We start from the raw sequence: 271116 nt of genomic DNA, 5'->3' as shown, positions 1-271116 counted from the left end.
GCATCAAGCTGAACTTGTCAAGCAGGTGATAGTAACCACGCGACCGGAAAAGAGAAGTTCAAGGACAGAATATGAGACTGAGAAATGCTACTCAATAAGATTCAATGACACCTTCACTTCGAGGTGGTCCGCCAATTAAATCAGAAGAGATTTTGTGTCCCAATTCTGGGGATGCGACCGTCGGAACCTGGAATCCAGACAAAGTGCGTCATCAAGTTGTTAAAAAGCCGTCCCATTTTGCAGACTGATGGAAGAGCTTCTTCTTTCTTGAGCCAAAGTATCTTAACACGTTTTTTTTTTTCCTTCCCAAAAAGTAAATATGTCAGTATTTTAAAGACGCAATCAAATACCAAAGGATAGAACTAATCAAAAACGTAACCTTTTATTAATAGGCTTCGCCGCCTGATGCTAACCATCATCAACTGTGGCTGTCAAGGTTTCCCGGTAACAGTAGTTGTAAACACACATGCAATTAATCCTTCCAAATACATGCTGAGGAAGCGTTTGGCAAGAACGGGAAGGAATAACTAATAGTCGTACGAGCAAACGTTCATGGAACACATGATTGGAATGAGAGTTGGAAAAGGAGAAATTTTAAAATTGACTGTGTTGAATATTTAATTATTCAAATATGATTGAAGGGAAAAAAACATCAAGTTGGAGTTTGTGTGGGTTTTCACTCACATTCCAGTAAGATAGTAATTATAAAAAAAATTAATCTTAAGGCTCAAATTTTTGAGACCTCAGTTCATTCAGTAAAGCTTTGAACCACCAATTAATTCAGTGTTTTGGTTTTTTCTTTGGCTTTTTGTAAGACTCATTTAAAAAAAAAAAAGGCCTGGGCTTCAATAGGGCTGTTAAGAAATGAATGTGAGAAGACAAGTTACACAAAGCAAGAAGATTCACATCCACAACCATCACATGCTATTAAAGTTAGGAAAGACTTTTTTAGTTTTAGGGGTTAACTTGCTTTTTACAATTAAGAATACAATTTACCTTCTCATTCATTTGTGACAATAAGATGGCCGGGGTCACGTTAAATTTATCGGGGTGGCACACCAAATCTAAATTGTGACTAACTGGGTGGATTGGATTTGGAATCTGTTTTTTTTTTTTCTTTTTAAACAGTGGTGACAATTAGACATCTCCCTTTGCTGGTTTGGACTATTATGTCATATCAAATTGCTGAAAGATAGTATCATGCTATTTGACAGCGGTTAGTGTGATCAGAAACAAATTGTGGGTGCAGTCACAAGCCAGTAAAGTCTCGTAAAATAACACAAGAGTAGATGAGATAGCTTGGATGGACCCACTCTCAATTTTAAAATGGACCTTTTGAACAAGTAAGAGACCCCCAAGAAACGTGACAAGCTTTGTTGTGGGACAATGTGACACATCCCAACCAAATAAACATCTAATCAAAGTTGATACTTGTTAAATTTGTTCATGAATTTATACGACAATTGGAAAGCTTTGTGTGAGAACAGAATGAGTCACAGTTGTATGACACTGTCTGCAAATATTCCCCCACCCTTCATTTTGACTTCAACTCAAACACTTAAAGAGAATAATCTGAGTTTGAATGGGGACAATGCTACACTGATTTTGTATTCATGGTATGGAAGGGCAGCAGAACTTCTCAAGTCAAATTACCGTATTTTCCGCACTATAAGGCGCACCTAAAAACCTCAAATTTTCCCCCAAGCCGACAGTGCGCCTTATAATCCGGTGCGCTTTATATATGGACCAATATGGATTCGTGGATGAGGACAAATTTATTAAAGTAAGCTTAATGTGTTTATTTTGTGTGTTGTGTGATATTAACGTTTGAGCAACGTTGAGTTATTGATATATTGTTATTGTTTTCACTTTTGAGCAACCTTGAGTTATTTATTCTATGCCCCTTATAATCCGGTGCGCCTTATATATGGACAAAGTTTTAAAATGGGCCATTCATTGAAGGTGCGCCTTATAGTGTGGAAAATACGGTAACTGTTCCTATGGTCTTACAAACTTAGAATTTGACAAATCATTACATGTGATGAATTTATCTTTAGACTTGGCAGAGGATTAAAATATTCAACATTGTATGTTCGGTTTTTATGAAGATACCAATTTAACACACTGTATTTGTATTGTTTCCTAAGAAAAACACAAATTTGAATTTCAGAGTTCAACATTGGAGGTGCAATGTCCTAAACCAGAGTGGTAGCAAACAAACCGAAAGCATCACCGCTCAGGATTTATTGCATCTCAAAATGTGGCCGCCCTGTTCTGTCATACATTAAATCTGTGTGCCATTACTCGGAAAACTGGAGTCAAACAAGAATTTTTCTCATTTCATTGAAAACATTGCAGGAAATCACACTTTAGACCAGATGTTAGAATGTTCGGGTGTGGCGGAAGGATAAACACATGCTGCTTTTTTGATGACATCAATGGCGAAAGTGCACCCACGATGACCTCACACGGACAAAGAATTCTCTTGTGCGTTGTAATCTAAATATCCCGCACAAGCTCACTGAGTCGCCATCTTACAACTTTAATTCATACAGTAAAAATAGAGTAGGCCTACAATCGCATATACTGACGCACATTCCAACACAATGAAATGGAGAAAAGACCTGGCCACATAAATGGAGACAATTTATGAGTGTTTGTCCCGGCAGAAAGCTGCTGCTGTATGCAGGAACAGTAAAGCTCACTATGACAGGGCAAAGTCAACTTTGCCAGTTCATCTTGTGGCATACACACACGCGCGCAATACGCACGCACACACACACACACGGTATTAGACAAAACCAAGCGACCTAGTCACTCAATAAATCTTATGTGTCTTCAGATCTACTCTCTTATTTTGGTTACTTACTCAAATAGCACAACATCTGCATTTGTGCACATATTACTCGACGGGAGCACTTTTCTCAAAGCGAGACAAGTGAATGACTTATCACTGTGTTTAGCCTCAAGATCAGATAAAGAGCCAAATAAAATAGAGTATGTCTAATTTATAGACAGTCGATGAGGGTTGCTTGATTTTTGGTTGTGAGCCTGATTGTCTCTTTGGTAACTATAAATAGCTTATAACTGGGGTTTAGCGTAGTAAGACACCACTTAATCCTACTTGAAATAAAGTTATATAATCAATAAACTGTCGTTAAAATGAATATTAATTATGAATGTTGGGTTTTCTTTTTGTGGTTGTTAAAAGTAGAGCATGGTCACAGACATTGTTGGAAAGAGCTCATTGATTGGCATTCAAAAGTGAAGTAGCAACACATTTGTTATTCCATGTTGGACGTTTCTTAAATTCACTTTTACTCTTACTTTGGAATAAAACAATAACCCAAGTTTTGGGAAATTGGGTTTATAAGACCCCTGAAGACGATGAGGCAATCGACGATGTCATAATCTAGTTAGTATCTGTCTACTTTCTAGAATGTGTTTTGTTTTTCTAGTTGCTTGGGTGAATGTGGATGGGCGGAGTCTTCTGCGTACACCTGTATTTAATAATAGTCAGCTTCTTGGCACAGAAGATGCAGAAAACACCAGGCTATTGTTTATGTGCTACCAACGCCTGTTCTCGGAACCTTTCATAGTTTATCCCCATTGACGTTAGTTGAACTATTTGTTCTTGTTTCCCTAGTTCATTCTTAACTTTTGTAGTTAAGAACATTTTTCCCAAGGTATTAGTTTTTAATCTTCTCAATTTAAGATTTTATTTGTTGTTTAGTGGTGTTTTCCTTTCACTGTGGGTCTATTCAGTTGCCTTTGTACTGTTCATGATGAAATAAGTCAACTGTGTGTCACTGTTGGGTCTGTTTGTTTGCTTCTCAGGATTACATTCTGTCTTCAATAAAATTGTGGCTGGTTTAAGGTCTGAAAAGTGTCTTGACAGATTTCATCGTAGTATAAAACAATAATCAATTTAAATTTAAAACACAAAAAGTTTGAATGACAATTGTTATAAGTCATTGCAAGAACTGTAAAATGTTTGAGGCAAAAAAGTAATAATGGTCATGCAATGTTTTATTTATGTCCATCAGAAACCATGGCAACCCGCTAACTTACATTGTGAACCCTTGCAGGCAGGTGTGACATTTTGGTTTGGCCTGAGAGAAAAAAAGTTCGAGCCCAATGCGACAAGCAGTAGTAGCAGCATCTGTGGGCCTGGCAGCCTCACAGGTTGCACCCAGTTGACGTCATGGACCTCGTGTGCTAAGTGGTGATCACAGCTAGCCATGCACTACTACATCTGTTCTACATCATTTTGATCCTTGACCTGCCCCAATGCTCATTGGGGGTAAATGGATGGGAGCAACTTGATGGGATTGTCTTTGGCTAATTTAGCTATAATTATGTCTAATTGGAGAAATATTATAGCAAGACATTGTAGTTAAATAAGGCTGGTGAAAACCTCAAATCGTCAGTCAAATTGAGGATTTACAAAAATACAAATTGGGGCAAATTTGGTGGATATTTTTTGTCAACCTGACCACTCCACAAGATCTATCTTTTTATAGGCTGTACAAGGGACCACATTAAAATGACCGTAACAATACGTCATAATGCTTGAAATAAGTAAATATTAAACAGGTTGGTCTTCAATGGCCTTTGCAGAAGCATCTTGTGTTTACATGGACATTCTGGAGATGTTATGTGCAGCAGAGCTGGTGTCATGAGACAGACAGAGCCCGCTGCTGGGATCAAACAGGCTTATCTTCCCATCCAGAGTCCCGGTCAGCAGCTACAGAACAAAACAAAAGAAAATATCATTCCATTGATTTCTAGGCAGAATAGCAGTTTGCATAGTATATGGCCTATGAGACAACTACACACCCTTGGATAGTTTTGACTGCGACCATTTGAATCATACAATTTTCAGTCCCTTAAAGCACAAACTACTGCAACATACCACTGTAAAACAGCCATTTTGTATTCACAATAGTAGTGAAGATGGCTGGGAATTAATTAATGGCCATTAATTATAAAGCTTTAGATCGGAAAAAAAAGGGTTTTTTCATTTGCTTATTGACTAGATTTAGAGTACATTGGAACAAGATATTACTTGAAAATTTGACGTTTTCCTAGAAGCTTGCACACGTGTAAACAGGGACACCATACGCACGCGCGCAAACACAAGCACATGTTTATGCAATCACTGCAATATTTCTTATAGTAAGAGGAAGCATTACCTCATTTCTAACAGTCAGCTCTCATCTCAGCACTGAGTGAAAGCAGCACTTTGACATTACTGTTATAATACATATAGTCTATAGAATTTACTTATACAAGCCAGTAGGTAATAAAAGCAAATTGAATACCTTGATATGAGTGTTTATTTCTATTATAGCACACTGATTAAAATTCCTGGAAATTTGCCTTTCACAAAATAATCATTGTAGACAATCATGATATTTATTTTCTAATTCTCACCACAATATTTTATCATAATACAGCATAGCGATATTTGTGGGGCCATTATGAATACCAATATCGCTGCCTAATATTATTCATCCAATTAAGGATTAAAGTCTCCAGTTAGCTAGACATCAATATCTGCTGTGGAGGATCTTCTTAAAACATACGAACAGCAGGAATGTGCGTGTGAGGGGGGAACGACAGTATCTGCCAATTAGTGATATGAAACACATTTAGCTCAACAACAGACCACCATATTTCTCATGCACGGCCAAATACTTTTTGATGCACACAAATCTTCAGTGAGCAAAGCAGATGCTTTCGCCAGCAGCAGTCTGAGGAGGATTCGAAACATTTGACCCTACTGTAATTCGCTGCTAACCACACAACCATGTAGTCGTCCAGTTTCTGAACAGCAAGGACATGCAGTCATGTCCACAAGTATTGGGACACTATTGTCATCTTTTTAAACACCACCACATTGGATTTATAAAACAAAATACCAAGACTGCTTTACCTGCCACCATTCAGCTTTAATTGAAGGCTATTTACATTCAGATCAGGTGAATAAGTAATTTTTTTTTCAGGAATTGAAAGTAAAGAGATGAATAAACGATTCCAAATTTAACTTTTTTATTCCGTTCTAATAGTCTGTGGTGCTCTGTCAGGCCTCGACTGCTACTGTATTGAGTCCCCGCTTCTCAGAGCCTTCTTTTGACAATAACCTCCAGTCCATTGACCTTAATCCTGAATCTCTTCTATGGCTTGTGGTTTTGAGTTTAAAGGGTCCACGAGCAACTATATTACTGAGAACAGCAATAGGCCTGACATACGACTCATTGCATTGAAGCACAAATTAAGGTGTTGAGATAATTTTTCTATTGTACACTCTTAGCAAGAGTCTGTAATCCGACGCATTCCACCTAAGCGACCTCTAACCTTTGTTCACTGAGGATAACTCAAGCGAAGCTGATGATGACTGGCTTTGGAGGGTCACGGAACAAAGATTTTTTTTAGCACTGGTATAATGTAAATGCAGGGATCATGCTCCCGGCTGCGGGACTTCCCCGGATTTTGAAAAAAAACAACAAAAAAAAACAGCAAGGTCAGAAATACTTATGCAATAGGTTAAACCAGATTCATAAATTCTCAAAATGATGGAATCTTATGAAATTTGCTTTTCCCATATGAATGTTTTACAAGACACTCTCTTTTATATTGTCAAGACATACATGCATCTGGGAAGTCGCAACATTTTTAATAGTTATGCTGAAGTCTCCCTCCAAGTCATAAATCAAAGTGAAAAGTTGCATGACGTGTCATCTATATTACACAATCGAAGTTATTGTTGGGTAAGCTTCCTGGATACCACGAAAAAAAAAACTACATGCGCATAGTTCAAAGTAGGAAATAAAATGTGGGTTTAATTTTCTGATGAGTGCGATCCAAATATTGCCAAACATGTCAGCAAATAGTGTTAAATGCTGTCAGTGTGAATCAAACAAAATATCCATCAAGGGGGGCTTCGAATGAACAGCATGCAATGTTGACCCTCGAAAATGATTTAAATGCTCACATTGAGACCACAGACTATGACCAAAATAACAGAATGTTCTGTACAGACGGAAAGCAACATGCACATGAGAGATGGAAGACGGCGCCATAAGTCAGCTATGAGACATGTACTACATCACAGAAAGACATAAGAAGTACTATAGCAACTATATATCAGACCACGTATAGGTTACGCAAAACCAGTAGTTGAATGTCTGTATTTTAATGGCAAATTATTGGAGAACAAAGTATAGTGATTATATTTGATCAACACATACTACTAAGAGTAGAGCACTTTTAGGCTATATTCATAAAGTACATAGGTCAAATCAGATTTTTTTGCCCTTATCTGACTTTTTATTCATGTCAACAGTACAATTGTTTTTTTTTTAAGCACAACCCAAGCCTCTTTTGTATGTGGATATAAATCGGATATGTATCCAACGTGACTGGTTGCCCTCATCCAACTAATAAGTACCTTAAATCACATAGTTTATGTACTTAGAGAGATTCATGGCTTCCTGTTTAATTCAGTTCTATCTCTATGAACACATGCCTCCATCTCTCAGAGAAGTTCTGTCTCGGCTCCGTCTGAGTCTCACTCGGATGTGACATTCTGGAGCAGGCGGCATTTGTGTTTGCTGTCTGACCATCCAATGGAGTGCTTCTTAAGGGCAGGAAAATAAATAAAAAAATAGGGGCAAAGTAAAGAGGAAGTGTTCCAAATGCCAATTCACCACAAATGAAATAAAATACAAAGAAAAAAGCTGACTGGGACGCCAGCTGCATTTTTTTTCCAGGCTGGAAAGAGCAATGATGATACATGTGGACCCTTGGAGACAAGAGCCAATGGGATGATTCACTTGGTCTTCCAAGTTGGGGGAGGCTGACAGAACAGCTGCGAGTGTCAGGAAGCGGTCACAGCTCTGCAGTTTTGCAGCTAAAACTACGTACAAATGTTAACTGAATAAGCCAAAATATTCTCACATAATCAAAAACTCAACACTTTTAGTATGGCTGTTGTGTTGATGCATCGAACAACTACCATCATTCCTGGACTATTGAGCGCTCTTGAACATAAACATCACCCACTAAATTAAAAAAAGCATATTTGCTGTGTATATAGTCCGAATTTGTTTATAAGCCGCAGCGTGTGAAAAATTTAGCAACATACGTATGTCCAGGCTTGTAGTATTTGTTGGCTGTATCGAATATCTGACTTGTAAATGTAACCAGTGCATCATCTAGCCTAGTTCTGGGAACTTTAGTGAATATTGCAATCCATGTATGAGACACGTCTACTGAAGTCTGCCAATGCATAAAAAACACATTTCATTATGTAGCCCTCATTTTTTACATTATGTAGCTGATATAAAAAACAGATTACCACATTGGCTCTTTGTGTGCATTTATCTCACACTCCGATGTGTTAACCTTTTTATTTAGCCAATTTTTTTCCTTCTTTGTATCTGGGAATGGATCAAAAAAGCTCTTTTGTTTCCAATAAGGAGGCAACAAATTATGAAATGAAGTGTCATTTGACAAGTGCGTTAGCATGATTGAAAGCTTGGAGCTCGGACTGGCTCGGGCTTGTCCGGAATCATCCCTCAGTAATGCCGCTGTAGGCCTAGAATGTCTGCGATTTTTTTTATAATGCTCTGAGCTCTACTGCTCTGTTCACATTATTATTTGACAGTCCAAACATCGCATCTTGCCACAAAAGAAGTTTTCTGCTTCATCTATTCCGTACAGTGGTATTTTGAAGTCATGTTAATTCATATAGCCACAGATTTTCACACATGCATTTTTAAAATTTTATTCATGAATGTATTCATATTTAATCATGCACTGGAAAAATAATTTCATGTGCATTCTAAAGCACTAATTCATTGGAAAAAAAAATCACAATCTAAACCAAGTCTTTACGGTCAAAGTAAGAAATATGGGACACTGCATCAAAGATGACTAAAACCAGACAGCAACGATTTGCACTCTTTTCTAACCTATGATATAGATTTCTAATATTTTGTTTACCATCTCTGGTGTGGAACATTGTGAGAGGAGCTATCAACAGCTCCACTTCAAATTAGAAAACACAGCTACGTATCACAGTAACCTAAATTAAGCACAGACTCCCTGATCCTATTTCCCTCTTTTGACCCAGTAACCTGTTTCTCAATGCTGGCTGTTCATTTGCCTCGGGCTAGCTAGAAAATGTTTTCTTAGCTTTATATGATACTGAAGCAGGTAAATTCCATACGAGGGAGTGAGTGCAGGCGCAGCATTATAACTGCTTGTATAGTAAACCGCGCTCATTCAAAAAAAAAAAGAAACGGGAAAAAAGACATAAAAAAATAAGCTTAAATAATTAACATAAAATTTAATTTACAGTTGTATGCCACGTGAAGTACTGCAGTTAAATTATAAAAGACAAGTGACAGTAAAATGTTGGGATGTTCCATAAGAGCAGTCACAACAGGGTCGACCTGGGGTAATGAACCACAGACTTTGATGGTCTTTTGAGTATTGGGGTGGAAAACACGAGTGGTAAATGAGTGGAAAATACGCATTGCATTATCTGTCTGGGCCTTGCGGTGGAGAATTCTCATAGCAGTAAATATAGACAAGGTGGAGAATTCTCATAGCAGTAAATATAGACAACATCTGGCCTCGAGATATGGCAACAACAAAAATGCAAGATGAGGACAGGTTGGGCATATAAACAATTTGACTTGATAGTAAAATATTGTGCAAGTTCCTCTGCAATAAATCTTATTCATGCTGTTTCTGTAATGATCTTTACACTATGGTTGTCACTAGAAGAAGAATACTGACTGGCATCTGACAGTATTTACCGTGCATACAATTGTGCTAGTGATGGCCTCAAATATCTGATGCTGTATGAGCACAGAGTTATTTAAATCTAAATCACCTTATCGCTTACCTGTGGAGTAGCAGGGTTAAAGGTCACACTTAGCACCGTCTCAGAGTGTCTCTGAAGCTTGTGAAGGTAGCTGCTGCTTCTTATGTCATAAACATAAGCCTGAAATTAAAATGATGGACTAAATGAACACACAAGGACTATTATTGAATATAAAAATAATATCATAGATGTAGTATGTGGAAGAGAATATGAATTTGTATCAGAACTTGGACGGCTACCAACCTGGTTGGCCCAGCAACTGCTTATGAATCAAAATATAAACTGTATTATCACTCAGTATTTTTAAACAGTAGCTGAGATTGCGTGGTAATATCAGTAAAGCTGATTTCGACACTGAGGTTATACGGTTCATTTTCTAAGTGACTTTCTATCTGTCATTATTTCATGTATGATAGTTTTTTCTGTGAAAGAATATAAAACACGGGTTCTCAAATCTGTTATGATAAATAAATGCACAAAATCCACCGAACTAATTTAGCAAACTATTGGAGTATATTACCTGTGTTATTAAGATATTGAAATACTCATATTTAAAGTCAAATCAGTTCAATGCATATTGATTAACTCATGTCTATATTATGGTCAGACACTGGTTTAGTGGGTTTGCATCCTTGGGGAAGAACTATATTTCTAATTTGAGAGTCCTGGTATTAGGTAAGAGATGACAATACCACAATCTTTCCTTATTGTTGCGGTGTGACATCAGCGTACAAATTGCCTCAAAGGTTAAGGACAGCTCGTTCGGAACTCTTATATTGAAAATGTGATGATGACTCTCAGAGATGTCAACGTGCGTTATCAGTTCCACAATTTTTCCTCTCTGGCTGCAATCAAGCTTCAAGAGGCATTTGTTTGCTTCAGTGCCACAAGCAGATAAAAACAGATGTGGAGATAGATGTTCGTTACCAGACGACGACTCATCAGATTCTTGCAGCTGTTTTATATTGGGATTCTCCGAAAAAGGCTCAAGGAAAACTATCCATGGGTAGAGTGTTTCCTCTCCAAGGCATTTGATGTGTGTGATGTCTAACAGGGCTGGGGGGACATTTTGTCAATTCCATGTAACATAAAACCTCAGATGTCTCCATTTACAAGACGTATAGTAAAGCAGCAATTCGGCTTTGTTATTTATATTATTTGGATTTTTTTGTTTCCTATTTTTTTTCCCCAATTGCCTGTGCCGCTTATCCTCACTAAGATCGCTGACTTTGGACGAGAGGCAGAGTACATTGTGAACTGGTCACCAGCCTGAGTTTCAAATTGTTATTACTGTGGGTGTTTGGAAAAAATGTAAATGTATAAATTCTGCTTAGCTTTGTTTTAGTATAAGGATAAGGATAAGTATGCACTTTGAGATTTTTTTTTTCTTAATTTCACGCTCTATATATTATTTTCCTAGCAGCACTGCACACTTGGCCACAGTATTCTCGTCTTTGTGTTGTCCAAATAAATGTTAATAAGTGCATATTTCCTTCCACTGCTTTTTACTCATACAAACAGTGAAAGAAGAAACAGGACATTTTCCAAGACACTTTGAAGGCAAATAAAATTCACTGTCTGGAAAAGCAATTTAAAAACACTATTTCAAAATGATGTTGAGTTGGCCTTTGGAAAAAGGTCTGAGTTGAATTAAAAGTGTCTGAGTTAAAGTGCAAAAAAAGAAAGGAATCCTTGCTGTTAAAATGACCCCTGAACACGTGAAACAGTACAATCTCAGGCAATCAGTGAAAAATTAAAATACGGAAAACTCTATCGTGATGATATATCACTATAATGAAACAGAACTATACAAATAAAATGGACAAAAAATAAAAGCAACTTTTAAAACATTTTGTAAATTCGGGTTTTTAGTTTCCAAGTATTTTAATGATGACATATATAGTTTGAATGTTTTTTTTCACTATGAAATCCTGAATTCATATTAACTATCGCAAATAATAAAAATGTCCTATATACATCCATATAACTCAAATTTAGTTTATCTTGATACAGTACATCAGCCATGATTCAGATCTAATTCTGCATTAAATTATATGTTGTCAAATTCATAACCACACACTGATGTAAATCAACTTGTTGATCCAGAAGCTGCAGTGACTTCATTCAGTGGAACTCTTGTGGTTTTGGATTTTGTTTCACTTTGTTAGCTTATTTTCATGCACAATTCATTTGTCACTTTGAAGGGCACACGGAAAACTTCATGTACCAACAAACTTACACATTTGTCCTCTGAGCCGCACGCTATGAATCGACCACACGGCGAAATGGCGGAAGAGCAGGAATGGCAGCGGTTCACATGATTATCGTAACGGCGTACACACCTGCAAAGATGCAGACAAAGGTTAGAAATATACAGAATCAAATACAAAATATACTAAATGTTTGCCCGAGAATATTATTCTTGCTTCCTGTAGAGTCAAATAACAAAAATGTGAAAAAATGTGAAATTTTACAAATAGAGCTTTGCTAATTTTTATTTTCTACTTATTTCACATCCAACATTAATTGTCCAATATATCAAAACAGATATTGTACAAAGCGTAATGTGTTCTTTTACGCTTTTCATGGCTGTCATTTAAAAAAAGATATTTACAGTACACTGTTCTTTGTGCACTACACTGACGAGGTATTCCCACATCATGACAGTGCACAACAGAAATCTGCCCCTGGCCCATATTTTCTTTACATTTTACAAAAATCTGAATCTGTGGTGAAGAATTTGGCCCAGGCTAACATAAAACACAGGAAAGAGGAGGTAGTAGATGACAAATGGCTGCCTCTCGCCACATGGTGGGCTCTCCGTTTGCTTTGCAACAGCATGAAATGTCTTCACAATGCCACTGACAGCTAGCTGAGCAAAGGTCTCGCTATATGAGCTGAAATGTTGGCAGATCCAAGCCTTAACCTGATGTGGTGAGAACATGCCTTTCACGTTCCGTAGTAATCGAACTGAGTTAGTTGAAAGTAGGTCAAAGACATAGGCTACCGTATTTCCAGTTCGAAAGTGGAGGGGGGGGGGTAATAATAACAACACAATAATAATGCATACTCTCAGAATCATAGTGCTGATTTTGTCCTGTCCTTGCGGTTGTTTCAAAGATATGTCATGTTTGCATCTCGGAGGTCATAGGTTACAATGTCACTTTGCCAGGAACGACTTATGAAGAACTCAATTGATACAATTGATACCAGCATCGAGCTGCTCCAAGATAATTAACTACTACTGATTGACTAGGATTACATTTCAATCAACAGATAATTGGAACAAAAATAATAAATAAAATAATAACGTGGAATGACTTCAAAGTTGTTGGCTCACTGCCACCGAATAATTACTATTACCACTGATTGACTAGGATTACATTTCAATCAACAGATAATGGGAAGCAAAATGATAAATAAAATAATAACGTGGAATGACTTCATTGTCGTTGGCTCACTGCCACCAAATAATTACTATTAAAAATGAAGCCCTAACTCCATGACACACTCAGAATAAGCATTAATCTGAAGATCACTACCAATATAAAAGTCAACATTGCATTTTAATCATTTGAAATATTAATAAAAATGGCCTCACCTATAGATGCAGGGATGGATGGATGCACAGATGCTCATCAGCCACTTCCATATAATTATATTTGCTTAATACTCAAAATGAGCCCATTTATAAACGTCTAATGTGGAACCATTTGACGGCTGCCGAAAAAAGAGGTTAACTGAAAAAACATCACTTCAGGGATCTCCCAAGGAACATCAATAGCACCGTCAACTCTGCTGGAATGTGGTCAAGCCCAGTTAGAGAAAGGTATTTCCCAGCACTACGACCCGGTTAAAAACAGTAAATAGGGAAAACAGACATTTAAAGATAAAAATGAGAAGTACAGTGACATATTATAGCGGTGACAACATGTCAAGTAATTGGCAGCTAGTAAAACCTGATAATATAGGAAAAACAGGAGGAGAGCAGAACGATTGGGAGTAAAAAAAATCGAAATTCTGAATCAGCCTCGTCTTTGACCTCATTGAATAGCTTTCCCATTTGGTAAGAGAATGCTAATCTTTATTCTTCACATATCGAATGTCAAATGTGACGCAGCTCTTTTAATATCATCCAATGTTAATGATATTATTACAAAGTCATATTGGACCACTAAATGGAAAGCACGCGGAGATGTGGTGAAAGTTCTAACACAAGCTGCCAACACAACACTGACAATAAGCAGTGTAACCAGTTCAAGTGTAAACACTGCTTTGGTTTTCTAGGTCAGAATCAGAGACGGCGCTACACCGAGGCTAGGGAGTGCTGTAGCCCCATCAGAAATCTGTGTAGCACCAGATAAGGCCCTCCAGCACTGTATTCGATATCGTACAGTATTTATTATTTTTCTCATCCCCCTCTACATATCAGTCAAGTCCCTTTTTAGAACCTGGAGAAAAAAATTCCTGCAGCTGTGCCTGGTCAGAATGTGGATAGAATATTTTGCCTGAAGAAGATGCCCCCCTCCCTCCACACACACGCACGCACGCACACACTCAGCATTGTGTGTGCAGTAACTGTTCAGTATTTGAACGATGACTAAAAGATTGCACTAGCAGGTCTGATCCTTTTTGAAGAGTGACCCTGAGGGTCCTTTCATGCACCTGAGTATTCAGTGTCAGACTGTGCTGAACACTTGATTTAAGATGGCTTTTAACAACATTCACACAAACCCTGGCCTGCACAACTATTAAAGATTAAAAGATTAATCTTAGATGATTATTATAGTGATTAATAACTAATAACATGTTATTACTAACTGATCCTGTGAATAGCTCTTTATTCCCCCCCCTCCCCCCCAAAAAACATGTCAAAAACACCTAAGCAGAGTGCTGAAACTTGGGTTAGAAATTGGGTTAGAATTGTTAAATGAATTATTCAGTAGTGGTAAACCATAATTTTCTGAGAAAATGTGTGGTTGGAAAATAATCTTGAGAGATCGTCTTGATGTGTACTGAGATCAGATGGTACAAAGTCAAGATCTATCGTAATAGAGAAAGGAAGCGCATAACACAATAAGAATATAAGGGATTTTGTGGTAAACAACTGTGTTATCTTAAGAAAACAACATATTGATGCAAATGGGGGAAATTGCTCAATATGGTATTGGGAGAAGAAAGACTGGACTTTGCTTCATGGTCTAATGGTGGCAGTTTTGACCTTGTTACATAGCGATGGGTGCAACCTATAAATGCAACTGCATACTGTTGCAAACATAAAACAATGCATAGCTCCATTAGGAAAAAATCATCTGAATGCGTGACGTCTTTATTTTTTAGGAAATTCTGCTGAACATTAAGATATAAACTAAAACTGGGGTGTGCCTTACTATGCTGCAAGAAAAACAGTATTTTCTAAAAAATGTGGGTCACTGCAGCTCTTTAAACTCGAGCCACGTGAGTTCATCAGAGTTCATAAAATTAACTCGAGTAGAAAAAGGGCTCCACTTGTGCTAAATCTTGATGGGACTTTTTTTGATGAGTAAATTATGCCAGCCAGATATTAAAAAACAGAAATTGGGAGGCAGGCCCACATGCTCATCAGATAGCAAAAGGATTTTAACTCAGTTTGGGACAAAATGGACACAAAGGTTACACAGGAATTCCTTTAGCAAGGCCAAAACAAATATTTTTTATGATCCGCTTTCTATGAACAATATATCATCCAAGATGACGACTATTACGGCTCCATATTTTTAAACATGATAAATAATAAGTTGGGGAAACTTTGAGAATGCATGTTTAGTTGGAATAAAGAAATTGGAGGTAAAGTATTTTTGGAGTTTTCTATGGTTTATTAGTTTTGAGTTAAAAAAATAGTCCACTAACCTAAGTGTGCGAAGGTCCCACATCTTCAAGCCATCCGTGATTGCACTCGTGACAAAGAGGTTATACGATTCTGGTGCCTGTGTGCTGAACATTGAGCCCTGTGAAATATACACAAATGGACGAAAATGCTTCGTCGGGACACGCATGACTCAAATAGTTTTCAACTTAGCTTCTTAGAAAATCAAGTGCACGGAAAATACTTTTGCAATATAGCCTGTATAAGCAAACGGCTTCCAAGTATTTCATTCCACTTCGCACAACAGTGTGCGGCGAGGTAGAATTAAAGCCAATGGTAGTGAAGCTGGAATGTGAGATGTTTTCTTTTCAACAATTTGTTTTCCATCCTTGATCCACCACAGTGAGATAGCACTCGGTTATATATACAGTTTCCACAGCACACATATGCCAATTCCACATGACAATCTCTACCAACCTATCAGATGATGCATAAAAGTGTGTCTGAAATAGGGAGTTTTTGTTTGGATTTCCATTAAGAGTGTGAGAATGGGAGTCTGAGAGGGCATTTCCAGTTCAGTTTTCCGAGAAGTCCTCCGCTGTGATGAGTTCCAGGTGAGTTTGTACTGAAGAGGCGATGGAAACTTCAATTGGGAAACGTTGCTTCCCATGCTGCAGTTCTCCAGATTTGTCATATTTGAGAGGAGGTAGCAAGGTAAAAGTCAGGACACTTTGTGTCCAGGCTGAGGCAATCCCTGTGATCCTTCCTGGTATTATCCCGCCTGTGCTCTGCGGGCCCTCGGGCACCCATTGACGCACTATCTCAGCTGAAACAACACAGTCAACATTGATGGCACACAATAGCTGGCGTGACAGTAGAGAGGCACCTGTGAGGGCGGGCCATGAAGTCAGTTGACACAATCAAGTGTGATCCATGCCACTAGCTGCTGTTTATCCACCTAATCCAGGCTACCAAACTCACATAGAACAACGTACCCAAGTGAGGGGACGTTAAGCATGGGTCACCAGTTATGGGAAAATTCAAATTTGTTTTATGAACAAGTTGTTTTTTTATTAACTCCTCATGATGGCGCACTTTGTTCAACATTAGGCTAGAAGTATAATGCCTCGCCAACCTCTTTATTTGACCTAACAGTGCCTTCGAGAGGAGTCAAAAAATACAATAATTAGTTCATGAAGTTTGAAGCTTCATTTTCACAGAGTGAAGCTTCATTTCCACCTAGTGACTCACTAGGTCCACGGGCTCACAAGTTCACAAGTTTTGGTCAAGATCATGAGAAGGATCAATATACTAAATGTCACATTTTCACTTGACAATGCAGAGGACTCATTGTTATGCTTAAGACGCTTGCTCCAATGAGTGTAAATCCTCATCAGACATTGCCAGTTAAAATCCATCAATGATATTTATAGTTTTCATTCTGAGTGATTCACAATTGTATTCTTCAGAGCACAAAAATGGCTATGGATGCAGGCCCAAGCTGTCTACTTGTTAGACAACAGCAAATTGGCCCCATGCTGGTCCAAGACAGTGATGTGGGAGTAAGGATGCAGAAACCAAAAATTGAACCATGGAACAGCTTCGTTCCAAGGCTATCATTGTGTGGAATCTCCTCCTGTCTTCTCATATGGTACTTATAATCCCAATAAACCAGGGATTCAAACACAGATAGATGGATGATAATGACCATGAGCTTTTAGCCACTGACTTACCTCATTCACACCACAAGCTAACACGTTTGCTGCTTCACAGATAATGTGCTCCTTATGTAACCAGCCTGACGCTCATGGATGTCTTACGCAACATCATAACATCTGCCAAATAGTCGATCCTTCTCGATGAAGATGGAACTCGCTCTACCCATTGATGCCAAATCAAATAAATTTTCCTTTGTGGTGGTCTGAGCTACACGCTGGCTTTGCTTTGTCTTTTTCCAATAACAAAGCCAATTATCAACATTGCTATATGCATATTTTTTTTTTTTCAAATACAGATGAGAACACTGCGTGCTAAACATTGTATTAACAGTTGGATGACCTTTGGAGAATTTAAATGGGGTACATATTAAACAGTGGAAACAGCGGGATATAAATTAGATATGGGGGATTAGATGGAACCATAACTTTCAAATAGGAATTGCAACATTTTGAAATGAGTACCTTGTTTTGTGTTATACAGTGGACGGCTCTGCTGTGAGCATCGGGCACCTCCGCGGCGACTATACCTTTGTTCATGTCAAACACTTGAATGGAACGATTGGAAGTACATGTCAGAACAATGTCTGAGCCAGGGAGTTAAGGGAACTATATGGTGGAGTCAAAGCAAGTATGGAATTAGGTTGAATTTGAGGGGAAGAGGTCTATAAGATTTAAAAAAACAGTAAGCGTTATCTGTATTTTACTTTGCCTGTACAGACATTCCCGAAAAATGAAAAACAAAATAATCCCAATTAAAACCAGCAGCGGTAGCTACAGAGGCAACTATTTACATGGCTCAGATTCAAGGGGCCAGCTAACATGATGAGCAGCTTGATTCAATTTGTCCATCAAAACATGTTATAGTCTGCACTTCCTGTTATAAGAAAAAAAAAAAGAGAAATGAAAGGATACATGCGAAGAAATCATTGATAGCAGACAAGTCTGTAATATCGGCACCTGCGGATGTTGAAAAGCAGCTTGACAATTTGACAAAACTCCGCTGCTGATATCTGAAATTAAAAACAAAAACAAATGAATACACATCAAAGTTGGGGTATTATTCATTTGTTGTTGTTGCTCGAATAATTAATAATCAACTCAAAAGTTCCTGTATAATAATGCTATAAATCGATGTAGCACAATCCATATATTGATATAATAGAACTAAAAAAAAAAGCATGATCGGCATCGTTCATTTTTGTGCAATATTGGGAGAAAATTATCGATGCCCACCAAAACCCACATTACCTTTTGATGTCATCATGCGTGACATCCACATGATACAAATACAGGTGTAGTGAGTCTCCCAATGCAAGTAGCAAAAACTTGTCCAGGTAATAAAACTGGGCAGCTTTGATATGTTTAGAGGACATGTTTTTCCTCTGAAAGAAAAAAATATACATGAGATATTCACAATCTCAAAATATTCACAGAGTTCTAAAAAAGGGTTGTTTTAATGACATCATTTGATATTCATTCTGTTTGCATTCCGTTTCAATAGAAAATGAGTGGTCAAGTGTAAATAAAGGTGACATTTGAGAGGGATGACATAGAAGACCACAACTACCAGTGTAGGATGGGAATGCAACATTTACCATGATAACAGCAGGCTCCAGCTCAGGGATGTCATGAGTCCAAAGTCGCAGAGTCTGGTCATGTGATGCACTTAACCAGTACTGCCTGTTGAGGCTCCAGCTCACACTGCTCACTGGCTTGTCATGCCCTACAAACAAAGAGAGCCTTTCATAATCGCCTGGGAACACAGTGTGTATTTGCAACATTTACTTTTATGGAACTCTTCTGAGAAGTGGACAGAGTGAGAATTACAGCATCCCTTTGTCACCTGACAGTGGTCATTGTATCTGTGCTGCCCCCTTTTGGTGCGTTTGATATAGGACAGATTGTGCCTAAATCCCATTTAATAGCTTTAGCATTAAACATTTGCAGTACAAAAATCTTCACCTACAAGTTTGACAGTTATAGTTGAGGCAGTAAATATCAGTGCAGTGTTTCATCTCTTGCCAAAGATCCATTTCAAAGTTATTTACAGTAGCCCAAATAAGGCTCGACTCTTGATTCGTTTCGTAACAAATCAAATTCTCCAGTCTTTTTTTTGCTCATAAAATGATTGCAACTGAGAGAATAGGGATACAATGAACTACAAAGGAATGTGTGCACTGTTTTCAAATAGTTAGCAAAATACTAAAAACTAAAAAGGACCCTGCCCACGTACCTGTATAGACAGCTGGATTGCCAGTAAGGGAAGACTTGTACATAAACACAGAGTTGTCACCTAGGCCACACAGGATTTCCTTTCCATCGCCTTGGAGAAATGAAATACTCATTAACAACATGTATATTCTACATTTAACAATTGTTATAAAAGCGGTGTACATTATTAAAATTTTAGATAGGGGAGTATATTTGATACTCACCTGAGTACTGCAGGCAATACACTGGCTTGCTTGAAATACTTAAATTGACATGAAGAACTGTAGGTGCGGCAGTGTCTTCTGGGTAATCTTTGAGGAATGAACCTCTGATTGAAAATGAATATGATTTCAAACAAATCCAAGAAGAACTGTAATTTCAATTAGGATAATAAATCACACTTACTTCTTCTTATTAGTCTTCACTGAGGACTTACTTTTCGCAGCAGTTGTTTTGGGTGAATAAAGAAGCTTTCTGTAACAGAAGCAGAAATGTTGTTGCTCTAATGGTAGTAGTGGTGGAAGGACATGCCACATAATTTGAGGTGAGATTCAGATTTGCTGTTGTGAACCACTAACAAATGTTTCCACCACCACAATTTTAAGTCAAAGCGGTGCATTTCAATTTAAACTAATATTTTTTCTTATATATCTAGGATGCTACCTTGGGGAGCTTGTGTATCCAGATGATTTCACCTTTGAGTGAAAGACAAGCGGCTGTTCCTTTAAACCACCTGGAGAAAAAACACCCCAAACAAACATCGTGAAGTATATTAGACAAGTGCGTCTGTGTTCATTTGTCGTGTATGAGACACACGCACACAGTTATATAGAGTTACTATAGAGTCAAAATGACCACAACATCAGTCTTTAAATTTACAAGGCTCATATGGAGGACTGGAAGCAAAAAATAAATCAATCCATCAGTGTTATTTCAAAGACAGTTCTTTCCTGGAAAACGCACTCAGTTGCCCCAAAAATCGACTGCATCTGTGGGACTAAAAGTCACAAGTCATTAAGCTCTTTGGACCCACATAAGTACATTAAATTGTGGGATCTTTTTTTAAGAAGTGACACTGATTGATTTAACAGTGACTCTGTCTATTTCAGGAGACATTTTCTTAGACAAAGCCCAGGAGGAAAATTACATGGTAAAAGAAGTCCAACAAAAATACACAGATAATAATTCAGGCTTGTAAAAAATGTGAAAATACTACATCTATATGTCTTACGTGTCCAATGTTTAGCAAAACTAATGGGTGTAACAGAGACTGAAAGTTAGGGATCCCGGTATATACATTAGAGTACAAATTCAATGATGAAACTTATTATATGATGAACGCATGAGCCATTAACAGGGGCATGTATCTATGTTAGCATCTCTGTCTTTTCTCTTTGCAGTATGAAGCAACAGAGTCATCTGTCCCCATTTCTCAATGAAGGAAAGGAAATGACATCATAAACTAATTATACAATTATGACATTTAATATAAAATGACATTGTGACTAGCAGTAGGAAGAACTAAATGGAATTCGAGCTGTTCCTCCAGAAACCCATCTTTTTGAAACAAAATGAATGACTAAACTTTGAGTCATCCCATTCATCAGGTTAACATCATAACTGTGAAATGAGTTGTCACATCCTTTCTCACTCAGCTCTTTAAAAAGAACTCCTGTAGATATGTTCCAGACTTACAATGGAATAATGTTTTCTTTTCCAAGAGCCTGAGAGGTTTATGGTTTAACATGTTTAAATTCTGCACATAGTGTACACTTAATAACGCAGCATGATTATGGCCGAATTAGTCAGTAAATGCTTGTGGCTTTGGGTCTGACATAGCAGTGGTGCAGTACATCTCGACGACATCACCGCTGTGTGGCTCAGCAGCTTTCCTCAATACAGCTGTGGGGAGTCGGGATAATGTTGCCCTTTTCCACCGCTACCTCTCCGTGAGAGCAACATGAAAACCGCAGCAAACCACTGACCTCCCTTGAGAAGAGAAGTAAGCTGCTGCCAGAGCCTAATTATACACCCGGGTCACAAATAGGCTTATTTGACCACGGAACACATGACTGCACAAAGCAACCCCATTTGGATAATTAACACCCACATATTGCCTGCGATGTGTTTGTGTCTGCGATTATATTTCTAGTACCTGTTAAAATGCTGAACGTGCTCAAATTGAAGGGCATTAAATAAGTAATTACCAGTCCCGGGCTGTGTGAAGGAAATAATGTTTTCCATTCTCTCACATATAATGTGGAAGTTTTGTCAAATAGATTTCCAACAATTATTTTCTTTTAAAGCAGATATGCTTCTGTGTTTTGTTTTCCCCAGGGATTTTCCTCTAGATTTGTGAAATATAATTCAGTTTTAGCGTAAGTATACATTAAGAGTGGAAAATATTTTGTCAGAAGCTTATGAGTTTAACATCATGGACAGGATAGCATCAATTATCCATTCTTATTAATGTTCAGGTCTAATCAATTGGGAGTGTAACAATGGACAACATGAGGAGTCCTTTTTAGGGTCGCTGTGGTTATGACAGAAATGTGGGTATTTCTTATTACTAGCCAGTGTACCATCAAGATTGTCATAAATTGTTTCTTTAACAACATGCAATCATTTTGTAACCGCAAGATGGCAACACATCCTGACCTTTTTTCTTCAAATGATTGGGCTCCTTCTTCTTCAACTCAGCATTGAGAGGTGACTCCAGCAGTGGGGGGGAACTGGAAACAAGAGAGGGGTGAGTCGGAGAAAAAGAGTAAGTGGAATTGAATGCTCATAAACTTTTCCATTGCTGGATTATTAGTCGCTCTAACGTTGTTGACTCATCAAAAATCATATCCCGCAGCCGCAATCAAGGTTGCAGCTTGTCCATTATAATTTTCCACTGCGTCAAAATTTCAGGGGTTAAACACAGATCGTTCCATTTTCAACTCTTTAACACTATACTTTGCCTCAATAAACAACCATTACCACTCACATTCACAACCTACGTTTAGATTTTAAATTGGACTGAATGAGTGTGAAGAGTTGTTGTCTCACTCTCCCTCTGTATATATTTTATACATATATTTTATGAAATGTAAAATGACTTGCGTGTTAAATTTCAAGATTACCTTGGAAATATTGAAAAGCCTTGACTTCCCGCCTGGATTCTTTTTACGTCACCCAAACAGAACTCCAACAGGGCCACACATGGAGTAAACAAAGAGCTCACTAAAAACAGCATCTGTGTGGCAAGAATTCAACAATTGTCAAGGTAATGGTTTTCATCTGCTGTATATGTAGAATGTGAAATTTATTTGCGGACTTTAAACATCATTAAATTTGCCAAAGAGTCCAACAGTGGGTTGTAAACATAACACTCTACTTGCAAAGTTGCCAAAATGCCATTTTTAAGTGTAAGGGCCATTAACACATTAAAATGTATCAGGAAAAAAATAGATGAAAACATCCCTTATTCCATTTACCATTGATAGACTTTAAGTAGTAAAGCAAAAAAAGCACATATTTAATGTTTATAGTAGATGTGCGCAGCGTGTAGTCAACACAATTACCCTAATAATGACCTAGGAAAGGTTTTGACAAGAGCACAGTGTGGATATAACAAATATGAACCACCTGAAGTACAGAGAGAAATCCAACAAAAGCTTTAATCAAGGTGAGGAAAAATGTCTAGTTTCTTTGAGGTATACTTACAGAGTTGTTATGTTTGTCAGAGAAGACCCAAGACCCAGCCATCGAGATGCTCAAATTGGGGTAATCTAGAATCAGTTGAAATGCAATTGGCCAATAGCATCACAGTCATACTAAAGGGGATATTTTTGCAATTGTTTGATGTAAAATTGTTGATGGTTACCACGATGCATTAAAAGCAAAAATTTTTGCCCTATTTTTAACACCATGTTTTCTACAAAATACTGAGTTATCGTTTTTTTTGCCGATTGGGCTTTTTAGGCAGCACAACAGGAGCAACATGAGTACCATACCTCTGAAATGTAAAACAGTTACTAGCTCTGATGTAGCCAGGTTGACTACATACAGACCATCAGTGCTTCCAACACATAACCAGCTCCCGTCCCTAGAAAGGTAAGCAAACTATAACACAACTTACAAAAGTGCATCTAGTTATTTGAGAGAACAACTTAGCATAGTTGGTTCGATAATTTTTCTACTTACCTTTTCTCTGCATCTGTGTTGCCATTACATGAGCCAAAAGAAACTATTTTGAGGACAGGTACTAAAATTTCTACTTCTGATGACTTTTCCGCAACACCTAAAAGAAGTCATGAGAAGCAATTTTAAAGTAAATTAGCTCATCAAAGTATAAATGCAAGAACCCGTACTCCATGTCTCGGTTGTCACCTGCTTGATGTCGTTGGTCATTTTTGTGAAGGTCTATTTTGGTCACGAGCTGACAAGAAAAGTCAGCCTGGAGAGAAAAGCACCAAACCTACAGCAAACAGAAAATAATTGCTTGACCACAGCAAGGAATTTTTTATTTTTTAGTAAAGGTCATTTTGCTGCTAAGACTGAAGGTAGCAACCTGTCCATTTGTGGAGCCGGTGATTATGTGTCCATTTTCCTTCATGAAGAACACACTGAGCAGAGGAGAAGCTTAAAAACAGAGTTTTGGTAAATGTATTAAACAATCAAAAATAATCAAATCTGTTTTATTCTTAGATGTCATACCTGACAGTACGAAAGACTGGTAGAAAACTGATTCGGTTTGTAGATCCCATACCTGCAAGATAGTTATGTACAGTTCTGGTCCAATATGTTTAATAATACATCAATCAGAATGCTAACTCAGTACCTTAAATGTTCGGTCCTCTGATGTGGTGACAAGAATGTTTTCATCCCACGAGCAAAACTCTGCTGACGTTACAGGCCCCAAATGGCCAGTTAATGTTGAGATTGTTTCCTGTTTCTGATGAGAAAAACAATCATAATGGCTTACCATCTGTATCTACAGTGTATTAGCATTTGCATCTCCAGGTCAGAGTTCAAATCTTAAAAATGCATTTGAAGTTGTCAGAATACCTGTGAGCTGAAAACATATGCAGTGGCTCCAGAGCATGCAGCCACTCTTTCATCAGACGAACAGAAGGAAATATGGACCACTTCACCTGGTAGGCTTCCAATAATTGTCCCGGCTGCAATTTGACCTTTGGTAAAAATTCAGTGAATTAAATAAGACCATTATGCAAACTCAATGACAAAAACAATACGTGAGCTGTTAAATGAAATACCTTTCTGTAAGTATTGTTCAGAATTTAAGATTATTATTGTTATAAAAGCACGTTAATTCATTTCACTTGTCACTTAATGCCTGGTTTGTGCAAATTTGCACGAAGCAACTTTCTCTTTCATTACCTTGGCTCACTCTTCTCTGGCACACTTCTACATTCCAGACGATTATATAATCAGCAGATGCAGAACAGAAAAGGACAGGTGAGTTCTTTTTCCCAAAAGTCATAGAGGTGATTTCACCATGATGGCCAGTGAGCAGCAAGGCCTGTATAGATGCAATAAACATTAGCGATCTTCATGCCAGTGTCTTTACTGTACCATTCTTCCATTTTTTCCCCTTTGTGCAACATCCTGTCTTCAAAATGCCATTTTTTCCCTCTCCTTATGGAAAGGACCAGCCTGCAGAATATGGCCGAGCAGTAGTAAATAGAAAGCTAAAAATAAGTTGTGACAAAGGCAGCTCAATGATCTGCCACACAGTTGTGTGGTTTTGCGTTGCAGTTTTGGTTCCCAACCAAATGTGTATGTGACATGTCCAAAAACGTGCATGTTTAGTTTCAGTTTATTTTGGGCAAAAATACAGATGATCACTTCTGACATACAAAACTGACAGATTACTCACACTATTCCACTTGTGTTATAGCAGTGATGAACAAGAGTGTGACAACTAGCAAGCAAATTAATTAAAAACCCTTTTCCCAATGTAAATAAAAACATCGCTTTCAGCATCATGTTTCCAAGGTTTCACAAAAAAAAAAAAAAAAAACATACAAATAAACTCACATTAATAAAAATACATTACTTAACCCTTGCACACTTGTCAAGATGCTATCCAATGAACAAATACCAAAGATATGAATTATATTCCATTCAGGACATAGAACCTTACTAAAATAAACATTGGATGACTAACCTTTTGCTCCACGTCCACATTACTGTAAATGAGAATGTCCTTGCTATTCAGAGGGATACCAGTGTAATCGCAACTACAAGCCAGACGCTGGTACGATACAAGTCTGTCACAAGTCAATTTGAACCTTTCAACTATCATTTTCCTTCTCCACGGAAAACCACAAACCCACTTGATCCTTAACCTGTTAGCAAAACATGATAGCAATTCAAACAATAGCCACTAAGCTTTCGTTACTCCACGTTTTCTTAAAAGAACACATTTGATTAAACTTAATGAGTAATTTAAACATTCCAAGTGATAGTGCGGGCAAACGTTTGCGGTTGCTAGGAGACCTGTGGGTACGCTTAGCAAAAGATTGTCTATTGAACACGATTTTCTTATCCTTCATTATGACGTAGGCAGCGCTGAATCTCGTTTCAGAGTGGGACGTCTGTAATGATGAAAGAGTATTTGTACCACCACCTATAGCCACCAGATGGCAGGCAATTACAAATTTGTGATTGCAAACCACTCAATTGTGATCAAGGTACATACAAATTGCGACATAAAAGAATTACAAATTAAAGAATGAGGTTGTAATGACACTCAGATGATTTGTACGATATTTACAGTAAATAACTAGAGCCACAGTAAACAACGGCAGCCCTTATGCTGGTCTTTAATATGATACTTATGGTGATAGAGCTTTTTAGGTGGTGTATTGCTGTAATAAAAAAGGGAATTAAAAAAAAAAGATTTCAATTGCCCAAAACGACGCATATTGCCCAAATATTTACAGAGGTGACGTTGAAATTACAAAACCAGACAAACGTTTCTTTACAGTACATTTGAATTAACAGTTAAAATGGAGAAAGAAAAGAAAGAAAGCCCATTTAATCCCACAAAGCGCAATCGAAATGCTGCGACATTAGAGCTGAGAACACGCGTTGCTTTTCAAAAAATATTTCAAGTCAGCTCAAGGATAAACGCCTATAAATACAAAAAGAATTTCTGAGTATTGAAAGCTTGGGAAATGTAGTCTTTGATATTAACCGGATATGACGACAGAAATGCGTCGGTCGGCTGGGTGTCGTCTGCCCTTGTGCTGCACCGTAGTTGGATGAATCAGTCGACGTTGAACGGTCTTTGGGAAAGAACTGAGCCTTTGTAATAGAACGCTAACTTTAGCTAGGCTGCTAGCTGCTTGTCATATTAACGATTCCGTTTGCCGAAGAGAATTGTTCGAGTGCCAACGCTTTATTCCTCGGCCTTAACATATTAAGATCGGTTCATGCTAACGTTTCTATGAAGAGAGGCGATCTTAACTTGGGATAAATGGCTACTGAGCTTGTCATCAACTTGTGACTCTCTTATTTAGTCACATCGTGGTCCAACAACTGGACAAGCTAGCGCAGAAATCGTTTTATTTATCGATGTCTTATAGCTACCACAACAACTAAGTAATATCTATTTAAACTTGTCGTTTTGAATTTGATAATATGAACGAGGCACAGCTGGATGAATTGGGATTTCTTCCTCAAAAGGACATCGTATATAACAAACTTCTGCCTTATGCGGATAGGCTCGATGAAGAATCTAATGATATTTTGAGTAAAATTAAGGGAAACTTGACCCGGGCTGTTCAGTTCAGAGAAATATGGCCCGGTGGGCTCTTTTGGACGAGGAAACTTTCCACGTGAGTATTTTAAAAAATGATCTTCTCTGATTATCCCCAATAGTGAGACCAAGAAGTGAGCTAGAAACAGTTGCTAACCTTGCGCCCCCCTAATACGTCAACAAGTACAGTTACGAAAGTTATGCTAATACCTTGAGGTTCTTAGTATACAGATTCGCTTGATATTGTGTAACAAGTATCGGGAAAGAAAACGGTTTTTAAATGAGTGGATGCGTAGTTATGTGTCAATATGATCGTTTTGGTTTGTGTTTGCTCCAGCTGCATAATTTATTCGATTTTATATGAAATTATTTATTGGAGCATTGAATATTCATTGATTGTAATTTTTGTGCCAAAAGTTTGAAAATTACAGAACGTACAACCCAAGAAATCGAAATGTATTATTATATTATTGTTTATTAACACAAGACTAATATTAATTTTGATGTCAGGTCTCTACTTTTTCAACATGTGTTATTTGTTTACTTAGTCATGAATCACATGATACTGGCATCTTTCAACATGACATTGGATTATTTAGAGTGCTGTTTCAATTTGTACTTTGTTGCTAGGTTGATTAATCCGTTTCTGTCCCCATGTTGGCACATTGCTCTAGCCCAGAGTGAGGCACTACCGGCTCAGAGAGATGGAAAGTTCACAATGGGGTTTGACCCAGATTCTGCTCGCTGCTATTAAGGCATACAAGTGGTGACACAACCATTTCAAAACAGTCAATTTCACAGCTCCGCAGGCATTTTATGGGACTCAACGTCACGTTTATGAAACAAGCGATTCAAAAAAATAGATGAATGGGCTATCTGTGCAATGTGTCATGACCTGTTTTTGTTACACTGAAAATCATAACAATATAATGTTTTTTATCCAATGTAGGTATTTACGACTATACGGCCGGAAGTTCAGCAAAGAAGACCACGTGCTATTTATTAAATTGCTCTATGAGCTAGTTACCATCCCTCGCCTAGAGATCAGCATGATGCAAGGCCTGGCGCGTCTCCTCATCAACCTGCTCAAGTAAGAGTTACATGGTCTGAAGAAGCAAACCTGTTTACACATGAGCCTGACTCTGTGTCTTGTCCTTCGAAGGAAAAAGGAGCTTCTCTCAAGGGAGGACCTGGAATTGCCTTGGAGACCTCTGTATGAACTGCATTACAGGATCCTTTTCTCCAAGACGGAGCATCTGGGACTCAATTGGTTTCCCAAGTAGGCTTTTGTTACTGCTTATGCTGTGACGTGAACTAAAACACACTGCCAACTGACTTCACCTTGATTTGACACATTTCAGGATCTCCATTTGCTTTTGCAGATACCACTTATGGCTATAGCTCACCTGCCAACTATTGCCTGAATGATAGTATAACCTCAAAACTTGAACACTCAATTTTTTTGGACTAAACTATTTTCTACTGAACACTGCAGCTTGGACTGAAATGCATACGCAAAAAAAGTAAACATAGTTGTCTACCGCTCGCTAAGCCTGTGTCACTAGATTCACTGATGCTGGTTTGACCTCTCATTTTTTTGTCATACTTAGGCTGGTTAGTTTGAGCAAATATTTTGGGCGCTTCCAAATTGAATGACCTTTGTTTGGGGTGTTCATGTTTGGAGGTGGTGACGCCATTGTACTGTATGTGCTTTCTCTCTGTACGTCTGCCTACATTCCCCCAAAACTGTCTTGCTATGTAGCCTTTTCCAAGTCACACCATACTGCTATGCACAATTCTTATATCTAAACTCACTTGTGTTCTGATCCAGCTTGATTTGTAAAAGTTGGCATGCGCAAAAACGAGCACAAACTTGATTGGGTCTGGAAAATGATCAGTATTGTTGCATGCTCGGGATAGTTATGTGCAAATAGATTAAGTGGATTGAGAGGGGGCCACTGGGGAGAATTTGTAAACTTGTAAACAATGTTTCAACATCATCTACTGTGCGATGCAATTTTATAGCTTCTGATCGATCTAAGCTTTGGATTAAATTTAAGGGTTGACTTGGAGCCAGTCACAAGTAGTCATCATGCCATATTGCCAGTGATAAGAAGTCATTTAAACTGTACATTTTCTACTGTCATGTCATTTCACCATACTGTTTCAATTGGGGCTGCCCTCTTCCAGAGCAGTTTGTGTTGTTGTGCTGTGACCTATCCCAAGTTTTAAATGCAGTGTTACGCAGGATGTGCAGATACGTCCAGTGCACATGCATTTGGGGCAAGTGAAACAAATGGCATTTTTATGGGGTAGTTAGCTTCCCTCAAAGGACGTGTTGTCAAACGTATTTCACTCGTACAGAGCTCTTCCAAAAGTTCCACGATGAAAACCATTAAAGTTACCCTAAGTGCAAAACCCTCTTAAATATTTAATAATCCAGATGCATGAGTGAGCACACACCTCAGTGCCCACTTTTTGGAATCTTCGTAAAAGATCACAATTGTTCAAGGCCATGCGCAGTATTTCGACCAACAGCATGTGCAATCTGTTGAAATCAAACTAGACGTTTAAGTCATAATATTACATTATATTTGAATTGCTTTTACAATGACATGCACATCTCACGCAACTTTTGGGAGGCATTACAATGTCTCTCATCCATTGTGTTCTTAACGCAAGGTGCTCTTGTATGGTGCTAAAGGAACGTTGTGTGTTTCTGACGCTTTGCAAGCATATCTGTTATCACCGCCGATGTGAACTAGCTGCTTTGGCTGACAAGCCAGCTCACCTTTTTCAAACTGACACAAATGCACGAATATACTAGTCATATACAGTATTCATATTCTGCGTGATTGACTCTTTGCCTGGTGCTGAGTGTGTTCTTTGTCCCCTTTCCACATTCAGTTCTCCAAGGCCCCGTTCATCCGCTAAACTCATTATGATAAAATTGATTCAGAGGTGGTAAGGACAACATCGTTCCTCTTTTGTGTTTTACTTTTGAATTCAACCCCCCACCCCCACATTGCATGTGTCAACTGGAGAGACCATGTGTAACTTGGTATCAGAAGATAAATCAATGTTAACATTTCAATCATAGGCATTAGAATAGTGTCACACCGCAGCTAACATGGTTTCCCCTTCCACCATTCTCATTGAGATCATTCTTAAAATTCCTCTTCCTTCCAAAACCTGTAATGAGGGCTTATCCTACTGGCATATGGACAGCATTGTCATACTAGTAAAATGCAACACTGCTCAGTAGTTCAACTGGAATTAGAGCATCATGAACTCCTGTCACGCTTCTTCCCGACCTGGAATGCGTCCGGGGAAACGTGAAGGTTCATTCCTAACCTATGAGGGAATCGGGTTCTCCTTCCTTGAGTCTCTAGGGCCAATAAATATTCCCCTTATTACTGGCTCATGATTGACGGATTTAAGACGCATGTCTATTTATTTTGTTAGCTGAAAGTGCTATACATTTAGGGAAGACTACTACCGTACAAGTGTGAGAGCTCTAAAAAGCATTGAGCGATCGAAATTGAGATGTGTTGTGCAGTTGGTGATTGGGTTTGGCAGGCCATTTCCAACAAGGCATGGCTTCAGCGCGCATGTGAGCACAGTTGTAGGATTGTGGGCGAGGCCACTCCAAAGCTCTGGTTATATTGGTCTAGAGCTTTCAACACTCTTATATGACTCAGTATTCTTGTTTTTACATTGAATGCCAACGTTATCATGCCAGGAATGTGTAAAGTTATTAATACAAATACTAATGCAAATACAGTACCACATCTTATAAACAAGTGATATGATTTGTGTGTGTGGTTATTATTATTATTTTTAGATGATTACAGCCACAATAGCATTCTCATAGTGTTAATAAATATTCAAACCTATGCAAGGCTTCTTTCTGTATGCATGGGGTCCGATTCAAACGGCATTGCTGTGAAGGAATTCTTTTTACATATATGATTCTGCAATTTAGACATAACCATGATACCATTTTTTGTGTTTTTATTTGCTACAGCTCCGTAGAAGGTGTGCTGAAGACACTAGTGAGAAACTGCAGGCCGTAAGTATACCTTGATATCCCGATGCAGTCAATATATATATTAAAAAAAAAAGACGATGCAGCAATTGTAAAATCCAAAGGTTTCTAAATCCAAACAATTTTAGATCAGTTTTTATGAATGTGGCATTTGTATCTTGATAGGAGGCCTTTTTGTAATTTACAGATGTCATATGCTTACACTACTACAGTTTCAAAATGTGAAAGAAAGGTAATGAACATAAATCATCAAATCACTTTAGGGATTTTAATTCAATGGAAACTGCTAGAAAGGGTCTTGAAGCTGATAGAACAATTGTGCTAGCTGGATCAACAATGGAGAAAAGGCTTCCTTAATGCCCTGGCATATTGCGGACTGCAAAAGACGAGCAGTATGATCCCGGTGTCCATAAATAAGTTGCTCCTTAACTTTGTGCACCACAGTTATATGTGCACCCATCTTAGGCAAGCAGTAGGATGTCCCTCACTTCGCACTTAGTCAGATAATCCTATTATCTCATCTAATTCCATCTTGTGTGAGAGTTGCCTGTCACTGGGACGGGAGTGTAATTTGTGGTCAGATGGTACAGCAGTAGGAGGCAGGGCCAAATGGCCTTTGGCTGCAAGTAGCTGTGTTTGCTGTTCCCCAAAGGAGGCTAGTGGCCTGACATAACCTGCCGAGTTTACGCGCGCTTAATGAACCATAGCAAAACCCCCGGTGGGATTATGGGTCCATTAGAACCACTGGATTGATGCTAACAGCCAGAATGTGCCAGGTGTGTGATTTATCATCTCCTCACTCATAGATTTTAGTGCTGCAGGTTCTGGTTTCAGTTATTGCAATCGTTTTTGCCAATACAGTACGTATTCCAAACATGCTGGTTTATAAAAAAAAATATTTGATCTCCAATTATGTTTCTCTAATACAGTGGTATGTAGAGAATGTTTTTTTTCCCCAGATGAGGCTAAAATGCTTTTTTTTTTTTTTTTTTTTTTTTATACAAAATGACATCTATATGTGACTCTCTGTTCTTTTATAGTTATTTCCCAGAGTCAGCAACCCAGGAGATGCTGGATGAGTGGAGACCGCTATTTTGTCCGTTTGATGTCACCATGCAGAGAGCAGTCTGCTACTTTGAACTCTTTCTACCCACAACTCTACCACCGGAGCTCCACCATAAGGGTTTTAAGTAAGTGTGCCTTAAATTGACACACATAACTTGTTTTCTCCATTGAGTTTGTAAGGTCAGTGAGTTTCCACCAGGCTCAGTGTTTTTTTGTTTTGTTTTTTTGCACATAAAAACCAATTTGCGTCACAACAGACCGCTTTTATTCATGTGAGAACATTTGATATGCAGAGTAGTGTTGCCCCATGAGGCGTTTATTTGAGAAAAAAAAAAAAGCAAACCTGCTGCAATCAGACATACTAACTGTATATTTTGTAAACTGCAAATGTTCAGTAATATCAATCTTACCTTCACAATACTATAATTGCCAAGAATTCAAATGTTTTGCACCACATTCATTTTCTGTATGTACCAAATTGATTTTCTTACAGGTTGTGGTTTGAAGAGTTGATCAACTTGTGGGTATCCGTTCAGAATCTTCCAAGTTGGGAATTGGTGAGCACTGTAGATGTTTGTTTTCATGGCCCGTAACAACAATGCCTGTTCTTGTCTTGCTTGTGTGTAAATGCACTCTTTTTGTAGAATCTGGTGAATCTCTTTGCTCGCTTGGCCAAAGACAATATCGGATACATTGACTGGGATCCTTATATTCCGAAGGTACGTGTTTTGCAAGTTTAGGGGTTTATGAATGTGTTCTCTCGTGTGTCATGACCAGTGTGTTTGTGACTCAAGGTGTGTGTTTCACACCCACCGCTGCTTGTGGGAAACAAACTATCAAGTTTCTTTGTTGATCCAGTTTGTCATAGATTTCAAGTAACGCATTATGTTCCAAGTGTTTGACTCTTCTCTGAAAAACACAAAAAATAAGCAAAGTTTACTTTTACGAAATCACAAGCAAATTGTTTTATATGTATATAGTTGTTAATAAGTCAGCTTTACTCTTTCCACTTTTTAGATATTCACAAGAGTCCTGAGGAGCTTCAATCTTCCCGTGGGGACCAGCCAGATGATGTTCCCACGATACTTGACCAATGCCTACGATATCGGCCATGTGGCGGTATGGCTAGCATGTCTTCTGGTTAGTCCTTACTCCAGGCATAGTGGCAACCTCAATCAAAATATGCAGAAGAAAAGACTGTCATCACTTACTGTCAATTTCAGGGTGGACCAAGTAAACAAGCTCAAGCCCAACTCACTGGCCTTTTCAACAGCATCACATCTTTCTTTCACCCATCAAATCATGGCCGCTGGTTGGTGAGTGCCTTTTTTTCTATTTTACTTCTTCTTAAAGACTTTTTCAAAATATATGCGCGCTATTATTCCACATTATCTGGAAAGTCAGTAAATTATAGTTTTGTTTCAGAGACATTGTGCACTCGAGGTGTGTATCATCAACTTCCAGTCTTTGGTGGACATGTTGATATTTTCGGCTATCATTCTTTCCAACTTGTGTCAGCAATATGAACTGCGTCAGACTGAACACTCGTCATTGCCTCTTGAATCCCATTGGCTGTCTAGCTTTGCGTGTCTAGTGCAGAAATAACAAGAACACATGTGAGTGAGATTGCTGCAATAGTATTAAATGTCCGCATGAGCAGGCGCACATGCCATTCTGTTTGAGGAAGCCCCTCTTGCCGACATGACACGACACAAGCGGCGACGTGCTACTTTTATTTTTAGAGAAGGGGTGAGTTGTGTGGCACAGTGGGCCAGTGTGCAAGGATGTCGCAATAAGGTTCTTAGGTTCAAACTTGGCCCTTGCTTTTCACATGCACAATTATACTGATTATTTTTTCATTTCAATGTTTTTATTTAATTTGAGCATTTTTTTCATTTGTCGTCACTACAATATTTTATGTGATATTAGAAATATCCCAGAATGTCTTCTGATATGAACCTTTATCACCTACTCATGCAGTAGTCGTGCATATTTATGTACTGAATGAGAAGTGATCAAAGTGGCCTCACATTTACAATTAGGTTCAACCTCCAGATAACCTGTACCATGTGTCTGTGTTCTGTCGTACTCAGATGAAGCTCATGAAGTTGCTGCAGCGTCTCCCTGCCATTGTTGTTAGCCGGCTGCATGCAGAGCGCTACAGAAAGCCGTCGTGGCTAACACCCGTCCCCCACACGCACAAGCTCACTGAGGACGATATCACGCATTTTGTGGAGAGTATGATGCAGCCGGTTCTGCTGGCCATGTTCAGCAAAACAGGCAGTCTTGATGCCGCTCGGGCTCTGCAGAACCTCGCTCTGATGAGGCCCGAGTTGGTCATTCCTCCCGTTCTTGAGAGGTGAGTACTTTTTTTCCAACGAAATGGGTGCATTTTCTAGCGTCTGTCAGATTGCTGCCAGTTTTCCACATTGATCCAGAAACAGGCACACTCTTTGGAATTAACATAAAAGGCTAATTGTTGTCTTTTCTGTAGAACATACCCCGCACTGGAAACTCTAACAGAGCCCCACCAGCTGACAGCCACCCTAAGTTGCATGATCGGTGTAGCACGGAGTTTAGTGTCTGGTGGGAAGTACCTTCCCGAGGGGCCTACTCACATGTTGCCCCTACTCATGAGGTCCTTGCCTGGAGTTGATCCAAATGACTTCAGCAAGTGCATGGTGGGATTCTTTCCTTTGCATTTTTCAATCATTTCTGATATGGTTATAAATAAATAAATGTTGACATATTGTTCCTTCATACATGATATTGTTATAAATGAATAAATGTTCATATATTGCTCCTTCATACAGATCACCTTCCAGTTTATTGCAACATTTGTGACTCTTGTGCCTTTGGTGGACTGTTCGTCTGCTCTACATGAAAGAACAGACCTGACGGAGGTGAATTGCTGTTCACTCAGTTTTGTCAGTTTGAGTAAGACAGCATAAGTACTCGTATTGATTTGTTTTGAACTTTGCCTAACTAAGGTGGAAAGGGAAATGTGCTCAGCCTCTGCCGAATTTGAAGACTTTGTGCTTCAATTTATGGACAGGTACGCTAAAGAATGATGTTGAATGAATGTTTGAATTGTGATATGGGCTAATAATGTTTGCTGACTATAACCTTGCTACAGTTCAAATATAAATATTAATCGAACATCAATTTATTTGTAAACCAATGTGCATTTTGCCTGATTACATTTTCATTGTGTAAAAATGAGAAAGTGGACTGAAGGAAGGTCTTCTCTGTTGCTTATTAGTTTGAAGTTACATGACTGCCAATGGAGTAAAGTGCAATATTTACATGTACGCTATTTTGCTTCTCCGAGCAAGCTGCTTTGTTCCACCATTCTAAAAAGGTATTTGCATATTTGATCATATCTGCAGGTGCTTTGCTTTGATCGACAGCAGCACACTAGAACAAACGCGTGAGGAAACAGAAACTGAGAAAATGACCCACTTGGAGAGTTTGGTAGAGCTGGGCTTGTCTTCTACTTTCAGCACTATCCTCACTCAGTGCTCTTTGGACATCTTCATGGTACAAACAGGAGAAAATGTAGATGTCTGGGAAACCAAGCTGTCACACTCAATTACGATCATGTCTGTTATTGTACAGGTGGCGCTGGAAAAGGTTTTCAACTTTGCAACTACCAACATTTTTGAGACTCGTGTAGCCGGAAGGATGGTGGCGGACATGTGCCGGGCTGCTGCCAAGGTAACGCACAAATAATGAACAATAACAGTATGGTTTTCATAATCCTGTTAGCTTTATTATGACTGATATCCCCCCAAATAATCCATTACCCTTAATTGATTGATCACCCAATGCATGAGTTAAGTAGTTATGTTGTAGCTTGCTGCTGAATCCACAATTTTTTCTTTCTTTCAGTGTCACCCTGCAGAGTCTCTTAAAATGTTTGTGCCTCACTGCTGCAGTCAAATACAACAAATTGCTGCCAGTAAGTGCACCGCTGGCCCAAATGAAGGAGTTCCTCGCAAGGTTTTATACTTGACTGATGTACACTTTGATTTCATTCAAACAGATGAGGAAGTGTTACATGAAGAGGAACTGGACAAGGAGTTTTTATGGAATCTTCAGCTTCTGTCTGAGGTGAACTAAGCTCCTTTTTTTTTTTTTTTTTCCTCCCTTCGCCATCATTGGCTCTTCTCTCCTTGTGCCCTCGACAGGTTACTCGAGTCGATGGTCAGAAGCTCCTGGCCTATTCCTCTGACTTGGTCCAGATTTTGCAGTTGACACTTCACCTCAAGTGTAAGCAGGGATACGTCCTAGCGTGCAACTTGCTGCATCACATCCTCCGCTCCACGGCCCTCATCTATCCGACGGAGTACTGCAGTGTGCCAAGTGGCTTCTGCCAACCAATCAAAGACTACCTACCCATCAAGGTGGTGACTCGTCGCTTAAAGCAGTTTTATATATATTTATGTACGCACGCACACACACAGACACGTGCGTGGAGATAGGCAATAGACAGAGCTATACATACTTATGTATGTATAGAGAAGCAAATATGGTTTTCTGCAGTTTGAGCCCAATTGGATTTGTTGTGTTCCCCTCACCATGTAAAAGGCTCTGCTTTGATTCTTGTTGGACGGGTCTTCAGTAGAAAGACGAAAGTCTCTCTTGCGGTTTTGACTCTTGTTGCCAGGGGTACTGCAGGTCTGAATGAGTGTTTTATGGCTGAGTCAGTCTCAAGTAAATCCAGTTTCTTTGAAATGCACTGCCCCACTCTTGTGTAAAGATAGCCTTATAAAATGCGAACTATGGGTATACCTGAAACATTGACTATGTTGACACATTGTTTTCTCCCAGTTTATTTGATTCGATCTTGTTGTTCACTATGACCCATCAACTGTAATCAAAGGTGATGAAAATGTATCTTTTGTTGAAAACATTTTGGAAACTTCTGTTGTTTGAAATTGGCCCATGCAGGATTGGGGTCGTCCAGGTGACTTGTGGAACTTGAACATCCGGTGGCATGTGCCCAGTGCTGAAGAGACCACCTTTACCTTTTATTTACTGGACCTGATCCTTAAGCCAGAACTGAAGAGGCTTCAAAGTTTTGCAGAGGGACAGCAAGAAATGAGCAGGTAAGGTATACTGTAGTACAATTTTGGAATCAAAGTGCAACAGTGAAGTTAAGATTTCCTTCTTTCTTTTTGGTCTCTTCTCTGTACAGGGATGATGTCCTACAGAGTCTCACTATTCTTCAGCACTGCCTCTTGGGGGCTGGTGGTCTTATGCCTCCTTTGAAGGGAGAACCTATACCTGAATTGTGAGAAGTTTTGCTTTTTTTTGTTGGAAAACATTTGACATTGGTCTTTATTATGAAGTCATGATCTTGATGATTGCATTATATTTTCTTTGGGGGTTTCATCTTGTTGTAATTGTAGTTTTGTCATTGTTTTGCTTTCAGCTCATTTTGATACATAAATGCTTCATAACTTTGTGCTTTTTGAAACAGGGTCCATAGTATGGTGAATCTAGATGAAACCACCCTGTATACTGGAACGGAGTATGGTATGTGCAAAACTTTTATTTCAGATAGTATATCTTAAATGAGAAATTGTTTCAGATAAAAGTCAGTATCTCCTACAATGTAATGTCATTTGATTTTGTTTTCCAGATGAGTCCAAAGAGAACTACAGAGTATCAATTTGTGATGTGATGAGACAGTTGCTTCGTAAGTATTAAGCCCACACTATGTCACTATTTCTTAGTCTTAATTGTTAATGTTGTTTTAACTTTTATTTTTTTCCAGATTATATACTGGAACACTCTGAAGATGACACAAAGTCACTCTTCTCCATCATAAAGGTATATAGACCAGCAATCGTGTTGTTTAAACAGTGCAAACATTTTGACAAATATTTGAGTGTCATAGTTGGGCTCAACTTGTTGCACATCACCTGATTCCAAATCAAATAAGCGTAAATAATGTGATTTGTAGATAAAAAGGAGAGTATTAGTAATCATATGCAAGCATTTTGAATGAATTTGTCACATTTAAGTAACATCTTATCCAACACAAGATGGTTGTTGTCTCGATTCTTTCAGATTATCAGTGATTTGCTGCACTTTAAAGGTTCCCACAAGCATGAGTTTGACTCTCGCTGGAAGAGCTTCAACCTTGTGAAAAAATCCATGGAAAACAGGGTGAGACGCTTAAATTGGGCTGACATCTGATTTGTACGCTTTAAATCCATGAAAATAAGGAACTCACTGTAAAACAATTTAAACTTTGTATTTATTTGCAGCTTAATGGCAGAAAACGGCATATTAGAGCTCTGCTCATAGATCGAGTCATGCTCCAGCATGAAGTAAGTTGGTCACATTTGCAAGTCATGTCATCGTGGTGGTGCATTTTTTAACTTGGTGGATTACCAGATGCGCAAGCTGACGGTTGAAGGGTGCCAGTACCGGAGCATTCACCAAGAGCTGATGAGGGACCTCTTGCGGCTGTCCACAAGCACCTACAGCCAAGTGAGTACACTGCAAAGTCATTGTTTTATTTTCATTTGTCTGATTCACCATACTCTTGTCTAATGTTTTATATTAGACTTTAGATCTGAAATATTTTGTTTCCTTTGCAGGTACGTAGTAAAGCCCAAAGTGCATTGTTCACTGCACTTGGCACATACAATTTCTGCTGTCGAGATGTGATCCCCCATGTCCTTGAGTTTCTCAACCCCGACAACAGTAGCGTCACACAGCAGCAATTCAAAGTATGACATTCCTAAACTATTACGTTTCCCTATCATGTCTATTTTTGATTTGTATCAGAGTAGGTGTTAGATGCTGCCACATAATTGCCACTGCCTTTCCAGGGTGCCTTGTATTGTCTCCTCGGAAATCACAGTGGCGTGTGCCTGGCCAATTTGCATGACTGGGAGTGCATTGCCCTGACATGGCCTGCTATTGTTCGATCTGGCCTCAGTTCGGCCATGTCTTTGGAGAAGCCCTCCATAGTGCGGCTTTTTGACGACCTTGCCGACAAAATCCACCGACAGTATGAGACCATCGGCATCGACTTCTCTGTAAGAGTTACTCAATAAAAATGTGAATATATGTTTGATTTTGGTGTACGGAACAGAACCCGGCAAATAAAATTGAAGATATTTACTTTGACTATTGTCCCCTTTCATCATTCAGATTCCTGAAGAGATCTGTGGTGTGGCTAAACAACTTATGGTCACTGGAAATCCCCTTCCTAAAGAGCCAGTTCCTTCAGAAGAAGAAACATTAAGAGGTGTTAGGAAACAGGAAGACAAGAATTTGGAGTCTGGCGAGTAAGTTGCTTCTAATGATATATCTGCTATTCCTTTTGTATTATAGTTTTGGGTGCTAGTATTAATTTGATCTATTTCTACCTGTTTTAGGAAGTACCAGCAACTCATTGGTGATTTATTGAGTTGCCTTGACAACAGAAACTTGTAGGTTTTTTTGACATTCCCCACATTCCAGTTCAGTGTTCAATCTTTATTTAATTTTTGAACGTTACAGGCCTTGGAAATTTGAACATATCGCTATTGGCTTCTTGTCATTGCTCTTGAGAGATGACCACCAACTCCCGCCAGCAGCTGTTTTGTTCTTCGTCAAAACCCTCAACCACGACTCCCTCTACGTCCGCAAGGTAAGTGGGCCTTGTTCACGTCTCACGACCGTGCACAAATTATGGCCAGACATTAATGGATGCATTTTTATATTTCCTCCAATAGGTGGCGATATCAGCCGTGGCAGGCATCATGAAACAAATAAAACGGCCTCATAAAAAAGTCCCAGTCAGCCCATCTGAGCTTTGTAAGCATCACTAAGTTTTGCCCATTCATATTGTTTGATTTTCCTAACTTTTTTTTTTTTAATCAAACAAATTGGAAAATATTTTTTGGTGTTTGTAAAAGGCACACTAGATGAGATGAGTGGTGGTATAGTGGCCGGTGACCGCCCAGACAACAAGTGGCTGCAGTATAATAGCAAGAACCTGCCAAGGACTCAGCAGGACTGGGATCTCTGTGTCTTTGTAGAAAAGACTCATTGGGGTTACTACAGTTGGCCAAGGTTCATTTTTAAAACTCTTCCATCTTTTTGTATTCTTCGTGGGGCTGGTTTTGTTGTATTTAGTTTTATTTTTGGTCACATTATTTTCTAGGAAACTGATGATGTATGCTCCTGAGAAAGAGCAGCCCAAACAGAACCGAGCAAGAGAAGAAATGACAGAGGTTTGTGTAGATTAATACATATAATTAGTATATATTTATTTTTTTAACCCTATTTTATTCATCTTTATCAAATGTTTTCTATTTTTTTTTTCCCCAGCCGGAGCAGATCATCTACGACCATTTCTCAGACCCAGTATTTATCAATCAGTTCATTGAGTTTCTCTCTCTCGAGGATCGAAAGGGCAAAGACAAATTTAGTACGCGCAGATTCTGTTTGTTCAAGGTGAGCCCAATTCTTTGGTGCTTTCAGTTTTAAGAAAGAGATGATGAAACCCACTTTGTCCTTTTTGTTTCCAGGGTTTGTTCCGCAATTTCGGTGATACCTTCCTGCCTCTGCTGCAGCCTCACATGGAGCGCTTGGTAGCAGACACCCATGAGAGTAAGCAGCGTTGTGTTGCAGAGATCATATCTGGCCTAATCAGAGGATGCAAACACTGGAGTTACTCCAAGGTGCAGTTTCACTCAGGATCCATACTTTTCTGTCTCTTGAACTTCTGCTGCACAACATTGTTTGGATTGAACTTTAATTTAAATGCTAAATTTGCAGGTCGAAAGCCTTTGGGAAGTGTTGTGTCCACTCATTCGTACAGCCTTGTCCAACATCACTGTAGAAACATATGCAGACTGGGGCACCTGCATCGCAACAGCTTGCGTAAGAATTCCTACACTGTGTTTATTACAACTTTTTTTAAATAAATAAATCTGTAATTTATGTCTGTTCTTTCCCATCGACAGGAGAGTAGAGACCCTCGCAAACTTCACTGGCTGTTTGAGATGCTCATGGAGTCTCCAGTCAATGGGGAGGGCGGCTCATTTGTTGATGCTTGGTCAGTAAAAAGATTGCCTGCTCAAAACAAAATACGGATTTTTTTTTTTGTAGTAATATATTTTACCTTCACTCCAGTCGACTCTACGTGCTGCAGGGAGGCCTCGCTCAGCAGGAGTGGCGTGTGCCAGAGCTCCTCCATAGATTGTTGCAGTACCTGGAGCCCAAACTGACTCAGGTTTACAAGAATGTACGGGAGCGGATTGGAAGGTGAGCATGGATATTCTTAAAATGGTTTCTTATCATACCCTCTCTGTTATTTAATTTTTCACTTTATCAACGTATCAAATTATTGGCATAACCCAGGGGTGGGCAAACTTTTTGACTCGCGGGCCGAACTGGGTTCTAAATTTGGATCAGAGGGCCGAACCAGGAGCAGATGGACGTAGTGTTTGTGTGAAGTAATATAAGTGACCTGTAAAGGTCATTGCATAAAAGATTTTGGCCTTTAGTAGGTAGTAAAGCATGGATATTCCAAACAAGTTTTTTGAAAACAAATGCATTTATTAACAGCATTAAAAAAAAAATCACTAAAAAACTGCTATCAGTGATTCTCATAAAATACGACACTATTATTAAAGATTAAAGATTAAAGTCCCAATGATCGTCACACACACACCTGGGTGTGGTGAAATTTGTCCTCTGCATTTAACCCATCCCCGTGTGATTTTAATCCATCCCCTGGGGGAGAGGGGAGCAGTGAGCAGCAGCGGTGCCGCGCTCGGGAATCAGTTGGTGATCTAACCCCCCAATTCCAACCCTTAATGCTGAGTGCCAAGCAGGGAGGCAATGGGTCCCATTTTTATAGTCTTTGGTATGACCCGGCCGGGGTTTGAACCCACAACCTTCCAGTCTCAGGGCGGACACTCTACCACTAGGCCACTGAGCTGTGTATTATGAATAACAGTCTCCATCACTTCAGTGCCTGCAAGTCAGATTAATGAAAAATGTTTATCTTATGAGATCACATCAAACAGCAAACATTCTGACCAAATATATCATCTTGAAGAATCGGTGAAAGCATACATCCAAATAAAGTAATCAAAACGGCAACACGGTGAGGGGTATCTGAACATCAGAGCAGAGTTTTAACTCACAAACACCTGGTAACAGAGGTGAGGAAACGGGAAACACTTCCTTAAAGTAAGCCTTAAGAACTTTACAGGTTAAGATTAGTCGCAAACAGGTGGTGCATCAATGTCCTTGAGCATCCTGCATTGTTTGAAAATGAGAATGGTCGCTAGTTTCAATCCCTGCTATGTGTACAAATCATATTCAAAATGCATTTTTTTACAACAAACTTGAGAGCCTCCCCTTCATTTTCAGTGGGAACAGTGTTGTTGGTCTCCCTTTTTTGCTAGTGCATCATAGTCTGGAGTAAAATTTGTTGTGGCAATTCTTAGGAGAGATCCGTTTACCTCGATCTGTGACGGGTTGATGTGGCTGAACGTCACGTCGCGTACGTCGAGCCAAATTGGCCACTCTTTTAACATTCGGCACTCACTTCTTTTCTTCGGGCCACTCATTTTAATGGAAGGATTCCAGGGGAAGGTTTGTGGGTGGCTTTAGCGTAAAACTGTATCTGAAAGCTCAGCGAGCGAATTACAAGAATGCTGTCGTCACAGCCCACGCTCTAAATTCGGGACTGATACAAATAGAGCGCGAGTGCGCCATGTCCGTACTACTGAGTACGTACGTACACGCACTTGTGAGTGTGCACCGAGCTTTCTGACACGGCTTCCGGTAGTAAATGCGCAGGCGAGCGGTTCCCCATCTACTGGGGAAACGCAGTCATTGCAGGCAAAATGACAAAAAAAAAAGTTTAATAATACAATTAATTCAGGGTTGGCGGGCCGGATTAAACGGTCCCGTGGGCCGGATGTGGCCCGCGGGCCGTAGTTTGCCCACCCCTGGCATAACCAGTGGCTGTCATCTTTTCTTCTCTGTTTTTTAATATATATTTCATGTCATTTTTTAACCTGAAATAGTTATTTTGAAAGTAAGGATAAATATAATCTTCTTGAAAGATTAAAAAAAAACAATAACTTGGATCTGACCTTTGAAATGGTGCATTAACCGTACATTTTCTCTTCACTTCCCTTCAGCGTGCTGACCTACATCTTCATGATAGATGTCAACCTGCCTTACACTCAGCCAACCACCTCACCTCGCATCTCGGACTTCACCGATAGAATTTTATTACAATTAAAGCCACTCACCGAGGGTGATGAGGAGATCCAGAACCATGTGGTTGAGGAGAATGAAGTGGGGGAGCAGGATGAGAGAACACAAGCGATCAAACTCCTCAAAACAGGTGTGTGAAAGATTAGTGACCCATGTAAAACAATTTACATCACTAACCTCCTCCCCGTTCACTTGTTTGTAGTCTTAAAGTGGCTAATTGCAAGTGCCGGCCGCTCCTACTCTACTGCTGTCCCGGACCATCTGCGCTTGTTGCCTCTACTCTTCAAGGTCGCTTCTTCACTTATATGCTATATCTACCTAAATGAGCTCCAACTGACCAATTCTGACATTTCTGTGTGCGGTTTCAGATTGCTCCAGTTGAGAATGATGACAGTTACGATGAGCTAAAGAGGGATGCAAAGACCTGCTTGTCTCTCATGTCCCAGGGGCTTCTTTACACAAAGCAGATCCCCATGGTGCTCAATGCCCTGCAAGAGGTAACTAGATTTTGCTAATTTATTATTTTATTTTCCTAATGAGCAAAATTTGTTTGAGGAATACTAGTGGTGGTATATTCATTGTACTATAGAGATTTTAGTTTTTTAGAGGAAACAGTTATTTGTTCAAATTATTACAATGTAGCTGTCTGGTCGAAAATGATATGTCCAAATGTGCTCAATTCATATTTTCCTGTCGTTCTTGATTTATTTTCCTGGGGATCCATGCTATTGTGCTGGTATTATTTTGGAAATTCATTTGATTCGTTTTTCCCACCACCAGTACAAAGCTGTGCCTGAGTGGAAACACTGCTAAAGAAAACTACCTGGATAGTGAATGAAATGAAAAGTAGACAATTGACGCAGCAATAGCTATAACTGAGGAATAACAGCCAGTACCATATTTAAAAGCATGGTATTAGATAACATCTATGAATGCGGCTGTCGTCATTATATATCTATGTATGTGTATAATAACAACCGCTAAATTGTGCACTTTGTTCCACTAGTGCGACAAAAGCTCAGCCTATTATTGACGTGATGACGCCGTCATGTGTTCACAGATTGCAGGCAGCAGCTCCTGGCACGCACGCTACACAGTGCTGACGTACCTCCAGATCATGGCCTTTTACAACCTCTTCACCTTCATGAGTGACCAGAAAGCAGTGAATGACGTACGGGCACTGGTTATAAGACTGCTGGAGGATGAGCAGCTGGAGGTAAAAAAAAACAAGCACTCATTCACACTACTTCAAGTAAAACAAAAAATGGTTCATGCTAGTCCGCCATCATAAGAGTGTCAGTCAGGACATTACATTAAATACACACTTGTTTGTGTTGGTGGCCTCTTGTCATCTTTTAGCTCCACAGTAGTGATTCAGCAATCACCTCCTATCTCTCCACTCGCATCCCCCCACATCCCTCCCTCTGTTCCTCTAACTGTTGCTATGGAAACCACAGGCTGCAGTAATCTGTTGCTATGGAGATAACTTTCAGATTGAAAGAGGAAGAGAGGAATAGAGTAGAGACAAAGAGTGGGGGGTAGCTGGAAGTCATTTTTGTTCGTCTCCTGCATTATACAATATGATGGCTTTGTAGATTTGTAGATTAGCCTGTCCGAATTGGTGATCAATAGTAATTGCAAGAATCATAAAGCAAAAAAAGTAAACATTTTGATAACGTAAATAAAAAAAAAATGATAAAAGAAAATGAAATTTTAATTGATCTTCATCACTGATTTAAGATTTACAAATATCATGAGCCCTATATGTTTACACTTAAGCGCAAAGTAAAAAGTTTGAGCGTGTCTTTGGCCACTAACTGTTATTCATTGTATTTTTCTAAGTAAGCATCCATCTTGTTTCAAATTTCATTACATGGTGTAAAGTGTACCAAAATATATCTACTTCCTCTCCAGGTGAGAGAAATGGCTGCCACCACACTCAGTGGCTTCCTCCAGTGCAATTTCTTGCACATGGATGCCCCCATGCAAGCTCACTTTGAGGCCCTGTGCAAAACCTGCCTGCCTAAAAAGAGAAAGAGAGGTGTCGAATCAATAGTGGACACTATACCCTCTGGAGGTGAGTCATGAATGTTTCTTGGGAGTGCCCCTCTCCTCACCCAAAACGTTAACCATGTCGATTTGAAATACAAATGAATTTGAGTTCCGAGCTTGTTTTCGCAGACCTGGTGCGGCGCCATGCTGGTGTTCTTGGGCTGAGCGCTTGCATCCTCTCCAGCCCTTATGATGTGCCCACCTGGATGCCCCAGCTATTAATGGACCTCAGTGCCCACCTCAATGATACCCAACCCATTGAAGTATGTCCTGTATGTCAATTTATTAAATGAACTGTAATGTTGCAACCTGGATGTGTTTGCCTCCAGATGACTGTGAAGAAAACCCTGTCCAACTTTCGGCGGACGCATCACGACAACTGGCAGGAGCATAAGCAGCAATTCACAGATGACCAGTTGTTGGTGCTTACTGACCTACTGGTGTCCCCTTGCTACTATGCCTAAAAGCTGGTAAAGCATTTTTGGGAAGCCCAATCAAAGCAAGATTCTATGTATTTTCAGACACTTAGACTAATATTTGTACAGGGATTTTCGGGAGATGAGTGACAATAATTTCATCCGTTTCTTCTTTTGTATACTTCACTTTTGTGTTTTTTTTTTCTCTTTTGCTTGGATTCCCCAGCCTGCATGGAGGAGGTGGCTGCAGTCCCAAGACATCCAGAAGTGGCACACAAAACTATTTGAAATGTTGTGTTATATCTATGTAGCTCATTTACATTTCTTCTATACTTAATATTTAAGGATCAATCATGGCAGGGATGAATGACCTGCAGTGTGTAACATTTCTGTACAGTTTTTTTGTTTTGTTTGTTTTTAGTTGTTTGATTGCGTTTGTGCACGCTTAAAAAGGTGTGGCGTGTCGGACACATTTCTCAGGATTACATCCCAAGAATCAACTCTGAGCCAACACGATGCCCGGGCGTAGGACATGTTGTTTTATCATTTTCCTCAATTGAAGCGTGTGTTTGGAAGTGTTTGTTGTGACCTGCAGAAAGTTGTCTACGGAACTCTTTGGATTAGGCTGTCACACAAGTTTGTGTGGGTGTTTGCTCAAGATAAGAAAGTTAGGCATTGTGTGTTTGTGTGTACATCATGCTTCAGCAAATATGCACAGACATTTATTTATTTATAAATTCTTGAAGTGCTGCATTTATTGTTTTCCCTAGCAAGTGTTTCTGCAGATTAAGTAGGTGGGCTTTATTGTTTTTTATTTATATGATTTTGGGGGCAAGCACTAGAGCCTATTTTCATCTACTGGGTACTCTTGCAAAGAAAAGGGAGAGAGTGCACTCCCCAATGCGGTGCTTTGTTTTGTGAAGACCTGAGCGATTCAAGGTTCTCCAGTGCATAACGCCATCCACTCTACCAATCCATAATTTCAATTAATCATTTCCCCTGTCCTAGAACTTGCAGAAATATTTTGCTCATCACGTTTTCATTTGACGACTTGAAGAGTCCAAACATTGAAGCATTTAGTACCTCACCTTTGTATAGTGTAGTGCCAAAATTGCAATGTCCCTATTGTATGATATTATGTATGAATAAATTGTTTATAAAACTGTAGCATGCATACCTTGTGGTTAGCACAACTGTCCTCTGCAGAATTTGCTTCAGACTTTAAATTGGCCAGAGGTGCGAATCTATGTAGGTTTATTTTGATACTCGTATGAGCTTTTCTAGAGCAGATGATAAATAGGTGAAATATTTAGTATCGCTAATATTCCAAGATATGCTTGAAGTAGTGGGTTTCTACGCTCCAAAGCCAACTAAAATATCATTATATATTAATATATTTATAAATTAATACAAATAAAATTCAGCACGAATTTATTTTTCAATGCACTAGTAACTAGTGCACTAGTAACTAGTGCATTGAAAAATAAATTATAGTGACTAGTTGAATGCAGCGCCTCTGTTCGCATGCGTCGCTGTGACTTCATGCTCGTTTTTTTTTTTTTTTTAACCAGCTCACGTCCGGTAGTTCCTGGGTAAAAAGAACGGATACATCGCCAAGAGGAGGAATCCACCCGCGACAAATGCACAATAAACAAAGAGGCCTGTGCTCGCACACCTCAAATTGCAACGAGGAAGACGATGCGTTTATTGTCCGCATCTCTAAAAGGCGTTTAAATGGAAATTGATTTTTCGAAGCTGCGGTCCGTTCACGTACCAGAGAGCTGTTTGAAAACAAATGAATATGGGCTTTGTTAAATAATGATGGTCTGCGAAGGCTTGACGAATAACGGTAAGATTTAGACATATTTTCGCTGTCTGGATAAAGTGACACGCTATGTGCACAGAAAAAAAAAAAAGACTGCTGTCTATGCATGCACATCGTCATTTTGGTGTACGTATTACTAATCAGCATAAAATATCATTTTCATGGCGCAAACAATTGTTTTTTTATTTCAGGTGGCAACAATGGTGACACGCGTGCCCTCCTTTTCAGGGGATAATGTTTGCTTTTTCATCGGTGGGTGGCTCATAAAATGATGAACAGCACGGAGGTGCCATCAGAGCTGGCGGATTTGCACAAGCAAGTGAACTTCAATGGCACACAGGCGTCACACAGCCCCCCTATTTGGGCAGTCGTCCACACGGCCACCTTGACCTTTTGCTCCCTCCTCCTCATCTTCATCTTCTGCCTGGGCTCCTATGGAAACCTTGTGGTGTTCCTGTCCTTCTTCGACCCGGCCTTCCGCAAGTTCCGTACCAACTTTGATTTCATGATCCTCAACTTGTCCTTCTGTGATTTGTTTATTTGCTGTGTGACGGCTCCCATGTTCGCGTTAGTGCTTTACCTGGATGCTGGTGGCGTGGATGGCGTGTCCAAGAGCTTCTGCTTCGTCTTCCACCTGACCAGCTCGGGCTTTATCATCATGTCACTGGAGACGGTGGCGGTCATCGCCCTGCATCGGCTGCGCATGGTCTTGGGCCAGCAGCCCAACCGTACTGCCTCGTTCCCCTGCACGCTGGCGCTCACAGCCCTGTTGTGGACATCCAGCTTCACCATGGCCGCCCTGCTCACCATGCGGGTGTATCCACGCAGGGACGGTCCCTGCTTGCCCCACTTTGGTCTAGAAGGGGTTCAGGCCGGGTTGGTGCTGTATGCGTACCTTGCTGACTTTGCCTTTTGCGTGGCTGTTGTGTCTGTGTCTTATCTGATGATTGCCCAGACCTTGAGGAAAAACGCTCAAGTGAGGAAGTGTCCCATTATCACCGTTGCGGCCACATGCACCCCACCCCTGCCACCTCTGCCAGCCACAGGCTTTGAGGCGGTGCAGTGTAGTGCCCAAGGCCCCTTGTACCGTAATCAGATGTATAACAAGTTACAAAACGTTCAGACGCACTCTTACGCTACCAGGACCAAGCAACCAGTGGTCCCAGGGGCGGCCCAAGGAGCCACGTGTTGCCAGCTGGTCTCCACAGTCAACCTGGCTACAGCCAAGGACTCCAAAGCGGTTGTCACCTGTGTCGTTATCGTGTTCTCAGTACTACTGTGCTGCCTGCCAATGGCGATCTCCTTAGCGCAGGACGTTCTCACGCCAGAAAGCAGCTTCGCACATTACCAGTTTGAACTGTGCGGGTTTGTCCTCATCTTCCTCAAGTCGGGCATCAATCCCTTTGTGTATTCGCGCAACAGTGCCGGTCTACGGCGCCGTGTGCTCTGCTGCATGCACTGGGCCGCGCTTGGACTGCTGTGCTGCAAACACAAAACTCGCTTGCACGCCATGGGAAAGGGCAGCCTTGAAGTCAACCGGAATAAATCTTCGCACCATGAGACCAACTCGGCGTACGTGCTCTCGCCCAAGGCACAGAGGAGGCTGGTGGACCAGGCGTGCGGGCCGAGTCAGTCCAGAGAGTGCGCCGCTAGTCCCAGGGGTGCACGGAGGCCTCGCCCCGCCAGCACCTCCACGCCCATCAACACGCGCATCGAGCCCTACTACAGTATATACAACAGCAGTCCCTCTGCCGGACCTAGCTCGCCCACCAGCCTCCAGCCTGCCGGGTCGCAGACGTTCGCCTTCGCCAAGTCATACGTAGCCATGCACTACCACACTCACCAGGACACCCTGCAGGACTTTGAGAGTACCTCTGTGCAACAGATTCCTGTCCCTTCTGTCTGAACCCATCTCGGATCAGTGTTATGTTCTGCAGTCAGAGTACTCAAGGCTACAGTTGCAGGTCGGGGTCAAATTGTCAAAATTCCCAAAGCTACTTATTTCCAAAAATATGTCTGAATTTTGCTTATGGCAATCTGCCCACTGCATGCACCAGTAATTGACAACCTTAAGTGGACAGCTTGGTGTGGAAGTGCCATCTCTGAGGTAAAATGCAACGCTTTTACTTTCATTTTGGGGGCTAATTTGTTTTTACTTCATACTCTGGGCTGATTGGGTGGAGGAGATAAGGCAGCCACTGTAGAGCATTGCAAATGTGATCACTCCTACATCTGCTCCTACCAACTATATACTTTTTTTAAATTGTATATCTAACAGAAACACTCATATTTGATTTGACTTTTTTCATTAATGTTATGAATCCCATAGGTCTGTGTGTCAACCCTGTGATTGACAGGTGGTCAGTCCAGATTCCTCACAAACGTATTTGATGAGTGGCATAGAAAATGGATGTTAAAAGACAGACTTATAATTGAAAGGTTTTTCCACTGATTATGACTTTTTGACTTCTTAGTAATGTTTCTATAAATCTACCTGCTGCGTTGCACATGCATGTGCTGCTACAACCTGGGACAGGTGACTGGCCCACTTAGTTTTCGAGGTTCAATATGTGAACACATGCACACTTTTTAACCCAATAAATGTTTAGCAAATGCTGTGCGTCTCTACTCTTTGATTTAAAACAATGTAATTGAAATTTTGTAGACAAGTATACTTATCTACAAAAATTCAATCACATTACAGTTAAACTAGTTTAACTACACTTTTTGTTGAATAACGAGCGTTTAATTTATAATAGAAAAAAATAGGGGAGTTAAAGATTAAGCATTGTTTAGTATTTTTATAAATCACAACGTGCTGTTACGGTTCAAATTTGCATTACAAAACATTTCAGAAGACTTTTACCATTCGCAGTATTAAAGCTGCAACAACAGCACCCCCTTGTGGTTCAAGTGTTACTGGCTCACCGCAGGGATATAGTAAGATGAATTAGAATTTTGTAACTTTGTTCAATCCAAGCAATCCTAGAGTTGTGCATTTTAACAAAATACTCCTTAAACAAAATTCAGAATACTTCATAAAGTTAAAAACAAGATTTAATCGATTGTATTAGCGATTTGAAAACACCCACCGATGCATAAGTTACACTCCTCACACCTCACTATTGCAAAAATTTTTAAGACTACAAGTGCAAAGTATCCGGCAACCATTTGCAATTTCTCTCCCACACAGTGAATCATGATCTTGTACATTATAAAATCATTCTGGTAGAGATATGTAATATGGACAATAAATCCGCATTGTCCTTGAGCAATTTATTTAAGCTACAACCCAGTTGGGTGAAGCAGTCTTGTGGTTTGTTCCACCGCTCAGCCACCGCTCAGATCATGACATCTGAATTGTCTCTGGAGCTCCTCAGCAACCTCAAGTCCAGCTTCAAAATCACCACAGTTTGAACCTTTGTTGGTCTTAAGCGTTGCATTATGACCATTCGTATGCTTGGCTCTTCACTACTTGGCCTTCTCCTCCTCTTTGGACCGTTTAGCTGGAAATGGACAGAAGCCCGTGTTCATCGGCCGAGTTAAGAATACTGCATATGACTGAAGATTCAACCTGAGACAAGAAAATGAATTTAATGTGGCAAAGACAAACCATCAAAGTGTTCAAACCATATCATTTTGTCTGACAAATGTCCGCTAGCTTAATGGCAGCATGCTAAGTAATGTTTGTTAAGTGAAAGTTCATAGAATATTAAAAAAAAAAATCTCTTGACTGTCTGCACAAAAGCGATTAACTGTTTGACGAGCACAATTACCCCGAGGACGTATTGGCAAGTCTGAGGTTCCAGCATATAGACGGTGACCGCATGGGGAGACTCGGACTCTTTGCATCTGATGTAAGAACCAGAAGAGGGAGTCAGTAAAGAAAAACCTGGTTCTAAGTCAACTCAGATAACTATAACACTCTTCACATACTTTAATTTCACAATAACTTGACGCGGCTTTCCTGTCAGATCGCATACATCGCCATGGCCGTAGAAATGGGAGACCAGCCTGCAGAGAGGCATTAAAAAAAAAAAAAAAATCATCATGGACAATAGGGCTTGATTTTGATTGAGGAGCAGTGTCGACTGCATACTTGACTTTCGGCATTCCACTGTCTTTTAGCTGGTAAGATCGAGCCACGTTCTTCTTGGACCACTCAATGTGTTCCTTGGCATTCCAGCTACCAACCACCACAATGTTCTTGGCTTGCTCTTTTTCCTGAAACACCAGAGCAACAGGATCTCAATGCATGAACGATTTACATGCTTCCCCAACAGACACACAAGTAAAAGCAGTCTCACCTCATGGTACTGATGAACGTGTTTTCCATAACAGAATTCATATTTCCACCATCCGACCCCCTGAAAAACACATCACCCTGACATCAGCGTGGTGACTGAATGGCCTCCGGCTCAACTGACGATGCCTCACCCCGTGTAAACAGTAGGAGCCGCTAAGGAACTCCCTGACCAGCTGCTCGTCTGTCAGGCGCGATATGTGAGTGGGTTTGTGTGTGAAGGCTTTCTCTCTTGTTGGTGGCGCCGCTACCTCCTGTTATTAAGTAGAACAAATATAACCTTTTACTTAAGTTTAACTTCTACACTGTCTTTTTTTTTTTCTACCAGAGCTGTATACGAACGAGACTGTTAGATCACTGACCTCTCTGTGCTCTGCAGTGGTGCTGAAAGGAGGCTTAAGCTGCGCCTCCTGCTCCTTGTTCAGCTGGGCAAGACGCTGAGGCCGCAGCGGCGAGCCAGCCAGCGCCTGGCACAAGATGGCGTTAACCGGAGATGACTTAAACCTGCACGTCACATAAAAGAGAGGAGTGGGTATGTTTAATCTACTTTACCTGTGGTGTAAGCTCATGAGTTGCATTTTTGAGAGTTTCTACCTGTATTTAGGGTGCGCACAGAGCAAAGGGGTCAGCACCACCATCTCATACTCGCATGAGGTGACCTCAGCGATGGACAGAATCTCATGTTTGGCCTCCGGGTGACACACGTACTGCACGGACGTGGAGCGCGGCTTGTCCTCTTTCAGCGCACAGGGTGTCCCGTTTCCCATTTCCAGTGAGTAATATGGAGTCAGCTGACCTTCGATGTTCTTAGACTGCACCTTTAAGAGAACATGTATGATATATGTCCCATTTATAGCGGCAAATATAGTGCGCTGTTCAATTTGTGAAGCTTACTTCGGTTTCGGGTGCTGACTGAGCCATGTCTGTCTCTTCTACTTTGGCTGATATAAGAAATGCATTGCAATATATTATCAGATAAAATCAAAATGATGCATTTAGACAGCATAGAGAGAAGTGAGTTACCCATCAGAAAAAGTAAAAATAGCACAAGTGAAATTTGATTAGGATACAGAATTTTGTCCGGTTGTATTTTCAAATTGCAGTAAATGCTAATGATCCAGGTTATTTTTTTCAATATACACATTTTCAAAGATTGTTGGAGGATGAAAATACAACATACCCATTTCTTTTCCTTTTCTCTTCCCTGATAAATTTCCCAAGAAGTACTCCTGAACATTTACTTTCTGTGGATACACACATTATGAGGATTATTATCAGTGTACTATCAAAACAGTGGTAGCTTTTAATTTCATCGAGGTTCTTCCCAGAACACCAACCTGTCCCATCTCCTTCTCTTCATGATACTGCCTGACATGTTTTCCGTGACATACTTCATACGTCCAGTAGGATTCGATCTGCCAGCCAATGAAGAGAAGTCTTTTAGTTACACTCCACCAACCAGCAGTAGTACACACTATGCGTGTGTAATCAGATGCAAGCAAAAGTGAGACGATCAGCAAGCTTACTCTGTATGAGCAGCTGCTTCGTTTGAACAGAGGCTCCAGAAGTTCAGATGGACTTGGCCCGCTGTATTCCTTCTCATCGTCCTGGAATTTAAAAACAAACGAGGTCACAAGAATATTAATGATCCTAACCCTCCACACAGGCGACCTTAACTGGACTGAGGCTGTGCCATTACCTCTTCTCCAGAGGTCACTGAAGGTAGGAGGCATTTGTACTTCTCTTTCTCTATCGTGGTCATGATGACAAAGTTGTCTTCCTTGTAAAGTGCCCCCGACGTGGGCTGGTGTACACAGACATTGATCTCTGGTTGAGCACATTTTTCAAGTTAACAACGCTTTAAGAAGCGAAAGCAAAGGATGCATACCGGTGTGATTTCCGGCCCGGGCCATGTGATTTTAAAAGGAATTTCATCGGTGAAGAAGGGCTGATCGTCACCGTGTGCTAAAACGCTGAGGCACAGCTCCAGAAGCCCACCGATCATCACCAACACAAGCCTGGCCATCATCTCCGTCTCCGGCCACTGAGCGCCAATCAGGCGCTCCTTATGTACCACTTCCGCGTGTTCCTCACTTAGACTCCAACCTGCGAGATGAATTCAGAACTGGCCCCAAAAGATCCGGGTTGATATCCGTTTGGTAATGAATTAGATCATTTGTGATGTCAACACGCCAGCAAAACACAGGAAGTGAGCGCTTTACTTGCCACGTCCTTTTCCGGGTGTTTATTACGTGATCAAATAACAACAGCGACACGCGCTGGTAGTATTCGGCCAAGACACTTACCCAGTGTGTCGCCTGATCACTTTATCAAAATATATAGATAAATATCTTAAATTGGAGTATGGACAATAACATTAGCTAAACTGACGCGTTGATATCGGTATAAAACAATAATCCCTTCAAAAATATAATGCTGATGTTTGTTTGACGCGTTATAAAGGTGTTATTTCAACAATATTTGTTATTGTTAGTGAGATTTGTAGAAATAAATAAATAAATAAATAAATAAATAAATAAATAAATAATAAATAATAATAATAAAAAAATAAAAAATAAAATAAATTACCTCATCTGCCTTGACATATGTATTTAGTTGATAGTACTTTAGTTGTCTTACTCACTAGCAATAATAATACTCTATAAGGCACTTTATATTGCATGGGAATCTCAAAGCGCAAAGTAGAGGTAATTATTGTCTTAATTGAACATCATTTAGGGCGCATACGTACAGTTTTTTTTTTTTGAAGAGTTGGAAGTCTCCACAATATAATTTTGTTTCACCTGGTGGTGGAGCTGTTGATATGGGAATGGATCGTGATAACACTGACTGCGATGCAAAGAAAAAGGACTGGGAGGGGGAATTCTGGACTGCAAGAGAGGATTCAAGCAAGACAAACGTCCCATAAGATCTTTCTTCCTCTAACACACCCACGTTTCCCTCATAGCTCTGACTCACCTCTGTCGATATTACGTATTGATTGATGTCTGCATGCAACTTTCATGGATGAATCGACGGCAAGATACTAGATGAATTCAGCTCGTTCCCATGGAAACTATTATATTATTGAAATAAGATATATCAGGGTCACATCTGACAATTAAGTATTGATGCACCAATAGAGTCCGTAAACTACAGAATTTTGAAAGCTCCTTATGAACTGAAACATAAAGGCCTCGTTCCCCAAGGCGCAAGACTTGGAAACTCGTTTATCTATTATATATATTTTATAATAACATAAGTTATGACGTAATTGGCGGATTGCGCGGCGACGTCATTCTACGTTCTCACTACTGACGTTGAGTTCACGAAAATTAAAGAAATAAACAATATGTAATAAACAATTTTGGTGTATTATTTAAACATCACAAACAATATAACACAATATCTCACTGGCGTCATGGTCCATCAACAGCCGAGCTAATATTGCCAAAACAGCTAAGTGCGTGTTTTGCGCTTATTCTTTTCTTTTTTTTTTTTTACCTTCAAGAGAGTCAGTCAGGACGTTGTACGGTCGCACACCACGCTCGTTGTTTTTCTATCCACACAGAATGCTTTGTTGTTGAGTTTTTGCCCAAAATTTCTTAAGTTTATAATTTGAGCAATTTCTTTTTCGGAGAACCAGCCAGGATGTCACAGTCGCACATTGTGCTCTTTTTTGCTCTATGCAAATTTGGGATAAAATATTTTTCTCCATGAATGTACGCAAATCCCTTTACAATATCGGATTGGAAACGTATCATCAGTGTCATTCTGTGTGATTCCATACAGCAGCCTAAACTAAATATTCTCAATGACGCCCTTCATGCATACCCCACTCTATGTATAATTGATACAACTGTCATTCCGCCAAGTGTCACAGTAACATAAATCTGAGAGGAAAGGAGAGAAATGCATCTTGACACTTGATGTTCTGCAACAAGATTAAGAGATCTTGACCCATCACCTAAAAATACACGCCAACCGTGTCAGATGACAGATCAATATTGTCATTTTTTGTATGCTTTCTTAATGACATTTGGTATTGACTCATGTGTAGCTTCTCTTCATGTCGGGGTTTGTATTCTAATGTGTCCCTTGGCAAATATGACACTATTTAAATGTCATATTGATCATTCTTGATGGATCTGTCAATGTAGAATGCAGAAGCTAGGAAAGCTCCATATAAAAGAAGCCAATTTATGATTTATTGCAGAGCTACAGCCTATCTGCTATTTCTCATTTTATGGCAACAATGTAAACAGGTAAAACATTTTAGTTTGCAGTAAATAACTGAATTTGTAGCCAATCATTTTCATCATAGGATTTTTAAAGTGCTATGGCATCCAAAAAGTCTTCATAGCGCTTCACTTTTCCCAACTTTTTTTTATGTCATAGCTTCATTCCAAAATACAATACATTTGCAGATTTACCTTGTGAACTACAAACGTCATACACTATTGTGGCTCATATTGAGTTAAAGTCCAACTTGATTGACACTGGCTAATTTTATTCAAAGAAAAGAAGCTTTATTTGTAAGCGTGGCTTCACCAATTAAACGCGTGTACTGCATGTAAAATGAAGAATGGGTCAATGATGTAATGATGTCAAAACGGAATGCTACTATAGAGACAAGTCTGTATCAAAGAAACAGAACAGGCTTGTGGATCTTAAGAAAGATGAATGTTAAGCATGCCAGTAGTTTTCTAAGTCCCCACAGAGAAGATAATGAGAGAATATTGATGCGTGCCCAAATCTGGATGGGCTCCACATATTAGCAGCTCGTACTTGCTGTAATAATATGAACAAAGAGATTAGAAGTGAAAGGCTCTGGATGCTGTGGGTCTGTCCTTGTGGAACTCCTGCCTTATTATTTGCTGCTTTATAATGTCAAAAAGACTGTTATAGACATTTTTGTGAGTTAGTGGGGACTTTTGCACAAGACAGGAATTTGTGGCGTTGATGATGTTAAATTTAAATCTTCCACAGTACAGATCTGCTAAGGTAAACACCCAGATGTGCTGTTAGGAAGAACTAATTTGATCAGCATAGCTCTCCAATCTGCAGTAGAGCACCTGGCGTCTGGTCTCAAACCACTGCTGCAGCGTGCTAATGATATGGAGATGGCTCAAAGCAGCCCCACAACAGCTGACAGGATTGGCTCCTCAGATACGAGTCAACACACACACACACACACGCATGAAACCTTTGCTGGGATTTTCACACTGTCCTTTTAACAGCACAGCCTTGATGCTGGTCCAATGCATTTTGCTCCTCATATATTAAATTCCAGGAAGAAAAAAAAAATCACGTGGTGTATTATCATGTGAGGAAATGCGATTTGCACTGGCAGGAATCTTGAGATAGGGAAAACAACTTGGGAATACTTTGGGGTATTTTCCAAATTGGAAACAATTTCAAGTGATATTTCCTCATACATATTTATTTGCACAGCTACCTGAGAGACAGGATATTGCAATAAATGAATAAAAAATAAAAACAAGAACTAAGTCAGTCCGCTAAGGACTACCATTCAGGTAAATCAATAGAGAAACTGAAATTAATTGAACACATTTTTTACATTTTAGTTTCTGGCAGGAGTGTTAGTATGATGTCAGAGTAACATTGCTATGGAAACATGACTTTCGTATTAAAATTAAGCCTGTCTCATGCTGGATTTAAGTTCCACTGACTATTTGTACAGTTGTGTTACATGTGACAATATACTTACTATTTTAATAATGTCTTTAGACTTGGTGAAGCAGCATGTGACTTATTGCCCAAGGTCATCAAAACAATGTCTTGACCTACTACTTTTGGAATGTTGGAGGAAGTTGAAGAAAACCCATGCAAGCAAATCTCGCATGCCTGAGATGAGATTGGATCAGACAACTCAGAAACTCAAGCAAACATGCTAACCAACACGTCTACCATGCTGCCCATCTTCTGGCATTGTATAACATGGTCACTGTGAACCTTTTGGCAAACAAAGTGTGGTTTTAACACAGTGATGTAAAAGACAAGCAGGAAGTGTATTGGCAGCTTGGCATCACGTTGCCTCTTTTCCAAATGGCACAAGGAGTCTGACCTTTTGGTGATTTGGGCACTGTCAGCAGATGACCTTTGTGTACACGGGTCAGTGCGTTCACAGTTAGCACCTTTAGACAAGGTGCAAGGCAACGTACTTGTCAATCTGAAAATCGTGAGCAAAATAGAAACTAAAATGATCTGGGATAACTTGGCAAAAAATACATCATGTCAGGTCAATAAATAACGGGATGGTAAAACAAAACATATCATGCATACCACATATTGCTCTTTTCAATTCCCACTACAACTTAAATGACGTCAAAAACAGAATGCCAGTGAGCATGTCCAATTAAAAATTCAACTTCTGCAAAACAGCTATGGTTCATGAAATCACTCATCAGAGGAATCACTCATCAGAGGAATGACAGAGAGCTCATTTCGGTGAATATCAAAAGCATAGAAATTCGTTTCAAAGTCCGACACAAAATTGGAGAAGTGTCCTGGAGTGTATTGTGTTCCACCCGAGGTTACACTAGATGTAAAAGTTTTTCAGCACTTCTTCACATATTTATGTTTTGGAACTCTGTTTCATCAGTGATGGGTGGTTGAACTTGTTTCAAGGTATGACCTGAGGTACCATGTGGCTTTCCCGCTGAGTCAAGGTGATTCCTATTGCCACCTGGACATTATCACAGAATGGCCCGCATATGCTACCAAGAACTGCTCGCCTTCATTACTGTGTTTTGTGTTTTGAATTACTTCTACTATTCTATTCTCAAACTATCAGCTGTTTGGAGCCAAAGGGTGACACAAGGCAAAAAAAAAATAATCCCTCCTTTTTGCCACTATTTAAACTTGCCCAAATTAATGATGCATCTGCAGTTTTGACCCGAGCTTCGCTCACAGCAGACTGTTTGGCCTCTTGCCCTCAGCGCTGCCGGGATGCTGACGTATGCTGCCAAACTACTGTGCTAATTTCATCGGGCACTTCATCCTCCATCAGTGTCTCACTTTAGTTAGTTGCCTGTGTTTTTACTTGGAAACGGGTGCTCGTTATTCTTCCACTTCTTCTTATCTTGAGGGGAAAAAAAATAATAGTAGTTCAGAGAGTTTATTGAAGGGAAGCACAAAGTTAATTGTCAATTCTTCTATAAAGTGTCTCAGGGCAGGTAATTATCTTGGAGATTAGCCTCACTGTTAGAACACCCAATTGTCGCTCTTCAAAGTTCTGCATTTGGCCCTTAAACAAAGACAACAATTACTTTCCAATAGTCCTTACATCAGTTTGCTACTGGTAACCAAGAAACATAAGCTGAATTCATGCTGTTCAAATCTACATACCTATTGGATTTAGGATTTTTTCATAAATATTTACTGTAATTAAGATTACCATTGCATTAGCATAGGTTTGCGATACTTATTATTACATTAATTGCTTTTTTGAGACCGTGTGTTCCCATTCATGAACAAACTCAGGTGAAGTAGGAACAGAACTGTCACCGAGTGGAGATTTTGTCATTTTTTCCCCCCAAAATTCCCCATATTAGGGGGTTCATTTGATTGTTCTATTATTATGGCCTCAAAATTAAACTAATTTTGGCTTTACACAACAATGCCATCAATTAATCTTACAATACCTCTTGAAATGTGATGCCCATTAGGATTGTTGTTGTTTGTAATTTCTGGTTTTGGCATTGAGTTTATAATATGCATTTTCAAAGAAAATTTGGTATTTGTTTCTCGAGTTTTCATGTTGCAAATCTTGGGCTTGGTTGCACTTGCACATGATCATTTAGAGTGAGAAGGCTTAACAAATCTCTCATCGTTATGCCAAGAAGGGCTCAAACGCCGAGGCGTGACGAGAAAAGGCCCGCACGCAGTGACAAGAAAAGGGCCGTACGCTGCACGCAGTGACTAATTATCATCTGACTGTGGAGTTCCTCGTCTTTAGGCTCAATATTTTCATTTTACAGCCTGCAGTTTACTGCTTTGGTTCACTAGTCTCATCAACTTCATTTATAATTGAGCTAGAGGAGCTTGGATGAAGCCCATGTACACAACTCAGCAAGCAAGCTTGGCATTTGGAAGTTCCAAAGGGCTAAAAGCAGCTCTCACCAGGGATAATAAAAAATCTTTGTGCTACTATATTGCTTATTTTCTCTAACAGACGATTGTCTTCAGAAAACACGAATCATTATCCTCTTCCTTCTGTTTTACATGCTGTAACATATCGCGCTATGATAGTACTTGACCATCTTTAAACGACGTTTCTGATACTTCCTCCTTGACCCATTTTGAACCCGTGACCTCAGTCATGTTCGTAAATAGCTGCAAGGGCAAACTGCTCCTCCCCTCCTTCTGTTGTTTTTTTTCCATATTCTTGGATGCATTCTGCGATTCTTATGTTGTCCTGCATGGCTAGCACAACACCACAAGAGGCTTGGCTCTATATCCAGTCCCTGTTCTAGAAAAGAGAACCACGACTGCGGGAGGCACACCCTCTAACCTGCTCGTACCCCTGGCAACCAAAACGGAGCAGCTGGTACTGTCAGCCGCTCTGAAGGATGACCTGCTGCGTAGATACTTTTAGCTCGTGATTCACTTATCGTGAGGCTTGCACAAATACGTATACAGTAATGTATTGAAACTCAGCTTTCTTGTCACATTCTCTACATTTGCTCATCAAATTAAAACTGGTTAATTCTTTTAATAATGTTCTACACACAGCTTGCAGGTTAATCAATGTAAACTACCTAAGCCCGATTTGATTTTAATGAATATTTTTTTAAACGACTAATTATTTTGCCTTGTGGATGTGATGTGTTTATTTTTTTGTGTGTACATAGGAATTTATCTGGCTAACAGCAAGTAGATACATTTCATTCACAAAGCTGAGGCAAAAATAACTGAACAAAAATAGAGTCACTTTTATGTAGCAGTGGCTTTTTATTCATTTCACATTCAGATTTCCTCCATTAAGGCTGAGTCTTAAACAGGAAACACCTGGATGGAGGAGTGAGTGGATCACTGCTGCTTCCTTCAAGGCTGCCAACAGTATTCTCAACTTCAGCCGCCAAGTGGCACCCAGCCCTGTTCTTCTCAGCAAATGAACACATTTTTATAAATGAAAGAAACCCAAATTGCATTTGTGGCAGTGAACACTCCAACTGAATACTCTGTTGACTGAGAGCAATGAATGCACGTGGACTGTCTGAGGCAGAGCACTCAAACGATTGTAATTTGTCAAAATGGATGTCCTTTGGACAGATGCAACAAAAGTGAAGGATTTTAGCAAACGTTAGCTCTGTGTTTAAAAACCTAAAAAAAATGAAACAACTGGAACAAAACGTACATCATCGAACAGTTAATTTACTGTGATATTTTTGTTTTGTGTTTTTAAATGTAAAATATTCTTAATGTCTTGCCTCAATAAATATTGTGAAACTACATTATTTGAGGGCACACGTATGCCAAAGATACTTGACTTTTGGGGCTCTAATTAAATTGACAGCGACTGTTTACACCCCCAACACCATTAATAGCCCAAATTAGTTACGCTCACTTGCCTGTGTCTACGACCTTAAAAACACCAAGTCCAACCCGCTTCCATGTAGATTAACACAGTTGCCCATCAGTAAAAAAAAGCCCTTGGTGTCAACTGGGGCTGACCCACAAGCCTCGTGCGAGTATTCTGAATGTTGAGTGAGAATACCTTTAAAAATGTATTTTTTTTGTAAAATGAATTTAATCTAAAGGCCCCACCAAAGAAACACGAAGACTTCCAAGAGCCGATTGACTTTATTCTGTGGAATACACACAGAAAGAAGTTACCTACTTTGAAAAGCGCAAAAATGGGAAACGGTTACCTTGAAAAACCGAAGCTGGATAAGAGAATTATTAAACACAGTCAGGGATGGTTCTTTGAGCTTGCCAACACCCTGAGGAACATTTCTGAAGTGCTAATTTGATCACAGTTGTGCAGAACCCAAGTGAATGTCAGCAACATGAAAGCAACTGTAGGGGGAAAAGAAAGATAGCGCACCGAGGCTTGGGCATACAGTTTATCAATGTGGACGTACTTCTCTCTACATGTGGAGGCACTTGTCTTTTATGGCGTAGTGGTTTGACAATGTGCTCAATACATATTAAAAAAAACATACACACTTAGCCCGACTCAAATATCAGATAATAAAGTTCATATTGAATTATTGGCTTTCAAAATACAAAAACATACACGCAAATGTGATATGCATAAACACATATTGTTTCAATGGAAATGACGCAATAAGTATACCAACAATGGTATACCAAATCCAAACCACGATTCTATCAGTTGAGAAAAAGCAACAGACGGACGGAAAAAAGCTGAATGTCGGAAGAAATGATAAAAAGAAGGAACTTTGGAAATAAATGAGATATACCATGGTGCTCCTTTCTGACATTAAAGGAAGAATAAATAATAAATCATATTTGCGGGGTTGTGTAAATTCTAGCAACATGGCTGCATTTGCCCTCAATGCTCCCTCTCTGTTGACAGTTGCTCTCCACTTTGCTAGTACAAAAAAAAAAAAATTTTGTGAGGAAACTCACGATCGTCTGTGGACACAAGCTTGTCAAGTGTGCTTCTTAACCACTCAATACAAGCTTACACATGCCCATTTTTTTCATCCTCTTGTGGAGTTTCCTGATTAAAAAAAAAACATTAACATGTTCAAAATCTTTATGTGCACCCTTCTTAGGATACCTAGGTAATTGAAAATTTCAGACTCTGACACATCACTCAAATATTCATGAAGCCTATCTCACAGTAATGTGCTTTGAACTCTATCCAAATTAATTTAGGGCAAAAAAAGAATGAAACATTTTAGTGACAAGACAGTTGGGAGTGAAAATGCCACTTCACAAGGAAAAACAAATACTACTGAATTAAATTCGCCACCCCTGTTGTTTGTTTATACAAAAAAATGCTTTGAGGTTGGACCTCATAGGCTCCAAGTCCATTTATTTCCCAACAGTCCTGAATCCAACAACACAGGCATGGTGAAGAAAAAGAAATACACTTTACGAGTCCTATTAATATATTCAGTATTGACAGAATGTCAGGCTTCTAAATAAGTTACCATAATTAGAGGTATAGGCCAAGAATTTAAATAAAGTACTTAATAGGTTTACAAACAAAACAGATATTACATTATGTGTTTGTTAGGCAAAGATAAATAACTTGAACATAATCTGACCCATATTGGTCAAAACATGTAATTTGAGATTCATTTATCCTTCACAGGGCATGCAACCAACAACATGAGTTGGATAGTAAAATTTTAAGTAACAATTTCTGAAGCCAAGTGAAGAATGTGACATTGAGTGGAGCAGCATAAAGCTACAGATGCTTTGAATCTGTAAAAAGATGTTTACTAGTTCTCGCTGCAGGGCTGTTGCTGTGTGGAGAATATTGAATAACAATTTACATTTCTGGAGTTTCATCACCTTAAGCAGATTGAGTGATCTTATTTGATGTAGTTACAGTTCTGCTTAAAAAGCACGGTCACAAACAGCTTTAACAAGGTTCGGTCTCACCTATTTTTGGCCTGTTATGACTTTATGAGTAAAGTTAAGTAAAGCGCTTTACACATGAATAAGCCAATGGTCATCAAGCCTCTTTATTTTTCACATCTATCTCTTCCAATTGGCCAACTTCTGGAACCAGTGGCAGGGGCCAGCACACCACTTGGTCTTCTGTTAACATCACAAAAATGCAGCTGTGAAGCCCGTTTAATATACTTGACGGGAGTGAAAAGGGCATCCTCCTCACTGGTGCCTTTTTGAGTTGGCAGGTTGGATTCAGCCGAGTTGAAAGCCTAACAGATTTAATTGATGGAGACCCTCTAGAATCAATGAGGCTTGCAAAGCAGGGCAGCCCCTCTCTTTACAAAGCAGCAGGCCATCAGCAGGGGAGGCGGTCGAGGTCTGCGTGTGATGTTCATGCGTGACTGTGGAATGTCAAAGAAATGGTGTGTGTCTGCCCGGGTAGCACGCCACATAAACTTACAAGACACACCATCTAAAATGCTTATTTGTTACCGCATTAGGAAAACGCCAGAAAAATGTGTAGAAATATGTGAACGTCAGGTTATTCTTCCTTGATAAATACAATAATTACCTTTTTGTGTTTTTGGCATGATGAGAAAGGGTGCTTGAGCAGGGCAGATCTGAAAACCAATCGGATGGATTATTGTTTGGATTTTATGGTTACCTACCTATTAATTTACCAACCAACCATTCAAACCAAACCAAATCAAACAACCCTATCTATGTCTCATGCTGATGAAAAAAAAGAAATCAGATCCATCTCCTTCATTTTCATTCATTTGCTCATTTTTCAATCTGAATCACATTTCCATCAACCTGTAATGTCTGAAACCTTCCATGACCCCCGAGTGGGTAAACAAATATACAGTACCAAGCCTCTGGATTGCCAGAGGGGCTGTCAGGTTGAGTTTAATGTATAAAGATGGGAAATGTGGACAGCATGTAGGATGAGACGTTCCTGTGCTGTACACAGCACATAAATAAGGGAGCAGCACAAAGCTATCCCCCAGGAGTGCTGTCAGTTGGCATTTTAACATGCAGGAGACTAATGAGAAACAGTGCGGCATCACGCACCTTATGCAACATGCAACACAAATGGATCCGATTTTTTTTTGGTAATTTTTACCGGATTACGCGATGATGAAGGTCTGCATGATGCTTTCAACATGTTTGTAGATTGAGCAAAGCAATACAGAGGTGCATTCTTCACTAAGGCCAGTTGTCCAGCTTTATATCATGTGAAAATATGCAACTAGCACAACAACAAAAAAATTATATGCTGTATTTCTGAATATATTTGCAAAACAATCAGACATGTCCTTTGTTTACTCGTCAAATTATATTAGTTAACCCAAGAAACAGATTGCAGTGACAAAAGGAATCTGTGACATAAGGTAGTGCATATGACGTTTTTTTTTTTTTACTCAGCACCCTTAATTGAGGTTCTGACAGAATAATACATACAAAAATGACCACAGAAGTACAGAAGTATTGTTACCACACAGTGTACTGAGAAAATCACGCTGATGCTGTTATGTAAAGGTCAAGCTGTCACATATTGTTGCGACAATATTTTAGTATCCAACTACACCCAGCAATATTAAAAATAGAGATTTGGCTTTTTTTGTAGACGTCACGGATGCAAGTGACCTATGTAGTGACCCCAGACTGACTCTGAGTATGTCTAATGCATCCACGATGACGAGGAATGTTTGCTCAGATCAGCAGCAGACAGCAGTGGCAGCAGACGCCCACTTAATAGGACTTTGTGGTGCCCGTCAAAGTGGTTTCCTGCAGTCTGCCAACTTGTACCAGTAAGTAAATGACACAGCAATTAGGAAGGCACATGATCAAATAGAATGTCCCTAACCCTCAGTGATGAATTTAACTTATTCAAATGAGATAAAAGCCAAATTCAAATGAGATGCTCAACAAGAAGCCAAACACTAACTAACAAAAGCCATTCTTGCCTTGGCGTTCCCAACGGTAGAGAGGCGAATGGCTCAAAAAAATTGGCATGTGTTTTGATCCTAGGAGAATTTTGGCTTCCAAAAGAATGTCAAAGACACAAGATACCTATTGTGAAAGCAAAAATGCAATTCATCATACATTTTGTAGGCAGCTCAGCTGCAGTTTAGCATAAAAAGTGGCAGACGGAGACCGTTTTCTTTGACAAGCTCTGATAACCTCAAACCCACAATGGGGAAAACCATTTGTTTCTGATGGTGGGAAAAAAACAAACCCCACTTGCGCTGTCCATGAATTTAGATGCCTAGGCATTCATAAAAGTTAACCAAATAGGTATGCATAGAAAAATTTGGTTGGACACTTCTAAAGTGCTAACCTTTATGTGTTTGAAAGCGTGGTTGCACACACAGAGACGGAGCCAGTGGCAAAGACCAGCCTGTGCAGATGGAGTGCTACGGCAGTGTGAGCTGCAGTGAGGGAGCACCAAGGCTACATGTGCGCTCGTGCGAAATAAAGACGTGTCAGAATAAATTATAAGTCGCATCTGATCATGGGCCTCTGACACTAATGTTGTTTTACTAATTACAGATTTCCTTTGCAGCACGTTGGAGGGTTTGCAGGCTACACCAGACAGCCATTTGAATCTTACATCCATTTTGATGATCAATATCAGCTGTTTGGTTAGACCAGGAAAAGCTTTTTCAACCAGCTTTCCTGAATGTACGCACGTGAGTCTCCATATTCATTCAACACAATTTGCAAGGATGTGGAATCAACTACAATTATGTTACCAGGTAAGATAACCGTAAACTTGTTTTTGTTTGTTTAAACCTTTTTCATTTCTGCTACTATTACCACCGTTGTTTTCCTGCAGTGCCCTTTGGCACCATGTTGCCTCTCAAAGGGTGGTCTTAGCAAAAATCTGCTTTAGGAAAGAAGACGAATGTTTTTCAGTGGAAATGTCATTATGTGTGTGGTGTGTTCTCTTGGTCATCTCGGGTACACAAAACACTGAAAGGGCAGAACGCACACCCTTCTGAAAGGTACATTATCTAAAATTGCCTGTGTGTGAGAAAAGTCATAACTCAGTGTCTTTGAATGGATTGTGTTCAAACTTAGAGCCTCCACACTACAGGACCCAAGATATCAAATCACTGCCCTATGACAGAAAGGCGAGCAGAAATAGAATACAATATGATATTTATATATTCATACCCTGGGCTTAAACCCACATTGAAAGAATGTGCTCACCGTGCCAGAACAGAACTACATAAACCTGCCCTCAGTGCAGTGATCGGCGGTGTATTGTTTTTTTTAACCACGCTTTCTCATTTTAAATTCAATATAGATGTGCCATCAAGTAAGACAATTGCGAAATTCCATCACCCCCATTTTGATTTGACCAAGAGAAACATCAAGATTTGAATATCTTACAAGATACACTCACCCTATTTATGCCGTGCAAACATACACTCTTCAACTGTATTTCAAACCGGAGGTTGAATCACCTCAACTCGACCATTTCAGTTCATTACTCATTCATTTATTCATGCAGGGAAATTTTCTTTGTCATGTATCAGGACATTGAGTTTATTTTTTAGAATAAACACAAAAGATAGAAATCTAACCAATTGCAGAATACCATGGACAAAAAAAAGGACATTGCTGTATACTGTAGAAATGTCCCAAGGCAAAAAAAATTGTATAAAATTACAAACTGAAACCAAGCAAGGTGTATTTTGTGAATAGACAAAGTAGCTGGTAAGACGTCAATAGACGTAAAGCAAAAATGAAAAAAATATTTTGTGCTTAGGTAATAATTAGCAGTGCATAGGTCTAACCAATATCAATAACCACTCAAATACAGGATTCCTTTATAATAATAATAATATTAATAATAATAATAATTAATAATAATAATACATTTTATTTATAAGGTGCCTTTCAAGGCACTCAAATACAGGATTCCTTTATAATAATAATAATAATTAATAATAATAATACATTTTATTTATAAGGCGCCTTTCAAGGCACTCAAGGTTGCCATACAAATATAAAATAGCATACACAATTTGTACAGGAATCTCTAATACCAATGTCCTGATTTTGTACTTCAAGAGATTACGATGCAATATATTTTGTAACGTTGATACTTTGTCCAACACTGTGATGGCAGTCCAATTCATTTTACACTTGGAATGTGACCCTTGCAGTATGATGATATCTTGGAAAATGATAAATCACAAAAGTCCAACATGTTAATCCAACACTGATGAAATAATCATGGCTTTTTCTGATCAGTAGTCAGAGTGTACCATCTCGCAAACGAAGATGTGACACCTGTCACTAGCGATGCTAGACCTGATGTCTTATGTGGGCAGCCGAACAGCTATGTTCCAGGGGTCTTTGATCAGTCCGCATAGCCAGCAAGTCGGATGAGCGGACGCCAAGGCAGAACAGCCTTTGAAGACTTCAATCAAATGTTACTGATAAGATTATTATGTTTCTGCTCTTTGACTTCAAGGCCCTAATCAATTGTGACAGAGACTGGCCTGCTGCAGCACGGGCTGGCAATGAGGTGAAGCAATTTTAAATAGCTCATGGTAGGGACATCCACAGAATTATTACATCTTCTCATCTTGGTGGCAAAAATGGGGCAACTTGTGATAGTAGCCGTCAGCGTTGTCAGAGTCAGCAGGCAAAAAGGACAAAACGTCAACACATAATATCTGAGTTAATCTACAATGAGAAGAATTGGTATCTACAATCTATGGGGTCACGTGGCGACTGGAATGTATAGCAGAAGATTTAGAGTTGGATATCTATTACCCAAACCTGTATAGTATATTTTTTTAAATCTTACCCAGTAGAAACAACCAGTTGTATAGCATTTTAAGTAGAGCTGCATACCTGCTTACAATTCTGACGACATCATGCACCCACACTGAGTGATATCACGATCAATCAGTGTCACGTGTTGTGCCTATAATGTGCAATGACTGACAAGTGAGACTGTCAAATAATCACAGAAACGGTGACTGAAAAGCAAGAAGAAATAGTTGGGAGTAAGAATACTTGCTGGCATAAATGTTATCATGTTGTGAAAAAGTGTAGCCTGAAAAGGCAGATAAAAATAGGCATCACCCTAATAGTACCCGAGAAGCATTTCCACTCACCGTCATACTTATGGACCATTAAAGTCTTTGTTTAATACACATGTAAATATTTGTAGAGTGGAAGGAAGCTTGAAAAGAGGATCAGACAAACTCTGTTTCCTTCTTGTCCGTGATAGAATTTTATTAAAAGCATGAGTGAGTCAAAGAATTATCTCCATCTTTGAGGAAATTTCTTTCGGGCTATACTAAAGGATTTAGGAGGATGTCTTTATACAGTGATGCTGAATTATGTCTAAATAATGCGTGTGCTGTGAGTGTATGGTATTAAAATGTCACTCAGATGTGCTCAAAGTCAGCTTCCTAGTATTCAATTTCTGCTGCACTAAATTAACGTCAATCAACTGCTTCCCATTTTTTTTGTCACCTGTTGGTTTCTCCTCCAAGCTTTGACATTTATTTCTCCCGATATGTGTCCTTCAAGAGAATGAGGACCGTCTCCGGAAAATATACCTTAAATAAATCATGAACTCCTGGTAATAAAAATGCCAGACAAGAGTTGGAAACCTTGCCCAATTTCCGACCTGCTGAGAGACAATGCTACTCTAGTCAAAGTCGTATCCAGACTGTAATAACTATTATTATTAAAAATAACATTTAACAAGAATTTGATTCATATATTGGGCAAATTATTTTATTTGGTGAATTTCATCTTAACACAAGTAGCAGAAAATCCATAAAGGGTTGTGATAAGATATACATATATTCAACTTTTTTTTTATAGTTTATCAAAAATTCTACACATTTTCACTGCAGGCGTAGTCAGTGTATAGTTGATTAAAATGTTTGCAAGATTATGATGAAGTTACAAGGCTTTTCTTTTTTTCTAAAAATTCTCCAATAAATTTATTGGAATCACTATTTTTCATCTCTTGCATCTCTTTTGCTGTGTCATAGCCAGAAGGTAATAAAGCCGATTCAAAAATATTGAAAGTCATTTGAACTTAAAATGTCTCTCGAATAAAGCATTTTACGTGCATTATGATTCTGACATCCCAGTGGTTTATGAGTCAAGAACATTAATCACGGGGAAGACTGAAAAAATTAAGAACCAGTTTTGCCATTAATCTTCTCAATCGCAGCCCTAAAATCCAATGGATTAGGCCCAGCTCATCTGAGCTCACGATTATAGTGGATAGTGGAGGCCATTGGGGCATGAACTATTACTTCACCTTGATTTCATTTCTAACACTCAGGGAAAGCTCACTTTGCCAGGGAAATGAATAAATCAATGCTTAAATAAAAATAAGAAATGGTAGAAACGGACAAAAAAAACCCATCATAGCTAGCATGGCAATACATGAGCAGCAGGAATGAGAAAACAGCCTTCTGAGGTAGAGCAGAAGTTGACCAAACCGCTGATCATCAGTCACGAGCCGGTTAATGGAAAAAGAAAAGACCAATAAAGCAAGGAATCAGTGGCAGTTGAAAAAGGGATCTAAGCCTGGTCTAATCAATTTTACTCACTAATGTTGCAATATCGAACAGGGCCAGTCGCCACCTTGCTTCAGTTACAACGAAAAGAAATACACATAAAAACTTAATACAAACAACTATATATACTTAAGATGTTCGTCTGTCTTCAACATAGTCTGATGTAGTTATAATAATCATGCTGTCTAATCAGTAATTAATATGCCGCAAGTATGGTGAATGGATTATTTAATCAAAGAATTGCTGACGAACACAGATTTAGACACATTTGAGAACAATAATGGAGAAAAATAGGCCATATCCTGTACGTCGAAAAAAAGTGCTAGATCTTTGAGTTTGGGTCATGACAAATAGAAGTATAAGCAAAAGTGTTGCGTTTATACTATATTTGTTCATTATATTTCAGGCCTGTTTCTCTCCCTTTGTGTCTTACTGCTCCTGGAGGCAATGACCTTTGCTGTAATATTTCCATAGACATGCTGTTAATAGACAGCACTGACCTATAAGTGTGGTAACGGCTGACATAAAAAATTACATAACAACCACCATCACTGACCGTGTGCATGACAGAAAAACAACAGCAACTTTTTTTTCTTTTAAAACATTTTTGTTTAAGGGCACTTGTTTATATAGTATATAAAGTGGATAGGGAGTAATTAGATGAGGTCATTCCAGTTAAGCATGGGAAGAAATACAGTGTTGGCCAATAGCTACACAAAAAATTTATTTTCGCTGAGAAAAAAAAAAAAAAAAAAAAAAGAAAAAAAGTGATTTGCACGTAACCTCCATAGTTCTTGAAATGTTTTTGTTTTTCAGTACTCATTCTCTATGATTCCTCAGACATGCATCTTAGGTTCATCGAAGACTCTCAGTTGTCAATAGGTGTGAATATAGTAAGTGTGAATCGTTGTTTGTCTAAATATGTATGTATATATGGCGACCAGTCCAGGGTGTACCAACACAAACACTATAGTAAGGTGATGGATGGCCATCTTGAGCTAGAAAGGAACCTGTTTATAATTTAAAAAAAAAGCGTTTTTTTGTTACTATCGTTCTTTTAAATCAAGTATATTTTCATGTATTTAATTAATTGGATTAATCAAAAGTTGCCTCACACACCCAGTGATTAATGGCTAATCAATATTTGCAGCAACTGTTAATAAGGCACATTAACTGTAATCTCACATTGGTTTGGATGAAAGAGCAGCTTAAATTGCAGGTAGAGCATTTTTCACAATAATTCCGAGTTGCTATTGTGCGCCTTTAAAATGAATACTTGTTATATTCTTGTATATGTTGTTGTTATACAACTGCATCTGTTGGGATACGTTGTAAAATTTTGGCCATGAGGTGAAAAGATCGGTTTGGTTTTTGGTTTGAATTTTTTATTTCGGCAAATGCACATTTGTTACAGTTCCATTTCACATTTGATATAACTTGTCGAAAAGGGAAGCGGGTTGTGGCAATTTGCTTATCTAGTCCCGTTCCGACTTCAACCAGGGTTTCAATGTCTGACACACAATCTACAATGCTATAGTTTTATCTATGCTGATAATATTAAACACGAGCAAAAAAAGAAAGAGTCACACTTTTGGTGAAATGAAATGAATGAAATCTCTTAATGTATCCTCCATTAATGAAAAGTTAGTTATTGTTGAGTTCCAAAAGGTCTTCAACATCATTTCTATGAGGATGCATGATTTCCATTAGGCATGAAAGCCTGATTGCCAAAAAACATGGAAACTTCATGGTACTCTACTCATTATTATGCACTGTCACTTCAGCCAACATGCTGCTGAATATCAAGAAGGTCCAGATGTGACCTAAATACTCAGAAGATAGCAAAGGAAATTTCTCAATGTCACACACCAAGGTTACTAAAATCTAAATCCCATCAAGCTCTAGCATGAGTTTAATTAAAACAAAATGAAAGTGGATTAATCAGACCACTGGAAATAGGGATTGGAAACTATTAGTTTCAAATGGTTAATTTTTGTGTATTTTTGTCCAAATTGCCTCAGTACTAAAAATTAAAATCTAACTTTTTCCCAAATATGCATGATCTTAATTTTATCCAGACAGATAAGCGGTTCAGATATTGGATGGATCTTTAATCATGATAGCTTACCAAATTAGAACAATAAAAGTCAAAGACAATCTCTCCTGGGATGCTAGCTGACCTACACTTTGTTTGGTTCGATTGAAAATTTGGAAAGATAACAATTTTCTGGGTAATGATCATAAAGATTCTAGATTTGAATATCATTGTATAGAGCAGATGTTTTAGCATTTCTACCTCACAGTTGAGAAGTTCTTTGTTAAAATTGTGCCTTTTCACTACGTCTAATCTTTTAACAATCTTACAAACCATCTTGTCCTATCATTCTACCGACTTGACACACACAATTCCAACCTGCTTGCATCTATTTCTTCACCTCCTTCCCACACTCACCATTGCTCTGGACCAACCTCAAGTATTTAAAGTCCTCCATCCTTGCTCTCTCATCCCCCTGTAGCATCATTCTCCCCCTCTGAAGCTTTCCCATTCATGCAGAGCTTCATTGCTCCTCTTTCCTGTGCATGCCTCCACCTTTGTAAATGTTCCTTCACCTTCTTCCTGCTGTCACTGTAGATCACAATATCATCTGCAAACATCATGGGCCATGGGATTTCCAGTCCAACCACATCTGTCAACCTATCCATCACCATTGCAAATAGGATGTTGCTCGGAGCTGATCTCTGATGCAGTCGGCCTTTACTCTAAAATTCTCCGTAAGACCCACAGTTTGTCTCTCCACTCTCTGCATCTCTGATTTGTACTAATCTGACATACTTCTCTACCACTACAGACTCTCCTACACAGTGCAACAGTTCCTATATGCTTACCAAGCCATGGTTTCTCTTGCTATACAAAGATATACAGTAAGTCACTTTTTCTGGCCTTGTCTTGACTTGACTCCAAAGTTCTACAGCCACCTTCTCTGGGTAATTGCATACTTTACAGGAATGCCAGCAGGAACAAGGATTTTTCTTTTTTCATCTTCTTCAGTGACTTCCCCCTCCCCCATTAATAATTGCTATTTCCTGGTCCACAATAGCAACTTCTCTTCGCTTTCTCTTATTCATTCATCAGTTCCTCAAAGTATTCTTTCCATATTCTCCATCACACTGCTGACACCAGTCACACTATATCTCCATCCTTCTAATCCGATGCCTGGTGAACCTCTAGAAATCCTTCTCTATTTCTTTCTATATCCAAGTGATGCCATATGCATTATATAGCAAGTTTTTGTATTATTTTAAAGGCATATCTTTGTAAGCAACGTAATGCTGTATTTCGAATGTACTTTTTCGACACACAAATTTGAAATAGTATTTGCGTTGTCCTTCCTACTCTGTGCCACTGCATAGTCCACTTGGGTGAGAATATATTGGGGATAATGCAGACCATGAGAGAAGCCGTTAGGTCTTCGGGCCAATGGTCCATGAGCTCTTTAATGAGGACTTTTCCCTCTGCAGCTCAAAGGGCCATCTGGCTAACAGCAGCTGCTCGCTATGGCTGCTGATAGCATGTGGCACTCCTAGCTCAGGGCAATTGTAAGTGTAGCACTACTTTATGGTAGCTATATGATTCAACTCTCCCAGGATATGCAATTTAGTTACATTAGGAAGTCTCAGCCCAATTCACCCAACTTTCTTCCTCTTCATCCCACACGGAAACTGTTTTGTTCCTCATGTTTTCATTAAATACTATTGCCCGTTTTAAATGGGGGTGGAAATAATCAAATTACACAGAAGAAGTTCCATGGCTGGCTGTTATGAGATTTTCTCCCACTCGTTTTGCTCAAAAGATGCAGCATATGGTCATCAGGTTTTTGATATATTTTCCAGTACGTTGTAACGGTTGTTAATGTTTCTTCCTGTACAACATGGCACTCAAACAATAGACATGATATAAAGATCATGGAGCTATGACATAAAACCATGAGGTAAAGTGAAAATGTATGACATCATCGCGGAAAGAAAAAAAACAAACAAGATTCAGATGTTTAATATAATGCATTCTCTATTTTTAATTGTGTGATTTGTCTCAATAGTGAAACCTCAAAAGTTCAGTTTTATAATTTACAATTCGATCCACTGGACATAATAGAACGAGAAAAAAAAACAGTTCTGGGGTCAAACTTGTCATCATAAAACATTTGAGGGAATACTGTAGAGTCCGTTTTTTATCGATATATCGAAATACGATTTTAGACTTAACAAGTACAAGTTGGTAAAGAAGTCAACGAGCTAAAAAGGAATCCTCAAAAATTTGTGTTGCAGATGGCTCTTGCACATCTCACTTCTTATGTTTTGCATTTTTAATCATTTCATTTGTTTTTTGAAGTAATACATAAAAACAATTTATTTAATACAATTTCAAACTTTAATAATGTGCAGGATGACACTTTGATACATAAGTGGTGCAACTTGCATTGATGACTGTTTATTTGGACTCGTGATTTTGTTTTATGTGTAGTTTTTACTTATGTACTCAACTTGAGTCTACTTTATAGAGCACAAACAACCACAGATGCATACAAAGTGCTGCTGTACATAAAGAAAAGAAATCTGACATAAAAATACAAATAGAGATAAAACAATGCATTAATAACATAAAAACAGCAAACTTAATAAAACACAAAAACGATGCCTAGTCGATGAATATACGACACTTTGTATCAGCTGCGGTTTTTCTTTCAAATAAATAAAGTGGAGTTGAGATGTGTTCAAAGTCATCAGAGCAAAACACAATCAATTCCAGGCACCATTCATCACTGTTATGATTGGAATGCCAATGGTTACTACGTGCAAAAACGTCACACATTAGGGTTACCTAACATTTGTATCCCTCCAAACTTTTGGCATCCTTTAGAACATTGAACTAAAATGAACTGCAGCGCTTGGTGAATGTCGCAATATATACTTAAGCAGGGCAGTCTGCTCTACAGTATAATAGGAGAATGTCAAGACAAAAAGAGCAAAGTGCCCCAGTTCCTTTCAACTCTGAAATAGCAAGATATGAAATGAAAGGCCCTGCATCAATATACTATAATTATGGCCGATAGACACGTTTCTCTTGCAACTCGGCGTTCCATACTTCTCTCAATTGCAATCAAACACTCAAAGGAGAGTGCTGCATACTCACACAGACTTTGTCTGTTTAACAGGGCAAAACCACACAAATTCCATTTCAGGACAAGCAATCTTCACAATTTTTTCATCATTTTTTTCCTCTCTATTATGGTAGAGAGGAAGTAGCGCATAAAAAGTCTCCTCTTTTCACGCCTTTATAAAAACTAGACACCAGAGTGTGCTGAAGTTGAGACTTGATCAACATTTGCCTGAGTGTGAAATGGAGCAGAGCTAAGCATCTGGAAAGAGCAAAGAATGGTTCCCTCAAGGTGGATCAGCAGAACCACTGGAAAGTTAAGCCAGTTTGCCCTTCGCCTCTCCGGGATCGTAACTGTGATTAATGTCCGCCATTTCAATAAGTGTTTGTTTATACACAAGAAGACACCAATGCGACTGCACACATCTTTTTTTAAAAACTATTTATTCATCTGGATATCTATACCTTTAACTTTCCGACACTTAATGTAGTATAACCTCAACTCCATTCAGCAATGGAGAATTAATCAAGAACAATTATTTATTTAACTCAATGGTTTACCTGGGAAATCTAGTTGAAGACATTGATGTGGTACTCAGTGTCATCTATAAATGAACAATGATGTCAAGAGGTTCAATGTTTCACATAGGCTTTGATTTCTCATGAATGGGAATGATAACAAGCCCTTCTTTCATCCTGAACTCCCTTAAATCTGACCCACGAACAAGATGGCTATCATTTTTTGGAAGCAATTATTCTTTTTAGATTTTAAAGACACCACATTTAGTCCTTGTTCTTCATTGCTATTTAATGCTAGTTGGAATAGTGGAAAGCATTTGCTTCAAATATTGCTGCAGTCCCAAAGTGGATTTGTTTTCTTAAGCTTCCACATCAATTTTATTTCCTTCAAGATACTTTGGGTCGCTTTGGATCGTGGTAAGGCTGTCATTATAATGCAAGCACTGAGAGCACTTTAGAAACAAATATAATTTAGACACACTTGCATCGCTTGTCGTTTGTCTTGTGTTCTTGCTGTATCTATTGCACTACATCAATGGAGAACATGCAAACTTGTGACTCTTAACCCTCTTCATGCCACGTACAGGGAAAATAGCAGCTGAGTTCAATCTTTTGTCATTTCTGAGCACTTATGACTTCTACCGGCCAATTTGTATGAATATATATTTTTTTCTGCAGCTACAAGTCAGTTTTGCTACACTTACAAAATATATTTTCTACATATACAATTTACTTTTGCATCAAATCCTAAACAAATTAGTTTACAATTTGAAAGTCTGCCATAGCTTCAAATCCCATTTTCAGGCAAGAAGAGCGTACTTCTGTCAGAATAGTTTGTTCTGTGGATGGCAAACCATGTGAATAAAAAAAAGAGGCAGCGTATTGAGGGTGAACTTTGCAAACAATTGAAAGTAGGTCTGGTGTGAGACAAGTGTCTGGCAGCAGTAGTCAAGAACAGAATTGCCTCCTTAGAAACTGGGGGAAATGCCTGCAGAAGATGAGATTGTGAGGTCACAACACAAGTGCATTTAAGTGTTAATTATTCATTTTTCTTCTGACATGAATTTTAACTGCTAGTCTTTGTGATTAAGACAAAATATCTCCATTAGAATATCCTTTGGGAGTTGGCATCCTTTAAGCGCTTTAAAGAATTGTGAATAATGATGATGCTCTCATAAAAACAATCCCTAAAGGACTAGAGGATCTTGTCTATTTTTACCCTTGCCTGTTTCTCTCAGATGAGCTGTTGTGTTCTTAAGCGGAGGCCATTTGAGTCCAGAAAGAGCCAACAACAACAATGAGCAGCTGTGAGAAATAAACAGCCATAAAATATGTTACAACCTCCCGGAGCTATAATTGCCTGATGTTCAAGTTAATGTACATTATGCGCTCTTTATGAGGTGCTGGTGTATAGACAGGAGCTAATGGTTATTTACATTGACCGTTCTTTCACACGGCTCGTCTCGAAACATCCTGGATGACTCTCAATAAACGAGACTCAATCAAGGACAAAACATCGTTATTCATATTCACTTGTTTATTTCATTTTCTTTTTATGGCAATGGAGGAGTCGTTGTGCTCCAGTTAGCAATGAACATGTGCTAACTGGGCACACCAGGTAGTTTGTTTCAATAATCCATCTGGATACGAGCTGGAATGTTTATTTTGTTTAAAATTGCACCATCCTATTCGTCACATCTATTCACCAGCAGATGCCTGAAGACAGTATTAATTTGACAAGTGACATTGCAGGAAAAGCCTTCTTTGCTATTCCTTTGATGAAGAAATTGTGACCTGCTCTGATAAAACTGTCTCGATAGAATAATCCATATTAATGCATTTAACGTGTCCCGTTCGTTGGTGCCACATCAGTCATGTCAAAAGATGCTGATTGGTCGGTTCTGTTTTAAGATGGAAGTGATATTCACATACCTGTATTCATAATAATAAATGTACTTGTCACATACTAGCGGCAGATGGATTAGTATTCCATCCAAAATATGACATTAAGTGTGATGTGATCAGGAAGAATTTCTTATCTGCGTTGGTGCCTCTGCTAAATTCTCATCTGTGAGGCTCTGTATGGAATCTGCAATTTTCTTTATGTCTATGTCATTTATCACATTATTTTAAACAGTAAACGTATAGTTGTTTTATTTTATGTTATGTAGTCCAACTAAAGCCATAAAGAGCAAGTTAAGCCTGCTTCAAGCCAAATTCCAAACTGGCAGACTCACATTTGAGTTTTGGCCAATTTCCAGTGTCATTGGACCTCGTTACTCATGCAGTGTACTGGGAGGAACGGGAGGCAGTTGGCTGCTCCCGACAGGTCGTGCAACCATCAGACAAATTTCTGGCAGGTCAGAAATGTGGTTGTCCTCAACGCCAATTTGTCAGATTTACGAGTTTTCCCTTTTTGCATCTGCGCAAAGTCGATAAACAGCCAGCTAAAAAAGAAATGTGAACTTGCATTGTGTGCTTAGTATCCGTCTATCAATCCATGTTCTATACCAGTGGTCCTCAACCTGTTTCTTTTTTTTTACCCAGATGGGGAGGTCCTACAAGTATGAAGCACTGCCTAAATTTGAGGAAGCCTTTACCAGATTGAGATGGAGGAATTGTAATATGCCTAAGAACACTTTCATGTGTCCTGTGTTTTCGTTCTGAATTCAGTTGCATGGCCCAAGGCATTACAATTGCACCCAGTAGTTTTTAACGATTGATGGAGAGGGTCATGGGTAGAATCTGTCTGAAGGAAATACTGGTGTTTCTAGCTGATATTGTGCTCTCTCAAATATTAGAGGGGTAAGAAACCAGGCTTAAATATGTCATCCAGCAGCTGAGAGAGAATGGCCTGAAACTCTCACCGACCAAATGCAATTTCTTTCAAAGCTCAGTGTGGTATCTAGGTCACATTGTTTGAGCAGAGAAGTAGAGACTGACCTTGAAAAGATCAGTGCTCTCCCTACCTGGCCTCGACTCCAAACCTTTGGTGAGATTAAGTCCTTCTTAGGCTTTGCAGTGTCTTAACACCACTTTGTTTGAGACCTTTTCAAAAATAGGCAAACCCTTGAAAGATGTCATCAGAGGCCACCCAAGAAGGTCTGGCACTTCAACGAGTGATGGACGCCTGAATGCCAAGAGGAATTTGATGAGATGATTGAAAGACTCATGTCCTCTGCGGATCCAAAATGTCCATGAACTACAGATCTTGGTTCTACCTTAAAGCTATACGATTGTCTTTGGTGAAAACACATCGACATTCAAACATTTCTCCGCTGCGCTGTCCCAAACAAAGCGAGGTAGATTCCAAAGCACTGAAGACCACAAATTATTGCTGAGCAATGAGGTGACGCCTTGTTGATTAGCCTTGAATGTGTAATTCTTGCCCAAAAGGATTTCAGTTGCACTGTGCTGTATTCCGTTTGAACATTTCTGCTGCTTTTAGAACTTGGTCACATTTCCATAACTTTTATTTTCCATGCCTGTGCTTGGGTTTGCACTGACCCTGCACATCCTCTGTGATATTTGATTATGCGGCTGCTGAATGCAAAAACACCTTCTTTTTTGATTGAGCTCCCGCACAGAACGAGATTGGAGGCGATATTGGCAGTTTCAAGGTCCGGTTTGCAGGAAGATGTTGATGACCTCAACATCTATTCAGGAGATTCAGATGGATGCTGATGGCTTTGTGGATGCGACCACTGCTAGATAGAAGTCTCAAATATTTCAGTCATGACATGAATACATGCAGTGGTCCAGGGTGAAAAATTGTCTAAATACAGAAGAACATTGTCATGTACAATGTGTGTCCTAGTTCGAAGGTCAGGCGGCATGCACAGCATACAGGGATGTGTCTTTATGTGATGGAAAGAACCCAGCACATGCAAGACACATGATGGTAACCTCATTTTGATTTTCTCTTTTGTTGCTGGAGTCTGTGTCAGGAACTTGTGGCAAGGAGGACAAACATTTTCAGAATATTTTAATATAATAACTGTAACTCTGTGATTGTTTCATTTGTTTGTAGACAGATTTTTTTTATTCACCTTGTATGCTTTTCAATGTGTAGTCCTTTATAAGGCAAGCATTCATATATGGTAACTTAATGTAAGTCAAAATGAACATGACACTCCTATTTATATGAGGAAGCAGAATTAAATTTCAGAAATACGCAAAAAAAAATAGACATTTATATCTTGGTAAGATGAAGAATTAATATTCGGTTGAAGGGCCTTAGCCAGGCCTGATTTGTTTTTGGTATACAATGCAAGTGTACTTGGTGATTCCACTGATTCCATACCAGAGTGTCTAAGTACTTCTGCAGTACTTTTGAATTAAAAACGAAAGCATCTATTAATAAAAATAAACTAACTGGAGATTGATGTCGATGCTGACATCAAGGGGTTACGGTAGACACCTAAGTAAGGTTACCTACGTACTTGATAGTTCCTTCACACCATCTGAAAAGCTGCAATTATATTAGTCGAAAGAAACATGTTTTCATGTGCACACGTCTTTGTTTCCTTTACTATGCCTGAATACCAATTAGTGGATTTTTGAAAGTCATTGAAGCACCAAGCACTTTCTTTCAACTCGTCTCGTCGCAGTGAGAGCTTTCCTGTGTAAGTCATGGGTTAGAAACGTTGTCGAGTATCTTTGAGTGCCATCAAATAAGTTATTTATTAAAAAAAAAATAGCTGGAGTGGTGGACTTGTCATATGTGCTCATTGAAATCAGGCAAGCTGTCTCTGTTGTTTTTTTTAATTGTTAATTCATGTTTTCACAGTTTGGCTCTGTATTGTAGTAGTCGTATGCCTCATGCTACATTTCTTTTCTAGTATTTCTCTATTTCATCATTTTAGCTTGCATCACTGGCATCCTTTTTACCGTGAAAATGAAGTAAAACAACACCTGGTCTTAAAACAGAGCTGTCAGTCAGTTTGATACTTGTGAGTCTCTTAAAAAGAGAGTTCATGAACTAGCGTGGCCCCTCAGGTCCCCTGGTGACAGTTTGTTCCAGAAGTGCACGACTAAAAGGTTTGGGGTGGCAGCTTTAAGCTTTTATGGTCAGCCGAGTCTGGATGAGCCCGCCTGAGGATCTTGGAATGGTGTGAAATCTAAGGACATAAAGTCTGAATCCCTGTTTTTATGACGGAACATAAAGTTAAAAACAAGCTTTCCATCTTGTCACCTGATTAACAATCATCCAGAGCCATTGTCTACTTGTAAAGATTCATCCAACAAATCACACGGTTTGGTAAAACTTGATTGGGTGTGTTATTTTTACCTTATTTTTTTATTCATATTCACATTTATATGACATACTCTTATTATATTTGACAAATTCACAAATATATTGCATGGGAGACACATACGGTATGCAATTTGAGACTCAATAAAAGACAATTAGGACATTTTGTAATCTTCTGGATCTATGTCAGTCCCAAAGTATTGCTCATGTGTTTAAATTCTTATGCTATTAATCAGGCTATGCAGATAATGAATTATGACTTTATCAAATTACAATTGTCTCTCTTTCACAGGTCTCCTGTATTTTCCATGATATAGCATTTTAAATTGACCTGAGTGAATAGTAAATGAACTCCATCCATCTTTATGACACTGCTCCGTACTACTTTCCTCCACATTCTTTTCTGGATGACCTTGCCATGTAAAGTTTGCTCATCTTTATAATAAATCTAAAAACAATGATGATGCAATGTGAAGCGTCTAAACGTTTTGAAAGGAGATTAGGAACTGTATATCTTTGGATTTTGCATACACACACACTCACTTGCAAAATAAAGCAAACCTGAAAATGGATGAATATGCTTTAATAATCCTCACACTCATTTCCATGAAGTTGCATTTGGAGGTTTGTTGGTCTTCCTTTGCTCTATGCAGTACTTTTCCAGTACCTGGGCCAGGTGGATGGGCGGAGCCTCCAGCACACAACTGTTTAGCAGCCCAATTAGCTGGCTATTTAAGTGCTGTGGACGCTTGTTGCTGCTTTTTGCCAGTTGTCCTCGTGGAGCCTGTGCCTGGTGTTTCTCAATTCTCCAAATTCTCGTAAGTAATTCTGTTTCTCTGCTTTTGCATGCAGTTAAATGTAGTTTTTCCTTTCTTGTGGAGTTAGGATTTATTTTTTAGTTGTGTAGTTCTTTTTAACACATTTGAGGTTGAGTTATGTTTGCATTTTGCAATTGTTAGGTTTATTTTTGCATAAGTGTTTTGCTTTAATTAGGTTTTGGTTCATATTATTTTGTTAGCTCATGTCCTCTATCCTGTTATTTCATCAGCAGAGTTCTGGTATAGCTCCTAAAGGGATGTGAAAGACTTGGAGTTGCTGAGGTTCAATTGGGAGTGCAATTATTTTCTAATAAACAGCTACAGTATGTATATGTATATACCACATACATATTCATGCTGTTGATAAGAAATATCCCCTTTTGAGCAGCTTGCAAATGATGAGTTATCTGCTAATTTCTAAAATGCCTCAAAGTGTTTTTGCTTATCCAGAAAATAAGAGTTTTCCACCAGCGATGCTTGTCCCAAAGGGCCCAAAAGAAAATCACATTTCCCCCTCGATAATTGCTATACTTGTCTTAGTTGAGTTTATCAGCTGCACAAATGCGGTCACGAGAAGGCATTTATTTTATAAACATTTTTTGCCCTAAATTACTTTTTAAATGGGTTACATTGTTTGTAAAATACCACACTACTTGGGAAATAAGCAGAGAGACAGAGTAAATATCAGGAAATCTGATTTAGATCTCACCAAATATTAGTAACCACCAGTTCTGTATATTTATACATTTTTGGAAAACAATATTCATCTAGAGTATTTCTTTACAGCCTTCTTGTTCTCAAAGGAGTCCCAAAGAAGCTGAATAACTTGGCTGAACTTACTGCTGTCCGCTATAAACACTAAAACACATTCCTAAACCAAAACCGTCCTCCATATTGCTCAGATGTATTAAAGCATATTCGGCATCTGTTTTAATATTTGACATGGCACAATGTATTCAAACTTACTTATTGCGTGCACGACATCATCCAGCCATGAATTAATTAAGGCGCTCTGCTCTGATAAGTGCCAGCCATGAAGAGTGTGCTTTGTTTCATCCTACTGCAGTGTGTACAGTTGTTAAATGAGCACTGAAGGGAATTTCACTCTTGGCAATGGCCTTCGCCCTTTCACTGGCTCTGGAATGCTGCTACACTTCACAAAATAAGCATACTTGAGTGTGAATTTGTCCTTTGTGTATGCATCAATAACGAACATGGTTTAACAAAACGGAAAAACTTTTTATTCATGATTTCTACTATGCAGCTAGAAACGGTCTATAAAAAGATTGAAAAGAAATCCTCATATTTTAATGGAATTAGCAAAAATTGACATTTTTGCTATAATTGTTTTCAGTTTTCATTCGTGCAGTAAAAGTAAACCATAGTTTCAGTTTTTAAAAGCACACTTGTTTTTAATTCCTTGATAAAAATGTTTTTGTTTTTCAATTTAGTTTTTTGCCATTTCATTCTTTGTTAGCCATAATCACATTCCTTGGCACACGTAAATGAAAAATCCATAACTATTGTTCACATATGATTGATCATAGCAGCCTCCCTTTTCCTCTTTACTTCACTGAGCAGCCAGCATTGTCTTGTTACGCACTGTGTTGGCATAAACATGATCTTATGTTTACAATTGTGTTCATTGTATAGGCTTGTTCACTGTGTAATTAATCATTTGCCCCTTTTGTGTAACAGGTGAGAACTTGTATTGTTTTTGTTTTTTTTATAATGTGGAGGCATTTATTTTCAGATGGATCTGGCAGGCATACAAGACATGACCATTGGCACATTTATATTTTGCAAATTAAGAAAACCAGATTGGCCAGCAGCCAGTCTATGGCATGCGACTTTATTTTCTTTTTCCTTTGTCACCCTCAAAACACAAAAATCCACATTTTATCACCAGAAACCTCTTCAGCCCTAACACTCAAATAATGATTTTCAAAGGGTGTATGTGAATTTGCTTGCATATTTAATAAAGGGAAGAGGTGAGGGTTTGTTACTTGGAGAGAACCTATTTTTAATCTTTGTCCTTGAGAATAATCTTGCCTGTGTTCACAAAGACTCACTTTATCAACTTAGTGGCAGGCTGCCCCGCCTGGAGTCTGAAGGCGGCAACACCAGCGATGCTTTTCATTGCGTCAGGTGAAAGCAGACTTCACTTTCTTCTTGAAGGCCACAAGAGCACCAAAGAGATGTGCTCTTACCCAAATGTGTACTTTCCTAGTCTTACTTAGCACTTCATCCATACTCCTCAAAGGAGACATCAAGATGCTGATTAGACATCCACTAGTTTTTGCAGATTTTTTTAAAATCAAAGTTGAAAGTTAGGCAGTTAAAGTACAAAGACTTGCTATTCTTTTGTAAGTTGAATTTATTTGTCATGTTTTTATTTCTGGGTACAATAAAACATAGAACTGCATGAATTTCAAAAAAGTTGGAAAAATCAGGGTGTTCCAAAACTTCAGCCCGTTTGTATGCATAAATATATTTAATAATCAAGCAGCAAGTCATTAAGCTCATATCAATTTGTCTGTCTCGTGTAATGTGCAAGTTGCTTGAGGAACACTCACTCGCAGAACCAGGTTTAAAAGTGCAATGCGGCCTTTAAATCAGGTCACAATGCCTTTGGAGTAGATGGGGCTCTGCTTGCCTTTATCCCATAACAAGCACATTTCAAAGATAAGTGAGCTTCGCATGGACATCCATGTGGTCACCCTTCATGTCCCCCTCGTGATGGTTAGGAAAAAAAGTCTTCGATCAAGGCAGCTGCCTCCACCCCTTAACCTTGTGGTCAAATGGACACTGGCAGGCTTCTCCATGTCCAAAGGCTCCAGTTTGAAGACTGACCCAATTATAGAGCAGTGAAGCTGCAAAGATGGATAGCAGCTCCGCCTGAGATCAAATTGTTCTTGTTGAGCCTGATTGCAGCCAGCTTGGAGTGTGGAACATCAAGCAAACGATTTCTGCATGAAAACAGTGACTCCTTTACATAACGGCAACCCCCTCAAGATAGGACCGAGGTGTTATTACAGTAAAATAATCCTAGCAATGTGCTTGCAATCAGTAAATGTCACATTGAATCTCAAATACCATCTAAAGACCAAAGGGGCTTCAGAGAGACTCAATTTGACATTCACCTGATGTTTGTTTTGCTGTTGCTCTCTGCTGCTTTCATACTTCTGAGTACATGCAGAAGAGCATCTGAGATCTGTTGTCAACCAATCTAAATGTTTGTGTTTCTGCACAACAATGGGCCTCATTCACTAACGTACATTCCATAATCAGAATAAATCTGCCAACATGCGAGTGAAAGAAATGCAAAATAGTCAAATTAACTCCTGAAGTCTAATGTAAAAAAATAAACATAAAATACCCTTAAACTGTGGAGTATAGATTCAGAAAATTGGAGTACCACCCCACCACCACCATTCCTCCCCCTACACCTACGCCATGCACAGTCCTTCACTCACTAACGGCATAAATAATCCGAAAAATCCCAAGTGGTTCAACAAGTGACTCATTTCCAACACTTGAGCAAGCCAAGCGGCAAAACTAACGTGCACGCCGGCTCCGCATTAAACGCTAATCAAGCTGTTTGCTCCCAGCTAACAGCAATTCTCAGAGTGAGCCACAATCCTGGCACACTGTATTCTGTTAGAATATGCTAATAAGAGTGACAAACATTTTGTACCCTTGTAGGAGAAATTCTCACCTGCGCAATAATGAAGCTTTATATTCCAATACATTATTCATCCATTAATCAGCACATTTCCATCTCTTTAGCTGAGAGTGTAAAGGTCACTGAGCTAATTTGAGACAAAATGATCATCTATATTTTGTCTGGCGCAATATTGTCACTTCGATTTTTAGAAGGGCTTGCAGCTAGTTCGCAATATTGTTGCAGAAAAGCTATTTTGGAATAAAGAGTGCATGTTTTAAAAATATATATGAGCTGTGGTAAAGTGAGGAAATGAGGTCAAACCTTTTAAAGATGTCTCAAAAGCAGCAGTCATCAGTCCATTCCCCCCACTGCTCATGCTTATTTGAAAATTTGTGTGGAATTGTCATATTTTCTGGAGATTCATGTTACATCATACCCTGCATGATATTGGCAAAAAAATGAATGTTTGTACTGTCAGTGGGTCTTAGCGAGCAGCGCGTCTCCTATACTAACAGCTGAGCTTTTGTAAATGGTGTGCAGACAAGCAGGGTTATTTCCTCATACTGTATTTTATGTGCACTTCACACAGAGAACATGACAGCTGAACCAATCAATTGGTAGCAATGCCTTCCATCTGTTCATTGTCTATCCCGCTTTCTTTAATTGTTCATGAACCAGTATGTAGTAGGTAGTTAAATTTAACATATCATGCTAAAACATTGATTGATTGATTTTTAAGATGTTCCCTTACCTTTATTTCCTTGCATCCATGAACAAAAAAAAAAAAATTGAGGGTTGACTATAATGTTAGATTCATTTAGGACTCCTCAGAAAATCCAAGTACCGTATTTTCCGGGCTATGAGGCACACCGGACTATAAGGCGCACCTTCAATGAATGGCCCATTTTAAAACTTTGTCCTTATATAAGGCGCACCGGACTATAAAGCGCACCATTAATGCATCATGTCAGATTTTTAATCCAAATCAAATCATTCTCCATTTTATCTTTTTTTATTTCAACTTCAGATGCAACAAATTACTTTATAATCACAAAATAATGATCCATAGTCTTTTTGATTCATGATTCATAGTCTTCAGCGGGCCACTTATGATTGATTTCATGACACAATGCTTCGGGCAAGTTTAAATTTAGGAATTTGGTCCATATATAAGGCTTTTGAGAAAATTTTAGGTTTTTAGGTGCGCCTTATAGTCCGGAAAATACGGTAGGTCTTTTCAAATTTTGATAAGAAAAATTATGAGTGGAAAATAATGAAAGGCTGATTTATTACCGGAAATGATAGTTAGTGAAAATGCTTTTCAAGATATCTCTGAGAAAAAACACGTTTTACCGAGTGAAGGAGAATCAAACACATGCCCTCTTTCTATAGACAAAACAATTGTCCCAGTCTTGACTGTCAAACTCAAGTAGCAACAGCAAAGAGGCCATGGCTATGACACAGCAGCTTGCTGCTGCCACTACACACTTGTGGTACTTTTCTTGCTTGGATGATCAATGTCAAATGATCTGTAATGGAGCGCCCTGCACTCGAACAGTGGGAATAACATGGAATACAGGGCAGTCTCCAGAATGGAAGGATGGCATCAGACTTTGAATTCAGTCATATCTTATTTGCAAATGTTACCTTCTTAAAGCTGAAAAAATGCATCAAGTTTAATTTTGAACTTAATCTACAAAAGTCGAACAGGGGGCATGCAAGAAATGATGCCCTCTTACTCAACACAAAGAGAAAGATTAGAAGTAATTAGCTTCCCCCCTTCATTATTCACAATGTTTACAATGAGAAGGCCTCCACCAAAGCCCCAAGGGTGACACATGGGGGGAGGACGATGCAGATGCGCAAGGTCTGTGGGAACAATTAACCCCAATTCTCTAACACCATTATAATGCATTTAATCAGGGAAGTGATGGCAGTCTTACAGAAACTACAGGAAGTACAAAAGTGCGACGAGGTGAAGAATTCGTTCTTGTGTACTGTTATTTCTCAGTCCCTGTACATTGCAGACTTCTGTCAATCAATCCAGTAGGGGGCAGGACTAGTGCTTTTCTACCTGGGTGAAAGGTTACATTTTGCCTTTTTTTTTTTTTTTTTGTACTGTTCAATCCAGAGCATTATCTCATACCATATCCCTTCCGGCTGTCACCATGAATAATCACACTGCTTATCAAATATGAGATCTATCAGTTTTATTTTGGAGCAAGGCAAAGCAATAAAAATTCTGCTTTTTAATATGTGCATGCAATGAGGCTCGTTCGGGTGTTTTTGGCACTGTATATGTACATCTCAAGGACACTTGTCATCGCTGATTTATGATACAGACTTACACGCGCTACTGTGTAAGTCAATTGTAATCATGTACAAAGCACATCTTTACCTATGTGCTATTGCCTTGCCACTGTCCTTTCATGCAGAGAACTGAACACTCTGACCTTTCATTTGCTCTGCTGTTGCCAGCCAACAAAGCCCTGCTAGCCTCCAAGGCTAACTTTCAATGTAGATAAGGCAGGCCAATTAAAATGCAGGCAAATATCTCCTTTGACTGCCCTAGTGTTTCATCACATAATATGAAAAACTGATCACAGCACAGTGTAATTTGTCAAACACAAGCCAGTTGTAGTGCAGTTGCTGTCCTAACTAATGGATGGGACTTCATTGGAGTTTGTCCAAAACTTATTTTTCATCTGAGAACATTTTGTGTTAAAACAAATGACCAGTATCTCAAAAAAGTTCTAATTAGTCAAGAAGACAGAATATAGCCATTATGGATAAGAGGGAAAGTCAAAATTTGATTTGATATACACACAAAAACGATTGTAATTGAAATGTGTAAGTAAATTAGAATTGTTTTTGTGTGCAATATATGTAGTTGCTACCAATCTCCATTTGACCTCTACAGTCTTGTTGCTGCCCCAAAATTAAACTAAGATCATTTGGTTGCATGTCATTTTGTGTAAGCGTAGAGAAAACATAAAGGCTATTTGTGTGCACGGGGTGAATTGACCCTTGAAATTCATTTATTCATGCATTTGTGAGCGAGAGGCTCATGTTTTCCAGTTACAAACCTCTCCAGTGTCATTCCTCGATTTCTGGCTCTTGGGGCTGTAATACGACTTTGAGCACACACCGGTTTTAACACTGGAGCTGGGCCAAATGAGCAAGGGCTGAACTAATAGCTGCCCTAGGTCTATTTCCATGTACAGTAGCCTCTCAAGGTCAAGCAGAAAGTGGCTGCTTATCTCCTCCTCCAGCATGACTGACTCCCTCCATTAATCAAGCAGTGTTAGTTACAGGGGCCCGGCTCAAGTCAAGGTTTGCGTTTGCATACAAACATATGCACATATATTTTAGCTCTTGAGACTTCAAGGTCTGCATCTAGCGTTAGGTGAGTATTTAAAATAAAAGATGTCGTGGCAATGCACAACAACCAGAAGGGCGCTTCAGCTTTAGAATTCTCGATACCCTTAATGGCATCTAGCTGAAAGCTCACAATGACAAAACTATATAAAAAATCATAAGACAAATTGTGCATGGACGAGAAGAATAAACAAGCATTTAGTTGGTGGCACGGTTACATTTTGGTGCATTTCAGAATAAAAACAGGGATGGTAAAATATCCCTGCGCTATTTGCTCTCAATTGAACCCTTAAAAATTCACGGTCTTCCTGTATCTTTGCTAGCTAGGGCAAAATGATCACTATCACAATTTGCCAGGGTTAGAGGTATGGCCAGATCTTTTTATTTTGTACAATTTAAATTTCACTGTCCAGAGGATTGTTTGCGGGGTAAGGACCGGCCTACGAATGACAACAATTAGCATATGAAAATTCAAAATTAAACTACTAATATTTATATTGATCAGTGTCGTTTTATGTTTGTCATGGATTGTTTTATTGAATGACTTCCTCGTCCTAGAATATGTGATGCCAGCCTAGGCCATCTAGTGTATGATAAATCAGCAGGATTTAGTATCCCCTGCTGTTGTGCGCTCTCTCACTGTAAAGTAGCAGTGAAGGTTTGCTGCTAGTATGGTGCACTGGAGCCTTGTGCAAACTCCTTTGATCGCATCTTCACAATGGCTGTCTTGTGATACTACTTTAAGCTGGCAGTGCAAATCTTGGGCTTGTGTCTGGATACAGAGAAAGAGGATGAGGTTTGAATCAGCATGGATTAGTGCAATGGCTGACTACAACGAAGGGGCATTCACTTGGACAGGGAATGTGATTCTGAATTATATATGTGACTTAGAGCTGCATGTGTACTGCAGCTCTCGTGCACTGAAATCTATGCAAAGCGGTGCACAGTGTAGAAATGAGACATTTTGTTTGGGAGGGAAGCACAACTGACTGACCTTGGGTGTCCTTCAGGGATGTCATGGCCTTTCCTTAATGGAGTGGAGATGTCCCTGTAAAAGCTTTGCTCCACAGAGGGACAGATGGCTCATGCAGAGCAGTCACTGTTTCGTTGGTGATGCTCACTAAAGTGATGCCTTACACAAGGAAAACTTTGAGCCACACAAATCCATACATCAATCAACTACTCACTAATAATTTATCACCAAAATACCCACAGTGTTGAGCATTTGTCATGTACACACATTAAGAAATAAACAGACTGTGTCAGCAAAGTGCATAATTGATTCAAAAAAAATAGTGAACATGTATCTGGTTAAATTATTTTTCTGTGACTATCACAGGAGAAAGTTCAATGTCAATTTTTGGGGGGGGTTAGTCACTGTAATTGCGTTACTTTTGTGGTATGTTACTCCCGATGCTGCTTTCTCTTTAAAGTTTTGACCCTTTGTCCAATCATGCCTGGCCTCTTAGCTGCCTCTGAGAACAAAAAGCTGTGCATCAGGGCACATCCTCAGTTGAGAGGAAGAGACCAGCTAATCTGCTCTAACACACTCTTGAAGTGCCCATGATGGACTTAATGTCTTTTTGTTTACAACGCTTATGCACATTCAGGAAGCGAGAGTGCATGTAGCTTGAGATAGGATAGCGAGACTTCCTCTTTTCCACTTTCTAGGAAGGAGTCTGGTCAGGACCGGGATTTCCTTACCTCACTGAGCATGTATTCTCCCGTTGGTTTTCGGATTGGTTCTCTCGTTACATAACACCATTTAGCATGGGCTGACTGGCGTTTTAGTCGGTGTTTGAACAATCTTTGGGTAATCTCACACGTCAGTCAGGCAGACGTATTCCACAGTCTCCGTATTGCCACGTATCAGTTTATAGCCTACAGTAGCTCTGAGGACTGAAACATTCAAACGGTAAACACGGCTCATAAATAAAAGCAGCTCACATACACACACACACCAAATTTTGTACCAACCCTTGCCATTGGTTTTCTGCATGCTGTTAAAGGTTTGAAATTCAACAATATTACAATATGCGATGATGGCAAATTTTAATCATCCATGCCACTAGGACAACGGTTTAACAATCAACCTTAGCCATCTGTTGGGAGTTATCGTCTGTTGCATAATGACTTCCCGTTTCTAGTGCACATTTCATTATTGTTTTGTTTGGTTTAGTTTCGTTTGGTCTCTCCCTTGCGTGATAATGGTCTTGGCTCTATTGTTGAGTTCAGCAAATAAGATCCCTGCTTGTCCTTGATACTCAGCTCGCTCTTCATTCGTTCAGTGCTCTCGGAACACTTTGGGTTCATCCTGTTGTGTTGTTGTCCTTGATTAATTCCTTGCTCCTGTACTTTGGCCTTACTGTCTTTGTTTAGTTTGTTTTGTAACAGATTTTGTAATAAATTACAGTAAAAAAAAAAAAACCCCGCAATTGCTGATTCTCAGAAGACAGTACTTTTCAGAACATGTGAGCACTTCAAGGTTCAGTAAAACCTTCAAATTAGAAGACTATCTTATTTTTGCTCCATAGTTGTTGTAAAAATGTCACACTGCAAACTTGTTAGCGCTTGAATACCTTGTGATAAAATGCTTCTTCAAACCATGCATGTACAATTGAGATTTTATTATGGTGACCTTGCATTTTAATAGAAATAACACATTATATGAAAACATTTATTTTTAAAGGTGCTCATGTTGCACCAACATCAGCTCACCTTATATATTGTATGCTCAAACTTATTAATCATAGTTATTAGAGTCCTGGAGTCTGGTGAAGGTCGGACTGCTGGTAACTTGCATTTGCTCTCACCTCTTTTGTATTGATCTGTGTTTTACACTTCTCTTTGGCTCAGTTCATTAAATTATCCTGCATTTAGCCAGCGATGCCTTCCAGTCATTTTCTAAGTGGAGACTTGCGCAAAATTGTACCTATATGCTTTGCATTTGATTTAGTAGGACCAAACGAGTTACTCATGATTAAATTCACAGCGGGCAGTACTGCAATGCAATTTGTTTGCGAGTTCAGATGAAGAATCTCCAGGCAAATGTTTTGATATAAATGGTGTCTAATTACACAAGCAATTGAAGAAGTTACCCGTTGAACACAAATCAGAGCAATGCACTGAACCCTAGAGCTTGTGCTGAATGCTATTTACCACATTATGCATTAATGTAACGGTGCATTAAGAATCAATATATAATGTATTTTGCATTTCCTTCCTATATGCACAGTACTGTATTTTAAAGAGAGATGGCATCTTGGAATGAGGCCACAGTTAGTTAAGCATTAGAACTGCAAATAGAATTTAGTATTTTGCCAAGCAAGGGCAATTATGCTAAGTGTTTGTGTAATTTCTTTGCGTTTTCAATGAAGAAGTTAATTTCATTGTTCAGCAAGAATGTTTTCTTTACGTGAAAGCACTTTTTAACACTTTCCTTGGGCTTGCCTTTTTGAACCTGCTGTAATTAGCGATACATACGTACATCAAAAAACTCCCCGGCGACGTGAAACCCGATCACTGCATCGTTTAAATTCCCACTTTGTATCTTAAGGGACGATGTTTTTCCATGCACATATAAAGTCCAATAGCCTTTTTTTGTCCGTGTTAATCTACTTTGTAGTGTACGTTTCAGCTGGAAATTTCCTGAGCTGCTGCCACTGCCGTGCAGGGAGGACATTTCTTTGTAGCAGCTGCCAGGGTAATTAGTTCCTCGATGAATTATGCAACAGCAAAAGTGTCAAGTAGTCTTAAAATCAGGCAGGTAGAGAGAAAGAGGATAGAAGAGAGCTGTCACACAAAGATCATAAAACCTTGAAATACAGCAAACAATCCTGCCATGTTGAAAAGCCTTGAATGGACCAACGGAGCAAGACAACATTAAATAGCCGTGTGTACCTTACAACCGACTTGCATGTGAGGATAGACAAATATATTTCTTCTTTTAAGATGTTCACAGTTAACCTTCAACACCTCAAAAGTGTGATGATAACCATAGAGCTGGCAATTCCTTAACAAGCAAGTGATATTTTTTTCACACTGTAAGACAGGTCAGTTTATAGTACAGATTTATAATACAAACTTCTTGTTTATGGTGTTATTTGCCTTGTGTTTTATTTCAAGAATATTAAGAGTGACAGTTCCTCCAACGCTGCTTCTCTCAAGTGGATCTGATTCAATTTTTGGTTGCAACTGATACTGTTTGCACGGATAATTTGATATCACTTCAATGGCCACACAGGCGGTAAACCAGCTGGAAGTCCTGCTATAATCTTGTTATCGTCATCCAGACTGCCCTCACAAGGAAAACAACAGGATATCTCAACCTCTGGTTTGCCACAGCAGATTGTTGGTTGATTCCTGTGAGCATCTGCTGTCATTCGCAGCATGTAAATGTTTTTACAGACTTGCTTGGAAAGATGACAATTGTGAAACCTGAATGAAACTATGCCAACTCGTTCAACTCAATAATATATATTTTTTAACTTGTACAGAATCTGCAAAGTATTGAGATACACAAAAAGCAAAGCAATTTAGGCTAATAAAAGTCACCAATAATAAAATGCAATGTTTTGGCTTACAAGCCTCAGTCTTTGGAGAGCGACCCTGATCATCGGTTTTAGACTATTTAATTTATATTTGAGTAGTAAATTTACTTGTTTGAATTCCAGTTGTATTGCATGAATCACTAAAGCATAATTTCCCACTCTGAGTGGGGTCATGTCTTGTCTAAAGTAAGTGAAGGCTCTCCAAAACATGCTGCACTGTCACAGTGTGACTGTCAGTCCCCTTCAACGGGTACATGCTGGAAACTACTGCAGTGTGAAGACGTGCACTGAGGAGACACTTCAACATTACTGCACCTCCCCTTTACATAACTATCTTTCCTGTCTTTTGGAAATGTCTCAACCAGTAAAACACACATAAAAAAAAAAGGGAGCTCAACAATGGTGGCTGTAAAATAGATTGACAGTTTTAATCAGAACTGAACAAGAATTATTATTGTATTTGCTTGAAATAATTAATATTTTCTGTCTTCTCCTAATCATAGCCAGAGACAGTTTCTTCTTTGTCAACCTGGCGCTATGTATCTAACTGGATTGATTCTAGACGCATTTGAGTTAAATATTAATGCAGGTTTCCAGCACACGGGTTTCCACAGGGCCAAGACAATAAGAAGCATGTAAACACGTTCCGGGAGCAAAGCATATAAAAACACATTACTTTGCGTACCAGAGTTTATATTTACACCATTTTAATATACATATGTCAGAGTAATGTGTGTAGTATGTGTTCTGCTTGAAATTAGTACAAAAACATTAAATATAAATAAACCTTTTATATCGTATCATTCATATTTTTATCTCAAAAAGAGTGGGACCAAACTCCCCTCCCTTCGTTCCCACTGGATTACACTATAAGGTTAACAACGTTCTAGTTCAAGATAAGTATATTCATGATTTCATTTCCATGCACGCTGCCAATTTGAACACATGAAATATTTACAAAATATATTCATCCAGCACATGGAAATGCCATTTGCATTACATACTGAACATCTCAATTGTTTGTCATACTTAATAGACAATTGTGAAACACTTACTTTTGCTTGTACAGCAAAATGGTATCAAAGTAGTTATTTTCACTGCGATATCAGCTTCTATGTGGTCAGTTGGAAGTCAACCCAAATGTCAACCAATTTCAAGATAAATAATATATCATATACTGCCAGCTTCACTAAGGGACATAGTCACATGTTTGAATATTGATTGTGATATACTAGACATGTGTGATATAGTACATATCTCGTTAAAAACGTATCAGTCGTCTCACTCATCTTTAGAAAAAAATCCTCAAACGTTTGACTCAAGTCAAAATGGTTACTTTTAATTTGGTTTAAAGCTGATGGGTCCTAAACATATTCAGCATTGAGCAGACTTGAGAGAGTTGGCAGAATACTGAGCTGCATTTTGACCCAAAATGTATGCATTAGTTAAATGGACTGCTTTAATGAAAACGGCACTTAAATGTTCTTGTGGCTAAACTTGGTTGGGACAACACTTCCAATGCTCTATCATGTTTATTTTTACCTTTTTAAATCGCATTTCTATTTCAGGACGGAGCTTCTGGTAATGAATTCGAACATAGTACTTAAATGCTTGTTCATGGCCATACTACTACATTTTTATTAAAAGTCATAATCCATGTGAAACTGTGCGCAGCAAAGTTGTCAGGTCGAAACTAGGACCATAACTTGAAGGGAAATTTAAACACCCTACTTATTTTGTTTTATTAACATACTATTTTCACGGCAGACAAAATAATTTACAAAGTGACTACCTTCAGCTCAACTTTATTTTGTCATTAACGTTTTTTAAAATTATTCAGGAACTTCACTCTTGTAATTGTTTCATATTTTGGCTGTTTCTCTTTTGCTGCCAATGTCATCCATTTGTTTCATAAGCCTCACGGTGATTGACCTTAAAGTCACAAATACACAATAACAAGTTCCTTTAATAACCTATTGGAAAAAGCCTCCGATGTAACCAGCTGTTGGGACTGAATAAAATAAAACCCAGACCAAGAAAATATGTGGCAAAGCAGAGAGATTCAAGGTTTCAGCCTGACAGCGACAATATTTAAACTTTCATGGCCATTGTGTATTGGCGAGTTTGCTGAATGTAGTGCTGCCAAAAAACACCAACATCATTTACTGTAGTAGCATGGCTCAGGTAATGTATCTCAGGTCAGGGTGAAGTGGTCGATACCTCCACAGCCCCACCGTGCTAACACCGCCCCACCGTTGAGATATGGCCTGACATTTTGGAATGGATCATTTTCTCGACGTACGTATATCCCCACACAGGAAAATTTGATGCATTTAAGCGGAAGTAATGCTGTTGATACTCTCATTTGTCATTTTAGTTTCATGCACTCTTTATCATTCTATGTCAACATTGATTATTTTAGTAATATTGCAACTTATATTTCTGAATAGGCAAATTGTAGATATCAGTATTGCTGAAAAAAATTCCAGCGGTGAGAAAGGAGGTCGTCTTCAGTAAAAGCAGCAAACCGCAGCAGACAATAGCTGATATAAAAGCTTTAAAGGCTGCATTGTGATGGAATGATCACGACTAGGAACAGAGCTTGAAAAAAACAATGTGGATAATCAAACAAATGACATGTCTTTGAATGTTTTTCTTTTTTTCTTAAACAAAGACCAAACCATTCTTGGGAATTGCATATTATAAAAATGGATGCTTCGATATGCATGCATGTTGCATGTGCACAATAACATCTCATCCACATCGTGTTATATTTACATTCTATCCTCTGTTTGCTAAGCTGATTCAGTTCATCTCCACAGTTCCATGCTTTGAACATGGGTAAACCTTGGCTGCCCTCTTCCTCGAAGCTCTCATTTAGCAATCGTGCAAAAAAAAAAGATTACCTTCTCATTTAGTCTTTGTTGGACAGACTTCCAATGGTTCACCCAGAGATCTCATTCGGTGAGAGAAATGAGATCCAGAAAAGGCCTGAATTGCAGTGTTTGTCTAAGCTTGAGCATAATGATGCATACTGGAGCTATACCAATCGGGTATACGTTTGGTCGGAGTGATGTTGTTGCTAGTGTAAATGCTTTAACTACAGGTTAAAAGGTCTCAGGTCTCTGTTTTTTCATCTCTATGGTTAAGCTCTTTTTTAAAATCACTTCCTCCCATATAATAATCTTTCTCTGTATGTTCAGTTAGTCATTATCTAGGCACACATTCTTCGCACCATTAATTGCGTTCAGGGGTGAAGGGATCTGGAGCCTATTCTATCTTGCAGTAGACGAAAGGCAAACTACACTTCATTAATTAATTACCTTGCACGTATGTACAGAGGCAGACAACAATTCACACTCTCATTCGCACAACTAAATGGGACAAAAACGGCCGATGCCTGCACTGAAGCAAGGTGTGTAAAACACTGCTGCTTCAGTGACTAGTGCCAATACTGTGTTTTATATTTACAGTGGAACCTTAAAGGGATTAGCACAATCCAATTCTGGAAAGAAATCCATTACAAACTGTTTCGTTAGAAATGCACTGACACTTTCTTCCATTGCTTGAAACCTTACCATTGCTTTACTCCTTGTCATTGATCATACTTTTCTTGATTCAACGGTCCATACACCAAGATTTCGCAATAGTTTTGATCTGTCACAAGTGAGGTGTGTGTGAGTGTATATGTGTTTACATTATCACTCAAAGCATTTGTTTTTTCACCCCCCAAAATCTGAAGCATTTTTACCCATATTGTGTACTTCCACACGTTAAACATGTCAAGAAAAATACTGTAAACAATTCCAAACCAAAGCTTTATAAGATTTCAACCTCTACTCAATAGCACGTATGCGTATGGCTTTGCCAGTGTGGTGCCACTAATCCAAGTGATCCATCCATTGGTGCAGCTGAATATACTGTAAAGCCAGAGGTCAAAGTGGTGTTACTTTTTCACCTTTCTCATCAGACAAGGGATTTTCCATCATCAGCTGAGAGCCATTAAGGCTGCTCTTGCTTAATGGACTTGTCAGGGATCCATAGGCAGACTGAAGATAAATGGTAAATACTAAAAGTGATGATGCTTTGCTGTGTGAGAACAGGGAGGGGGAGGGTGTCTAGGAAGTTGTCCTTAGACCACATTGGGTCCCCGGCCTTGTCAAATAGTGGATTCTATTCTCTACTCGAACAAATTACTTCCACATCAAAACGCCCAGCAAAACAAGTGAATGGCATATGCTGCACACTGCTCACTGAAGTAGTGTCAGTATTCATGCGATATGTGGAAACGACTTTGACAAACTCGTGTTCCTAATTTAAAATAAAAATACATGCCTGCATGCGCACACTTAAACAGATGCACCCACTTGCGTATATGAGCTCAAGCTTAAGTATGCAAGTGATGTAATATAACATCACTGACAACATACATCTCTGTCTAACAAATGAAATGATATGTTTCTGTAAATGGGAATATCCTGGTAATTGAAAATATAAGTTATCGTCTTCTTGCCTCCTTTGGGAGCTCAGGTTGTTTTAATCAAAGGGATCTCATTTTGGGAGAAGGGGACAGTTCCAATCTAACAGATAAATTGGTTACTTCGACAACTTGACAACTTGATACTACCAAAGGGCGGACACATGACATTCTATGTAAATAAAAAAGATGTTTCTCCAACGTCATATTCTTCATACTTACTTCATTCTGACATGCAGAAGGGTAGACCGGAGTTGCGAGATTAATATTCCACAGTCTCACAGACTATCACATATATAAATGTACTATACTGAGAAAATAGCAAAGGTGGGGATTTTTTCAAAAGTCATGTGGTTTATCACCTTAATGTGTCGTTTTAGAGAAATGGATTCGGTAATTCATTAGTGTCAGCATCATACCTTTGGATGATATTTTGATAAATGGCGTTAAATTATCTAGTGTTTTATACATCATTTATCAAATGTGCCTCACATCGACATAATGGCCCAGCATTACAAAGAATGTGAATTTTTTAGCAGCAAGCTAATTTTAGGATTTCTACTTGGGAATATAAACAATACAGTCCAATAAAATATTGTTCTAGTCTTTCCGATGTGTGAAAAGCAAAACTCACAAAATTCAGCAGCAAGATTGAAATATCTCTGAAATCTTTATTACAGTTTGTGATGTTCAATCGACTAATTCATCATCAGCTTACGTTACAAACCACTGATTGAATCTAACCCAATATAACAAAATGACTTTTTTTCCCCTTCATCATATTGAGGAGACAATACTACCCTCCATACTTAGTCAGTTTAAATCATTGTAAAATGATTACTTTTCTATCTGCTTGATAAAACTAATCAGTCTAGTCTGATGAAAAATGACACTGTCATTTACTTCAGTTTCTATTATGTGTTCTGTGGAGCAATTCAACTTCAGGATGGAAATAAGATTTATAATATAAAACCCATCAAGCTGCCCGTTATTAACGTGCCTAAATTGACCATTATGTTGAGTGGCTTGATTTGTAGTTCAGCAACACCAAGCTTGTTAGCTGACATAATTTGAGAGTTGCTTTGAGCTGGTAGAACCATGACGGACCTACTTTATTTAGTAGAAATCAATACGTAACTCCAAAATGGTTTCTGAGACAGCCATCCATCTATTCTTTGTATCATTGGGGTCAAGGGTCAGCTGGGGCATATACCGGCTGATTTTGGGCAAGAGTCAATCGCAGAGCAAAGGAAATATCACCTTTCACAATTAGAGAGAGAGAGGGCCGGGAGAATATGCAAAGTACACATGGGCTCCTTATCTTTGTGACATACAGTAGCCATATATTTTTTGTCTGCATCGCACCGGGTCTTTCCGGGGTAAGAGATTTTTCTGTTATCTGATCAGCCTTCATCATGTCTTTGCAACCTCGGATCGTGATCTCATCTGTAAGCATTAGCTACATAATACGTAATTTTGCATTGCTGAATGTAATAAATCACACTAAAAAAAAGCGCAACTCTGACAAAATATCTTTGAACATATAGAGAAATTGAAACTTTTGAAGACAACTTTCTCAAAAATTTTAGTTTTTCGGACAATGCGTGCGATGCTGACTTTATTTAAAAAGTCCAACAATTTGTGAACTGACCAAAGAGTACATACTGATAAATATAAAGTTTTAGGCCTATTATGAGATGAGCATGGAGTGCTGATGCCCAAATTAACATAAGCTCTTTAAAAAAAAAAAAACATGAGCAAATTTAAAAAGGTAAAATTGTTTTAAAAATAAAAATCCATTCGCCTATTTAATCCAATGAGGTGTACGATGAGTAATTATTACATAAATATTTCAAAACATCCAACTGGCAATATATTTACAAGCGGTAAAGCATATGGGATATGTGAAAAATGATTATTTTAATGTCTCCCAAATGCCTCAGTATCCATTTCCAGAGGCAACAAACTAATTTGTATCCATCTTTTCCACATTAAGTGATGCACCATGATAATAAAGCTGTCAGTTGTGCAACAAATAGCAGGGCCTAACTCGTTTAGGTGAGCAAGCACCGTCATATTAATCATTATTACAGCAGACGTGGAATGAGATAGTTGAACAACGTAGCGGGCGGCGGCATCCTAATGACTCGATTAAAAATGCCATCGCAGGACAAAGCTTACACAACTGTCATATGAAGTGAACCCAACACTTTAAGTATGTTGTCACGTTTGCATAATAGCTATTCTTTCCGTTCACATTATTCTGTTCAATGAATTGAACAATCCCCAAATGTATTCAGAGCTGCCAATTGTTACGGATTGTCTATATTTTGTTAGGGAAATCACTGAACGCTAATTTGTCACCCCTGTAATACTGATTATGGATATACTCGAACATCTTGGGTCTTATCATTGTGCATGCTTGATGTAATATGCCAATTGCAGACGTGCCGGTAGTGAACACACAATTCATTACAAAAAGAATCCTCTTTTATTGATATTTAATCATTTGAAGCCAGGTTTGATTTCTAACCAGTTTCTGTAATATAGTCCTTCAGATGAATATCTTCCTGTGTGATCTAGTTGACTCTTGTAATAAATGGAGATACTGTATCATCAAAGCCTGTTTGGATGGGATTCAAAGGGAAATGCAGACAATCTGCACCCCCTCCCTCTAACCCCAGGGAAGCAAAGTCATATGGGAGGGAATTTCGGCAGTGTCTTTGAAGCCCAAATAAATTAGGCTCTCTTGCTCATTTGGGAAATGCAAAAAAAAAAAAAAAAAGCGAGGTGAATACCTGCAGATTGATCATTTGGCAGCAAGGATATGTGCCAAATCACTGGAGAAGCCTCTTGATCCAATAGCTCATTTTAACATCCAAAGATGAGAGGTTAGGTTATTAAGTGAGTGCTGAGTGTACAGTAGTGTCAACACTGGAGAAAGAAGTCAGGTCAAGCCTTCTTCTAGTGTGTAGATGTGGCTGAAGTGTAGTCTGTTCTCAATCAAAAGACGGACACTTTAGCATTCAAATTTACATCTGTACTTAACTACGACTGCTTTCGCACTAGCATGCTTCAGACTTGTTTTAATCAAACACAATTTTCTGTTCCGTCTTGGTGCGGTTATCAAACTTGAAGTCGTGTGGTCTGAAAAAACATCTTGCGTAGATTTCCAGCAGAGCGGTGCCTAGTATGGATGTTGGGAAAAGTGTGCAAACATCAAAATTTCAGTTTTATTTTCATCTGATATGTTTTAGAAGAGCACCCATGTTGCTTGGACTAAACACATTTTTGGGGGGCATGTGACGCTTTCTTCTTGCCTTGGCATTTGCTGTCTTGTTGCATTTATTTTTAAAACAATGGCTCGTGGTAAATGTCTCAACTCAAATTTAGATTTGGAATTTGCTTGTGAAGATGATCTTCTCACTAAGAGGTGTTCCCAAATAAAATCCGACAGATTTCTGGTTCAATGAGCAATTGTACAAATCCAATAATTTGAACTATTTGGAAGAAGATGAAACCACAGATGAGATGTTAGTTTTATGGATTGATTATATAAAAATAGCTTTTATCAATGTGATGAGAAAGCTAAATTGTTGTAGAGATGGAAAAAACAGGATCTGCTCATGATTGGAAATATAAAAACTTATATGTGAAACCGGGTGTAATGTATCGTACTTGTTTCTACTCCTCCATCATGCAATGAACAAATCCGATTGTTTTCACAGTCAACAGAAAAGCTAAAGGAACTGTTCTTATGTTCCACTACTTTTGGATGTCAAGCAAAATAGCTTCTAGAAAACAATTCATTTGTCACTTTTGAGGATCTCATCTTATTTAAATACATGCATCTCTATGATGTGATAAATAGTACTACTCTTTTCTATGAAGCTTGAATAAGCGCTGTATTTCCCTCAACCTCCTATTTTGATTTTTCTTTTCCAGTGCGCCTAATTATGAGTTTCACGTCATACCCAATAAGGCCAGTTGTACACTTCCTAATCATCATCCATGTGACATTTGGTTTAATTACTTCTAGTTGAACCTTCTGTATTTCTGGCAGTGCTGTCTCTGATGACAGGAGGTTGGTGCCGTTTTACCACTCCACACTTACGTCTCCTGTTCACAAGAAATGTGGTGAAGTAACTTGAGAACAATTGGGAATTGGCTGTTAATTTTGATTTACAAAAAAAAAAAAAAAACAGATCGTATCTGTTGAGACTGCATATTGTTTTACTGTAACAACTCCCATTGAAGTTTACTTTTTACCTGGTAGTGTCCACAGTATGAGACAATAAAAGATGTGCAGTCCAGGCCTTTGGTTAAACCTGACAAAAAAAAACACATTGTTTTATTGAACGTGAGCAGTGCCAACAGCACATGGCCAAACTGAAAATGGTTCTTCTTAATTAGGGTTAATTTCTCCAACTTACCCTTGCTACAGGGAACCCACAGGGCTTTCTCCCACACTAAAATATTCCTACTACTCTTGAACTGTAGTCTCTATTTTAATAGGACAGTGCTTCCACAACCTGATAACGCTCATCCTTGGGTAGTTTCAAGGAAAAGTTAGGAAACATAATTAATTGGGGTTCTGACCTCATTTTCATTATCAGATATGCCCAAGAGAGGAAACAAAAACATTTAAATACAGTCAATGAAAGTCTACGCACCTCCACTGTCAACCAAGAATGAACATGTTACGGCTATAGTAATAAGACCACAGTACTGGTGGGGAAAAACTCAAGCAAGCACAGATATGCATCAAAAAATTAAAATATGATTTCCTTTTCCATATCATCCCATATTCAGTTATTGCACAATATCTAAATAGCTACTTAGAGAATGGATACTATTTGACAAAATTTTGATATAACAAAGAATATAGTTATTTGCTAGTGGTTCTTGCGTATAGAAACATATCTTCTTGTATTGTTATAACGTCTCACAAATTGAACAGTGCACTTTAATATGAGTGAATAAAGCCAGTCCTCCAGTTAAGTGTCTCTTGAAATGGTTTTGTCAACAATTGTCAAATTACATGTGGCTGTGTCATATTTTCCAATGTGGGCTATCATGTTGTTGACAATGGTCATGATCCACTTATGTATGTCTGTCTTAGGAAAATGTTATGCTTTTCCGGGGTTTATTTAACAATGAATAGAATTTCACCTTGACAAGTGCCTCTTCGAGCATTCACCCAAGTATTGATCGAATGTAGTTATATCAAATGAAGTGTCAGATAATCTTAACGGCCTGCCACAGACATATTTTATAACACAAGAGGTAGTTTCTAATAGTGCAGATAGTCTACACATTTATAAAAGGAGAGGACAGGAAAGATGCAAGCGCAAGTCTCTGACTGATAGCTTCTGGTTATGAGGAGAGAGGAACATCAGTTACGTGGGGACTAAGTGACACGTACGCAATGCGGGCACAACTCAACGCCCGGTCTTAATCAGGATAGCATTTCTCTTGTCATATGTGAATAATACAAACTCTGTACATGCACATTCTGCCAATATATGTATGCTTGTTTTAGTCTTTATAAATAATTTCATGATAAAAAAAAAAAAAACTTTGCTCTTTGGCGTAAAAACTCTTAATACCATTATGGTTATTTTTTTTAATAAGAAAAAGAACGATATTCTCCATGACAATTTCTGAGAGCTTTGTAAAGACAGTCTATTTTCTTTGAAATTTTCAGTGTGAAGTAATGTCAATAGGACACTTAAAAACCAATGAAATATATATATTGCAAATGGAGAGAATAATAACTTGAAGTGTGATGGCCCTGAAGAGTATAAAAGGCTCAACACTGCAATCGACCCATGAAGCATAACAGATACACTGGCTAGGAGCTACAAATTTGGAGATGTAGGTTTTTTCAGTGGAGTCAATGTTCCTCTTACCTAATATTATTTTTTTCTTCAGTATTTTAAATGGGACATTTATATTTACTGATATCTTCTCAAAGCCAGCATCTTCCCAACAGCTATAGAACATAGCAGTGCGGCTGTGAGCTTGAATTGGGCTGTCAAGACCGACTTGAAGGAGCAGCGCTGGGCCTCGAGCCGTAATTATCAGACTGGCAGCTGCTGATAAGTGCCACCAGACAAAACCATGAAACATTTCCTCGCTCTGCTCACTTTCATTCTTTTTTCACATCTCCCTCTCTTTACACCTTCGTTAGCACTCCAGCATTGGTCTGATTCAGCCTGATCACACCAAAAGGCGTTTGTCTTTTCACATTGCTCACTCTCCGCTGACTTGTGTGTCATTTCACATGGAAATCTCGAAGGCTTACGTAGATAGCTGCAGTATTGTTTCTCTCCTGAGAAATTTGAGGACATACAATAAGCTACACTTCTTTGTGCGTAGCTGGTAATATAATTCCTAGTACTGTAGTCAGTATATCCTAATCACTAAGTGTGTCGATGTTTACCAGGATTAGTAGCCCACATATTCTCTTGATCCTTCCCAACAGCAACTCGTGTTTTTAAACATAAATTATATGAACTGCTCATGTTTTATTTTCTTTTGATCAGGCATACAAAGGCTGGATATGTTTTTTTTTTTTTTCCCCAGTTTGATTCATGAAAAGATAGATGGCAGTACTTTGATAGCTGTACAACACATACACGCTCTTTCAAATGAAACCGCATCAATAATGGTTTGATGTATTCAATTAAGTATTCATTTGAAGGTGAAATCAGCTTTAAATCATCTATAAATTTTCTGTACTGTTTATACTCATTAGAGCCATGATTGTTCTACTGAGCTGAGCCCTGTCCGCATCTGACTTTAATATTCAAGTCTATCGTGATCGTTCTATCTGGTTCATGTATACCTCGTGTCACGGCTGTTAGTTTCAACTGTTGATTTTAGCGAGGCGTACATGTTGTTGTTGTTGTTGTCAATAAATATGATTGGCGATTAATAATCCTTAAGTGACTGTATAGCAGAGTGGTAAATTAAAACACGCAGATTAGTCTGCTGGACCGAAGAGTTTGAATCCCTAGCCTCAGCGCAGTGTGGACATATATGAATCTAACATTCAGAGTTCATAGGCACAAGATATTAGAGGCAGAACATGCACTCTCCCCTTCGTATCTGCAGTTATACCTTCTGGCTTACTAATAGATTCCCCAGTGAGTTCCCGGAGACATCAAATAGATTTGATCAAGACTTGTCTACGTGAGATAAATCATCCGTTATTGGTTTTACACCACTGCAATGAGTTTTGTCAGACTGGTATATGCAAAGCCACAACCATCACGCATTTTGCTTTAAATGTCTTTATACACTCATCAAATTTATTGCATTAGTTTTGAGATGGCACTTGCATGCCTCATAAACTCGGAGGTCGATCATTGAGACCAATCACAAAAGACATACAAGGATATAGAGCGTTTGAGGACAAATAACTATTCACTCTACAACTCAGAGGTGTCAAATTAATCTATGCAATCTATGAAAATCTATGCAAACATGGAAAGAACATGTGCACTCCACACAAATGCAGCCAAGCCCAAAATTCTAACCAAGATCTTTTGAATTGTGAAGCAGACATACTAAACACTAGGGCTATATTTTGCCAACCTAGTAGTAATATGTATTATGTCTCAGTGACCTTTCATCTTAAATGTACATATTATAGCCATAAATTGTCCAGAAACAGAAAAGATGCATCCCAACAGAAAAGGTCCTGCTACTGATTAGGCGCAATAAAAAAACAAAATTGAATCCAAATGATTTCAATTAGAGACATTTCAGAGGCTAAACAATGAAGTGTAACCCTCCAATTTGGAATAACTCCCTCGCTGCATATCAGGTCTTGTAGTTTAATTAGAATATCTCAGAATTATACCATTGTTGCATTTGGAGTGTTTATGAGTCAGTGACTCGTGTTCTAACAAGCATCAAGTGAAGGGAAATGAATTTATGGGTGTCAAAATGATTTGTAATGCGACTGAATCAGAATGACTCAGAAGCCAAAAGTAGCTAATCCACCCCCCCCCCCCCCTTTTTTTTTGAATGATGAATTCAGCTCTACTCTAATTCTATTTTCATGACTGAGTCATTCTATGACTGACACATTTTATGAGGGTTGGAAGTAAACGTAGTTATCTGTTGTTGTTTTTACTTAATTGGTTTGCTTTAACTTATATTTTCCCAAGTTTGATCTCTTTGTTTCCCAGTGTACCTCAGTATAAAATTAATACTAAAAATGTATTGATTTCAACTAATGATAGGTCAAAATAATTAAATACATCTAGACAACATCTACCGTATTTATCTGACAAAGTGCTCACATTGAAATAAAAGCTAGATAGATAGCATAGACAAAAGAATTGTGAGACCTAGATTACACCTGCAGGAACTGAAGATGTAAAAAACATTTGACTTGATTCATTGAGACTGTGTCTGTAGGAATTTGCGTCCATTCATCTAGAAAGCATTTGTGGCATTGCCGGAGAGAGCACCCGATTAACTCTTTACTGCGACAATAGTATGCGTGTATCTGTATGCTATCATCCTAAGTAAAAATGCAAAATTGTTTAGGGATTGCTGTGTATGGGTTTGATATAAAATAAAGTAAACCACAACTCGTTTTCCGATACTAGTAGAATCATTGTTAAAGACACTTTGGTCTGCTTAAGGCTTAGAAACTAACATCACACTATCATTTTCAGACACTCGCAATCCAAGATTTTAAATGGCTAAAAAGGCAAATGATATTTAGATATTATAGCGAACTGGCCATCAATTTAAAGTCTGCTTTTCTTTCTTGCGTTTATCGACGCAACATAACAATTCTCCGTACATCAGATGAGTCCTCGTCTCGTCCTTTCCTCTCCTACTCACTTTCACCGAGGCCTAATTACGCGATGGACAGAGAAATCGATACAGAAGAGAGTGAAAGTCCCCAGCAGGCAGCTTGAGGACCCTTTTACCTCTCTTCAGTCGACCCCTCTTATACTTACACTTGCCCACCAGTAAGTCATCTTGAGTTTTTCCAGACATTAGACCCAGGCTTGCCTATTCCCACAGGTTACTCCACACCTCATCAACAGAGGAAATGCATTTGTGCTTTGCGTCCAGACAGACGGTTTCTTGGCAGGCAAAAAGTTGAACATGATGAAATCTCTGTGTACGGTTAAACATGAGCATTCTGACAGAAAATGTTTTTTCGTTGTATTGGACAACATGCTAGTTTTTGCTTTGCTGTCAAAAACAAGATCCTGAATATGTCAAACATAAGTTTCCATTGCCAAGCATTGGTAGAGTATTTTATTTTTCAGTCCGATGTAGTGTTTTTACCAAATAATTTGTAATTTATGCAAGTTTTACTTTGTCTCTTTGTGGACCTACAATGTTCAACTAAAAATTACAGTCAGTGGAGGTTTTTAATTCATGAAGCATCTTGTTCTTATCCAGGACTCCTCAGACTAGAAGTGCAAATATTTTGACCAAACACTCAACAGATTAATATTTTTTTTCTGAATGATTCGTTACAAAATCAGTACAAACTATGTGGCCCTGAAAGTCAACTCTTGCTGTGCCCACCTATATAACTCAGTCAGTCCTTTAAAGGTGATGGTACAACATTCCAGGTTTCAAGACATTTCAGCTTGGGTTCCTCTTGGAGGGTACCATCAATCTGTGTCTGTGGCTGACTTACTTACTAAACCCTCAAATCCCTCCGGAGTGGCTTGACTGCAGGTGCGTTTAACTGTCAAACATCTCCAATGAGACGAGACGTAATTCCGCAGGCATGGCAGTGTTGATCTCTGCCTGTAAGTGGTTTCATCTTCCTTTAAACCCAAGTTCCTATGAAAGCATTAGTCTTTCAAGAAAGCATGTCTTAGCTTTAATTCCTGGAACCCAATTTACAGTAAGATGGAATGTAACTGTGCAATGAAACTTTGAGTCAATACTCTTCTCTTGTCTGTATTCCTACAAGTATGCACATGATTTTATTACAGAATGAGTCGGTCATTTAGCTAGATTGGAAATTTGTTTGGGTGTCATCCCTGTCTCCTTTCTTTTGTCCTACATGTCGAAATGATTATTTCTCAATGGGTCTGCACAATGATAGGAATTCTGGCTTCCTACCTAACAGGTGAAAGTAGATCAAGTGACTCCAGTTCACCATTCTGTGAAGCCAACCGTACCACTGAGAAAGTAACTTTCATTATAAAGCTGTGACAAATATCTGACCTTTTCGCAGCATTTCCTGCTCTTGTTCCTGGCAGTCATTTGATGAGAATAAGATTAAGAGTCCGGTGAAGCATTCTTTCTCACCAGCATCATACGACCCAGGGGATTTGGATGTCGCAATTTCAAATCTTCTCAACTGACCCGACTTGTCATTCATTAACTTGCAAATGCATGACTAAATTATGTTCTCGATTCTAACAATGCATTTGATTCAGTGAAAGGTGTAACTCCCCCATGGCTGTCAAGCATCATGACAATGCTGTTAACACTTTCATATTGAGTTTTAACATTCGCTGAATATATTTCTGGCTTGAGCAAAGGGAATCTTTGCTTATAATGACCACTCTTTTCATTTGGCTTCCTCTCAGGACCATTCTTGTTCAGGTCACATCTTGAAAGGTGAACATGGTTCTAGCAGCGCTACAGGATGAGACAGGAGCACAAAGCCGGAGCTAATTAAAGGAAGCTGAGTTGAGCGGCCTTGTCTCACTCTCATTGACCTTTCTCAAAACACTGGCATTTTTGTCAGTCAAATCCTGGCAGATTCTACTGAGAACAGGCGTACCAAAAGGTAAACAAACACGGCCTCATTAGATTGCACCAGACACTTTTCTGTCATTCAGGTAATCCTGTGATATTCAACCATTGCACACAGCCTTCCTCATGTGAGATTCAAGATGGTATAACTGAGGCCAATAAATAGCTAATCAAGTTTAATTCAGAGATACACTATTAATATATATCATTCTCTGATCTTCATAAATGACCCAATACGCAAGACATATTTTACTGTAGTGTAGAATCTCAGTAAAGGCCTGGAAAAGGCATCCATGACTCATGTTTGGAAAAGCCATTATAATTGGTATTTATAGTTATAGCTCTACTGGTTGTGTCTTTGAATAGAGAATGGTATACAGTATTCGTAATGTTTGCTCAGGGTCAAAGAAATGTAACAGAACAATCTCCGCAACTTTGCAGACAGTCTGCGCAGTGGGTGTCGACTGAGTTTATTTTCAACTTTTAAAAGGCAAATGCAACACATCAATAAAATGACTCAACAGTGGATACATTATTGACTTGAATTTGTGTCCTTTGGTGTTCGGGGCCAGACTGGGAGAAATGGTGTTTTATTATTATTGTTGCTGTAGTTCTTAATCATGCAGGCGTCTTAGAGAATGGATTACCAAAAAGGCTTTCGCCTCAAGTGTTTCCTTTAGCACTTGAGCCTTGACAAAATTCTGACCACAACTGTCCGCCGTTTAAGATTAGCCACCGAACAGATAACTCGCACTGTCAAAACGCAGAAGTGTCAGAGAGAGATTGAGTCATTCTCTTCAAGCTCAAGAAGCAAAAAGCCTCCAGCAGATGCTCACTTTTCAACTTGGCCTCCTGGTCAATGCATGATTCAGTGCATGTCTTTTTATTAATATAACATAGAAATCTCCTCACCTATATTCACCACAACTCGATTTTATTTATAAAGCAATTTAAAAAACAAATTAGCTGAAAGAAAAAGCTATATGAAGAGAATTCATATAAAACAAACGTGTTTTTGTTCAATAATGTCCATTATTTCCAAAAGAGAAGCCCGTGAAATTGGACCAGTCGGAACAACCTCAAAGGATATTACTTATACGTTGCATTCTGTAAGTACTGGAATAGTTTAAGTGAGCTTTTAGACACATCTGACATATCTTTGTGTATTTTATGTCCAGTTGACATTCCGGGATCTCATTAAGTGTCTGCAATGCAGCCGCTGGAACATGTCAGCAGCACATCTGCAGTGAGAGCCTCTTTCGTCTAGAGTGCAGCACAATCCACAGCGGCACCAGACGTTATTGTTCATGCAGCACCTTACTCCGGTGCCCAGTGCTTCGCCATTCTTATTCAGAAAGAGGCCTTCTCCCAGCTAACGCACCTCCCATCTTTTTGCTTTGCCACCGACACGCACCCCCTCTACACACACGCAAGGACGCATGCACACACAAACTCGATCTCTCTTTCTCACAAAGGGAGGAAATCAATAAAACCGAGGATCAATAGGACTCCTCCACTGCCAAGCCCATCGTCTCCTTTTTAAAGATGATGCCGTTCGATAGTGAAATAGCTGCAGTGTGACATCAATAGTTCCCACCAATTGGCAAAATACTTTATTAGCCCACCTCCACTGACTCTGCTAAACCTATTTTTTTTTAATCGCTTTCATGATGTAGTTGGGAAGTATTAATACTAAAATCAGTTCAATAATGATTTTTCCATTTCCACAATTCAATTTACTTTTGTCATATTGTATTAAAAGAACCTCACCCTTAAGCACAATGATAAAGCGCTGTGATAAAAATCTACTGTGGTAACCTTTAAAAGTTTTGAGAGAAAACATTGATTCTCCATTTTACCTTAGCTTAAGCATTTTTAATGTAATTAATATACTCAATGCACATTTAAATGAATAGCGAGTAGTAAATAAAAAAAAGAAGAATCTGCTCATTTACAACACAAATTATGTTGAAAACTGGATGAAACGTTATCAGAATTACAAATGATATAACAAAAACACTTTCAACCTCAAAGTATTTCGGCGAGCTATCTATTTTTCTGCCTTTTTCCCCATAGTCTCCACTACCACTACTATGACAAGTGTAAAGATATAGATAACAAGTGATTGATGCCACCTTTATCACAGCCGCTCTTTTATCTCACCTAATTTCATCAATCCATCCAGCAAATATGCCTACCTACTCGCACTAGCTGATGTGCTACTCTTAGACAATGCTGACATTTCTTCACTCAAGCTTCTTGTTGGGTTAGTGTTTGGTGTTTTATGTTTCCTACACAGCTTGCAGAATTTTCAAGCATTAATCACTCTTGTGTTTGCCTCTAATTTTGATATATTGACATGAATAGTTTTATATTAATCTCAAGGTGTTGACCTTGTCTTTCATTATAGCCTTGTATGTAATTGTCTTATTATGCATAGGAAAAAAGGGCCGTATTCTTCACTTTAACCTTGTGGTACCATTACTGTGTGCATGTTGAACTGAGCTGCACTTCTAATTGTCCAAATGAGGCTAACGCTGCAGTCGGATGGGGGATGTGCAAACCCGGGTAGCATTTTTATTCTTACACTCACGATTGACTGAGGTTTCATGTCTTACCTTTTTTCAGTTTATAGTTATAGATGTTTCATTTCTTCATTTGGTGAAATGTGCACATTTTGTTCTCCAGAAATACTGTATGTCAGAAATGATCGTGTTGGTGGGAAATTCCTTGAAATTTACATTAAGGGAGCCAAAATTGGTTAACGAGTGAAATATTTGCAAATTCTTGTCTCAACACGTTATACAATATAAAGATTAGTTTGAATTGAATCTTAGAACACACATTTCCAACAATTACAAGAGGATCCGAAATCACAGGATAAGATTTCTTACCTAAAAATCTTAAATGTTTTTCTCTGTATCCACAATAAACTGTTTCCAATTGACTTGGAATTTGGTTCCCTGTGCATTATAAGCACTTCACTGTTGAGAGGTTCCAGCCATTTCAAGTCTAGTTGGCGAGGACAAATTTCTCATGGGACCAAGTCGGTAGCACGTCTGGCTCACAGTTCTCAAGTTCTCAGCTCCGGGCTACCCATGAGGAATTTGCATGTTCATCCCTCCAGCTTCTGCGTTCCAAATCATGAATGTGAGGTTTAGTTAAGACTCAAAATGACTCATTAGTGTGACTGTGGGTGGAAATGATTGTTTGCTTATCCCATATGTATGTATATCAAAAACAAAATAGTTATGAGACCCTAAAAATAACATTTTTAAAATAGAAAAAAAAAAACCTGCACTGATTAATCTAGCCAGTTACGAACTACAATAGTGTCCTTCACAGATACTCTCCAAACTTGACCCACCACTGCATCATGCATCCTTTGGAGTCATATTTTAGGACTTGCATGTCTATCTTTTCACACCTCATAATGAGACACCTTAACTCTTTTGTACTATTCTTATTTTGGCTCTTTGTCAGCCATATCCATCCTTGATTCCTTCCGGAATGTGTCTGAAAATCCAGATGAGGTGCCAATTGTTCCTATTGTTATTCTTGTGCTGCTAGATCTGCTCATCACATGAACGAGCACCTTTCAGCCTGCTACTCAGAAGACATGCATTATTACTTTCAGAGAATATCTCGGTTAGAATAATGTAAAGTTTAATATTTCAATAGCAAGGACGGTCTGTTTTTAAAGTCTTGATTTTTTTTTTTAGATGGTGTCACAGAATTAAAGGAAGAATAAAATTATGTTCCCAACCTCGTTCACTAAGAGCCAGATTTATCTAAATCTGGATATAGTGTAAAGGTAGCATTTTGCTGATGTAAACATATATTGCTTTATCACTGAGTGAAACATTACGAGAGAGTAAAAGCATAGCCATGAATTGGAAGACCTTTAGATTGAAATATTAATGCATAGGTTCAGAGTGCTGCAGTTTAATGCAACAGAAGCATGCGAGTCAAGTAAAGTACTATATGATACATTTTGACCACGTTCTGTACGTGGATTGTCCCCTCTTGTATCTGGTGTAGCCAGTGAACTGACAGTTTAACAATTTGACAGGCTAGCTTTTCAAAACCGACCAAATGAAAATCAGGAGGAAAAAAAAAAGGTGCGTACTTGGCGTGAATACAGACAAGCCACACGTTTTCATATTGCCCGGAATGCATATACTTATGCCATTAGTTTGATGATGGAGTGTTTGGATGGGTGGATTGAGATTGTGGCTTTGCTTTTGCTGGTCTTCTGTTACGAGGCTTGCAAAGACGTTCATACCATTAAGTCCCCAGCAGCACTCATAGTTGAATTTTTACATCAAACATTAATGATGTAAGATGGAATACGAGAGCCAATGAAGCTCAGGCTGTGTGCATTTATAGTCTAATAAATGTTTTCCCAGACTTGAAAAGTATGTCTTTAGAGAAATCATATCAAGCCCCCGCCCCATGTTAACTATTCCACACCTCTTGCTCCGCCTTCTCATCCTCATTTCGCTGAGCAACTCCAGATTTTCCACCGAGTGAAAATAAATGAATAACTTCTTATCTAATTGAGGATGCAGCAGAGAAGCACAAAAATTTGAATGAGTAATGACAAGGCAAATGAATCGGTAACCATAAATCTTGTGGATTTGGAACACCGTTCCATGTTATTGCGTTTATATCCGTACTTACACTTTTAATAGGAGGCAATTTTGACAAATGTAAAGCAGGTTCCAGGAATATTTGTTGGCGTTTCTAATTCATGGGATAGACTAGTTTTGTCCCATATGAAACAACCTGAGAAGACGCACGTGTAAATAACACCCAAGGTTTCTCAGCTCATTTCATTTGATTGATTGGCGCCCCACACTTGAAAGGATAGGAACCTTGGAGGGAGTGACAAGCCTTTTCTGCGTAATGCATTGTGGTCATCTTACAACTTCAGATTTGTGATTACTCCCTGGAAAAGCTACCATCCTCTGCCGTTGGAGCAGTTAATGAAGTGTGTTCCCGGGCCCCGGTTGCCACTTTGACGAAAAGTGCAAAATGGGAGCGATCCTCCTCCCGCTGGCCCAGGAAAAGACTGCAGAGGGAGATGCCTGAGTTGAAAAGGATTTTTCTTCCTGTCAGGAGCAGTCATGTGGAAGCTAGCAACCTTCACCTTGCAGCTGTTTAACACTTTTAATTGTGGCTGCTTGGTGTGCTCACAAGGGAAGGGAGTTGTCTTGAAATTCTATCACGTTTAATCTTTCCAGCAAATTATCAATGCTATCTATGTCCAGGGTTACACTTTATAACTTTGTAGCATTCTTGGTTTCAAGTTAACTCCGGATTTAGTGTTAGAATTCATTCCTTTGGAAAGGGAAATGGCATTTCCATGTTGACTCATCCATCTTTACAGATGGACTATATATTTGAAGAGTTTATTTTTGAGATTGGGGTTTCTATTAGCTTGTCTTGGAAGTGGACACACACTGTTGAGCTCATACACCTAATGTCAACAATGCTTTATCATGTTTACATATTGTCGCCTTCCTACAATAATAAAAAATGTTTCTTTCCATTTTTTTTTTCTGAAAACCAAAACATTACAACCTTCTGCGATATATTTCTGTCTTTCTGTTTGTCCCTCTTTGCATCCATCCATCTTTCCATCCATCTAAATACAAAGCTTGTGTATCAATATCCATAAACAAAAAATAACACATATATCTTTCTCTGTGTGCGTGCATGTGTGTGTGTGTCTACGTTTGTGCAAACGCTTTTCAATTTGGACTGCATTGAGCCTGTATTCACCTAAAATGCTTTCAATGACAATAGTGAATGAAAGCAGCTCCCTTTAAATGTTGGGATTACTATTTGTGACCAGCAGGTGTGTCATGGCTCTATTTTATCAGGCCATTTCACACTAGCTTGCATTCAATGAATATAATTCCATTTTATCATACATTTTACAGATAGCGCTCAACTTTTATAAGTCATATCTCCACATTTGAGCATTGCCAAGTTTAGTAGTTTTTGTAAGACTCCAGATTCAGTTAGGTGTAGAATTCATTTAGATGAAATCCAGTCTATGGGGATGAGAGATTTGCTACATAACGACCTTGAAGAGGTCACAGACCCCAAAAAAATTACACTGCGCAACAATCTTTCAATATTGTGCTTTTATTGTAACTGTTGAGATTGCACCCCGACTAATAATACTAAAAATGTACAGTATAGTGTTCTCAAATCACTGATAACTGGATATAAAAGCCCCTTTAATAAAAAAAAAAAGGTCAAGTGTTCCTGTGCTCGTGCTTTGAATGCATCATTGACTCCACACACAGTACCACCAAAAAAAAAGAATATTGAAGTGCTGCTTGCAACTTTGTTTACATGTTAGCTACATGCTAGATATTATAGATAAGTGTAGAATAGGGCAAGTGAAGACTTGAAAAACTAGCTTTTTTTGTCTTTCCCAAATAAAGGAGAATGGTGTTTTGATGATCACTTGTGATCTACTGACCCAATTGTTTCAGGAGAATTGCTTTTTGGAGAAAAAAAACATTTAAAGTGTGGAATTCATGGTCATCATATTGGAAATTATATCAAAGTGAGGTGTAAAAAAAAAATGTGAATGGGAAATCAATTGATCCAATAATCCCTGGATCAAATGTCAATAAGGAGAGTGGCAATTTGCTCTGGGTTGTTTGCTTGAGCTTTAAAATCTCACTTTTAATCAGATTTTTGGCACGTTAATAGTTTTCTCATGCATCAACTGTACAAGGTCATTATACGAGTCAATACAATCATTAAGCTCATTTTAGCTGGACATGCAAGCGGCTCTTTGCAGCCCACACTCGTATGATTCATTAATTCCTGGGAAATTAAATTCAGACTTGTGATGTCCTTTTCCCTGTCTTCTAATCTTATAAACCAAATGACACATTTCTAAATTCAATCAGCTTTAATCTGAGGGGGATACAGATGCTTTCAAGAGGAACTGAAAAAATGATTTCTATCACTGGAAAAAATAACTTTGGGGAAAAAAAAGAAAGATTTACTTTAGAACGATAAATCATTACTTCAAGGGGGAGGGGTGGGTTGATCCAGTATCATGGAAATTTGCGATAAATAAATGTACCATCATCGATCACTGTGCTACTACACTAATAAGAGGTTATTTAATTGATGCCTTTATATTGATATTGATCAGTTAACGACAACAATTCACTTACACACACACACACACACACACACACAGTAAGGCATGATGGAAATGATATGGTCACATATGGATGACAAAATAGTGCACTGAGCTGCTCAATTATTGGCTGAGAAAACTCTGCATAGAGGTGTTCTGAGCAGTCTGCCACTTTCGAGCCTGTATTGGTTCCTGCCATTTCTTAGTATATTCAATGTGATAGTCTTTCACTCACAAGGTAGTGATTCACTCGCTTGGCTTCCGTTCAGGCCTGTGGGAACTGCTGAGTGTGAATGGTTGTCTGCCTCTATATGTGTCCTGAGATTGACTGGTGACCAGTACGGGGTCCTTTTGCCTGAAGTCAGCAGGGATATGTAAAAGCTCCCCAAGAGAAATATTTGTTATACTGGGCAATGTCCTTTTATGGCCTTTTAAACTCCATATCAGCTTGACCTATTCTATAATATATACAATATAGACATCTACGTAATATAGCAACTGCGATGTTTGTATGTCTGTTCATCCAATCCATAGATCTCGACATCTTATTTCTCCATCTCTGTATCAAGTGTATCTATATATACATATATTTATATGTGTCTATCATGTGTCTATTTATCAACCAATGAGGTCACACAGCCCGTCCGTCCGTCCGCCCAACCCACCCATTCATCCCTGCAACTATTGATGCATTTATCTAGCCATCTGTCCATCTATCTATCCATCTAGCTCAGGGGCTACTGGTGTAGAAAGTGTCTAAACGTGCTAAATTGTGTCCTTGGAAAAGGGATGTTTGCACAGTAATTAATCACTGCAGTTTTTGAAAGAAGTTAGTATCTCAGTGATCTTGTTTGTGCTTGTGTGGACGCCGAGCCGCTGTCCAAGGTGCTGCATCCAGCCCCTCCCCTGCACGGGGGAGTCACGTGGATCGCTGTGTCTGTGGCGGCTCGCAGTCCGTGAACGAGCTCAACCGAGAAAGCACACTGCACCTCTTTCCACCTCCACTAAAACTGGATTCTCACTCCTCTGCTCTTCACCCAAAATCACGTTGATCTTTTTCATTCTTGTTGATGTTTTTTTTTTTTTTTAATGAAATTTGTCGTTTTCTTTACGTTTGCTTTTGTAAGCTGCGGACACCGTGGAAGGAAGCACGTTGAAGGTAAATGATACCTTATCATTGGACTTAAGTGTGGAAGTGACCCGTCTCCTCGCGCGTTTTTTTTTAATTTTATTCTTCTCAGCACACGGTGAGATGTTTTTGGCCAACGTGTTTTTAAGGGGTCTCTGTCCCCCTTGCTCCTTTTGCGCTAACTATATTTAGGGTCCGGTCCAAGTGTACGGAGCGCACAGGAAGAAAGGTGATAAAAGCATTTAATTCCCCTTTAGTCTCCACGCCCTCCAGACTTGCGTAGAAATTCGAACAAATATGTTTAAATGCATCGTAATCTGCTGCAGAGTGTAAAGGTATGAGATGTCAACGATGCGGAGTACACTGTCGCTTTTTTTTTTAGGAGGGGGGGGGGGGGGGGGGACACACGCGCTTGACTATCATGAATTAACTCTTATTAGTAAACACAATTTTCAACAACACTGCGCCTTTTATTCCACGTTACTGTGAATGTGGGTGCACCTAAAAGACACTTGAGATAACGCCAAGTCATTTCATCATACAAGTAGCAAATTGAGGCAGACGCACGCATTTTCTTACACAAATCGCCTTTGTGAGCAAATAATGCACTTTTTTCTTCGGGTGTATATTTTTTTCTTCTCTTAAATGCGAAAGTTAATGTAAAAGTAACCTTTCTGAGTGTATTAAAAACTCTGATAGTCTACATCAGAGATTATATACGTTTTTTGATGTACTTGTGCGCAGCATTTGCCTTTTGCAAAGACCCTAATGATCTATGTCTGTGTGTGAAGTACTTGTCCGCTAGTGTGAATGATGAGTAAGGGTTCCACGGAATCCGAATGACAAAGAAAGCCTTGCATGAGGATTCTAGTTTGCTTGATACATCACAGCATAGTATAGCAATCTTTTAATAACATGTACAAATGCCCCCTAGCGGCAGTGGACTATTTGGGGATGATATAGGGGAGGGCTGATGAGATGCTTACTAAGTGCCGGGTGGCGATAGTGTGACATTGTTCCTGCCTCATTGGATTTCTGTCTTGCATATGGTTTTCTTGCAAAAAAGTCTCAACATTTCCGAGTCACAAAAAGTAATTTCTTACTGGTCGAGATAAACAGTTGATTCTTTAAGACAGAACCCCCTGGGTGGTGGCGATGCTGCTGATGCTGCTATCAGGCAATATGAATATGCAAGAATTAAACAGTGGGACGTCAATGGTCCAATTTGTGTGTGTTTCCAAACAGTTGATCCCATAGGAAATATCAACCCATCTCATTTATATCGCTTGTCATTTTGAAACGACGCTTAACCGAAGTCTGGTTGTTCATGTATTGTAGGGCACCAAAGCAAAGAATGGAATCTTATCTGCTCAAGGCTCAAACTATCACAATCATAAAAGCTTTATTAACAACACAGACAATATTGTCTCTGATAGTTTATGACTTTGTCATGCAAGTATAAAAATGAGTGAACCACTGTATAAGAGAAAATGGCGTGGGGGAAGCGTTTTAGGCCAGCAGACTTCAAATATTGTGATTTGTAAAAATGTCATGCAAAAATGACGTTTTCGTACAATGACTTTTGGTGCATTTGAATGTAGGAATTACATTGATAGGTTTCTCATATTGACAACTTATTCTTTCTCCATATGTAAACATGCAAGCAAATGTTGGAATGGTGCTGCTGTATTGACATTTTGTTTCTTTTGCAGAGAACTCTCTTGGACGGACAGACTGCCTCTTTTGACGAACTCATCAGCCAGTGTTTCTCCATATGGCTCGTTTTCACTTTGTTAGGGAAGATGCGGGATGAAAAGCCCACAGCAAGCCTAGCAGTTACCAGCCAAAACCATGTTGGCATGAACGTGAAGATTAAGGCTGCAGTCTCAACTCGCGTGAAACCGTGCATTCTCTAACTGGCATCAGGAGGAGCTCTTCCATGACCACAAACAATTTTGTCTTTGAAGCACTGTTAGTTTAGTGTCCAGCGCCATGGCAGAGAGGACCTTGAAACAGACCAGATTATTTTGGCACACACAGTCCAGGCAGTGTTAATATTTCTGACCCAGGTCACAAGTGCCAACATTTTTAGCCCGTTAAAACTCAAATATTTGTCTATCGTACAATGAGACCTTTCATTGTCTGCCTCTTTTCTGTCACGGTCAGCTCAGTAAATGTATTGCTTAATCTAAACATCCTGTAAATACATTTAGCTATCCACATAGATTAGTGTTCTCACAATGGCTTTACAAAAGCATCACAGTGCCCACTTGATTTGGGTCGGGCTGCTCATTTGTGGCTATGTAGAAGTTGGCACTTGTCTGGAGTTTACAGGTGCACAGGGACAGTGGGCTCGCTTCCCAGTGTGGAACGCGTGCTGCGAAAGTGAAATGAGTTTCAACATGAAAACAAAGAGCTCCCACGGGCTGCTGGTTTACTTTGACGACGAGGGATTTTGTGACTTTTTGGAACTCCTCTTACTGAACGGGAAACTCAGCCTTCGTTTTTCCATCTTCTGTGCCGAGCCTGCCTCCATGATATCCGACACCGCGGTCAATGACAGCCAATGGCACGCCGTCACCGTACGAAGAAACTTCAAGAACACAACCCTGATGGTGGACAATGAGATCAAGTGGGTGGAGGTCAAGTCCAAAAGACGGGATATGACCGTTTTCAGCCACTTGTTTGTCGGTGGCATCCCGCCAGAGTTGCGATCGGTGGCGTTGCGACTCACGTCTGCTGCCATCAGGGATCAGCCGCCTTTCGCCGGTAGGATAACGGACATAAAGGTCAACAACACAGCATCTGTCATGGTGGACAGTGAAGGGGTCGTGAAGGACCTGTGCGGCGCAGCTGACATGTGCCTAAATGGTGGAGTGTGCAGTTTAATCGACAACAAACCAACCTGCGACTGTTCTCAAACTGGATTCCAAGGAACGGACTGCAGTGAAGGTAAGACATCTGCATCCACTTTGACGGAACAAAATGTCCTCTGTATAAAAAGGAAAAAAAAAGCCCCACTCATAACAATGATTTTTGAAAAAGAAATCAAATTTCCAACCCCATTAACATACTTTCAATAGTGAAACAATCCCTTCCTCTATTTAGTTAAGGCCATTTGTGCCATTGATCTGCTGTTGTTTGGAATGAGTGGATCGCCTACTAGGTCTCATTAGGAAAACATGCTGGTGCTCTCCATCCCCAAAAGTCTTCTTCCATTCCTATCTGGAGGTCTGCCGGGATCGGTTGACCTATGAAATGAACCCTCCAGTGGTTTGCCTCAGGTGCAAAAACCACAAGTCTGATGCATTAGTAGTATTAAGTAGTCTCATTTAACTAAAATATCTAATCATGTAAGAAGATGCATAGACTCACAAAATGATGACGCAAGACTGTCATGATGTTGTCAATGCTATGTCCTACAATAACACACGAAAAAATCCAAATATGTATTGGAAGTAATGGAGTGTGTGGGTTAAGTCGTCAATCACAGTTATTTTTGAATGCAAACATTAAAAAAAACTAACTTTGATTCAAGAAATATTGCATGGCTTAATTAAAATTAACTTCACATAGCATTGTAATGCCATACTAATTGAATCCAGAATGAAGTTGTGTTTCCATCCAACTGACTTGTTCTTCATGATGATGAAATGTGAGATGATGCAATAATGTAGCATGATGTTATGGCATTGCTAGTCAAATCCAACCCAGCCATAATTAATGTTTTGTTGTTACTTCCTTTAGGCCCGTTTGAGCATGTAATATTATTGTTAATAATAAGCTCATTAGGTCAGCTTCGATTGACCTGCAACTGCAGCCTAAGTTCCCCTCACTGGACCGCCAATAGTTAGTGAGGCATATACAACTCATTAAAATGTCGTCCGTGTCGTCTGCCCGTTTGTGTTCCTCCTGGAATCGCATTTAAATTCATGGTGCCGTAGTTCATCAACTCGCTTCGACGTACAGAGTGGAGCTGCGTCTCTGTTTCGAATTGCTCGACTTCAGTAATACTATATTTTTCCAACAGAATTTCACAGCCTGCATGTTCATGTCATTGATTATTTATATTTGTATTCTTCTGGTAATAGTTAACACTAGAGAGTGATTTGGGACATAAGGATGCGTTTACATATATATTGTGGGGTTGGGATCTAAAACTTTACTTGCAATTAAGTTTAAGTGCTGTACATGGAGTCATACAACAACAAACACAGTGAAAGCAATACATTGATAATGAAGACGGTAAAACGCATAAACATGATAACAGCAAAATCTGAGTGAAAAGCCAAAGATGGGCAGCGAGTGGGCTTGCCTAAAGTGTAAAAATGCGCAAAGCAACTTGGTATCTGGGCGATTATTGAAATGAGCTGAAGTGTTACACTCAAACAAGGAGCCGATAAAATACAGTATTTCCTTTTTTGGCTCCTTTGATAGGTTGGCAGGTACTCAAGAGACCCAGTGGTTTGGAAACATAATTAACTACAATTAACCACGTTCACAATGTTAATTTCTGCTTGCTTTATCACGAACCAACTGCTGGAAAGAAAGGCAATAAATGGATGCCCGTTCAAATTCCCAGCACTCATCTAAAATTGAGACGAGGGCTGGTGTTGAACCAATTTTTTTGAACAATAGAGGCTTGCGATTGTCAATCAGAATTAGACTCAACAGCCAAATTGAACGAAAAGATATTATTGCTCGGCAGATCAGAGTGGTAAACAAAAGTTGTCCTCCATCCATATTTCATCTCAGCTAATGCAAGCACACTGATTCAACCTTAAAATACCTTGAAATTTAGATATTACCTGTCCATTAAATCATTTCAAAGCTGCTCTATTACTTTGATCAGATGAAAGGATTAACGGCTACGCGACAACAACTGTCATCTCTCCCCTGCTCAATCACAAGCGCGGACATTGCATGACTACGCCCGCACAAATCCCTTTGATCGGTTAGAACAATTATTTAAATGCATTGTTTCATAGCTATCGCTTAGTCCCACCGAATCTGTGCTCCCGTTTCTCATTAGAGAAATAACATAGATGCATTGCCATATTTTCATCCTGATAAGATGAAATGATGTTGTGCATTTCATTGCACATTAGCTCAACATAAATCAGCCCTGGTTTAAAAAAAAAAAAAGGACTCGACTAAGAAGATGCAGTGCTTTATTTGGTCCATTATCTGATTCATAGTCAGGATTTGACTTATGCTGGAGCCGGTGGAGGCTGCCTTGAACAGTAAAAGCGTACATATGTGTGCAGTGACCAGGTCATATTTCACAGTCTCAACCAACCTTTACTTCCAATAAAGGAAATGTCATCAATCAACATGTGCACTGGGGCTGCGGATCGAGCTATATATTTTCACAATAGTCACTCGGTGCACTACCTTGCCTCATGAGCTCAACTGTCTGTCTGTGGATGTTATTGCAGTGCTCCAAGGCTACATTGTGCATTCTTTTTGTGCTGCTGTTCCCTCTGTTTTGCCAATAGAGGAGGGAGCAAATTAGTATGATTGTTGAATTTGTAACATTTAGATTTATAAATTGGATTTATCAATAACATCAATGGATTTTCATGTTGGTTGGGTGTTCGTTGACATGTTAGTACAGCATTGCTAATGCCAATCACAATTACATATACTATGCAATTGTAATTATGTAACTGAATACATTGGACACATATATGCCAGTCAAAACTATTTACTCCAAATTGGCAGTCCCATGCTTTTGTAAATAACAGGAGGTGTTGTCCTATTATTTCCGTAACTGACCCAGCTCTCAAAATCCTGCCGAAACACAAGAAAAACATGCTTGGTGATCCAAACTATCCAGTGGCAAACTAATCGGTTTCACCTGATGGAAATGTAGCTATTAATAGTAATCTAACCTAGTCCTAGAAGTGCTACTAAACCTGTCAAGTGACCCCGGCACCAGAGAGGTGGCCTCTCCACTGTGTGCCATATTTTACAGTAGTGACTCATGCAATCCTTCACATTCAGCATTGCAAATGGAAGCGCTCTGCACCTTACAGGAAGTTTCATCTGAATGAGTGCTTCCTACGACCTGCGTCGATCACTGCACAAGCACAATCCATATCTGGGAAAGTGTCATTTTCTAGAAGCCAAAGTGCGGCTCCACTCGGACAATAGCAGATTAATCGTGCGTTACTGCCTCTGAGTCTAAAGACAGATATTCGGATCAAAAGATTAGAGGTATTTCCTGCGGGATTTCTACCTAGTTTAAATACAACTGCTAGTGATTGTCAAAGGATTGTCTCCTGTAGGCGAACCATTAAGTAGTAGCTTCTGCTTGTTGCAGCCAAGAAGTGTACTCTATTTTCCCTCAAGACCACATTAGTCAATTATATTGTCATTGACAAACACCACCACCACAATATGTGGAATTCCATATATGCGGTTTGAGATTGGACTCACAAAACACAAGCATAACTGCAAGTCGCAAAAACTGACACTAAAACGTGAATCATCATTTAGTCCATACTTCTCCCTGAAGTTGAATTTTTTTGAGGTTTTCAAATTGTAAGAGGAGGAGACTCAATCCCCACTAGTTATATCATTTGGCTTTTGTCACACTTCTGAGTGTTTTTGCATTTGAGCTCATCTTGCATTGTATTAGAACTTGTTAGGTGTTAATTAGTCATTTGATTTTAACAATGCTAAACTTTATTCCGTTTTGTCATTTTTTGCCTCTCCATGTCTATCTTTGAATTAAAAGTGGAAGAATACATTTTAATGTTAACAGCTAATCTATTATTTAACTCTGTGCTTTGTGTGTGTAAGCGTGTGTGTGTGGTTTTAAACATTATTTTGGCAGAGGAGCTACACTTGAGATTGGATTTGTCACACATTGGCAATTATAAAGCACACTTTCGTTTTCTTTAAACTACTTCTAAGCGCATTTCGAGAAGAAAGACTTGGTGATTTAAGGCGCAAATCACTTTTTAAAATTGCAAGATCTGTTATATAACATCTGACAGGTTTCAGCATTGATATCTTAAGTCTCCCACCAGTCGAGCGTATTACCATTGTTGCATCCTCACCTGTAACACTATGCTAGATTTGGTCAATCCTGGGATTAGGGTTATAAGAACTAGAGTATACACTATGCTGATAATCCTGTTGGATGATTCCAAACCACAAGATGTGAAAGAATGACAAGGTCCTTCAGCACATCTGCTCTGTGAAATCCCCCTCTGTTTGGTCTGCCTCTTTGAAAAGATCACCATTGGACTATATTGTCAGCACGGCACGCCATCTGCTCAGAGCATACAGGCGTAACTGAATGATACATTTATATGAGTGGTGCTTAGCAATCATGCCACCCCCATCACCACCAAAATTACGTTGCACCACCTGCGCCACAACTTGAACTTCCTTTGAGCTGGTCTAAAGTCAAATCTGAACGGTTTGAAGCTCACACTTTGTCATGTAAATGAATGCAATACAATCACATTGAACAAAATCATGTTACACAAACCTGAATCACAACTTAGAGCTGATTTTATCTGGTGTAAAGTCTAGTCTAATTGATCAAATTGTCAGCTGTCTTAGGGGCGTGTGGAAAAAAAACCCCATTGGTCTGCCAAATTCCCAAACACAGTAAATTAGTATTGCACGGGTTCCATGGGTTGTGAATGGACTTGTGCTATTTTCCATTCTTACATGCCAATGACATAGGTCTGATTGGTATTTCGTAATAATTCCAACAAGAGTGACGAGCCCTTGTCTCAGCTGGGTTCATGCAAATACTATATTATATCTATCCATCATTCCTAATCTTCTCCGTTCTTGTTTATGTAAGACCATGCAATGAATGCATTGAGTTAAAAACACCCTGCTGCCTTTTTGTCTTTTGCATGACGTTCAAAGCAAAAAATTCTGCATGCCAACAATTACTTTTTGCAAGGAAATCGTTTTCTAATTTAATTTTCAGGAATTACTTAATTATCAATTTAGTTTAGTTTACAGCAGAGATACGCCACATGCCACACAGGAGTTGCACAAAAATAATACTGTATCATACAGAATGTATTGACATGTGACGTAATGAGACAAAATTAGCAGTCAATATGTGTCCATTTGCTTCAAGTCTGTATGTGATTATTAACTGAATATTACCACAACCAAAGTTATTTCTAAGCAATTGATGTTTCAGTTTTTCAGTTTAGGTTTTGTTCGAGCTGACCTACTTTCCCAAAAAATATTACCATAACAAAACTGCTTCGCTTTGAGGCTATTTAGAAATTAAATTATTGTTTGGATAGGCGGATTATAATAATAATAATCAGCATGATTTAACATAATCCCATGAAGTTATTCGGTGCATTTTATCATTTCCTAATTGGGAATTATAGCAACAAAAAGTATGCATAGCGAGGCGCAATGCTGTTCGTCTTGCCACTGCATGAAAATGAAGATATGCTTGAAACACAAAGGCAGTACGGTCTTAATTCTTACAAAATTCAAACAAATATTCCCCTCGGCACACAGCAGATTTAAAAAAAAAAAAGAAAAGAGAACTATACTTACTGTTAATAATGATTTTAGAGATACGAGGATGCCGCCCGACTATAAGATGTTAAAATTGAAACAGAACAAACAAACAATTTACATAATTTGTAACCTTCCTCAATGTGTTTTCTGTCATTACATGCCAGATGTTTCTTTCGGCAAAGCGGTGCCTTGACTTTCTAATATAATTATTGCACACACATGATGAGTTTCTGTTGGAAAATGATCAGTGGCGCAAGATGCAGATTGTATGTGATAGACAGCAGAGTTCATTTTGGTGTAGTTCTACCAGCACAATAGCACTAGGATCACTTTGACAAGGGGATTAAATGGATTTATGTCTCAGGATTAGAATGTAACCAGCTGGGTACATTTGTGAAAGAAAGTGTATGGCGTCGGTGTGTGGTGCAACTACAGAGGGAAAAGAGAGCGAAAGAGGGAGAGAGAGAGACAGTTAAAGGGGTCTTATTTTAATAGCCGAGTATGGCAGGTGATACTGCTGTTCAATTTAAGCTACTTTTCTGTGGGATGCAGCTCAATTACACCCAAACGGTGTTATCTAGACATCACAAATTAGATTTTAATAACAGATCTTTTTATTTATCATTGAAACATGATGATAGGATTAAAGTTGTTTGCTTTGACGACACTGATAAAGTGAAAAATTGGTGATATTGTGAAACAGTCAAAATTTCATGATAATAATAAACTAAATGTCTTTTATTTCGAATAAAGTCACATAATTCGGGCAAAAACGCAGAGAAGTTTTCATGCAAAAGGGTATAATTATAAAATGACCCACACAACTCCTATTATATTTTCACAGTGTGATGCAATACTGTAAGGTCCAGCCTTTCAAATGTAGAGAAGCCATCAATGTTACTAATATCTTTGTCAGTCTTTACATCATCATATTTGTTTGCTTTACAAATGTCATCGTCATGCTTTTGCTTGGATGCTTTTCAGCAAGTCATCTTCAAGCTTTGTGAACAAAGTATTCAGAATTTATTCAGAAGACCACTCAGTTGAATGAAATGAATGAAATGAAATCAATCACTCTACAAAGTTGCATGTGAAAGTAAAGTTAAAAAAATGTATACAGTCATATATTTTTATTTTATTGTAGCATAGAGAAACTGAAAGAGTTGGGTGCTCTATTGTTTTGCAATTTGTTCACAAAGCTGTGATGTAAATGTTTTTGTGCATGTTGTCTGAGGGGGAACCAGTGACGATGGTAAGTTTTTGGCTCAAATGATCGTTTGAATTGGGGCAACAAAACATTTTAAAGAGGTAGGAATTTGATTTTTGTGGTTTAAATTGGTCTTTTCTGCGTTTTCCCCATAGTTTATAACCCGACCTGATTTCCTATTAATTAATGTTAACTACATGTTGCATGTGTTACCGTATTTAGAATTTTAGTGTTTCATAGGAAAAATAAACACATATAAAGAGTGTACATTAAAAACAAAACTTTTTGGATGGCATTTACGGCAAGAATCAACACTGGCGAAAACTTAATGACTGACTGTTTTGCTTTTTTTTTATAGGCAGTCTATGGGCCTTAAACATCTCATTTTGCATGCAATCCAGCAACACACACAAAAAAAAAATCAAGCATGCATGTATCTTATTTATTTCTTAGACTCCTTGATGAGTGTGTCACATGTTTGTTCCCCCTCACCTTCGCACGCCACTCACACAAAATAGAATTCAAGCTTTTTTGCTTTCAAAGAACTGCCACTGTACGTACAATGCTTTCGAAAGCAAATCACCCAAATGCTTGCTCTGACACAGTGGATTTATTTATCACAAATATATTTATCGAGGATCTTCCTTGCTTTTGTCTGCAATCGTTATCCTAGAGTAGCTTTTTATTCCTCCCATAATATATCTAATGCTTTGAATTAAATAGTATTTGAAGTCATTGGTGCTTAAATAAATGAATTAAAAATGCCCTACATAACACAATGAGTAAGTCTCAAGATGTGCTTTACAGCCCCAAAGCATTATGCCTCATAGCCTTTTTTATAAAGTGGTTTAACAGTGTTGTTGGGTGTTTTATCAGCCTCTAAAATGTTCAAGACAATGTAATATTTTTAAATCAAATGAAGTGTTCAACCTTGCCGTGTATTCCAGTGTGTAAATAAGGACAACCAAGTGTTGCAAAATAAGAAATGGGGTTCTATTGGGTCACTTGCATGTGATTTTTCAATGCCTTGCATGCTAACATGCAACGGCCGGTCCTAGTCTGCATGCTGCTTAATGAATGTCTTCCTTTCTTTCTCTTTGCCTGTCCGTGCTTCCAGAAGATAAATATTCTGAAGGTGGGTATTATTATCGAAGCGTTCAGCGTTTACTAAAGCGAGTGTGCAAATGAGAAAACACTTGGTTGATGGATCCTCGCATAAATGTTATCAAATGTTTTGGTGCAGGTAACTGCTTTATTAATGTTGTTGAAATGGTAAGTAGAGGATCAGGTTATGATCTGCCCCCCCACTATTAAGGTTTGTTTAGCTGTGCCTTAGAGAAAATATCTCGGTAAGAGGAAAAAAAAATATCAACAAATGGGTTGAACTTCAAAATCAAAAGTCATTTTAATGTCGTGTGCTATGTAATTGCAAAACTTTTTCCAAAAGTTTGGTTTAAAACTATGGTGGTGGATTTCTAGTTTGTATTTGTTGCAGTAGAGGCCCTTGATTTAAGTGAGTTCATAGCTTATGTCTGTCATATTCTTTTAACATACACAACTACTTGACGCCCCAATGTGCTAATATCTATGTGATGGTGTCTTTGCCATCCAAAAAATTGACAGGGGTCATTCCGCTTGTTTGCGTCGATGTTTATTTTTCAGGAATCAGAACACATTGAAATGAGTTCTGTCCATCTTACCTCAGTACAATTTACTCTGTATTTCACAATTAAAATATTTTATTTGGTTTTGAATGATAGATTTATTTGACATGTATCATAATGTAAAATATGTCAACCAAGCACCTTTAATTTTAGGCTAAATGATATCCAAATATAGAGTAATTTATTCAATATTAAAATATATCAATATAATATCATAAGAAATAAGTACACAAATGTCCATGCAATGGTGTCTACTTTACATAGTAGGCACCGCTTGTGTGACTGGATTGAGTCAATGTATTCTATTCTTCACTTTAATTGGCACATTTAAATGATTTTTTTTGGATGACTCAATTGAAGTCATGGTGGGGGACTTCTTCACTGGATGCAAATCTGTGCATTTTAAATCAGGGATACGATGAAACATGAATGAAGATTTCTGAATGAGTAAGTAGCCGATGACGCATTCCAGCTGTGAATGCTCATCAGGCTTGACCCTGTGTGTGCGCACCATCCTATTCCTTTCCCTCCGACTTTTCCTTATCCCATCCCTTCCAGTAACACAGACATCTACTGTGAAAAGAGATGCCTTTGTGTCCGTTGTTATTTTGACACAAGTTCCCATGATCCCTTGTTCTCTGCTGACTGTTGCTCTTGTTTTCCTTTTTAAGGTCTGGCACACCTGATGATGGGCGACCAAGGTATGAGCTCTCTTCCTTTTCTCCTGCCTTCCCTCCATTGTCCCCAATGCTGTCATTGTCTTCTGAAATGTGTGTGTTTGAGGCCAGCACAAAACGTGACACTTCTAAAGTGGCGCTCGTTGGAGATAATTCTCAGGGGTATATGAGCCCTTTTACGAGCTGAATTGTCTTTTCGACTCCGCTGTCTGGTTCGGCCATTTCTTTCCATCCTGAGTGTTTACTGTAAATTTCGTAAGTTTACTGTGTTAAGAAAAGTTCTAAATTGAATGCATGCGTTGTAATCACTGCAGCGTAGTGTCATTGTAACTCGTGCTTATCACTCAACCATAGTTCACGCAACCATTCCCAGTTTTGGTTCCATTTGTCGCCATTTCATCTCTGTTTGCACAAACAGAAGCATCAAATCTCTCAGTCTTCATTTCCTTAACCAACATTGCACTTATTGGTGTTTCCTCCTCTCCTTTTGTTCTCCTTTTTTTGTGATGGGAACTTGCTTTCATTCTGGACCATCTCATCAAAACTCATAGGTCAACCTAAAGGTACTTCCCCAATCTGTTTTTAATTCATTACCCAATGGCATTTACATACCCAATATCATAGTTGAGGTTAGCGGCAATTTTAAATAGCGGTCTTCAAGGTAGGTGCATCTTTTGCTTCACGCATTCAATCCGTCGCCTGCTTGCTGCATGGAAAGATGACAACAGGCAGAAGAACATAGGGTTGCTGTCCATGGTTCAAGTAATGGGTTTGGGGTTGTGTGAGGCGTGATCATAGTGTTGTGGGCCTCCCATCCTGGCTGTGATCCTCACCTCTTCTCCCTGTGGGGTAAGTGGACGTCTGATCTTTGCCGTTTGACTCTTCTCCTCAGGGCAGAGAGGGGAAACGTGGCTTCTAAGGTCGCTACTCAGCATTCAAGGTAAATCTCCTATTCATTTTTTTTTTATTCTTAAACCAAGCACAATATAGCAATTGGTGGTTTAATGATTAGGCATTAGACATACTCAAGAAGAAGATGCATAGAATATTTGTGTTGCTTTGACATGCTATTGTTCTGTTTGGCTTTTGCTTGCTGTGGCTTATTATTCTTGCAAACAACACATTTTTTTTCTAATAGTTTGACTTGTGTAATGTTACATACTGTACACATCTTGCATAGCTGCATCTGGGCAGGTAAGCGTCCACCTCTCACTCTAGTCTTTGCTTACATCTATGATTGTGTAAACTTGCAAACACACACGCACACGCACACACGCACACACACACACGCACACTTACATTTTTCACAAATTGACATTTTCTGTGTTCCAAGGTAAGTGCCATTCCTGTACTTGATCTAATGTCTGTTCACGGCTATGTAAGTCAGTGTGTTGCCTCCGGAAGCTGCTCATTATTTTATAGTGAAGGTTTATCCAGATGCACAATAATACCACATGATGACTTGGAATCCAAAAATAGCAGTACAATGGAACCTCTAATGTCAGACACAATCTATTTGGGGATGCTGGTATTTCAGAATTTGCTATTTAAATTATTAAGTTCAATTAATTCAAACTGTTCCCTCTTCAACAGCTCTTCATTGCACCGGCAATGTTCTGAGGAAGTTAGGCACTCATTAATACGCTGAAACAATAAAATACTCTTCAATTTGATGTTGATTTCCAAAAAAAGTCCTACCAGATATTTTGTTTTATCCAAGTTAATCATGAATTTAATGATTATTTGCTAATCATTAAATTGGTGTAGGCAACCTGGATCTGATGCAGTAGGACAGTTGCAGTAAAACGTTTTGAGTTTTCTGTGTTTATCTACTTATACTTTTTCCTTGGTTCTGCAGCCAACACAGTGATAAGTAACATTGAAACAAGTCATTTTGGATCAAATATTCATGCTGAACTGCTTATGAACCCAATCGTATGTGTGACTTTTTGCCTCTGAGTTTTACTCCGTCTCACCGATGATGATGGATGATGCCAGTCGTGATCAATTAAGTGCAACAAGCTGTCAAATGGCCATCGAATGTATTGATACTGCAAAACCAGAATCCCAGTTTACACTTAATATAGTTTAGGAAGGTGTCCGTGGAATGTATTTATGCGGCAAACAAAAAACACCTTCGGAATTGACAGCAGGGAAGCTGCAGGAAGAAGACAGTGCTAATGCAGCACAAACCTGACATGCACAGCACTTTGCCTCTAATACAGGCTTTGGTTAGTTGCCCCCCTGTGGTGCAAACCTACGCAGTCCAGTTATGCAATGTGCAGTCCCACACCTTTACACTATATCCTCATTTGGGTATTAAAACCAGGAGGAGTGACGGCGGATAAGGATATCGACCGTGAAAATTGGATGCACAATATACGAATAAATATACACCAGACATGGTTGATTTTTAATGTCCACCTGTGGTCTGTTAAACACTTAGTGGGTTTATCCTCTGATTGGGTTTGCTCCTTTGAGAATGGACTAGGTTATGTGTGCTTTATCTGGTGCACTAACAGGATTCTTAAAACCTTTTCTTTCTGCACATCAAACCACGGAAAACAGAAAGGGAATGATATCCGTGCTTGTACAAATCCCTGGTATTTATTTCCCGCCATCACAATGAACAGCCATGTCCAGTTTAAGCTCAACGACAGGCTGTACACACAAGCTTGCAGGTATAACTGGGCTCTCTATAAATTAGTATATTTTTAAGCAAATTATTTTCCCCCATTATCTGCTATGAAGTAGGACAACAGATTAATTTCTTAATATGTGTTTACACATGACAAATCAAATGGATTTTTAATGCTTAAATCCCAGCTTGTGCACAAAAACCAGAGTGCATTAAATCCTCATTCAGCAATTAGCTAAATTCTGTTGGTTGAGCATATGGGGACTTTCATTTTACAGTTTAATCTTCTAGATTATCATGAACTGGTAAAGAAATTGCTATCAAATTGTTCTTGTTATATTTGTTTCTTGTGGGTTCAAAAACTTTGGAGAGTTATAATTGGTTTGTGATGTAATCGAAGTCAGACAAGGACATACCCAGGAGCTGATTAATTTACACTGCGATAAGATGGTTTTTATTATCTCTGTAAAGGAGTTCATGTTTTGGTGACTGTTAATATTGTGAGAATGACTATGACAAAAGTTGCTTGAGCAAACGAAACTTCCAAATTCATCCATTTTACTTTCAGCAGTACTGCAAGATTGCAATACATGTGAATTTGTCAGTATACAAAATAAACCAAGATATCCTTAAATGAATGTATGAACCCGTCAGACATGTAGAAGGTGTGCGTGCTCTTTATGTAGCTGATCCAACTTATGCTTGGTTGGCCTCAACCTGTTTAATTGAGTGACATTGCAGTATCACTTTTTGTCCTTGGAATTTATTGTTGGTTAACTGCATCTTCACAATTAAAACAGATTGCACGACTAGACTATACCCAGCAGAGGCATTTTTTTTTTTCAGGCTCACCGACCGTGTAATCTAAAAGAACAACACGTATGCAACCAACGTCAGCTATGACAAGTTGAACTCTTGAGGGCAAAAATAGTATGATTATTTAGGAATGCAAAACATTTAGAAAGACATTTTCATGCCCCATTAAACACTTCATGGATGATAATTTCACAAATGCATCATTAAGCTTCCAGTGGTAAATCAAAACAAATTTCCTAACAGTGTCATGTGCCATTAATAAAAATAAAAAAATGGCCACAACATAAAAAATATCCAGATTGTTGTCCATACCCAGTCATAATGGCTCTAACAAAGTGTAGCATTTGGGCCACAAGAAGCTGTTTTCAACACCCAGGAGCATCACGTATGACGTTTGTGGACGTGTCTGCTATCTCTTTTTGACAGGTATCAGAACACATTGAATCAACAACAGATGTTGCCTTTGTAGCTTCACATAAAACCAGGGAGACTGACAGCGAAATTCTTTCAGCTCCATTGACCATCTCAAAGGGTTACGCTTTCTCTTTTGTAGTAGTAGGTATTAAGCAAATATGCGTGTCTTCTTTTTAAATAAATATCTTGAGATATTGTATCATTTAAATAAATACCAGCCTCCCTGACAGTGTTGATCCGTTGACATGACATTTAATAACACCTGAGACTAAGTGGCCGTCAGGAATTTCATGAAAAATGAATTTTTAGTTGCGATGTGCACTGTGAACTAACGCATATTCTTCCTGCATAATAATCAATTCCTTTTTGAATTTTTTACCAAAGGCCCATTGTTATGCTTCAGATCAATGAAGGCTTTCACATGAAGGAGTACTCATGTTCCCTTGTTACATATATGCAAAAAGGATTTGACATACTAGTGGAAGAAAAAAAAAAACTATTGCTTATTTAATGACAGCCCAGAGGTGATTTTTGCAGAATATTAAGTATTATAGTTTTTTTTTTTCTCTAGCTTGACAATCTAGAAGCATGTTTGCGCCAATGTAGAACAATGAAGATGTTATAATTACAGCAACACAAGATTGGAATAGGTTTGAAGGGCTCAAACAGATATTTGGCGCATCTTATTTTTTTTCCCAAGAAAATGTTAAATTCCAACAACCTTGTAAAAGTTCAACCAATAAGAAAATACATTCCTTGTAAATTTAGTCCTCATTCTGTAGACTGCTTTGCATTTTCTTTTATCACAAAAACAGAGTTTCCATAGTGATACATACAATAAAAGATGACAGGTATAGAATTATTTCAGTCCAGTGAAATAGTGAAAGATAAATGCCGACTAAAAAGGGGGGGATCGATGTCGACAAGGCTCATCTGGCTCCCGAGCAGAATGGCAGATCTACTTAAGATCAATAGTGTCGGTCGATGCCTCTCAGACTATGGTAAGCAAAAACTGTATTTTTCGGCTTGCTAGTAGGAGAGGATGAATATCAGGATGAGGAAGGCCACTTCCCATTCCACGAAAAGTCCTGTACCTCTACTCAAATTGCTAAAAATTATTGCGTGCATGTTGATTATAGTTAGTGCATTCCGGCAATTTTGTGAAATGATTCAGTGCTTTCTACTGCTCTGATTTACTGTCTGTGTGTCCACAATAGATGTGTTTATACTGGTGCTTTGTTGGCTTTGATTTGTGGGCCGTAGCTCACTTCAAAAAGCCGCTATCTGTAACCGTGCATTATCTTCTTCTGTTATGTCTGTCGTATCTTGGCCTGTTGACAAGTTGAAGAATTACAGTATACAAACAACTGGATTTGGTAGGAAAATAAATAAGTGGTTTGATTTAAAAGTTGACAGAGCTTGCCCAGTTTACTTAGATTATTGTGGTCATTTGTGATTATGACGATGGATGTAGATTCACACCCAAGCAGGAACGCAGTAGTATTGTTTCATAGTCTTTTTTTTTTTTCTAAGCACCTAATCAAAATTTCATCACATCATTCTTGTCACATGTCACATGATTATTTAGAAACAGTCATGTAATATGTTCCTGTGAATGGTATAACCTCGGGGCATGCCGTGGGCTTCAGCAGACTGAAATAACAGGTGACATGTCGCCATTCTCTAGACGCAATCGGAGTCTTATGAAGGATCATTCATATTATCGTGGCTGTCTGGGCAACTGTGACATATGTGCCAACATATGCAAAACAATGTTTTAGTATCCATTTATTTACAACAGGGAAGCAGAATCTACCCACTGCGGCAGCTCAAGCGTCATAGGATTGTCCAGATTATCATTCAGAGCTATATGCCACCAATTAATGTAAGCAATTAATTAAAGACGTATTAGAAATATAGGTTGACTCATTGTGACCAGGCAAACCCGAAAATGACTTCATTTTCAATGATGCATGCTGAGGAAGTGGCAGGGCTCCCTATGGGAAATTGAATAGTCCATTTCGAATGGAGTGTGCCCTGGAAAATCCATGGGGGTCAGTGGCAATTTGTCTCGGGAGGTGTGCACCAAGAGTCATTACACTCAAGACCGACATATCCTAAGGGATAAAAACACGATTTAGAAAGGAGGCCTTGTATCACCTATTGTATGCATAAACATGTTGTATGTACATCTCTTGCTGTTTTGATTTTGTTTTGCATATAGTCGGGAACATTTAAAGACACAGCAGATAAAGATAGATTTCTTGTTTTCGTTGTGCCATATGAGGACAGAACCACTTTATAGAAAAACAAAACAATCAAATACATTTGAATTATTTTTTACTGGATTATATGTGCCCTTTGCGATTGGCTGGTGACCAGTTCAGGGTGTAGTCTGCCTTTCGCCTGATGTCAGTTGGGATAGGCTCCAGCACCCCCCAGGGCCCTGAACAGGAAAAGCAGTGTTGAAAATGGAATGGATTAATTATGCCTGGAATATTTTGAATCTCTATTTAATACAGAACCTTTAGACTTGGCTCATTTCTATGCATTTATTTCTATGCTCATCTTGAGGACCGTCTTTTTTTATATATGGCAAGGAATTGCTTATTTAATTCACATGCTATGGTCATTCAATATCTAGATTGGTGTAAAGTCCCATCATTTTTTTGTATATTTATGTACATGTCATCTTGAGGTGGCAAGAACATGGTCTGATATGTTGAGTCTGAATTGTTGCCTCCTATTTGACTTGAATGTGACACTGAGGTCTCGCATGTAGAAGCACCATTTGTCTGCTTATTTCCAGTGCTGCCAAAAGAATGTTTTTCACTCAGACTGCAAGAAATTCATCTGGCTGTGCTATTCATCTAGCCTCCCATCTCATTTCCTGCCTTTCTCCCCTCCCTTCCTCTCTTATTCCTGGATTCACATCACCTGTGCATTGCCCCCACATCCTTTGAGACTGAGCCAAGGAAAGACAGTGGGAGATTACATGACCCCACTTGGTCCACTGCTGTTGTATCAATGAGTTTTCCCGAGCAGAGTCTTGTTTCGCTTTCTGGATGAGATTCACTGCGGTGCTACAAAGCATGAAAATGCCAGCAAGGCGGCTGCTTTGCGTTGTTGTCAAAGGAGGTTCGACTCTTTCAATACTGATTTCGGTCTGCTGCACAAAGCGGCCTAGTTATATCAGTTAGAAGAGCTCAGGCGTGAAAACAAAACCCAAGTATGAACAATTGTATCAAAATTACTATAAGCGGAAGATAGTCTTTTTTAATAGCAGTAGGACAATAAGACTTTCAATTTGCTTTGCTTTTTTAAAATGCATGTATAAATCAGCAATGAAAGAAAGCAACATAAAAAAAAATTACATCCATAAATTGATGGGGCATATTCAGGATCTTTTGGCAGTATTGGTAGCATAAATAGAATTTTAACATGTTAAGTTTGTACATTAGAATCAAGTTGATCTACAATAAGAGCTTTCGCTATTGCAGTACTTGTCAGTGCGAAGTGAGACTTGCTGATGATTTACTTTTGATTACTGGTTGCCAAAGCAAACTCTCTCCAGATTTAATCAAATAATATTTTAGACGTTTGAGAACATAGGCCTGTGTCGGAAGCCGTTCAGGTATTAAACAATAGAAGCTCCTTTTGTATCCATTGCTTAATAAGCTTGCTCGCTCCTGTGGGAGACCAACGTTGTGAACTGTAAATATATTTCTTTCAAATGACACTGCTGAGGCTATAACTCGCTGTTCCCTGCACTCTGACGAAGGTCACTGGAGAGCTGTCAAAACATTCATGTTACTGTCAAAGCGTAGTGAGGCTTCCAGGAATTAAAGTAGCCCAGTGACCCGCTGCAGTCTCTGTTTTATCTCTTCATTTTATATTGTAGTCATGAATCACATGTTTCATTAAGATTTGTCATTTTGACTTCAAATTTTGGCTTTTAGTACCATTATGGATTAACTCAGTCTACTGTCGGTAAGCCAAGAGTCATTACTGAAATGCCAATACTTCAACAGTTTAATCATTGACTGGCTCTTTTTATGCGAGTTTTGCATCATTAGATGAGAATGCAGTGTTTAGTTTTAGCAATGATTTGTAGCTTCGTAAATGAAACTCAAATATCCAGTGGCCAGAAAAAGTCCAAATCAACATATGCAGCTGTCCAACTTCTTTTAAAGGAATACAGTCAAGTGCAAAAAATTCAATTTTCTTTAGTCAACTTTACTTATTCCAACATGTATCCGATATAAAATGAGCAATTAATACAAATGGAACAATCATTCAAGATAAAATGAATAGATAAATAGAGGGGCAAATCAAATACAAAGCTACTTTTGCATCATGCGTTGGGCGTGAGCTATTTATGAGACAGTTTGTGTTTTTCAAAATCTCCAAGTAATGGAGATATATACAAAATAAACACCGAGACTGTTGTTGATTCCTAAATACTACATTATGGTAAGAGCAGTGAAATTCATAAAAATTATTTGGGGCTTATTTAAGGAAACACGAATCAACTTGAATTTTGCTGTTAAAATGTAACTTAGAGTGTCGGTGACTAAAATAGTGGCACAGAAAAGAGGCGAGCATGCCTTGTACATCATTAAAGTGCGAAATATAACAACACGCCCCTGAGCTGCCTGCTGGTCCCCTAGAGAGACAACAGCCAGACAAGACTCTGCGCAATTATGGCTAAGAGAGCCTCTGACCAACCTAGCTTCCATTTCATCATTTTAATTTAAATTTGATCAGTTGTAAACAAAATAAAAATAAAAAATAAAGTGCAGAATACCACATGAAGCACCTGCCGATTATAATGTATTGAATCCTCTGAATGCGTTTGGTTATTAAGTTATAGCTTACCCAGTCGGGTAACCACCTGAACCCTCATTGGTTAAATCTGCCCACGCAAATTCAGCGAATACAGCACAAAATGTCTGCTGTGAAAAATGCCTGTGATATCAACAGATCGAATCAAATGTTTCATTTGTTACGCGTCCTTCCATTACACACTATATGGTGTATAACTCCTATGTGCTACTGCATGCAGCTTCACAATGAATAGGGAATGAAAAATATACCTTCCAGCAAGGGTGGAGGGTTGGGGGATCAGAATGTAGAGTTGACATAGATATTTTCCAATCTTTATAATATCCCCCCCCAATACAGATCCCTGGGGGTAGGGGGGGGATGAGTGCACAAAGTCTCCTAACGTTGTGTTTTTCAGACTGCTGACAAGCTGTTCTCTGGCTATTAAATCCATTTCTCACTGTCAGTGGAGGGAGAGCTGCTTCAATTTGAATGAGAAAGATACTCTAGCGTACTGGTGCCACAATGGAACCTATACATACGCAGTTAAGGATGTAGAGTCTGTAGTATGCATTGGCTAACAAGTTATATATTGAAAATATGTGGACATGCAATACTCATGATTTGATATATTATAGATTGTGGACACTTGTGAAAATTAAAATAAATGATTTAACAATTAAATACTAACATTCTTGGTCGAAAACTAAAAATGAAGAAACATATGCGTTATGAACAGAAAGAAAAATCCTCGAATGGATCAGTTTCTGCACTTTATTATAAATAGTTAATCCTCTCCTTGACTGTTTAATGTTGACTAGGTATGTTGTTTGTGTTTAGGTTCAGCCATAAAGTTAATAACACCCAAATTGTTATGCGCACCCGTGCTTAGTATTTACACACTCAAGCACAACCAGCCATCACCATTATTTGACAAAGGAGATACATTTATTTAATTTTATTTATTTTTACAGCAGGGCTGCTCATTTATCCCTTAAATCAATTTGAACTTACCACATACAGTGCTCCGTGCTTTAATACAGTGGGTTGTGTAATCATTGTGTGTTCTGTTAGGGAAAGTAGAGCGTTAGGTTCTCATCAAAGAGAAGACGAAAGTGAACTTTTCGTATCTGCAAATCCCCTTAGCTGACTCTTTTCAGAGCGTCTTTATTGTTGCTGTAGTAAGGCCTGACTTGACAAGAGCTCTTTTAATGAAGCTGATTAAAAAGATATACTGTTGAGCTTGTAACCGGTGGTGGGTCGAGTCGCCGCAAATTGTACTCAGAGTACTGTTAGAATGATGTGACTAAAAAAAGTACTTCACTGAACGATTACTTGGGTAAGAGAAAGTATTCAGTAGAAAACTACTTAAGTACCGAGCAAAAGAGCGATTGACTTCTGATTTGCTTATTTATTTATTTATGCTATTTAGCATGCTCACAAGATAAAGATATCTCAAACACTAGTTGTCCTCTCAAATTATAAATTATTTGTATGGATATTTTTTTTATGAGAAACAGCATTAAGGATGAGAATGACCTATGCCCTGTCCGAATAACCTAGCCCTGACACTCCATGCTGAATCATTATTTTTGCTCTCTGCCCATGTGTGGCAGCAGTTGAGCTTATTAATTCTCCTCCATTGTTACTGGTTTCAACCCGTACGAGTTGGAACTGAATCATTGAGAGTACCCATGAACCACAAGTTGCCCATTTCTGCCTTTGACTGTAGCCTGAGGACAAAAGACCCAGCAAAAGAGTTTGCGTATAGAAGTGATTGTTATGAACTTCATCTCGATTCTTATTTGAGAAACAAATGGCCCTGTCATCAAGAGCACACCGTCTATAATTCTTTGTCCTTCCCCCCTTAAATAGTTATTCTGCCTATGTCCACCTTGGCGCCTAAAGATAAATAAGGGGAATTAATTTGTGTCAGGATGACAAGAAAGCACTGCTCTGTTTGGCAGGCAAAATTGAGCAAGGTGGTGTTATTAATCATGGGACGTGTAGAGTGCATAGACCACAGTGGTTCGGAAGGAGAACGGGGCACAGAGAACTTAGACTAAAAGTATTGAAAGAGACAATAAAATCACAGTGCCACTATAGCCACATTATTCCTACGCCTCATGAATCTTCGCATGAATCATTGGAATGACTTCCGGTTTGAACCGGGTTAGGATGACAGTTATAGGTGACAGTTATGACAGTTATAGCCTTGAACTAGTATGTGTGAACCCATCACTTTTTTTCATTTTGTTTTCTGGAACAAATACTGAAAAAAATTAGTATATTTTTGTTTCTGTTTTGAAAAAAGAAAAGAATGAATGGTACACATATAATTTGACCTTTTCAGCAATCTGGTATGAAAAGAGAAATTATCTCAATAGATAAGTGATAATTCATACAGTACCACTAAAAATGTGCATCGTGGTGTAACATTTGGGTCAGTTGCTGTGAGCATTGTTGATTCACGATGTACGTAATTAAGAGTGGATTCATTCCTGTTGAGTAAAAACAGCAGTAAAAGTGCTGCAATAAAATCTACCATCATAAAAACAGTTGGCACCCTCCAGCTACTTATACTTCCCTACTGAGGATAAAGCCATGTTATAAATATCAGAGAAAATTGTGCAACATATTGAAAATGATTTAACAAGGGCACATTTTCCCACAGTGTTATTTTGTATGGATTATTCCCAGTTTTGTTTACAACAATACTTGGTAATTATTGTACTCGCAAGATTAATCTTTTTTAACGTTAATTTTATGTATCTTTTCATTAGTATCTAATTAAGAAGTTTACAGTTCAGCTAACCTAAATACATGCATTTCTTTCTTCTTTTCTTTTTTTTTCTTCTTTCTCTTTCTCCCCTAACCCGAATCATTTGGTTAATGCCTCCCATTGGAATATCATGATTTTATAAATCGACAGATGTAATTTCACAGGTGAACAAATCTATATTTATACACGTATATACTATTAGGCTACATATGCCAAGGAGGCATTTAGGAAAAAAAACATTCAACACTTTCATTGAGTCTGAATTTGCTGGTTTGCAAAGTATTACATATTTTAAGCAGAATAAAAATACAAGTAATAAATCAAATCAATGCAAATAAATATCGTGTCAGTGCTACCCTTGGCCTCAAATTGCCGTGTCGTATAGCTAGTCGAGTTCTTGCTCTCCATGTCAAGTCAAACACAGTACATAGATATTTTAAGGATCACTGGGGTCGCATAAAGATCGATCAAAGACTCGACTAGTACTGCTGCGACCCCCTCCCAGAGACCCACAAGGCACCATTTGCTGCAGTTGCTTGGCAACATGATGTTCTGTAATTAGTCCTGCAATGTAGCGCCTGGAGTCTGGAGATGGACAGTCTTCAGTGGCGGGTCAGTCCACACTAGAAACACAACCACACCCACACAAGATGGGTCCACTCAAGTGAATTGATATTATAGCGCAAAGCACATTGTCAGCAAGTGAGCACAGGAAGCAACTTCCCCTAATGGCTGTAAAAACTAATTTCCTCGGACTGACTAAAAGGGGAAAGAAATATTGCTACTTGAATTTAATTTTCAAATTTGAGGCATAACAAATTAAAGTACATTGAGTTAAGTACACAAAGGGCCCGCCCATTGTCGCGTATAAGCATAAGCACTGTGACTAATGTCATTGCTTTTAATTTGAAAATGTTTCATAAAGCATGATATTTTATTAGCATAATGTTTTCTGTGTATGGTGCAACCGGTGAACGTTTGCTGATTTGGGAAAAAACCCTGCAAATCTAATGAAGCCACTGGGAGGCATTAGTATTAAAATGTACATATTTTACCACGCTAAATCTTGCTTAAAGTGTCAAACATGACAAATGAGCAAACGCGAAAGCTAAAGGACACTTTTGGCAGACTAAGGGAGAACAACCCACACAGCAGTGTCTTGAGAAAGCAAATGGGGACTTAAATAAAGACAAATTGCCGTGGCCATATTGTGGTGAGATTGCATTCTCTGATGGAGGAAAAGAAAAACGGCTCTTTCTCTTGAGAGAACATGTTTAAATAAATCATTCCTATGGCGCGTGAGTGCAACTGAAAGAGAAGTTGCGTTGTAAGGCGTGTAGATGTCTTTGCAAAGGTTCAATTTGGTAGAAATTAGACAAAGGAAGTGAGGGATTAGCTCAGTAAATGATTCTTTTCATACATGAGATTGTAGCAAAACGTAATATGTTGGGCTACTAATTAAAGCTCATGATTTGTGAATGCTAAACATTGAAAACATCTTTTCAATGCGACGACTCACTTATTTCGTAGAACTTTAACTTTGCACATTTAATATCAGAACAGATAGATGCTGTTTAGATAGACAAATACAGCAGATAGAATGGAAAATTAGTGAAATGTTTATTCTTAACCTGGCTCCGTGGGCTTTTTTTTTTTGCTTGAGTCATGTCGAGTAATCAATATCGATGACTAATAAAGCCTTGACATGGTATCAGGAGGTCAAGCCTGCTTCAATAAATTATAGGACAGACCCATCTTGAGATAAAGCTTTCATGAAAACACCCATAGCCCATATGTCATTTTAAAACAAGAATAATTCACAGTTAATGATGAAACAGTGGGAGTAGAGCACCGGAAAATCGTAAAACCTGCCATGTATCTTCAAATAGTGAGTTCTGCGAGTTTTGGTTTTGCCATTACTGACTGCCAGGTGTCTTCAAATAGACAATTCTGTGAGTTTTGCTTTGTTTGACCTTTCATTTGTTCACATTATAACTAATGTGAAACTGCAAGTCAACCTGCACCACAAAACAAGTGCTCATTTGAATATAATATTTCGATTTGAGAGTCTGCACATCTTGAAACACATTACAGTACTAAGATATTGCGGCCTGAACAATAAGCCATTTAGTGACCTCCGGCTATGTGGCAGATTTATAGATTTACATTGTTTACAGTGCTGATTTACGACAATATCCACCAGAGTGTGACACACTGTGACCGACATCGCTTGTAAAGTGTTGCTGGCTCCCACTGGGGAGTTGTGACATTTCCCAATGCTTTTTAATGCGCTCTTTTTGTCACGCTTGTTATTTTAGTACTTTTAGCCATACCATGCTCATGTCCATCACTCTAGTTTCTCTTACCAAATACCCAGCAGCATTCTTGTCCTGGCATGCTCCCGTATTGGCAGTCCACCGGTGAGCAATGATAGTGGGCTCGCAATATAGAATAGATTCATGAAAGCTTAATAGAGTGACCCTGGGAGCCAAATCTACCAGTACACAGTGTAATTTTAGTCTGATCATGTTCTCAAATTCTAGTTGAATTTCTTTACTTTTTAGTTATTATTCACATCATGCATGGTTTCATAGATTACTAATGTATAGTACTATGTAAAGGTCAACATTGTTTTGATTTATCATCGTGTAACATGCGATTGATTGACGCTCGGTTGTTTATTGATAATACAGCAAAATCTTTACAATTAATGCAATGAAGCTTCCGTTTTGTTTTTAATTGCTTGAGACTTCTAAGTCTCTTTGATTTTCCCTCTAATGACTTACTCCGGGACACTGAGGGGAAAAACAAGGTTCCAGCTTTGTAAGCTAAATAGGAGAAGAAGTATTCTGCTCCAGAGAGCATCCTGATTGGTTGCACTGTTTGTTTCCTGTTATCCCGCTTGTCTTCCCCCTCATCCTCCAAACACCACCCCTCCCTCCCTGGTGATTTGCCTGGGGTAACAAAGGCACCAGTGTGGATTTCATCTTGAGTTGATCCTCTGAGGACCCGGGTCTAATGAGCAACATAGTGAATCAACTGGGATCTTGCCGCGTATACCTAGAGACTGTCGAAATCCTTCCCATGTACACCATGAGCCACAGGCTGTGGTACATATAGAATCAGTTTTACCGCTACATTACGGCATCATTAAAACTGCCGTAACATTTTCGAGCCTCGTACTGAAAGTCACATTTTACTACATGGCCAATTTTAATGGGAAGAAAACAAATTTTCTGTGTTAGTGAGTCTATTTAAAAGTGCACAAACTTTGACAATTTAGCTAGTTTCCCTGCAAACATATTTAACATGAAAGAAAAGAGGAGTCTTTGCCAGACATGATTTTTTTTAAATGACATTTCCATTCGGAGTTTAAAGACAATTGAAACATTGTTACCTTATTCGGACATTTTGTTTTACGTAATCCTGTCACCTATGGCGACTTAAGTGAAACAGCAAGGAGTGATGCACTTGTCCGTTCTATATACAAACTTTATTTTTAGTACAGTATGGGGATTCAATCAGGATGTCAAAATTTGCATAGTGCTTTTGGAGTGGAATTAAATTGATGTGATAGTGTTGTCTTGTATGTTATCTTTGGAAGTGACATAGAGGGAAAAGAAACAAACATCAGATAGTGAGAGTACAGTATCTTTCCCGGTAAGGAATCTCCCACCATGTGATTGCAAGAAGTTGAACCCCATGACCAGATAAAGGCTCTTATTTTCATTTTTTTTTCCCAAGTGGACATTTTTCTGTACTCCTGCTGTTGGCTGATATGAAATTCTGGCATGGTGGTTTTTCTGGGACATCATTCACAGGATACCAATATCTATTTCATGCTTGTGATTTGTTTATATATTTATTCAAAAACACACCGAATCCAGATCAGTGACTGCTGTGATTCATGTCATGTTTGATCTCTATTTTGGAGTAGTTCTTGAGCTGCTGTGGGGCGCCATCCCCTGAGTGGTTGTTCGATAATATCTTGGTATTGTTAGAGGCCAAGATAAATGCCTGTGCACTCTGACTCTCCTGGCGAGCACAGGTACACAAAAAACAGAGCACTATCTCTGTGCCAACTCGAGCAGTAAATGGAAAAGAACTTTAGTGAAGCCTTTTAGCTTGCATCCTGGGGAGTCCCACAGCTGGTGACATTTCTAAATGGACAAACAGGGCAGTCAGACAGAGCAAAGATATTTGTCCTACAGAGACACCTCGATACCATTTTATCATCTTTTATTTACTTAAATGTTTCTTTGTGCAATAGAACACTGTTGTGTTTTTGTATTTCCGCATTACGTATTTTAGACCAGGGTTTCCTAAACAGACAGTATTATATGTTTTGTTATTACACGCTCAACAGACCATTCGCTTTTGATCATTTAATAAGTTTTGACTTGTAACAACCGCACGTATGCTAGACTTTTGGAATATTTATGGTGCACTTCCTCTATCCGTCTACCCTATTTCAGGGAAAAATATCACTACGATTATGGGAAGTGAACCAGCAAAGTAACAACCTCTTTATGAATAATGAATCTACTTAATGGTCTGATGTATTGCCATATGTGTGCTTGATGGTTGGAAATGTAAAGTAATGGAAACAGACAAGACTTATTTTACCTGAAATATTACATTAAGAGAAAACAAACATTATGTTAATGATTGAAAATAAGAAAATAGTATAATTTAATAACTAAATCCATTGGTACAGTCTAGAAGTTCCCAATCATTTTATATCTAATAACATGACCAAAAAAAAAAGAAATTCTGCTATTCTGTTTTTTTCTCAGATTTCTGTTCAAATTTTAAATATCGTTTTGCTGACTCACTAGCACAATATAGGATTTCCATCTTGGCTTTATGGCGGTTGGTGTGCAAAGCAGCATTGCATGCATGGCTGCCCCACAGACTCTTAGCCCCTGATTGATCCGAGATGTTGACAGACAGTAGTGTTTGATTCTGGCCCTGTTATCTGTAATGTAGCTGAAGCTCTCAATGGGCTGACAAGATTAGAATGCATTACTGTCAGAGAGCAGGGTGCCCTGGGGCTCCACTGTGCTTGTTGAGTGATAATGACTCAGACTGGGTCCTGCCAGTGCAAGCCATGTGCTGACAATCCATCTACAGTTATTTGAATGCCAATCAACCCAGCCTTTTGCCCATATCAACATAATACGATCTGATTTAACTTTGATAAATAGGTCTGCCGGAGCAAGCATATTGCTGGTATTACTTGTTGTATTTGCAAACTCCCATATGGGACCAGTTGATTGTCTGTGGTCACTTGCAGAAAGGGCATCAGAGTTTGTCACTGCCATGCTTTGTATTAAGCAGGATATGGTATTGCTCGATATGTCTGGACCTAAATGTACTGTAGACCCAACGACGATGGAAATAATAGCTTGAGTTTTCTTTTCTTTCTTTTTGATTTGTAAATGACCATCTTGAAAATAAGAGTCATGACAGAATCAGTCATAAACCTTCACATTTAGCGATGATCTCCATATAGGTTCTCCATATAATTAGTAAAAAAAAAATCACAAACATAATTGACGGATGAACACACTTCTTTTTGGTCTGCACATTCAGCTAGGCTAATTATCTTTAATTAAACTGCTGTATTTGGCATCTGTGAATTTTACACCATATCAATATGCTCTGTCAATTTCAAATTAGTCATTATCCTATTCCAAATGCCTTAAAAGTTCAAGTTCTTTCCAACAGGAAGTTGAAAAAAAGATTGTAGCAAATATAGCCCAAAAAAACAACAACTTTGTCCTTAACAGATGTTTTTTTCCCCCTTAAATTAGTTGCAGGTACTGTATGCGTTTCCTTGCTGCTATATTTCATTGAGCCGGAACTCAATTGGGGATTGGGAAATGAGGAATCGGATCATTAACACCCAGGTCTTTAATAAGCACCCGTGGGAGAATTAATATCCACTTAATGCACTCTACCGGAGGTTGCTCATCTCATCGCTGAAGCGGTTGCTCACATGAAGCCAAAAATGATACTTCCATGATCTTTTTTGCTATCGTCTCAAGCGTGTCCTTCTCATGTTCCCAATGACTGACTGTTTCTCCAGTGCATTTACAAGCATCCCGTGCAGACTTAAGGCATTTTAAAAGCTCCCTACTGTCAACCTCCTGTGTATGAGAAATCCAATATGCTGTACTTTGCTTAGAGGTCTGTATTGACTTCCCTCTTTACGCACAAAGCTTTTTTTTCTGGCTTTTGTGCAGCTTAGCGAGACAGTATGTGCATGGTACCATTATCACACCAATTGAATGTGTTTATTTCCGGAGAAGGAAATAAAGAAAATCGAGACAATTCCTATCTCTTTACTTTATTATAAATACAATGTACCAGTAATCTTCACTGTGACAGAGACTATTAATGTTCTATTTCTTTGTTAAAAATAAATGGAAACATTTTTGATGAAGAAAAAATATTTGTTTATCTCCACTTATTTACAGCTTTTACAAATTGAATTACATGAATTCAAACTTTTTCAGATTTTTCTGAATTCTGACTGAATTCATGACTGAGACTATCAATGTAATATATCGTTGTTTACATTAAAAAAATATACAAATGCTTAATATCTTTCTCACCTATGTATAGCAGCTTTTGCAATTTGTACATTAAGTGTTGAGTAGTTTTTAGAACTGACTGAATCGTATTCTCCTTCATAAGCTCACAATGGTTTTATATGTAAATCTCAATCAAGTTTTTTTGGTACATTAGATCGATTCTTTTCACTTAAAGATAACAGAGAACACGTTACCATGGTGTTTTGCGGGGACTTGGAGAATGTGGCCCGATAGAGAGATTACAACCAGCACATTTATCAGATAGTTACAGCAGTTGCTTGAAGAACAGGAGACATGAGCGTAATGACTTCACTTTTATCAATTATTTCATCTAAATCACCTGAGCTGCCGAGCGCTCTCCTCTGATGCAAGATCGAACCTCCTCTTCATTTCACTCCCGAGAGACTAAATAAGCGAAAGGCGAACGACAAGATTTATTGCACAGCTGAAATTACTGACAGACCCATGTTTAGAGAATGAATAACCCATTGGTTCTTGCCAGAGCCATTGCCTCATAAAAAGACTTAATTTATTTGGCAGATCTGCAGTTCAGATGAAAATGTTTGCCAGAATTGTATTGCACTGCTGGCTATCATTTGTGTAACCTTCATGACCATGTAGATTAGTGGTCAGTCGCCAGGCAATCCAGTTTCAGGTCTTTGCTGAATGAGTTTAATTCATGCCGCACTAGTTGTTTCACAAAGTGCATAAAAAAAAGTAACAGACACTTTGAAATGTACTCTGAAGCTGACTGAATAAAAATTATGTCCACCACATTTGTTGAACAGATTTTGGGTAATTTTAGTGCCGGGGCAAGTCGAGTCAAACTTGTAAGATCTTTTCTACAAAAATAGGGCCTGGAAATTTGTTTACTTTAGTAATGTTAAAAAGAAACCATTTTAAAATACCCCCAAAATGTTCAACCCGTAACAATGCGCTATATTTCTTTTGTTGATATTCAGAGCCACAACAGGGAAGATTTTCATTCAATTATGTTCCTGTCTTTCTTTAATAGTCTGATTTCCATCTCAGTGAATTGATGAGGTATTGCTATGAGAATAAAAAATATACACAAAAGATACCAACCTGTCAGTGTGACACTAACAAGTGTTGAAAAGCAAACAAGCATGTAAGAGATGAAGGTGACATAAGCCCAGAGGGGTAGAAGCAGGTGTTTATACAAAAGATGAGACAATTTTTTTTAACCCTCTGGAGATGTGTGAGCTAAAAGTGCTACACATATTTGCTATTTGATAGTATACTGTTTGTCCCAGTAAAATGTTACGTGTTATACATTTGACAGTTTTTTTTTTTTTTTTTTTTTTTGCTGCACTGACCTTTGGCAGCAGAAATAGCCTTTTTCACATGTACATCCCCAAACATAGTGTGCCAGCCTGCAATGTGATAATGAACTTTATTACACTGGGGACTGTTTGCACATCTCTTGAAGCAGAACATCATACTGAGCAAACAGCAGCAGCCTCGTGTTTAGGCACAGCAGTATGCAGGTGGCACGGCACAGTAAAAACAAAAAGACTGAAATGACTTGAGACTGAAGAGCTGAGCCGCTGGATTGTTTACACCAAAAAGGCAAATTCTCTTACAATACAAATTGGTTTAATATATATTTTTTGGAGTCCACTAAGATATTGCTTCTATTGTTAATCTATTTAGCAATACAGTTGACATTTTTACTAGCGTTTTTGAGCATTACAACACGTTTCTGAGTTTTTGCTCGTATTCATGCTTTCCTCAACAAAAATACTTCTCCGACCAAGCAGTCAGGTCCTTCCACCGTTATGCCGAGCTTGATGACTCACATTACTTTGCACAAGTTGGCAGGACGTTTACTCCTCTCAGCTGCCTGAGGAGCCATGTCAGAGTGATGTCTCAGTCATCTAGAGACTCCTTCACATTGTGATTTGAGCAGCCAACCACCCACACCAATGACAGAGGCCTTGGTCATAGAACGGGTACGCACATGTTGTTTGAGTAGTACGCACAAATGATCCTTAGTAGTGAAGGTGATGTAGCAGTCACAGTAGCTTTGTCATCGTGTTTGTGCCCCTGGCAATGTTTCCTGATGTTAAGCTGCTCATTAAGCACAAACCTGTTCCCCTTGAACACAGCATGCTCACAGACATATTTTTAATTAGTTTATGTAGCCTTCCTTGTGACTCAAGGATGGAGCTGCCCTCCTTTACTGCTTCTTACTTGTGTTAACTCCAGAGGGACAGAAAGAACCTGGCAGGCTTTTAAATGACAGGTGAGGCTATAAAGGTGCCTCTGGAATTTAGACTGTTTTGACTGAAGTTATCCTTCTATAGTTCAAGAAGACAAAGAGAACATTTTATGAAGCGCACAGACGAGGTTTGGTGTATTTTGTCTTGGCCCACACATTTGCGTAATCATGGATTCATTTCCTCCCACATATATGTATTGTCTGCTCAAGCCATTTTCCTGCATTGTAATAAACAAATTATGTGTTAATTTAATGAGTTAACTGTTGAGGTTGCGATTTAAATCCACACTTGTTTTTTTGCAAACTTTTGGGGTGGCTCAAATCCACATTGAATTATTTTGCACCGATTGAATCCTAATACTGCCATCTCCAACAATATACGTAATAATAAACAAAAATAAAATCAAACACATTCTGGTGGCTTATTTTAGGGTTTACACAGAACAAAAAAGAAAGCAATGAAGCTTAACATAGAAATAGCCAACACTAAATTAAGCAGTGTAACTATAATTTTCTCTTCGCGTTAATTCATTTACTGTAATAGTTTTAATTTAACGCGCCAAGTGTCCAAAGCTTCTAGCGACTCGTGTTCTCTGCATGGTGCATGTGGCAGACATTCGGGGTCAAACCAGCCAGAAGTGTGCTTCGGGTGAGTATGCATGATTACGCCTCCTATTGCTTGGCCCACCGCTACGGACACGCTGAGGCGGCACTTTCTCCCACAGACGAAAAGGTTTGAAGAGATTTAAAGTGCAAATCAGCTCCCTATCACATCTGGCAAGACTTCATCTGTCCATCACTGTACAAACAATCAAGCTCACGTTTTATTTATTGCAGACATGTGGTTTCTCGGACATTTGCAGAGGATTAGATGTGTATACTGTCGGTATATTCACATTTATAACTTTCAACGGCTGTTCAAAGTTCTTTGGAATTTGATATTACTGAACAATAGGTAATTTGCAGGATTCTAAATGCGCTCTATTTTTATTCAACAGAGACATATAAAAGGGGTATTAAAAGCAACCTCATTTAAAAGATATGTTTCTAGAATTTAGACTGAAAATTTACTAAGGCTCAGTAAAATTCTGTTATTGACCATTAATCAATTCATTATATCATTATATCAAATAGTCTTAAAACATTTTCAATCATGTTTCCATGCTAGAGTGAATGATTTGCCTAGAATTGTAATATAGTGAGGGTCAGTGTGGATGTAGCCCATCTGAATCCGCTAAATCACAATCTCGTTAAGGCTAAATCAACATTGATGTCAAGATGGTGAACAGTTCGCCGGTGTGTGCGGGCATGCATTTGAATGATAGAAAATGTGGAAATTGTTTTGTAATCTCGTGGCATGTGATGTGTACTTGTATTAGATGGCCACTGTTTGCAAGATGTTTTAAGGTTCAATTTCACTTTTACACTGTCAGCAGCCTTTCAATATCACAGTTTGTTTAGCTAGGAGAAGGATCCTCTGCCTGGTTTGACATGAGGCATATTTTCTCAGAAAGCCATAAAAAAAAATCTTGTCCTCTCTGATGTCAGAACCTAGTTGGACATGGCATGTAACCTGAATTTGAAGCCTGCGTTTTGTTTGCTATGGTCTCTTTGTATTTATCTCATCTTGGTTTTATATCTGCTGGCCTGACCCATCTAGTCCCCCCCCATGCAATCTTGACCGGGGGGGGGTGGTCATGCTGGTCGCTACAGGCTATAGTGAATTTTGACTTAAGAGACAGATTGAGGCTACCGCAGGTAACCTTGGAACTTGTGGTAAAGACTAGGGGCTATAGACTTCCTGCACAATTTTATTAGTCCCATCGAGTAAGGCCATTTCATTTCATAGCGGAGCTGGGCTTTCTTTTTTCAGCATTTTTACAGTCTTCTTCAATGCTATTTTGTTTGTGTCTTTGTTTCAAAGTAGTGTTTTAACCTCTGCTGTGAATCAAAGTTATTACCACTGTCACATCAGGAAACCTGTCACTCACTATTGTATCAAAATATCCCATGTCAATAATACTAATTGTAAAACTAACTGTAATTATCCGCCTCAGCAGTCATTTAGTCATAATGACTTTCTACAGGTGCACTTTAGGTGGTAATCTAATGACATGGTTTGGTAAACAAACTGTAGGGGAGACTAGAAAATAACTGCACACAGCAATAACCACATGACTCTCAGCAGGACCTAAACCAAATGTAGAACTTGTGTATGTGGTTTATTTTTCTTATTTTTATTTATTTTTTAAATAAATGTAGCGATACTGCATGATGGGGTGCAAATCTTTCAAGTTAGTTTATGCTTGTTAATTCTTCTGCTCTTTTAGTATATACAGCGTCCAGTAACAAGACAAAAATTAACATAACATTAAATGTCTTTTCCGGAGATCTGTTGACAACCACTAAAGGTTAACACTGTTGTTGCTTTTACTGTTTTTTTGTAATATACAATTTTTCAATTCTAATAATTGTCTATTTTCATATATAGCATCTGCCAAGGAGGCTTTGTTTGGATGATAATAGTGTAGATTAAGAGGTGTTATGCTGCTTGACAAATGGCCATCAATACTGAAACAACTTTATTTGTATTATATCCAATGAATAGTTGTGAGACTCAGTCAGTTGGTAAGAGAAGATTTGATGTTTTCTTCTTTAAATCTTTGTCCCCATGCATAAATATTTCTGATGTCCATAACTAAAAGCACAGCACATAACACTCTATGAAAAAGTCGCCCGAGTTCATCATCTAAGGAGAGAGTGAAATATTCATTAGCCCAGTCTCTGGCTTTGCATGTTTGATATGCCTAAAAGGTATTTACAGCCGCCAGGTAGGTGAGCAACTTAACTGTGCCCCATTTTTCTCTTGATGTCTTTAAAATATATATCCACAAAGCCAAAATAAAAGAGCAGCGTCTTATGACATATTCACATTAAAGAGTGACTTTTTTCACTCGGGGTGAAAAATGCTCCAATACAATATTTAAGTTGAAAGTCTTCATGGTGGTAAAACAACTGGTTAGTCTGGTTGTTTGTATGTTCCTCAAGTCATTCACTGTGAAAGAAATGACCAGTTATTTCACTGCTGCTAGTCTTTTGATGATGTGCCAACTTCTGATGCCCTGTGGCACTATGTTGCCTCGCACAGGTCATTCAAGAAATGCACCAGACCTCCTCTCCTTTTGTGATGAGAATATTCATCACTGATGGAGGTCATTATTAAGTGTGCTGTGCGCTGGGTCCATCATGTTGAGTACATCACACACCGTATGAGCAGTACGAACACACGGCGCTTCCAATTGCCAAATGTTGAGTCTCGCACATTGTGTACCAGGCCTTCAGATCTTTAAGATTCCAAATTAATTCTGCAAACCTGCCAATAGGCTTTAGTTGTGTAACTGTTTTTTTTTTGTCCCCATCTCAAATAGTCTTTTTTTTTTAATCCAGTTTTAGTTAATTTTCATTGCGATACATTTGAGGTGTCAAATCAAATCAACTACTAATTGATTGACAGCTTAAACAGAAATTTGAGCAAGGTTTTTGAGCCATTTAACTTAAATTTGTCCCAATTCTCAGCTTCTCAACAGTAATTAATTTCCAATATCTGGAGTCTATTAAAACAGTCTTTTATTTTTTTATCAAAATGACTTTTACTCTAGAAAACAATGACCCAAATCACTAAATGAATCGATTTTAAAAAGGTTCACCATCAAGCCCTCTTATCAAATATCGCTTATTTGTTGCTTAGTTGTTGTTTATATCACTAATCAATACCAAATAAACATTAATTGATAAATAAAGTAAAATTGGGAAAATATTTTTTTAATACACTTTGATAAACAAAAAATATAATGTCTAAATATGTAGAAAAGTCCATTTTCCCTGTTGTAAATAGTTGTATAAATAATCATAATACAAAAAAGAAAAGGGGAAGATGCTGAAAGTAATTGCTGCCCCATACATTGTCACTACTTCACATCTGTGTCGTGCCTACACTTGATGTTTATAGAATCATTTCATGTTTGCCTATTTCTGTAAAGCCGCCTTTTACTGACACAGATTTTTTTCTTCAGTTTTTTGTGCTACTTGTCGTATTTATTGAGCCCATTTGGGAACTAGCCTGCTCTTCTGCATTTTTATCATAACAGACTGCTTGAACTAACCAATAATCATAAATTTAGAGGGGAAATGGGCAATTCATTGGGCCGTGTCTCTGGACCCTGCTGAGTTCTCTCCCTTTCAAGCCGGTGACAATACATTGAAGTGTTGTTCCCTTTGTGCAGAAATGAATCAAGGTAATGGGGTCTCGTAGATCCAGGCTGTCGGCTCGTTGGCCGTATTTATGTCTTTAGTGCCATTAGACATTGGTTTGGTGTCACTGTCTGCTGACAGAGTGCCACCCTGATTTCGCAGGAGGACAGCTCGTATCCTCTCAAAAAACAACTCTCAGAGACAACACAGAGACTCGGGGAGTTTCCGCAAATTACGCATAATCTCCAGCTTTGTGTCCCTTGGCACTCTGAATTGCTTCAAGCTGTTTATTTTGTTTTGTCTCGGTAGGCATTGTTGTAAATGAGGGCACATGTCAGTGGGAATTGGCTCTCTAATAGTGTAGTGCTGATAGCTGCTGGTGTGGGTCATTTGGATGTGAAGTCATGTCCTTCATCATGCCTGAGTGCAAAGCCATCATTGTGGCTTCAGATGTGTGCTCGGGCTTCCTGAGGTGAGATATTTTGTCAGTCATTGTCTTTAAAATCCATATCCTCAGTTTGGACTTTGACAGATGGAGTTTATGTTCTCTGGAAACAGCGATGCTATTGATTGTCATATTGTATGGCTCAAAATTGGGACGCCGATGCACAGTAGTGAATTAAACCAATCAAGTTTGCGTCATTGCCAATCCACTTTACAATTTCTCACCACTCGGGTCAATATACCTCTGAGGTATTGACTGCAAAAGACAGTAGGTGACAAGCTGCATTGATGTTATTCCATTTCTATGTCGTTTCTCTTTGTCAGTGGCATTTTGAGAAGAAATCAATATGTATCAAATACGATTAGTCTTTCTGGTTAGCTAGCCACAACATCTACGTATTTCCATGTCATCTAGATCTCCTGTTCCATTTTTCTTTAGTTCTACTTCAAATTCACTCCTCAATAGCAGAAGCTGTTTTTCCGTTACACAGTTTTCATATTGGCCCTCTTGCAGGATACAACTGTAAGAAATCAATGCAAAAGGGAGCAGTGATGGGCCATTATTTCAAACTCACAGCACCTTTAATAACTCAGCATTGTGAAATAATCTCTTCCTCAAGGGAAAGTAAAGAGAATAGTGCAGCCACGATGGGCCAAGTAGTGGAGAAAATCTCGGATTGGTCCCAGTGGTTTAGTTTGATATGGCTCTCCAATGACCATGCTGCTAAACCTGAGCTTGTGTACAATAATAGTCTTTCATTTGAACTCCACTGTTGTCAAAGCATATCTTTTTTTTATTAGGTGTGAAGTCTTTTGGCTGCTCTTGTAAACACAGGTCTTGCTCAGTAATAACAATGATCTTACGTTATGTGTAAACAGCATATTTTCTGGTGCTTGTTGTTCCAGTCACCCGTGTGTTGGACTGCAACAATTGCATTCATCAAAAAGGGGTGATAAAACATTTTATCACTGTTTTCACACTAGTGTAATCTTGTAATTCAAATCTAGTTTTACTTTAAATATTATTTTAACAGAGTACACTTTGTAATTTGGATTTGTGTGTGTGTGTGTCTATCTGTGTCTGTGCAAGGGAGTGTATGTGTCTCATAGGCGAGAGAGGACCATATGTTTTTCAAAGAAATCTTAAATGGCTAAAGTTGTGTAGTGCTTCTTTGCACTTGAGGTGTTTAACCTCACACATTGCCTGTCTTACTAATGACAGCATGCCACATTGACAGCCTTAATGAGCAGACCTGCATGTTCGTGGCCATTGTATAATGAAATGTGCTCAAGGCAGAACAGACCATTGAGGCTTGGCAGAACACCGAGGCATATGGCGGAAACAGCCGTCATTTTCATAGCAGGTGGCTGGACGTTGCAGATAGGTAAAAAGCCCCGGCACCTTGGGCTATGGTCCTGATGGAGAGTACTGAAGAACACCACAGCAGAAAGTGGCACACCGAGCAGCTTTCTTTCATTTCTCCCAGATTTCCTCCAGAAACTGCACTTGTGCATCACTGAGCATTTGTGTCAGGTATCATAAAGAAGATCAGGTCAGATCAGATGGCCAGTGTCTGGTCAACCTTTATAGTTTGCTTTCAAAAAAAAAAAACAGGATTGGCGACATTGTGAAGTGTGTCAGCGTGTGATTCATCTTGCTAGGAAAATAACTATTCGATGAAATCAACGAATGCAACAAAACATCTGTGGAGGAACCGGGTTTGATGTGTCTTGTGAGACTTTCTCTTTGGCTTTTTGTCCTTTTAGTTAAGCCCACACAAAAGAATACTCAGTATGGTGAAGTGGGGGATCAGGATGATGAAAATAAAAACCTCAAAATGCATTATGAATGGACTGATGTGCATTTTCGCAGTCCGCATACACACGAAAGTATGAATTGGTTTTAAGATTGCTGAAGGTACAATTAACCTCTATCTCATAGAACATCTGCATTCTTGATTTATGTTCAATCAAACAAGCCCAGAGTTTCCACAATTCATCAGTAAATTTGTATTTATACTTTTTCTGACATTTTTGTTTTTGTTGCCATCCGACTTTTCTCATGTAAACGAGGTGCCTTGGTTTAATAAAGCATGGGGAACATTGTTTTACAGGATATTGTTTTAGCTCAAAGGGGTTCATACTAGCCAAGGCATCGTTGTATTGCAGATATATTTTCTTGAATGGCTCCCCACTCAATAGTTCACAACATGTGTGATGTGTGTAAACTGCCGCTTTAATTGCTAAACCTATAAACAAATACATAATCCCTAGGTCTAGCCTGTTTCTAAATCCCCCACACACAGAGCAAATTGAGAAATGAGAGGCTGTCTTTTTTGGACCAAAAAGCTGAAAGCATTTGCATACATTACAAAAGCATGCGAGAGAAGAAACAATGAAACACACTCAAGGTATTATCCGTTCTTTATTTTATTGAGTGTTGAGCTCGCTGTTGCCCTGGATACAATTTTCCGCCGTTACAATTCTCGGTGTGCTGAAGCAATGGTTTGACACGTATACCACAAATATATTCAACAGTTTTTAATTATGGTCACCAATCTCTGCCATGTTTTTTTTTTTTTTAGAATATTGCTAATAACCTTCATTGCGTTTGAATTATGAATTTTATTAGTAAACATAACCTATTTCTTTTACTGTTGGCAATCAATACAAATCGGAATAAATCCTGAGCATATGTACTCGGCTTTGGCAAAGATTCCTTTTACCCGATCTCAAAACACATTTGTTTTGGATGAGTCATCCAGATGGATGTGCCCCTCCGCTGATCAATTTGTAGGAGTGACAAGATTGGCAGGGACCGGAGAAAAGAGCTGAAACTCGATACTGCTCCGCGTATTCCTGCGCTGTGATGACTGCGCTTGCCAATCAAGTTCATTTATTCTTGTGGCACGACTGTTGCAGCTCACAGCAGAATGCAAAACCGAGTAGTCCATGCAAGTGCAAGCTACACAGCATACCTATTTGTCACCACTTTGAAAGATAAGGCGGATAATGCAAGATCATCTTATTTTCTTCTATCCTCCCTTCCTTGATGGTTTCACTTGTGATACAAGCTGATCTTTATCATGCTCCTATAGCCTTGACTCCTGTCACCGTAACTGGCTACGGTCTCCTACATCACTCCACCACTGTGACAGCAGACTGACAGTTGGACAAGCCATTATGAAATGACCTTGGTCAAGTGTCAGTAGGGCCATAGCAATGCTGAAACAGTAACGCCATGAAGTGAGCAATTTTTCCCCTCCACCGGCAGCATCTTTGCTGACAAGGTGAGGAAGGTGTCCTGGTATGAGCTCTTGAGGAAGTGGTATTAAACAACCCGGGTAAAAATATATAAATAATTTAAAAAACGCAGTCAGTTTAATTATAGCAACGCATTGTGGCTGTTAAGCAAAACTGAGCAATGGATTAACAAAAGCACAGTTGTTCCTCACTTTGCATTCCCTTGCAGGGCAGTTTAATTCGTCTACATGTGTATTTATTTTCATAGCAGAGTGGATTTCATTAAAGACTTCAGAGAGCTATTTGTTCTGAGACTGAGCTGATTCTCTGACACCTGTAAAGTAAAAAAGCTCTGCCGCAGCCATAATTATTTTGGGGACAATATTGTGAGGCGTTTTAGGCTTTTTTTGAAGTAGCGAGGTGACACAAAGATTGCTACTTTTGTTGTAATCAGGTGTTCCATTCATAGTCGTTTTTCATCTCCAGATGATTTTGCCTTCCTGCAAACACTTGCGCTTCTGGGTCTACGCTGAGGATGACATCATCGTGTGATTGTTGTTGAGTCTCTGTACGAGCCACACAAAAGGGAATGCATTGTTTTCTGCTTCTCCACAGTGCAGGGGTGATTGTGGATCCGGAAGTGCATGATATGATGGAATTAAATGTACAGTATTTTACAGGGGCAATCCCTTAGTGTGTGTAATCACAGAACATCACATGACCTCCAAAAAGTAAAGAGCCTGTGTTGATTGGAGAATATGGTTAGGAGAGGAAACATTATTTCTTTTAGGTGCAGTGAGCCACACTAAGCAAATTGAACCAAAAATAAATATTACAATAAAAAGAGAACGATAGCAAGAAAAATCTCTCTGATGTTGGTGACCTTGCAGCAACTCAGTGAGGTGATGCTGGGATTCTGTCAGGCTTCACTATCCTGCAGCCATTTGTTCACTGGAGCACAGTTTTAAACATGCAATGATAATGCTCAACGTGCTGTGCAAACCTCAGTCGAGTGACCACTATAAATCTGACAACAGAATGCATTCTAAAAACAAAAGAAGAGAGGGTGGGGAAAAAAAAGGCTGCGGACAGCAACCCACTGCAGGCTTCTTTGTTCACTTTTTTGCTGTCTGAGTGGTAGAGCTGACATGCTGGGAAGATAGTGTTTGGATTCAGGATACATTTATCTCAAGTTCAGCTCACTGCACCCTGAAAGAACTGGTCCTGACAGACAGGCCACTTCCCCAGTGTCAGAGTATGAAAGGCATGACTGAACAATCTGAAGTCATTATGATGACTTTTGGAAAGTGATAGAAAAAAAGGCACTACTGGGAAACATCTTGCTCATTTGATACAATGTAAAATCCATTTGAAAATCATGCATCGATGGTTAAATGGATGTCTCAACCAAAGATCAAAACTAATTTGTCAGAAAGGAAACTGCCAAATCATAAAATAATGTAAGATGCCATTACCGGCATGTCTTTAACAGGAAAAACAGATGCAACTACGCAGATGAAGAGGTGTCTGTGCTGAGGAGCCGCGAAGACAAGTGCGACTCTGTACAGAACTCGTCTCGAGATACACTAGCAAAGTAATTAGCACATGAATTATTTCTGTGCAATGACACGCCTCGGTGCCTTTTGACTTTGCTCTTGTCTGAGAGATGTCTCCCATGTCTGAGTCCCAAATTAGACATCTGACAAACGTCAGTCCTTTACAGTCAGATGCCACTTTAGCCTCCCCCTTAATCAAAATGAGATGGCGAGACACTATTGCTTTGTTTGCTAACCAGCTTGACAAGGTTAGACCTTAATCAAGCAGCTTGTTAAGATGCTTAGCTGAGATTTATCAATGTGGGGCTCATTAAAAGCAGCATCAAACTTTACTACACACCTGCCCGTGCAAGTCATTGGTTTTGAAAATAACCACTTAACCGTGATCATCTTTCTGCAACAAATTAATGCTGATGGCTTTTGGTGTGTCTGACTGGAGTAAACAAGTTTTTTTAATAGTCCACTGAAGTTAAGTAAACAAATACATTATTAGGAGGTGGGGGGGCTTCTCTTTTGATGAGGATTTTGATGATGCACAACCGCCCAACCCCACCCCAACATCACCAATCTCCCCTGGGTTTACATTATTATCCCCTGGATTTACTAAATCAAAAAGGATTGGGCTTTGCAGATTAGTATTCAACACATTACTCTCCCTCTTCACTGTAATGGGCTGAGAGCAAATGAGAGCCTCGCAGCAAGAAGTGGGCCACTGAGTTTGTGTATTCATACAGCTTGCCTAGTAACGGTAAGATTTCACAGCCAGTGAGTAATTGTTTATGTCATTTATATATAGAAGTGGTTGACATATTCGACCAGTACCACCAATTTACAGAGTGGCTGGTAGGAAAAATTAGGGCCAATATAATGCCCAATGACTTAAAGTGGCTCAACTTTGATGTGATCATCAAGGTGAGCTATGAGTGTACTGACAATCCACAACAGACAAAATGGTAAATCCTGTTATGTCAATCAATGTTAAGCCCACAATTGAGGAGATTTTAATGTAGTATATTTTTTAAAAGCACTTCACGATCAAACAGCAAAATTGTTTCTTTTTTGGTTTACGGTAAAAAAAAAAAACTCAGCTTCCTGCATATTGATTACACCCATTCCTTTTTAGGAGATCATTTAGTCTTGCCAAACAGTTGTAAGTCATGCCATAGACATAGACTGTATAGAAATGTACATATTGCAGCTACTTCACTGAGTGCTAATTGACCTAAATGTGGAGAGAATGGTGAAGATCTTTCATGTGCTGCAAGGAAATATATTACAGCCAAAGACATCTCTCTTGGGAGCAATACTGAACTATTACTTTTGATTGTATTTGGCCATTATAATTTTGCCAATACAGTTCATCAACTATTTGGCTCATATTCTTTTTCCCATAGGTCACATAATCCTGTGAATTCCCGCTGTGTGAAGGCAGCCTCCAAACCAAGACATATTTCCTATTTAACTAAATAGCCTCAAAATAACTACTCTGATAGTTTGCTGCTTTGCTTACTTAGACAAATTGTTGAGAATGCAGTTGGATGTTGTCAAAGGGGAAGGTTTTTCTGCCATTTCGTTTTTAGTGATTGCCATGCCTTTATTTGTTGTTACATATATGGTACATTAATAATGCAATAAATTCTTTTTCAAAATAGACACAGATTAAATATTTAATATTAATATTTCTGTATAGACATAGGGCTGAGAAAGCAGTTGCATGTTGTCAGAAGAGAAGGCCTTTTCTGCTAGTTGGTTTTCAATGATTGACATGCTTGTAGTAGTATTTAATAATCAAAATAAAAATAGACAAAGAACATATTATATAATATTTCATGATATACTATCATCTCTAATTATTTACATTCAAAGCTGTCAAAATATTCCAGTTTGCACTATACCATCCTCCTTCCCGCCTTTGACGCAATGCACAAATTATTTGAAGAATAAAGTAAAAATATTTGGATTCAAAACCATATTTGTGGTTTCTCAAACTATTATAATTCTTCTGTAACAATTAAAAGATTTACAAAAATGACCAAATGATGTCCAGTTAATAAGTGATAAGACACGACTGCAAAAATCAAGTCATGTTATTGGTTTTTGAGATTGTGGTTGCAGCAGTTGCTTTGAAACGTACACTGTGGCCCGCTGTGATATAATTTTATGGCTCCCAAATTTCCTGAGGAGGCAACTTGCTTTTTACCTTCCTCACACTGTCCACCTACAAAGTGTCTGTGGTGTATTGTGTTTGATTGAATACCCTTTTCCCTGCCAGTCCCATTAAGTCCTCAAGGTGCCACTTTTGTTAAATCCACTCCACAAAATGTTCTCCCCAGTAGGGAGCAGCACAAAGAGATTTATTTTAATAGCTGCCAGCTATAAATGGTGGTATGTTTTCATCTCGCATACGCATACACACTATTTGATCTCGAGTATCTTCTGCAGTTTTCGACAAGCGGTTTTCGCCGCTTCTCTTGCAAACCCTCCGGGGAAGCTCATTCAACCTTTTTGGAACAATATCTCAAGCTCAGGCACTCGCCCGCGCATATATTTAATTTCCTTACATAATTATGTGATTTCTGATATGGATATTTTGTATGAATAGCGAGTCCTAAGAACAAAGTTTGGTTCGGATAATTGTACTTCAACATCTATCAAATGTCCTCCTTGAGTGAGGTGAATAACTGTTTGGATAAAAGTAAATTTTTTTTTTTAATACTGATAGAGAAGTCAAAATTTAGGGTCCCTACACTCTACACATAAGACAGTGTTGGCCCAAACGTGGACTATAATTGCTCACATATGTAGTGACCACAATACTTGGATGATTTAGAAATGGCTAATGAGGCATGTGCATCTGGCTTGGATTTTGGAGGACATCCTCAGCCTGAAATTACTGCTGCCAGCTGCTTAACATGGTGTGATGGTGAGGATGATGGTGTTGGCAGCAGCTGTGTGGAAACGGAAATTCAATGTGTTGATTTGTCTTCACAGCTGCAGCAGACTCAAATGTATATGACCAAGACAAGTACACTATGTGAACCGACAGAACATTTGCCAGGATGACATTTGTGATGATGTGTGTCATCACCCTGTGTTTTTTTTTTTTTTTTTATCACGTCCCAAAATACTTCAGTTGACCGTCATGTGGTTTGTTTGAGTGTTTAGTAATGTTAATTATTATGCACATGTAAATAGAAGTGAAGTATTATTTAGTAAAAGTTTAAAATAATTTCATAATGATATTCATAAAGGATGCAGGTGTGTTATATGACAAATGTGCTGGCAGAGATTTGCTGCATATATTAGAGCTGTTTTGTTAATTTTTGCGCTTCCTTTTTATTAGCAGCGCCAGTCAAGTTTCATGGAGCCGTACTGTTGTTGTTGTTTTTTTTTACACAATTTGGCCAAATCCCAAACAGCTCACTCAAAGGACTAGGCAAATCACAGAGATTTAGTTGGTTGTATCATTTCATTGATGGGTGAGCAGGCACTCCAGAGACCAAACTATTAGTAGAAAAGCGATGAAAAGAATCAATGTTCCACAATGTGTCCCCTTGGACGGTAGTAATACTGAAATTCATTCATTCAGCTCGTTTCGTTGCAATCGACAAAGATATATCTTGGATTGACGTCAATTACATGGATCCATTTTTGTAGCAGTTCACTTTATTCAAGTGACGCAAGTTAGTGTTACCCACTATTAAAATATGGAAATAGTACATACAGGTATCACTATGTCGAGCAGTTTATAGTAAAATGTCATGAAGGATTGAAATGTGAAGTACTGGGTTGGTCATATTGAAGTAGGGGAGAAAAGATCCAAAAGGATCCCATCGGGGGTTTTGTCGAACCACAGAGATGCCAACCACAGGAACTAATGAGGAATTGTGATGCAATGATGCCGCAGGCTCCACCACACTGCGGCCACACTACTGCTCAATCTGATGACAAGTTTCGTTGGGTGGTTTTCATAGCAGGAAATGTGGACCCTTGGAATTCTTGGTTGGCGTAGCCTTGAGTTTTGATGGAGCTGGAGGGATGCGCACTGTGGCTTTTTGGGGAAGTGGAGCAGGCCAACTCTTTGCTGAATGGCAACAGCTGCAGTGCACACTACGTTGCCAGATGGATTATTTACTGTTAGGGTAATGTGATTGGGGCACGGCTGTACTCTTGGAGTACTGTTTGATCTTGAATTCTGTGCCTTTTATTCCTTTTAGGTTTCTGGTGGCCATAAATGTTGCTTTAAACGTAACATACTACATCTTTCTGCATGACTCATTGTAAAATCGAATTGGGCATATTTAGTGGTGCTTTGAGATAAAAGTTGAATATGTTCTGTGACAATGACGGAACCTCAAAACAAATGTATCACAAATCATCTTTCCCCTTTGAAATAAATGGAAACACCATTAGTCTGCTCCAGACTCTCCTTAAAAACAAAACAATTTTTTTTTTGTTTTCTTGAGGAAAATTGCACTCTATAATAAATACCTAATTGATGCCTGCCTCCTTTAATGACACACTGAATGAATATGTCAGAAGTGTTCCTTCAATCTGACTTCTCGACTCTCTCTCCCGCTCCCTCTTTTTGAGCCCAGCAAGACATCCATCATACTGTGCAACTAAATGACAGTGTGTCTAACAGCACTTGGAATGTGTAATCTCGCAGCCATCCACGCATGCTGACTCTTTGAGTCAAATAGCTGCATACATCTTACAGAGAGGGCAGGGAAAACACATCCATCTTCCTGTTATTGTCACTAAAGAAGTGAAATAATTCTCCCAGTTATTCTTAATGAAGTAAATTACATTATGTAGGGTAGGGCCGCTCATAGCTGTTTTCACATAAAGCATATTGAAAGACAGCTTGATCTTGGGTCGTTCGAATGATGTGGTGATAATGTTATAAATATGTTTTTGAAGAATGCTTCACGAAAGTCCTCTCTGTCATAGCCTAAGAGGCTTAGAGTGGTCTCATGACGCTAACTTGGTAGCATTTTAAAATACTCATGTCTGTATGCTTTTAATAGGCTGCCAGAGAAAATAGATTGAATGGAAATGAGCTGAAATTCAATGTCAGTCACTTGCCAGACAATGAAACCACTCAGTCGTCATTTGATGGTTTAAAACGTATGTACGGCTGAGCTGGTCCTTTTAAAGTGTTTCGGTAGATGCGGTGTGTGTGAGGCATCTCGTGTAAGCTGTGAACTTCTTGTGAACCTGATGAAAAGTCTTCCAACTGGTGCTTGTCACTGAAAGCCGCATTTCTAGTTTTACAAGGGATTGGGATGATCTATTACAAAAATGAAGTTGGGTATAGTACAAGTCAATATTCAGCCTGGGGAATAAAAGACATTTATACAGAAATTATTATTCCATCTCTATAAACTATATCACTTCACTGGTTCTTTGATATCAAACAATTTATTTTAGGTGCATTACCTGACATGTGAAGGCGGAAGAACCCGCCGAAACATGTCAGGTAATGCACCTCAAATAAATTGTTTGATATAAAAGAACCAGTGAAGTGATTAAAAAGGAAAACAAGATGAACTTCGTACATCTATAAACTATAGTTATTTTTTTTTCAGTCTATTCTGATCATGGTGCCTAAGTATATCTATATAAAAACGACTAACTTTGATTGACACGGCCAGAGCAATATTTATGAAATAAAATAGGTTGCAATTATCTGCAATTAGATTTAAAATAGCCAGATTGACAGACTATTAGATACATTACATCAAAATGAAATGTCCATCTACACCACTACTTACTATGGCCACTAGAATGTAGAGGTACTTTACCTACTGGTGTGCATGTATTGGAGCGACCAAATAATGGTACATATTTCATATTCCTAGCATCAAAGAAAATAAGTGTGAAGACAAACTCAAGGCCTTTACACAAGAGTTTCTTTTCTAATCCCCTGCCAAGTCTGTTTTGGAGTGGTTGTGCTATGATTTGATGTTGACGGGCAGTGTGCTCCCCTGGGTCCACGCTAATTTAAAAACAGCCATAGAGCAGCAGATGCCAGATTAGTGTCAGACCAAAGTGACTGATGAGGAGTCTCCTGGCCACACTGATGTACACATAGTATGGCAAAGTCCTGCCCTGCTTTACAATACTTGGCTTCTATACTGTCAGTTTCGTTTAGTGGTTGTTGAAAGGATCATTTATACGTACACAGTATTTCAATACTGTCATTTGTGTGTCTTCAACAGAATAATTTAACTTTGTGGCACTGATTTTATTTGAGTGGTGAACAATTTTATGACTGGCATCAGCACTTGCTCTGCGCCACAAATACTGTAAAGTTATGAGAGAAAAGAAGGAAAAACAAAGGAGAAAGAGATTAATATATATTTGCTTGTGCTGGATTCATAGATGATGAAATGAAAGGTGTCATAAAGTATACTTCACCTTTATGTAAATTAGTTGGTGTTAAATATCTGTCGAAACAACACCCTCCCAAAATTTCAAGTCTGTCTATTCATGGCCTCGCTTGGGAGCACATTTTCACACTGTTCTAGTCTTTTTTTGTCCTCTCACGTCTGGAAAAAGACTAAAGGCGCTAGCTTTTATCCCCGTTCCCATTCAGTGTCATGACTCAAGGGCAAGAAGGTGCCGGCAGCTTGCGGAGCTTTGATTGACTCGAGACCACAGGACACACCCAAAGACGCCAAAGAACACAGCGACAGAACAGCCTTCAACTAACTGTTTTTTTCCCCCTGCAGAAATGTGACAGTTTTGTGACACATCAAGTGTTAACAGTGAAGGTTGCATTTCCCTTTTTTGAAAAATCTGCCTAAAAGTGGAGCCAGGAAATTTAGTAGAAGTCAGCCTCAAGTAAGAGGGATAATTGTCACAAATGTCAAATAATACTCCACACACATCTTTCACCTTGTAAAGTAGGTGGATTAGGCATCATAAAAAAAGACACTGATTTGACATGATCCTATTTTGGGATGCCGGATGTTTGCGGGGAGCTGTAAGTCCAGCTGGGTGTTGTAAAACGGCTGCCACTGGCAATTCTTGTTTATGCTATTTTTTCTTACCTATGGCATTCAACTCAGGCTATAAAGTTCAGTTTGTTTCAACATGTTTATCCTCGATTTCCTACTTTTTGACATGTTCAGTTTAGCGTTTTCACTGGCAGCTCTGATAAACCAAATCCAGCTCTGGGTAGGTAATGCAGCCTATTAGAATGTGGATTAGGGATTTTTGACTTAATTTTGAGTTTTGAAGTCTAATGACGTTCCGTACGATTGTGACGGATTTCAGAGTCACTGAATATAATTTACCATGCTAAGTGCATACTAATGTTTGTTTTCAACTGTTGGGATGAGTCTCAATTTGTTATAAATTTGTCAGCATGTCCTTCGCACATCCTCACATACACAAATAACGTAATCCATGCTCCACGTTCACAATTCATTCTTCATTATTTAGAGGAATTAACAGTGAAGTGCTGGTTTGGCGATGTATAATAAAAGCCAGAGATGAGAATGACCCACAACCTTATTTGTTCTGTGATCCTGATCTTGTGCTGGTGAAAAGAAGTAGAGGTCTCATTCTCACTGATAGGGTTCACAGACATTGAGAGCGACAAAAAAAAAAAAAAAAGAGAGAACTCCAGTCAACTTCAATTACGGCCTCATGTAGTTCTCCCAGAGGTGCCGTATAGGGCTTTTAAGGGGGAATCAATGAGGTGACAAATTGTTGTGGACAGCAACCCCTTTTTATTTGTTACGCTGTTGTAGCATGCCTGAACGCTGCTCGCCCATTTATATTGCTGTGGCTTATTTTCTGCTAGTGGTTTTAATAGCTTGTTATCTGTCTAAACTAGTTTTTAAATGCTTTGTTACGGCTATACAAATGCACCCCATCTTTGAGATCAGGACATTTTCTTTGTCTTCTCATAGTTATTCTAATTTTAGTTTTTTTCCAAGTGGTTGTAAAGTTTATTATAGGTTGTATGATTCTTGATTTGTAGATATGTCCCATAAGAAGCTAACATCTATTTGACGGGCTCTATTACAAAATGTGAAGATAATTTTTAATGGGTTAAATAGATTTTCTAGTATGGTTATCACATGACAAAATATGAAAAGGTTTTAGTACTTTTCAGATGCACTGGATGTATGAGTCAGAATCAGAGTGCAATTTTGGTTGATTATTTTTTTTCCCCCAAGAATATCCTTTCTTGTGTTTCAATTCCTTCCGTGGTTTGCTATTATGTGTTTCGATGGCATGCACTTTGTACTCTAAATCTTGTTCATGGTCTGCACAACCTTACATAGTCATAGTAAAGTATTGCAATGTTTAGATGGCAACCATGTGCCAACCTCTCAGTTTCTAATGATTGCAAGGCAAAGTACTTCCAGTTCGCCGAATAAGAATGACCCTTTCATTTTACCACAATGCTCTCTACTGGGAATGGGACCTACAATTGCACCTTCCTCTCTTTTTGCAGGCAGCATGGATGAATGAGTCGAATGAGTGTCTTGTAACAAAGGGATTGTTACTTTGACTCCTTTAGATCACTTAAGACCTGTCAGTGCCCTTGAGTTAAATGCTGAACCCTCAGTTGCACCTTTATGTTGTGTCATCACTAAAACTTACTAAGGGCGGGTAATGATGGACCAAATGAAATAAAGACTACACATTCATAACTACTCTTCCATGAAGTATTTATTAAATGTCATGTGTTGAGTCACAAAATGCAGTACCACATTCACCGAATGGTCCTGGGCCGCGGTAGGTATCTGTCCAATTTCCGTGTGTTTATTATTAATCAGACTACTTTGAGATGTTTTTTTTCCTCATTTTTTCCCCTCTGACAGTGTCCCAACAGCCACGAGGGCACGTTATTAATTCAATACATTTTCTCTCTTGGTCTCTGCAGGGAAAGAAGAATATGTTGCAACCTTCAAAGGATCTGAGTTCTTCTGTTACGACTTGTCCTTGAACCCGATTCAAAGCAGCAGCGATGAAATCACATTGTCATTCAAAACCCTCCAGAGGAATGGACTGATGCTGCACACCGGCAAATCAGCCGACTACGTCAACCTGGCGCTGAAAAACGGGGCCGTATCTCTCGTCATTAATTTGGGGTCTGGAGCCTTTGAAGCTCTGGTGGAGCCAGTCAATGGGAAATTTAATGACAATGATTGGCATGATGTCAAAGTAACCAGGAATCTACGTCAGGTAACAGTACAGAGGATAAACAAGATACCTAACTGAATAACAACATGCACTTAAATCATTACCATCATACTGTTCCGTATTGTATTCTCTGTAATTGCTAAATCAAAGCTGGAGATAGAAAACAGAAACACAAATGAGCGGGGACAGCTTGATGTGAATGAAGACTGAGATTCAATTTGAATTTGCTTTTGACTTTCCATAATCGCGTTAGATGTTCAAGTTTTGAATGAAACCAACTACAAAAATATGACCTCGTGGTTATTATTAATAATCATACATTTCTATTTAATGACTTGATGGGTGAGAAAGTGCTCGGTTTCATAGATGCTAAACGTATTGGTTAAGCAGGTACAACAGTTGTGATCCTTCTCATGTATTTCGACTAGACAATTTATTAGTCCTGCATACAGTGATGGATGCAGTCAGAAAAATGCAATAAGATAAACTTTACACCCAGTGGCTGATGTGCATACTGACATGAAAGCCATTCATCTGTTAAAGTCACATAATCAGAATAATGTAGAGTGCCGTGTGTGCCATTGCAAGTCCAACACATTTGCAAAGTTAAAAAAAAAAAACACTAGCAACCTCTTCCTTGATTCAAGTCAATTCAGGGATTCTCCGGGGGGGGGGGGGGGAAACACTGAGGTTCCTTAAGCTGTCACGGGTCTTCTTGCTTTCTTCAATTGCAGTCAAGTGGTCCTAAATTTAATCCAATAAATCACAGAGGAGGTCCAGTTGTGTGTGTGTGTGTGTGTGTGTGCGTGCGTGCGTGTGAGTGAGTGGAAGTCTGAGAGACTGGACTCAAAATTAAATCTAAAGACAAAAACACATTTGAGCAAAAATAACGTATGACATTGGGCAAAGGGGCTTTAGGCTAACCCTAACCATTTAATGTCTATCAGTCATACCTTTTTATCTTTATATGAATGAGTATTACTTCTTCTGCTCAATTCTGTGGACTCTCCCAGACCATGGTAGCACAACACCATGTAGAACTTCATTGGCTGAGTTCTTACACCTCTGAAAATTTTATTTTTTTATTAGGTCTGCTTTTTTCTTGTTAAACTTATTTTGGCCTATTTCCTATCTGTTACTACTAACATGCTTTCAAAGCAAACTAACATCATCCATGGAATGTGTCATTCTACTAACCAGTATGGTCTTTTTAACAATGTACTAACACTATTGACCATCATATATGATTTGAGTAACAATCGTTATTCTGTTCACAGTTTTTAATTTCCTTTCTCCCCCCTTTTCCACAAAGCACTCAGGCATTGGACACGCTATGGTAAACAAACTACATTGTTCGGTAGATATCATACTAATTGTTTTTTAGTTTGGGTTTGCCCTGTTTCTTTTTTCCTTAGACGTCATTTACAAAAAAAAACAAAAGGGAAATTTGCGGTTCGTACGTTTTGGCTTATTTTGCAATTATATTTTTTTAATCATCATTTGTATCCTCCTTAATTGATTTATTTTTTACATGTTTCCGTCCAATTTTGTCTGAGATACCCATTTATTAGCATCATTTTGATTACTTTAAATTTTAGAGACCCTTTGCTGTCTGGCTGGCCTTTCTTTGGCTCCTGATTCATTTGGCACGGCATGATTTTTGACTAAGTGTTGCGTCACACAAGCCATTTGTAGAGCTGTGGTTGTCTTCTCTGGTGCTTTCCCATGCCGTCTTGTGGTTTGGCAGTGTCCATAAGTCTCTGCATGCATCTGATGCACTCGCAAGCATAAAAACCTCCGTAACTCAATCCATTTTGGAACATTTTCTTTTTGTATGTAAATGATCAAAAAGAAAAGAGTGACATGCATGTTTATTTTTGTCTTTGGCTATTCTTCAAATTACGAGATTCAGCATGTAGTTCATCACTAACATCTGACTTCTTTTTAGAACTGCTAGGCGTACTAATATTTGACTTCAACTAGCCCAGTTAACATTCTACTAACACCATTTTTGTGTCTGCTAAATAGTTTTACGTTGCATTCGGGGCAATACTAACACTGTATCCTGGACTGTTCACTAACTCTCTAAAACATCACTTCTTTTGGGGGCATGGTGTCCTCCAACTAATCATTTTGACAAAATAACAACAAAACAAGAAAAAAGACATGAACAACAGACATGAAAATGGGTTTCTGGAAAAGACGTAGAGGAAAATAAGTCTCTGATGGGAAGAAGGAAAGTTAGTTGTATTGTAACATAGGCTGAGTAGAGTGTTTCCTTTCACTGTGCTTTGTCTAGGTAACAATATCTGTCGATGGCATCTTGACAACTACGGGATATACGCAAGAAGACTATACCATGCTTGGCTCCGATGACTTTTTCTACGTTGGTGGGAGTCCTAGCACAGCGGACCTGCCTGGATCGCCAGTTAGCAACAACTTCATGGGCTGCCTCAAGGAGGTAAATAGCACTTAAGTGGCCAATTTCAAACGAGTGGGGAGTCAGAATGTCACTTAAAGACTCAACAAACCTTCCTTCCATAGTGTGAGAGCTTTTTGGTGTTCTCGCATGCGCACACACACACACGAGCTTTATTTTGCCTCCACAACCCAAAGCTGAGGAGGTTTCTCAATGTCCCACACTGCCTAAAAGGTGAAGGGCTCCAATAAAAAGGTTCAGTACACTTTGGTGCTGTACTGCTGTTTTGGGGACACATGCTCTTGTTAAAAATGTCCATCCATCCATTTTTTATATAACTTGTCCTCATCAGGGTTGAAGCAGAGCTCGAGCCTATCCCCGCTGACTTAAGGTGAGAGGTGGGGTACCTTGCACGGATTGCCAGCCAATCGCAATAACTAAAAATAATTCAAAATGTAAAGACTAAAAATGTCAAATTTCACAACTCCAAAGTTGAAAAGAAAAAACACAATATGGCCCATTCTATAACAACCATATGAATTGAGATTGATCCATTTGAATCTGACTCATTTTTTTGTCACAATGATATATTTTAAAAGTAATTTAATTAGCTGGTCGACTGATCAAAAGGGAGTTCGAATTATTTTCCAAAAGGTTGATAATGTATGACATTTACGTTTATCTGCTTTGATATTTTTTATATGATTTTTGAGTTTGTGAACTAATGCATCTATTTAGGACTTCAGGGATACATAAAAGTTCCTACCTAGAAAAGCTTTAGTAAAATGATCAATCCATATATCCTTTTTATTGTCATTATTGTACCATGTTGCACTTATATGCAACAGAAAACCTTGGAGAATGGAAATATGATACAATAGTGAATTAGGAAAGTACAGAAGCTGCCTCCGCTACAGGTGGTCGGTTTTGTCACTTTGATTTTGTTTGCGGGGAACATGATTGCTAGATGTCTTGTTTGGTATGTGCAATGGTTTAATTTATTTTTATAATAACAGTCATATTGGATTCAAGTCGCTTCTCATTTTACAGTTGGATACGCTAGCCATGACTCAGAAATAAACAGTTATCCATGCATATTTAAGTACGGTGTATTCATGTGCTAGAATTGACATCAACAAGGACACCATGTTTTCCACAGCTGTAACTGCTATGTGGTTTGACAAATTGCATACATATACAGGTACGTGACTAAAGAAGTCTTCTTTTGAAAACGGGGTGCATGTTATTTATCTAACGTTAATAACACTAGCGTTGGCATTCTATGTGACTAGTATTTGTTTCACTAAGCTTAATCAAAATAAGGAAGTCAGGTTCACCTATCCAAAGATATTCTAATTCTTAAATGAGGCCTATTCAGAATAACCGCAGTTATCTTTCATTGAAAAAATCCTTGCCTAAAATTTGTTTGTAAATGTCTCATTATGCAATTTTAACATTAGACTATACAAAGCAACCATGTCATTACTGTAACTCTTACTCGAGCTGCGCTGTCATTATGCAGATTGGATAATAATGTTGTTATTGCTGTCTCTAATTTGTTTAAGCCCCATTATACCAGCACTTTTCGTTCTGCAAAGTGGTCCTTGCAGTGCCCCCTCTTAACACTGCAGTTACCATTTTTTCTAGCAGAGATTTTGTCATCACTCAATTGCTGATTTTCATTATGGGCATGTGTTAGCACCTGTCACCTTACTTGTTATAAACTGACACACACCTCGTATAAAGTGAAGAATAACAGTGTATAATAATAGCAGGAGCTGTTTGTTTACATATGTGAAATGCAGGTCACACACACTACTATCAAAAAGTGAGTTACTGAAAAGGACATTTGGCTTTCATCTGAATTTGATTTGACCTTTTACAAGCTTTTTAATGCTCATTTCCAGCTGGTCAATGTTTCAGTACTTTTTGAACTACTTGATGTTGTATGACAAAGAGCTGAATGGCAAAATTAATGACGGCTGTTTGATCCATGACCAATAGATTTCCAAGAATCCAGTTTTACCCCTTTCTGTGACTTTCTGTCTAGTATGGGGCAAAATGCAGATCTGTAACACTCTAAGCTGAGTGGAGTCTTTAAAAAGCAAGGCAATATATTTGTTCATTAATGGATCAAGGACCTGTTGTAAATTTTGATATTCAGCTGCTTGTTTTGCTACATCAAGTATTGAAACCAGCTGGAAGTGACCATTAAAACGTCAGGTCAAATTAGGTTCAGGCAAAAGTTGAATGTCCTTTTTCAATACGTAAGTGCTGGACTGTTCTTGTTTCCGAAATTCCAAGACAACCAGAGTTGTGATGGATTCAGTACCCTGAGAAAACAAGGCCCTGGATGAATGAGAATATTTCCGGGCAATCCTTCCAGGAGTGCATGACACTGTGGCAGAGAAGTTTGAAAGAATGTCTGAGACTCCCAGGGGATTACTTTAAAAGAGAACACTTGTAGTTTGGATTTGAAACATACTGTAACGATTCTGGAACTTCTCTGACGGGCAAAATAATCAGATAGACTGCTCAACGTTACATAACATCAATTAAAGCCTGTTAACGGGACTCCGTAACCATTTAAACAGCGCATACTGCTGCATACTTCTCAATAAGAGTCTGTGTTGGCAACATGACCATTTTTTGAAGAGGAAAATAAACACAAAATGATGCCTCAAAGCATTCCAGTCCACTGTGCCAATGAACTGAATTTGCCATATTGCTATTTGCTTCCAACTAAATCCCTCTTAAAGTCAGTTACACATGCCTGTAAACTGTAAACCCTCAGCATGATTACAAAAACGTGCCTACATTTAAAAAAAAACAAAAAAAACTATGCATGTGCCTAATTTTGTTTTTGCTTTGTCTCATTAGGTTGTGTATAAAAACAATGATGTAAGACTTGAGCTATCAAGGCTGGCCAAGCAGGGAGATCCCAAGATGAAGATACATGGTACTGTGGCGTTCAAGTGTGAGAATGTGGCCACTTTGGATCCGATTACCTTTGAGACACCAGAGTCTTTCATCGTCCTCAACAAGTGGAATGCGAAGAAGACAGGCTCCATCTCATTTGACTTCCGTACCACAGAGCCAAACGGACTCGTCCTCTTCAGCCATGGCAAACCAAAGCAGCAGCAGAAGGATTCCAAAAGTCCCCAGATCCTCAAAGTGGACTTCTTTGCCATTGAGATGCTGGATGGTCACCTGTATCTGCTGCTGGACATGGGCTCAGGGACTACAAAGACCAAGGCAGTAAACAAGAAGGTCAATGATGGCGAGTGGTACCACGTGGACTTCCAACGAGACGGCAGATCTGGTAAGTGAATTGTGTAACCTTTAATAAGGTGATTCGTATGTTTTCCGAAATAGCATGTACAATAAAACCATTTGTAAAGAACCAAAGCAAGGTAGGAAAAAAACCAGCCATGAAATCTGCCTTTTTCTTTCATAAAATAAAGTGAAATAGAATAAAATATAATGATGCTCAATGAAAATTGCAGTATTAGTTAGTCAGAAAATGTGAAGTCACAATCCCCTTTTCATTCTGCATTGTGAATGTTTGCATTGGGAATCCATCCATCCATCCATCCATCCATCCATCCATCCATCCATCCATCCATCCATCCATCCATCCATCCATCCATCCACCGAACCTCTTCTTCAGATATGTTAAATGTTTTTCTGGGACTGGTTTGAGCAGACCGTGTTTGTCTGTTGTCAAACAATCAATCCCTACTTTGATTTGCTTTTCACTTTACTTCAAAAAGGTCTTTGAACAAATCCCATACATACATCAGACTTCCAGTCTCGTTTACCTCAATTAATTTTTGACCGACGTTTCCCTCACTCACCTTTGCTGTTTTAGTCCCTTTTGATGTGGTTATCCAGGCAGCATTTTATTAGTATGTGCTATTAGCCAAGCTCTTACAAAGTCAGAATGTAAATTGGATGTACTCGTTGACGTTTTCTGGTCCCCAACTCAAATGCTGGAATTTAGAATTCATTAAAACCTAAAGCAACACTGGAGCTCCAATGTACAAAACTTTGGGTTACACATTCTTCATCACTGCACAGCACTGAAGTCAAAGTGTTTTCAAATAAAATATTGTAGGTATTAATGGTGGGTGAAACAAAAAAACGTTTGTCTTAGATGATGCTCATTATCTGACTTGTCCACACGTACATTTTGTTGAGCTTTTCCTAGTCACTGTTCTGTCTACCCTGTTGAAGTTTCCATGGAAACAGGAGGTAGTCTCTCCCAGGACCAAGACAGTTGCTACACAGTGCTGTGCCGAGATGTGCACTAATGACATATAAGAATAATTTATCTTGTTTTCATCAGTCATAGCATTATTTCTTCCGTGCTATAAAAAAAGGGATACAACAATATCAAAGTGGGAAGACTCGGAATGCTTAACATTAGACCTCAAAGTATCCATGTTTTTAAAAGACACATTTCTAACTTAGCGGGGCTAGTTCATCTTTGAGGAATCCTGCAAGTACAAAACCTTCCTGCATCTTGAGATTTGTTTGAACCGCAAAATACTGAAAAATATTGTTTGATAAACTGCTGAGTGCACAACACCTCAAGTGGAAGTCATTACATTCTGTAAACTTTTTCATTTATTCAGAAGTAACACCCGCGACCTGGGGGTTGCACTCGCATAAGATTCGCATACCTTTCATAATACATAAGTTAAAAAATGTTTTGAGCATAACGCTTTACAATTGTGAGATGACTTTTTTCTTAGATTAAATCAATGATTGTGCTGGTATCATGTCAGCATATGTCAGAACCACCAAAGTAAAATGCTTCAAAGCTAACAGTACATTGCTAAAAGCGTAATTGCAAAGCTGCCAACTAAGATTGGTATGAAAACATTACTTGTGTAAATTGTTGAAGATTGACAACTCACCATGAAATAAATGAAAGCAAATAAATTGTAGTCAAAGCAACTTGAAAACAAGAAAATCAGCCCCTGCAATTTTACCTCACTTTAATTAGTCGAGAAAGAAACGCTGAAATACTAGTCCCAATGTTCAGTTCACAATAAAATGTAACGTTTGATTAAATAAAAGCATTTTCTTATAGAATTCATTCAATCATTCACAAATTGCGCGAGAGGAATAAACAGGAAACATATGGTGCAATTTTCTCCATGCCAAGTGTTCTATTAATATTCAAGATTGACTCAAAACTAAAGTGCACCACAAGAGCCAAATGTAATTATCTGCAGCCGGGTCTTGTATGAGTCACACTTGAGCTGCAATCTTTGACAATAGTGGATCATGATATCTTCTGTATTCAGGCTCTTCCTACAGGAAGCAGATCTGTGAATGGACCCCTGCTCTCTGACAGCATCTTCTAACCTCAATACATTACAGACGCTAAGTCACACTCTTTTAAGTGAGGGCTTCTGTGCTTGAGAGTAGTGTCGGTCACTTGATATATGGGCATTGCTCTGTTGTGAACCCCACTTCCTGCCACCGTGTGCATGCCAATGCCACACACACTCGCGAAGAATATGACCGTGCACATCCACACTCACAGAGGCAACACATCTCCGGAGCTCTCTCCCAACAGAGAATCCAATCACATAGAGAGATTTGGCCGTATCGTCCTAACTGGATTGTAGTAATCCCCGGTTTAACACATTTTGGGGATGTGTGAGTGGGGTTAGGAGGTATCATGCCAAGTTGTGCCTGGCTGCTGATGGAGAAAGTATAAGAGCCTGACTTTCTAGTTTAATAATAAGGGTTAGGTCAACCCTTTAGAAACCTTAATGAGGAGCTTCATCATTATTTTTGACTGAGTTCTGTGTGGATTGTTTGATCGAGTGGCTTAGTTTATCCAACGTCATTGTTTTGCTTTCCTTCATCTGCTTTCTTACGTCATTGTGCTCTCCTCCTCCATGCCCTTTACAGAGACATCTTTGTCTTCATGTTCCCATCTTGTACTGGATCCATCTCCTCCTTTTTTATGCTCTGCAGCAATCACACATGTACATCCCTAAACCCTTTTGGCGATGAATGGTGTTCCAAACATAGTCCTAAAATGCGTATAAGGATCCTCATGCTACTTGTCTGGTGATGGCACACATCCCCACGGGATTCTTTAGTGCCTTCCGACAACGTAGCTAGACTGTGTTTACACACTTCCTTTACAGGACTGTGTCAAGAAAGCAAAGCACTGAACCATATGCTTACATCCTCTTGACTTCCACTTGCATTAATTTAGACAGCCTTCCCCTGGAAACAAAACACCCTTGTTTGATTATTCATACAATAATTGCATTCACATGTAGATGTCATGGATTGTAAAGAAGTCATTAGATGATGGTGTGTATGTAAGAAACAAAGAACGTGGATAGCTGACTGAAGAATGGTTTGCTTTGCCATGGGAATTTCACAAAAGTGAAGGGTGGCCACTCCCATCACTAACCACACCGAATGAGGAATGAGGTTTCTTCACTTACGAGTTTGATGTAGTGTGCTCATTAGCTTTAATCTGAAGGGAGTTGTTCTGGCTGTATAACGGGCGTCCCTTGCCAAATGTGCAAGACTTGGAAGTCACAACAGATGTGGCTAGAAAGTGCAGGGGCAGTTGGTGGTGGCAGGGAAGCGTTGGAACAGATGTCTGGGGCCAGAACCTTGAAAACAGGCTACAACATGCTGGTGGGACCAGGTTAATATTCTGTTCCTGGTCCTCCAGTGTTCTCTCGGTCATTGTGTACAAAACATGCTGGCTCATTGTTATCTACGATCATCCCATGGTCAAAATAGATTTACTACTAGCCGCAATCTAACCGTTTCCGAACTACATATTTATCATACATACAATATGATGCTATATTCACATCCATGAATGATAATTGCAGGTGTAATAAAATGTGAAAGGCCCCATTTAATATTTACTATGTCCATAAAATGCCATACAGCCCTGATGAAATCTAATGTGGGCTTCAGGGCTTCCAACCCAACACAAATTGAGAAGAAAAGTAACTTAAAAGCTCTGCTCCCATTTCACAACAAACAGTAAAGTGATTTGCCCTGAGGCAATAAACTATTAGCCCCTCATATCTTCCGTTGCAAGCATTTGTCACTCAAAATGCAAATGATCATTTTCTGGCAATATTATTTTGGAGCATCCTTAGCCTACTTCTCTGCTGCTTTCTCCTGGCAGAAACTTGCTGTAAAGATCACTCCATATGAAAAGTGAGGGCGACGGTTATTAATTAACGATCCACAATGGCACCTAGATTAAGAGTAACAGATCTGTGTACAAATTAATCACTTGATACAATTTCCACACCAAGGCCTTCCTTTCTAAAACTTTACAGTCCAGTCATGTCCGCTGTTGTTTACCGTTCTCCAGATCGAGGATTAAACCTGAATGAGAGCAATAAATCATGTTGGCGAAACACACAAACTCTTGTTGCGGGTTTATGTTGGAGAGGCAAACAGGAGGAGAGACTGAGTGAAAAACGCTGCTGACCGTTAATCAAGTTCAAAAAGATGGTTACAATTTTTTTTTTTTTACGAGCGGCTGAAATGATTGAAGGGGCGCCAAATTTTTATTCACCTCTGCGCTCTCTCTCACTCCTTTTTTTTATGACTGCTCCTTTAAGATAAATGAGATGTCTTATGAGGAATCCAGGGAAAATGGAGAGGAGGATGCGAGGGATCCGGGATTAAGCAGCTAATAGACTAGCTTCCTTGTGATTAATGCGTCTTATCAACATTCATCAGTCTTTCTAAATGAAGAAAGCCCTGACCCTGTCTCAATAGATAACACCAATTAGGATAACTTCTCCATTGGACCTCTGGATCTTTAACTGAGTTTTCTGGATTTCACACCTTATTGAAAAATATCCTACTGTCTCTGTTTTTAGGTACCATCTCTATCAATACTCTCAGAACTGCCTATACAGCCCCTGGAGAAAGTGAAATTCTGGACCTGGATGATAACTTGTACCTTGGGGGCCTGCCAGAGAACAAAATGGGCCTGGTGTTCCCCACTGAGGTGTGGACCGCTCTGCTTAACTATGGTTACGTCGGCTGCATTCGAGATCTATTTATTGATGGGCAAAGTAAAGATGTGCGGCGCCTGGCTGAAATTCAGAAGGCTGCAGGAGTCAAGCCCTCATGCTCGAAGGAGCACCCCAAGCAATGTTTGAGCAATCCTTGCCAAAACAACGGCAACTGCAGAGAAGGCTGGAACCGATATGTATGCGACTGCTCTGGAACTGGATACTTGGGTCGCTCCTGTGAAAGAGGTAAGATGTCCTTGTAGCTCTGATTGGAATGTTGTCAGCACTGCACAATGACCCAATTCTTTTTCACTGTAAGGGTTCCAAGTTGTTTTGTTTCGGAGATGCCGAATTTTTTCTCATTTCCAAACTATGATTCACCCACCAGAATAATGGGAATTCAAATAATTAATCAAAGAGTCAAAATGGTGCCAACTGTGAAGCCCTTTGAGACTGCTTGTGATTTAGGGCTATACAAATAAACTTGACTTGACTAACTGCCAAACATTCCTGATTGTGAAAGATATTTGAAAATAGTTCTAGTACTAGCAGTCCGGCACTAAAAGGTGGTTTTGTTAAAAAAAAAATAAAAAAGAATGTTTTGTATAGGGGACCCACTGAGAGCCATGTCCAAAGGGAAAAATCAACTCACAGAGCAGAAGTTGAACTAAACTTTACAACATACTTTTTCCACTCTATAAAGCTATAGATTGGGAATTGCACGCCTTTAAGGTGCAAATTTTTTCTGTTGTTGTCAGAGGGAAGCCTGGTGCTGTTTTCTTTTTAAAATCCCTGATGCTGACTTTAAAACATGGACAAAAACTGATTTATTTGAAGGAAAAAAAATCATTTTAACATGGCAGCCAGAAAGAGTGAAGGTTTGTAAAGTGTTCAGTGGAGGACTGTGTTGAATGGCAGGTGACTGATGCACTGCTGAGACATACTGGCGGTCATATCTAGCATGCACAATAGCCTGCAAATTGGCTGTCTTCTGCTAACCTTTTAACTCATCAAACCACTCGGCTGTGGCCAGAACTGGTGCAGAATACTCATCATGTTTCCTCCGGAGAAGATGAATATGAGGAGTGAAATCCTAAGGCTCGGAGTCTTGGCTTAACCATGCAACTATATCTATTGGCTATATTGCATTAAAACTTTACCCAAGCAGTAAGACTGCTTCGACTGGCAATTCATTAAGTTTGGGTTTTGTTATGGATCTATAGTTTTGATAGATTTTCCCGAATTACAAAGATGCTGTATGTGTTTGGGTTTCACAGAGTGCAAAGCTCAGCAAGGTTGTGGTAGTGCGTTTCTGCCTACATCAGCTTGTTGGCCTTTGACCAGCAGATTAGTCTTAGTCCGACCTGCTTGATCAAAATCTGGCTGGGTCAAAACATCACCTTGTCAGATAGCCTAATCATTCTCTTTTGCAAAAATCAGAAAGGCTGTAATATAACATTTTGGTTTATCTGTGTGAACAGACTGCAATTAAAATGAGTAGCGTTACAGTTTTGATGACATTTTTAAATGCATGTATTGCAAAATGATGTTCTGCTACGAGACAATGACTTTTTCAATTGAACACATTGTTTTTCAGTCCTACATGAATCACGCATATCTTTCTTTTGTAGATGAATTAATATCAATAAATAGCATTGCGAAAGAGGCTAATTAATGATTGCAACACGCAACAATAATGCTGTACAGTTTTCTTCTACATGCACAACACAATGCATATTAATGAACAAATTAAAATATGCATAATCAAGGCAAATGTCGAAAAGAGGTGAAGCATGTGACAACGTTATCATGGTGCAATGCACTTCAGGTTTCCTCATTGCAAACCATTCTGCATCATTATCATAGATTGCATGACAACATGGTTGTACTGACACTTCCAGGTCATTGACGGAGTGCCCTGATCTAGCATTTTTTCCTTTTTAGCTTTTGCTTACTGATTATCTATAGGTAATGAGACTTTATAGTCTCATTACCTATAGATAATCCATTTTAAACATGTTTTTTTTTTTTATCCTTGTTCTCATTCTTGCAGCATTCCATTTGTAAAGCACGATTAAGTGGTGCTATTGAATTGTGGCTACTTTGGAGAGGGGCACTCGTTCCCTCGCTCCTCTCATACCTATTTGCTGTGGAAATCAAACCAGTCAACCTACAGCCACGGGCAACCCTGTTAACCACTCGATCTTGTGCAAACCCATGGGTGACATCACCACTTATGTTAACTGCAGTAGCAAAACAATCTCGCTGAATCACAATGGTACTTTAAGATAAAAATTGCAGTAAGTGGTAATAGCTTGACTCAAATAGAAGAAAACAAGAATATTGAATCATTTGATGCTATGGCAACAAAGTCAAAGTCTGCTTTATTGTCAATTTCTTCACATGCCAAGACACACAAAGAAATCGAAATTACGTTCCCACTATCCCACGGTGACAAGACATAGAACACAATATACATACAAGTAAACAACACAAAAAATAAAAACAAGAAGGCACAAACAATGAATAAATAAGAGTGATGAATAAACAAATAACATATTAAATAAGAGGAGCAAAAATGGAGCAAGTGTATATACATACGTAAGTGTTTTTTGAGCAAACATTTTTGAGCTCTTTTGAATATGCCATTTGAGCTTTGCTCTGCTGAGCACTGCTTTCCTTTGCCTTTCCCCCTCACACGTGTGCTCCAGTTTTGACTCATCAGATGACAGACAGGAATAGAGTATTGTATTTTACATTACTGTACATCTGAAAGCTATTGTAATTATCTGGAACGTGATTTTAGCGGTTAACAAAGGCAATATCCCCTTTGACGTTAATGGAAAAGTCAAGCAAATGGAAACGAAAGCACTGCATCTTCACAGCCATTAATTCATTGTCACACTTATTCCTTTTCTTCTCACATTCAAGTGTCTTACTGTGTTTTGGCCAATATCCTCATCTCTCGTGTTCTGGCCATGTCTGCTGAGATACTGGCATTAGTGTGCCAGTGAGTGAGAAGAGTGGAAGTGCCCTGGCCCGCTGCCAGCTGTTTTGATGGCTCCAGATTGCCATGATGCTGGTCGGATGCAGCAGGCACCAGTAGGAAGAGGAGCTGTCAAAAGAATTACCACAGCTCTCACTTATCTGAGCGTGGTGTACCCCCCGGTGGCAAAGTACAGCAATTACATATGGTGTAGGAGGACAACTATGACAACCCAGATTGCAAGAGTAGGGGGTGGGGCTTCTAGAGTGAGGCATGAAGCTATTTGCCCTATTTTGGGAGATTTTAATTAAGCAGAAAAAGCTATTCTGTCCATGCATCCCAAATGTCTGGCCCTCCATTGTTGATCCAGTTGCTAATTAGCTCAAATATTCGTGTAAGGCCAAGGCAGGCTAACAGATGGCTTATTGCAGGACATGCACAAATTCCCTAATGAGATATGGCATTCTGCATTGCTGAGTGCAGCAAACAACTGCATTAAATGCAGGTTTTTTGATCAATATATTGTTCTGAACACATATAGACTTGTTATTTGCGGTTAAATGCATATGGTAGCATGTCACACCGTATAAATTACCTCATGACTTGAATTTATTCATCTGGATTGCAGTATTATTTAATTGACTTGACTTTTAAATTATTAAAATAAGTGTAACTCTCTTTAAAGAGTCCACAACTGATTTTCCATCGTAAAATACGTAGCTGGCGTGTATATATTTCTGATAACACAGGATTAAAGTTACAGATTCTTCTCAAGGGACCAAATAATCCATGACGACAGTGCAGCAACCTAGTTTGTCGCACAAACTAGGTTGCTGCACTGTGGCCACGCAGAGACAAATTTGTGTCAACAACTGTAAAAACATAATAATGACTCTGGAGAAAATCTGCAGGAATCCTAACTTTTAATTGAATTAGCTTTGTACATATTTCATCATTAGAATTCAGTTGATTTGATTGTGCATGTTCCAGGAATGCTGTGTTAAAGAGGACAGTGTCTGAATTATTTATGATATCCTGTTATTTCTTCCCATTTATCCTGAACATATATTTTCCCAAAGCCTTTGGCAGTTGTTCCCCAGCAAAATGTAAATTGGATTGGACCTGGTGCCCGGTACCTTGGCATGCGCATCACAATCCTGTGACATGCAGTTGACAGCTCCCCTTCCTGCAGAGCCTCTTCTCCTGAGGGGAAAACGGAAGGAAAAAAACTGTATAGTGTCTCTCATTCCTTCCCCTTGTTACTATCAAAGCCTAATTTGTCACGTCACACAGATGCAAACACATGCTGACTCTTCTGAAAAGCACACACGTCAGTGTTGTTTTGTGTTTTACATGAGGGGAAATTAATGCTTGGTTTGGTTTGGTAGCTTCCGTCTGTCCTGTGACAGTTTCATGTTGGGCACTCTGACAGCCTCATTCTGCTCAATTTAGTTACATGGAAGGGCCTCGGAAAACAACTGCACTTGGGTTTTTGAGTGGTGCTCACTTTGGATGAGGCTGTGCTTCCCACACATTTTACTCCACAGATATATTTGGACTTCACTCATATATGCAGCTTGAATGGTTGAACGGTGACGTAATGGTTGAAGTAATTAAAAACACCAATTTCATGGTTCGGATCACAGATTGTTTTCAGTTTGATAGCAGACTCTTGTGGTAATTACACATAGTAAATTAAAAAGGGAAACGAGGCTAGCCTGTATTAAAGCTATTGCACCAGATAGTTTTTGATTGCAGATGTTCTTGAATGAGTTGTTGTCTTACCGCTGTATAATATACAATAAGATGAGACAAATGAAAATATGTACAGTAGTGATGAGAAAATGAAGCTTCAAATTTGCTTCATGAAGCAGTTGTCGCATTTTTTGACTCCTCTAGTAGATGGCATTTTCTGAACACTTTTATTTAAACCAAAAGTGCTATGACTCACAACCATCACTCGTGTACACTAGTTTGTTCATTGATCAGCAGCATTCAATATACAAATTCATCTTGTTTTCACAGAGATAGCATAAACTGAAAAAAGGATGCGAGTGGGATTGAAGAGAATAAATCAAATAAAGTGAGCCAGCATGTACTTATGTGTAAAGAGTAGCAAAGAACAGTAAATATCCTCTGGGAATAAACATTTTCCAAGTATTAAGAGTTTGAATTCAGTATTTCCTGTTTTCCGACAGTTTTCAAATGCTACTCGATGCTGTGTCAGCCTGGTAGGAAGCAGTGTGGTTCGTTTGTCACAGCCCTGTCACCTAAAGGGTACCCCAGGAGGGGCGTAGAGAAATTGGATTTGAGTGAGAAATGTGACTGAGCCACTCCGGAAGGGCTGGATGTGACATGTGACTGGGAAGTGGTGATGAGGTGGTGAGTGGGACAGTGATACCCTATAACCCCCAAACTCTCCATTTCCCTCCCCTTCGAACTATCTGTCTCAGCACTGCAAGAGCAATAATGGCTTTGTTATTGGGTTGCGGTTTAGTTACATTCTCGGAAATGCTGTTACAAACTCCTGCCAGCGTTTAACAATCTCCCTGGCATTTCTCCAGACAGCTGCCTAATGCTTTGAGTAAATGCAGCGGCAGCGGGCAGATGCTCAATATGTAAAGTCAACGGACAAACACAGATAGTGTTGAACTTAATATTTTTTGCCTCAGTCAATGTCCCCGTGTAGTACGTCGTCGTGACGCACAAAACGTGGGTACAAAGCTCCAGTCACTTTATATTGATTATTTCCTGTCATATGTGAGTGAAAAAAAATTCAATCCTATCTAAGCTTGCCTCCCTATTCCATAATGGTGAGCTTTCACCTGCGGAGGCGGCCTGGTTAGAATCTAAATACCTTTTCAGACTTACTGTCTGTTTGGATACCATTTTGGAGACAATGAGTAATCCTGAGCAATGTGTCTCTATTGTACTGCACTGTGAGTCACAAATGGCTTTCTAGGCACAGCAACAATTTTCTTACGGCTGAGTGGCACATGTTGAAGACCACATTCGTTTTCATGTTTCACATCTTTCTTGTTTAATAATTCTCTTGTGGCTTTGGTACCTCTGCAAGGCGCTATGCAAGTATACAAAGGTGGCATTGCTTTCATCAAGATGTCACGGCAACACTTGTTAATACGGCACAATTTCCTAGGGCATGCAGTAATTTCCAACATCTCTACAATGGCACACAAAGGTGTGCGATGGGAAATTTTCCGCTTTCACTTATTTTATTTTATTTTTTCCAGCAGGTATTGTATGTTTGTTCATCTTTTAGCAAAATATTGTTGACAAGTATGCTGGTCAATGACAGTGACTAGAAATTAAATGGTCTTCCACGAGATGATAGAAGACGGTTCAAAAAACAGCTTCTTGAGAGATTATCGACGTGGTGATCAACTATTCGGCCCCTCATTGAAATCTGCATCATTATATTTGCTTTGTGGAGTGCTGTGAGATGTTTCCAATGTAAAGTGTGGCTCTTGACTCAAAACAGGTTGGAAAATTGCCCTTGGGTAAAAGCTGGAAAAGGCTGCAGACAGTACATGAACATTAGAAAATAATAGCACAGCAATCTGATTGGATTGTGAAATGTTTGTATAATAGCCCCTTCGGCAGGAGTGACAGTCCGGATTTGCAATAAAACTGCCATGTTTTGTTTGACTGATCCCTTTTTTTTTTTGTCCCTCTTTTTAATCTATTTGCAGAGGCGACGGTGCTCAGCTACGACGGCGGCAAGTTTATGAAGGTCCAGCTGCCAGTGGTGATGCACACGGAAGCCGAAGATGTTTCTATGCGCTTCCGATCCCAGCGAGCTTATGGCATCCTAATCGCCACCACCTCTCGGGACTCGGCCGACACACTGCGTCTGGAGCTGGAGAGCGGCCGCGTCCGGCTGACTGTCAATTTAGGTAGCGACCCAAGCGTGTATCCTCTGCAGTAGCAAAGTCATGCGTCAAATTGAGCTAAATTATGCCTGACAACTCTTTCAAATGCACTGCCCTACCACCACATGCGCTGTACTTCACACACATTATTATACACATTCATATTCTTGAATAGAAGGAGATGGTGTGAAGCTTTCAATGGCAAGAGTCTGCGGCTCTCTGCTTACTGCCACTTGAGCTCACAGTTGCCTTTGCCCAGCAAGGAAATGCTCACCACCCATTCCATCTATTTATTCCTCAACGGTGTGTTTGTCTGACATGGATGGATGGATGGATGGATGGATGGATGGATGGATGGATGGATGGATGGATGGATGGATGGATGGATCAGCGCTAATTAATGCTTGTTACTGACAAAACCAGAATGCCAAAACAAAAACAGGCCACTGCCCCCGTTTTTCCCGTCAAAGGGATCAAATAATCCGCACGTATCAACTATTGGAAGGCCGACTTTTCGGACCCTCTTTAAAACCGGAGCATTTCCTGTAGGGGCAGGCAAGTGTTGGTCTCTGGCTGTTTGCTCCCACTTTTCTGCTGCGGTTGACAACACACGACAGGCAGGGCCAGAAAAGAAGGCAGGGAGGGGGTTTTCCAACTGGGTCACCTATCGCAGAGCACAACATGAGCTGAGCTTTTGCAACCAGGGAGGTAAAAAGGAAAAGTAAGATAAAGCCTGTAGGCCCGCGGCTTACTGTAAGTCAGTCATGAAAGTTGACAACTAGAACTGCTGTGTTAGAATTAAGACCACAATCCAGCAAGCTGGAAAAGGAACGACAAAAAGTCTGCTTCCTTCTTTTGTACTCTTTTGTCTTTTACAGCTTGAGAACACAGATACACTAGACGTTATGGGTACCTTGAAGTAAACGTAGAAATAGACTGGTTCTATTCAGTATTCGTTACATTGAGGTAGAAATCCAATGTTATAGTTATTTTATTAACTACCGTAATTAACTACTGTATTTTATGATCAGTAGAAATTTTAGCCTCCAGTATATTTTTGTATCAAAGGATAAACACAGCTGTCTCGCTGGCCCTGTCTGACTCTGACCAAAATCTCATGCTCTCAGTAGTAGATTTAAATAATTAACTTAAAATACAAACAATCGTGTGTATTCCTATTCAATCTGAATAGCTCCTGTTATCATTTGTTTTATATAATTCTATAATTGTGCTCCTCTGTCACAACTACGACAGCACTTTTGTGCTCAGCTGGAGGCCATGGTGAGAGCATCAGAGGACGGTCAGCGTCCGTGTGTATGTCCCCAGAGAGGTGGACTGTATACTTTTCTGATGTCTGCAGCTGCATTGTTGAAAGATGAATTTATCTCTCATCTATTCTTCCCCATCTAGATTGTGTCAGGATAAACTGTACCTCCAGTAAGTTACTGCTCACATTCATTTTCTTCTTTAGTTCTTCTATTACTGTATTTCTCTCGGCATTCATGTGCTCCAGTATGGCAAGAAGCCTAATACTATTTATTTTCTGCAGCCATTACAAATGGCATTCAAAATTCCTAAGATAACATGTTTCTGACTTGCATCTTGCATTGCGGTTCTTATTCAAACTTTAAAGTTCACAAGAACCGTACAAAGGGTGAGATGGTAATGGGGAGAGCCATGCATATTTTCTAGTGGTAGTTAACACAAAGAAAAACTCACAAATACTTCAATTGTATTACACATGCATGAGGTCATTGTCACATTTTTTTTTTCTTTTCCTGTGACTCCAGCATGAGTAGCTGCTTGTAAATTGATGACGCCGTTAATGTCACATACACAGGCAATACAGAGTGTGGTTTTATTATTCTCATTAACTTGCCTCACGGAGCAGGAAGGAATGTTTGAAGAGGATGGTGCAAGAATAGATCATTTTCTTTGTGTGTGCATCTGGGAGTGTGCGTTTTCAACATAGAAGTAACATTGCAATATTTTAAGAGGTAAATATCCCTGACATTTATTATGCAGGACCTGCAATGAATAAATGATTACATCTTCAGATTCCGACGCATGACCTCACTTCCTGTTAAATAATTCTAAGAGCTATACATACTGTCAGTATCATAGATAATAATGAATGAAATAAAATCTTAGCCAGTTCCAACAAATACTATACAGGGGTTTAATAATGCTTTAATTCAGTTGTCCGTGTTGAGAAGGTCATGATGAGGAGGTAGGCCTTCCACAATTCGCGCAACATCACGTGAAGTGACCTCTAGACTTGCCTCTGTGAGCCAGCCACTCTTAACACCTCTCTAAATGCTAAATAGCATTGTTCATGCCTCCTGGATGCGTCCCTTGTTTGCGTATGCAAATGAAAAGCTCACAGCTCTAATTCTTCGTGTCAACGCTTTAAAAGGTCATTCTTGGTTTATGATGATATTGTGAAGGCGTAATGTGTGCACACAGAACTTGGGTAATTCTTTTGTAGCTACATTTGGACTGGTAGTGTTTTTTTTCTTGTAAATACAAAACTAAATTATTGATAGATTATATAGCTTTGCAATGCACAGCACAATTAAAAACAATAGGCAATATATATTTTTCATAATGGCTATTGCAGAGGAAATAAATGTTTAAAAACTAAGTGGAGGAAGTATGCAAATAAAAATTAAAGAGCAACACCAAATTGGCTCTCAGGACAAAGGAAATTGAAGTTTGGGACGATAACTGTTAAATTCATGTTGAATTCATTCCTTTTCTACGTTTATTATATTACGTTATTTCCGTCCTCTTCCTTCCCCCACTTGTTAATTAATGCGCAGTGTCAGGCGCTGCGGTTCTGGTCAGCTTGGTTGGTTGAGAGAAATTCAGTAGCAACTCAAAGAACACATCACTGTCAATTAGGGGCTGAGGCTCCCTTGGGCTGCCGAGAGCTGTCTGAAGAAAACACTGCCACTTGGATTTACGTAAACACTCGTAACATCTACCAAGCCATAACAAACTGAAACACATAAGCTGAAATATTCTGGCTGCAGATGGTTTCCTGGTTCTGCTTTCCCAACATTGCAGGGCTAGAGGTTATGCGTTTTTATTGGCTAATGTATAATCTCTTGAAGTATGCCAAAGTACCTCTGGTAGATTCACATATGACTGATCTTTGCTGCAATATATAGATATTCACAATATAAGTCAAACGTAAAAAAAAAAAAAAGCAAACGTTCTTTTTGAATATGAATTCAATTGGGGGACTGATTGGCCCTGTTTGTCAACCTTTCTGTGATGGAAGGTTTTCACAATGCATTTGAACATTTATCAGACAACTAGGTCGCCTGGTGTGGCCTACTAAGCTTTCTTTGGCACCACCGCAGACTTTGATGTTTGCTTTTGACAGTAATCCAGCGGTTGCTGATCGGTCAAGCCTCTTTCCTCCACCTGAGCGAGTCGCGATGTTGGGCCGAGCAGCACCAGCCTCTGGCTTGTCATTTTGCCAACCCAAATTGATTGACTGAATAATCACATGTTCTCTTGCTGTCCTTGTGCCATACTTCTCTGCTGTTCCTTTTGGGCACAGAAGTCAACGAGGCGGCAAGGGATCACCGTGGGTCCATCACTGCAGATAGATCACCATAAGTGAGGATTCTTGGCGGATGGGAGCTACACACACATTGGCCTTTAATTGGCCTTTAATGTCAGTCTCACAACCACACAGCAGTGGAAGCAGTGGGGAAATGCCTCTTGTAAATGGCCTCTTGGCCCGCCTCCTTTTTTGTCTGCCCTTGGAGAGCAACAAGGGCAGAAAAATGGAAGGCAACGATCAAGTACACTTTCAAGTGCTACTCCATTCCAATTTTTCACTATCATATCCTTAATCCCTCTCCAGTTCCAATCCTGCCCCCTGTGTTTTGTGCTTACAAAGCAGAACTGGGCCTCTAAGATTGGACATGTCCCAGAACTTTGGCATCCTAACATTTGCATATGTATTGCATCAGGGGTTTAGAACTTACTGAAAAAGAGAGCATAAATAGCCAGAAAGGAGTTGAAGAGAATGAACCTGGCACCTATCTAAAATAAGCCTCACAGTGGGCAGAGCCTGGAGATTTAATTCTGTCACAATGGGATATTGTCATCCGCGTGTTTGGTTGTGTGGGCACAGCAGGAGAACACCGAAGCGGCATCTATATAAAATCCAAGATCTTCACAGAGGTTGCTTTTTTTTTTTTTTTTTTTAAATCACGTCAGACCAATTCAGGTATTTCTGTGATTTGTGAGTAGTAAATGCAGATAGGCATTTTGCAGGATTTGTATTTTTTCCACAATTTGCAGTTGCTTTAATTTATCAGATTTTAAATTAGATTATGCTTGAGGTGTTTGCCACCTTGAATCTATGTAACCTCTCATTTACAGCCAGCCTGATAGCAGTCACACAGTTCATACAATATTATAACGCCATTTTTCAGGAATGGCTGAAGGCATAAATCAGACGACTTCAGTGTTACATTAACTCACGTCAGTTTAATTATCACTCAGTATTAAAACACAGCATGGTTACATGACTTTTCATGTTCATTTGGCATGCAACAAACATCACATACCCAATGCTGTGTTTCAAAAACATGCAATAGTGAGTATATTTATTGAAAATTGAAACACACTCTGTATTTTCTTTTTTTATAAGCTGCATTTCACAGCATTAGTTTGCCTCTACATTATACATTGTGCGACCTACTACAATGGTTCTCTTTCACATTACTGTTTTTAGAGACGCCGAAAAAATGACGCGTGCACGGAGAAGTCCAGTTAGTGAAGTGGAAATATTTCATGGTGATCATCTGCTGCCACCTACTGGTGTGATGTAAATTGCTTGAATACGGTCTAACAAGCTACTATTTCTTGAATTACCAGTAATTAAAACATGACTTCTCATGACTTCCCTTTTTGAAAATGGGACTTTCTCGAGCGTTCTGGTGTATTTCTTTTTTCTTCCATTTGAACAGCAAAGTGCAAGTCAGAATAATTTGTTTTTATGGACCATTAACAATGTCAACCTTTGTTTTGTGTCTTTGCTGAAAAAAGAACTCATCCACTCTGTCCCTCTTTTCTTTTTCTATTACCTTCTTTACTATTTCTGAGGTTTTCTATGGTGCATGCCTACATTGCACAGGTGTATGTTTGTTAACCATTTTCGGACTGTCCTGCAGGCAAAGGTCCGGAGACTATTTTTGCGGGTCAGAATCTGAACGATAATGAGTGGCACACAGTGCGTGTCTTCAGAAGGGGAAAGAGTTTGACACTGACCGTAGATGATCTGACACCAGTGGAAGGTACTTCTTAACTAGCATCCCTGTAGGAGAAAAAAAAACTTTTGATTCATCCTTGATTTTTTTCTGCAGCTAAACATACAGATAAATATATACTGACAAAAATATAAGACAATCCCAAGAATAGCTTGCTTGCAAGTCTCGTTCACATTTTCATGCACATTTTAAGGAAGTTGTGCTGCTTTTGCTGTAAGTGTCCCTCTCTTTGCTTTGCCCACTTGTGCGATCAAAGGTCAAATGGCCGGTGACCACACCCAACTGGAGTTCCACAACATTGAGACAGGAATCGTGACGGAGAAGCGCTTCATGTCCATGGTGCCGTCCAATTTTATCGGTCACCTCCAAAGTCTGTCCTTCAATGGCATGGCCTACATAGACCTGTGTAAAAATGGTGACATCGACTACTGCGAGCTCAACGCCATGATCGGATTCAAGAACATCATCGCTGATCCTGTCACCTTCAAATCGCGCTCCAGCTACGTGACACTCACTGCTCTGCAGGCTTATTACTCCATGCACCTTTTCTTTCAGTTTAAAACCACCTCTTCCGATGGTCTCATCCTCTATAACAGCGGGGATGGGAATGACTTCATTGTGGTGGAGCTGGTCAAAGGGTATGTTTGGACTGTTTTGGCTGATGTTCTCAGAGATGTTTTCGTTTCATGATCATGATGAGCTGTTTCTAATATTTCAGTTAGCTTGATGATGGTTAATAGTAATAATATATCAAAGGAAGGCAGCATTTTTTGATAGAATAAAATAGCACCTTTCGTGCACCTTTTCATTTTCATGTTTTTAAAAACAACAATAGTACATTCTTTCAAAACTTTATTTCTACCATGAACAATTTGAACATAACACACGTTCCCATGTATTCCCAAGCGTCTTTTAAAAAATGTAGATGGGCTTGGATGTGTTTCTTTATAAAATAAGGCTTCTCCTTTTCCATCCTACCCAATAGCACAAATGTATGAAGATGGGAAATTCCGAAATGTATTTTTGTAGCAACCCCCTGTGCATTTTTGACCACTTTTTTTCTGTCCCTTTTATTCTAAGTCAATGTGTCACCATCTTAAAATACTTGCAAATGTGAAAAACTAAATATTTACAACTCTGCTGTCTGTACAAAAAAATGAATAATGGTTCTTATCGTGAAACTGTTCATACCTCACAACAGTTTCTCAAGTGAATAAAATTCTTGACACTTGTCATATTACTAAAGAACTTCAAATTCCGTTCTTATCGCCTTTGTGCCAGAATTGAGAGCTTTTGGCTATTAGTATTCGTTTTAATCTTCACAAAGGCACACAAGGACCCAACATAAAAAGGAATCAAGTACACAAGAGTGCATTTCTTGATGCTCAAATGGGTTGACCTCCTTTCAAGTAAGACCTGGAGTTATGCAGTACAGTACTGCTTACGGGAACATTAAAAAGTTATACATTTTAATTAAATTGAGCATGCAAACTGCCTTCAAAACACAAAATTAATGACTGGTTTGTTCATTACAGCACAGAGCCTCTGGTAATTCTGCAGACCGTCAATAATTTAGTTATTTTTTTGCAGGTACACAAACTAATGCTTCATAAATTATTTTAGAAAGAAAAATGCAGTCCATGAACAGACTTGGTCCAATTTCTAGAGACTAATTGGTGGCAACACTTTATTGTGCTGTTTATTGTTCAATGTAATTTTTCCACTCATGTTTTTACATTGTCTGATTATAGATACCTGCACTATGTGTCAGACCTGGGAAATGGTGCCCATTTGATTAAAGGAAACTCGAACAAGCCTCTCAATGACAACAACTGGCACAGTGTCATTATCTCCAGAGATGCCAACAACCTTCACACAGTCAAGATTGATACAAAGATTACCACCCAGACCACCACAGGGGCCAAAAACCTGGACTTGAAGGGTATACAATCTACTGAACATCATGTATTATCTGATCATAGAACTGAAGTTACTGAAGATTAAAATGCATGTATGAAATTTGCAAGTATCAAAAATAATGATCAGAATTTTTCATTTGCTTTCTCAATTTATAGTTCTACCATAAAATGAGCTGACCTTTTATAGAGCGATGATGTTTTTGTCCACTAGGAGTCAGTATTGTATTTCTCTCCTCTTATCATTCAGGTAACCTTTATGTTGGTGGGGTGACAAAGGAGATGTACAAGGAACTGCCCAAACTGGTGCATGCCAAGGAGGGCTTTCAAGGTTGTTTGGCATCAGTGGATCTGAATGGGCGTCTTCCTGATCTGATGTCAGATGCCTTGGACTGTGTGGGACATATCGAAAGGGGATGTGAAGGTGAGGTTTGAGTAAAATTGTGTTTTGAGTTTCTTGATTGGTTATATATTTGTCATGCCAGCAAATCTATAGTACTGAGTAAAACTCAGTCTCCAGCATAGGCCTAAATTGTTGACTATAATAATTTATATTATTTCTGACATCTGATTGAACACATTTTGTCCCAAGTAAAAGCCATATAACTTTTTCAATGATTTCAGCTATCTGAAGTCAGTTATTAAATCTGTACTTTTAGCCTTGGTCATCAGTCAGGATTTGCAAATGGTACAGTATAAACCTGGGGCAATATTTGCCTTTTTACTTATTTATTTAACTTATTTATTTTTAAATTTCAATATCTGCAAGATGCACAACGTAGTTCGGCTCATGTTTTTACAATATAAACCTTTTTTCCCCCTCAAAATGTGACTTCTTGTTGTTATTTAAACTCAAGTCAAAGTTTAGTGGTAAGTTCTATGGGTTTTATTAATTTATTGGTGTGAAGACTGTGAGAAAATATCCTCCAATCTTCTGCTAAAAAGCAAGTCAAATATGAGATTTGGGTGGATTTTATGGGATGCAGCATTTATTTACATTCTTAAAGTTGACCGTACATGCGCATTGCTTCTGCTTTACTGGCCTTTTCCCATGTTTACACACAGTCCAATTTATGGCTCCCTCTCAAGAAAATCAAAACACACCCACTTTTAAAATTCCCACATAAATAAAGCTGGATAATTCATAATTTCCCCCCCATTCCTCGTGGGATGTATTTCCATATTATGAAATTATCCATACTATGGTATTTGTCAATTGACATAATACAAATTTGTAATTGCTTCTGATTGTTATCATTTGGACACTGAGACACCCCCACTGGCAACACATGTCATGAAGGTCACATGACATGAATAAACTGTTCAAGCTTTCTGATCACGCGATGAGATTTCGCCGTACACAGTTGTTCATTTCATTTGATCATAATCTACTGATTTCTCTCGGCCATATTTGTACTCTTACCCCTATTTCCAATTTCATCTCTATTTTGTTTTGCACCGTGCACACTTACCGGATCTGAGAGTTTGCCAGAAGCAATCATTGTGAATTATGTATGAAACCTTTGTTGCGTGCATGATTAGCATGAGTAGCACATCCAAAGATAATACGCTATTGGATTTACTTTTCAGCAGCAGTCACCTAGTTTAATTTCACAATTCATCCACTTTTCTTGATTGAGTTTACGAGTTGCGATCTTTTTTTCTTTTTTTTATATGGTTCAAATGTAATTAAATTCATCACCGTGCGTGTTTGTGTCAAACTCGCTTTTCTCTTTGAGTCAGTGATTGCGCTCAATGAACACTGTTTGTAATTGTGTGATTGGCTGTGCGTAAACCTTGATATCCTCATGACATCTCTGATGTCATTTAGGCTTACCCAATTTCTCCCTATAGTGCATCCCTACCTCTTCTGGTCAATACAAACACTCACTTCAATCATCTTTGCACACACTCTTTCCACCTGACGTCCTTCTGTTTACTAACAGCTGCTATACTTTGCCTCTTCCTCTTCTACTCCGACAAAAGTTGCATTGATGAAAGCTGATTTGCAAGGTAGATGCAGAAAATGGGTCTGCTTAATACAGCATGTGATATATTTCCCTTCTCTACATTGGCAATGCTTGCCCACCACTTCTTCAATCACACATTCCACATCTCCCTGAGTGAGATGACTGCCACCTTTCCCATTCACCTTCCCACCCTAGATCTTTAGTTCCAATGCAATACAAGGATCGTCACCTGGTCATATCTTTAATTTTAATTTACTGTACTAATTTGAAACTCTGCTGTTGTTGCTAAATCCTACAAAGAGAACAAAACTAAACACCGGCAGGCGTGCATGGAAGGAATTCACAAACAAGATCCTTTTTATAAATTGATTGCCCTCACTTTTGATTTACACGAGCAAATTACAGCGCCTGGAAAAAAATATTAGACAATCACCCGGGGTTTGTACCTCAGCTGCCATAAATTAAAAGCAATGTGTTTTCTTTTTTTCTTTTTTCTAGTGATGTATACTCCTTACTAGCAATACAATTGAAATACACAGAATATGATCTTAGTGTGGTGTCACAGTAAATTTGTTTTTGTATGTTTCACTTCTGCTGGACAATAGTAGAGAATGTATTTTGTTGAGTGAAATGAGACAGGTAATGGTAGTGGGCTCACTGTGTGTTGTACTTCTCTCGATGCTCAGGCCCCAGCACGACATGCCAGGAAGATTCCTGTGCCAACCAAGGTGTGTGTCTTCAACAATGGGAGGGCTTCAGCTGTGACTGCAGCATGACGACATTCGGTGGACCGCTGTGTAATGACGGTAGGAGTTCAAATCTGTTTTTTTTTTCTGCACACATGCTTTTGCTTTTCCAAGGAGAGTTTCACTGCATTTCTGCTTCTTGAATATAATGTTGTAATCCATTGATAAGACTGTTTTGGACTAGAAGAGTCTGCCTGCTGTGCCTTGTAACTGTAACCAGACGCATTGTTCCTGCAGACCTAATAAAACAATAGCCCAGCTCAATATCACGGCCCTTGGGATGCAATATCCAGGACACACATACTTTCCTAGAACTGTGGCAAACTTGAGTCGATGGAATACAGATTCGAGTCAGCTTCTCTTTGCCCGGGAAAATCTGAGTGTGAGAAATGGAGTTAAAGTCTTATCTGTGTTGATGGATTGTTATGGGGATGAAATGGGCGGGAGAGAAGAAAAATGAGGAAGTGTTATGGTAAAATGTATATCTTTAGATATATATTTTTACTTTGGTGTAAAATAGCAGACAATTTAGAACATTGAATGGGTTCAGCAAAATTACATATGGAGTTTATTGAATTATACAAAATTTAGCTTTAGTACCTTGCCTCCTGCCTCTATATAATTTATTAGCATGCTATGGAAGTGCTACCTTGTGTTGTACCAGCAAAAGCTAATAAGCCTACTCAAGCCTTGCGATTAATTAAGCTATTGGGAAGGCTCCAAGATGGCAGCATGTATTTACAACACCTATTAAAATTAATAGCCACTCTGTGATTCATCATATACAGCTTTTTGCTTTTGTGGAGAATTGAAGTTCCTCATGTAGTATCAGCATTCGTTTGGGAGAAATGGGGACAAAAATTTACTTGGGCTGAGAGATTTCAATCAGACTTTGTTGAGTAGAAAAATATATTGTCATATTGAATTCCTGCAGTTCCTAGCGTGACACAGGTATCCTTTGATATCATGATTTCTGTTTGAGGTTTGAAGTTGTTTATTAATCAACCGTGAACTAAAAAAAAAAAAAACATTCAGGTGATCTTCCAAAAAAAGGGCATAATGGTTAAGAACTGGTATGCCACTCGACATTTTCTGTTCTTTTCATTTCTTACCAGTTTAAAAGGAGCCTGCGTGTGTGCGTGTGTGTGTGCGTGTGTGCGTGCGTGTGTGTGTGTGTGTGTGTGTGTGTGTGTATGTGCGTGCGTGTGTGCATGTGTGTGTGCGCATCATTATTATGGGACATGACTAAATATCCAGTCTGGACCTCCTCAGGGAGTTTGCCTGCAGTGGTCAAGAGTCTGAAGGTAATATTGAAAGACAAGCAGAATGATGTTTGCTATTGAGCTTAAGTGGGTCGAGAAAAGGCGACCGAGTCAAGTCCGCCTAAGCTTCACGCAACTTCTGCCTCGCTCGGTTGCTCATTCACCCCTTCCTGTATTCCAAGCTATTAGTGCCATGTCAATATTGTAACCACAATGGAGGTAGTGCAGTCATATCTCCATTGTATCTGCCCAAAGGCCAAAGACAGGGCTTACTCCCAAGACTCCTAATGTGTCTGACCCAGTCCAAACTCAGTCGCAAGTATCTTAATATCTTGAGAATAGCCTGTCTGGGTCCTTGGATGGTTTCTACTTTCTGACATTGTCCAGGGTCAGACATATCTGTAATCCATGCAAAGTGAAAATACCTTACAAGATTTGAAGTGCATATTCACCAGCAGGCATTCACTTCTAAATAATTAATGGAATGAAATATTAGTCTTCAATATTAGGGTGTGAAGCCTCCAGTGTCTTAACGCAGTTGTTATATAGTTAACAAAATCAGTTGAAGTAATTATAACTCAAATTGGGGAAAAAAAGGTCAAACTGAAACTGCTTTTAAAAAGAAAAACTAATTTAATTTACATTTTGCATTTAGAAAAATTAATAAAAGTAATTGTAATTATAGCAAAATTGTCATTTTACTTCTGGTTTAGCAAGTCACAATGTTAGCTGGTGTTAAGGGTAAACTAGGGCACTTGGAAGACTTAGATAAAGACAAGCAACTGCTTACCCTGGCATGCAGGCAATGAAGCAGTCAATAGAATGCAGTGTTTGGATTAAACCACTTTGTTTGTTTCAAGGGGATAACCAGGGCAGCTCTGTCGCCATGGGGGGTTACGGGCACTTGAATCTGCTGTCACAACAAAATAAGATTCTTTTTACCCTGTATGTGGCCCCATTTGATTGTATACAGCAGAAAATATTTGGACTCAGTGTGTATTGGAAGCGTGCCCTGGTTTTTAGCAAACAAGGCAACATAAAAGACTTGTGGTTATTCACTTTTGCAGCTATAACCTCATTCCGTAGTCCCACGCCTGCAAGAAACAGCCAAACAACATTCTTCATTAGATTTGAGCTATTGTTGAGGGTATTGTAATTTCATATCAATATAATGAATCTTGTCGAGCCTTAGTATTGGTTTCATTAACTCTATTACCCTCGCGTCACACCAAAACTCCAAATAAATTGTCACCAAACAGTGCAATTATTTTCAATTATTTCCTCATGCTGATGGAGATCCTCGATCCAAATGGGTTTCTGTGTCAGATGGGTGACTCAAACTATTGGCATAGAAACCAGACATAGCTTCTTTCTCCTGCTTTGTTTTCCCTCAGTTTTGAGCGGAAACATTACAGAGTTTTAGCTGACCTAGTAAATACTTGAAAAGAGCGCTTTTGAATAATGGTAAAGCACAGCATGTTGAATTAAGTGTGTATAATGAATCTGTTCTTTTGTGGTGCCATAACAGCAGTCTCACTGGGCTTTGCTTGGATTACTCTTTGATGGCTCATGTGTTGTTTTCCCGAACTCAGGGTTGTTCACCGGTGACTTACTTGATCATTAAACGTGCGGTTGTTTGTCCACAACCAAGGACTAATTAAGATGTTGACAGAGAATGTGTTTAACTATGCAGCTGGGTGTTACACATTTTATTTCACACTTGTCAATTAAAAATTTCACAAAAGAGTTAAGTAGTGCACTTGGCATCGCTGTAGCAAAAACGGAATCATTTTGTCGTTGTGTTACATGGAAAGTGTTAGGTGGAAGCCGTTTGTAAACCAGCCAGTTTTTCATATCGCATGAAAAGTTGCCTTCAGGACGTGATGGATGGATGGATGGATGGACGGACGGACGGACGGACGGACGGACGGACTGACGGACGGACGGATGGACGGACTTGTGTAGGCTTAACACCTCCAAAGCCAATGAAACAAGCTTTTCACTCTAGAGCAAAAGCACCATCTATCCCTCATGGCTCATGGACCTCCATGCACTTAGGAATTCGACTGAAGCCATCCCTCTCTTTCCCCATTATAGAAAAGTCAATTCAAGCTTCAAGAGTCTCCTTGACTTCCTGTAGTCACTTATGTTTTCTATTCATGGAGGACAGACTTCATGAGTTTCACGTGTCCCTATCTGTAGCAAGCAGCGTGCCTGCACATGTGATCACTCACTATCTTGGCAAAATTCATTTCCACCTATTCTACTGTCTTGATGAAGTGATTTAAGCAAGAGCCTGGCTTAATAAGGTTTTCACAATACTCTCTGACAAAACATTTGGTGCATTGGCTGCAGCCTGGCAGAACATTTATGGTTGGATGCTTCTTGCTCTGTGGATTTGAACAGGGGTGGGGGTGAGTGTGTGTGTGTGTGTGTGTGTGTGTGTGTGTGTGTGTGTGTGTGTGTGTGTGTGTGTGTGTGTGTGTGTGTGTGTGTGTGTGTGTGTGTGTGGTGTGTGTGTGTGTGTGTGTGTGTGTGTGTGTGTGTGTGTGTGTGTGTGTGTGTGTGTGTGTGTGTGTGTGTGTGTGTGTGTGTGTGTGTGTGTGTGTGTGTGTGTGTGTGTGTGTGTGTGTGTGTGTGTGTGTGTGTGTGTGGTGTGTGTGTGTGTGTGTGTGTGTGTGTGTGTGTGTGTGTGTGTGTGTGTGTGTGTGTGTGTGTGTGTGTGTGTGTGTGTGTGTGTGTGTGTGTGTGTGTGTGTGTGTGTGTGTGTGTGTGTGTGTGTGTGTGTGTGTGTGTGTGTGTGTGTGTGTGTGTGTGTGTGTGTGTGTGTGTGTGTGTGTGTGTGTGTGTGTGTGTGTGTGTGTGTGTGTGTGTGTGTGTGTGTGTGTGTGTGTGTGTGTGTGTGTGTGTGTGTGTGTGTGTGTGTTGGCTGTTAACCTTGCTTAAAGCTGTGATTTCCAACCAATGTGTCACAGCATATTCGTGTGCTGTAAAAGATCATCATGTGAGCTGCAGGAAAGTAGTCAATTTCACCTAATTGGTCCAAAAATGATTCCTATTACATAAACAATAATATATCTTTGTTCAGATATCCATGCCAGTAACAACATACGATAACAGACATTACAATTAAATGGCAGAAGGTACATAATGAATGTTGCTGTGGATTTTTTTCTCATAACAATTATTAAACAAAACTGGATGGACAGTAAGCCTATACTGTTCAGTATACAGTGCATACAGTAATGCATACATTTAAATGATTCGTCCTGGTCGGATTCTACCCTACAGAATACATAATAAATACTCCACTTATCCCAGATTTGTTATTTTGCTACCTTCTAATCATGGATACAGCATTTTTCACTTTGCTCTACCATACATTATATTTAAGGTCATCTATTCATAAGCGCACCTCATTTGTGTCCTCACCAGAAAAGACACCTTTTCAACATCTCCTGACCTTTAGTTTCAAGATAAAGGCACAGCAGTTGTTTTTATGTCAACATTCGCAAGTGTCACACTGTAGTGCAGTTAACCGCCACATTCTGCATTCCTCCATTTTATATGCGTCAACAGAGCTAAGTGGCATGTATAGTTTCCCCCACTACTTGGGAATTGTGAATTGTATATGTGGCAAGAATTGAAATTGAAGAGTATGAGTCATGGAGAAAAATGCAGAACTAATATTGGCAGGATAAATCATATGTCTGATTAAGTCTCTTTTATAGAATACTCGTCGACATGAGCGCTTCTCTTCACTATCATTACTGGAGAACGACATTGCTCCCCAAATATTTACAGTTGTCTGTAAGCCGGTTTGCAGTTTTAATGGGTATATTTTAATTCAAGACAAAGCTAAGTATGTTTCTTTTGTATTCAGAAAGTGACGTCTTCAAGTACGGAGTTCCTTCATGTTTCTAGTTAATACACTTCTTTCCAAAAGTGGGAGGCGGACTGTCCTTGACCTAGTTAAGATGGTGAACCCCACGAAGAGAAGTGATGGACTTGGCTTTCAGAAGAGACAGATAGACGGACAGACCGCAATGCCTCGGCGGCCCACTGCATCTTGGGAACTGTCAGACAAGATAGAGGGAAAGCCTCCAGAAAGCTGACGACCTACGACCCCTATCTCTCTGTCTGACAGTCAGGATTTAGTTTATGCATTTGCGGGCACATCTCCTCTGCATATACTCACACAGTCTTAGCAACAGACAGGAGCAAGCGGGACGTAGCGATGCAGGCATCCAACTATAACCTCGATTTGCATTTATGTGCAAGGTTGTTTTAATGTTATTCGCTAAGTACAGGCTGAGTGTGTATTTAAATGGATTTAGAAAATGATTAATGCTTTTGCATCACAGGAGGAAATTGGCCTAGAATATAGTGTATATTTTTGTCTGCGTCAATATTTGACAAGGAAAGGATTTGGATCATCTTAAGAACTATCAAGTCAAATCTTCTTTGAGTATCTTGTATGCTGTCATGTAACGGCTCAAATATTCCATCTTGCTATTCTCAGATAATGTATTGAGGAGTCCAAATGGTACCCTCTTGAATTCCTTAGATTAGGTTTTCCCGGGACATCCAACTGTCCGCTAAATGATACACCTGGGTACCTCCGTCAACTTAATGAACCTAATCATATGAATGTCAAGATTATAATTATCAAAAGATCAATTTAAATTAAGATAACTTTGAATTTGTGTTTTGCTATGAAAACAAATTAATTCAATTAAACCTCTGAGTATTGCGATTTACTTTTAGAACTGTAAATATGCATTATGTCCTATTAGAGAACAGTTTTTTTTTTCAGGTTCATTTAGCAGGGCTCACCGCATGCATAATGAACACAGCTGTCTTCAATGGCACGCTTTGTTTTATAAAAGCCCTTTGCTGACATTTTGCTTGTTGTGTACAGGTATGCTTTGCAACTTGGATGCAATACATTCTATTTGAAGGTCAGATAATGAGCCAGTTTGTTCCCTATTCACGACGGTTGTCATGGCCCTGATGGTAACTATAAGCGAGCGCAGCTAATGTGCATGTGGATTGAAACCGAACAAGGTGAAGGCCTTGTGACATTTATAAGCCAACATTCTTTTTGAGATACAGAGTTGCACTGCCTTCCACAACCAACAGAAACAGATACCGTATTTTCCGCACTATAAGGCGCACCGAATTATAAAGCGCACCTTCAATAAATGGCCCATTTTAAAACTTTGTCCACATATAAGGCGCACCGGATTATAAGGCGCATAGAATAAATAACTCAACGTTGCTCAAACGTTAATGCAATCACAATATAGTAACACTCAAAATAGTGAAAACAATAACAATATATCAATAACTCAACATTGCTCAAACGTTAATATCACACAACACACAAAATAAACACGTAAAGCTTACTTTAATAAATTAGTCCTCATCCACGAATCCATATTGGTCCATATATAAGGCGCATCGGATTATAAAGCGCTTTTGAGAAAATTGGAGGTTTTCAGGTGCGCCTTATAGTGCGGAAAATACGGTATTTATGGCAAAATGCCTTTTCTTAAGTGGACTCGTGCGCACTCTTGTCCAGATATTTCTAGTGTCACATATGGTTTTGTGCCTAACACAAACGAATTACTGCATCACAGAGCAGGTCCACCTAGTAAATGTATGGCTTGGCGTTCACGCTTGAGCTACCCTGAGTCAGCAGTACGAGGCATCATATAAAAAATGAAGCTACACCCGCTTCAAAGAACTTATGCTCCATTACCCCCGGTTACTATCAAAGAGGGAGGTTGTTTGTCAGCATTAGCGCTTTTGTTTGTACATGCTGTGTGTGTTCTTATGTTTTTATGTAATTATCAGTTCCAAGTTGTAGTCTTGGGTTTTGCTTTTCTGCATGAGATAATAACATGCAGTGTTTGATTTTTTTTTATTTTGTACTATAATTAAAGCACTCAATTAAGAAAAATGAGAATATGGTGCTTTTGAAGAGCCTCTTATCAACCTGTACAAACACAACCTTCATGCAATTTACTTAGTCACCACTTGGGGGCACAAATGAACAAGCAACTAACGATGAATCTGATTATTAGAGCATTACCACTGAGATGATGTCATTACTTTTACATGCTCGACGCAGCATTTCTACTAATTATTCTGTATAAACTAAACATTATTCTCTACTGGGTGCACAGTTTTTGTGTGTATGTGGGTTCTATTTTGTGACTGTTAGTATATTAATTGTTTGTCCTTGGCGAGCAGCCATTTTTCTTACAGTTATGCAGATTGCAAATTTTAATTACCTAAATATAAGCATTCCTTTTTGTGAGAACAAAGGGCTTCTGAATGACTGCAGCTTGTTATTGAAAGTGAGATATTGAGAATATGTATAGTCACAAACACAAGATCTTGCCCACCTGCCATCAAGAAAATGTGCAATGCTTGTAGGATATCATCCATCTATCCATCTATTTCCTTTTTTTTGGTATTTTTTTAAAATGCCTTTTACTTTTCAGTGGGGAGCATACTGCGCAGTGGCAGACACATTGGCAAGTGTGAGTCTTGTCCGCTTCCAATCTGAACTTTAAACACTTAAGCAACCTTCCCAGCTGAAGCAGATAGGGTTTGTCAGCGGGGCTTTAATGTCCACATGTTCTCTCTGTTCCTGCAGCACACACTGTGCACCACGGCTGCCATCTGCAGACTCTCTCTTGTGACTAATGGTCCTTTATTAACAGGCAGAGCAGACCTCAGCACAGTATAAAGTGTGCTGTATACAATTGTACGTCTATTGTGTATGAGTCGCCTCTGTGTCTTGAAGAATAAATTGAGCCTCCAGAGAGCAGCAAACTCTAAAGCCTCATCAGTTACTGAAAATTAGCAAGAATTCAATTGAATCATTTTGTGGCAGTTTTCTTGTTGATGATAACATCAAGTTTCCTCTCAAAATGAAGAATGCGGTATCAAGCATAATTAGAGAGTTGATGAAAACAGGATTTCTTTCTCTTTTCATCCATGTTGGCGATAATGTTGAAGAGAGGCAGAGTGATTGTGGAAAAAAAGAATCAGAGCTTGGGGACACAGCTCCAATTCCTGCAATGATCTTCAGCTCCAGTGATTCGCTCTGTGGATGCTGCCCATTTGCATAGCCACTCTCGCCTTTCGCTTCCTGGCTGGCTGCTGAGCCACCCCCCCCCCACCCCACCCCTCCCTTCAGTCCTCCTCCTCCTCCTCTGCTCCTTCCCTTCCTCTCTGCCCGAATCCTCCTGCGCACATCTTCTGGAACAACGCTGTTGATGCTGCCTGCGAGTGAGCGTGTGTTTCCTGCCCAGGGCTTTTTTGTTCCCCAGGTGCTACTGTTTCATTGAGAACTCACATCTCTGGATGAAGAGCGACTGTGCTACCTGACTAACACACAGGTGCACTAAAAGCGCGCAGCAGCAGTCGGACACATGCAAAAGAGACTCGGATTTAACTATGGTTCCATTCCTCTGGAAAACCTTTGAGAGAATAGGAAGGCAAAGAATGAAGAGACTTTGGGTTATGCTTTTCTGAAGCCTTCCACTTTTTTTTCTGTGCTTTTCAAGCTGGCACTTGCATCTTTTGGAATACGGAGAGTTAGTGGAAAGATGTTACTAGTTTCATGAGAAAAAAAGAAGAGGATTTTCATCACTTTTGAGGTTGCATTAATTCCTTGCTTTTGCTTTAGATGATGTTTTATGCTCGTACTTTTTATCTTTTCGCGCTGATACGGATTCCCTAACACGACGCACACCAGCAAGAAGCATTTTTCCCGTGTGGATCTGTGTGTCAATCGCTGTGCACTGCGAATTTGTGCGGTGAGAACTATGGGCTCTAAAGATAACTGAAGTTCCATTTGTAACCTAAAGCCTCATCGAGCCACTCAGGAAAGATGCTGGTGGGATGGAGGACTCCCCTGGTACCCCGGGAAGAGCCCCTTCACCACAATTGGGCTTCCCTTGCCCACCTGGTCTTGTGGATCACTGCTTTGGCTTTGGACTCTGTGGCAGGGTCAGAACCAGGTGCAGTGGACAGTCTCAACCAAGTTCAACTCTCCCAAGGGAACAAACATCAACATATTGTGCCTATTGCTATCCATAGAGCCCCAGCATCCCTTAGGGCCGGGCACAGTGAGTATTTGGTCCATTTTTGTATAGTGATGCTTTAAATCTGTTTATAACATGCATCTGTATTTAATTTTAGCATTATTTCTGACAATACAGTATGTGTGTATACATGCATCGTCAAGTTTTGCTCTATCCCTTCTTTGTCTGCCTCAGCAAAGTGCCCCATGTGTCTCTATGACTGAGATTATCCGTATCCCTTTCTCCAGATGCTCCACTGTGTCCAGATTAGACAGGATTAGAACATTGAGGCGCTCCATGTTGCCCAAGGGTGTTTGGGACAGACAAATATGTTGCCTGCAAAGTGTTAAGCCTCTTCTATAGGCCCATCTTGAGTGCAGATACTTTAATATCCTCATGGGGCTATTTTCATATGACACTGAGAGACCAGGATACTTCAGCAGTACATGTCAAGGCATTAATTGACTTGGACTAATGGATTTGCGGACGTACCCATTTTTTGATGTATGCCTAGTGGTCCTCAATGGTTTTACAGCGCAGACAATTTTCAAGTACGACAATTTCTCGCCGCAGCATAGTGAATACAACTCAACCTCCCCAAAAGTTTGAAAGTTTGCTTGCGTCCTGCAATTTGTTGTCGAATAGTGATGGTTGCGGTTTATCTAAGACTCTAAAAAGGACAAGCAGTGGACAGATGGGTGGAAGCCTGGTACCCGTCCACTGTGTGGCTGTTTGGGTGCCGTTGCTCTAATGCTGGTTTCTCGATAAGGAAATAATCTGCGGCCGATAAGAGTCCCACAAGCGATGGAATTTTGAGAGTGTGTTATCGTACCATATGTGGAGCCCCTTGGAAATTTTCAGTTTAAGTTGTTTGCTGGCTATAATTGACCGTGTGGTAGACAACGCGTCGGTCTCCTGAGGGCGTATTTCATGACCTAATGTTCAAGAATCTCCTCTGAGCCATTATTAAGAGTCTATTAAGAAACAGAGTGAGGAGACGCTCTCTCGGTAATGTGATTACATTTTAGGTCGAGCGCCATGCGGAAGGGTACATAAAAACAAAATGGAAGTCATGTTAATCAACATGGTACCTGGCTCTAGGATAAAGCCTGCTGTTGTCTTTGCTGTGATGCAAATTACTTGAGTTTCATGGGGCTTGTCTTCTCTCAGGGGTGTCTTTTTACTGCTGCAATTAACTAGTAAGTTATTTTGTCGGCTTTCTGAATTCCAGTGTAGCCCTCAATGATTTAGATTTTTCTTTATGTGCAAATATATACGTACTCTCAGTATGCATTTTGTGTAACAAGATACATTATATGAAATGGATGTGACAATTTTGTTTAATGAAAGAAAATACATGGTCATGAGTTATGGTATTGAAGAGTTTGATTATAAACTGATTCCCTCGTATTATTCATTTTCAGAATATGATGGTGATAGCCATCATCTTATTTACATCTCCAAATGTCTCACCAATCATTTCATCAGAATAGAATAGAATCAAGAGTCAGTCACATAAAGAACAATCAACATAGTTATACAGAAATAAATTCACAAAACTCACAATAAAAAATGATCAATTAAGAGTCTTTGAGAGCGAAGGAGTCAACAAAACCTCCGATTGATAAATCAATGAACATATTCCTTCCAATTGGCATATTAAAGAGACTTGAGTCCATTTTAAATGTTACAACTAACGTTCAGTTGAATCAGAGACATTTATGTGACATCACTATTTTGCAGAACAACAAATGAATGAAGACTTGAGAAGTTTGAGCCCTGGGACAAGGGAAATTTCTTCTGAGATGGAAGAAGAGAGAATGGAGGCTCTGTGATGTTGTTGTCCTTGTCAGTATCTTGTGGGCTTGTATCATCTAATTACTCCCATGTCTCTGAGTTGATGCAATCGTGTTACAATGACAGTATCCCTGCTCCTTTTTTAAGCAGCGGTGGTGATAGTGGTGCTGATATACGTAGATCTGAGTACATGTTACTGTAATCTAAAGAGAGCCCAGGTGGTTATTGACCCATGGATAAGAGACTGAAGGCCACACTTGTAGTTTTTGCCTATGGTGGACATCATTTCCATTTATCCAACAGTGTGGCGTGTGCCTCCACTCATCTTTCCTACCCTTCATCCCACCCTCCTCTCATCTTCATTTTTCCTGCCTAAACCACCTTCAACTCCCTTGTTGGTGTGCAGAGCCCATCCAAGCAGACTGAGTGGGCAGTGTTTTGCGCCCGCAGTGGTCTCTGTGGTTCCAGCCGTGACCACACTGTAGATGGCATGGAGGGAAATGAGACCTGACTGCGCGTGTGGTGAGCAGGGAAGGTTCAGATGAGTAATGTGTCCATCCGGCTTTCGGATTAGAGATTTGCAAGATGAGAGCATGAAAGAGCGAGAGGAAACAGACCGTTGGTACTCAAGGGGGAGATGTTTGCCCCTGACATGCCTGGGTCCTGTCTGAGCTTGAGTCAGCGAGTTCTCTCCCCAAGTTATTGTGAATCATCAGCATCTAATTTGTTTACACCTCTGGCTCATGTCTTTAAAGGTAAAGCAATCCTAAATCCCAAAGTATTTCTCGGTTAACAAATTGTGGTACTTGTAGTATTGTTAAATACATTTGAATACAGAAATTGAACATATATATTGAATGGTAGTAGTGCCTCTCTTGTTTGCAGTCAACAAGAAAACTCAATTTTGCCCGAGTTTTATTTCTTGCAATTCTACTCGGTCATTAGAAAGCTCACTATTGTTTAAACAGCATAAGTACAACAGCCCTAACTTGTGTTATATTAAATAATATGAATGACGAGATGTGTTAAAGTGGAACAGTGTCACAAACGAATCCAAACTATGAAGCAAGAAAAGCATGAAAAAAATGGATTTTCAAATCTTTACTGTCATGGCACTGCAAACACATGCACTTTCACCTCCCACACAGTAGATATACACGAACAGACTGAAAAAATGAAGAAAAAAAAAAAAAAAGATCAACACATGTCGGCAGCAAATAGGAACTGAGTATAGTAATAGTTCAGATGACAGCATAAGAAATGATTATGGCTGCCCTTTGCACAAATGGTAGGCCTTGGGATGAGGATTTCTGTGACTCGCATTTCTTCTGCAGTTTACAATTGCTCACCTGCAGTCGAGTGACTGGGCCCTAATCCACTCTAATAGGATTGTGTGGGATTTAAGCAACCTCATTGCTCCTTCCATCTCTTCGAGCCTCCAGTCTGCTGGGAATGACTGATAAAAAAAAAAAAAACATGCTTGCTGAACACCAAGGTGCATGCTAATATTAGCATACACGAAGCAACACAGAGTCGGAATACGATGCAAACCCACACACATTTGTTGCTTTCTATTTTTGTTGTCAGATGCCTGGTATGTTTGTGTTGTAAATATTGGGAAGGCACACGATGCATGCGCTTAAAAATATCCATAAATATAAACAGTACATTTTTACTGTCTGATAATAAATGTGGACAAGAAAACACAAATATAATGAAAACATTCTGCAAATTAGCGGCAGGATCATAAAACTCAATCATGCTATACATATGTGTAGATGTAAAAATATTTTTCACATCTGAATCCTGTGCAATGATTGATAACATGATAATAAAACAACACACTACCACAAAGCTCACAAATGTCATTTTACAAAGAATTCAGCAGCATTCATAGTTGAATAACAATTTAATACCTAGCTGTTAAAAAGTCAAAGTGGACATATACCACCACAGCACGAGCAAACGTAAAGAAATACATACAATGTGTAAAGAATTGAAGCTTTCTTACTGTCTCTTAACTACTTCTTGTGTATTATTAGCTGAAGTTATGCAGCTAATTAAATGATATCTCCCCACTCTTTGAGGCTGAGGAGCAATAAGCAAAGCTGATGTCAAATCCTAGAATTAAGGCCAAAGCATACTCGCTATCTCTTGGGCCACATGGCTCACAAATGGAATAAACATTTAAAATGAAGCTGTGCCAAAGAAGCATGACATAAAAATTGTGCATTAATCAAGAGGTGTTTCTTGGAAGAGCCTTACACAAATACCTTAAACAGACAATTTACCATACGTCCAAGTTATGATTGTGATGAACATGTTTCTGAGGCATTGTTTACGCTCTATTTTTGAGTTTTTATGTATGCATGCTGCCTCAAGCTAGTATCTAATACTTTTTCTAATCATGGAAAAATGTTTTAGGTCCTTTAATTGTGTGTGAAATATCCGGGCTGCGGAGATGTTATATATTTTTTCTTATAGAAAGTAATTATAGGATAGGACGAAGGTATTACAATTGTGCTGGCTCTTGATGCATTATTTCTTTAAAACGCAGTTGCTCCTTGTGATCTTAAAGCATTGTGTGGGTTGTATTCATGCCGACGCCGGTTGGAATGCACATGGCGCACAAGCAACGAGACGAGTCTCATATCAGAGCCCTGGCCTTGGATTCTGATTTCTGCCTCACTTCCATTGTGTAATTATCCCTTACACTTGTTTCCACTAACGAGAACTGCAGACATGCTTGCTCCCTATAAAGAAGAAGATAGCGGAGATGTTTAGAGTCTGGGATCGCACACAGGCTCACTGAACTCAAATAATGATGACACTGATGTCTCATGGCACACGATTCTCCATAGAGGCTTTGTTTTTTTTTTATTAAGTAGAGAATCACACGCTTTATTTTCTCTCCGTCTATTTTTTGATGTGCGCAAATTAAATACTGGATGCAGAAACATCCAATCAACGTTTACTGGCAAACGAGAACGCTAATATGAGCTGAGTGAAAGGGTGCATTGTGTATTAGCTGCAAACCAGGCAAGGTGATGATGAGAGAGTAAATTAGAAGCTGTCAATACTGTGGGACACCTCTATGAGCGCCAAGGAGGTTGGCCGGGATGCCAGATATGCAGCTGGTCGAAGCAACAAAGGGCCCGTTGGGCGTAGTGCTCCGTTAGGACACTGGGTCTTGTCAGCTCCGACTGGATGGGCCATTCTGCTCCACAAGGCAGGCGCTCATGTTTCACTTTGGGCTTAGGGGAAGTGAGCATGGCAGCGGAGGGGGCAGAATGCTTCAAGGGACACTGGTCGACTGAGCACTCATGGCACAATGTTCGCAGCCTAGGGGCTACTGATTTATCCTCGGCCTTGAATTGATGGGCCCTTACCATGAAGAGCATGACGAGCTGGTCAGTATGGCTACCCTGAGGCCAGTTTCTGTGAGGTTAAAGCTTATCTCAGCACAGCAGTGTACAGATAAATGACATGGATGTACCGCAACTGTATTGTCCAGAATGTTTCACAGTATTAGACTTGGGGGTTGACAGGCAAGAAATTGATTGTTTGTAAATTTGTTGATGGTGTAGATTTGGTTGTTCAAGTAAAATGGTGTACTTCACACTAAAAATAATCTATCATCTTCTCACTGGTATCTACTAGGAATTGAGAGCATTCATCCATCCATCCATTTTCTGAACCGCATTAGTCCCCACGGGGGTCGCGGGCGTGCTGGAGAGAGAGATTATTTAAATCACGATGTTCACAATTGAGATTTTCAAGAAAATTGGAGGTTCCAAATTGACCTGATTGGTTTGCTCTTCTATTTAATTACTCTCATAAAGACGAGACAAGACAGCATAACATTCAATCTGACACTTCACAAAAACTACTGTACTCTACTTTCTAATTGGCTTGTTTTTAATCACAGGACCTTCATTAGTTTCTTTCTCTCTTTTCTTTGGATGTGCTCACTTCGCTCTTATTGTGCCTTGAGCTTTCTCTCCTTTATCACGTTTTGTTGCTCTGTAATTCTGGAGCTGGCATCTTTGAGACTTTAATACCAATCAAAGGCACCAAGCAGCAATGCCCCGCATTTTGTTTCCACTTAATTTAATTACTACATCAATTTAGTCCAGCCGAGAGTAAGACGGGGAGAGAGGAGAGTAATCCGTATCGGCTTACGAAGACAGGTTCGGCACTGTCCGAAATGCTACATGGGGGATTGCCTTGATGAAAGAGGGCTTAAGACTCGTAGGTCAATGGATACAGTGACAAACAATACTGTGGAACTGTGCTAATAAAATGTTTGCCAAGACCTAGCAGGATGGCTTTTCAGTATATGGACTATTTTAAGTCATTTTTTAAAGTCAAATGCAAAGGAACATCTCAGCCCATGTACATTAAAATGTCTGAAGGAGTTTTAGGGTCTCTCAGTATAGAAAACAAATGGCTGCCATGAGAAAGCTCAATTGTTTAAGTAAAGCACAGTGGGCAATGAATTAAGTACCGTCCAGTAATTTCCTAGATAAGCGCAGTTAGAAGGGGGCGTTTGCGCCGCGGTGGGAGGGAACGCAGCCAACTTGTTTGCCATTAAATGGGACTGGCTCTCATTATTGTCTTTGAATTCAGCACAGACAGAGATGCATGTTCTACATGGCATGGAAATGCAGGAGATCAATTCACACATAGTGGAATGGGTCCTTGCAAAATGGCTTCTAGCCCCGATCGGGCGTACATGTGGCTATGCATGTCATAATGACGTGTGGCATAAAGCGGCACGCCCGAAGTACATGGAGAGCCACCAAACAAAGTGTAGCTCACGACAATGGACTCATGTTTGCCATTAAGTTGATACATGGAGGTCAAAGGACAGTTAAATAGCCATGAGGCAAGACTTTAGTGCTCATTGTATTTGCCATCTTGTCAACTGACCTATAAGATGATTTAATTGTTGATACAGGGGTGAGGTAAACTGCAGGATGTGGGTCTGCACGTGATAGTTTTTTTCTGATGTCGGTAAATGCTCAGAAACATTGATTGTAAAGCCTCAGGAACATTGATTGTGGAGAGCTACTTCACAGACATCGAGAGAGTTTGAATGGGGAATAGTGTCCTCATAAATCCCTTTAACGGTTTCTCAAGTATCAGGAATAGTAATCCAATACAAATCATTACGGCACTTTTAATTGTTTCCCCCCATGATGTGAACCAAACAAAAACTTTTTTTCTTTCTTTTAATGGTATACATAACTATTTGTTGTAGGTTATAAATGTTAATCACTTCTTTTCTGTCACACAAAAGTGGTGCAGTGATGTGGCGGCTGTTACGCTAATTAAGCTCATTTCCATTCTAAAGACATTGTCTATTTGATGCCAACCTTCTGTAGTTACCATAGTATTATGTACTGGGCTGATAGGGAGGTCCTATTTTTATATTGTATTTAGATTTATGGAAATAATCAGTACTTAACCTAAAAACACACACACACGTCAGGTAATCTATATTTACACGCCAGACATTACGGGAAGCCCTGGTAGTGATCAGAGGTGTGTGAGGTGCTGATGGAAAGCAGATCTATAACGCTTTGTCTCCTTTTCATATTACCATCACATCTATGTAATTATGATTGGATTCTTCCTTAGTTTCTCGGAATAAGTAGTAATATGAGGCTCCTTGTGCTAGTGGTGTTAGAGGTCAGCAGAAAGACATCCTGTGTGGGTGCGATCTCAGCCAATCATACCAAGTCATGTTCTTTAGCCAATGGACTTGAGGGGCCGTCACTAGCAATTCACGATTACCTCTGATGCACACAAATAAAATGCTCCCATACACACTGTACTGTGTGTACTATTCCGTACACACAACTGAAGTATGCACCTTGACAAAATTCATCTAGAGTTGTATCAAGAAGGCATCCATTCCCTGCTGACCATCTTCTCGTTCCGAAAATAAGCATACATTATTTTTGGGATGTCTTGAGTGGAGAAGATCCAATTGCGGGTTCCCAATGCAACAAAAAAATATTAATTCACAGATTTTGCAGATTGGTCCCTTGAAACACTTGTCAGCAGCAAGGTTTACTCGGCGTAGTCCTTTAAAATGCGCAATGGTGTCGTGTCTTACTCGGGGATCATCGAGTTGAAGTGAGTGTCACATCATATAGGGAGACAGAGAGGGAACATCCTTGCTTGAGGGGGATCTTACATGGTTAGGAGGAGCTTAATTGTAATAATCTGAAACATGGAGCAAGTGTTTGGTAGCTCTGAGGAAAACACTCAGACATTGCTAGCATGAAATTGCACTGTTAAGAGGCCAATATCAGTCACGTAGTTGAGAGCAATACAGCCTCTAGACTTCATGGGAAAAAGTCAGCCTTACAAATATATTACACAATGTATTTTCATTTGTAGAAGACCTCAAAACACTAAATCCATGCGGACAACATGGCTACTAGGTCTTGTTTAATTCTGCTTTTATATGCACTCCAAAAATATACCATAAATCCTGCCACAGATGTTTGTTAATCACTCTATTGATAATCAATTGCAAATTTATTTTAGCTCACACATGATTGTGTATTGACCATAATCAAGAAACGAGACTGAAGTTGTTTTGTAGAAAACATATGCCTAAAGCCACAATCTGAGTAAAAAACATTTAACGACAATGGTGTCTAAAGGCTTCCGTACTCTATTTCACATTTCATTATTTTTAAAGCTGAGCTGTCAAGTAAACGTGTATGCTTGTAAAATAAATCTTTAAAATGCTGACAAAAAAAACTGGCAGTGCATTTTTTTTATTTCGTTTATTTTTTGTGCATGTGATCATAACCTTCTTTAATCCCTCGTGAAGGAATAAATATAAGACTCCCTCTACCCAGCAAAAGTGACATGCATGTTATGCTGACAAGCATCAATATTACTCTGTAATGTTTCCATTCATGCACAGACTCCCACTTTTAAGTGACCACTTCCTTTATCATTTGGGAAAGTATCACGCCCATCTATTAGTGGCATCATGCCGCAGGGGTCTATCTCACTGAATAGCAAGGTAATTATAATGACTCCACTATCTTCCAGGTCGTGTTCATGGTCTCCTAAAGACAACAATGTAATTCGCGGAGACAGGAAATAGCTGGTGCGGAGGTCACCGAAAGCCATAATTGGACCGGTCAGTCAATAATGCTGCAGCCTTTGAGGCCACTAATGAAGCACAAGAGACATGGCCTTGCATGCCAGTTACTTGGGCAACAGGGACATGACTGCACACTCAAGTAGCATTCAGATGAATCCCCCCCCCTGCAGATCACTAAAGCAGAGTTAGCGCACAGTATTATGAGGAAAGCCACAGATGTCCAACCCTTAAAAGAAAATGAAGGCTTCTTAAAGTATTCCCAATATTATAAGGATGAGTATGCGTTCACTATATTAACATGCTGTGTTTGTGATTGTCTTGTTTTTTTTTTCCAGCTGGAACAACTTACATATTTGGACGTGATGGTGGTATCATCACATACACATGGCCGCCAAATGACCGGCCCAGCACAAGGGCAGACCGGCTTGCAATTGGCTTCAGCACTCACCTGAAAGATGCTGTCCTGGTGAGGGTGGATAGCTCCTCTGGTCTTGGAGACTTCTTGAAACTGCACATCGTAAGTGGAAAAACATACTCACTCAACAATAAGCAGCTTTTTTTTATTTCATAAGAAAAGGTCCCTGCTAGCCAAAGCTACTCTTCTTTTTCAAATGTTATTGGCTTTTATTATGGGAAATGATAAAGGATGGTTCATTTAAAAACATAAGCGACACACTGGAAACTCCGATACACAAATGTGCAATTGGTTTTGTATTAGTCAAGGTATCCACACATGAACATATACACAAAGTCAGTGTGTACTAACATGAGCAGGCCTGCCCTGAGGAAATGGAACGTCTGTGTCTCTCACTCATGTGGAAATGCATTATGGGCATTATGCGCAGCAAGCCTAAGATATTTTTAACGCACAGCTTTTCATCTGAGTGCAACTAGCCAGTTTAAAAGTAGACAACCTGTTATGTACACACCGTTAATTTCCAAATGTCATGCCGACACTCTAACAAGACACTAAGAAGAATTGGTACAGTGTCGAGAAAGATGAGTCAGATGGGCTAATGCTGTGATTTTGTATTTGTTTGTTTTTTTTGGGGGGGGGGGGACTTTTGCTTGCTTGTTATATGCGTCACAAACCTTTGCAGTTAATCTAAATATTGAGTGCAGGTGACACAACATTGCACCCACAATAGAAAACTGTAACAGCGTCCAAAAAAATACCTTAAACTGATGAGCAGACATTTTTTAAAGTAAAACCCACAGTAGTGTAGGTCATAAGTAAATAATAATATATTCATGATGTTCTGTATTTTTACTGTGTAAAAAGGAAAGACATGCAGACACCAAAGCGAAGTCTTGGTTTGTTCAACTCAGACAGAAAAGCTCCTGCGGCTTACAGCAAATTCATCCCTTGCCTTGTTGTTGCAACATTCAATTGACAGGGAGAAATTGTTGATAAGGCATGTTCAACTGGCGGGGGCAGTGGCTTGTGAGAATCATTTCCCCTCTTGCATCAGCAGTCATTCCAGTTGCTTCCTCGTAATTATTTATTCATTAATGCACAGTAATTTGGCGGACTTTGAGACTGTTGCATTTTGTCAGAGAAAATGAGAAAAGTAACTTTCGGAATTGCACAACAGAGACATGAAGTGAGTGAATCCAAAGTTCATGTATTTCAATGATCTAGTTCAGACCATAAATGAAAGAAAAAAAGTAACTATTGTAAGTGTTTTATTGAGTATGACGAAAACCCTATCTGGAGCTGGCGTTCATTAGAATGCATTCTTTCCAAGCAACATAGTCAAGAATGATTCCCCGTGGGTACCCCTGCCCCCTCACTCCCCTTATTTCCTCATGTTACCTCGACTGCTCTTTGAAGGAGGAGTGTCTTATCTTTTGCTCGATGAGATGGGATTAGACCAGATTTCTGTATTTACACTCTCTCACACCCCTTTCCCCCCAGGCCCCCCTCACGTACCTAATCGCAGACTCCCATTTCATGATGACAGCAAAATCATCGGGCCTTGAAGGACACAATCTCAGTTTGCACTTTTTCAAAGAAGGAACATTCTGTGTAATACTTGGAAACTGTGATTTAAATGCAGCCCGATAGATTTGTGATCTCTCTCCCTGCTGCCGATTCTTCGTTGCAGATAAAGATGATGACAGTGAAATCAGTGAACCATCAAATGTATAGCGATTACTCTCCCCTAGCTTATGTAGCACATACGGAAGGAAGACTTCATTTCTAATCAGGTTTCAGCATTTTCATCCATTATAGAAACAATTTCTTCTCCATAGTGCTGCACTAAATTCATTAGACTGCTCCAACATGTTTGTGTACATGATTAAAAAAAAAAGCCCTCACATGTAGTCGATGGTTAAATGATAAATCTCAGCAGCGGCATTATGCATTCAGGGTGTACCGGATATTGAATATAATCACTACGCCTATCATTACTTGTTTTGTGAATGCAATTAAGATTATTTCCCTTGATGCAGATCTAGTTTAATTGAAGAATACAGCCACGTAAGTCTACGTGGTTAAAATAGCTCCAGCATTTAGTGATTGTCCCATGTGAAGTGTTGGTGAACCTAAAGTTTAGCTTTGACTTTAAAACAAATCCTTGGAGACTTTGTAGACCTTGGTCCAAACCTGGACCTTGACGTCTTTCTTAATACACCCGAACCGGTTTTTATATTAGACAATCAATAGTAATTGTTAGTAACGTTAGTCTTTGATTATTAAAGACCGACGTGCATTCCAACTCCCACATGACAAATCTCTGTCAGTTAAATTGTTTATTCAGAGGGGCTTTGCAGGTGAAGTGAGTGGGTGTGTGCGAGGCTGGCTAATAGAGGAGAAAAACTCGAGTCCAAGGAGAGAGTTCAAGGTAAATAAGGAACGATGAGCTTTGGCGGGGGGGAATGGTAAGTCTCTTGACGCCAAACTGCTTACAATTCATTGGTGAAGGTGTTTAGGTGAAATCAACAAATGTTTATTTATTTTTATTGGGCATATGTCACAGTACTTTTTCAAATTGCACTGGCTTTGACAGTCGGTTGGTAACACAGTACAGTTTAAGCGCTGGTTGACAAAATAATTCCGAGTTGCAACTCCTGCTGTGATTTTCTGCACCTCAGCTTGAAGACATTTTTCTAGATTTTTGGGGGAATGTACTTAAATGCCCAGTGATAACTTATCATGACTTGCTGAGACAATGGATGACCTTTTATGTGTACTTTTCTAGCTCTGCACATTCTCCCGCTCCCTGAAATCTGTCATTTATGCACCCTTACGCCATTTTCACATTGTGAGTGAAGCAAACCTAATGCATGGACATTCCCTTTCCGATTTATCCTTACCTGCATGTTTGTCTCCATTTTCCCATGGAATTAAACACATTTCTTCTTTCACACTCCAGCGTCCTGTGAAGGTGCAACATCGTATTGCACGTTTTTATTCAGTTCACAGCCCGGCGTTGCCCCAGTGACAGCTGACTAGGGCTAACAGAGCGGGACACACATGGATCATAATTCTCGCCTCCATTCACTAAATCCCCAACAGCTGTAATGTGGAAGGATAAGTAGTAAACTCGGTATATTTCCTTGAGAGTGATCTTCAGGAAGATTTAAATTCCTTTTTTTTTTTTCTTTTTTTTTTGGGCCAAACAACTGTTGACTCCATCCTAAAACCATCTCTCTATTTTTAGGAAGTCATTCAGTCTGTAAAGTGGTGTCTGCTCAGAGTTTGTATTTTGCTTTCAATGAGCAGCAATGTTGAGCACTCCTGGAGCTTCTCCTCATTCTCATGCAAGATCCCTGGAGGTCCACTGAGCTCGTTTTGTGCCAGTTCTAAAATCTCTATGTGGGGGGGTTGGGGACTATTCCAAGTACTGCCTTCGATTTCTCTCTTCTAATTGCCTACACGACTTTAAAAAAAAACAAGCAATGAAGGCACTCGGGCTAAGACAATGTACTGTGAAGTTAATGTATTCCATAGATGAGAGGATCTCTGAGAAATAATGACTTCTCTGCTGGAGCATTGCTCCCCTTGCTTCTCTGTAGCCGTCTTCCATAAAGGGGATTTTCTCCCCCTTGTGGATCACAATTTTACTGTAATTTCAACTCTCACTCCGTATCCTATTAATCAGGGAAAACAGCTTGAGGGCAACACATAACCATGACAAATGTATAAGAAGCTCAATGTGTAAGTTTCTGAACACAGTATGCAGAATTTTGTGCTGAATGATGAGCCTATGATGACAACAGATTCAAATTTGATGCTGAGGTGAGATTGTTACCTGGGAGAGGAGCTGTGGGCCTGTAGAGACAAACCGTGTCACGCTATCCCCCATGCACCTATTAGATACACCTGCAAAGGGAGTAGATCTTATTCCTTCTTTCGGTTAATGCCTCAGAGCCAGTAATTACCTCCCATGCTCTTTGCAGACTTGCATGCGATAGCCACAGGATTTATGGTATGCACTGTCCTTGCGCTATTTGTTTGCTCAAGGCACATCACTCAGCCATTCTTCTTCTACTGCACTTCCCATCACCATCCCACGCTAAATCATTTTAATGTGTTCCTTATTGCCACCGTTGCCACCTCATGGTTTGCTCGCTTGTCCTGGCCATTTTCTATGGCTACAGTAGCTTAGTATAGAGACATTGCCCTCATATTGCATTTGTGTTTTGCAACAACAACATTAAAATTGAATTGTTATTATCACAAGTCTATTCAATGATAATAGGCGGGCATGAATATTACTTCTCAAGTCTCGGAATTGTCTCCATTTTCTGTAATATGGCCCCTATTTTCCTAGACAGACATTTGGTGCATGTTCATTTTCGTGCTGATCGAGGCATTAAGTCTTGTTTACAATGTTTGTGAATTTGAGAGAACGTGCTCCATGAGGTGTTTGAGAGAATTTGATTGTAGGCTCACAGCACATCTAACAATATGGGGTGAGAGAAATTAGACTTGGTTTTAGACTATTTAACAGCAGGTCTAAATTTTGATGCAATGGCGATTTTGGTGGATTTGATCAAAGATTCTGAGCTAACCGAACTTGTTCAGTGGGTGTCATCAACAGCTTGGGGCAATCCCTACATAGATTTCTTTTTCAATTTTGGAGAGTTGTTCTATGTTCAAGGGTTAATTTAATTTACTCGTGTCTGGGTCTGAGTTGCAGCTGAATCTTTCTCATAATTTACAAGTCCAGTGCATTCAGTCAGTTCTTTTCACTAGCAATGCCGGTCCTCCCGGTTGTCTCTGCGGGTTAAAGATTTTGTGGGATGTCGATGAAGGGGCTTTCTTTGATCCCTCTTCTGTTTCCCCTCTCCTTCATTTAACAAGAGGAAATCCAAAAATTCAATAGTCAATTGGCAATGCACATATAAAAGCATTTCAAGGATGCAACCAGATGCTTTTTCACTTTGATCCCTGATTTCACCTCGTTTCACAGTTACCAGTTTCAGCAGAATTTCTGTGCTGGTCATTATCGTTTGCAGAGAAGGACTTTTATGAGACTATGCTAATGCCACCGTAATAGTGGGTTTAAAGCTGACCATTTTGAAGAGACAGCAGTGAAAGGAACGGATGGGGGAGCTTCGCTGACCTCATTTATTCCCTCTGCGATGATCAGTGTTAATATTATCTGCCATTTTTAAATTTAGCCTCATTTTTTGTCCAGTTTGAATCATGCTTGTTAGTTTCTAGCATTTTTAGTCAATCATCACATTTTTTATTTTGCCCCACTTTATTTTATTTCAAGAAAACAATTTCATCCATTTAGTTTTAGTGAATAAAAGCTGTCAACAGTTTAGATCGAGTTTTAGTCAGGACAAACATTTTCCCCTTTTACATGTTTTTTTGTCAGGAAATATTGAAGATTTTCATGTTCATATACATCTTTCATGTTTGAAAATGTAGGTCAAAGTTGCTTTGATTTATGTCTGGGGCATTATTTTATTTTATCTAGATGAATTGTTTTAGTTTGTTTTACGTTCATATTTCATGTAGCGGTAGGAGTGAGCAATCGTGGTAAAAGCCGGAGTGTGAGAGTGAATTGCATCCCATCCCTTTAGTCACAGTCAAAGCAGCCACTCGCCCTGGATGATGTTACCTGACCTCAAAGAATCAAATCTCATCATCTCCATATTGCGAGGGGGCAGCGTTAGAATTGCCATTACTCATCTTTCAATTCCAATCATTTCTCAATTTGTTCATTCTCTTTGCCACGACAAGGCCAAGTGGTCCATGACAAAGGATGACTGTGTGTGTGCGACAGGGAGAGAGTTATGTGTGTTTCTGAATGCAGAACAATGATGTGCCTTCTATTTTATTAGTGTTACAAATCACAGTGGGTGTCCAACGTCGTTCTCAAAGCTGAGCATCAATACGTTACGGGCTTGGCAATATTGCCACGGTTAACATGAAGGAAATTCGATTTGATCGTCTGCCCTTATTAGACCGTTAGCCTGTTCGACGTTCGCTCATGTATGGGTTGCGAGGTTAACAACATTGACATTCTGTTTATTTTTTTACAAATTGAAGAATTGAAGAATGAATTTGATTTGTATCGACACAGCCCACATCACGATTCAAATGCGTTTCTCTAAATTTAGCTAGAGATCGATTGTATGATCCATTGCCATGATGCCTATGCATATGTTTTTCTTTAATGGAGATTGAAGCGCCACAGCATGAATTGGACATAGCGGTTGACTTTTGACACAGCTGCCTCCATCCTCGGGCTGAGATAAATTTAGCCTCCGTTCATTTTGCTCCATTGCAGCAGACCAGCCTGAACTACAGTAGTAAGTCGGATTCAACTTATTGAAGGCTTAACTGGGCTGCTCTGGAACAAAAATGATTTTAAGAATATAGCAATAATAAAAACAAAGCATAGTTTTTAAAAAAAAAATTGAAAATTGCAATTTATTTTTGTAGCCTTTGTTGCTCGTTTAGATGAACTATCTCCTTTTCAAAGGGGTTCTAAATACAGATGAGTGCTTGGAAAGTGAATGAATGAGTTCGTGCATCATTACTTCAGTACCAGTGTTGGTTTACAAAATGTATGGTATTCTGAACGTTCTGCCTGCTAGTTACTGGAAAATGATGGAAAAGTTGCACCCTGGTGATTCAGGACACTGTCTGGACTGTGTACTTAGCAGAGCATTTGTGCTGTGAAATGATTACTGAGTCACAGGCTGTCACTTACGTGTCTCAAGTCTGAGATGCTGAAGTTTATTGCTGGTTGATTCCCACACAAAGGAAGTACATTTATAAGGGGAGTAGATTTTGTTTTGGTTATATAATTTTACAATTGATGATTTAAAGGCAAGGCCAAGATAGCTTTATTTATAAAGCACATTTTCATCTCCGTGTCCTTCACATAGTTACAAAACATTTAAAGGCAAAATACAACATTTGAAGGCAAACAAGAGATAATACTTTTAGAAGTTTAAAAGAAAGAAAAAATATAAAATAAAACTGCATGAACAGCTGACGAGAGGCCGATGTAAAGCCTTTCAGACTGGAGTAAAAAGCCAATGTAAAGTCTTTCGGACTAATAAAATGTTCTGATCCCTTTGTTCTGGTGTTAGAACCCAGGCTGCAGCAATCTGAATCCTGCATACCACAGAACACCTCATAGTGCCATGATAAAAGCGCCAACAAAATGCTGTCTTTATCCTCTTAAATCCCTCAGATGAGAAGTAAACGGAGCAGCCATGGATCTGTGACCTCTTTAAAGTCTGTTTGTCAACCAAGCATTGCTACGTGTCCCTGGACACACCAAAAATGCTGAAGTTACCTTTAATGTTGCAGTAAATGTTTCAGCATATAATACGTATTAAGCTTTATGGCTTCATTTGCTGCCTCATGTTACTTTGTTTGAAAGATCTTTTAGAGTGTTTGTCCAACAAGGGCAAAGTAAACACCTTGACAACGGTAATTAAAAGAGCAAGTGGGCCTAATTCATTTTATCGTCATCTTCTCCTCCCTTCACTTGGCCTATTAAATCAGTTATGCTTGAAGTAGTTGCCTCTGCTTAACTCTTTAATTTACCAGCATAGTTTGCGAAATAGTCTCGTGTCTTATGAGAGAGGCTATAAAAGATGTAGAAAATTGTTGTGGGAATACCACGGCCTCAGCTGAATCCCCCTTGAAGTTGACACTAAAAGAAGTCACTTTTTAAAACTCGCCTAACGACTGAAGCTTCATTCTGTCTGATCAGAAATACAAGTTATGCAAATAGTGCATCCAAAATATATTTGGATACTTTCACACTCTCCACTAATTTCTATCATATCCCCCAGTGCCTAATCTCCCAACTACAAATAATTTCTGTGTCCATTACAGTATGGAAATGTATCTTTTGGGCGCCAGCTCTTCCCATTATGCTTATTAGTCAATAGCAACACAAACCCACACAGCCAGTTAGTCAGTCAGTTAGACTGTTTGCGTTTTAATCTATAAACATCCAGTCCATAAACTTGCAAACTTTGTCAACCAAGTCATTTTAGTGTCATTACCACTACATGAAATTTTAATAGCTCCTGTAGATTAGAAACAAAGTCATGGCATACACTAAAAGCATTTGACTCCATCAGTCATAAAACAAATGGCAGATCTCTACCTAGCCAGGCCGTAATATTTGTGAGCTGTGGATAATTGAGTCAATCATGTATGACATGACAGTGACAATTGGTCTTAAAGAATGCAAAGTTGTGTACATTGTGTGACTAAATCACAGCCTCACTGGGAGCTTCCAGGTGATAGATGAAGACAACTACTCGACTACTCTCTGAGAGTCATATTATTTCATTATAGAGAACCATTGAGGAATAATCTTTGGGTCCAACTCCTTAAAAAACATTAATAGACAAAAAAAGGGTGTTGGGAATGAAACAAAATGACAAACTGCCTGGGCTCCATCCTGTTTGCCTTTTATTACCGCTACCTTTCCCTGTGAGATACTAAACTGATAATGACCCAAAGACAATCAAAGAGTTGAAGGCAAATCATAAGTTGAAGGCTGAAGAAAAGATAAAGTGTGAGGACATTGTCAGGACTTAATTTGATAAAATCTTGTGAAGGCACAGAGTGATAAGAAGCAGATAGAATGAAATAAAGTAGAAGAAGCGATTTCCATTCCTGTCAATATTCATTAACCACAGGTTGCCAAGTTCATCCTGTCTGACCATTTGTTGTTGAATAAAAAGTCCAATCTCAATATAATGCATTTTATCTTTTAAGTCAAACACGTTTTTCTCTGGGACACTCAGATCTTTTTTTTTTTTTTTTTTTTGCTAATTTAAGAACTATTTTAAGAAATAATAGCAATAGAACTCATCCAATGGGTGGTAGAGAAAGAAGCAAAAAGTCTTACATACTCATTGAGCTGGTTTAAATTAAATTCATTTTTTTTAGATAGACATGCACATATGTTAGTTTGGGTAAATGTAAGGCGATAAGGAAAAAAACATCCTGTAGGAGAAAGATGTTTTATAATTTCCATCGCCAGCTGTTCCCTCCGTCACAAGGGTAAAGTTTGGCATCAGAGTAACGCTTGGGCTCCGATCACTCGGCCGTGTTGGCTGAAAGTATAAACCTGAGACCAGACCTTACACGACAACGACATGCTTTTCTTTGAAGCCATGCTTTATTTGTTCTTTTGATTCCCATAATATAGACACAAACACCATGGAATGACTTAAATTACTGTGTTTATTGTTACTTTGTTTTGTTATACCATTTAAAGCTGCTCTTATTGGAATGGCCTCAATTACAGGACACCGTTTCCATGAAGCCTAACGGTCCATAAGGCTTTAGAGGAAGCAATATCAGTCCCCATGAAATCCTATTATTTGTGGTGGTTGCATGGAGGGTGATGGGTTCTCATTCCATCCACCAATGTGGGCTGTGAATTTCCAATGGATGCCTCGATCATCAAATGGTAGTCTGTGCATGCATGTGCAATGAATGAATGAATGACTGATCGTGTGTGTGTGCGTGCATATTCGTGTGTCGCAGTGTGAGTGTGTGCATGTGTGTCAGGGAGCGCGACCTGTTCAATAAACCCATCACAGGCCTCGTAAAGAAAGCTGACATTTGCAGCGAAGGACAAAGGTCAAGGATTCAGGGCTGATGAGATCATGATGGAGGAAAGCGGTTTTGCCCCAAAGCCTTTTGATAAATGGGTAGAAATGTGTCGGGCGCAAATAGAAAAGGAAAAGAAAAATGAAATCTGCCGAATGTAGGCAGTGGAAAATGGTGATCAATCAGAAAAACATACACAAGCTCAGCATTATAAATGTGAAAGCAAATAGCATGAGAAGATCAATTCAGTCGCTTAAAGTCTGAAGAGAGAATGGATCTTAAGTGATCAATTTAAATTGATTCATAATTCATCCATCATTTGTAAGACCAATGTGGACAGCAATCTCATGTGTGTGTGTGTCTCTTAGTGAAACACTCAGACTTGGGCGGGAGGCTGTTTTTGTCAACCCACACACACCGGATGGAGGCATCCTCTTATTAAATACAGATAATCAAAAGATTTACACAGCTTCACATAACAAAGCATTATTTTGCTCTCTGTGTGTACTCTCAAATTGCAAAACAAGGTGTTGGCGGACAGTTTTAATGATGACCCTACAATGAAGCGGAGGGACAAGCCTTTAGAACCCATTTCTTTTCGGACCAAAATTGTTGCTAGTTTGACATTTGATCAAACACTACAAAACCTACATTCTCTCTCCCTGGTGGTAAAGTGTTATCATTTTTTTGTTGTTGTTGTGCGCCGCATCTGGGAATTTTGAGGTGAAGAACAAGACTATGAAAATAAAAGTGTGCAAGGGACCCTCCTGTGTGCTTCCTTTGTGGGATCTGGATGAGCAGTCATCCGCTCCATCCAGCACAGTGAGAGTCTCCCGCTGCTGCTGCTGTTGTTGTGTTGGTCAACATCAGTCCTCCCAAACACCACAACTCACTGGGCGGCAGTAAGATGGTGGCAGACCATAATGGAAGTGTCATCTTTTCAGATAAAAGATGGCGAGGCATTTATGAGAGGGGGAGTAATGGAAGGTGTGTCGTAAAAGATTCATTTCCAATAGGTTCTGAAGCAGGTTTGAGGCAGCCGAATGAAGATGGACGCTGTCATAGACAAACAGAAAAGCCAATATTCACTTAAACACATCAGCACTTTGTCAAAGGCCCGTCAATAAAATGCTTTGTATTCCCACCTCAAATAGGGAAGCCAAGATATCCATCAGAAAGTTTTATTTGGTGAAGTAAATCCCAACGGGGCGTGCATAAAACGCAGGTGTCTGCAAGTTTAAACCAGTGAGAGCACTGTCGTGGATTTCCTAGTCGGAAACAATTCCTAAGAGGTTTAACACGGATATGAATTCAACATCAAGTAACGAGCATTATTGAGACAATTGCTTCTTAAGTGATTGCCTTTTTTTATTGAAACATCCACGTTTAATATTCAAAACTGTATTCCAGTAATTTCCTGGCTGCAGTTATTTTTTTCAATTTAACATTACTTTCAGTGTGGATTGTTTTAAATTGAAAAAGGCATGTAACTACTTATGTGACAGAACTCTATTTCAGTTTCCAGCGGGGCCTCATTGAAAATATGAAAATAAAAAATTAGATTGCACTTTTTCTATTAATCCAAATAGAAGAAAAGCTCTAATTATTTAAAATTCAAATGCAACCTTTAAAATACAAAGCAGATGTATATTTTATAAACCAGATTTACTCACGATATGGCTGGAAATAGTTGTGGGTATATAGTGTTTATACTGTTTGGGAAACTCCCCCGCATTGTAGTTATGTAATGAATAGAGTAAAATAGTGGGTGGATGTTTTGATGAGGGACAAAATGCTAAGAGTTGTGAGGCGCAACACAATTCGAAATTCAGACATCTACTCCTCCCATTAATCACAGTTTTCATGTTTATTTTTGTCACCATGTCAGAGCACGGGGAGCCTGAAAACAAGCAATGATATCAAGTCCAAATATTTGCCCTACAGCTCCCAGGTGGAAGGACGCTTGACATTTGCAGCAAGCTGGTGAAATTACATTAGCAATACTGACTGAATAAACAAGCATAATTTTGTACAGCTTGCCAAATGTTGTTCAATGTATCTTCCCAAAAAAATTTTGTTTTTTTAATTATTATTTGGCTTCGTTAATTAGATTTTTACATGTACATCATTTGTTTCCATATGCCTCCAGTGAACAAACACAGTAATGTTGTCTTTTGTCGGGCCAATCTTAGCTTCTTTTTTTTTTTTAACTACAATTTAATCCTCACCGTGTCCATTATGGTACTAAACACAACTCTCAGATGGTGCATCATCTTCTGCTTATTTCAGCTTGTCGGCTTCAAAATGCCATTATCCATCACTGACTCCAAAGAGAAGTGACAGTAACAGCTTTTACCTTGCATGTTGATCTCTGTGCTACATATTTATGGAATCTGTTTGACAGCTACAATGCTGTCAGGCAGACTGAGAGGTTTGTCAGAGACAAAGGAAGGCATGAAGCCGTATTACAGAATGTTTTTCTCTATTTTTGCTGTTTGTCTTCTCTTTAAAGAGGTATGCTAACCTCGCTTTTGGTTGGTAGATGGCATTTAGTGTTGGTTTTCCCTCACTTTTGCATTTTGATCTGCACAACGGCTCCATACGGTTTGATTATTGATTATTAATGAAAACCTGGAATTAGCTAAAAAATGATCTAGAAGTGCTTACGTGGATGTTCGATTAAAAAAAATGCAGACAAATTTGTTGAGCAGTAAAATAGTTTTCAGTGAAATGAATTTCCCTGCCTCCGCAAATCTGATCAGTTAAAACGGGTTAAAATAAGGCCAGCTTGGACGGAAGGAATCATTTAGCATCTGGTTTTACCCTCTGAGCTGAAATGAGGATCAAGAAACAACCTGACACTGAAAAGAAACGATGAAATTCAAATTCCATTACCATGTGACATCACACACAGTGTGCGTGTGCAGAGTTGCCTCCAGCATGGCTCTGGAGCGCATGAAGTGCACCACTTGCTTAATTCGCATACACACAAATACAAGCCCAAATAGACACAAATATAAAGCATCTATTAAGCCATCCTACAAATTAAGGTTTGGTAGAGTTGGCTTAGTTCTGCTTTAATAAGGACCCAAGCCTTCCTGACTATATTACACCTGAGTGGCTCTATTTATTTCAGCTTCTCATCGGACTTCCAAGCCAGAGGCCTGGCATGACCATCACCGTTTAGTATTCATACCGCAACCGCTTGCAGATTCCATGCTCATTTTAGCTCCGTGACCCATCAAGCACGGCACAACAACTCTTTGGCACATCCACCAATTACTGTACAAACACCTCTGCCTCCTCACAAATTACAATTGCATAAACTGCTCCTGGGGTAACATGCATTGAAATCTCTTTATTGTTACTCAATATTGTCATTTGTCATCATGTTGACATATATGGTAATGTATACCACATCTTGACCAAGTGTTCATGGAGTCAGTGCAATACAGCAGTTTTCTCATTATACTCCCTGATTAAAATCTGCAAACATGAATTTGCTTCTCGGAAAACGTCACTGCTAAGATTCGTGTTGGGAAACGCTTCCAGGTTGCCTGATAAATATTATAGTCGTGATAAAATCATTTTAATAGACGGGGGCCGAAGCTTGGATAGCAACTGGTTTGCAAGTTGTACATTTTGTTGGTGTGATAGTTTCCAACAAACCACCACTTACTGTACATAGAATATAATCTGCTGTGCATCACCCGGGCCTCCAGCCTTCTCCAGCTTGATGTCTTTCGTGTGATTGCATATGTAGTATATCTTGTTCTTGAACAGCTGGAAGAATGCATTCCCATTTGCATAAGTCACAACTGTGCTTTCCTCCTGTTGAAGTGCAGCAGCAAGGGGCCACAGCATACAATGAGAAAGCAGCCATGCTTTTTAAATTTGTTCATCTTTCTCATTATGGCCTGGATAGCACATTTATGACAGAGTTGTCTTTGTGTGGAATTCTTCTCAGGCGGCACATACTGTAGCAGGAGGAAACTCATAAATCTTTCATGAGGAATAGAACATTGTTTCTCTTGAGGCGTTGCTTATTATCATTTATCTGATGCCCGATAATAGCATTTGAGGGGAGCACAGTTTATGATAAGTTAGCTGCAAAAAGAGTCTGGATTCAAGCTTCGCTGTATGACGCAAACATATAATCCGATTATTTTTGTTTGTTCATGATATCAACATATCATATTCCATACAAATTGCTGACTGAGTGGATTTGGATCTGTAGAAGTATTACGTGTCAGGCAGCGGTTGTAAATAAGAACTTGTTCTTAATTGTTTGCCTGGGTAAATAAAGGTTAAATAAAAAAATAAATAATGCTAAGAATAGTTCACTTTATACAAAAGCTGGAGCAACAAAAACATCTCATTGCTTTTTAGCTTGTACTTTCAAGATAGATTCTAGATTCTCAAAATCAACATCATGTGATGCACAAATATTCATGTATATTATGCCGTTTTACCATAAATGTATATAATCATTTCCACAACTCTTTTTGTTATTTGATTTGCTTCTAATGTAAAGGTGATGTGACGCTTGTGTTTTCAATTTAATATTCTGGTCCTGTCGACATTTCATGCTGAACAAGAAACTAGATGGATATGACCCCAAAGCGAGGCACAGTAGGGAAGCAACACCTTTTAGTAAAAAAGATAAAGACGAGCCGGGAGTGCAAGAAATGCATCAATTCCCTCCATCTAACTGCTTGCTACATCTGATTACGGTTGCGAGTTTGCATTGTGTATGCGCATTCATGGGCGTCGTGGGGAAGCGGATGGAGCAGCGTGCTGCGTAAATAGAAATAGAGAGAAATAGACTGGCAGCAGAAGCAATGATGTATGCTTGGCTGGAGAGGTTAATAAAATTGAAGTTGTGTTATGATGAATAAGAAAGGGCTATAAAAGAGAATGTGCATAGTGAATCTCCTTGGCCAGAAGTACTGAACAGCCTGGTGAGCCCACCCATGGGAAGGCTTTTGACAGCCCTCCCCGTCACTCAGCACAGCGCAGCAAAACGAATCTTTCTGAATTGGATTGAAACAAAGGCACAAACCCTCCTCCGTTCATAGAGCTAGAAAACGAGTATTAGAGTGAAACCACCAGTTCAGAAGGATACCCGATGCAACCCTGGGAAAGCCTCAATTATCTCCTAGTTATAGAAACTCAAAGAAAAGAACCCACATCAAGGCTACCCACAAAATCATATATGGTATCGAGTGCTCTGCACAAAGCCTTTGTTACACCAAGGCCCTCATGTGAGGCAAACTGTCGAATAAAGAGCCTCTCTGTCTGCAGTTCTTTATATCAACATTGATTCCGAAGGAAATTTCTATAGGCTCTTGCCGTCCTGTCTGTTTTGCATATACGTATTTCTCCTATATGTTCATGTATATTTTGTAGCTTGACGCCTGTGGCGTATTATTGGAATGCCGTTACGTCTGAGTAGTTTCCTGTTGCTGGAAAGCGAGGCTGGTGAAAGGCAGAAAGAATGGTGCGGTCTTTGTAAGCGCAGGCATGGCAGCTGTTCATTTTTCGCCTGAGTTGCTTTGAGAAAACCCGCTTACCTTCCTGATGATAAATGCCTCCCTACATTTAAAAGCTGACAGCAGCACCACAACCTCAGGCCTTTAACTTCACTTCCATCCTCCTTCTGGTCAGCGGCTTCTTTACAGGCTCACTATGCTAAAAGCTTACTTAGTCATATGTGTGGTTATGATTTAATGCTCATGTTTACTGACAGGTGAGCCCTTCATGACACTGAGATGCCCGGCAGGTTATCACTGAGTCCGGAAAGCAGGAAGCTGTGGTTGAGCAATAGAGTAATAGCTTGTGATGGCCACTCATTTGGACAACTTTTATCTAGCTGCCTTTGTCAGCAAACAGACATTGGACACACCGTAATATCTGATGGTGTGTGGAGTCTGGCCTCGTTCTTTTGGTCCCTTCTCATTTGTTTTGCTTTCTCTACCTCCAATTGAAATCCACCAGCTTTGTATCTTCCACCCATCCCTTCATTGTTTTAGTCCTGCTTGCCGCACCTTCGTCCTCAAATACTCTCTCATTCACACAAATCAATTCCTTCAGGTACCGGGGTGAGAGATTAATGACAGCAAAGTCATTATCTGATTCTCAATTATCAAAACTGAACTGTCCCCCTTGGCTTTATTTTATCTGTTGGTGCCCAAGAGATGACAGCTAGAATTTTAATGGCTATAGTATCGGGGAATAAAATGCATCGCGGAGCTTAGGAGTGATGCTAAATGGAGCTGACATGCATATAAACAAAACATTGTCATGGATCATTTGTAAAAGTGTTTTTTTTTCATTGTTATACATGATTTTTCTTATCCTCAATCTCAGTACTGTACTACAGAATACATTCACCTCTCCATTTTCTTGTCCTCATAAGGATTACAGGTGAACTGAAATGTATCCCAAGTGCGGCAGAAAAGAATTGAGACATGTTTTGATTTGTTTATCTACATAGAAAAGCATCCACAGGATGTTTTCGCTCAGGTACAAAACTGAAAAATAATGCAACTTGTCATGATAATTTGTCATAGAATGCTTATCGTGAGAAAGGTAATAACTGGAGTCAGTGGAAAAGCTGGACCCATCATATCAGTGCTCTTCCATATGTCCATGTATATATCAAGCACACCACATTCCCTGCACCTTTGCTCCAGGGTCGTCTGTTTCATAAGATCAATAATAGATGTACATGATGAAAAATAACAACCAAGGGTTGCAATTCATTCATCCGGTTCTCTTTCAGTGTCTTGGTGCATTGAAATGATACCTCTGGCATTGGACTGTAATCGAGACTCCTATCTCAAAAGAGACAACCAAATTTCAAACGTTTGTTAGATAGTTGTTTCAACATATTTAGCATGTGTGCCACATGTCCTTCTGTCTGTAAAGTCCTCAAGAGGAAAATATTGAAGAGGTAAAGAGGAAAAAATGACATTGAAAAGTGTGTAGAGGGATGTGAGCAGGAGGCAAAAATCACTAGCAGGCAAAGTGAAGAGAGTAATAAATAGGACGTTAAAATCGAAGCAAAGTGAAAGAGAGCAAAAACCGAGGAAAGAGGGAGAGCCTCAGGCTGCGAGGCACCAGCCCAAGTATCGTTGTCAATTAACAGTGCGACCTAGTAAAAATGTTCAGTCTATTTCAGACTATTAATGATGTGCACCATCAGTTTCAACTCACTTGGCCTGACACTAGTCTGCATCACGAGCTTCCCCCGCACAGTTCATTTTTCACCACAAAAGAAGGGTAAAATTCCTCATTGAGATACACTTTTTTATTGAATGATCAGTTGTGTTTGAGTTATACTTTTATTTTCAACAGTACTGCCACAGTTCCCTTAGTTACTTTACTGAATATTTTATAATAAAACAAACTTTTCATTATTACACAAACTACGTAGACTGCAGGATAGAAATGGGCATAGTTTCATTAGCCTGGAATATTGCTAAACAAAATACAACACTGAGGCTTCGATTCAATTCCGTTGTGATTAAGCCCACGGACCTGCCGTAATAATCAATTTCCTCTCATTAGTGCAAGTGTAATTGGCATCCTGATTATGCACCAATTAAAATGTGTCCATAGCTCGTCTAGTTGACCTTTCAATTGCTACAAGGTGCATGGTAATAGGGTCCAGTCAGTAATGATTAACAATTCATGAATGTCAAATAATCAACTCTGTGGTCAGAGCAGCATCACAGTGAAAATAAGAGGCCAGACTTAGTTTTTTCTCCAAGCAATACTTCAGCCATGCATTTAAAATTCTGTAGTTATTAGACCTTGAAAAATCAACTTCAATATAACACCAATGCCGACATCCCCCAGCAATCTATCCTGCTGTTTTAGACTTGTTCTTTTCACAGAGTTGATTTTTTTCATGCTGTCAAGTTATGAATATAAGAGAAAACGAGAAGCAGAGTCAAGGCTGTAGCAAATAAAAGCGGCTGGTTGGTCTGTCAGTTAGAGCCTGCATGCCGTCACCTTTCAAAGTGCTGATGTATGCACTGGCAGGTACTCACTCTAGTACTCCAGTTGTTCCCGAGCATCTGTTGCCTTGTGCCATTCCGATAAGAAAACACTAAAATATATTAGAAAAGGTTTAACCCCCAAAATTAAAAAGTTATTTTGTAGTTTTAACATATGTGGGTTGAAGTTTTAGGTTCAAGGTTGACCTTTTTTAAATGGCAGCTCTGCCGAGACGTGTCACCTTGCTCTCCGTGGCCCTAACAAGGATTTTCTTTGACACTGCACTGTCACCCTAGCAGTGCAGAGGCGGGTGACGCATGCATGTATGGTGTGTCAAGGGAAGCTGGCATGGTGTTGATGGCTGTTCGCTTAGCTTGTGAACCAAAAACGTACCCTTCATTACCAGCAAGGAACTCATACACAACTTGGTTTGTTTGCTTTTTAATTTGGAATATGACCTGTATTTTTTTTTTTAAAAATGTTGGATGGATGTTTTTCCAAGATTGTTTTTTTTTTTTCCCCTCTGTCAAATACATGCAGGGTCAGGAGACATCATGTTGTTGGCTATACGTATGTTGTCCAATGTGATGTTTATATGCAGCGCAGTGTGTATGCAGCCATCAGGCACAAAATGATGGGTCAGGACTCCTCTAAAATAGGACCAGTGGACAGACAATCATCCCTCATTTTATCAGAGGCGCTGTACAAATTTCTAGATGGATAGAAGCAGACTGTCTAAAAAAGTAAAGGAAATAATTTACTTCACTTTTCTTCATCAAAAGTTTGTGAACAATTTGAGTCACGTACATGGAAAAATGACCTTCATTTATGTATTATTTTTGGTATATGAACCATTTTGCGTGGACGAGCAGATGAATCTATATTTTGCTGTATTTTGCCTCGGGCAACCATCATTGGCAACTTGCATTACACATTGAAATTGAAATCCACTTAAGGGAGTAAGGCGGAAATCATATCTATGTGCATCCTCCATCATCCACTCAAAAACGATTGTCATAGTCCAAAAATAATTTCATTTTCATCAGAAAATACTATCTACATTATTATTTATTGAACAACACCGTTTCCTAAATCAAGGCAATGAACAGTTTATATCAGTCATGTCAAATCACACCGAAATCGGCATCAACACATGTTGTTGTGAGGTGGAAGTTCCAACATTCACCCAAACTCAGATGCCAAAAGCAACCACGTTATTTAACATTACTTTAATACAGTAGTGTTTCGGGTTATAAACTCCAATTAACTAGTACGTAACATGAGGTTCCACTGTTTTTTTTAAGCAAGTGTGACAGTACTGCCTAACAAAACTTTGCTTATGATTCCTAATGTGTGACAAATTGCATGTCGAAGAATAGGAAGTCATCATTTATCAAAGTATCTCTATTTGTTTTTAGATGTATTATTTTTTTTTCATGTATTTCATGTAACTTCTAACCACACATTGTGACAGACCTTGTTCAAAATAAAAATAGAACATTATAGCAGCAACACCAATGTAAGGAATTACATATTTAACTAGTAGAAACAGCAACTGCTATTCATTGTCGAAACAAATTGACAGCAAGCTTTGCTCCTCTACGGTAAAATGCCATCTATTTATTTGCTCTAGATAAATAGATTAAATAGTCCTGTCTTCAGGCCAATTGAGTTTAAAGAATGAATGTGTGCTCCATTTTAACAGAAAAAAGGTGGTAGTTGGAAGTACATCAACCCTCAATGCTGCATCGACGTGAACTAAAAATTTCAATTACCCAAAATATGCCGTGAAATGCTAAAATATTAGTGTTAGCAGAGATTAAATAAACTGATCAGGACTATTGCAAAACCTGGAAACCCCCCAGATACCATGCTGATTTCCGAACTGTGTGGCGATGACATCCAAACAATCTGAATGGAGACTTGTATTAAGTGCTCGGAAAAGTAAAAAGTACCACCTCCCCTATGATAGGCTCCTCTGCCTTCGAGTCATGGCAGGATAAGTGATATGTAGAGTATGTCTTGGTGGATAAATGCTGCAGCTTTTAATGTCAGACAGGCAAACTTCAAACTAGCTGCATCTCACTATTTATTTAGTTTTGTTATTGAGCACAGGAGATGAACATCGTTTTTCAATACAAGCAACATATTTTCTTTTTTTCACATAAGATATATATCTTTAATAAGAATAAGAGGGTTAAAGGGAGTGATATTGATTTTGGGTTTCCAATAAAGAAGAAAGATTAAAGAGGATATGTGAGGGGAATTTGCGCAAGGAGCATCAAGTTTTTTTTTATAATTATTTTAGCCTGACAAAAAACACATTATGCATCAGAATAATTTTGTTGGAGAAGATATATCTCCAAGGGAACTGGAAGCGTTAGGTTTAGAGGTTACAAGGTAATTTACATGACACTAATGTTCACAGTGTTATGTTAAATTGTGAGATCTCATTGTTCTGCATGCAAAACATTTCGTTACAGGAAGTTATATTAAACTGTTTAAATATAAATGGTATGTTATATTCATGACAATTTCACCTTAATTACTGTACGATGTAGAGCAAAGTTAAACTTTCTTAAACACATTTTGAAATCCTCAGTGTAAATTTTTAACACACTTCAGTTTACATGTGGAATTATTTGGAATCATTATATAATCATAATAAGCATAATAACCGGGGGAAATGCTATAGAGTGGCCTTTAAAAAGATGGTAATAATTTCCGAGGTAGAAGATGTAGTACCTTCCCAATTGGTAAAACGCATTAAAAGATGACATTAGGAACATCCATGGTTTGACACCTTTGACAAGATATGTGCCCATGTAACGTAATTACTTGAGGAGTTCAAGCAGTGACCAAATCAAGCCGAACAAAGCTCAGTAGAACAAGATAGAAATACATATTTATGAGCAGAGGTACCTGATTATTACAGGGAATCTCATGCCAAGCACAGTCCCGGAATATCCAAGTAAGTGAATTAGATTCCGAGGGTAGAACTTATTTGTCTAAGTGAATTTTTTTCCCCCTCAGTTTGCTTACAATCAAAGTTGACTTTGATTAACATCATTAACACATTAATATATGTATATACATTATAGTGGTTCTTTTGAAGTAGGAATAATAAAAATACCCAACAATGTCCTCATTGTTAACTCAATCAACTAGTCACCCTGCATTGTTTACTGTTTGAGCTTATTATGGTAGATAAGTGAGGCGCGCTGGCATGTTCGGGGGGTAGGGGAGAAGTCCCGGTGGAGAGAAGAGGACAGAGCTGAAGGTCGACTCACCTCGACTGCTCGCCAGCTGTCACAAGTGGACAGGCAGCAGAATCACCTTAAACCTGAATTGATTTCTTTGAGTGAGACAGAATGAAATTTCAGATATATGTTGACCTCTCTTGATGGAATGTGTCACCGCGGCGCTCAAGATGGCACAAAAGAAAAGGCTTATAGATAGCAAATGTCATTTTAGGAAGAGATGAACGGTTCCTGGCTCTTTTCACCTCCAACCTCTGTTATCGACTCTCTGCCTGGCATAATTGCTTTTTTTTTTTGCTACTACTTCATAATTGTGTATGTTCTCTCTACATGTCTTAAGTGACACTATGATTTAGATGTATAAATCACAGACGAAAGGTAATAGTACATAAATCTTCTGTTATTCTCTTTGAGTTCTCATTTAAGGAACTGATGCAGCTAGAGAGATAATTTAGTAACTCTGAGATATTTGATGACGCTCTCCTCCAGAAAAGCCGTTTGAGAAAGTCTGCTAGCAATGAAAACAATTTCAAGCCAACTTCACAGATAATTAGGCACTTTAGCCAGTGGGTTTGATTTGGAAATGAGCTGAGCTCACAGCAAAGGCACTCTTTCCTCAGCACGCTGAAGATACCATCGCAATGAGAGGAAGGCTTGATTTTCTTTTTCAGAACATAAACATCTCCATGAGAATCCCTTTTTTGTCGAATTTCACTCAAGTAATACTCAAAGCAATGAAAAAGATAAACAGTATATACAGTAATAGTAAAAACATTATTATTATTAATAGTAATAATAATTATTATTATTATTACTTGGTACATCCCATTTACATTAACAGTATATGCTTTGCCACTTTTTGTTGAAAGTGTTTAACAGTTTTAACAGCTCAACTCCAGCAAATGCTCTCTCCCAAGCACCATTGTACTGTTATGTGCACTAATTAGGGCGCTTCTAAAACAACAAAAACAGCCTATGACAGGCTTAACTTTTGCACAGTTATATAGCATGCCTACATTTAAAAATGTTCATTTTCATTGCTGCAGAGGGAGTCCACTTTTCTTCTCAGTGCTTGATTCTCACCCATATGCGCAAGGAGAGCTAGTTTTTTTAAATGCAGTTGCGTGTGATGATGCCATATTGAGACTTTATCCTGTGTGCCAACATGATGTCTTAAGCAGATGCTCAATTGAATGAGTGATGAGTCAGCACATGCCCAATCGCCAGGTTTTTCTGACATACTATGGTTGATAAATCACAACATCTCTTTCATTTATGAGCCTGAAATGCCTTTTTGATAGATTCCTTCTGTGTTTTAATAATGAGATGTATATAATTTACTGCTTTCTATTTACATGGCAAGTCTCAATGTGCATAGATATGTTTACACTGTCGGATGAAACATTTTCCCCCTGGGCATCATTACTGAGGTATGGAATAACTGCATAGTGTACAGTTCGTGGACCAGAAATACATGCCTGGAAAAAAGGGGAAGTCATTTTCTTGTGCCTAATTCTTCCATTAGCTCTGTAATTTCATTAACAAAGCTTAAAAGAGAGACGCAGAAGACTGTCAGGGGTAATTAAAAGATAAGGTGGGGAGAATGGCCTGCATGTCCTTGCTACACGAAGACATTTAGCCTCTGTAGTGAGATCATAATATTCCCTCAAGTCAACCTGCTCATGTGCACATACATTAGATGCATACAAAGACATACTTAAGGGATGGCAGAGGTGTTCCTCCACCTGCCAGGCAGCACCTCAGAGGCTCGTACAATGTCAAATGATGGGTTGCAGTCCTGTCGCGTTGGGCTGACGAGCTATAAAATATGTCTAAAGCACAGTCATGGTCATCATAAAGGACTTATAAATGAGCACTGAGGTCTTATTTTGCAGGAATAGGAGAGAAGGACCTACACGGTGGCAATTTACATTTCTGTCTTTGCAGAGTGGGCAATGAAATGAGCCTGTAAACAGTTCATGGTTTAAATCTTGCTTTGTTTGACCTTATACAACTATAACTTGTGTCTGCAGTAACTTTAATAAAGAGTGAGATGCAGTACTTGTGCTTTTGTTGGCATCAGTGGAAGCAAGAAATGCTACTCAAGCGCTTGGTCTGCAGTGTCTGTTTTGCAGCTTTATTGCTCCTAAAACAACTACGCCCGTGCTTGTATAATGACTGCAGATGGGGACATTTAACGAGCGACTGACACCCTCAATATTACGGCGGCTACTCCTCCCTCCAGCTGCGAGGATAAGAAGCATTAAGAAACAGGGATGAGATTAGAAGAGAATGGTGGATCAACTTCATCAGTTAATTAAACTCTATTGCAGCAAGATGAGCAATTAATCAAGACGCCATGAAGAATGTCAGGCAAGGCTGAATATTCTGGGTGGGGTATGTATGCGCCATACAGTCTGCTCCCATGAGGCAGCACAAGTGAGCAGCCCTGAATTTGCAGTATGGCCGTGGTTTATATAAGCAGCTATCAATCAAGCTGACATCAGACCATAAGATATTAAAGCTGCAGGATCGGGATGCTCTCAGAACATGACGGAACTGCATGCTTAAGTCCGACCGGTTTGAAGATTTTTTTTATGTTATGATATAAATAGGGAGTCTTCCTGATATAGTACATGTACATGTCATGTGTAGGCCTCTCGGGAAGGCGAGGCATCAGCAGTTACTCCCACTACTCTTAATAATGGATGAACATTGACTCTAATTATATATTATTAGCAAATGTTGAAGGACAATGGCAGTAGGTGAAAAAAAGAAAATTTGGAGTCGATTATCTTTATGCAGATGAGTATTTTGCACTCTTCTGGGAAGACTTTTATGTTCATTTTGTGAGGCCATGGTGCTACCTGTTCAGTTGCTCGCCCTCTTTCATCTTAATATCTGTTTCAGTACTTGATGGTTTCTTATGTCATATGTTTATGCTCTGGACATTTTAGTTGGAAACCTTAACAAGGCCACTGAAGGCATTCAAAGTAAATTGGAGGGAGCTATTGAAAGCAGGACTTACTAATTGCGTCGGTCCCTCAAGACAGACAGTTACTAAGACGTTTACTATTGTGTCCTGATTTTGGAGGTCTAAGTAGGTTCTCTTATCTCATACTTGTCTTGGACTAAATTTTTAAAATGAGAATATGAGGCAGGATAATGCTTACTGCTCAGCTACTATCTCAGGGACTCTTCCTGAAGGATTTTAAGTGGAGCAAATCACTCAAACTGACAAATTCACTCATAGGTGAGGTTTTACTGCCACATCAATGTCTGACAATCACACTTGTAACACAAGTATGACACAAGGCCTACAGTTTTTGTGAATTATTTTTTCTCAATTAGACAGCTTAGGCAAACAGAACATTGGAATGACTGATTTTGATTGTACATTCAATTCTGTCTTTTTTGAGAAGGTTTGAACCGTCCGAAATTAACCAGAACCTGAAGGTCTTGGAAGGCAGTTGATGATTTAATTTGAGAGTGTTGGCAAGAGACTGGAGATGCAAAGCGTGTTGGCTGTGCTGACTGGATAATGACATGCAGAAAGCTGCAGTTCTACCATAGGTTTAGCTTCCAACCAGATGCTCATTTCAGTGAATCTCCAAAGAGGAGAGGGGGTCATACACTAGCTCATTGAAAATTGATTATGCAGTACATATTGACAACTTGGACCATAAATTGTTAAAGAAACTTCCCTCATGAAGGGATCTGCAGGGTGAATTCAAACATTATTTTTGACTTACTGTTGATCTTCACTGTGCACAGTTACTTTATGAGTCACCCTAACTCACCTCTGTTGCATTTTGTGTTCTTGTTGTTCCAGGAAAGAGGAAACATTGCTGTGGTGTTTAATGTTGGAACAGACGACATTAACATAGAAGAGACGACAAAGTTTGTAAACGACGGAAAGTACCACATAGTCAAGTTTACGAGGAGTGGGGGTAATGCCACACTCCAGTTGGATGATCTCCCGGTCATTGAGCGCTACCCCCAAGGTGAGTGATGCACTCTCTCTTGAGAAGCATGAATTTGCTAATTAAGGTTGACTTAAAAAAAGGTTGATTATGAACTGCACTTGTCATGATTATGTAATGTTGTTGGTTATTCTCTTTCCAGCAGCTGTGTAGAATAATACCAGTGTTTTCATACATGCTTTAATCACACTCTGCATATTGATGTTTCTTAACATTGTTTGTTTTCTTATCAAATACAACCTTTCTCGAAGGCCAGCCACACTGTTGACAGTGTGGCTAATAGAGTATGTAGATCAAAATCTGCCTACATGCTACATTTAGTGTATTAGCGATGCTTCAATTTTAATTGAGAATTTATAGTGCAACAGTAAAATTAAACAAAATGGAATTACATGTCCAGTTTATAGTTGCTAAATCTATTGTGTGTTTTTGCATGAAGTTGACATAATATGAATGGAGTCCTTGGCTAAGGAAGCACCCGGCAACACTGGTACTTTTCTGTGCAATCTCTACATGTCAATAACATGAATATTAAAATGTCAGTGTTTATTGATATATAAATTATTATTTATTGAACTCTCTGAACGGTAGAGGGCTTTGACAAAAGCTACTGTGGATAAATGAATGTTAAATGCTGTGTGCCCCAACATGCAGTATACCCATTCTGTTCCAAATTGAAATATGTACAGTACACCCAAAGGGTGTGCTCTCCATGTCCAAATCAAGATCATGTGTTTGAACGTGGGAGTGAATTAAATGTCTGGGCAGGAGCACAAATGTTTTTTTCCAGAATGTTTGCTGACCTTTTTAGCAATGACAGTGTCAATTATCCAAAAGCAAGATGGTCAAATGTGCTCAACCCTTCTTAATCACCTCGGGTAAAACATGGCGAGTAATATTTCTGACATATTGTAGATGGGGGGAGAAAGCACAGCAGTGTTAATAGTCAATCCTGGCACTGCAAACATTGTACAGGCAGATCATGAAAGAAAGAAGCTGGGGAAAGCAACTTCATTGTTTTCCTGTTTTGTTACTTAAGAGTGATCTATTTGTCAACCTTATCTTGATACAGGTTGAGTTCAATGTGTAATGACTCAGTTGTCAATCACTGACAATGGTGTTTTCTATGATGCAGTACTGTTATCCATTACCTTGTCTTTTATAGAAAGAGTCCCTGAAGTTGAGCACGTCTTGTGGAACTCAGTGTCCAAGTGATTTGAATTTTGAAACACATTTTCTCTGAGGTCATAATGGGTTACACATAACTTACAAGTGAAAAAAGTGAACAGCTGGTATTAAAAAGAAGAAGAAAAAAAACACAAACCAAACATGAGGCACTTTCGCCCCTGACACTATCAGAGACTAGTCTGACCTTGGTGTTAAAGCAGGCGTATTTTCATTTTCAGGGTGATGGTCTAGTTCAGTGTGTTTGTGAGTTTGGGCATTCATGCCATGCCACCTGGCGTATCTGCAAATTTGGTTTACAAAAGTAGACTAGATTTTGGACGAGTTAAAAGCAGGTCTAACTCATGGCGCAGGTAGTGTAGTGCTATTTTTGACGGAGCCACAAATTCAGTTGTCATGGGATTTTGTTTATGAATACGATACCTGCATGGGACAACCCCTCTGAATCATTACGTTACGCCCAAGTTACCTGTGTAAAGATGAGCAAAATACCAAACAAAGAAAACTACAGCCATGTGCAAAAATAGTGCCCTACTATACTTGAAGCGGCTACTTCTTTTAAAGAACACAAAGAATTCAATTCAAAATCATTCATTCTGAACATACACATTCTAGATTCTGTCTTACACAACCTACGGGGCAATCAAATTTATTGGTTCCATTGTGGTCCAAATTTGTTATCAACTGTAAAGTCATTTCTGTAATTTCAATCCTTAGCCTGAGAAACGTGCAATGATCCATTTGCAACAATTCCAAGGTTAGCTATTCCATTAGGGCAGGGGTGTCAAACTCGTTTTTTTCGCGGGCCGCATTGTAGTCATAGCTTCTTTCGGAGGGCCATTATGACTGTCAATCCAAATAAATATATGAGCACCTCATATTATATCCAGTAAAAGCTACAAAACAAACTGACAAATAACTCGTTTTCAAATCAGACGAGTAAAAACTGGTCAAATATCTAAAAGAAACAATATTATTAAAAGTGAAGACAATTTGCAATTCTAGTAATGACATGAATTTGATGCACAATTTGTCTTCGCGGGCCACATAAAATGATGTGGCGGGCCGTATCTGGCCCCCGGGCCTTGAGTTTGACACCTGTGCATTAGGGTCATTTCGACTAATTGCATTCAATTACAACTGCTGTACGGTTCCCCTTGTCACCTCCAGCGCACAAAGCCATCATTCACTCGGCCCGCCTTTCGTTTGACAAGTATCCATGTATGCTACTAATACACTCAATAATAGTACCCCTTGGCCTTGGCTTCTCACAGATCAACGGTGACTACAATAGAGCAAGGCAGACACAAAAATGATGGTTTGAAAGTCCAACAGACAGAAAGGTGCAGATTGCATCGGAGGGAGCAATCATTTTCGAAAGCAAGGCAATAATTGTTCCACCAAGACTTATACTGCTGTCATCGTAATCTCACTGAAAAGCCTCGTCCTTCATACTTAAGAGGCCCCATTAAAAATCTTTAGCGTAATTATTCTAATCTAAAATTCAAAGCTCACGCACAGATGCATAACTGCCCTTCTGTTTGCTGTGGTTCTTCCTTTTATTCTTGCTCTGCTTTTCGCCACACACAAAAGGCTGGGCTGCAACAAAAACAAGAAAAAAGGGCTTCTTCTCCAGAGTATTGGTCATGAAAGTAATACCAACACAATGGTGTTGCCAGGCCCGCAGGGCACCATGCAGCATCCTATTACGGTACCCAATGAGCATGCACTGCACACAAAGATAATAGAGAAGTCCCCGCCTGGCCTTATTCTTTTTACTGTTATCAGTACACAGTGCACTTACATGACTCCCCCTGCATTCACTTCCCCTTCTCTCTGTACCTTTTACCTCAAGCTGACCACCCCTGCCCCCTCTGTCCATCTCACCCTCTATCCGATTTTTTTTTTCCCCCCCACCTTGCAGTGCGGAGTCCGCAGAGTGGATTGATGGTGGGGGTTGGCTTTTTTTCTTCAGTCTCATAGCTGTATTTTATTTCCCCATCCCTCTTCTGTTCATGAACCTGCTCAGGCTGCCTCCAGAAAGTTTTAAATAAAGTACAATGGAGACTATGGGCAAAGAATTGGAATCAATGAATCAAAAATTATAGTGAGATTTGTCTGGTTTTATCTTTTATAAGTGTTCTGATTCCATCGATAGAGGAAATGTCCCAGTATCTGTACTGACAACTTTGTTCCAAAAGACAAAATGAAACGAATCCGACCAAATCAGGTCATTTGGGGGCGGCTCAGCTGAATCTCCGCTGTCTGGAAAAGTAGATAAGCTTGGCCATCTCATACTAAACCAAATCACCACTAGGCAATAGTCACAGGCTCTCTTTGGTGGCCTGCGGATGGCATTGTTCATGTGCCACAGTGGGGATCAATACATTATCATAACGCGATTATAGTCTCTTTTAATTGACCCCAATATGAGACTGGCCATGTTTGACACCCATCCAATCAGCTCGAGTGCAGAAAATAAAAAATATTTTTGCTCATAAATAGACACATTTTGAATTATCTGTCTGTGTTAGCCGAAAGGCACCTTTCCTTATTATTTATTTTATTTTATTGTTATTCTCTTTTAACAATATGAATTTTCACTATTTAGAGGTTATGATGGTGTTTTATATTCATAATCACTCTATTGTGATTGTAGTATTATTATTATAGGTAAAATACACATTGTGAGTTACTTAATGATTCCAAGCTTCTAACGATTCTTTTTTTTTTTTAATTAATATTTAATGCTTTTAATACGATTCCATACAAAATTGCTATAAACATCCTGTGACAACTTGACACAATCTGCAGCCAAATTCAATGAACTCAAGAAACGAGTTTTAAATCCTTTTCAAAGGTGCTGTGCCTTTGTAGTCATTCAAGCTGATGTAATGAAAAATGTCTCTACATTTCTTTTCTTTTCCTTTTTTTTGCCACCAAGACCTACTTTCCTTCAGGTCTCTGTGTTCCTGTCTGCTCAGGGGCCATTCACCTCCAAAGCATTGTTAGCTAGCAGATCTTTAATCTGCACAGGGTGAATTAATATAGTTGATGGAACAAACATTGTCAATCTGCAAGAAGAATGAAGCGGACTGAATTCAATCCCTGCAGACAATAGGAGAGGGGAAAGCACTTACACTTTAGCTCTGGTGAAGTTAGTGGTCCTGACAAAAGGTTGATGCAGAGTTTGTCCTCATTTATGCCAAGTGGCCCTTCAATGTAAAAGTGGCGTTTTTTTAGGATTCTTCTCCTCCCGTGGCACTTCTTTGACACTCATTTACTGAATAACACTATTCCATCCGCAATAACCCTGCCCATGCAAACATATGACACTCACTTGTCCGTGTAGCTTTTGTCAAATCCATTTTACGGAAGATAACTATGCAGTATAGCTCTATCTTGACTGTTTTATTGTTCCATGTATTACATGTTGTAAATAGACTTTATTTCTTGTCATCGAGGCTATTCATTACAAGATTGATATTTGTAATGTGTTACATTTTCTTTTCAAACCAACAACCAAGAGTGACATCATTTAAATTTAAGTGATGTTTATTTTGAAAATGTATGTACTTAACCAGTAAAAAAGCATTTTAAAATTTTCAGAGTGGAAAGATAAATGTGGTGGATACAAGACTTGATAATGAAACTTGTAATGTGGTTTGTTTTATAACCTAGCTTTATTAATCCAAAGGATGAAACTATTTAATTTCAATTAATGTAGACCTAATTTGTTGGATAAAATAAATTAAATGTTTGTTTAAATAATGGTTCATTAAATATTTGTTATAAATACACAAAACATTTTCAATATAAAACATGTAAATGTGCAGTTGTTTAGCTGTAGAAGTATGAACGTTTGAACCTTTGACCTTACAGATTGTAACCACTGAAATGTCTCTTTAAACTTTAAAGGCAACAATGATAACGAACGCCTGGCGATTGCTAGACAGCGAATCCCATTCCGACTTGGTCGAGTAGTTGACGAATGGCTACTCGACAAAGGTAAAATCACTGATTAAAATTTCAAATAGAATAATTTCATCATAATTAAGTTGTTGCAATATTTTGTAAACTCTAAACATAAAATAAAACATGAATAAAATAAATGATTTGAATAGTTAATATAATGTTACTGTAATAATGTATGTATTTGGTAGTCAGCTGTTTTAATACGTGTGAATTTATGGTTAAAGGGACTATAAATATGAATTTAAATCCACATTGTTAAAATTTCTATAAATTATAGTAGCATTTTGCTGTAAATTTGCTGTAAACTTCTAAACAATAACTATAAATTCACTATTTATTTGTTTTTGCTTTTATGTGCATTGTTTTTTTCATGTTTTTGACAGATGCCTTTTAATGTTTGTGATTAAACTGCTAGAAATTATAAATAGAGAACAATTCGAATTGGCGTCAAAATTCTGGAGTCCCTTTAACATATTGTGTATAGGGCTTTATTTCAATGAACTGTAACATTAAAACAATATGAGTGCATGCTTTGATTTTCCAATGTAATAACCAATTCATATTTTTCACATAAAATGTGAAATGACCCCCCCCCCCTTTATGTTTGATTCCTTTATTTTGCTCTAACCAACTTCCATATCACATTGTTCTTATTTGTTTTTGTGTTGTTTTTCATGCTTAACCTTCTTTAGTTTATTATTCTTTGATTGCGTTTGCTAAAAGGAGTCTGGATGCCTCCGACTATAAAATGCCGCATTGTCATCTTTTCTATCCGTGCTGTGTACAAATTTCTTAAATTTTAAAACTTGAAATAAAAAAAACAATTATAGAAATAAATTTAAATGCATTATCGATTATATAAATGCTATACATATGTATGTATTTATTAATATATTCATCTTTCATATTGACATATCATAGCTACACTTACCAAATCACGATTTCTTGTTTATATGAGACTAACCTTTTAGCAAAGTTGCATTTTCTTTTTTCGTATTTTTGTTTTTTCCATAAAACAGGCATGTCATCATAGTAACTGCAATAAATTGCCAGGGTTTGCTTCTACAACCCGTAATTTATTGGTCTCATTAGCCACTGGCGAGTGTTATCTTTTTTGGTATTTGTTTACTTGAAAAGTCTGCAATCCAACAGATTTGTATATGTAACATTGTTTTCCCACAGGGCGGCAGCTTACTATCTTCAACAGCCAAACTACTATACAGATTGGTGGCTGGGAGCGAGACCGGACTCGATCCTTTCAGGGCCAACTTTCAGGCCTCTACTATAACGGCCTGAAAGTGTTCAACATGGCCGCAGAGGGGGACCCCAACATTAAGATCCAGGGCAGTGCGCGGCTTGTAGGAGAGTCGCCTTCTTCTATAACACCGCAGTCAAGTACCACAGCCAATCGGTCCGAAACGTCCACGACCATTATGGAGCTCACCACCACCACTGCGTCGAGTCGACGGGTCAAACAGACCACACCACGAGAGCCTCAGCAGGTAAGCTGGTCTTTAAATGATTGTTTTTAAATACTGTTCGAACTGTAAATCAAATCTTATGATACATGCATCGGCCACTGTATGAGGATCTCTATCCCTCTGCTTCTGCTTCCTAAATGCCTTCATTCCGTCTACCTTTTGCATAAATTATTTAATCACTAGGGACAGCACCACTGATATGCAATTAAATGCAGCCCAAAATCTGGATTTGTTAATCATTAAACAGAAGTGATTTTGATATAGGTCTCTGAAAGTAAAGAAAGCCACCGCTTAAAAGCACATTTCAATTAATTCCATTATTCTTAATATACTAACCATTCGGTAATATTCCAAATATAGGTTGAAGTTGATACCTTATCGATGTTTCAAATATGTATTTTGGTGCCAAAATGAATCGGCCATCACTGTTAGAATGTTAAATATTCCTTATTCTCTCATTCACCATGCATATGAAGTTGCAGATAAGAGTTGGATTGATCAATAAAACCGAATTAGGATAATGCTGTTGTCTGTTTGTACCAAAGAGACGGTTGAGTTGATCCATTTGATTAAAGAGGTGTTCTGTGATGAAGGCAGCAAGATGAATGAGGCATTGAAAAAATGTGCACTGGGAGTTGTCATTGTCTGTGGTTTGATTCTACCTGACGACCTTTCCGCTGAGAGCTCCTGCAGAGGGACGTTTCAGTCTCAGGACATTGCTTTGTGTCTGGCTTCTGTTCAAAGAGAAGCATTCAGAGTCCTTACCCTTGAATAGCTCGTGTTTTTAGCATTGTCCTCCTGGTTGAATTCCCCTCTGATGGCCATTTCAATTCAGTCATTTTTCATTTTTAAATAAGCTTTACATTCAAATTGGCTTTTAGCATGATTGGCCCCAGTGAAACAGGCACGGCATGGCAATATGTTTGATTTAATTTCATTCATTGGATTGTTGCAAATAATTTTCATATTACTTGCCTTGAAATGCTGCATACAATTACAGCAACTTTTTAGCAGTACTGTCACACAACATTAGTTGCATCTGCACTAATAAATAATAATAATCTTTTGTTGTGGATGACCTGGTAACAGTAGTTTATTGTTCCAATCCTTTTTAATCGTAATCATCCATGCACTACTTCTCTTATCCAGTAGCCACAGTATCTGCCTTCAGGCATTCTTTGATGGTCTTGGTCCTGCATTGGATTATTGTTTGACAAGCTAAGGCTGCAATCTTAGATTTCACACTAATCCTGCATGTGCCGGTATTCAGACCTGAGCTTTATCTGGGGGTTTGAATCACTCCTCAGGCAACTAATCTTAGGCAGTGGAGACTCTTCAACTGGAGCTTTACGCGATGAGAACCGCAGATTATTTGGTCTTAATTTTTCTTAAGATCATATCTGTCATTACATTTTTAAACATATTACAGATTCCTGGCCATAATATTGCCACTTCAAAGGTATTCCAAGAATTGTATGAGTATGTATTTATAGTCTCCAGAGCAATATGCCTTTGTACAATCCCATTTTTTTAACCGTGAGGTTGAGGTCAAATGAATTGGAGAACTGAAAGGCAATAATATTGGTGTCAATTAAACATCCTTAGAGCTAATGTTAAAAATATTTTTTGTTGAACACCTCTCAGTCTTGTTAACTTTGTAGTAAGTTTTTGCGCAAGGTCCAACAAAATTATTAACATATTTTCGCAATTATTAACAGGTAGAAATTTCTTTCTGCCGTTGTATTAAACGAACTTTGGCTCATATGGAGTACAATCACATCTGACAAATATGTTGTAGTGATTTAAAAGCTCTAGCCAATCTCTTCATCCATTTTCAATACCACGACCTGGGCAAACCAGAACCTATGCTATATGCCTTTTTCGTAATCTTGCTTTGGTGGGCCTGAGGCTTGGTCACACCCTTTGCCCACTCCGGGCCAACAGATGGCAAGGGAGCTGCGACAGACCCTGGCCTGCAGCATTTGCTCCCTATGACAGATTATATCCATCATCTTGATGTCACCAGAGGCAATTATGGAAACTAGCCTTCAATATTATGCCATACACACTGTGAGGCACACGGGTGTCTCACTGACGGCATTGAAAATGCATATCAGCACATGCTGATGTGTTTTCATGGCGTAATGCGACGTTCAATATGTTCAATTGGTATTAGTAATTGCTGTTTGTTTTGTATTTTTTCCATTCTTCGAAAATAATCTCAATCTTTCGATGGTTCCCCCATGGTAGTATATCAGAGGCTAACAGATTGTTCCACTTATACTCTTTGAATGGCAAAAATGAAAGCTAAGTGATTTGGGGTGTAATGTTTCATAAAAGAGTGATATTGACACTCGCCCTTTACAGCATATTTTATTAACCATTTTGTCATCTCACAGAGCATTGGCTCTTATGATTATGCTCTTATGAAAAAACGACCATAAGAGAACTCTTGTTATTCATTTATGAATAGGAGTTTTGTGCCGACTATTCAATAAGACGCACTGACGCTTCTTTCATTTTAAAAAATGTATTTTCTGGGGAAAAAAATGTCAGGCCAAAGCTCTTTAAAAGCTTGTGTTTAAAACCTCTGCTGTCACATTCCAATGTGTGGTGCTCAAAGGAGAAATGGATGTCTTACTTAAGCTGTGGATAAAGCCTTTAATTCAATAAATACCATCTGATCTTCACAAATAAGCATTTAATCCAACATATTGAATAACATTTGGTAAACAAGAGCTGGAACCTACACAACTATAAATTGAGCATTATGACTATGTTTACTTGTATGTAATTTGTAATATACCAATTATCATTGCAGCATAGTCGTTAAATCTATAGGAGCCAAATAGCTCAATGAAATGCACCTTGAATTCATGTGAAGTGACATTAAACATGGAAAAAGGCTCATTATGTCATGACATCATCCAAAATAAATTGAGACGTCACAGTCTTCATGAAGCCCTTGTAGGACGTCAATGGTAAATGGAGCAGAGGAATTTGTGTGTTGGCAGATCAAAATGAAATTAAAAAAGGAAACATACATAATTTATTTGCCATAGTGCATCGTCAAAGATTTGTTTTGGATTTCTAACTGGTGCATGTCTGAAAATGCACATCGTCTTGCCTTCATGCAGCTGACTCACAAAATTGCTCATTGTGATTTTCGGTGCTCATTCAATGGAGAATGACACATCCAGACCTGGAAGGCAGGGATCTGATTATGTGGATGCTCAGTGAGACACACTTGAGACCCAACCTACTGTTGGGGGCAAAGCAGTTTTTTTCTTTCTTTGTGTTTGTTTTTGGGGGGGAACGGGGGTTGTTTTTGGTTTTTGGTTTTTTTTTAACACCTCGCATGGGACTTGAGCCTTCAGTAGATTCATCTCAGCCATAGAGAAATCTATATTGGGAAGACAAATTTGTTCCTGTCACCTGATGAGGGACTGGGACTCCATGTCAGGAAACAGCTCCAGTCAAAAAGTCAATGATTTGTTGACAAGTTTCAAATCCCTCTCTTTCTCTCTCTCTCTCCTAAAACACACTTGATCATGATTGGGTTTATCAGCTATTTTTAGTTTTTGACACCGAACTAGATTTCTAAAATGATACACGTTTGTTAATAACGAGACATTACGATAAGCCATTCCCTTTTAGAACTCCTCACATATCCTATTCTTCACTCCAACTGGGCACTTCTGTGCTCTTGAAGCAGATTACAACCAAGGTGAGCTAGGGATGCACACTGAACTCCAGATTCGATTTCAGATAAGGAAAACAGCGAATGGGGAGGGCGAACACAGCAGTGGAGACATACTATCTGAGACATCTGTTACTGAGAGTAAGGGGGTGAAATGTAATGTGTAATATTGAATATGCTATGCAAACAAGCAAATGATTAAAAATAGTCGGAGGTAGGCTTCGTGAATTTGATTTAAAACATTTCTGCATTGAGCGTAATTAGCCAAGAGATCAGCACTAATGATCTGCTTGAGGCTGTAATCAACATGCCAGAGGATCAATTTGCTTAATCTGCGCACTCACCCATATGATGCTATATTAGAAAATGTTCTTCAGGCATTTAATGCAAACATTGCGCAATACATTTCGACATACTATACCGATTGATAAAATTCAATTCAGAAGCTGTTTTGAAAATTCTCCCTTTACAACATTTCCAACCCATATCTCTTACTGACATGGTAAATAGGACACGTGGAAATAGCATCAGTGGTTCCATATCATCTGCAACCACATCTTATCAGTGCCAGCTTTATTCGTTGCTGAAAAATGTACATTTACTCTCTTTCGACAAAATAGTTAAGGGTTCTGAGGTCTTGAGGGAATTCTACAAAACAGAGTAGCAGTGCATTAAAGTAGAAATGATCTGAATCCAAAAAGTTGCCCTTTCACAGTGGTGCTTTTGGGTTTTGATGGGAAGCACGACTCATAGGTCCCTGCAGTCTAAAAGAATAATGCTTGCTTTATTCCATGTCTTTTTTTTGTTCATACTATCAGCAATCCAGTCCTGCTTTGAACTCCTTTTTACTACATTTTATGTCACAAAATCAAATGAATTGGAAGTATGTGTCCCTCCGCTGCTGCATGAAATTGGGTGTACCGGGTGTGTGAAGCTTCCTTCCAGCACCTTGTTAGACTGTCTGGGCACAGTGACTTAAACGCCCCAGGAAGATGTATGGCAAGACACGAGTACAATACTACCAAGGGATGAGAGAGGGCCTCAAACTAGATTTTTTTTTGTTTTTTTTTTGTTTTGTTTATATCCTACACTGATATTGTGCCTGAAGTCCAGTTGAAGGAACTGCTGATTGGCTTTAAATAAAGCCCTAGTTCCCTAAAGGGACAATCTCTCATAAATTACACGGTGAAACGACATGTTATTACAGGGTTCACCTCGAGTTGAATGCTACAGAAGTGATAAGGCATAGAGATTAGTCAGACTTTGTTTCTGCTTGATTTTTTGATTTTTTTTTTATCAGTTCACTGGACAGCACAAAGTAGCTGAAGATTTGAGCTTCTTCCTTGAACTGATGCTTACCCTGGCACAACACAATATTAACATATCACATACGATTCTTCTGTTCAGCCCACAACCCTAAAGTGTGCCTTGAGTTTCTGCCCCCTGTGTGACTGAATTCGACACCATTGATCTATAGAAAATGAGGATGATGAAAGTGACTCGTTTACCAGAAGGGTTTTCCCTATTGTTACTCATTCTCCCTTGAGCTATCCAATAATTATCAGCCTGTAAACACTCACCTTCCTTTATTTGGCAAAAGCATTTTTTCGAGCTTCACTATTTGCTATAAATACTACATTTGATTAACACGACATATCAGCTAGCAACTGCTGTGACAATGCGACTCACGTGATCTTGAATGTGTGGGTCTGTGATGTTGACAGCTTGGCAGCAGGAAGAGTGTGGGCGAAGGCCAGGCTTTTTTGCACTGTACTAACCTCACAGTCTGAGAGACTTTCGCCTTCATTATTGCGATGAAATCTATTGAGCATCTGGGACTAAATTATTCATCACCATCGACCCAGTTACAAGCTGCTAAGTTGTCATCAGGCGTTATTATAAGTTGTGATAGCGACGGTGGGCTCCATGGTAATGGCCACTATTTAATAGTTATTATCATTGACTTTCATTTGGTTTGTTAGATCTTTCAGCTTTGCTGTTCTTTGTGAAAGAAAGTGAAAGAATGAATTTCTTCAACCTCCATCTTAACACGAGAAATTCGATTTTGCTCTGCCACTCTCACTGGTGCACTAATGATGTGTTGTTCCCAACATGAAGCTTGAGATAAGAAAGGCCACACTGCCACTCTCGTTACAACTGGACAAACTTTTGAAACCATGAGAATTAATACCAGGTACCTTTTCTTTGGAGTGAGTTATTTATTTGTTTATTTTTTGGGCGTAGGGGATTGGTGGCTTAAGGTAATAGTACAGTAAAGTACAGTCATATGCAGCTCCAATCCAGCCACATTACCTCAATTAAAAAAAAACCGGAGGAGGTATTCCTAGCGCCGCATTATAGGGAGTTTTAATCTGACTTGGAGCTGCTGCATTTCCCAGACTTCATTATAGTTATGAAAGGTAATTATGCTTATACTATCCCAAATGGTATTTTAAATTTGCCTTCCAAGTCTTATTAAAATGAAATGCTTGCATCTTCTTTGGGCCATATGGATATTTTCTTTTTAAAGGCAATATGTCAGTAAACACATGCCAACTCTGATAGAATTTCACAACTTGTCCTCATGCTTTGTAACATTGCCAAATTACTTAGGGTGATACTAACATACTAAAACCTGTTCTGTTGGTGTTTAGTGTGGGTTTGGTGAAAATTCTACATGACCATGAAATATACTTTGGAGTGCTCGGATTGACTTTGAAATAACAGACAGCCTACTTGTTTGTACAGCTTTTGGATTGTGCAAATGAATGTGATTTATGGGATAGAAAGATCAGACAAAGATCAGTTTAGAAGTTTAGACTTTCTAATTAAAATAAAATAGTATCCTCCTTAAGCCTATACATTTTCCAGTCACATACAAATATAGAAATATAGAGATTACTCTCTGACAAGACTGGATAAAAGAAAAAGTGTTTGCCAAGGGATACACAAAGACAGCAAGGTAAAAGAAAACGAGCATCCTCTGAAGAATACATTAGTAGGACAGCACAAGCATGCATCAGATAAACCCTTCAGATGCCTTTTGTGTCCTCCTGACTTTCAGCCTGTCTCCAAAGAGATTTGTTGTGTGCCAAAGAGTATTCATCAAATTAGACCAGAAAGACAACAACGTGAAAAGCTATCACTCTTCACAGAAACGCGCCAACAGGTTATCACCCTGAAAGTCTCTCTCGGTTTTGAGCACCAGGGCATCGGAACACAAAATACCCTGAAGAACAAGTTTTATTCCGCATGCTATAAGCAAAGGTGAAAGCATTCAGGCAAAGCAAAAAGTGTAGTGTTCTGCAGAATAGTGGAGTCACCTTTTTAAATATATACTGAGTGCTGACTAAGCGTTAGAGAGGACATTCAGACCAGGGGTCTACTGAGGCAACTCATTAACGTCAGTGAAATTTATAGATTTGTTAAAGATATAATAAAAAAATCCACACAAACATTAAAAATGCCCACTGTAAATCTAAACTTCAGCAAAAGCATAGAAATGAAATATGGTACATTAGAGAGATGGTTCAATCATTAAATAAGAAAATGACTTGCCATCTGTGATTGGTGGAGTAAATTATTGGAAAGGGTGGCAGGCAACTGAGCGGAATGGAACAATTAATATTTGTATAATTTATGTTTTCTATTGCTTTTGTCCTCTGTGTTAACATATTATCCAAGTGCAATTTGGGCAACATGCTGGTTGTTTGTAGTGTGAATTTGTGTACGCATTTGGAAGCATTTTTTTTCTTTCCTCTTTATGCAGCCATGACACATATCCAAATCTGAATTGTGCAATTTAAGATAAAAAAAAAAAAAATGATTTGAAAATATAGACACTGCGTTAGGTCAGATTTGATTGCCCAAATTTACGCCACACCTTATAGCCTGTTCAGGGTCACCCTTTAACCTTCTGTAAGTAGTAAAATTGGCATTATGCTCCTTTTGGGAATATCCGACACCTGAATAATCTCATGACAATGGATTTAGAGGCTGTGAAAATGTTCATGCATTTTGCATGAACCCTAAAAGCAGGCTTCTCTTGTTTTTCTTTTTTTTGGTCTCCCCAGGCTTTCCCAGCACATCCCACTTGAGTGTGCTCTCTGTTGCTAGGAGTAGTGGCAGATAAATGAGCTACTCTCCTGGTTCCACCTGCGCTTTTTTAGCACTTTGCTCCTGGAATAATGATGCTTACCTGATACATACATTGAGTCGAATTGAGTATAAACTTGTGTTTCAAATCATGAAATAGATTCAACTCCTCATCTAATGCTATTCGTCACTACTTTTCTTGCTGTCAACTACTCATCTAATGCTATTAGTCACTACTTTCCTTGCTGTCAATAGCAATAAATAGAATGTGGTCGTGACAGTGGTGTTACAGCCGTACACCTCCACTAAAGCTTACTGTGTGGTGATTTAACCTACGCGGCGGGTTTCTTCCACTTCTCTTGCACGTAGTAAATCTCAAGGAAAGGTACATGAGGAAGGGAGGTGGAGAGAAGATGACACTGATAAGTTAGGAAAAGGAGCAAAGGAGTATCGATTACATGATCCACCAAATCTGCCAGCGAATGTAACGTGTCAACATCCTACGCCAAGAAAAACAAATCACAAGGCCGAATTGATGGATGTGGCACTTTTGGATCAGTCTGCTACACCATCTGGATAGCAGACACCGTACATCAGAAAATTACATTTACGTCCATGGCCGGGCTTCTCCAACAACTGCTCTTCATCACATCTCCTTTGATGGATAATTCACAGGGCTTTTATGTAAAGGTGATGCTCCTCTGCACTGCAAATGTCGAAATAATGCTATAGACGCAATTAAATCAGATCACCTGCTTCCAAATGGATGTTAAACTAAATGACATCTTTAATTTCCTTAACGTATGTCAATGCTAATCCAACTTGCAAACATATTACAATGCACTGTCAGGCATCAGTGCAATAATAGCACCAACTGAGGGAAACTAAATCCAGCAGCCTCATGACAGAGATAAAATATTTCACAGCAGTTCTTTTTTTTTTTTTTTTACTCTGCCGAGGAGGTTAATTTTCACTTGCTGTCTGTTGGTTTGATGGCAAAACTCAAACAAGTTCAAACAACAATCGGTTATGTTTATTATTCATGCAAACACTGGGAAAAAAATAATAAAGATATCTACTGTGGACCTTTAGCTTTGAGGATTTTTCAGGATATTAGAATTTCTCAGAACGTCTCTGCAGTGGCAAAATGATGAACCGTCAGTTGTGTTTTGGGATGACATTTATACCCCCATTTTTGAAACCAGCAGACACTGAGCTTTGGAACTGACATTTACCCACAAAACTTTGGCCTCTGCTGTTCTACAATAATCCGATTTCATATTCATCGAGTATAAAACCAGTCTGCATGTCTCGCGAATTTAACCTGTGGGACTGTCTGCACTCACTGCTCAACTCTGAATCTGTCTTTGCAGACAACTGAGGACATGCTGGTGGCATCAGCAGAGTGTCCAAGCGACGATGAGGACATCGATCCCTGTGAGCCGAGCTCAGGTGGGTTAGGTTAGTCATCTTTTTTTTTATTCTATTTTTCTATGACTGTCAGTTTGTCTTTGTGCCGCAGTTCACCCACACCGTGACACTCAGGAGTAACACACAGTGAGTTCTCCTGAACTATGACCGCAAAGCTCAAAGGGTTATTATCGCTTTCTTGTGACGATTCACCTAGGCTGTTGTTGTTCTCACAAGCTCATTTAAGGTGTGCATGTTGTAAGGATCAGATCAACATGTGGTGGTAATTAATCTGCAAATTACAATGTGAAGTAATTCTTTTCTTTTCTATGCATGATTTTCTTTTCTTTTTGTTTATGGGGGGGGTGGAGAGCGCTCATATGAGCTACAGTTTATAAAGGAATGCTTATCTAAATAAAAACAACACCAGCATGGATGTAAATCTTTCTTAGCCTCCCAGTAAACACAAACTTAAAAGAAAGCTATATATATTCCACACAGTGGTTTATATCAGCTTGCAATACTTTTTCGCCTCTTACCTTTCCAAGCAAGCAAAGCTAAACCAATGAATAGAGGGATTTTCAAGGCTTTCTGAAGTGATGAGAAAGAGGTGGAAACAATTAAGTCCGGACAACGCACTCTATCTAGACTCTATTGATCGGTGTGAGGTCATCCCACCACCACTAAATTAATCTTTGCATTTTCAGCTTTCTTTTCTATCTTCCCCCAATAATGTGCTCTCGTGACACCAACAGCAACTTTGTTTTCATGCTAAATATCAAGACACACAATATCACCTCGCTATTCGTGTATGCGAGAACTAATGTTGGGGCCAAGAGCTAATCAGGGAACTTTCTATGACCAAAGGTGAGCATTACATTGTTTCGCAGTCAACGTCAGTAGTTGGTTAAACGTAATCATTGCCCTACTTTATTTCACTCACCTCCTGAAAACTTAAAAACTCAGCACAATCAGCAAAAGCTTATCACTTGTTAAGCCCTCTGTGATTAGATCACATGGTAGCAAATTGAATCCTTCTCCTCTCTCTGAAACCCACAGAGGAATACTAGCAAGTATACTATAATGGGAGGCTTATTTAGCTTTATTTGTAAAGTGCGCATCGGCAGGATGGGAGAGAGCAGTGGAAAGAGTAAACCTTTCTATCTTTTGCTCCCTCTGCCACTTCAAAAGACGACCGAGGCTTTTTACTCATGGGATTTAGTCACCTTGCAAGCACACCCTGTGCTTCTTTGTCAGGTGTGAGGCCAGTTGGTAAATGCAGACAAAAATGGTGCGGTCCTAATTGTTAGGTAACAAAGAACACACTCTGCATCACATTAGACGAATAATATAAAGTAAATGCTGAGATTTATTCAGCCTTCCGTATTTCATAAACTACATCTTCCTGTCCCTTGTTCTCAAAGTATTGCCACCTTTTTTTTGTCTAGAAAACACTCTGTCGCTATATTACAGACTAACTAGAGTTTGTGTTTGATATTTGCTTTAATAGATTCATTTGTGGCCAGTGAACAGTATACTTTTAACTGATAAATGAAAGGACAGATTAATACTCTTAACTGGCTGGGAAATGTATCAAGGGAGGAGGAATTAGGCCCAACATTGTTATAAGAGTAAATTGAGCATTATTTCAGTCATGCGCAATTTTGGTATTTTTCCCAGTACTTTTTCATTGAGGATTATGCCATGCCAGGCTCATCCTGTGTGTTCTGAAAGAAAACAGGATTTCACACTCACTGTCAGGCTGCCTCTTTGCTGATCCCCCATATTTATATTTTCAATTATTTTCCGTTTTTCACCCACTCATCTTTAGAATGTGCTGATGTTGATGCTTATACAATGTGTCCGTTTATAAATCTAAGTAGGGCACAGACGACTTTGCTTATCTGAGGGAAGACGCACAGCCGAAGTTGATAATGAAGATGACGGTAACAGCACGTGGTGCTTACCAACTTCAATTAGACATTTATTTTCACTGAGTTTTATGAGCTGTTTGGTATCCTGGGGTTAGGAAACGTTCCATCAAACGATGCCGTTATAGGCAGTTCGCAAGTAGGCATGGCTCTACTTTTTTCTAAATGGCACTTGTCATTTCTTTTTATAATGGCAATTGCTACTTCACACTTTGATAGTACACAGAATGTGTTGCATCAAAAACTTCAGTAACACATCCACATAGTCCATCTGACAAAAAAATTGAGACGGAACAATATTCAGCTTTTGTCATTATATTATGTAGCACGGCTGTACGGAATTCACGAATGGAAGTAAAGTCTCTTGCTCAAAAAAAAAAAATCCCTGCAACCTTTTAATTTAAAAGTAAAAGTAATCAAGTATCCAGTCTTGTGCAATTAATGCCAAATAAATCATCCTCTTGTAGAAGCCCCTCTGAGTGGAGGCATCAATTACACCATACCTTTAACCAGGCTAAATGAAACACCTTGAAGTAATTTTCACAAGGACCTCATTTCATGCTCACTCCGCTCTCTGTTCATCATCCAGCATTAGCACGAGCTCAACCACTTCTCATTCACACGCTCTCATTGGGCATATTGCCAGTATGTCACAAGTACACATCTTGAGGACACTCTTATAATTAAGGAGCGATTTAATAAGTAGCTGGGCTCCACTGTAGCTGATAGTGTCCTGTCAGAAGATTGAGGTCCACTATGCGACGCTTTTGACAGCTCGAGATTATGACGAGATATGTGAAGTCAGATGCTGACTAGACAACACCAATGTGTTGAAGAGCCGGCCAACCAAGCCTGGCTAAAGGTGCCCTACCCCCACCTCTAAGACATTTTACAACTTACATCTTATGTACAATTTACAGCTTATGTTTAAGCACCATTAGAGTGAAAGTAATAAGGGGAGGTGTGTCAGGAAAATTCCAGGACTGATGTCACAATAGATATATTTCAAATACAAATTAAGAGTTTTGCCCTTCAGTGTGGTGCCTTGCTCAAGGGCTCCTGTGTCCTCAGCTGGACTTGGACCCAGGACCATCCACAGCCACACAAAATTGTCCCTTCTAGCTCGTTTTCCAAACTAACTCTCAGAATTACACTCGGATACATCAACTCAGAACCTGATAGTGCATGCAATTGTCCATGTGTTCGCTGCACTCGTTCAGACTATTATCACTCTAACTTTATGGGGGGGGGGGTCAAACTCACAGTGACAGTTCAATAAATTCTAAGTAGTCTTGGTTGCTTCATTACCCCAAGCACGGACCTGAAGCAACCTCTGTGTTTTGCCTCATCCAGCTTTGTCACCCTGCACATTCTTGCCAATTACCAAATAAATGAGAGCCATACTGGATACAAATGAGGAAAAATAGTCTTTGTTGAGGACCATTTGTTGTTGAAATTCTAGTTGACAGGAAAAAATGTGACTCCCCAAACAAGTCTAGTGAAAATAAGGGGAGCTTCCAACCAGGTATTTTATTGTAAAAAAAATCTGTCTCAGTGAGCATTGTAGCAGAAATAAGCATTGGACTGAGTCTTTCAACCAGAAAACAAAATGACTGAAATGTTCTTGAGAATAAACCTCACAAGAACTTTAGGTGATCCTCTTAATGCTAGACTATAATTTACAGTTGTGTCTGCAATTAGACTGAAAGGATTTTGTTATTATGGCAGCTTTTTCCACAGCATTTAATCCCCTTGCGTTTACTTTGAGTGCTTCACAAGTGCACCCCTGCTATTCTGCAAGGTCATCTTTCTCGAGAGTTTGATTTTACCCCTGGTTGATTTGGAGTAGTGTGTGTTGACCCATCATTCATAAATTGAGTCAATATTAGAATGCTGATGAACAAATAACCAGCTTTTTTTTTTTGTCTGAGGATGTCTGGAAGGCCTTGTATTTGCCACATTGCTGTGCCCAGCATGAGGGAAAACAAGCCCAAAGTTTACTGCCAAACACGCAGCTTCCAAATTCATCATATCCGTCATTGATCTCATCGTCATAGTCTTGGAATGAAATCCTCAATGCCTTCAGGTAGTTCGATAGACAACACTGAGAGCAAACGTAATGAGCTGTAATGAATGCTAATCTTTTGGCACAGAATAAAGCTCCCCTCGCTCCACTAAATGCAGTATTAATCATTTAATTACTGGGCTCAATATAGCATTCTTGTTTAAGATATAAAAATGGGATATAGCAGTGAGAGATTGATTTTTCGGCTTCCGTATTGTTTGTGTTTACCAGCGTTTTCACATCTGGCCTGTTTACCTGAGAGGCAAATAAAGTTGTTGTTTTTTTTTCTTTTCTTAGTAAACCTTTATATGTGCGGATGTTTAAAGTGACTAATTGGTGTTGTAAGTGTATGGTAAATGTTTGCAATTGTTTTATATTTTATATTATTATCTCTCAAGGAAAATTCTGTTGACAGAAAAGCAGACCCCAAACAATGGAGAGCCCAAACAAAAAGTAGGGTTGCAAGGGGACGAGTTGGTGCCTTGCTCAAGGGCACCTCAACAGTAGTTAGGGACCAGAATGGCATCTGTTCAACAACAATTTACACTCTCAAAATATATTTAATCTGGATTCTGGTCTGCTGACGAACATACAACGAAGACAAACTAAAAAAAGGCCCAAACAGACAAAGTAGCCCGTCTTTTAACATGAGCACACATTAGCAAATAAGGCTTGATTCCAGATCAAACAGCAGCTTTTGCTCATAAAGGGGGCGCATTCTTCACACCTGTCCCAGAGAATAAGTGCCCATGTAAAGAGCAGAGCTAATCTGTTTCAACGCTCAGTCACACTCTGCACACCAAAGGAAATTTCCTCTTGCCCATGAATGTCTCCTGGCACTAAGATTACATTGTCGACAGCCCAGGGAACTTGTGCCCTCTCCGGTCTTCATCCCACTATTTTATTTTAGTAGTGATGAATGCTCCTCTAAAATAGACATAGCTGTCTATCCTGTGTGTATTAACTAATGCTAGTTTATTTTGAATGCCCAAAGCTGCCATATTAGAATTTGATTTAGTCTAAAGTGTGTTTTGGCTTTATTATTTATAAACACTGAGTGACTAAGTAGAGTAAGACCATGACTGTATCTTGACATTTTAGAGCTTGTATTTGTTTACTAATTAATTAGAGGTTTCGGATTTTACACTAAAATTGGGTGACAAAAAGGAATTTGCAATTTTGTGACCTTGATTGATTGAATCATGCAGGTCTCCAGTCCAAGTTATTATTATTGAATTGTGTACATCAACAAAACTACATTTTGAACTGCTAATCCCTGATTTATGGGGTTGTTTTTTTTACACCTCAGATTGGCAGAACCACCGTGCTTTCATTTCCAGATTTGGTGTATTTGGATTTCTCCAATGTAACAAAGACAGCTTAAGCAGAACTGATGGCTGCAATAAAAACACACAGTGAGATGTGCCAGGAGGACTGAATGATATCAGGGGGCTGACGTGTTTTCAAAAATATGCCTCATTGAGCTGCAATGTTTCAGAACACAGAGGAGGACAGCCTTTGGAAAAATCTGCTGAGTCTATTGAGGAATTGTTTTTCACTGACAGATTTGTTTTGAGTGAGTCATCTCTGTAGCATTTACCAAAGATGTTATTATGAACGTGTGTCTGACCATTCATGACTGTGCTGTAAAACACCTAATGAGCTGTGAGCTTAAACTGTTTTTTCTCGGTCATTAACACATTATTCTTGTCAGCTTTACTGCTAAATTTGGCAAATCTGTACTACACTGTGATCGCATATCCTCCTACTCCTCACCTTCAGTCTGACAATTGTGAACAGTTCTATTTAGGGAATATCATCAGAATAATGTACTGCACGGATTAGATTGGAAAGGGAAATTGACATACGCATCTGTAAGTATCTCCAGAGAATACATTTCTAAAGGTATTCAGGGATACCTTCAATTCCTCTGTGTGGTGGCAAGGTCTAAATCAAATGCCACTCAGAGATGCTGATGACATTCCCTTGTCGTTTAATAATGAGTAATGCAAGATTTTATGGCTGTGGAAGAATTTAAAGCATGGTTGGCAAGAGGTTTATCTGAAGGTTTTATGACGTATTTGTGTCTGATTTAAAAGGTTTTGCCTTCCTCCGCTACATGAGAACAAATTCATTTTTTATAAAATAGGCAGAAATCGTAAAACAGCTTTAAATGGCAGTGTATCGTTGAGGATAATCAGCAAAATAATCACAAATTGAGATGGAAAACATTTTTTACTTTTTGTTTATACTTTTTACAGTTTTGTCATTGTATGTTGTACCATGAGATGTAAAATGTGAACTTTGGCTTAATCTATGTAGATCGTTGAATGTTCTTTTATATTTGTAGTCATTTTGCCTTGTCTCTATTGCAGCCAATCCCACGGGTGGGGGACCAAAGAGTTTCCCAGATTCCTCTGAGGTCTTCCACGAGTCCAGCAGCACTACAGGCATGGTGGTGGGCATCGTAGCAGCTGCCGCTCTGTGCATTCTTATCCTGCTATATGCTATGTACAAGTACCGCAATCGAGACGAGGGTTCCTACCACGTGGACGAGAGTCGTAACTACATCAGCAACTCGGCTCAGTCAAACGGTTCTATTGTCAAGGAGAAAGCGGTCAACACTGCAAAGACTTGCAACAAGAACAAGAAGAACAAGGATAAGGAGTACTACGTGTGATTCTCAAAGTGCTGGTCTTAGTCAGACCAACTGGAACATTGTTGGAAAATACAAATCAAGACATTATTGTGTACAGTATGATAACAATATTGGAGCTTACTTAGTCATTTTTTTTTCCCCAAGAAGACAAAGCTCTGCAAAGTATTAAGAAGATATAATGAGAAGAATCATTCTCAAGACTGTCTGGGAAAAAAACGTGGATGGACAAATGTCTCCGGCATCCAAGTGGAAGTTAACTGAAAACAACCAAATAACATAATCCATCTGTGACTGCTTTCCAATAGCGGGATGATCCCACTCCTTTGTTGGTGGCCACCACAGGAGCACACATGCACTTTGCAAAGATGGATTATGAACTTAATGGTTTGATTTTAAATTGCCTGTGTTTGTGGTGTTTGGTTTCTTGAGAACATGGCGCCATACATAAATGTTGCAAACATTTTCTTTTTGAAGAATAAGCAGGAAACTGACAGCAAATCCACAGAGGGGGAGGGAAGAAAAAAAAAAGTCATGACAGATGTCCACGGACTCGCCAAAGTGTCTCACTTGAGCAAAACGGACCGGGAACTGAATTGACTGAAACTGCAGTGTCATTTACAAGACTTTTGTTTCCAGAAGAACAAAATGTCCATTGTGCCAGTAAGAAATCTGGAGGCCTTTGTTTCTGCATCATGTGAAATCTAAGGCAAGGAATTTCCTCAGAAGTCTCAGACGTGACCATGTGGGAGCTATGCACGCCGAATGATCCTATTCCATTCCATATGTTTATATACAGTACAACCACATCTAAATGTGCTTTCTGAACTGTGATAATGTGGTGTTTTATAGCCTGTTGTATAGATGATGCCAACTATAACTGCTCCAAAACCATTTTTGGAATAAAAATCAAAAGGACAAAAATAAAAAAAGATGTAAATGTTAAGTGTTGCTAGACATAGAACATTTTATGAAGAAATCTGCATCGTTGGTTTCCAGCCCCCTTCCTGTTTTTACATATTCCTTTATAGTTTTTATACAAACGCCAAGCAGGCCAAGAGTAACCCACCTAAAACTGCACAAAGGAGTTCAAAGCAGGCGAGGAATGAGCACAACAGCGTACATACAATATGATCGGACTGACTCGAGTGTGCTGCAGAAAAGATTATGATGAAGTGATGAGGGCACCAATGTCGAACAATGAATTACTTTTGGGTTTTCAAGTGGCATTATGAAATTGTCCAATGCGTGCTTGATGCGGATGCAAAGATCTAAAGATTTCCACAAGTCCATTTCAACAGTTCTGTGTTTGTTCCGTCATTCTGTCCGTCAGTTCTGCTTTCAAGAGACCTGTATGAGGAAAATGACCTTGAACTATAAATGATTATAACGTACTGCCGTCTGCACTTTTATTTCTTCTTGAATGCTTTGGGTTTCAATTATAAAATGCGATTTTATTTTTGGTATAAAAATAAATGAATGGTAAAACGTTATAGATAAATTAACATATGTTAACGTCATTGATCATTTTTGTTAACGAATGCAGTCACTGGCTAAAATAATGAGTTCCAGTACAAGGCCTGTATGAAATATTCAGCCTCTACAAAGATTACAATGCTCAGTTTTAATTGACAAGTTGATTAAATTTTCAGTAGCACAATCTGTTTGATTCAGCTTTTGCATTTGCTCTGTTTGTGCGAGTGTTTGTTATAAAGTAGGTAGCGAGTACTACTGTGTACAATTGGCTTTTTATGAGTGAAAGAAAAAAAAAAAAACCTCATCCGTAAAATAACGATCACTTGTCTGACTAAATTAACACTCAGCTCCAAAGTTGTTCTAAATAAAGTTGATGTGGCATTCTCTCGCTATTGCAGACGAAAGGCTGTCCTGATGTCAAATGTTACTATGACAGTGGATCGGACGCATGACTTGAAACTGATGCATGACCTGCCACATTCAGTTTTGTGCTTTAAGCTCTGTACTAACTTCACCTTCTGACACCCACATTTAATGACACACAGTATAAACACACACACACACACGCTGTAGATCGACATCAACTACTACAGTACACAAAGAGGCCTCTTGAAGAAAGCAAAATAACACAATTCCGTTAAACGGCAAGGGACATTTATTTATATAGTAGCACATTTCATGCACAAGGCAACTCGATGTACTTCACACAGCCAACCTAAAAGCATTTACAAAAGCTTCCAAAGCAAAGCATAGACAACAAAAACAGCCTATTCAAATCTTAAAGAACATCCATTGAAAACATTTAAACGCCTGACCAAACAAAATAATTAAATAAACATATTTTATTAAGGCGGCGCTAGACTTATAATATCGATAACTGCCTTTGCCAGTTTGCAAACTTATTTTATTAAAGCTGCGTTAGACATGTATAATCATATCAATATAATCTTCAGTAGTGGTGTGTGCTCGTGTAGTTGCATGATGGGCACTAAGGAATGTGAAGGCAACTCCATGAACTTATTTTCTACGAAGTGCTGTGGAACAGGATGTACCATCGGTCCAGACAGGGAGAATGCTGAACAAAAACACCTCAAGGATGTCTCATCGGTCCAGACAGGGAGAACACCTTATTTGAGCATCTCGAGAACGGCGAGGAACGAGAATAACATCGTCTTGGTGGTCGTACCTAACCGCAAGACAGCTGAGGCCGGACACCTGCACTAACACCCAAACAAGGAGCAGATGGCCATCGACCAATCACCACACAATATTTTGCATGCTTGAATATTCATATTGTGTTTCTTTAAAACTGGGCAACCCGGAAGGATGTGTTGTCTCTTGATGGTCACAAGAACACACGAATCTTAGTGTGAGGGACCCGAGGACCCAGGCGCCTGTATTAGTTTGCTTTGTCAGGAATAAATACTTGGTAAATTCGGCCTAATTGATCTACTGGTCTTCTCTTTGACAGAACGAACTCGCAAAATTGTTAGGTGCGCCAGTGTGTGGATTAGGACATAACTCTTGTGTTAAGTGTTGCTCACAATTTGGAGCCAGATCAATAACTAAAATCCGTAGCCTAACAATTTCAAAGAACAGGAAAAATGCTGAAAAACTAAACATAGACTGCAACAGGTGCTTATCTTGAACCCAAGTTTAATAAGCAAGCATGTATAATGCGAAGCCCCACCTGCCAAAAATTAAAGACAAAAACACAATCCCACCATTAGGCTGAAAAAGAAAAAAAAAATGTTTTAACATGTTTCCGTTTAGTTTACTCACAAAAAGATGCTCGTTTCATATTCCTTCCCTTGTGGCCTCCCCTCGCACTTTTCCTATCCTTGCCCACACATTATCATTTTTAGAGAACATGCTCATAACCACCCACATATTGTACTGACAAAACTTTATTATCCCTAACGCCAAGTTTGTTTATCCTTTTCAATTTCCAGCTGGCTCACACATCCATATCTACAGAGAAACATCAAAAAAGTTTGGGAGATTTTTATCATGATGCTATATCATAATCAGGTCATTCCTTGGTACAATTTCTTTAAAGGTGTCACACACACGCTAAAATGACCAAAGTGGAACTAAAGGTGATTTCATAATTTATCTCAGAAGCATATGCATATAGAAACCATGAAAGAAACCTCTTTAACCTTTGCAGGCCACTGACACACACAATTAGTGCAAGTCACATTTTAATCATGTAACCCGCATTTGATCCCGTGTCAATTCATGTGTCAGCAGTTACAGTATAACATCATTTGGGAATAAAGGGCAGCAAATGTAGAGCACAACGTCCACCAGTTATTCTACGGTTAAAAGTGGTACTTGAATTTTTTTTTTTTTTTTTTTTTTTTTGTCGTGCAAAATGTTCCCCCTTAGACCAAAGCAAGCAACGGTCCAACTATTGGATGGCTCTAAATGTTTATCATAATTTTCCTACCAATTGCAGGCTTAAAATAAAATATATTCTCATGAGTATGTGCTTTAACTTGGCCCATTTACTCTATTTTGGCCCACCTTACTCCAACGTTTCGACCACAAATATGACATTCTGGGGATTTTTTAGCACTATCCTGAGGTATCAATTATGTGCCACTGCAGTGGCTATAAATTTAATCTTACCACCCACACCAAAAGAAACTTTGTTTGTTATTGCGCATGTTCAAATATATGGGGGATAACATACACCCTCTGTTTCATTGTCAACACATTCATGATGCCCATATTTCACAAATTAGTTAAATTCTTTGAGTCTAGGGGCTTGTCGCTGCCTTGCTCTACAGTAATTCTACAAGGCAAAGTCTGTTTTGAAATGAGTGTATTTTTACGTTTTTCATTCGAGAGCCTCAATGATATCATTTTGCATGTTGTTTTACTTGATTTGCTCTCAGCGGGTTGATTGTTCACTTGAGTTCTTTTCCAGTAGCCAACATCTCCCACTATAGTATAGTAGCTCCCCTCCTGGGGAGCAAAGTACAGCAGAAATAATGAAATATCAATAGGAGTCTCTCAGATATCTTTCAGCGGGCATCCTCTCTGCCAGTAGAAGAACACTCATGGGGTGGAGAGGTATTTTTAGCAAAAAATATTTATCCCCTCCTGTCGTCCTCCCTCTTCTGCATCCTTGTCCCTGTCTTTTGCATTAATTTCCCCTCCCTCTCTTAGGTCTCCATCTCAGCTGGATATAGCAGACGTCCTTTTCATTCGACACACCAGTGTAATTCGTTCTCTCTATAATCATCCATTTTCCAATTTTCATGCCCTCTCCCCGAACTTGACACACGCATTGTGGATTCTATTTCACAGCAGTACACCGGAGCACACTGGTTTCCATTTCATTTGTTCAGTATTTGTTTAGAAATCCCATGGTCGTCTGCCGGAAAGCAGTAACGCTTAATAGAAGCTTCTCTGGCTGAACCATGTTTAAGAAGTATTTGAATGTGCAATTTTATAGCAAGGTTCTGAATCAAAGGAAAATTCTTATTAATACTCTAAATTGCTCTCTGTTCGCAAGTACCAACAGCGGAAACTCACATTTAAACACGATCAATTCTGTGACATTGGTTGCTATTAGTATGTCTATAAAATTGTCCCATCATAAAACTTTCACACTCAAGTTTGTATTGAAAGTAACGATTTACTATTTAAAACGTTTATAGTAAAGAAAGAAAGAACCAACCATTCACCGTTGTATTGTAAATCAAAAAACCGTACCGCTCACCCTTTCAAGAAACCTAATCTGTAATGAGAGAACCGAAAGCTATTGATTATGCTATTTACGTTATCAACTTCTTGATAAAAACAATTTGATAGTTCATTGATTGTACTGATCATATTATATTATATCATTGTTATAAATTTACTCTCTGACATCACTTGTACTCTTCTGTGGTACCTGTGTGCACCCTTATCACAAAACTCACATCCACATTGTTGATTGATGTAACCCACAATAATGACGGTCCCAGTTGTGAGATAATATGCTAAAAATCAGGTATTGAATATTGCATGTTTACTTTATGATATTCGACCTTTTTTCTTAGTTGATTTAATAACTTGCCTTTTTTTAACCAAATCACAGGTCATAAACAGTTTAATTTGAGCACGGGTGAACCATTTAAAGCACAAATTCTTCTGTTTCATTGTTCTGTCAACTTAAACTTGCACAAACCAGAAATTAAGTGGAGTTTTATGTTCATTTCACAATTTATCTGTGTGATCATTTGCATAATTGACTCCTCTATGACTAGACTGGGTGACAGCACACAAGGAGGCAGGCAGTCTGTGAGGCTGGTGGTGACTCAACATTAACATGAACCACAAAGATGAAAGAAACAAGAGGTAAATTAATCACGTCAAAAAGGGTTGTCTGCTTTCCGCTCTGAGAAAAATCATATCTTTTTCTAAAGATGCATCATAAACGTGACTAAGAGAGACATTTGAATCAGACCTTGTGTTGGTATTAAATTCCAAAGGGAAGGTTTAGTGTTGGGAGCTCCAGGCCACCCTTTGCAGGGGGCGGAGTCAATGTGGCAAGGGCACCAAACACATTTAGGGTGCATCGGTGCCATTTATCATGTTTGACAAGTGTACCTCTCAGTGCCATTTGGCTTTATTACAGGTACATTTCTCCCTCACATAATGATGTTTTCCTTCTCTCTTGTCCTCTGAGGCCATGAAAACCTGCAGTGGAAAAATCAAGGTGGTTTATTTTTCTCCTGCAAAGTTTTTTTTTTTTAAATCATCATTGAGGATTTAATAAATGAATAATGTGAAGGATCGAATATAAAAACAAACCATTTACAGTATGATAGCACATTTCGAACCCACATATGAGTGACAACAAGCCCATTCTCTCAAACATTAGTCCTCACTTGAAACAGATCAAGTGAAAGAATTGCATTGTGATTGTGTCTGTGATGTGTTTGAAGGCATTTTGATCACTGCTTGACTTGACTTCTTGCAGAAGATAGTGTGACCCCAATGACAGAATTGGCTGCGAACAAATATTAACCCTGCAGGAAGGCTCCAATTATCACACCATTCCCAGTTGTCTTGCGTGTGAGTGTCATGCAGCTGGTCATCATCTTTGTTTTGATCAAGATGATGAGTTGCTTGATTGCTTTGTGAAATACTCGGTGTTAGATGAAATTCATTTTCTGCATCTGGGATTCATCATGATGCATGAATCAATATTTCATATCCGGGAATCAATGAATGTGCTTTGTTTTAGTGTGCAGTCAAGCAATAAAGTACCACAATGCAGGCACTCCTCTTTGCTTGTGGTTGACTGATCTGCTAACATTTCTAATAGTAATTTGTCAAGGATAATCAGTCAACCGTGTCAAAATCCACAACCCTAACCATTAATGCTCTTCCACCAGTGCTGTATAGATATATTGACCTTGAATAAATAATTAGGCATGGGCGGGTCCCGATACCAGCTCTCATATGGGCCTTATTTTAATAGTGGCACTAGAGGCTGCCAATACCAGCCACTGATACTGAACACAAAATCTGACATTGGCTTGGTTAAATTTTACAAAATGAAATAAACTATCAAATGAGATCTAAGAAGCTCAATCAACTGCTGTTTAGTGTTTTTGTTTGCCAAAAAACATGTGCCAAAGGGACTTAGGATGAAAATTAGTCATATCTAAGGTTCATTTACATTCTTATGAATGTCCCTGTTTATAAATAAATCTTTTGAAAGTTAAATCAATAAATGAAATAGCTGAAGCTAACAGAGTTAAGGGGGCTGTTCATGAACTAAGTGTGTCACTGCACAATATAAGAAGACAGGTGAATCATATTACTGTTACGTATACTTTTTATTATAACCACCAATGCGACGCTGTTATTTCTCTTCGTGAATGATTCATTCTGTCCATGTCTTGAAAATAATCAGAGCACAGCCGGTCTGACGCTATTCAACACAGACACTTCAATAATAGCGAGGTCTCCCTTTTTATGTAAACGTGGTCATGTTGGCTTCATTTAAATTTTATTTTGGACAGCTGCAATCCAATATAAAATGAGATTGATAAGATATGAGATTATCATGATCATTATATTGAGTATTAGCATCATTTTATTGAGCATTAGCATTATTAAGACAATATTGTATTGGACTGTGCAAGTGTACCAAATGTTGTGGTTAGTGTCTACTCAAAAAGCTGCAGAGGAACTATTTTTATAACATCACTTGAACTGACCTCACAGCCTCACCTTTGGATGTACTTCGTTTAATGAAATACTTGACCTATTATAGGTAACAATACTAGAGCAACAATCAAGTGCTTCTACTGTGGAGTGGTAGGTCATTCTGTTGGCCCTTTGGGAACCATAGAGTTGTGTGTGTGCGTGCATGTATGTGTGTGTAGGTGTGTGTTTGTTCGTGCGTGTAGATGTCGGCGCTGCTGTGAAATTGTAAAGAAAGCCCTCTGCAACTCGTAAAATAAAAATAGGAGATGCAGTAACACAATGAAGTGTAGTCTCAGCGTTTTGGCCAAATAAAAACGGAGAGGGATGTCAACATTGCTGACAAGTGTTTGTTTGGCAGATGCACAAGGGAAAAGTCGAAGAGGGGGGAGTAGCTCGACAACTTAATGTACAATGCAGTCAACATAGCAGTTGTCACTCTTGAAATACAATCACATTCTCAAGGGATGCTGGGTTTAGAAAGAAGACTTGCTTTCTTAATTTTTAAAATAGTTTTGAGCTACTGAATGATTAAAAAGTAGAATAGCGCTTGGTGGTAAAGATTGAACGTTTAGGCAAAAATGGAAAAGCAATTATGGTGCGCTACAGTGCTGTTCGCTGAGGGTAATGACGAGATTGGTCCACGAATACAAATATACAAATATAATTGATGCTCATTGAAATGCGTTGGGGGGGAAAGATCGAACAATTGTTTCATTATCATCTTTTTTAATACAACGCATACCACATCCTCGAGTGAGCCAGTCCTTTCCAAGGTGAATGGAAATGTTTTACCATGGGAATAAAAAAAAAAACATGAAATGCTCAAGGACATAACTGCAAAGGGCAGAAAGGAGACAGACATGCCAACAAGATTTGCAACTCTTTTTTATTAAACACAAACTCATAATTTACCAACTCATAATTCAAAGAAATGTGAAACTTCATGATTTAAAACCCTTTTTTTGTGATATAGTTTATTAAATTACTATCTATATGACTGAGACCACAATTCACTCAGATTGCGCTGAAATTCAAAAGATGATTACACAAGTCTCGATTTTACTTAATGCATAAACATTAATCAAAAAATTGAGCCTATATAGAAAGTGATTAATTAGTTAAAGCGTCCAATTTGGTGCAGCTCCAGATTAGAACTGTCCTTGTCGGAGCTCTGCGCTGTAGTGAATGTCATCCAACGCTTCTCTGTCATTGCTTGAACAAATAGAATCAAATATATGTGTTCTCATCTGTGGCATTTAGAGGAAACATCTCTTGATACCCAATTAAACTAATGTGGCCAGTTGGATGTGACATCATCACTATTCCTTAAGTCATTAATTCGTTTATCCTCCAAACCGCCTATTCTCACTTTTCAATGATGCAGGTTCCTCAATCAGCCTGATTGCATTGAATAATGAACTACAATGTGTATCCATTGTTCTAATTAAAACCCATGCAATATCATTTATCTTGCTAATTGATAGGATGCCTTTAGTGCAGTAAAATCTTGACCCAAATATGCCTATGTGGGATTTAT

At 39.0% G+C, this 271116-nt stretch overlaps 5 protein-coding genes and 2 long non-coding RNA genes across 42 annotated transcripts; 5 read left to right on the top strand and 2 right to left on the bottom strand.

The window, feature by feature from the left end:
- Window positions 1-4011: 4011 nt before the first annotated feature.
- wdr27 (WD repeat domain 27) lies at window positions 4012-26178 on the bottom strand. The gene is made up of 24 exons (XM_037271664.1): window positions 25848-26178; window positions 25058-25199; window positions 24725-24849; window positions 24498-24611; window positions 24374-24425; window positions 24228-24298; window positions 24047-24134; window positions 23861-23957; window positions 23671-23762; window positions 23381-23445; window positions 22798-22910; window positions 22331-22404; window positions 20336-20405; window positions 20078-20146; window positions 19897-20000; window positions 19695-19784; window positions 19057-19184; window positions 18710-18843; window positions 18374-18471; window positions 17924-18045; window positions 15788-15885; window positions 12138-12240; window positions 9920-10018; window positions 4012-4747 (listed from the first exon to the last, which is right to left on the bottom strand). The coding sequence occupies exons 1-24, from the start codon at window positions 25983-25985 to the stop codon at window positions 4634-4636; spliced, it is 2400 nt and encodes a 799-aa protein (XP_037127559.1). The 5' UTR covers window positions 25986-26178; the 3' UTR covers window positions 4012-4633.
- Window positions 26179-26932: 754 nt separating this feature from the next.
- psme4a (proteasome activator subunit 4a) lies at window positions 26933-47482 on the top strand. Of its 3 annotated transcripts, none has more exons than XM_037271531.1 (48): window positions 26933-27522; window positions 28393-28533; window positions 28606-28722; window positions 30351-30407; window positions 31471-31515; window positions 32532-32681; window positions 33050-33113; window positions 33201-33275; window positions 33574-33675; window positions 33780-33872; window positions 34650-34915; window positions 35051-35237; window positions 35370-35459; window positions 35547-35611; window positions 35946-36096; window positions 36175-36273; window positions 36448-36517; window positions 36602-36669; window positions 36747-36962; window positions 37510-37667; window positions 37757-37852; window positions 38042-38097; window positions 38204-38260; window positions 38339-38394; window positions 38635-38733; window positions 38835-38897; window positions 38965-39060; window positions 39171-39302; window positions 39405-39614; window positions 39730-39866; window positions 39957-40010; window positions 40081-40210; window positions 40296-40377; window positions 40479-40635; window positions 40727-40796; window positions 40894-41019; window positions 41094-41246; window positions 41344-41448; window positions 41532-41623; window positions 41701-41832; window positions 43728-43936; window positions 44009-44094; window positions 44175-44303; window positions 44867-45022; window positions 45721-45883; window positions 45988-46121; window positions 46188-46328; window positions 46501-47482. In XM_037271531.1, the coding sequence occupies exons 1-47, from the start codon at window positions 27326-27328 to the stop codon at window positions 46320-46322; spliced, it is 5526 nt and encodes a 1841-aa protein (XP_037127426.1). In that variant the 5' UTR covers window positions 26933-27325; the 3' UTR covers window positions 46323-46328; window positions 46501-47482. The 3 variants fall into 3 exon arrangements, with proteins under 3 accessions (XP_037127426.1, XP_037127425.1, XP_037127427.1); XM_037271530.1 differs by having other exon boundaries at window positions 26934-27522; window positions 33574-33696; XM_037271532.1 differs by lacking the exon at window positions 30351-30407 and having other exon boundaries at window positions 26934-27522; window positions 33574-33696.
- Window positions 47483-47788: 306 nt separating this feature from the next.
- Window positions 47789-50717, top strand: gpr75 (G protein-coupled receptor 75). The gene is made up of 2 exons (XM_037271716.1): window positions 47789-48123; window positions 48291-50717. Exon 2 carries the CDS (start codon window positions 48368-48370, stop codon window positions 50003-50005), a length of 1638 nt encoding a protein of 545 aa, XP_037127611.1. The 5' UTR covers window positions 47789-48123; window positions 48291-48367; the 3' UTR covers window positions 50006-50717.
- Window positions 50718-51138: 421 nt separating this feature from the next.
- erlec1 (endoplasmic reticulum lectin 1) lies at window positions 51139-54639 on the bottom strand. The gene is made up of 14 exons (XM_037271736.1): window positions 54291-54639; window positions 54102-54206; window positions 53929-54009; window positions 53740-53817; window positions 53583-53646; window positions 53297-53343; window positions 52997-53220; window positions 52765-52906; window positions 52537-52656; window positions 52407-52466; window positions 52199-52323; window positions 52036-52113; window positions 51876-51951; window positions 51139-51673 (listed from the first exon to the last, which is right to left on the bottom strand). The coding sequence occupies exons 1-14, from the start codon at window positions 54429-54431 to the stop codon at window positions 51602-51604; spliced, it is 1413 nt and encodes a 470-aa protein (XP_037127631.1). The 5' UTR covers window positions 54432-54639; the 3' UTR covers window positions 51139-51601.
- Window positions 54640-117294: 62655 nt separating this feature from the next.
- Window positions 117295-263278, top strand: LOC119134656 (neurexin-1a-like). Of its 34 annotated transcripts, none has more exons than XM_037271540.1 (24): window positions 117295-117511; window positions 119194-120433; window positions 128326-128343; window positions 129544-129573; window positions 130101-130112; window positions 130442-130489; window positions 168267-168568; window positions 169839-169862; window positions 170826-170987; window positions 173826-174267; window positions 178844-179227; window positions 185678-185881; window positions 187268-187294; window positions 191056-191178; window positions 191408-191789; window positions 192903-193093; window positions 193318-193491; window positions 195724-195843; window positions 214415-214596; window positions 239239-239410; window positions 244493-244582; window positions 245732-246051; window positions 255199-255277; window positions 261607-263278. In XM_037271540.1, the coding sequence occupies exons 2-24, from the start codon at window positions 119722-119724 to the stop codon at window positions 261909-261911; spliced, it is 4503 nt and encodes a 1500-aa protein (XP_037127435.1). In that variant the 5' UTR covers window positions 117295-117511; window positions 119194-119721; the 3' UTR covers window positions 261912-263278. The 34 variants fall into 34 exon arrangements, with proteins under 34 accessions (XP_037127435.1, XP_037127434.1, XP_037127437.1 ...); XM_037271539.1 differs by having other exon boundaries at window positions 255199-255286; XM_037271542.1 differs by lacking the exon at window positions 128326-128343 and having other exon boundaries at window positions 255199-255286.
- LOC119134797 lies at window positions 255293-258694 on the top strand. The gene is made up of 2 exons (XR_005100400.1): window positions 255293-258114; window positions 258148-258694. It is a non-coding gene; the product is annotated as an uncharacterized LOC119134797 (long non-coding RNA).
- A 1676-nt stretch (window positions 263279-264954) lies between the features above and the next one.
- LOC119134796 lies at window positions 264955-268644 on the top strand. The gene is made up of 2 exons (XR_005100399.1): window positions 264955-266938; window positions 267653-268644. It is a non-coding gene; the product is annotated as an uncharacterized LOC119134796 (long non-coding RNA).
- The last annotated feature ends 2472 nt before the right edge of the window (window positions 268645-271116 follow it).

This window comes from Syngnathus acus, chromosome 15 (assembly GCF_901709675.1).
Source record: "Syngnathus acus chromosome 15, fSynAcu1.2, whole genome shotgun sequence".
Taxonomy (NCBI): domain Eukaryota; kingdom Metazoa; phylum Chordata; class Actinopteri; order Syngnathiformes; family Syngnathidae; genus Syngnathus; species Syngnathus acus.
Note: the sequence above shows the minus strand (reverse complement) of the source record. Positions and strands in the feature narration are given on the sequence as shown.

Bases quoted from the DNA above. Each gene is read 5' to 3' on its own strand.
- LOC119134656 (XM_037271539.1), top strand. From the start codon at position 119,722: ATGGCTTTACAAAAGCATCACAGTGCCCACTTGATTTGGGTCGGGCTG. The intron at 179,228-185,677 runs GTAAGATGTCCT...ATCTATTTGCAG, and splicing joins GGGTCGCTCCTGTGAAAGAG to AGGCGACGGTGCTCAGCTAC. The intron at 193,094-193,317 runs GTATACAATCTA...CTTATCATTCAG, and splicing joins CAAAAACCTGGACTTGAAGG to GTAACCTTTATGTTGGTGGG.
- erlec1 (XM_037271736.1), bottom strand. From the start codon at position 54,431: ATGATGGCCAGGCTTGTGTTGGTGATGATCGGTGGGCTTCTGGAGCTG. The intron at 52,657-52,764 runs GTCAGTGATCTA...ACTTAATAACAG, and splicing joins CCACTGCAGAGCACAGAGAG to GAGGTAGCGGCGCCACCAAC. The intron at 52,467-52,536 runs GTGAGGCATCGT...TGTGTTTTTCAG, and splicing joins GCTCCTACTGTTTACACGGG to GGGGTCGGATGGTGGAAATA.
- gpr75 (XM_037271716.1), top strand. From the start codon at position 48,368: ATGATGAACAGCACGGAGGTGCCATCAGAGCTGGCGGATTTGCACAAG.
- wdr27 (XM_037271664.1), bottom strand. From the start codon at position 25,985: ATGATAGTTGAAAGGTTCAAATTGACTTGTGACAGACTTGTATCGTAC. The intron at 12,241-15,787 runs GTTAGTGGACTA...GCATCTTTGCAG, and splicing joins TGGGACCTTCGCACACTTAG to GTGTGTACGCCGTTACGATA. The intron at 4,748-9,919 runs GTAAGCGATAAG...TTTGTTCTGTAG, and splicing joins TTAACCCTGCTACTCCACAG to CTGCTGACCGGGACTCTGGA.
- psme4a (XM_037271530.1), top strand. From the start codon at position 27,326: ATGAACGAGGCACAGCTGGATGAATTGGGATTTCTTCCTCAAAAGGAC. The intron at 33,873-34,649 runs GTGAGTGCCTTT...TGTCGTACTCAG, and splicing joins CAAATCATGGCCGCTGGTTG to ATGAAGCTCATGAAGTTGCT. The intron at 36,097-36,174 runs GTACAAACAGGA...GTTATTGTACAG, and splicing joins GCTCTTTGGACATCTTCATG to GTGGCGCTGGAAAAGGTTTT.